The 287,889-nt window shown below is 41.6% G+C and overlaps 4 protein-coding genes across 8 annotated transcripts; 1 reads left to right on the top strand and 3 right to left on the bottom strand.

Moving 5' to 3' along the window:
* The first annotated feature begins 10,307 nt into the window (after positions 1-10,307).
* tbx1 (T-box transcription factor 1) lies at positions 10,308-20,310 on the top strand. Of its 2 annotated transcripts, none has more exons than XM_041042106.1 (8): positions 10,308-10,907; positions 12,150-12,489; positions 14,954-15,055; positions 15,366-15,537; positions 16,531-16,686; positions 17,772-17,839; positions 18,468-18,568; positions 19,349-20,310. In XM_041042106.1, exons 1-8 carry the CDS (start codon positions 10,724-10,726, stop codon positions 19,729-19,731), a joined length of 1,506 nt encoding a protein of 501 aa, XP_040898040.1. In that variant the 5' UTR covers positions 10,308-10,723; the 3' UTR covers positions 19,732-20,310. The 2 variants fall into 2 exon arrangements, with proteins under 2 accessions (XP_040898040.1, XP_040898039.1); XM_041042105.1 differs by having other exon boundaries at positions 12,099-12,489.
* A 4,758-nt stretch (positions 20,311-25,068) lies between these two features.
* On the bottom strand, positions 25,069-49,088 carry gnb1l (guanine nucleotide binding protein (G protein), beta polypeptide 1-like). Its single transcript, XM_041042107.1, has 7 exons — positions 49,007-49,088; positions 42,841-43,012; positions 42,162-42,287; positions 41,888-42,050; positions 38,656-38,748; positions 32,570-32,785; positions 25,069-26,071 (listed from the first exon to the last, which is right to left on the bottom strand). Exons 2-7 carry the CDS (start codon positions 42,948-42,950, stop codon positions 25,793-25,795), a joined length of 987 nt encoding a protein of 328 aa, XP_040898041.1. The 5' UTR covers positions 42,951-43,012; positions 49,007-49,088; the 3' UTR covers positions 25,069-25,792.
* A 9,191-nt stretch (positions 49,089-58,279) lies between these two features.
* Positions 58,280-81,601, bottom strand: txnrd2.2 (thioredoxin reductase 2, tandem duplicate 2). Its single transcript, XM_041042994.1, has 17 exons — positions 81,526-81,601; positions 80,135-80,200; positions 79,963-80,019; positions 79,706-79,850; positions 79,140-79,214; positions 77,740-77,818; positions 77,370-77,432; positions 77,054-77,124; positions 73,383-73,402; positions 72,892-72,983; positions 72,623-72,797; positions 66,923-67,059; positions 64,320-64,415; positions 63,853-63,945; positions 62,025-62,096; positions 61,479-61,576; positions 58,280-60,666 (listed from the first exon to the last, which is right to left on the bottom strand). Exons 1-17 carry the CDS (start codon positions 81,599-81,601, stop codon positions 60,543-60,545), a joined length of 1,539 nt encoding a protein of 512 aa, XP_040898928.1. The 3' UTR covers positions 58,280-60,542.
* A 3,316-nt stretch (positions 81,602-84,917) lies between these two features.
* On the bottom strand, positions 84,918-189,752 carry arvcfb (ARVCF delta catenin family member b). 4 transcript variants are annotated; one of them, XM_041042990.1, is made up of 17 exons: positions 189,546-189,752; positions 157,815-157,973; positions 157,160-157,180; positions 154,502-154,645; positions 151,146-151,786; positions 144,014-144,519; positions 133,501-133,684; positions 125,794-125,911; positions 125,474-125,645; positions 121,056-121,127; positions 99,508-99,635; positions 97,675-97,825; positions 97,240-97,432; positions 95,895-96,006; positions 95,333-95,420; positions 91,789-91,880; positions 84,918-85,695 (listed from the first exon to the last, which is right to left on the bottom strand). In XM_041042990.1, exons 1-17 carry the CDS (start codon positions 189,564-189,566, stop codon positions 85,690-85,692), a joined length of 2,808 nt encoding a protein of 935 aa, XP_040898924.1. In that variant the 5' UTR covers positions 189,567-189,752; the 3' UTR covers positions 84,918-85,689. The 4 variants fall into 4 exon arrangements, with proteins under 4 accessions (XP_040898924.1, XP_040898925.1, XP_040898927.1 ...); XM_041042991.1 differs by lacking the exon at positions 154,502-154,645 and adding an exon at positions 89,802-89,914; XM_041042993.1 differs by lacking the exons at positions 154,502-154,645; positions 157,160-157,180 and adding exons at positions 89,802-89,914; positions 93,798-93,851.
* Between the last annotated feature and the right edge of the window lie 98,137 nt (positions 189,753-287,889).

The following is a 287,889-nucleotide window of genomic DNA, read 5'->3' as shown; positions in this document are numbered from 1 at the left end:
ATGACAAAATTACCTGTTCACTGATAAATAACTGGCTGCTCCTGAACTATCGATAAATACTGAAAATGATCCTACCTATCTACAGTACACTCTATTTAGTATGTAAAAGTGGGTAATTATACTATATAAATCCTGATATATGTAAATTTTCCCTAACCAGTCATTTTGGTTGTATTTCTACTTATGAATGAAGCTATATTTTAAATAACTATTTTAAAAAGTTTGATACATAAGTTTGACAGGCAGCTCAGCAACAAAGATTATAATTAAATAAAATGTTAAAACCGAAATAAAGAGTTTCATTCAATTCTACAATAGAGCTTATTTTGTGTGTAAAAGGCAGGGCTTAATCATCTGGTGAATCAGAATTTTTTGTGTAATTATATATTTTTGCTTGTGCTTGTGCATAGTTATTTAAACAAGTTTGATTACGTGACACGTCAACGAAAAGCATTTTGGGTTTCAACAACGCAAAAAGGTTAAATGAAAAAAGCGGAAAAAAAAACTTTTCAAAGGGAAAAAAAACACAAAGTGAAAAATATTGATGTCCAACCCTCTTCCTCTTAGTCATATGTAAACACAGCTCGGTATCTAGGACAATGATGTCAGATACGGTAAGAGACATGCAGCAAGCGAGGACATGTTCTAATAAATATCATTACATTCAAGCTGGCTGAAAATATGCCAGCCTGCAAAGACGCACTGTAGGACTACAGTCAAGATTAATGAGCTGAGAAATGAGACCCAAACACAAGGGCTATTTTTTTCCACATGTAGTTCACTCCAATGTTTAGGACTTCTCAGCGCGAGCCGCATGGGAGGTTGCTGCAACAAGAAAGATTTCTGCTCGTCTGTGTTGCTTGGTTCATCTGTCAGAGAGTCCATCCATATTTTACGGTGAGGGACAGGACGATAGGGGCCTGTGGAACACCTATATGAAAGTATGGGCACATCAGTGTAAGTAAAAGCATTTAAAACTGTGGCAGACACATTCAAGGATCTTAGTACCTGCCACAGCTATGAGCCAGTAAATAAAAACTCAGTTGATTAAGAGAATCCAAACTTACTTAGAGTCTTATTGTGAAACCAGAAGAAGGAACAACTGCGATTTATGTCATCAGGAATTTGGGTTATAAAACATCCTAAGTTTTTGGGGTTAGAAGCTTTTTGTTCATTGAAATTTCTATGGTCCCTTTTCACTGTTAAAATATTATCAACATTATTATCATCAGATTATGTTCATGCCAGAGACATGAATAAAAGTATTTTTTATTTCCAAACTAACTGAATAATGTTTTGCTGTGGTTTTGTTAGATATACAGTCTATCAGCTTTTGGATGTTATATGTATATTTAGACATGTTTTAGACATGTTTATTGGACATGTGATAATTAATTATTTTTTTAAATTAGCTTATTATTATTATTATTATTATTATTGTTATTATTATTATTATTATTATTATTATTATTATTATTATTATTATTATTATTATTATTGTTGTTATTATTTCATTTTCCTATAATTTTGAAGAAAAAATATCTGGGATTGAAACAAAAAGTTTTAAATTTTGGATAATAACAAGTCCAAACATGGACTGTATGAAAAGCTAAAGTTAAAGTTTAAACATTTGCATTTCCTGTATTAAACCACATCAAGTTTTATAAATTGCGATTTCTATGCATTCAAAATTTTAAAGAAATGAGTGAACATCTTCAAGAATTCCCAATTTAAAAAAAAAATTGAGGAGTAGAACAATGCATTTTAAATACAAGCAGAAATGTCAACATCATGTGATTAAAATAAACCTCTGGAGTTTATATATTATACTAATAAAAATATCATCAAATAATCTGATTTCAAACAATAAAAAATACTACTCTATACAAACAGAAAAGCTTATCAGTATGTCCAAAATGAATGGATTCCTTGAGTAAATTTTGTTCCAGCCTCAGTTCAATAGGTGAGGGAACTTTTTCATTATACAAGGGCCATGTAATCTCTGGACCCTTTGTTTTCCTTGGGCTCTCAAATGTTCCTCGCCACCTCCAGAGCTGGCTAATGGATGCAGATGGAGGAAGTGTTTGACATTATGGACACAGCAGTGCTTGTTTTAGAGGAGCTGGTCATGTGGTCTGCCCTAGCAGGCCACACAGTACCCCCTTAATGTGACCCAGACCCCCCAGCCAAGTCCAGAGGGTCTCAAGAATTGTCCGCTCTGGGGGAACTGAGTGTCAGTTTAGCCCCCCCAGTGAACACAAGTCAACATGCCTTAATCCCCCCATCACCTAAAGTTACACTTTTGGGTCTGCAATTAGCCAGCAGGCCAAATCTCTTCCACGCCCTACTGAGCTTGCTCTTTCCGAGCCCTGACATGGAGCTCTGGGCTGGGTCTGCGGCCAGCGCGCAGAGCTCTGTGCAGGGACCCAGGGCTGATGCTTGTGCTGCTGGTTTCCGTGGCACAGTGCCGGCTCTGCCACATGGTCCCTCATCTTTCACTGTCACTGTGCTGGAGAAGAAGAGATCAAAACAAACATGTGGTGGCAGGGAGCGCCTAACATGATGAATCGCTGCAATCAGCATCAGACAGCCCAGCGCTTGCTCTGATTGGTGGAGACCGCTTTTGACAGATTCCCAGAGTGACCGATTGACAAGACAAAGCAGGATCTGTGACCTGAAGCACAGACCAAGCTGATCCAGGCAAAATCACAATCAAGAGAAGCCTGCAGGTCATTCTACGCTGAGCTGCGTTGGATTTCACATTTTCTGAGGTGGGGAAGTATTTGCAACATGGAAGCTGGGTGTTTGGTGGGCGCCGTGTCCATTATCAACTGGCCCGGAGCCATGCCAACATGGATGGGATGATGGGGGTGTAAATTCCAGGCCTTGGTATCGGCTCCATTCTGCACATTGTTTACCTCCTGTGTGACTTCCTGCTTCTTCATCTTGGAAGAGGAGCACAGGAAGGCCCAATATTCCCCCCTCAACCCAAATCTCCTGTTCGCCCAAACAAAAAGCCACATTGTTGCTCATTTTCCTGTCTCCTCCGCTGCACATTTCCAACCGGGGGTGTGGTATTGGCATTCCTCAAGGTCAAATCTCTGCACGTCTCTGATCCCTTAATTTCACTGTCTGGGGTTGGTGTGGGGGGGGCCTCTCTCTAATGGACATGTTATCCACTTCCTGCTGCTGGTAAGAGACAATCTTGATCCTGCTGTCACAGAATGAACTGCCACGTTAAAACCCCACTAAACACCTTCCGCGTTTCAAATTGGAGACATACTGGAGGACTCATCATCTTACTGACACCAGAGACTGGAGCGTTTTCTTCAGATGGGCCAAAGGAACGACGCATGCAGGCCAGCAAAAATCAGGAAGAGGAAAGGAGTAAGAAACAGGATCAGCCCCTGAAAGGTCCATTTACTGACTGGAGTGACTTTCGAAGGAAACGTTCACTCAGCTGAGTTTTTGGAGGAAAAGCAACACACTCTGACCACCCCACCTCCGACTTAACACAGTTATTAATTTTAGCTAGAGAGGGAAAGTAGTTAATGGGATATGCACACATGCACTCAAACACACACACACACTCCTATACATGCACAGTGGACCTGTCTGTAATGGCCTTTGACTGGAGGTCTGTGGTTCAAGTTCACGAAAGCAGCAGAGGCCAGGGAAGAGTGAACACGCCAGGGTGGCTGAGGAAGGACAGATGGAGAGAGTGATCTGGGGATGGAGCGATGGAAGAAGTTAGGGGGTTGTGGGGCATGAGGTGGTGGTAGCGGTGAGAAGGGGGTCTCAGTCCTGAGCCCCCTCTGCCAGAAACAACAAGCAGGCCTTCTCATATTCAAATAAATACCAAGCCAGTGGGGAGTAGGGAGGGGCAGCAGATAAGGAGGAGGCAAGGGGCGAGAGCCAGACTGGAGGATGGCTTCTCTGCTACACTGAAACCTATTTAGGATCACGGGCCGGGCCGAGAAGAGCAAAGCAGGCAGTGACAGATTTATAATGAGCATAGACTCTGCCTTTGCATTTAATACCAGGCTTAAGACGTATTAGAGAGACAAAGGCTGCAGATCCTGCTAGGGGAGAAGAAAGGCCTTAATTAATTTGGGGAGATCACGGAGGCCCTGGGCCCACATCATCGGTTCTTTGTGGCAGGAATGCCAGCTATTTACCGGCGCTCCAATAGGGCTGCGGGGAGAGGCGAGGTGATGACGACTGGGGCGGCCGTGCAACAGATAGGAAAAGGATACTTTTCAAAAGCTAAAAGCTTCCCAGTTTTAAAACAAAGACGGGAGGGAAAGAGAAGAAGTGATTTTGAAAAGGGATCTGACTTCATGCAACCCCCAGCCCACACCCCAACCACCACCACCCCAGCCGTCCTGTGTCCTACAGAGACATTCCAAACTGCTTTTGCTCTCCCTCAGTTCCTCTATGAGAAATTCAACAGATAAAAACACTGAAAGGAATATGTAAAACACAACAGAATCACACTTTCTGTAAATACACACAAACACATGGACACGTTGTCATTTTTCTGTCCTGATGAAATTCACCATGAGACATTTTCCTGTGCTACAATGGGTTAGATAACTGTACCGTACAATGATAACTGACTGTTCACCACGTTCTTGTTTACAGTGTTGCTTCAGGTGTGCTGGGGCTGGAGCGAGCAGAGAGTCGAAGCCGGCCTGCATCGGCCGGGCTGGTCAGAGCCTGCTGAAGGGCACAGTTGGCAGCTGTCAGGCCCATTCGTTAACTCCGAGAAGACATGTGGAGAGAGGACCTTCCTTCCCAAAATAAACAAATGGTGGTGGCACACATCTTCCCAGACAACTGCAAAGGGGGAGGGAGAAAGTGAAAATTGTGCTTTTCTTTCTTTGTCTCGTTTCATTTCTGCATGGGTGCCTGGACAAACTGTCCAGGTGGTGAAGTTGTCAAACCTCAGAATCCACAAAGATTAGGAGGCAAAAATTGTCTGCACAAAACAGATATTTTACTATGTCCAATAAACCAAGTGAAAGAAACAAAAACTGTTATTTTTCAAGGAAAAAATCTTTCAAAATTTGATGTAATATCATTTTAAAACATGACACTCCATTATGAGGATACAGTAGGGTTTTCCTTGAAACATGCATCCTCTTACTATTTTTTTTGTTTGTTTGTTTGTTTTTAATATAAATAACATTAAAAGCTAAAGTCTACACCCTGTTTTTCCATGTTTTATGAATGTGTGTGGGAATATATGTTGGAACTTGACTGGGACAGACACTAGGGAATTGTGATTTTCACCTTTGGTCAACCATTGTGTTCATGTCCATTGTGTTTTTATGCATGTCCTTTTATGATGACCCCAAAATACAAAGAGAAAAGGGCTGAACAGGAAAACCACATTTATATGCCAACAAGGAAATGTGTTTCAGCTCATTTTTCCCCCTTTTCTTTTTTTATTCTTCTTTTTTTTTTTCTCCGAGAAAAAGAGAAATTCCCTGAAATATCTAAAATAAGTTAATACTTCCGTTAAGGCTAAAGACACAGGAGTCATATCAAACTAACAGTTATGAAATATAATTAACATCAAACCTCTCATAAAGGTTTGACCCAGCTATCTGTAAAATCACATACTGTTTGTTCGCAGTGATATTTGTATTAATACTGTATCTACTGAAATTGACTATAGGATTACTGCGCCGTGGCCGCCTTTACGCATGGCTGAAGGCCTATTGAGGGACAATGTAAATGAGCAAACACCTGTAACACAATGTGAACACAAACTCCCGTCGGTATTTACAATCTGACCCGCGGCAAACGCGCACGCGCGCACTAATACACTCGGTTTACAGTGTAATAATATCTTTATGTTTGATCACAATAACAAGTTCATGCGCCATCAGACCGACAATTTTTGAATTGATTTATCACAGCAACAAACCAACGCCAAGAAAAAAAAAACTCCTCCAAACATCCAACCAACCACTCAGTGACAGATGGCAGAAATGAAACAGCAAATGAGGGAAAATAAATAATGATAGGACAAATATCCATCACATTCATCACAGGGTGAACTGTCTGCATGTTTTTGATGAAAAACCCAAATTGGTATTTGCGCTGATGTGGACATCTTATTCCGGGAAAGGAGGTGGACAGTTTTTTTTTAACCGGCGCAGTGAATGAAGGCATACACAACTTTAGCCAACCGACAAAATTAGACCCACAACTGGAGCTGTAAGACATCAGACTGTTTGCACCTGCAAGACTTATTTTTTACGACTTTTTGCAGTCAAAAGTTCTACTTACCACCCTCTTCTTTATTGTATCCTCATACTCATTCGATGATTAAATGTATTTTTATAGTTACCTAAAGTTATAGAGCAGCAAATCTGCAAGACCCTGCAGAAGTATCGCGATAGTAGAATAATACTTATTAAAGGTAAGCTGTTATTTCAAAGGCCTATTGAGTTTACAACTTACCATCAGAGTTTCTAGTAGGAATATTATAGAAATAGTGGGGATATTTCTCATTGACTTTGTTGATAAATACATATCCTAATGTAAACACAAGTAAACAAATAACGCATAAACTAGAAACAAAAAGTCCGAAAAAAAATCCTAATTGTTTATTTCCGTTTATTCATTAAAGGTTATTCATAAGGTGTAAATTCAAAACTAAGTAATGACAAAGGTTTCTGAATGCGCCTGAATTTACCTGAATATAGATTTTTGTTTACATGATTTTTTTTTCTTCATAATGGTCACCGGCCGGAGGTCCAATAGATACCCGAGGCACCTTTTTGAATATTTCCTCCTGCATACCTGCCTCTCTCTGTGCATTTCCTAAAGCCCCGCGGAGAGAGGGGACACCCCGGGCCCTCTGCTGTCAGCGGTCAACTGCTCACTTCCTCTCCTTCATATTCAGGGATTTAGACTAATATTTAGATAGGATAGGGTTTTATACTTGGAGTGCGCCGCCTCGGTCCCTACAGCTTCGGTCACGCAACATGAATGTGAAAATCACTGGTTTTATAATCAGCGGAATAACTCGTGATTTATTATCTGTTAAATGATATAATTTTATCAGCCTGATTGTGGCACAGACAGGCTTATTAAATTAGAGACTGGCGACATAAATATCTCCACAACACAAGCGTCAAAAAAAAAATCAAAGGAGTTTTTGTTTTATTGTGTGTCTGTCAGGATGGGGGGGCAGAAAGAGACAGAGAAAAAAAGAGCGCGCACCCAACAGGTCCTTCCAGATACACCGATGACCTAATCACATATCTGTTTAATAACAGCACAAAGTAGCTGCAGCCGAGCCCTCAAGTTTACGAGATCTGTGCTATTTAATGAGGCATGAGCGGGAGTTTTTTGGTTTGGTGATTTGTCATGTTACCACAACAGGACACACAGGACCACACAGGCCTCTCCTGCAGTGCACGAGGAACAGAAGCTTCTGATTCTCCTGTAAAAGGAAGACAACATGGCGGAATCTGTAATGTGTGGTATCTGAATGGTTATCAAAATGTGTCAAAGCACGGCCACTGAGACAGAATTACAGTCAGGCCAATGTATTTATAATATTCTGATGGACAAGCGTTTGTGTATTTATTATTATTATTATTATTATTATTATTATTATTATTATTATTATTATTATTATTATTATTATTATTATTATTATTATCACAGTGCGTAAAAGCGCAAATTACACGGGTGGTCTCCTCCTGTTGGCCCCTGTCACCTTCGTGAGAATGGGTACTATTTCCTGTGCAAAATAACTGACTTAGAAATTAAAAGGTGCAAAAAAAAAAAAAAATTGAAAATAAAATAATAATTTATATATAATTTTATTTTATAATAATAACAGAGAATTCTGTATTGTAAATTGAGAGTGTATCCTATTTTCAAGTTCACTGTTATTTAATAAATATTAAAGATAAAGTGTACTTGCTGTACTCTCTGAAACCGCATGAATTAGTTTAAATTTCAATGATATAAAATGTCGCCGTTGATATTACTCCACTTCAGCGTGGCAGGTTCATTCCACACAGACAATCTTTTTGCCCCCCCACCCCTTTTTTTTGTTTTTTTTTAAATAAAGGATGTTCCCACCAAAATGCTGAATTTAACCACGCTTCGGTTCACCTGACAAACTTGTCCCAAATCACTCTAAGCTCCTTCCCTGTATATGACGGCCTGAGATTTTCAAATCATTTAAATGCTTAGTTACACTAATTAAGAGTGTCAGATTTCCATACAGGCCTTAATAACAATAATTTCAGTATCATCGCATTTCAATAAAAACAAACAAATAGTCGGATTTTACACTGACAGAAGAGCAGGAGCTATAGAGAGATGTGACTGTGCAGTATGTCCTCGCTGGCCTGTCTCCATCAGTCGGTGTTCAGGACTGTGTCCTGTAATCAGTGAGGACTGCTCACTTTGTCTAGCTGTTGTCAGGTTCGGACTTTATGTGCTCAGAGCAGAGCTATTTCAAATGAAGTCAAAGCTGTGCGATGAAAACCATCATAAAATTCTATTTGACCAGATTAAAAAATTGAATGTTATAACGAAAACTCATCATGCTACTGTGGTTATTCATATAAGCGACGTTAAAAAAAAATTTTTGTTTTTTTTTTTGTTTTTTTTTTTTTACACTTAATATAAATGTTAAGTTCCCGTGGTTTCACTAACAGGTTATAACTGCAGAGATCGTTTCCTCTCCTAATCCATCGCTAACTCACTTCTATGTACTGAGAGAAAACGCACTGTTATTCCTGTGAAGCTTTGAAGTAAGTGTTTTACATCATGAATCAACTCTCATTACTTTCACTTATCTTTCGATTAAAGTTCTGCTCGGACACTTCCTGTACTTAAACAGCACTCTTCTTAAACACATATAGAGGATTTCGTATTTTCGTGACTAAAATTGTGTTTAACAGTTTCTTTCTCCTGCTAAAATTTCCCCCATAAATTACTCTTTATGTTCATAAGTGTTGTGTTGAATGCTTTGGCCGCTCCTGAGGCCTGCGAGCGAATTCCAACACAGTCTCTTCCCATTTTGATCTGCTCCTGTATTTTGTCTGTTATCACCTGAGTATTTACAAAGGAGGCTTCCGACTTGGCAATGATGAAGTGAGTCGGTATCGATGGCATCATATCTGATAAAAAAGGCCGGCATACACTGGGAGGAATACATCATCTGGGCGATAGTTTACACTGACTGCGCCATGCGTGATTTCTTTTAAAGAGTAATCAATGCGCAGAGGCCACGTTTACACACTTGATGAATAAACGGCTGTGAGCTGCAAAGTCACATCTATCTATCTATTTAAATATTTGCCCTAAACAACATATTGCAGTGGTTTATTTATGCTCACTCCCTCCCACGGAGCAACATCCAAAACAAACAGGACTAATCCTCTAACTGCTTTATCCCATTAGAACCCCGCTGCTGTCTTCACACTTAATTCAGTGACTCCAGTGTAAATTAGACTCTATCCGGTCGCTATCGCAGCAGCTCCAACAAAACACATCTTTGGTTGCGGCACATTAAAGCTGAACCCCGATAAGCTGAGAGCCAACAAGGCGATACTGGAGGCGCAAGGCGGAGAGGTCAAGTCCAGCTCCGGCCTCACATGCCACGTGTGTTTATTCTCTGTGTGTACTGACTGCATGGATGGCGTTTTGCTCGGTACAAAAAATAATAATAATAATGTACGAGGTGAGGGAGATAATTTGGGGTGAAATTCGGCGATTTGGCCTAATAGTGTTTCCGGGGCAGTGGACGCAGATGATGGTTGATGTGGATGCGTAAAAAACAGCTCTTAATCTAAAGTGAGGGAGCTGTGCGTCTAACATGACTGACATTTATAAGATGAAGTGAAATGTCTGCCACCTCACAGTTATTTCCGTATTTGCACTTTTTTGTTTCTATCAGTTTTCTTTTTCTCCTGGAATTTAAATCAATATTCCTACTTCTGTATGTGCTGAACAACCTGTTGCACGTTGGCTTTAGGAAAACTTCATCTTCACACTGAGCTGTCGCGTAAAAGACTCATAACTTTGGTCATTTTCTGCACTGCGGCCCCTGATGTTCCAGACTGATTCGGGTCGGGGACGGAGCAGCTCTATCTGGGCTTGGACACATAGAATATGCAACACGCATATATATAGTCCCGTAATTTACTGGAAAAGTGGCGCACTTTGAAGCCGGACATTGCAATGACGTTGGAGCTGAATTCAAATGACTGACAAGGTCTTATTGAAATAAAACATCCAGTGCAGAGCGCAGACACTTTTTTTCCTTGTGGTGCAGGGGAGGCGTGGATCTTGCTCACTTTTGACATTCTCGTAGCAGTAGTAGCTTCTCCTCAAGGCAGGACTCAGATGACACCACCCCGCCACCGACCGGAGGAGAAACAAGGGAAGCTCTCTCTCTCTTCACTGCGGATGAACTATGTTTTGACACCAGGACGTGTTTAGGGGTTCACCAGATGAATCAGAGCGCCGGGGAGCTTTTCGCGTCTTCACAGTAGCCGTGGGAATACTTTGAGAACAGTCTGCCCCAGACTCTCGCACCCACCGAGCGCCGGTGGCGGAATGTGAAAACCCCATTTTGGCGCATGTTCCTCTCCATTGTGCGCAGCCTTCTCCTGCTTTCTGCGCGGTTGGAAAGCGGAGGAGGAGGAGGAACGGCTTTTCCCGACTCGATCTCTTGCCTATGGACGACGGCGGTCCCCTCTCTCCAAAGGCAAATGCTTTCAGTATTGCCTCTCTGATTTCGGCTGCAGAGCAAGCAGGAAACGCAGCGTTTGACAAACACAGCACCGGCCTAGACAAGCCAGACCTGCACAACCACAGTTCCTTTAAAATGCACTACAGCACTGTGACCCGGGAAATGGAAGGTAAATCTGTTTGTTAATGCCCATAGAGCTGCTGTAGCATGTATACATCTCACCCGAAATTACACAACACCCTTGAATCCGCTCGGTTTGTCGACATTTTCACAACGCGCAACTGAAATCAGTGCGCAGAGCCGCATATGGGCGCGTTGTTTTGAATGCATGAATGAAATTAGTGTAAAAATAAATTCTGGCACAGCTGGCCTACTATTAAAAACAATGCAGATTCAGTCCTAGTAATCACCATCAGAGAGGAGAAGTCTGTAAGGCAGCCAGAGTGGGGGGGAAAAAAATCCCATTCCAAAAACCCCAAAGAGTCAACTTTAATTCGTGGACAGGATCACATACATTGACAATGAAGCCAGAAGGAGGAGGAGGAGTGTTTACACGGGCACCCTGAGTGGAATGGTAAAAGCAGACCATATATCCACGGGGGAGTATATCCGTCCCATACATCTATTTGTCCAATAACGAGAAAGCAACAGTCACCTGCCGCCTGTTTGTTTGTTCATGCAAATCAGTGTGTGTTTACCTTGTAACCCGTTTACACTCCTCTCTGCTCCGGTCAGATCCCCTATTGTTTTCTAACGGGGGTGATGTGGGCGATACCCTTATCCAAAAGTTAAATGGGTGCCGGAAAGCCCATTAAAAAGGGGCGCACTTCCCTGTCAATCAGTCTCGTCCCAAGGCGAGGAAAAGGCACATTACCTGCAGTTCCTTATCTAAATAGAAATAAGAACCGGTTTTATCGCAAAGGGGAGGCCCTCTGCGTCAGATAAGAGAGGAGACGGGGTTGCGGTGTAACACACAGCAGCAGCAGCAGCAGCGCACAACAGAGGCAGCTCAGAGCGCAATCGATCCAAAGCAAAAACTAATTCACACGCACTCGAAGCTCGGTCTCTGCCAGTAGTTCAGAGGTTCGACGAGATCGCCACACTTTTTGGAAACATTTCGGCACTATTCGGACGTTTGCTGTTTTAGATCAGGCACACTGTAGTATGCTGGCAGCGGATGCAACCTCAGGGATTAATGAACAGCCGAGACGGAAACTTTTAAACCGAAAGGGGTTGCATTTGTGCCTGACATCTTCATTTGGAGCTCACTGAATCCTGCTTCTGTTTTTACTATCTGTGTTATAACCGACTCACAGTGCAAGGCATATTTAGTAAATCCAGTTTTTTGGGATGATTTCAGCCATATCCAGTCCGTGGCTGACGCAGCTGTCCCATTTTTGCGATGTTGCAGCCTTCACGACGAGCAGCCTGAGCAGCCTCAACACGCCGGGGGGTTACCACCTCTCTCCGTCCCCCGGGGACCCCTACAGCCAACATGAGTCCCACTTCGAGCCTTGTCCGGCCGCCCAACACAACTACAACTACCCGGGGTCTAACCCGGGCCAGGCCCCGCCGAGCGACAACGGGACTCCCAACTGCTCCTCGTCGTCCTCCAACTCCACACCGAACAGCAAAACTATAGTGAAGAAGAACCCTAAAGTGGCCAACATTAACGTCCAGCTGGAGATGAAAGCTTTATGGGACGAATTTAATCAGCTGGGCACGGAGATGATCGTTACCAAGGCGGGCAGGTGAGCGCACATTATAAGTTACTTTTCTCCACATAAGCCTAATGTACATTTGGCTACAGTGGACAAATAATGCACAGTAGTCTATGTTTTATATGTTTTGTTGTTGTATATAGGCTAATATTAGTTTATCAGGAAGAACAACGGCATCAGAGGACTTAAGTTTTTATGTTTCAAATTTTAGTCATTTTGAGAATTTTTGTTTTTAGCATTTATGCTGATGCCGCAAAACAGAGAAGTGGGAGATATATTCCGATTTAATTTAGCTGTTTTTATTAGAAAATAATCATCACTGCAAATAGTAACAAATCAAGAGAGGATAAATGAGTTTCATTAAAAAAAATATTGTATATATTTTTTCCTCCTTTTTTCCCCTTCTTTTTTTGCTGGAGTTCATGGTGAACTAACTTTTCCACTACTCGACTGCATGTTGTTTTTCTCACTTCATGGGTCCGCACTGCTAAAACAGTCTCGCATAATATAACAACAGAACTCGTCATCTTGCTTCCTGCACATTAAGGCCTAAAATGTCAGTGTACAAGCTGAGTGAATTAATCAAATTACTGAACATTGGCTTAAGCTTGCTGTGGGCGCATCAGGCCATTTGGCTTTTTAAAATATATTTCATGTAAAGCTGTGGGGGTGAATAGTTCAAGCGCAAATGGAGAGGTCAGAGGCATGGAGGCTTTTCTGTTCATGTTAGTGTGTGTGTGTCAGCTGTAAACTTCATGTTGATCTGATCCCGCTGAGTTTTATAGATCCACTATCCACTGTGATCCACTGTGAGTCTCGGCTGGTTTTCCTCAGCGTCAGCCTCAGCTCAGCGCGCACCGCTGTCATAGGGAACATTACGGCCTTTAATCTGTGAGTCTTTACACGTGTGAACGAAGATGAGCTCGTGTACACGCTGATTACAGTGCTGCAGACTTGTTTTCACTCGGGCCTCGACACGTGTTTACCTTTTTTTTTTCTTATTTCCTCATTACAGGAGTGTTTGTCTGCCTCCCTCCTTCAGCTCTTCGGTCTCACAGCAATTCATACATAAAATTGTATGAATACACCAAAATCTGATTGTGCTTCACTTATTAATAATAATATAATAACAATAAAAAAAACTGAATACGGTCATTTAAATAAAGCTGATTGGTCCATTTTTTCTTTTTAATTTCCAAATTTTAGACGAGTCATAGAGGCGTTTTTTATTGTAGTATTTATACTTTGTCCCGCTTGTGTCGCCCTGCGTGTGTCCTTACAGGCAGGACGAAGTTCTTAGCAGCGCTGACCTCTGACCCTTGTGGAGAGCCCATAAAATATTTCACTAATACTCAGTACTATTATTTTTCAGCCAGTGGGCTATAAGCTACAAACGGCACGTATGAGTGTCCCATTTTTTTTCCCTGTATCATAATAATATAAAGAGGCATGAGATAATTGATTTAATTCTGAAAGCCAGGCTTAAGTTTCTGCGCTCTGCGTTGCCTGACAGGAGAAAGGAGATCTGCAGCAGGGCACTTTAAAAGCTCCTTCAGCCTCACCTAGGCACAACACTGACGTTAATTGAGCGTTGATTTTAGGATCCCTTTCACTGACTCGGCGGATTACTCAACTTTCAACTGATGTAGTTGAGGGGGGGGTATGGATCTGCCCTACACAGTAACCTAACCTAGACAAGGTGGAGGGGTAAAAAACAAATGTTTGTGTACATGTGTGAGACTAAAACCTACAGCGAAACTTCCAAAAGCGATTGGATCCAAATGTGCGGGGGGAAAAGCAGATGAATAATTGTTAATAAATGTATAGAGGTCACCAGTATTTCACATACTGAGAGGGCCGCCTCTACATGTTCTCACTTGTATTTATATTTTCATGCAAATATAATTCTAACATTTTCCCTGATTATAAAAAAAGAGCAGCACCACACCTCGCATACCCAAATAAAGTCCGTGTGTGTGTGTGTGTGTGTGTGTGTGTGTGTGTGTGTGTGTGTGTGTGTATTTCCACTACACGAGTGTCTGGAGTTCATCAGAGAAGCAGAAGAGAAGTTAAAACGTTTTGCCAGAAACGCGGGGTTAAAAGACAACAAACCTACGGCTCCATTCAGATCAGGGGGAGTTTTATCTGGTTACGCGCGGACTGAATCACGTCATTTCCAATAGTGTGAAGCCTCTGTCTTCCCGTAGCCTCCAGCTCAGGCCAGACTCAGCTCTGTAGGCCTGGAGCTGCGCGGATCTATGCACAGTGCAAACACGCTGCCTTTAAAAAAATAAAAGATAATACTTTCTTGGCTCCTCCGATGAATTTCAAATAATTCAAACAGCGGAACAACGCCGTCCACACACAGATGATCCCATAAAAAAAAAAAAGTAGGACATGAAAAACAAAATGTGCACCCATTCAAGCAGCAGTAACAACCATTTAAAGCCTAGAGTTAACAGTCGACCCATGGTTTTTTTTCTTTCTTTGCCAGGAGAATGTTTCCAACTTTCCAAGTGAAAATATTTGGGATGGATCCCATGGCAGACTACATGCTCCTGATGGACTTCCTGCCTGTAGACGACAAACGCTACAGGTAACTTTGCGGACATTTTTTTTAGACAACTGAAACACACATCTGTCACCACGGGGCCGTGATTCACTTCGGAGGTTTTTACCAGTGCGCACAATCCACAACCTTCAGTATTAAATTCCACAAGCAAAATAAATAAAATACATGACAAATACATTCCACCATAATCCATTTTATGCCCGAAATATGCTGGTGACTGTTTGCTGACATTAGAGATAAACTGTTATATTTTTCCCCTATCATGACGACTTTTGTTTTTGTGGCTATTGCTGGATAATCTGGTGTTCTTACTCACTTCTTTTCGATCTTACAGGTATGCTTTCCACAGCTCGTCGTGGCTCGTGGCGGGTAAAGCTGACCCCGCTACGCCGGGCAGGGTCCACTACCACCCGGATTCTCCAGCCAAAGGCGCACAGTGGATGAAGCAGATCGTCTCTTTCGACAAACTCAAGCTCACCAACAACCTGCTGGATGACAACGGACATGTGAGTAGATACACCAGAGGGGAAACATGCATGTAAAGCAGACCTTAGTTTAAGCACAGACACGTGTCATGTAGTGTGTGGGCCCCAGAGTTTCATTATAACGGCAGTGTAACGAAATATTAAAAACTGTACTAACTGTAAACTCAGCATTTAGGCACAATGAGTCCCTGCAGGAAGATTATCATAAGAAGGAGTTGAGTAGTTTTATTCGCCCTCAGCTGACTGATACAAATAATTAAACTTTGATATTTTGACTAATAGTCAGATGGTGCCAAAGGCCTATTTTCAGTCCACAGAAATGGCACTGAGCACCAGGCTTTCCTCCAAAAATGACGGCAAGGAAGTGGAATATTTCACCACTGGAAATTATTTCAGCCCTTCCCGCTTGATCTTCCACTCTGTCTGAGTGTTTCTGTGTGTCATTTTGAGAACTTGTGAAATCAGAAAAGAAGAAGAGCTTGGAAATTTAGCAAACACTGAAAAGGGTCAGCTATGCGGGGGACTGCAAGATGGAAATGAGGATAAATCGAGTGTCCAGTAAGGACCTAAAACAGACAACGGCCATGGTTACTGCGCCATGGTTACGCGTTTAAATGAGAATTATGCAAATAAATATTCTCAAACAGACTTATCTATTCAGATGAGTGTCACAGTTTTAAATGGTTCTGCACATTTAACATGAGCGTCAGGTTATTTCTGCATTTAATGGCATTAAACCTGCTTATATGCGTGGAAAAGAGTTTTAATACTTAATAAATAAGATTATTTTTAATAAGTCACCAAACCTCGTTTGGTCTTTGAAGTATTTTAGTGTACATAATTTTATTTAAATGTATCTAATCATCATTTATTTACTTGCCAAATCCCAACTATTCGTTACAGCCAAACAATAAAAGTATAATCTGACTTTTGGAATTCAAGCCCACAAACCTTTAGTGCAGTGTTATGAATTATAATAACTATGAGTGCTGATCCGTCCTTTGTCTGTTACAGATCATTCTCAACTCCATGCACCGCTACCAGCCCAGGTTTCATGTGGTTTATGTGGACCCTCGCAAGGACAGCGAGAAATACGCAGAGGAGAATTACAAAACCTTTGTTTTTGAGGAAACCCGCTTCACAGCGGTCACAGCCTACCAGAACCACCGGGTAAGCCACTTCTTCTCTACACTTGTGTGAGACTCAACTGGTGTGATGTGCAGAAATAGCCTACACATTACCATAAACACTAAGCATTAAGCAGACATTTTATTGAACATCATCGCAAAAATAGACAGATTATAGATTATACGGCAAGATTGTTTTGAACTCAGTATTGATTATGACACTGGTTTTAAAAAAAAAGCGTCTCTTTATTATTTCTGGGCAACATTTTGCGCACACATGAACGAAATGATCCGTTTTTGGTGATTTCTGCGCGTAAATGTTGCCTCTGCTCTGTGCGTATAACGGCGAACTGTTTCCGCTCCTGCGTCCTCCGCACTCTGTTTTCCATCAGTCTCTGCGTCTGTTTAGATCCACACATCAGTGCGTTCATCGGCTGTTCAGAGCGACTCCTAACGAGTGAAACATTAGAATTAAATTCAGCTCCTATTTAAGAGTAACGCTGAAAAAGTGAGAGAGTCGGTGCGTGATGGTGACTGTAATATTCCCGTGACCAGGTCATAGTGTATGAAACAACAGCTCTATGTGATTTTAAATATCACATATTTTTCCAAAGTGTTCATTATTTTTAGACCTGAAGCGCCGATGGCTACAGTTACAGCTACAGTGGGTAAATTATCAATCAGTAATGTGACTCGTGAAATTAGGACAACATTATACATAGTTAAGAAACATATTCAAGTTATGATAATGAATCACTTATGATCAGGACTGTGCTGTGGCTGCATCATACACACGAGACGTTATGCAGCTGTCAGTGTTAAGAGAGCCCAGAAATCACTAGCAGAGGGAGCTCTGTATTAACTGGCAGTTATAAATATATTGTTTGAAATAACACTGAATGGGCATGGTGCTGAACAACAGACCTGTAAAAAATGCTAACTTACATTTTTTTTAAATTATTATTATTAAAGACAGCAGTGTGCTCCAACAGGATTTATTTTAAAAGACCTAACATTTTCAGTCCATCAGAGTAGCCCACCACTGTCCTTTCTAATAGAAATCAAATGCAATAATTAATAGAAATGGAAATGATAGGGTGTTTAATGTTGTTGTGCTTTGGATTTCAGATCACACAGCTGAAGATAGCCAGCAATCCCTTTGCAAAGGGCTTCAGGGACTGCGACCCAGAGGACTGGTGAGCGTTTACACTCTGAAAACACACAGTCTTATTGGCGTGTTTCCACATGATGTAAAAACATACAACAGAGCATTAGCAAAATAGTTTTGCTGTTTGTTTTATTCCACACAGGTGGCAGATAGGTGGAGTTTTCCACATAAAGGAACACAGTGAATGCCGCAATGTTTCGAAATCACTGAATATTGTTTGAAAGTCAATCAACTGTGCTTTTTCTGTCACTGACAAATTACCAGACACTCTTGTAATTGTCACAGTGGAGTAAACCCCACCCATCTGGAATAATCAGGCAGCTGAAACAAACGCAAAGACTTTTTTTTTTCAAATGCTGTTCATCCAGCTCTGCAAATTACTTTTTTTTTCTTTATAGCTTTTACTGAAGCAATTATACTGAAGTTTATGGGAATTTTTTGATTATTTAACAGAGCAGGCGAATCTGGGTCATGTAAAAGGTCGCCTCACATTTCATTCACTGTAAATTGGGGGCACGTCAATGTGTAAATGCTCATTACATGCATCAGTGTAAACTCTTAAAATATGCATTCATCATTTTAATATATAATAAAGAAAATGTGCCCTTGACATTCATTAAATGAGTATGTAACTGAATCCATTCTCCCTGCTCCAGGCCCAGGAATCACAGGCCAGGCTCTCTGCCAATAATGAGTGCCTTTGCCAGAACAAGAAACCCAATGTCATCTCCCCCTCAGCAGAACGGCACAGAGAAAGGTCTGCAGCTCGCTCTTTGTTTCATTTCAAACCTCATGCCTGCGCTCAAACACGAAACACAGTCATCTTAAGTTGTTAAGCATTCAGAGGAAACGCTTTTCTTTCAATTGTTGGCATATTTCACTTCATTTTCTTTTACTTTCTTATCCTTAATTTAAGCACAGTGGTGTGTTTGCAGTATCAGGCCAATACTGGCTTTTAATTAAACATCAAACATCAGCCAGTCAAGGTCATCCACTGCCGACAAAACACAGCTTCATGTGCTGCTATATAACTGACCACACAATAAAACTTGCAACGAAAATGAAATTTTCTGGACGTGATGATGATTTTATTTATTAATTCAATTATGAAAATTTGATTAATTAAATATTTGTTAAACTGAGAGTTAGACCTCAGCTTTTAGAAACGTATTAAACAATATGAAAGGATTTTATAATAACGATTTTATGATTTTATTGTAATGTAACATTTGTCAAATCTTAGTGAATAATTAATATTTACATTTTCTTTCTGGGTTTCAGTGCAGACTTTTACTATATCGTGATCACAGCTTTCACCTTAATACGTGACATGAGATTTTATTCAGGACACAGTGAAAACCCAAACATGCTGGTATCAGTATGAGCCTTCAAAACCTTGTACGTGTCATAACATAGAGCAGTGTGTGGAGCGCAGGACTGAACACACTCGCTGTTTAGGACAATATACACAGCCTGCTGGTACAAAGTATTCACATGGTGGCTGCCTCTGACTGTCCTCACGTCCCTTCTTCCACAGAGGACAGTAGGCGGGAATATGAGCGAGACCCCAGCGGCACGCCCATACACGCTGACCCAGCTCACCAACTGATGTCCCGGGTCCTCAGCCCCGCCTTGCCTGTCCCAGGAGGCCTTCATGCCGTCCCGCTCACCAGTGGTCGACCCAGCCCTCCCCATGACCTTCGGCCAGACCCTCACCCTATACCCCCGGACACCCTGCACCACCACCCTTACAAGTACCCCACCACCTATGAACACTACCTGGGAGCCAAGACCAGGCCGTCGCCCTACCCTTTACCCAGTATCAGAGGACACACATACCACCACCACATGAACCCAGCTACAGCTAACATGTACTCAGCCACCAGCGGCCCCTCTAACTACGACTACGGGCCCAGATAATGACTGCTGTCCATCAGGGCTAACAGCACACAGCACTGTGGGAATGGGAAAAGGCAGGAAAGGCAACACAGTCCTGTCTATTGATGGCTTACGCAACCTGTGGGGTGCGTTTACAGGCTGAAACTCCTTTCTGCTGGATAAACCCTGCCGTATTTATTTAAAGGAATTGAATGCATCTTTGGGGGAAAGCATGGGCACCTGCTCCGAGCCCTTTAAGAGGTCTGATTTGACCTTTGAACCCCAATAGCAAGAGCTCTACATCAGGGCACCTCTTACCTGAGCGGTGCAGACATTGAGCCAGCAAACACAGGAGACAGGAGGGACCTCTCCTTAACACAGACAATACCTTTGATCACAGACTGGAACTGATGTTTTTTTTTGTGTTGGATGCACTTTTTGATTTGCCTTGTTTTTATTGCTTTCAAAAAAGCCATATGTTATATAGTCCATCAACCTTCTAGGTAGACGAGATGTTTGCATGTTGAGCTCATCAGAGAGGGTGTCGAAATACATCAAATGTTTTTGTTTGAGGAAAAAAAAAAAAATACGAGATTTGATTTTGAAACATTCTGAACATTTTGAGCCGCTCTGAGAAGCTTGTACCATGGCACTGACTTGCAGCAATACAAAGTAAATAAATGAAGCAGAATGACTGTTCTGTATCTGTAAAATAAACATTAAATTCTTGTAATTCATAAAAAAAAAAGAAGGTTCTTTGTGCCAGTCTTCAATTCAAAGCCCTGTCTGTTGTTGCGGTGCAGGAGGGGGGGGGGGGGGGGGGTTTAAAAAGAAATGCTTACCTCACTGATAGCATTGTTCAGGTTTCTCCATCCGGATTTGCCCTGTTGAAATAGTGAAGGTGTCCGCTGCTCCTGCAGTCATTGGAGGCTGTCTAAACATTTGACTGCACCATAGTTCAAATGTTGAAATCTGCATCTGGTTTAATAAAAACAAAAAGCATATACATACACACCAATGAGTCATTGACCATACTTCCTACTTCTACACACACTTCCTATTTAGTTTTGATAAACTACGTGTGTAACTACGCCAGGGGCTGTGGTCCCATTACAGACTGTAGCTTGCTGTTTAAGTTTTCTACTGATATAATTTAATAACAGATATAATTTGCTGTTGGTCATTTAAAAACAGTGTTTTGCAGTGAAAGACTTTAAAAGGATTTTTCATTTTAAAAAAATGGAGAAGCTGGTGAAACTATAAAGTGATAACAATAGCTTTAAATAGCTTAAATTAAATATCAATGATTTATTGGAAATTAAAATATTTATCAGATATCCATTGTGCAAATTATTTGGTAAAACAATGATTTAATTCATGCAAATTCACAGTTGTCTGTTTTCAAGCACTTTCCAATTCAACTTTATTTATATAGCGCCTTCCACAACCAAAATTGTCTCAAAGCGTTTTCCAGATAATAAGAATACTATTTCATAACACACAAACTGGAAAAAAAAATAGACAGCACCTACATTTCCCTTGTCCCCAAAAGGATATCATTGCTCACATTTAATGGGACAGTTGGGTAATATTTTAAGAATGTCACCCCCCTCTTATCTGTGCAGCCATTTCCATCTCCTATTTGAAGTCCTATGAGGAATGCTTTGTTGTCAAGGTTAATCTCGTTGGGAGAGGGGGAAAAAAAGGTCTGCTTTGGGATTTGTGCCTGTCACGATACAAAGGGAAACGTAACCTAATGATTCATTTCAATAATGTATTTTTTCTCCATGAACCCAGCTGCCACTGAGCAGAGAGCAGAGGGGGGAAAGGATGCCTGAGGGCGCCTGACCTCTGACTGTTTAATGGCTTGTAAAGGTGTCAAAGGTTAAATAATGTTTCCACGCATTTAAACGCCGACTAATTGGTTGTATAATTTCTTTCTTTGTTTGCCTCGTGACTTCAGTTTTGATGCTACTTACTTTACAATGACACTATGTTGAAGTTAATATTGACAATGCCGTCTAAGCAATTAATTTTATGCTAGGCTGAGAGGTCGTTGATAGCCTTATAAGAAAAAGGTAATATAATTTGACAGGAAAGTGCCAAATTCATTCAGTATAATGACACATGATCACAGTAAAAATACTTAATTAAAATTCAGGGGTGAGACAGGCTTGGTTTTTAATTTTTTAAGAAAATTTAGAAAATTGCACAATGGCTATGGTTTGCCATTTAATATGAAAGCCTTATCTCTTATCTTTTGCCTATTAAAATACTTTTTCACGTCCAGTCATAAGACTAACATTAACACTTTAGAAAAGTGTTCCTGAGTTGTCGGGACAGGAAGCGGAGGTCTGGAGGCGTGAAGCCGCCTGGTGTGAGCCGACGCCGGCCTGCAGGTGCTGAGAATCAGCCGGTCGGAAGCCGAGAAGCACCACGAGACGATGCTGGGTTTCTGCCCCGCACTGCCGGGGCTCGCGTGGGGGTGGGCGAGGGTAACAAGTGGCAAGAAGGATCAAAAGGTGATATTCGGACTAATTATAGGCTTCACAACACACAAGGAATATGAGAGAGGCCGCTAATACACGCTGTACTTAGTGGAAGGTCAGCTGAGACCTAACAGCCTATCTGTGACCGCATGTAAACCAGCAGCAGCTGTATTTTCAGGGGAAAAGGTCTTTTACTTTACTTTTAAGTTTCTCCTTATTAAAAGTAAGAATTAAGATGATTTCGACGAAGATACCCACTGTAATCTTTTATTAAGGTCAACACGCTACCCTGCTGAAAAGGTACTATTAGGTTTAAATGCGTTAATAGCCTTACATCCACTTCTGTGGCTTCCAGTGTCCAAGCACAGCTGAGGCCTCACTGCTGTATAGAGCTATTTTTCAAACTTTACGGATGTAATTTATTTCCTTTAAGTAAGTATTTTAGCAATAGAATAATCAATTAAATAAGTCATGCACTGGAACTGCCACTTAAGTATAAGTATTGTCAGCCTTTACAATATTTAAAATTTAACACAGAAATGCAGTGTTATATTACATACTATATAATTTAATTGTTCTTACTGATGCAGGAGGAGCCATTATTAGCTACTTTTACATTGAACATTTAGCTGTAACATGTCACAACATCCTATATGATTTAGCAGGTCAAATCTTAATAATAAAATAATAAGTAACTTACATTCTCAAATAAATGTAACAGAGTAAGGCACAACGTTTGCCTCTGAATTGTGATGGAGCAGAAATAATAAATAGCATTAAATAGTCAATAAAACTGCCTCAAATTAGTTACAGTACAGTACTTGAATAAATGTCCTTTCTACCGCTGCAGTAAAGAAACAGCCTGCTCATTTTTTATCGCCACATATTCAGCAATGAAAATGTTTGTTATATGTTGCACTCTGAGTATGCCTGGTATGCATGTATGTATGAATCAGTCTGGAAAGGCCTGACACTGAACCCTGCCCTGCAGTCAGAAGGAAAAGTTACATTCTCCCCATTATTAATCTTTGACATGATGAAGCTTAGTTTTACTGAATTAACATAAAATATATTATTTAATAGACTAAGGTTATAGATAATTTTAATCCTTGCAATAATAAATAAATGAAGTGTCTTTTTCTGTGCAAGCCTGGAAAATCTGGGAAATTGCGCCTACTGGAGGAATTATAATGAACTGCACCTCCATACCAACTAATCTAATCAGCATGGTGCCTGTGTGAGAAATTAGTTTCTGCATTACATTTCTACATTTGCACCTAAATAGGCTCTGGTATACTTTCAACAGATATTTCAGTATATTGATGTATCATTCATTTCACACAGGAGAACAGCTTGCTTAGGCCCACTTACACTGCAGTGCACTTTATATGCCCAGATCTCTCAGGCTCCAGGAGATGGGATGCCAGGGACTTGCCACTGAAGTATGAGGAGGCAGAGGATGGATGATAATGGGATCTGAGGCATCATTTGACACTCAGCGGCATCTGGAACATCTGTTGTGACAGGCCTATCAGGGCCTCGATGAGTTGGCTTCACCTCTGTGCATCCCTGCTGCAGAGCATCGCTTGGACAGTTAGTAAAAACAAGGCAGGTAAACCAACCAGTCATCCACCTAAACAAGAGAACACATGTTTCACATTTCCCCCCCTCTGGTCTCTCAACTAATACAAAAGGTGCAACGGTTTATGGCGTGCATGAGGTTGCTGACGGACATTTTATGCGGCCCATCAAAACACATCATCATCACTGGGCAAGAGCCTTGATACGTTTGTATTAATTCACATTTGAAAAAATAAATAAAACCAACTTAACCGTGAGGCTAAACACTGGCTTTGGTTTGTACAGAGAGGGATTATTTTCTTATAATCACTCTTTTTCACCGTTTATGTTTTCTGAATAATCAGGCTCAGTGTGACGTCTTTGCCCGTAATATAATCCGTGAATACACCTGAAAGCTCAGGGAGTGACAACATCAACCGCACACACTTCCACACCAACACAATCCAACGGATTATGTCCTATCCCAAAGCCAGGCTGACCTCTGACCTTTAAGACTGAGGAAGACACACTTTAGGTGATAAGTGAAGCACAGGGCGTGTTGTGCAGACGGCCTCTCTGTCCATTTATTGACTTCCTAAATGATCCATTATGAAGTGATTTACGAGCTCCACCAGCCACTTCTAAGGCCAGTGGACTGCTGTCTTCTCCATTCAGCAGACATCTGCACCAATGGACACAGCATTTGATTTATCAGAGAATGGACGGAAGCTGGCCCACGCCACCTCTAGTGTTTGTTCAAAGCTAACAGGAGAGTTAGGAAGCTATTATGAATGCAAGATGTCACCAGAGGGGTCAGACACAAAAGGTATAGATAGAGCTCTGTGGGGAACAAGGAAAACGCCATTAAAAGAAGGCGCTTGGAAAAAAAAAGGAAGCAAAAAACCCCCCCTCTTATTCCAAGTATTTCTAAAATGCTATCAAAGGGTTTTCAACAAGTTTCAAGTACAAACACAACTCATCCAAAACATAACACTGAATACCAGCAAGAAAACCCACCAAACCTACAGTTACACACTTTTTTCCATGACAGTAGCATCACGGCAAGGCAGCTTGTCTAGCAAATGACCTTGTCTTTCCTCTGTTCGCTAATGATTCGTGGCCATTATGCCGGTCCGGCTCTTTGATTTCTCAGGCCTTTCCTGTACAGCATGATGAGCTTCTCAATTTGGGGTCATCCCAGGAGACAAAGCCTTTATGAAGCAGAACGTCTAGCGTTTGAAGCCCTGGCCCCCGGCCTCACGGCACAGTGTTGTAACACATGAGCTCCCATGCTGCTCATTGAGTCACAGAGATATTATTAGAGACAGTGGACAGAAAAACAACACCTCTCTATTTTCTTTGGGACTTTCACAACAAGACCTCTGGCCTTCTTCTTGACAAATGTCAGTATTTTTAAAAAAAGACATCTGTATTTAGCACTACATGTAACATGAAGGTAGAAGTTATTCATAGTCTGACTACTCATTTACAAAGAATGTTGAAATAAAATTTTTACTTCACTTCTTTACCATTCTTCAGCTTGATGGTTAGAAGCATGTTATTTAAGTTTTTCTCATCTTTTTGAGTTGCAAAGAAGCTGTACTAAGTAGGAAAATAAATCAGCTCATAAGCAGATGACTTGCTGACCAAGGAGAACAACTGCACACCAGCACCTTTGCTAAACCAACATCTTTCTATCCTGCTGTGATTAACCTTGTTTGACAAACACAGCTCAGGTCAGGCTGCAGGGACCTGTGTGTTAAGCTTCGACCTGCTATTAGAACAACACAGGATTATATAGCCGCTCAGGTGCGTTCTATTCCTCAAATTCAGGTTCACTGGAGCAAATCTCCCATCAGATAAGTCAGCACAGAGCACGGCATCAGGTTACATCTGTATGCAAAAGTAAATATTGAATTATGTGGAAAAATAAAGAAATCCTATTAAAACCTTCCTGAAGGTTATAATGTTCAGTTTTGGTCATAAAAATGTTTTAGAGAGGAGTTGATTCAGTACTGAGTAAAAGTCTGTATATCTTCCCAGAGCTCAGAGCTTCAGCCAGTGTCGGCTCCCTCGTTGTATATTGACCACAGGCTGATCCTCTGGTCCTTGGACCCAGCAGCCAGCAGTCTCTGTCTGGGGTCCTGGTGGTCCGAGAAGGCCACGCTTAGCACCATGTCAGTGTGGTACTGAAGCACTGCCAGGGGTCGCAGCTTCTTCCAGCCGAATAACCGCACCCGATGGTCCCAGCCCGCTGACGCCAGGAGCTTACCGTCTTCCCTGACACACAGCTGGGAAGCCCCAGGGTTGACCAACGTCACACAGTCCTGGAGCTGTAAAAGGGATGGATGAGAAAATAACAGCAGGTATCAGAACCATGTATGAAACATGCATCTGAAACACCTTTACAATACAAGCACTGTCACACACGATGACTTTTATTTTTGCTGCACTGATTTTACTGTATAAAGGCCAAGGCTGCTGAGTACTACTGCTACTGCTGAGTAGTAGTTTCACTGTAGTATTTGTCAGAGAAATCTCAAACCAAATAGAAATGATAAGACACACTAATTAGGTCAGTAAGTCTGAGAAACTGTGCCCAACACAAACAATGACGGGGAGAGCCAGCTCAGCTGATCTGATGACTGAGGTCCAAGTGTGAGGCTGGATGTCTATTGAACCTGGCCGTAGACGCCTGGGACTCAATCACCAGCCACAAAACATTACAGCACGAGGGCCGTGAGTATTTGGTTTGGAGTTAGGGAAGCCTATTCTTAAAGTGCGACAGGGCTTTGAGTTACCTTTGTCACAGTTTGCGAGAGAGAGAAAGAGACCATCTCGCTGAAACGCTTGTTTGCAGAGGCCTTGTTGCTTTAAGCGCCTCTGATGAATTACATTCACACTGAAAGGTCTGGTCAGCGGGAGAAGAGACCCGATAAATACACTGTTGTAACATCTGCCTGCTAAAGATTAGCCACAGCTCTCTCCCTGTGATCTACAGTGTCCCAAGGACTGTTTCTATCTCTCTAAAGGGGCAACTTTCTGACATATTATAATGAATGGCGACTAAGATCGCTATCTAAAGGGCTGGTGGGCATTCCTGAGGAGCGAACGTGCTCTTCCTGCAGGGTAAGGATCTCTGCTGGATCACTAGATGGGACATAAACATCTGGATATGGGAGCTGAAATCAAACTGGACAGCGTAAAATTGACTTCATAAGTTGTGTCTTGGGAGACTAATGGCCTTGGATGGGAGGAGACGGTGGAGAATTTATCTGCGTGCTCCTGTTCCGGGAGGGAACCATCCACAAGCTGCATGTGGAAAATATAAGCCAGGTACTCATAGCCCAAGTGGATAAAGTGGAATGCAAGGGAGCGAGAGAACAGCGAGGAATGTCATTGATCAAAACAGAGTAAGAAAGTGAAGTTCAGAACAGGCAGTGAGGCGATTTCTTTTCTTTTTTTTTTTTGGTTAATCAAACAAGCACCACTGCTGGTACCACTAGTGTGAAACAGACAGTGGTTGGATAGACCAAACAAGCCAGATACACTGATACAAAGAGACCTGGGGGGTGAAAGATTGTTTGGACCTTTGTTATTACCTCAAGAATTTGGTATGCCACTACCTCTCTCCATCTGGTTTGCATTACAGGCCTGATAATGATGGCTTTAAGTGTCTGTTTTTGTTTGTTTTGCTTCCCATAGTTTGTGTCAGGAAAAGACATTTGTTTCATTAAAGGGTCAGTTGTAAGCAGTAAATGGCTAATGATGTAGTAATGGTCACTGAGCAGGGCTGGCTCCGTAACTGTTTTTACTTTCTACAGTCTGAGGAAGAACAAAGAAAAAGAGGTGAGAAAAAACACTGTTGTCCTGTGATATCATTTAAAACTACTGATGCTCATGTGCAGCTATGCTGGTTCCTAAGCTCCACTGATCACTGTTTACTCTGTGATTTCAGGCAGCAGTGGTGCTTAACAGTAGCAGTACTGAAACAGTCAGTTGATTATTTTATCAATCATCGATAATCATCAATTCTGAAAATCAATAAATCTTTTTGGATTGATTCTTTTGTCAAAAAAAAATTCAAGCATGAGCTGATTCTTTTAGTCAGAGCCACATAGTACAATTATTTCAATATTATTAATATAACTTAACATAATAAATCATTATTCATTGTTGGTGTGAATTCTGACGGTAGATCTGATCCATTATGTTATCACATGAGGATGTTATTAACTGGATATTCACTGTGATAGTACACAATGTCTAGCAGAGAACAAAAGACTTTGGAGCAACCAAACCTTGGACAACTTGACAGGGAGTGGTGGAAGAGTCCTTTGGACACAGGCACTCAGGTCAAAACCAAGAGTTGATCCCAGTATCTTATTGATTTCTTGAAGAACATCTGACCATTAAAAAAATATATATATTGCAGCAATCAAATATACAACACATATATGTCCTATCTTCATGCTTACACTTAGAGCTGGTCTTTAACAACTGGGGATTCATTTTTTTATGCTCCACTGGGGAAATCTGTGTATGATTAAAGCCATTATTTTAAAATGTATTTCATTACTACTCAGGTAACCAGTTAGCTCTGAACACATAATATCCCAGTCACAATCATCTGCTGAAGAACCCAAATCCTCTTCCCACACACCAGGAGTCTGTAATATCAGTTTTAGGTCAGAATAGATAAAGGACAATCGTAAAAACAGAGTTAAAATGATGAGATAATCAACTGGCTGACTGACAGAAAATTAAACAAAATTCTGGAAATCAAAAATAGCTCCAACATTTTTGGACAATGCTACGGCTACCTTTTTCCCTGTTTCCAGTGTTTGTGCTAAACCAACCTAACCAGCTGCTTCATATTTACCGTACAGACATGAAAGTGGTATTGGTCTTCTCAAACTCTGGGCAAGAAAGCACACGCAAATACGCCAAAAATATATTGGTTCCAGGTTGTCAAATGTGAGTCTTTGTTAAGTTTTCTTTTATAGTAAATTGATTATCGTTGGATTTTGGACGGTTAGTTGGACAAACATGAAGTCGTCACCTGGGAAAATATGATGTGCATTTTTTTTTGCTCTTTATGACATTTCACAGACTAAATGACTAATCTGCGAACTGAGAAAATAATCAGCACAGGAATGGATAATAAAAATGACAGTTAGTTGCAGCCTTTGACAATGTTTCTCTTTTTCTTAAAAAGGAAAATTGTCTAAATTATAATTCCACAGCAGCAGAGAGAGCTACGCCACTGCTGAGAGAATACCAAGAAGCACTGCATTAACCAGGCCTCAATCTGTAATGAAATCCATTAGCTCTAACCAGGGAGTCTTGGCTCGTTTTACTGGACACCCATTTTTCTTCCCATTGCTTCCTTACTATCTCATCATAGACGCAGTCCGTCTTTGGGCTTCATCGTTCATTTTTTTTTGTTGTTGTTTGAACACTCCTTCCTGGATTGTGTTCCAGCATGCAGACACACACAGATTCACAGACACACAGACACACACAGCAGGCTTGCTGCCTAAACGCCAGCTTTCTCAGCTGTCAGGAGGCTACCAGCTCTGCTCAGCAGCTGGGCCCACAACACTTGGTGTGGGTCTATGACAGATCCAACACAAACGCTCACTTCAGGATCCTCGCTTGTAGCATCTCACCGACAGAGGAAACGTTCAAAAGGAGCATCCACTTGGCAGATCTCACTCAAGCCTTGCTACACTTTTCTCCGTGTCTTTCCCATCAGTCTTGGCACCAATCTTGGCGTTCACGCTGATCTACTGAAACGTCCCATCATCGCTCACTCACTCACTCGAGCCAAGCGGCTGGGAGGCTTTTTGCAGGTATTTCTGACACACCCTGTCCCTGAATCACACCGAGCAGCGGGGAGATTACAGCCTTTTGTCACCTTGCCTGTCAGAGTCTGGTTCCGGCTGACAGGAGACGGATGTGTCAAACAGGTGAGCAGCAGTCTCATCTGAAAGGTGGGGGTGTGGGGGTCATTCAGTGAAAAGAGCCATAATTTTTATGACAGCCGGCTTGGACACACGTTCGTCCAATAGCAGACTGAGTTTGAGCCTGATGTGACCTGACCCAAAAGTCAGGTCACGTCAGGTCTGGTTGACAGGTACAAAAATTCAGAGAAGACATCATGCAGGTGAGTACTGAGGGAGACAGTGGGTATATTTTTACATTGTAGTAAAAATGAGGACCAGGGGTTTCACCTGCAGAGAACTGTCATCAGTCTCAGAAATAGCTTGCTGTCAGCCATGCTTGATTTGCACTGCTAATCTTCCTCTGTCTATACCTGCTTTCTCTTTCTCCAGTCCATGACCTCTGTCTTTTTCTTTCTTCTGGAGCAACCCGTCACGGCACATGTCAATACATTTGAGTGGCCGCCTAAATATATGTCCATCTGGCTTAACAGCTTGTAAACCCTAACACCCACGCCCTCATAGTCTCACCCTGACACATTCCCAAAAATGCATGCTAGAAGGAAAGTAGAAAAAAAAAAAAAGTGCTGAAGATGATGCCTCATGACTATGAAAAGATCTCAGGCCAGCCAGGTCAAACAGCAGATAAAGGCCTCTGGGAGCCATGTGTAATACATTAACCTCCATTCCTGAGGCTATCTGTCTTTATCTGGCCTTGATAAGCTCACTTCACAGCCCTTCAGCTTCACTAAATCATAACTGCACTGTGTTGTGTCACATTCAGTTTCCCCTCCACTTCACAAAAAGCATCTATCTGCCTTGCCAGCCAGTTCCACTACACTGGACTGTATCGCAGGGGTAATTTGTGGGAAGTGGGATGCTGTGGCACTTATAGCCTCCTCAGCCTTTATTGCAGCCTCCCACTGTGAACTACTGTTCCCTTTACTGCAGATGTGTTTTTTGTTTGGTTAAGGGGCCTCCAAGGTTTTGATATTTTTATTACCTCTCACGGGTCGTCCGTCAGGACCTAGGGTCTGGGTCCGCCACCCGGCATCTCCCCCCCCACCCCTTTACTGCTGCCACACAAAAATACTTTTGTGGGAAGAACTGAGGATAGCTGTCTGGACGTCACACTGAGCTGCACTTCAGGATAATTTAAAAGCCCCTGTTGGATCCTTTCCTTCTCCTTGTGCTTTTTTCCTGTCATCCTCATCCTGGATTACATGCTGAATCAATATTTTGTTGCTTGAGCAAAATAAACCAAATAACCACTCTTCTCCTGTTTTTGGTATATTGAATCAAATCCTTCTTGTGTTTTTCTAGACGCATTTTCAGGGTGGAAAAAAAACAGGCTTTGCAAATATTTCTAATTCAAGCATTCATTTGTAAAAAGCCTTGGAAAGAATAATACCCCTTCACTGTGCAGGAGTGTCCTATATCAGCCTCAGGTTCCCCTCGGCTCTGATTCATGGGGGTTGGCTGAAAAATGGGAGCATTCCCTTTTGCTCATGAAATCAAGAGAAAATATAGCTTCAAATGAGGCGTTAAGTCTCTGAAGCGATGGCTGTTATGTAAAATAAATTATGGAACAAATCTGATTTCGTGCAGCAGAAGATAGTCTGGTCCACTTCCAAGTATTTTTGTGTTTGTGAGAACCTGTATGTGCTGTGTTTTGAAGGTAAGTATTTTGATAGCATCCTGTTCAGGAGGAAAGTTACTGATAAGTGAACACGGATACATTTCTGTTTCATTACGATGCAGTAATAAGTAAAAGGGGATTTTGTGATGCACTTTTTTTTATCTAGAACTATTTCTATTACCCAGACCTAATGTATGACTGAGTGTCAGAGTGTATCTGGGTGGTTAGACTTTGGAGTGACAGCCCCAACCTGGCCCTTGGCCCCTGGCCCTGCCAACACTATGTAACCAGCGGCTGATTTATGGCCCCCGGAGCCCCGCTGAGCCTCTTCCTCTCTGGCCCCTGATGTTTTCTAAGAGAGCCCAGAGAAAGGCAACACTTCGCTCCTCCCATCTCCATAATATTTGATGGCATTTAGCTGACTAGCTTGTGCAATTAGTTAGCAGGTAAGGGGTTCAGGACCTTAACCAGGAGACACTTCAGTAGGTCACATGAACATTATAATGGTTAGCCAAACACGGGCACTTGTACCCCAGGGGGGCATTTCTGCAATTGCCCATGAGAACCTGGAAAGACTATAAAGACAACAATAATTATAGTGAAGCTGGCAAAACAGCTGATTTCATTTGATTAAAAAAAATACACACCGAGTCATCTGTAACACCTGAACACTACATTTTGCACTATAGTAATGTAATGTAGTAATGGACAGATGGTTCAAACAGTCACCCAACAGTAATGGTTACAACTATAATGCTAGAATGAAGAAATAGCTTAAATGTTTAGTTAAAAGTAAGAAATAAACAATGGAAACTGTTCCCTAAAAGATAAACAGTTTGAAAGTACTGGAAAAACTGAAAAAACTATAAGTAACAGATAAATGGTTTTAAAAGAAAAGTACAAGTAATGTTTTAATGGTTGAAACAGGTAGCTGAAAGTAATTTATAAATGGTTGAAATGCCCCGATTCAACCTACACTTCAGTTCAATTGTACTGAAATATTATCCACTGTTCACTCTGCTTCCACAGGAATTTTAGTACACTGCACTGTGTATTAATAACTGTCATATTAACAGTTTTAAGTAACAACCAGTTTAATATGAATTCAAATCTGGAACATGATGGGTGGTGCCAGTGAAGAGGTATTTTAGTTCCTCTGACGGGGCCGTGGGGGTTCCTCAGACAAAAAAATTAATTATAAAATAACTTAAACACTACTACGCTCTCTGAGCCTGTCCTGTGCTGACCTGCAGGTTGTTCTGTCTGTCCAGCATCCAGGAGGAGAGTGTCTTCTCAGAGGAGCCCGATATGCCCCTCAGACGCTTGGTGTCAAAGGTCAGGCACATGACAGGTTCAGGGTGGGCTTTGGCTTGGCTCAGCTTGGACCTCTGGGTTACGTCCCACAGCAACAGGGAGCCGTCCTCGTATCCAGCCAACAGGAGAGGCCCGGGACCCGGGTCTGGCTGCAAGTAAGGGAGGCCGATAAGAGAGAGGAGGAGGGACAGCAAGATGGGAAGAGAGAGCACAAAGAGCAGTGTGAGGTAAGATGTGAGATGAGAGCCATGTAGTAAAAACCACACAAACCGCTGCCTGATGCTGGAAGCTGAGCAGAGCAGAGGTTATCATCCTGGAAGCTCCCGCTGACACTCGGAGGAACGCTGTGGCCTCCATTCGTCAGCCTGCTGCTCTCTCTTTCCAGCACTCCATTACACCACTCCTCACTTTACTCCTCATCTATATTACTGAGCCACAGACCTCGCTGCCGGAACACAGAAATATAAAATACAGTGAAGTAGATGATTGCAAAAATACTGTTTCTCATCAAGTGTAGTTTGGATTTAGATTTTTTTCCCCATGATTTTCAATTCATTCCAAATTTTCTATATTTGTACATCTGCAGTCCATTTCCTGAGATTGTAACTTATCCTTAATATTACTGCTGCACATTTTATTTTTCAAGTTTTACAACAAAAAAACCTAATAAAAAAATAAAAAAGATTTTACAGTACAAAAATAAAAGACATTGTCTAGACAACACTAGAACTGCAGCAACATAACTAATTTATTTTCTTTATCAGTTATTATTTTTTAATTATTAGATTACTTATTTAGTTTACATAACATTTTCAAATTGCTTCTTTTGGTTGACCAACTGTCTAACCCCCCAACATTACATAAAACAGTAAAACTGTAATTTCTACATTTACATTTTCATAGATCAAGACAAACTAATGTACAAAAAAAAACAAAACAAACAAAAAAACCCCACTACAGTCTTGATTCATCCTCATTTAACCCCAGGATATTGCAGATCCAGCCACAATGTTTACAACTGGTGAATCCATCAGAGTAAATCTTTCAAATAGCATGAAATGAAATGAAACCAGGTGCACAAACAGGCATCAGACACAAATCCTAAACCACATTTCCTCTGGTAAATATATACAAAACAACAGTATCAAGCACAATTGTTCTATTCATACAAAAAAAAAGAACAGTTAACAGTATAACATTTAAAAAGAACGATCAAGCATCGCCATCCCACTGGTGCTGGGAGTCACTTCTCAGTGCCTGCTATCTTCATCTAAATGAGTGTGATCAGATGGGAAGAGGGAAGTTGTGTGGAGAGATAGAGTGAGCTTGTAAATCGCTTAAGGTAACAAGAACATAAAGGTGAACTGATAAAAACTGGAGGCCTCATATATCTTTACACTGCTGGAGGGAAGAAAGGAAGGACTCAAGGAGATAGAGAAGGGAAGGGTGAAAGAAGAGGAGGGAGGGACAACTGGTTGATCTGACCTCCATCCTGCTCTCTGGAAATCCTACAATTCCTCCCCGTACCATGTCTTTTGCTACCTTGACCACACCTTTTCACACCCACCTATGCCTAGTACCCAAACAATGATTTTAACTTTTTAGAAGACGTATGAATTCCCAGCCAAGATGGATACTTTGCACTGACTCGTACCTTTGCTTTAAAACACCATCAGGCCCCCAGAAAAAGCACGGTGCCCTGCAGAACCAAGGAGGGAAAGAAATTTTTTCCATATGTGCAAGGGGGCCACGTCTGCCATTTAATTCATCCATCTTAAAGTCCTCTTCTCACTTAACGCTCTATATTTCTCTTCTTTCAGCTTTAAACAAATTATAGACAGAGTCGTGTATTCCTTCCAAACACATCACCCAGGACGAACACTAAGGGATTATGAAAACAAATAAAAACAAGTGAAAATCAGTGGCCCCTGCTTGCCAGCAGGGCCCGGGCTAAGCGTTCCAGGCTTGGGGCCCACCGTTTCACTTAAGTGTAGGACCTCCTTGATTGATGATGTCATGGGTCGAAGGTCGGGGAACCCTGGGTAGACACCTAATTCATTATATCCTCCGCAGGCCTTTCTACAAGAGGGCTCTCTGCTGGAGTGGGGCTGGGGCTCTGGGAGGAGATTCATCACCAAAGAACAGCTGGAAAGACAGATGGATGGACGCTAGTTGGAGAGAAAGGGCCAGTGGAGAGAGCAATGAAGCTAGGCCTTCTCTGCATGGCTGTTAACACGTCACGTGACCTCTGCCATTTTTTCATAGCTGTATTTATGGAACACACTGAAGTACAATGACAAGGCAATTGTGCACATAATGTGCCTTAAAATATATTTTGATCAGTTATCTGTGATGTAATTCTGTTATTTTAACCAGTACCATTATTAACAATTCAACCATTTCAAGCCTGTAGGCTGTTCCTTTGACATGCCTCCAGTTTGCTGGTCACGCTGGTACTTTGTTCAGACCACTATGGTCCAGTTAAATGATCAATGTGGCCTCTAGAAGAGTCAGAACTCCAGTGACTTTCACACTTCTGTTCATTTATTTCCTTTTCTCTTCTTCTTTTAAGCCAATCACATTTGGTGGAGAGAGGGATAAATTCTCCCTGCTCATGAGGTAACAAACAATGCAAAGATGTTGCCTATGGAGAGACTAAAACAGGCTCTAACAAATAAAGACGAAAAGAGTTTCCAACCGTAAGACAAATCCAGACAGAATTTATCTCTAACCAGCTTTTTGCACGGGTTGCAGGTAAATGATTTTCATTATAGATAAATCTGAAGATAATTTTCTCAATTATTCCATTAATTGTTTGGTCTATGAAAAAAGAATTTATCCATTACAAAAAAAATCCTAAAGCTCAAGGTGTTGTCTCCAAATTGCTTGATTTGTCTGACCAACAGCCCAGATATTCAGCTTTCCTATCATATAAGACAAAGGTAGAACAAGGTCCTTTCTTAAAAATGACTTTAGCATTTAATCAACTATCAAAAATAATTTCCAATTACTTTTCTGTTGATCAATCATAATTTACTCGAAATTTTAGATTTATACAAACCCATGTTTTCACTATTTCTGATTCTATGAACAGATCCTGGCAACAAAGTATATAGATTTTTTTACAGTACATACACTTTTTATGCTCGTCCTCTATTGGGAGCCATTAAACTGAGTCAAGCTGAGTTTTCCTTTGCACCAGAAATTGAACATAATTTGAATATTTTGAAAATAATTCTTAAAAAGTTTAACATTTGTCATTAAGACAGGGTAGTTTATATCTGTGACTGTGAGCAGATTAGATTGCTGGTGTGAACAAAGACTCTCTCTCTCTAGTGTGTGGAAGATGATTGCTCTAACAGTGGGAAGGAAAGGGAGCTGCAGCCTTACATCAGTTCAGTTCAGTCTATGGCTTTGACTTAATAGATATGAAATGACAATATTAGGTTGTTTTCCAACTTGACCTACTCCGATGTTATTGCTATTTGTCTGCATCTTAATTCTGAAAGTCAATTTTGTTCTTATTGTGTTTTGTGTAATGAGCAACTTTTAGACAAGCTGAGGGAAAGAACTTTAAAAAGTTAAGTCAGTGACAATAAAGTTTTCACTAAATCAAGCCATTAACTATTATCATAAGCACTCCATTATTGTTACAGAAGCCCCATATTTATTTAGAACTATTTTAGTTAAATGAAAAAAATAAATGCTCAAATACAGCCACAAATTGATATCACAGCCCCCCACAAACACATACTGGTTAAATACCAGTCTCCATGTAAGTGATCTAAGGTGTATCCATTTTTGTGCTTATGGATGTGTGCACAGCACACATCCATAAGCACTGTCCCTGTCAAATAAATGGACCAATAAATAAATAAATAAAATCTGAATATAACTGGAGAGAAATATGTGTGTGACATCCTGAATACATTATTATATTCAGTAAACACTTTCATGTCACTTCCTTATGTGGTAAGTTCCTCAAAAATCCTCAACAACCAAGAGACCAACAGCTTGTTTGCTGATGTGGCCGCCACAGGCCCCAGGCAGGCACTGATTCAACATAAGGAACCAATCGTTTCCTCCGGTTTTTGTCCCAGTCCACCATGATGTCATGGCCACGAGGCAGCAAGGTGATGAGCTGAGAGTGATGGATATCTGTATAGGAACATTTCCTTTTCCCCGCCAGCCTCTGTTCACATTAAAAGCCTTGCACATCATACATCAATACTGTCCCCCTAGCCAAGCCCTACATCCCTGCACAAGTCAAACCCACATGTGGAGATACTTTCTGGAGCTACGACGGCTGCTGTATTGTTCACCACTTCACAGCCAATGAGGTACAGAGAAATCAGACAGCGAGCTCTGTCACCTTTTAGCCATAGCTCAGCATTTGTACTAAAGACTGGGTGGGATTTTGTTGAAGGGAAGCTGAATTGAGAAGAAAGTGAAGTTTAACACTGCATTTAATTTGTTCCATAAACTCCAGCAGAGAGGGCTTACAGTCCGACAATAAATCTGTTGGTGAGTCTGTCTTGGAAATAATGGAGGATAATCACTTCTCGTCTCAATGGTGGGAGGAAAAGAGGGAGGGGAAGGTGAGAGGAAAGACAGAGAGAGGAGTTAATTGTCAGTGGCTTCTTCCTGGAGTGTGTGTGTGATAGAGAGAGACGGGGTGGAGAGAGGGGATGATGGTGTCAGCTGCTGCCTCCTGCTGTGTGAGGTTAAGGAAAACAGTGGGCAGCATATGAGCATTTGATGTGAAAGACAAGACGAACCTTTTTTTTCTTCTGACTGACAGAATGTGTTTCTAAATATCCTGTGTGTGTGCATGTCATAGTGTGTGAGAGAGGGTTTACAGTACACACTGGGTTTTCAGTCTTTTCACACTGCTTAGATGTCTCCAGTCGCTCCAGTCAGTGTAACAGATGAACATGCCTCGGCCTTGAGAGGAATCAGCCTGAAATGATTTAGAATCACCTGGGCCCTTCGGCTTTGAAGTCAGACAGCTGCCTGTGCTGTATTACAATGATATTATATAATTTATAATGATATAATTGATCATTATGTTTCCTGGCACTCAACACTGAGCCAGCATTGGTTCATAAATCAGATGATGAAAGGTGGGTGTAACTGTGAAATCAAAGGAAAAGAAAGAAAAACACAAACACAGTGTCAGCAGGCGCTGTGAGACTCTAACATGTCTCTATAATAATATCACAAACACGATGTCAACTTTTATGGCTTTTGTATTTGACTTATTAAAGCTATTCTAATTAGTATTACAGGAAAACGGGACTGAATGTGCACAGGCCAGCATCTTGCCTCACTCTGGCCTTAAAATGATAAGCTGTCTTTTGATTTCTGTTGCCCGTAAACTGCACAGCCCATAAAATTTATTCAAACCATCCACAGTCTTGCATAAGACTAAAAGCCCGGCTCAGTCCCTCCCCGAAAGCCCCAAACCCAAAGAGTTAATAATTAACCATGAAAATAATTACAGGCTCTCGTTAATGGCTGGAAAATAAAACTTTCGACAGCATTTACAAAACAGAACGCAAACTTTTTGCTCGGATCAGATTGGATGTACCGCTGCAGGCTGATATATGGCTGTGAACCCCCAGCCCTTCCAAACGCTCTAATTACAGTGCTGGGACTCGCTGCCAGCTGAGAAGAAACGCTTGGAAAAATGGCCCAGGACGAGTCGTTGGGCTGTAAATCATGTGCCACGTCCCACATGTGCATTTTTGTTGACTTTTCTATTATTGCGTCTTGTTATGGGCAGCTGGCCAATCAGAGCGAAGCAGGTAAGTATAGAAAAACTACCATTTAAAACCAAGAGGAGAGAGAAGGTAGAGAACCTTCTGCTTTTGATAGAGACTGCCAAGGTGAACTCGATGAACTTGACATGCAGTTACAGAGGGACACAAGGCTGCTGTTTAGGGTTGAGGTTAAAAAAAAAAAAAAAAAGCAACAATTTCTGTTAAAAAGGCACTTGAGAGGACTGCCTGGTGCTTACCTGCCACAGTTTGACGCACATGACCATCCCCAGCTTTGTGTCTGGTACCAGGGTGCAGACTGGGGTCTTACTGGGCAGCTCAACAATCTTGATCTGCAGAGAACACATGACAATTAGATCTTATAGCTGGGTCTGTTCACTTTCTACATCTATGCTAGCAGCCCTCTGAGGCTGTGCTAAGGCACAGCTTGTCTTTGAGCTAACATCAGCATGCTAACCTGTTCACAACAGCAATGTAAAGTAGAGCTAAGGCTGATGGGTATTTGATCATAAACTAAGGTACTGGACAAATTAAAATCCTGACCTGGTGCTAGCATGAAATGAAGACTCAGACATGAAAACTCACCAAAGTTACTGGGAAACATGAAATGTCTGTACAAAATGTACCAGTCCATTTAGCAGATATTTAACTAAACAAGTGAAAACTTGGACCATCTGGTGGTGGCTGGATTAAAAGTCAGAAGATCACCACATTCAGTCAGCTTCATCCACTGGGAAACATGGATTTGCAGTCCATCCAAGTTGTTAAGATATTCCAGTCCAATGTTGCCATCCCTACAGATTTCCGTGTCAGCATGTTAAACTGCTTTGCACAGCTTCGGCTCAGGTACTTTGTATCACCCTTGGTTCTGTACTTATGCTTAACCCATCTGTGATCCTTTGCCACCCTGCTCTACCCCCATCCACCCTCACAGCTTGGAAAGCATACCTAAAGACACAAGCTGGCACACTTTCAAAAAAAATTTTTTTACACTTTTACTTCTTATATCGTAATGTATTTTTCTTCCAATGTATCTGTTTTCATTATCAAGACCCAGTTACAAACACACACACATACTGCAGTTGTGCATATGTCTACAAGCTGTCTGCCAAGCCATGATTTGCTTGTCTTCTGAATTTAAATAACAAAGCTGCAGACTAAATCTTTTATTGTAGTTCAGGACCTCTGTGGATCAGAGTGCCTCCAACCAGCAGTACAGCACAATCCATCAGTGCAAAGCAGCCGCCCCACTGTCTATAATAAATCCTGCTAAAGTCTGACCCTGCGACATGAATGGTGTTTTCCTGCACACGTTGGCACTGATTCTGATAAAATACACAACCTAATGAAGCCAGTGATAAAGTGTGTGCCTGTGTGTGTGTACCCACATCACTACCAAAACTCATTCCTTCGACTTCCTCTGTGCTGATGATCCACATATTCATCCTCATTAGGCCTCAGATTAAACAGCCCTTTAAGGGAGTGATCTGTATTTTAGCGCTAGGCCACATCTGTCCTGCATGTTTACCTCTGCGTGCCTGACAAAGAGGGCCTTTAAGGACTTCTCTGTGCCTCAGGTGATCACTGTTCTTGTGTGGCATCACACTGCCCATAAATAAAACACCCACACTATTAATTAGTGTTTCTGCCATGGCAGCAATCTGCTGGCAGGAATCTCACTGTGAGCAGTAAACATTAAAACCGCCTGAAATAGCTCATAAGGAAACTGTTGTCTGTTTTCTTGGTTACCTATCTTACTATCAACCTACCTTCACACTGCTTATACCATTGTGCATATATTGTGGCAAGTACACATGTATTGTTTCTCGAGGGAATTAATTAATGTGGGTGTTTGATTTGTGGATACATGATAAGCATCTGTCTTGGCCAGTGATGTCTGTGGAATGGGGTGGGAAGACAAAATCGGCTGTCGCCTGTTTTGGTCTACCTTTCTATTGGATGTGTGTGTGTGTGTGTGTGTGTGTGTGTGTGTGTGTGTGTGTGTGTGTTTCTGTCTGTCTGTGTCAGTTGGGACAATGGCATTATTGAGGTGCTGGGAGTCACAGGCGCCCTGATGCCTGGCTTGCTGAACTGGGGTTAGCAGAGGCACGTTTGGCTGGATCAGGTGACCGCTCTGTCCCTTTCAAGTGTGGCTCCTCCGCAGTGGAACAAGTAACATGAATCTAGAGGCAATAAAAGATGGCTGAATCGCTGGCTGCCCTCTCCCCATCCTGCTGCACCACTCAGACACTGGCCCCACACAAAGCCATACAGACTTGCGGGTGTTGTGCATTAACTTTGAGACGGATAGAACGTGATTTCATTCCCGTGCACAACCAAATCGAGCCTGTGAAACTCATCAGACAAACACACACTCTGACTACTTTGAGAAGCTTTAGGAGCAGGAACATCCTTTGTTGGTTACCGTCTAAAAAGCACAGTTACACTTGTTTTCTTTGGCCTTCACAGGGCCATTAGCTTCTTCAAACAAAAGCATTCAATGAATGGCATGTTACTAGCCACAGCCAGAATTAACCGACATTTAGCTGGTGGCTGGTATTAAGTTCCTATAGCTTGAAATGAGCCCGGTGACTCATGAGATGGCTGGTTTGTTAATGATGCTGTTTAGATTGCTGTTTGACAGCTTCTGGCAGCAAACTCAATGTTCCCATGTCACATTGAGTCATGACACATTCAGTGACGATCAGCTAAAAATATTATCTTCGACACCTGATTGAATTCAAGCCATTTCACATTGATGAATCAGATCACACGCAAAAGATGAAAGCAGAACTGCAATAGGAAAAGATGACAAGACAAAAAAAACTTGGGACTTACTAACTTACTAAACAGTACTAAAAGCCACAAATATGTGTCAATGTTTAACGTCAAACAAGTAAACTGGCAACAGCAGGTTTGGTCAGGTTCATACACGTTAGCAGTTTTTATACTCAAGGCAGACTGTTTAAACAATTTACCATCCAACCTCCACCTGCCTATAAATCCAGATGTTATCGTCCTGCTGAACACAGAACAACATGTGCCAGTGGATGCTTTGATCTTGAGTTTTCTTGGTTAAATTCACTCAATTAAAGTGGAACATCCTCCATAAACATTTAAAGGTTAACAAACAGCAAAAGCTTAAAAATGAGGCATTTATAAAACCCACAACCCTTAACTCAAAATTAAAAATGCAACATTTTGGCAGAAGTACAAATGTGAACTTCTAGATAAAACACTGAAATCTTGCAGCTTTGGTGATGTTGCATGAATAAAAAAAACATTCGCTCCATCCATTTTTTTTTTTACATGCACTTACCCACTTTCAGGGCTGCAGGGGGCGAGAGCACATCCCAGCATGCACTGGGTGAGAGGCAGGGTACAAGTTGCATTGGTCACTAAATCATAGGTCGGCTAAAGCACACGGACACAGACACATTCACACTCACAAAGACAGTCCTGATTTCTAACCTCCTCTGTCTGTTGCCCAGCAAAGGCCAGCAGGTACTTTCCGGGACTCGTCTCCAGCAGGGAGCACTGACAGAATCCAACGCTGCCGGTCCACACAGAGTCCACCACCTCACTACGGCCTTCTCTCAGGTCCCACAGACAGACCTGCATGTCCCGTCCCTGACTGTAAAGAAAAAGGGATTTTTCATAGCAATGCACATATGTGCTTAGAGAGAAGTTAAACAAAGTGAGAACCTTATCAGAGAGCTACAACTAAGGCATCAGCTATCCTGACCTGATGAGGGCATCTGTCGACTGCAGCGTGCTGACCCAGGTGACCGAGCTACCAGAATGACCTTCTACAATCTTCTCAGCCCTCCTGCTGTTCAGGTTCCAGATATGGATGGCACCCTTCCCTGATCTGCAAAACCCAACGGGATACTTTATGAAGGATGTTTACATTACTCATACAGTACAACGCATCACTCATCACCAGAGGTGGGTAGTAACGAGTTACATATACTCCGTTACATTTACCTGAGTAACTTTTTGAAAAAAAATCACTTCAGAGTAGCTTTACTGCACCATACTTTTTACTTTTACTTGAGTAATATTATTTTGTAACGCTACTCTTACTTGAGTACAATTTTAGGCTACTCTACCCACCTCTGTTCATCACTGCCCTACTCTCACCCATACATACACAAAGAAAATAACAAACATGATCAGATTTGCTCTGGTTTAAAAAAAAAACAAATACCAAAATGACATCAAAACTCTTGCTACATATCACTTGCAATAAAACAAACCAGTTGACAAGTATATGTCTCTTATGATGGACATGGTGAGGCAGTTAATTAGTAAAATTCCCTAATATACTCATAACAAAAAGAGAAAGACATAAACAAAAACAAATCTCCACTGTTTGAGCGAGATGAAGCGTCAAAATATGAATATTGAGATAAATGACTCACCCGGAAAATAGGAGGGGAGTGCCCCCCCCACGGCAGCTAAAGTGGAGGGTGTTGAGGGGCCCGCCAGCCCCCCTCAGGGTGTAGATGGGGGGTGGAGTGGGACGAGACATCCCTGAGTCATGCAATCAATGTACAGATGCAAGGAGGTGGCAAACGGGCATCATTACATCCACTGGAACAGAAGACAGGAAAAGTGAGTTACGATATGAGTGACTTCTGTGACTGATTTGAAGAAGCGGAAAAGCAGCAAACGCAGTCTGAGGTTCAGTCAGTATTACTCCAACAAAAACCTTTGAGGACACTATGTCACTCAAGCAGGAGTGATAAATGTTCCACTACAATCATTTGGCTCTACAATACGATAAAAGTTAACAGTAAGTCTAACAACCAATATCTACAGAAACCATCTCATTTTGTTTTTGCACAAACACAGAGCACAGGCAGAGAGCAGCTCCATTTTGCCTTGGAGCCTTTCTCTTCCACGCAGCAGACAGTTGTGTTTAATGCACTGTCTCTATTTTTTCCATTGTTAGTAGCTACAAACCCTGTGGCTCTCTCCCTCTCTCCTGCTTTCTCCGTCCTCCTCTTTCTACTCTACGTGATAACACCTCTCTTACTCAATACGTCATAAATCACAACCTCTGACAGCTTAATTACAGTAAACAGACGGAGACTCAAGCTTCTCACTCCTCTTGTGATCAACAGCCGTTGTCCCAAAGGCAGAGGTAAGAGCTCAGGCTTTTATGTCGTTTGTAGGCCGGGTAGCTGAGGAAACCCAACCGACCGCAGGTATGCTGCAAGGAAATAATGCATCAACATTAAGCTGCAGTGAAGTCACATGTGAGTGTCTGGCTTCAGATAGCTAATATCCATCTATTCAACCATTTTCTTAGCTGCTTAATCCCTTTCTATTCCACAGGAGGTTTAATATTCAGTATCCTGCTTACTCAGTGTTATGAGAAACAATGGACAACGACACTGATATTAACAACCCACTCAAGTAAAAGTGAGCAATTAACCTAACAATTTAAATAACACGGCTTGCTGGTTTCACTGGCAGACACCCCCGAGGCTAGCAAGTAAATTCCTCTCTTGCCAGGCTGAAATAATTTTTCTACCCAGTCATCTGCAATAACTTGTTCGCCTTCTCTACATAAGAATAAATCTTAAATGTGACTTTTCCAAAAACACCAGCATCAGCAATTCTTTAGAAGTAAAGTAGTTATGCTGCCTCCACCTTACAAATACCCTGGAGTCTCTGATCCCTAGTAGCGCTTGGAGCAATGTTTTTAAAGACAAGTTCACTATTGGATGGTACAGATTTTCATGATCCCCAGAGGATGAATCCTGCTGACTTTGGTGATCCCCTGGGTTTTCCTCTAGTGCCACCATATGCTAACACACTAAGCTAAGATGGTGAACATGGCAAACATAGTTTCAAAACATCCGCATATTAGCATTTATCTTAAAGCACACACAGGTGACATGATGCACATTTTGTCAAATTCCTTGTTTGTGTGCACAAACTTGGCCAATAAAACTGATTCTGATTCCTGTCACCTCTTTCATGCTATACTGCTGATCAGCAGTCCACTGTGGTAACATGCAAAGACATAATGCAAAGTGAACTGATAGCTAGCTAACATGTAAATAATGCAAGATTTTAAACTTTGAAAAAAAATGTTTGGAAATGTTTTATAAGAAAGGAAATGCATTCAGCAGGTTTTCCAGGTCTTAAAGATACCCCCCAGCCCCTCCCTTTTTACTTATCATAACCCTTGCCCCCTGCAATCAGCAGACACTGAAACTGGACCCCGAGGCATTCAGGAGCAGCTCATTTCAGGAGGTTAGTGGTTAAATTGTCCATGTGAACCTGTGAAGCGGAGAGATGGATCTCTGACCAGCCTGCCTAATTAAGGATACAACGCTGCAGTCTGAGGGACTCAACGCAGTCAACTCATCAGCTTCACTATGAATTTAATACTATAGAGATGCATTCTGTGTGTTTGCAGGAGCAAAACGGAGCATTTTTCACCATGGAAAACACAGTACATGCAGTACCTCCCAATATATAAAATGACCATTTGGTTTCTATTTGGAATGGTTCAAAGTATATGGCTGTTTGCTTAAGATCTCGAGCATTAAATATCCCACAAATCTCTGAACCAAACCAACAGGAAACCCTTTAGCCGACAAGTGTACAAACTTGTTTTTGTGTGGTATGAAGAAAATGGCAAAAACCGTCATCAGTGTTTCTCTGAGGGTCCATCAGTTAAGTTCGTCCGCCTGTAAATGGGTGGGTAAGGCTGCATTCCTGAGCCAGAGTCCTGTGCCTGTGTGCGTGCTTGACAGGGGGAAGCTCACCCTGATAACAGGTGGATTAAGCGTCCCTTATTGTCCTCTAGCAGCAGGCCTCCATGGAGCTGTGACTCATGGACACGGCAGCCTGAAACTGTCTGTTTTCATTGTCTCTAGACCAGAAGCTGTAAAACTTTCCACTGGTAATCACAGCTTGCTGTCAGGCAAAGACAATACTAGGGGACAGTGATGGAGATGTCACTTTACAGGGCTCGAGGACTGCCAAACCAAACCTGCATCTGGAAGATGAGCATAATGGCCACTTTTACCCGCCACTATTTTCTCAGTGAACTGCTCCTTCTGTTTTTTAAGGCGTCAGAATTTGCAGGCGCTGAATTGCCCCCAACAATGGCTCTGTTGTGATGGCTACATGTGAGTCGCCCACAAACCCAAATACAAACATCCAGGCAGCTCAGGAAGGGAGAGACAGATACTGTAAACAAACAACACGGTGGCAGGATGTCACTCAAATCTATTTGCAAGGACCCTTAAATTGCTCTCTGCTAACAGAGAGAGGCAGACGAACAAACAATCAAGCCAGTCACTTGTCAACCTTGTATGTTTGATATAAAAACACATCTCTAGTAAATGCAAAGCTCCCTGAGGCAGATGTGATCCTCGAGGATGAGTACCTTGTTCTCTTTAAATCTCCAAAATTCTCAGCCCCCTGCAGTTTAGTGAGTCTGTTAAGTTTTCATAAAGTGAACATTTAACATGTTCACAGGAAGATCTCAGATATTCCAGCACGGGGTAACAAGCTAGGCCTAATTAAACCTGTGTGTCGTGGACGGGGCATTATAAATCACACTGACTGATTAATATACCTGAGCTGAATATGGGAGCCAGTGGGAAGAGGCAAAAGAGGAGGATTGAGGCTCCTGCTGGCCCTGTAACAGATAAGACAGCTCGAGGTAATCTGACTCTAAGTCCATGGATAAAGGCAGTTTGTCTCTTCTTGGGCTGTCTGTCCACACCTACTGGGTAATTAGGCCTAATTATGAGAGAAAGGTCCGCTTCCCCTTCATGTTATTAAATAAGAGCCAGCCTCGTTCGCCAGGGATCTCTCAACACCAGCAAGGGGCTGGCGACCTTCAGATCAAACGCAGCCACTATCTGTACCCCCCAGCCCCCCACCCCTTCGACTGCAGCACCCATTCCCCTCCTCGGCATTGCTGCACATATGAGCGCTTGAGAAGGGAGGGGACAGAGAAGGGTATTCGTTATGATATGGGGCATCAAAGTTTTTTGGGTTTTTTCTTTTTTTGAGCAGAGGTGAGGGGGGAGTCCTGTCCACATTCCTCGCTTAGCTCTTTGGTATCATGTGATCGGCAGCTACCCACCTGAGCTGCCCCCTTGTCAAATTCTGCCATTCATAAATAAGAGCAGGGAGGGAGGGATATACTGATCACAGGAGTTTATTATAGAAGCTTTATAATGCCCCAACTTCACAGGAGCCATTATGGAGGCAAGATCCCCTGATACCAGCCTCGTCAAATATGAGATCTGAGCTGCATGATGAAAACTGAAAGTAGATTACACATAGCTCAAAAGCTGCATTCTAGATAGCTCTGCCAGTGAAAAGCCAACTTTATAAGCTATTGAACCAACAGTATTTTTTTTCTGTAACATCTCTGCCAGCAAACTTTAACTCATACCTCAGCTATTAGTCATTCTGCTGTTTATCACAGGCAGCAGTCTTATCTGTTATTTCCCTGCTTTTCTCTGTCTCGCCGAGAAGGCACTTCCACCTCACTGGCTGGTCAGAGGGTGGATGGTGAGCTGGCTCTGCAACCATTAGTCAGCCTTTCTGCCCTAACCTTCCACCAATAATCCAGATCCCTCTACGGAGGAAACCAACGTGCCAAATAGAGAACGAGGTCCATTATAAAAGTCCAGTTAGACAAACAACAGAGGAAGTGGTGAGGAAGACACACGCCCTTTATTGTGTCTTGGAGGGAGTATCTGGACTGGATAAACAGTTCAGTGTCAGATAGAGGCTGAAGTCAGACACAAGTGCACCAACACCCACTGTCAGTCACAGATCCAATGAGCGGGAAGAGGTGGCATTGTTCGCGTGAATGGCGTGAATGCTAAGCAGGGGCCATTGCAGATAAGAGCTCAATGCCTTGTGGGTGTCATTGAGGCAGGCACTGATGGAGCACTGTGTCAGGGGGTCCTGATTTAGGAGGTCCTGACTGTGGTCAACAGGTACCAAGAGTCTTATCTGTTTGCATTATCACCCATTTCCTCCATGAGGTCATTTGCCTGGACACTCAAGGATAAAGGAACACAAGAGGGTCGACAGCTCAAGTGTCATCATATGTCATCATCTCCACACATTTTGGGTGTGATGGCTTTTCGGATCTGTGGGGACTTTGCTGTCCATACGGCAAAGACATGAAAACAAGTCGATGCTGCTGTAATCCCAAAAGGACATCAAGCAACAGGGGATATAGAACAAGGAAAACAACAAGAGGTTACACTTTGTCAATCAGCTCAGGCCCCAGTCTTAAAACTGTCAGTCATCTTCAGGGGTGTGACAAGTGACTGCGGAGTGCTAACTATTTCTACATGGTGAACAGCTTACAGAGATCAGTCTGATTTTCTCCTACCAAATTTAAAAAGCTCTTATAATTAGGCAAGCTGAACAAAACTAAAACTAGTACAAATCTAAGTTGCAATTTTGTGCATTATCATGGAAAGATACAGTGAACGGGATATAGGAGCCTCATGATCAATTTCACAACTGAACAGCACTCACAGAATGCATACATCCACCAAAGCTGCATAATCCTTTAAACTGACTATTTTAATATAATAGAAAAAATAGAAAATACTTAGAATTTTTAAAACTGCATCTGGACTTGGATCTGCTTAAAAATACACTTGACAGACAACCATAGGATATGTGTGCCACCCTTCATTAACAGTGTGTGCAGAAGGTCAAGAGAAAATAAAATGCTTCTTTCAATGCCTAATCTTGCTTTATCTAATGTTGGCAGACACTTGTACAGTCGTGTGCAAAATCATCTGCAAACTACATACAATATCTTCCATATGATTTAGGAATGAAATCTGGTGTGACCGTCCATAAACAAGTTCATAAAATGTCTCGGGACTAGCTGTAACAGAACTTTATATTTAAGGAAAAGAGTATGTGGGAGAAGGCAATACAAAACGTTCTTGGATGGATTAATTAAGGGGGCTGGGGTTGTATTTACTTCTTTACACGACAAAAATCCACTAAATATATAATTTGCCCTGTGGTGGCCAAAACTTTGCATGCATTTTTATGTCACTGACCTTTAGTAATATGAGAGGCATCATACATTTGATCCACAAGTACCTTTAAAATAAAAAAAAACAGCCTTCAGTGCCACCCTCTAAAGTATATTCTGCTGGAACTTTCATTTATTTCTCATGTGTAGTGTAGCCTTCGGGTCATGAATCTATACTATACTGACGTTAAAAAAGGTAGAGTTTTGAATGGAGTTTGGTAGTTTTCGTTCCTCCATGAGAGTGGAATTTATCAGGGTGTTCAGAGCCATTTTGAAGCCAAAGCATTAAGTAACATGCTGGGCTGAAAACAGAAAAAGAAACACTGCAGTTTGTATCTTTAAACAGTTAACTGAAGTCAAACGGTCAGTTTAGAGATGTTAATTTCAAAAAGAAGGTTAGCAACAAGCTAGCAATGACCTACAACACCAGGAACAACTCAGATACTTTATCATAACTTTTAAGAATGTCAACTCTCGGTACAATATGGTCACTATAGTGACATTGGCTTTAAGAAGACTTGATAAAATACCATTCAGAGAGACACCGGCACCTTAGCAGTTCTCAGAAAGTCTCAGTCAGTCAGCTTTGCAGAGTAGGATACAAAACATGCGCCGGACTGGAAGGACCTCTATTTACAACGGCTAAGCTGCCCATGAAAGTGCCTGTACAGAAGAGTCGTCTCTCTCTCTCTCTCTCTCTCTCTCTCTCTCTCTCTCTCTCTCTCTCTCTCTCTGTCTCTCTCTCTCTCTCACACACACACACACACGCTCTCTCGCTTTGTCTTCTTCACTTTTTGTTTTATTATGAGGTGTTTATTTGCAAAGCGAAAAATCAAAACGCTGACATTTCGATATAAATAACTACGTCGGATACTTAAAGAGCGCCAAAGCCATGATACATATTGTAGTATCATCAAGATGACTGTAGATAGATTTTCACTTAAATGTCTATTTTCTATTAAATGGAACAGAAGAGGACAGATGGAATGGTGAATTTTACCACAAACATTTTGAGGATACAATTACCTCACATATTTTGTTCGTTGAAATTCCTACTATAATAATAGCTTCTATAATGGGCTACCAAACATTCTGACTGCCTAAAAACCATCAGAAATAAGTGATACTACATGAACAGGAGTGTCTTTATTTTTTTCAGCCTTTTCAGTCTAATAGAGAAAAAGAGACAGCGAAAACACCGGGCCTTAATCCACAGAGCACACAGACCCCTTTCATGGGAGTGCTGGGAGAGACCTTTATTTGTCCATTCCTATCATGGAGAAAGCGGGTTTCAAGCTCGGCTAGGTCTGAGCTGGAAGATTAGATGAAACCAGAGTGTTTTAAACCTCTTCTGTGGCCATGGATTAGAGTCAGACAGCCCCCCACCCTCCTGCACTCTGAAACGAAACAGTAAGTAGCACAGGTGGGTTTGAAACTTAAATAATCAATTTGCCCACACAAGAAAAAAAGCCCCCCAAATTAGAGGACAACTTTCACTTAACTTTTAAAGATAGGGAGGAAAAATTTCCATATGCATCAGAATTTATTTGGGAAACTCAGTGAAAATATTTGAAGGACACAACTTTGTCATAGTGTTTATGGGGGTGCAGTGCATTAATTTTAATGTACATGTGAAACCACTTAAAAACATTCTCACCTCCTCACCATACTGTACTCAAATTAGACTAAATGAGACATACAATATTTTAGATTGAGAGTGAAGGAGGATTACCATGTATTTAATTCACTAATGAGATAGATCAAATACATGAGCACTTAATGACACACATGAAAAGGGTAAGTCAGCAGTAAGTTAAAACCAATTAGTGCAAATGGAGGTGGCAGGATGGTACCCCTCAGCAGGAGGTGGGAGAAAGTATGTGCTGTCCTGCCTGGGCAGATACCATGGCCTACATCATCATCAATTATTCCTGGCATCTCAGCTTACCTAGGGGCAGGGAGGGTGTAGGGGACAATGCCAGGGTGCACTTGAGAGCTAGTACCTTGGTCTCCCTGTGGGTCCGAGGAAGAGAGGGTGGAGGGGTGTAACATGGTTGGGGTGTGTATACAGTATCGTGCATCCAACCCAAGAGACTGTCTGGTAAGGAAATCCCTGGAATCCCACTCTCGCTCCAGCCACCCGGCCATGGGGGCAGGCAGGTCACTTTACAGCTCATCACCAAATTAGAAAGGCTGCGGGTCAGGCCTGAGAAGCAGCCAGACCACAGAGAGATAGAAATAGATGGGAGTGCTACAATTCAGTTTGCTAGCACTCATTCACCAGGCTCCTCTCTCATCATGGAGCGGTAGAGGGCTGCACTGGACACAGTGCAGGGCAAAACTCCAGGGACGAACACTAGACTGTGCTTTAAGTCCCCTGAGACCGTAAAGTCACATAAAGTCACAAAGAATGGGAATAAGAGAAAATGCATGACTCTTGTCAAAGGTGACAAAAAGCTCCTAAATAGCATCTCTTAAGCTTGCCAACTACTCATTAATTAAATTTGTACAAAAACTTAAGTGTGAAAAAAAAGACAAGTTGAGTGTTCAACATTACCTTGATGTTGCCAGGGAACCAGCATGGTCTCCAAAAGTTGCTCCTCTCCTCTAACTGTCTACTATAACTGCAATCTTCAACATTATTTTTAGATATGCAGTTTAACTTGATGTTCATGAATCCATGAACTCCTGAAATTGTTTAGCAGTTAGTATGAAGGCTCTTAGTACCTTTAGAGGAAGACTGTATGCTGCTTCAAGAGGACCTGGTCCTTAAATATCCAGATTGTCTTGAAAGTTTGGAGAAGTGATGATTTTCAAACTTTTGTTGAAGTGAACACAAACTGCTACTTGATATCCATGTGATGTTTCTGTTATTTTCATTCAACCATTTTGTATGAATAAGGAAGTGCTGGATGATTGTAAACTGCAGGAAATTGTGCTCTGTTGATCACTGCAGGTTCCACTGGAACAATGATAAAGTGTTGCAATAGGCTTTTTTTTCCACTGAAGACTGTTGTCTGACATGTCACACCAGGAAAAACAGGTGTAAATAATAAAATGAACAGCAGCTGAATTCAGTTTAGCTGCTTTGGCTTAAGGGTCCTGTAATTTTCCATGCTATACAAGCTATTATCACAGATGTAAAAGTCTGTATTTATGTTATACTTATAGCAAACACTGAAATGTTAATGTTTGTAATGAAGTAAAAAATATTTCTTCTAAAAAGTTACTCACACTGATGTGAGGTCATGTTTGATGTTTTCAAGTTATCAGCAGGAATTAGAAAATACACCAGCAATGAATAAAACTGGATGAACTGCACTTTCCACTCTTGGCTACACAATCTGTGTGTGTATGTGTGTGCGTAACTATCTCTCTGAATGTTCTACGTGTCAGTGGATGAGTATGCATTAAGTTATCAGAACAGAAGGAGAAGATACAGCACATGGGAGTGTGTGTTGACTGTCCAGGTATCATAAAATGTGATGGTGAAGCCTCTCTGGCTCATGTTTTCCTTGGGCATCTGAGCAGGTGTGAATGGAGAGATCTCAGGGAGGGCGAGGAGTGACTGGCCTGCCTGTCACTTTATGAAGAATAGAACAAAACACAGCTTTAATGAATCAGTATGTAGCGGGAAGGAGAAAGCCAATGCACAGCCACTATCAGCACAACTAAAGCATCCTCCCTTGGAATGGAGAAGATGGGGAGGCAGCCAGTGTCTAATATTCTTATCAGTTCTTTTTGAAACTCCTCCTTAATGATGAAGCTGTTTCTCATGGTCATGTCCAGAGCAGCATGCAAGGAAAAGTATCTCTGATACTGCTCTCAGGATGAAGTTTATCTTAGTCATCATGTTGGACACTGTCTTTTATGCTAATGCACTTAATGCATGCACACATTAATGTGATGCAAGCTGTTCGATATGATCCCAATGACTTGTTTAACTGCACATCTACTCTAAAATAGATCCATGGTGATCATAGTATTTGACTCAGCTTTGGTCAGTGGCACTGAGCTATGGTTCAAGACTTTCTATTGACCGTTTATGTCATATAATAATGCACACATTTTCATTACCATCCTTTAAATCACCTGCTGGCTTTACCTTCATATATAGCACACAGACGTGAGAGTGGCATTGATCTTTTCATCTAACTCTTTGCAAGAAAGCAAATACACCTATTTCCCAATATATATAACCACTATAAACAAACATGAAGAAGTTTTAAAGGTTTTAAAGTTTTGATGTTTGACTTGCCTTTCTTAATTTCTGATTGATGATTTGATATTTGGTAAAAAAAAAAAAAAAAAAAAGAAAGAAAAATGTTTCTACTTGTTCTCTATAAAAGAACTGGTAAACTGCAACAAGTAGAATTTTACATCAGGTCAAGTTCAAAAAGACTTTTATAGATTTGCCTTATTATCCAGCAGTTTGTCATTATCATCTAAAGACTGGGGCCATCTTTGTTCCATTGGCAAGCAAAAAGAACAAAGATAACGATGGTCTAAAAATGCTTTTGGGTGGACAGAACCCAGATCAGTGAGCCGAGACGGACGCCATGTCTCCTCTTCCAGTAGATGCCTCCACACACAGTAATGACCACTCTTCATGTTGCTGCTGCTACTTCATTTGTCATACAGGATGGCATTAAGGCCAAAGGTTACTCTGTGAAGGCTAATTACTGAGCTGGTTATATATACATTGGTCTCTGTGCATGTGTTTGTGTGCACCAGGGTTTGGCTGTGACAGTGACACTCCTGTTATAGAACCGTCTGAAAATGTTGACTTTGTTTTGGAAACACAGAGCAGAGGTATAGCTCTGCACAACTTTATTTTTAGGGAAAGTTCATACGTACTGAATGCAGGCTTACAGTGTGGACACTCAAATACAGGCCATACACAAGAGAGCTCACGTTACCGACACACCCGCGCATCCACATTCCCACCTGCCCCGCCCCCACACCACTTCATACACACACACAAAACATACCACGCAAGCCATCTCTCATCAGTTGAATGACCAACAAACAAACACAGGCATAACTGTGAGCACCAGAGGAAAAGCTAACAGACACACACTGCATAGAATATGTAGCGTGTGTGTGTGTATGTGTGATTCATTCACAAGCCGCTCATCCCACCACCCACAGCTTTTATTGGCTAAACAGGAAAGACAGAATCAATCAGAGAGGCATCGACAGCAGCCACAGGGTGAGCCCAGCATGCGGTCCCTCTGCATCCCATAACAAGTTTGTCTCTGCAGTTCATCCTTTGAGTGAGTGAGTGTGTGTGTGTGTGTGTGTGTGTGTGTGTGTGTGTGTGTGTGTGTGTGTGTGTGTGTATTCTCACTATGGGCATGTTTATGGACAGGACCATCAGCAGGAATTATGATCTGTGCCAAATAAATTCTCAGGATCAGGCAGTTCCTTAGATCGACAGCCAGATGTGTTGGCTGCAGAGTGGGAAGCCATCATGGCACTGGAAGGCACTTTGATTTATGTGATGTGACTCAGACTGATAACACCAGAGCCTCAGAGCAGACACACTCAGAAAGGAAACTGTCGAGCTGGTGTTGATACTGATGCTTTCTCAGGTTCTTCTGGTGTTGGGCAAAACCTTTAGGAGGTGTAATGAAGTAGCTTGTTATTTTCTGTGCGGACGGTTGTTTAGTTGATTATCTCCATCAATACAGGATTTGATCAGAGTGGGGTTTGAATGTTAAAGCTCAAGTGGCTGCCTACAGTTTTATCATAACTCAACTGACAGAGCTTTTAAAAACCTAAAATTCTGAGTCTTTAATCTGTGAGACCATATTCTGAAAGCCAGGATGACTGTGAAAGTCAGCCAAATTTGGAGTCATTTCCAAGTAAGCAGTGTGGTACTGTTCTGTCAAAATATGCAATCAAACACACTGCATCATATTTTTAGTTACATTAGATAAGTCTGACCTAATGGAAACGTATCCTTCCATACCCTGTTCCCATTCATGCTGGTTTTCAGACTTATCTTCAAATAAGTCTTAACCAGTTTTACAATAAATGTGCCAGACTGAGACACTGTTTTTTTGTTTTTGTTTTTTGTTTTTTTAAGTTCCTCATGAGCAGTCACTCGGGACTGACTGTGAACAGGATTCAAGACAAACCGCAGCACTAATTTATCTCAATTTGACACACTGTAGGCTGGGGTTATTGCTGACCTAAAAAGTAATGCTTAGACCTTTGTCAGTCTCAAGTATTTGCACACCATTCCCATAGTCTGCATATGTGAGTGCACATATACTGAAAATTATATTTTGGGTTTAGGTTCTTTGAACAAATAAAAAAAAATTGACCTGTGGTTGAAGTAGCATTTTTGCCATTTGCTGGATCTCCTTTAAAATGGTGATTTAAAATGGTTAGAGAAATAAAACACACATCCAGAAATAATAAAGTCAAAGAGCCTGCAGCCCAGTAGCTCTGTGAGGCTGTACATATGTACAGTGGTGAGATGAACTAAACAATGTCAGCATGTTAACATGCTCACAACAACAATGCAAACACACTGATGTCAGCAGGTAATGTTTACCATCGTAACTCACTTTAGCATGTCAGTATGACAGGTGCATTTTCTAATTTGCACTAAACCTACAAGCACAGCTGAGGCTGATGAGAATGTCATTAAGTATACTGATTTGTCTAATACTGGAGAAAGTGAAATTTTAACCTAAGGATGGATGAATGTGAAAGGATGTTGATAAAATGAATTGTGAGGGCAAAATGATTGAGTGTATCAACTTCATGGCATGTGAAAGTGTTTCACTAAAAACCACAGATTGTGGTGCTGTAGGAAACGTCAGAGGATCACATTAGAATTCATCCTCTCTGGATAATGAATGTCTGTAAAAAAAAAAAAAAAAAAAAAAAAAAGTCATGGCAATACATCCAAGAGTCAGTGTGATGGTTTAGTCACAGCCATCCCTACAGTCATGCTGCTGGAGTGGCTGAAACTACAAGAGGACAAGACAGACAACCAGTCTAATGACATTCGATTCTCCACCATTTCGAGGCTGTCACTGCTCTCGTACAAACAAAACAGCAAAACCACACCGAACTTTGGTTCCCCATTTTCTTACCATGAAATATTACTACCTGTATGAGGCATGTTGAGTGACTTGATTTAATCTGATCAGCTTAGATGTAGGTTATATTTATGAAACAGCTTAATACTGGTTCAGTGTCTAAGGCTCTTTCAGTACAGGCTTTTCACATTAGGCCCTGCTGTAGTACTGTTTCATTCCAGCATTATTGTATACAACTACAAAGCAATGCAGTACTGAACTATGAAATGTATGGAGCAATTAATCTATATGTCATCTGCTGTGATGAGAAAAGCTGTAGCTGATCAAACAGACAATGACTAAGAACTTGTTAGAGGTGCAACTGCACAATAATTCCTAATAGTCACAGTGCAGAGCGCCAGACATGTCTTGTTTAGATCAAAACATCAGAGTGTATTGTGTTATTTTTTGCATGCACACTGCCAGTGTCCCAATCGGTGTGGTTTGGCATACAGACACACACAAACAGTGTCCCTTTGTTGTATGCTGTCATCAAACATGAGCTCAATCAGTCTCTGTGCAGCTTCCAGGGTTAATAAGACAACTTCTTGTGTGGCAAAAGACCTGACTAAATGATTTAGGAGTTGAGGCTGATCATAATTGCTCTCTTAATGATGTCTGCAGATCGGAACCACAGACTATGACACTGAAGCACACCCCTTTTTACCGCTGGCCTCTGACACCAGTATTCTGCACAAGGCTGTGGTCTGGTGGGCCGCTCTTGATAGGACGAATCCAGCCACGGTGCTACATCTAGCTCCTTTTCAAACACCCACATCCTGTCAGATAAAGGCAGCTGCTGCAGCCATGTGTATTGAATTTAGACCATTCCTGAGGGTATCCTGCTCTTATCAGTGGTCAGATAAGCTCATTTCACAGGCCCTCACCTCTGCTGGGCTACCAACAGGACCCCGGTCTTGACAAGAGCTGACCTCATCTACTTTTTTTCAATGTTGAATGAGATTTCATGGAGGGAGGTAACTTGACTGACTCTTTGTAGAAATTACAGCTGTAGCAAAATCCAATATGCAGTCTTTAGATCTGTGAAACAAACAAGACAACCTTGACATTCCTGATGGGGAGTATTTAGACTGATGATTAAAATGTCTTTGCTCTGATGAGTCCCTACAGAAGAAAGGGGTGTGTGAACTGTGGAAATTTGTACAGCAAATGACAGTGAAAGTACACAGCCTCATCTCAACACCCTTGTTGCCCCTCTGGTTGTTTTTGTGAGCCTGCCATTAGGCTTGGTACCTGGCTTCAGTGGGCTTTTTGAGTTGAACTTGGGAGGCCATAAGGAGGGGAGAAAGCACAAAAATCTATCAGATCAGTCTGGAGACTCATCTTGGCTTATCAGTCTGAGGGCCCTTTCTACATCAAGCTTCTTGAGGATCTCCTCCCCAGCCACCGCACCCCATTCAGGCCCCTGCAGGCATCTCAGGCTGACAGCTCTTGAGCCAGATACTGGCAGTACAACAGAGCAGTCATAATTGGCCCCTATTCATTTCTCTAGGATAATCCTCGCCTAGGTTGAGCCTTTTCTGTTCCTAGCGTCATTTTTTCACCAATGTTTACACAAGGTATATATCGGTTTCTCCTGCTCCTGAGGCTTTTGCTCTGGCTGAGGGGCTGAGGGCCAGCATATGTTTTAACGTGTGTCTAAGGGTTCTGCTCTTCCTTTTCTGCGTGGCTGCTAGGGCTCAAGACCTGAAGCGACAAAGGCCTTGTGAATGTCTGACTCACAGACAACTGTCAGCGTTCAATGGGCTGGATTAAGACTGAACGTAGAACCGAGCGCACCCTGACATGTTGACATGTTCTACTAAGTGCATTTCAAGGTGGATTTAGCCTGTTTGCTCCATTGTGGAGGGACAGAAGAAACACAATTGCTAAATGGGGCTGACTATTCTTGAGACGGCGGGTGAACTTTACTCCCGCTGTCTGGGTTAGGGCTGACACAGCTTCACTCTCAGGGTGAGTGAGGCTGCTGTGGATCCTGAGGAGGTTCAGGGGTTTCAGAGAGCTCTGTCCTTAACCAAACAAACACAGTGGAATTTCTGCCATTGTTGATGCAGAGGGTTGAGTGACAGGGCTGCATAGCAGAGCTGCCTGTCAGCAGAGACGAGTCAGGGTCAACATGTGACCGCCTCTTGTGACAACGCTTAATATTAAAATTGAGCCATGTAGCATAGTGTACAAGATAAAGCTGTACAGATCCACACAGGTACATATTTACACTGACGCTGTCCAAGGTTCTCTGGATTTACTTGTTGGACCAGATGAATTGACTGGAGCTGGTCAAAAAGTAGTCCTGCACAGGCTAGCTGTTTCCCCCTGTTTCTAGTCTTTGTGCTAAGCTAGCTGGCTACAGGCTGTAGTGTTATATTTAGTGTACAGACATGAGAGTGGTACCAACCTTCTCATCTAACTCAGCAAGGAAACAAAAATGCTGAATTACCTAAAATATTGAACTCTTCCTTGACATTTGCTGCATAGTGCTTTTCTCTCTCTAACACCGCTATTAGTTTCATCTTCCTTTGTTTTTACAAAATGAACACAGCCCCTTGAAAAAGAACTCTTAACACACTCACCTGTACAATATGCTTATGTGTACTTGTAGGTGTTCATGCACTTTAATATACAATACAGATTCAAGTGACCATGCAGTCATTTACGTAGAACACAGAACACACAATCAGTGGGCGTCATTTCTTTAATGGTGACAGTGTATTCCAACATGTTATTACTTTACATATAAATTATTTATTACAAAGCTTTAATGGAAAATTACACTTCTCTATTTACAACCACTAAAGTTGGCAGCCAGGTGACATCAGGCCTGCACTCCCCAGTTTTGGGTTTTAGTGCAGGTCATCATTAGCTGGCTGACCTGAAAGCTGAACCCTGACCCCCACTGGGACACAGGTGAGGCTCCGTGGTGGATAAGTCTTGGGCCTGGAGTAACTGATCAACAACAATTAAAAGAAATATTTCAGATTAGACAGATATGTCATAAAAAAATTAAATACTATTTCACTTTGTGCGTGTGAGCAGCCGTACTGTGTACAAAATAACAGAGTAGATGAGACAAAGCAGAAGGGAAGTGGAGGGTAAAAAGCAAACAGACATTACAGTTCCACTGACGGCCTCAATGACTTCCCTCACGTTGCCTTGGGCCCACCCTGGGGTCTCTGAAGTGGCTCGTTAAGCTCAGGAACATAGACTCAATTACCCTGGGCAAACACGCCGCTACCGCTTGGTGTTGTGTTGGTTGGCTGGTTGGTTGGTTCTGTCCGTCCCCTGGCCATCCTATGCCCCCCTCAACCCGAGCCCCCCGGGTCCCTGCTGTGCAGCATGTGAGCCCTCTGTGCTCCGAGTGATAGAGTCAAGCTGTTCCTGCTGAGAGGAGGTCAGGGTCCTTCAGTCAGCACCTCGGCCCTGAATAGAGCACACAGGAATCCCCCTTCCCTCCCTAACCAGGGCTGAAACGCAGCTCTCTCCTCCAGCCCAGGTCCAAATAAACCTGGTAGCTCTCTCTCTTTTTCCTCTCTCCATCTCCTGGCACGCTGTCACTCCCTTCATCGAAATCATTAATCAGACTGGGCAGATTAGACTTCAAATAAAAATAAACTACAACCACCAACCTCCTCTTAGTTACCCCGATTTCTGTAGCAACCATCTTTATTGACAGTCCTCCTCCTCCTCTACTTAATAAACCCAAGATGTGCAGTAGGGGCAGCTGGTTGAACATTTGAGCACTGTGGCAAACTGTGGGGCTCTATTACTGCTTCACTCATATAAACATCTTGCCTTATCTTTGATAGTGATGACTCTTGAGGCCTAACCTGCCATCCATGTAAATACACAACAGATAACCCTTATCAGTTTGGCCCCAATAAAGCCAGTCTGCTTTCCAGCTTCATCCAAAAACACATATCTTTTATAGGGATTAAAAGGATTAAGTGTGCAACCTGAATGTATTCAGGCTTATGTTTTATCCAGTGACTACTTTGTCCTGCCTTCCACTCTTGGCTCAGCAAAAAAGAAGAGAATTGGAAGGCAACAGTGCCACCTTTGGGTGAGGCTGAGTAGTACAGCTGTAACAGAGCTCTCATAGTACTTTTACCAAGAGATAGGGTTTCTCTGTGCCTGGGCTGTGGCATCCACACAGCTTTTGACAGCACATGTTTGTGGTCCAACTACATTCCATCATGAATTGGGAAGGAGAAGGGCATGGGAGGAAGAGAAAGGGGTCTGGGGTCTGCCGGACTCTGCTGGGCACTAAACAAGCCGTGGCTCCACAGTTCAGGTCTTAGCTGGCTGTCTGACTGACAGGCAGCCTGCCGACTGTTTGTGTGTGTCCATGGGAAATGGGGCGGTGTCGCTGTGGCGACGGCTCTGGGGCCATCCATCAGTGTCATGGGGGGGTGGGGGGTGTGGGGGTGTATGGTATGTGTCACTTCCAAGACTAATGGACAGGAAGTACAGCCAGAGAAACAACAATATTTGCAGAATATATATTCAGAAAAATGTTAGGGCTCTGTCCACGTTTCTCGTACGGTTTCAACAAAACCCTGAGCGCAGGCCTTAATCCTGATTGATGAGCCTGTTTATTTAAAAGAAGCTAACTGCGGCCGGGGCTCTCACTGACCTGATCTGTAGCCATGTGCTTTTAAAGTATACACACAACATGCATGTATATGGGATAACCATAGTCTTGGTCATCACATGACATGTCAGTGAAACTAACCCTGGGCAGCCAGTGATTACTTTCATGATTAACCTGAGACGAGACCCTGCTACACAGGATGTGGTTCAAAAACCTCAGAAAGCACTATGAAACTGGGGGCCATTTTGGGGCCATATTAGAGAGGGAGAGGGACAAGGAGAAAGAGCAGGCTAACTTCTTTCTGCTGTCTTTCAGGGACCTTGTGTGCTCACTAATAGTCAGAGACCGAGGCGCTTAACCTCAGCAGCCGGTGACCGTGGCGTCCAAGCCAGAGCGCTTTGTGATGTTGACCTTGACCACCTCCTCAGCACAGGTTGGGTGGATGCCTACTGTATTCAACAGGTGGGAATATGTTGCTCCGCACCTGACACACGCACAAACACACAGAGAGGTCATTCAAGTTGCTGTTACTCACACTGTCTCATGACTGACAACTCTACGAGTTATCTACTATCCTTTAATAAGTCCTAGGATTTCTTCTAATTTTGAGCTATCAATCACTTTGTAAGAGCATGTTCATATGGTGTGTATCTTATTTTGAAACAAAAGCTTGAGTCTGCTAAGGACCTGAGAAAAGACCCAGCTGGAAATTGTATCAGTGATATGAGTTTCATTAAGGCAGTCCATCGTTTATACCTCTTGTAAACTAACTTACAGATCACAAATGCCAAAAAATGACCTCTGGGCCAGAAGTGAACCTTAAAAACAATGTTTTTTTGACCCTTTGTAAAAGCTGCTGAGAGTGGCAAGATATTCTGGTGACCTCGAGATCATATGCTACTTATTACAATGCATAGATTGAAGGATACAGAATATTATTTTAAAACGGTACCATTCAGTAGCCAGTAGTCAGGCCTAAATCACACAATCTATTATTTTCAAACTAAACTGACAAAAGGAAATACTTTTATAATCCCACTTCTCCTGACACACAATAGCAGATCAAGTATCTGACATTAATTGAAATGTATTACTGACTAGATGCCAGAGTGTTGAGTGTAGAAAGATGTACTGAGCACAGCCTAATCAGATTCTGTTCTGTATGTCTTGCTGACTTTGAGATTAAAACACATCAGTTCAACACCCTAATTGTTTGGATGGTTGTTCCACTGGATATAAAAGAATTAAACAAAATACAAATATAACTAAATGTAATCTGGGATTTACGAAACTTACTGGAAACCCATAGCAAAGCCCTGTGTGACTTCTCCAGCATTTGGACCAGTGAAGTGCAGACCCAGGATCTTCTGATCTCCGTCCCGCTCACACACTACCTGAGGAGGTAAAAACACTAATTCAATCCAAGGAGCTGAAGCTAATAAGGTGTTAGCATGGCTTCCTCATCTGCTTTTGGTTGTTCAAGTTCAAACTATTGCATTTTTATCTTTTTGGTTTGTGTAGCAGGACAAGTGGATCCCAAAGTTGACTCACGAGTCCACAGATGAAGTCAGAGGTTGGCAGGATTATCTAATGGCTAGACCATTCAGGATATTTCATTTCCTGAGTCAATCCCTCTTAAAATGTTCAGTGAGCAGCACTCCCACCAACCTGCTGCAGGAAATAACCCTTTTTACTGCTCCTGTCCCCACAGCTAAATGCGTGTACACTTGAGTGCGTCTCACATATAATACAAAAAACTTAATTATATGGCGAATAAAATGCCAACAAAATCTGCTTAAAAATACCTATAAAAATTACAGTAGGTCTGCAGTTTAGCCCTACCTTAATGTAACACTGGCTGGCGTCACGCTCGGCAACAGTGAATTCCAGAGGCTTGTAGAAAGCGTGGTAGACCTACAGACATAAACACAGAGGACAAGTCTTATACACAGAAGAAATGATACAGCATGTTTTATTGTTTTACTTTGTTTTCTGCCTACAGCCAATCAGTGCTTCACTGTGATTTTGATAGCTTCTTGTGTCTTTGATCTTTACTTTAACCAGCAGAGCTTACTAATGTGCAAACAAAAGAAAATAAAAAGCACTGAGGGAGTTTCTAGCTGTGATGATGTTCTCTTTTTGTACAGTCATGCATTCACTTTGTTATAAATAACAGCTAACAGTGTAAAAGGACGGTAAACAAAAAATGCTTCCTGACAAAACAGCAACAACAAATGTGCCTACTGAGAGAACTGAATTAGGAAAATGGGGACTTAAAGTGCACTGTAATTAATTATAAGCAAATTAATCGCTGTGGTTAGAAATACAATTTGCTTTTTACAATAGAATCAGAAAAAATATATCCACTAAATTTAATATCAGGTTATAGCCCCCATATCTTACATACTGTATTATGACCACATGTAGATTATAAGGACGATCACTGACTAAAACTACAGTTATAAAACCCTGTAAGCACTGATTCTTGCACACAGCTATATCTGTGTAAAAGCTATTTCAAAATCCCAGCGTTTACTCATGATGCTGAGGGATTTCAAAATCCATACTGTGATGTGTGTGTAGTATGTTTTATTCTATGGGCAAACGTGCCGACACAAGTTGTGAGGGCCATGCAGCTGTCGGGGGCTGGTGCTGCAGCTCCTCCTCAGATCTCAGCGTGCCTGTCATCACCCCATACACACCTCAATCAGGCCTCCTGCTCGCCTGTCAGTCACAGCCGGGAGCCCCACCTCGCTGGCTAAACCATTTATCTACAGCTTCGTGCAGGTGTTGGCTAGCATCTGGCACAACATGCACGTACACAAGAAGGTAAAATACAGAGTTGCTTTCTTTTGCATTGTGTGTGTGTCGTAGTGTGTGTTTAGGGGTTATGGGACATTTATTTTTTATGCAGACTGATGGCAGTTGAAGCCACTAATTGTGTAACTTTCTATTGTGCAAACACGTGTGGCATGTAGCCATTCATTTATTGGTGAAGACACAAAACTCACAATGCAATAAAGTTACAGTAGCAACTGTGAACAAATGCGGCACCAGTTTTGTGTTATTTTAAAAACAGTGTGCAATTTCCAAGTCATTTGAAACACAACTCCTTCTATGTACAAAGTGATTAATTGTTTCATTAATTTCACAGAAAGTTGGAGACTTATGTACATGTTATGTACATGTATGTACTATTTACAAAGTACAATTGTACACAAAAATATTATATCAATCTTTCTTTTTCAATTTTGGATTTCAAAATTAAAATTTTCACCAAAACACTGCTGTTTACAGTCAAATGTATTAAAAAACAAAACATAGCACATTATACAACAAGCTAAAAGATAATGTTTTATGTCCAAGGCATTTCACAACATAGTTGAGTTGCTACATGAAACTAACACTGCTAAGTTAAGGGTTCAGGCCTCACTGAGGCCTCCTCTGTTTAAGATGGGCGTTCCTGATGTATAAGTAAAAAGTGATGCACATATTTTTTACCACTACATTTTCTATATAGTGGTAAAAATGTATTTCTTATTTCACTATGAAAAAACTGCCAAAAAATGTATATATTTTAAAATGCATTTTAACTTGAGGAGACATTTAGGGTTGGAAATTCTCTGCTTATAGCTGTATTATAACAACACATCTACCACAGCTATGTTACCTCTATGCCGTCTTTTCCATGCCTCTTCTCAGCCTCCTCCTCAGACAGACCTACACAGCCATACTCGAGAGGGGTGAATACTGTGGTAGGCACCTGTCACAGAAACAGACACAGAAATACACACTCTAACCCTTGCTTTGTTAAAGTAAGGAATACTTCTGCTGACTTTTAAGGACAAATATTAAATTTATTTATTTGATGTGAAAGCTTAAGACCTGCAGAGGGAAGAATTTCAGTTTATACAAGATGATGCAGGATGATGATATTGTGGTGGTATGTTTATGCTATGACTCATCCTGAGGAGAGGTTGGAGGTGGGGTTGTGGGTACATAACAGTCTCCAACCACTAAGCACCAGAAATTATTATTTTGTTATTTAGCTCAAATGCAGTATAAAACAATAGGCTAAAAGGCTGCAACGACACAAGCTTTATAAAGATGGAGCCTTTCAGTATGTGTGTGTCTTACATTGTCGTAGTTCATGAGCTCAGTGCTCTGACCAGCCAGTCTGCGGGCAAGAAGCTTTCCTGCTTTAATGGCCGTTGGGGTCAACTCAGGACGACCCTAAAACCATAAAACAAGAAAAAATTGAATCTTCTTCAGTATATCGGTAAGTTAAACAAATAAGATTTAGGTTTTTTTCCAGAAATCTCAAATAATTTTTAAACAGTTTTTCAACAAGCTTTGTTTAACAGAGATGCAGGGGTTAAAACCATTAGGTCATTCATTTTCATTTTAAACATGTTTGACTGAGCTCGTTCCCTTTTTAAGCATAAACAGTACAGAAATAGTGTAAATACAAACACTCTGTGAACCATGAGTCAGTGACTGACACAAAGTGGAGAGTGCTACAAATTTATACCGTCTAACACAATTTAAGAAAATCTCTGCTTCTGTGTTTTTGACTTTATTGTTTTGGATGTCTGCCAAAACAGACAAACACATAGTCACGGATACATACACTCACACTCACACACACACACACACACACACACACAATTGAATCATGCAGGAAACAGTAGGGCTGCAGGGCAATTCTAAAGGCATGACTTAAACCTGTTAAGTTACCACCACACATCCTGTTGTCCAAAAACATCTCCTGCACCTCTGCATGTATGTGGATGTGTGCTCTGGTATTCCAGTTACTGTTTACACACCAGACAACATGCGTCACTATAATGCATTTCTTGGCACTCTTTTCTGAGAAGAAAAAAAAAAAAACAACAACAAAGCATTGGACAAACTGAGAGCGATATCAACCACCCTGGTTTTGGAAAAAAAAAAAAAAAAAAAGCTTCCATTCTGCTGTGAAAAGTTGACAGACAGATTGGGGTGAAGCACGGCTCATCAAAGCCAGCGGTCAATCAAAAAGACACTCTGCAAGTGTGTGTGTGTCATTAGGCCTGGGAGGCAGGAAGGAAGCACACAGCTGGTCGTGGTGAAAAAACAACACTGACATTACATTCAGTAGTTATAACTAGTATTGACATGGCAGGTTCGGCTTTGAACACAGTGTCGATGCCAATGGTTATATGACGACGGGCTGGAATAGCTTTCCTTAGTATTCAGTCTGCTGATAACTACTCGCTGGTGGATCGTATGTTTTGTATATGTGCAGAGACACACAGTCTCATACAATCTGAAAACTTATCTTTAGTTTTTGAATGAGTTTCTTTGCACAACAGGCATGTGATAGAAAAATCAACCCACCTTAACTCTGTTTAACTGTATTTTATTTTTAATTTTACATCTAAACTCTTATCTAGCTGCTTATATTTATAGTATGGACCTGTATGTGGCTGTTGCAAACTATTTTAGGCAAAAATATAATTGTTTTGCATATTGCTGGTTGTTTACTTTGTGATAATTAGCAGTTGGAGGTCAGTATGTCTCCAATTTTATTTCTGACTCAAGTGTCTACAAGCCTACTAGGGGTGTAACAATGCTTCTATCTGCATATGTTTATTTCACAAAAATATCTATGTAAATTTCTACTGGAAGTGGGACAAGCCCACACCAGAAACTGTTTTCAGCTGTATGTCAAATTGTGTTCCACTAACATTTATTCTCCTCACGTGCATAAATAAGTAGAGTTCCTCACAAAATACACAAAATTAGGTAATGTTTTATAACATTATATAATAGTGATAATTATTAATAATAATAATAATAATAATAATAATAATGATAAAGAATGATTTGTATTTCAATTTTATCTTCAAAAAAAGATAAAAGCGAATCTAAACGGAGAACTGGCCTGGGTGGAAATGACTAGTGGAAACAGAATGGGAGGTTTTTACAGTGGGAAAAAATAAGGCAGAATTGCGCTGGACCATGTTGTACAATTTTTCTTAAACAAGTGAAGGTTGAGTATATTATGGGAGGAGGCCCAGATGTATTTACAGTTGGTCTAAAATGTCTGCGATTATAAAATGAGAAAGCTGCTGAATTAAAACAGGTCACAATGGCTAATATGCAACTGGAAGAGGATGAAAAAGTTAGTCTTTAGTGTCTATGAAAAAACTATGTGAAAGTTATGGACACAAATCTGAAAAATTCTCTCTTGCCCATTTTTATTAGCTTTTCTGCTGTTAAGTAAAAATAACACCTGTGGAACATCAGTCAAGCATTATCCTGCACTGCCCAACACATCTGGGAAAGACTGATAAAAAGTTATTGAGGATGAACCTCGCTGAAGTTAAAACTATCTGCAGCTCTGAGTTTTCTGTTCATACTATACAAACAACAATCACCTGGGTTACTGCTTATGAGCCACGATCTCAAGTTATAAGCAGTGATTTATCCTATGATTTCTAATGTGAAAATAAATTTAAGTTTCAGTATTGTGTTTAAATCCAGATTCCTCTCTCAGAGAGGACAGAGCTCTGGGCGAGCTGTTGAAACCATGAAAAGCATTTACAGTAACTGTGATGGGCGTGGACTTCCAGAAACTTTGGCACCGTGTTTATTTTTATAGTCTAAATTAAGACTAATAATTACGAAGAATGTTTTCCCATTTTTGACTATTATCAGGGCTGTTTCTGCTGTCAGTGTTCCATCTGTTGACTTACCTCACCAATGTCACCGAAAGCATAGATGTTTGGCACCGACGTGGATTCGTCAGCACCCAAAACTATTTTGCCCGTCTCCTTGTTGAGTTGCACGCCCAGCTTGTTGAGGCCCAGGGCTTTGGTTTCAGGGGCTCTACCTGAAGTCAATGGGAGGAAACAACACAAGGAAAATATTATATTACAGTTCTGAAGAGAGTTGTGGAGGAGGAGACGGGCGCTCTGTACACACTCTGCTCGGGTTTTAAGGCATGTCCTGCAGTGCTCCATCCTACACAGCCAACTGAATTACAGAATTACAGGAGTTATCAAAACCTAGATACTATAGAGAAGGAGGTTATCTGTACAGTGGTCGTAACACCTACTACAGCATGCAGCTTGAACACTAATAGTGAGGGCTTACTACCACATTAAGGTTGTCTAAAACCAACAGAATGATTCACCTTTAGGGGAGACAATCTGCAATAAAGTCTCCCATGAATCTCTACCTTCAGAAATTACCAAACAATAGAAAGAATTTTTCCACCCTGACAAAAAAAAAAAAAGCTGCTGCCAAAATCATTAGTAGATCATAAGCTAACAGTCAATTAATTGTTTCCTTTAAATAAACAGGAAGCCAAAGAGTATACAAGAATGCTAGTGGCTCCATGAAGCTGTATTTCAGTACAGTACTGCTTTGAGGTAAATAGTGACATTAGCAAGCTAACGTGGCCACCGATACTTAGCAGAAATTTACTTGGTCATCATCTTAGTTTAGCCTGTTTACATTTGCCAGTCAGCACCGAGAACAAAACTGAGCATAGACTGACAGAAATTTCAATAATTTTGCAGATATTTGGTTGTGAACTGGAGAAAAACAGAAAACCAAAGGACTTTGGTAAATAGTTGTTGAACAATTTCCCTCAATAAAGTATATCTATCTATCTAAGTAAGCTATTTCACTGAATAAGTGAAAACTCTAGCCTGCAGGTGGCACTAGAGGAAATGCCAGACAAAAATTATTAGGTTTCCCCCTCTCTGGACCTTGAATATCAGTAGCAAGTTATTTCTAAAATATTTCTAAAACTGTGTGATGGATTTCCATTACCATCACACAGTTTTAGAAATATTTCATTCTGGACCAAGTGATGGACCAACAATGCCAACCTTAGAGCCATGACACCAGTTTGGCTAAAAACATCTGTCAGTACCATCCTCTCAAATGAGAGGATTTCCTACTGTTTTCAATTTAGTATCATTGTAAACTGAGTATCTCTGGGTTTTGGACTGTTGGTTGGACAAAACAAGTAATTAACTGAAAATATCTTAAAACAACAGTATCGATGTTGGGGCCCTTAAAAGACAAATAATAAAGGTCAAACACTCATTTATAATTCTTAAATCAGGAAACAATAACATCTGGCCAGCTGAGAGGGAGCGTCTGAGAGGAGGAGAAACTGATGAGCAGCTGGGAATCGGCATCTCATTGACCCCATGGGACACACCAAGGTGCGATTTCTGACACTTCCTGGGAGATGGTTGACTGATGCTGTCGACGCCGAGTCTCCATGGTGATTGAGCATGAACCACTCGCTCCCCCGCCCTCTCCACAGCTCCTCATAACCTGCCTGGGTAGCATAATAAACACCCGGTCCTGAGGTACCCATGTAGATGCTATCGGACAGCAAAAATAACAAACCCCTGAGACCCTTTTTCCTGGCTGGAGCCGAAGAACAACGTGCTCCCCCTCTTCTCAGACCAGGGGGCTACAGGGACCTGTCTAGTGCTCCACAGCATGGGTGGCTGAATGGGACAGAGAGCACAGAGGAGGAGGACAGAGGGGAAGTGAGGCAGTTATGACCAATTCCCAACAGCAGGACTTGTAAATATTTTCTTGTCTTCTATCGCCACAACACTGGAACAAATAGTCTGCATATACATGTTGTTCTCTAGTTGGTGTTATTTCTAGTGAAATATATTGAAATTTAAGTATTTGACATTTAGCTTTCAAAAGAAAGTGAGTTTTTGCAATCAAATCAGATTTTCTTATTTCCTTTTTTACACTCATTCACTTATTTGAGTTCAAGAATTTATCCAGAATTTGCCTTTAGATTGAAAAGATGTGGTGTGTGTTACTGCCGGATTTAGCACATTATAATGTGGTCGGAAGCAGATTCAAATGTTAACTGCTCACTTTGTCAAAAACTGTAACTTCTGTTCTATCAGTAGAATCTGACTGGTAAGTATAAACTTTACTCGTACATATCAGGCGTTCCTGACTGTAGCTCCACTCAGTGCTGTGCTTTGGCACTGACCACAGCTCCATTGTAAGGCAAGGACACAACAACAGTGAGCTGGCTGATAAGAGACTTGGTAGGAGCTGGGACACACATGCACTGTGGTCCAACAGATAGGCCAATCAGAACAAAGCCTGTTGTGACATTAAGAGGAAGCCTCGAGACGGCTAGGCTAATTAGCCACAACAAAACTCCACAAGCTGAAATGAGAGCTGGACGCTTATCTGATCAATCAGATGAACAAAGACAAAAGGGAGAGCAAAACAAGGGGGGGACTGTTATTCTTGGGGCAACAGATCATACAGGATGCCAAAAATTGATTAGGTGGTTCTACTTCAGGCCAAAAAAGATTTTATGCAAATCGATATAGAGCTCACTAGCTGTAGAAAAAAAGCTGAAGTGTCTGTGCATATTAAAAGATATAACAGGAAATGTCTGAATGAATTACATCACATTTATTTTATAGACACTTTGGTGTGTTTCAATCACTACTGTTCCAAACTGTGTCCACAAATGAGATGTGTGCAACCTAAACCTTCACCTACGAAGTCACCACAAACACTTAACACGTACCTTCAGCTCCTTCAGCTAATGTTAGACCAGTTTGGTAATTTCACAGCAGGAGAGATTTGTCTGTATTTGTGTTTCTGTCTGAGAAACTTACTGGTTTGAAGTGGGCAATAATCCAGTGGTGGAAGGTGAACCAATCAGAACTTAGCAACATTTGAATATGACATGCCATGATGGCTGTGGGGTTGTTTGCTGATGTTGTCAGCACTGTCAATCAAATTCTCTTGAACCAGGTTAGCTGAGTTTTTTCTTTTTTTTATTTTTAACCATTAAACTTAATAAATAATAAATATGCTTTTTTTCCAGACTTGAAATTATTTTTGATTATTTAGTTATAAATAATAATACTAACAGATTCTAAACCAAATTTACTCTTAAATTGATTTGTAGACATAGTTTCATATAATTTTGTTCAGTCAGCATTTGAAAGCTGGTGCTGTTACAGTATATTAGAGCTGATAATCAGTGACTCACAGTAACCCTGCATATGAATGATATATAAGTATATTGAATAAGTATATGTCAAGTGTTTGCAAACCCAAAGGGTAACACAGAAAGATTTAGAGACAGGCGGGCAACATAACGTCAGTAACTTGAATTGTGAGAGGTAAATGTCCTTTAAAAACTAGGAAATGTTTTTTAAAGACATCCTTGAGTACTGTAGAGCAAAATGAGGAGGAAGACTAATGTGTCCACTGTCTGCGTGCAGACAGGAACTGTGGAAATGTTCTGTTTCCTGGTGTGTTTCTGTGGACACACCTGGACAGGGGAGCGGCCATGAGGCCAGGAAGGAGCAGGGGAAAGGTGGAGGGAGGCAGGGCCAGGGAGAAGGATGTAGCAGACAGTGGTGATACTGTCCCCCGGTCCCCTCTGGCCTTTAATAACTCCGCAGAGGCCTGGGACCCTGCCTGGCCCCTAGTGTAAGGTCACAGTAAAGGGAAGTGGCCTTGTACTCATAACTCCTGCGTGCACACATCAAAGAGCAGAGGCCACGTTGTTACTGGTTCTCACTGAACTGTATGGGAACAAAAGATCTTCTAGATATACATATAGCAAGATGAGTTCTCGCAAAGGTTTGGGAAGCCACACTAACAGAAGCAGCTGTTGGTATTTTGACAACTAGTGGAAGCCTTTTTAATGAGTAAGACTGGTTTGATATAAGGTGATGGAAGTTAAAGGTGTGGTGATTAAGATTTAAATGTAATGTGAAAGACGCTAAAAAATTAACACAGAGGCGACCTGATAGCCGAGTGGTTAGGGCACATACCACATGGGTGTAAATTCCTGACTGGAATCAAGACAGATATATTTTTTGAATCCCAAAATGTCAAGTGCTTGGCTGAGTTTGTGAGAGAGCTCTCACTAATGAATATAGGAAACATAAGGGATGCAGCATCTCACGCATGACAAATAGCTGCTGATATGTGCACTTAATGCAAATATCATTCTCACCGGCAGTCTCACACTGAGATGATGTGGGAACTCAGCCACGGGTGGGAAGAATGAACGTCATCTCAGCTGCAGGGTCACGCACATCCTTGTCACTGTCACACGCACAGAGCAAAAGGACCCCCTCTCCCTCACACACACTCCCAGATAAAGCAAAAAAACCTGGTAGTCAGATTTTCGGAAGAACAGTGTCGTCTTTGAAAGAGCTGAACACAAATAAACTGACGGCTGTGGCTCTGACAGATGTTCCCTCCATTGTTACTCATACTGATGGTGGAACGGCAGAGAATGGATAGACGAGAAAGAGGAGGCAGAGAGCTGGTAGCAATGGCAGGCAGGCAGAGGGCCGTGGGCAGGGATGGCAGTGACAGATGCAGGGTTGGTTTCCGCAGGGCTGGCATGGGCAGGAAGGCGCAAAAAGGAGAGAACAAAGAGGGGAATGTGGTGACCCTGTGCCTGGGTGCATCCTGCCCCATCCTGCCCCTCTCCAACCAGAGAGCCAGCGGTGGGTGATTAACACTTCCCCTGGCCGTTCCCATCACTCAGGCTTTATTACTTTGTTTTCAGCCTTAATTCTTCTGCTATCTGCTGACACTGCACTCTATTGAGGTTGACAATGAAATTGATGGTGGCAGCGAGAACTCACTTGCACCAGGGTTTTATTTCAGAGGAATATTATTACATCAGCGGGAAACAATACAGGTGGTGATTTACATGCAGCCCCTAGAGAGGCTTTAAAAACAAGCAGTTTAAGAAGTTAATTACTGCTCTGTACTGTACCGTGAACTGCAGTCACTATCAATTTAACAAATTTCATACTTAAGCTGTTTCAATCTGGGCAATTAAATAGACAGTTGTTGTTGTGGAAAGGCAGACTGATAATTAAAAGGACTGAACCTGACTAAAAAATTCAAACTCAAGTCCAAGTCCTGTCTCGAGTTTCCATTTCCAGTCAATTAAATCAATCAATAAGGACAAGTCTGATTCAAATCTAAAGTGAGTCGATACAACTCCAAGCCAGGTTTCAAGTCAACAGATAAGTCCAAGTCAAGTCTTAAGTCAACTGAGACAAGTCTCAGTCAAGCCTCCAGTCAGTCCAGACAAGTCCAAGTCAAGAGTCAACTCAAGAGTTAATCAAAACAAACTTTAAGTGAAGCCACAAGTCTTAAGCATATCATGTCAGCGGCAAGTCGCAGTACATTTTTCTTTGAAAGCAGTGTTTATAGTGTTATATTCAAGGTGTGATGCAATGCAGGAAAAGCCTGACACTGTCAGGCTAAAACCGGATGCTTTTACTTTCAAGTCTTAAACCAAATATCTTCTGTTGTCCATAACCAACACAATGAAATTAATGGTCTCCAAGAAGTCTCACAAGCACATGCACACACACACGCACACATGTACTCACCAACTGCCCATAACACAGAGTCGTAGGTGTCCTTGTGCTCGCTGCCTGTCTGGGTGTCGGTCCAGGTCACCTGTAAGGCTCCTGAGGAGAGTTTGTCCACCCTCTTCGGGACACACTTCCATGCAAACTTGGTCCCATAATTTTCCATGTAGTCCGTCACTAGACCTGCTATTTGCTGCATAAGCAAAAAGAGAATACCAACCTTCAAACATGTTGAAATCAAAATCATGACATCCAGAAAATGCAGGGTGTCGCACAGGGAGCAATACCTGATCAAACCCCCGGAGGGCGATGCTGCGAACCATCACTGTGGTGTCCAAACCGATGCCTGTGAGGAACCCTGCACACTCCAGAGCCACATCTGAGCAACGCCAGGTTGAGGATTACAGTGGTTTTTATGATTTAAAAGTACAGAAGGCCCCTGATGTGTGGCCATAACACTGACACTGTTGCAAAGCAAGTAGCTAGCCTAAAAAGAAGGGGACACCCCAATCATACCGAAGTTTTACCAAATGACGGGTACATTATCTTAGACTGGAAACTTTTCTGAAGGGTCTCAGTATAATACTGCAGATACGGCCCTGCAGATATGGTTTGAAGCAAGCGCTAGTTAGTCAGTTGAGTTGTTCAGAAACACAATTTGAACCTGGTCTGATACCAGTGTTACTTTTTATTAAGGCAATAACTTAATTTCTCAACCGATTACCAGGGGACATATGCAGCGGCTCCATTTACAAGCTCTCTGGCAGACAAAGGATACAGCTGGCTCCAACCACCAGTCTGCAAAACACAAATAAAGAGAAACTCTTAGCTGAACTAATAATACAATAAAAATACATTTCATCATTTGTGCGGCACTCTTTGGCCAAATAAAACAAAGCAAGTCCACAGCTGAAAATGTTTACTTTAAATCCTAGAATTAGAGAGGTGATGAATTACAAAACTTCATAACCTGAGAGGGAAGCAAAGAGGTGTGAAGAAAATATAGAAAAAGGGGACAGTAAAAGCTATGTGTGAGTGTGTGCGCACCTGCGGTGTCAGTGTATGTGCGTGTGTGGTCCAGGTGAATCACACATCTAATCCAGCACTGAGATCGGTGCGTTGAGGAGGGCTAATTGCTAGCATTTAGCCTAATCCCTGCGGATGGGGTGTGCCATGTTTGGGGCTCAAATGCACACATCAGTCCGCTGAGTGAAGACAGTCGCCCACATGGATGAGGCCCCCTCTCTCCCTTGTTTTTATCCACATCAGCTCAGACCTCCTCCCCTTCAGGTCTGCCCCACCTGACAGCTCTGGGTGCCTGCGGCACATCCTGCCCTTGTCCATACTAACACTAACCACTAAAAGCCCCAGTGCCCATTTTCCCTACGTCTGGGTAATGCACAGCTGCACTTAGCACATATTGTGAAGTGGCTTAAAGAAGATTAGGCAAAGAGCTTTATCTTGATTCTGCACTTTCATCACTGAGAGACTGTGTCCTTTTCCCCTAACCCTGCTTCTTCCCCACTGTGTCTGATTGTATTTTCCACTGGTCTGGTGTCTGTACAGCTGCAATACCTACTGACCCTTTTCAACAATGGTGACATTTATGGGCATGGAGGCACATTTGGGAAATGCAGTGAATGCTATCTTACTGTACCTCACTACAAAATAAAACCCTAGTAAAATAGTGTTTTCACTATTGTTATGGATTTACCAACTGAGGTCAACATTTGCAACATGTATTCTGTTCACCAGCCAGCAATATGACAAGAACATGGGACAAGCAAGCTGGAATTATTAAAGTTTGTTACTTGTAGTCATATGAATATGGGAATTTAAGTAAGATTATTACCATCTCTTTAATTATCTTACATCCAGTATTAATGTATTGACTCTTCATGGCGGCCTCAGGGAAATCCAATCTCTGACAGTCTTTAACATTTGATTTTTAAGCGAAGGGAAAAGCAGTTCAGCAAATCTTCATGTGGCTGGCTGCACAGTGAACAGTGTAGTAACAATCTGTTTTCTGCTCCCCACTTTGACTGTCATCTATGTTTGAGACAAACTGCCACGCAAGACCAAGGAAAGTAAGACAGGCATCCAACAGTCTAACTAAATGTGTTTAATAAAAAGAATCTCAAAAAGTGAGAAAACGCCAGGATGTCTAGTCCATACATGGGGGTAATGTCTCATAGAACAGTGGACATCCATCTGAGATAACAAACTGGACAAGGAACCACACAACAAACACAAACATGACAAAACTCTTGAGGCTTGGCTCCTGACAGTGGAGTGGTAGCATGTGGTTAGGAGTTCAGGCCAAGGCTTCACTGAACCCACGAGTCCTACAGAAGGAGGTTTTCTTCTGATTGTCTGTGGCTGCTTGTTAACCTTGGGCAGATCTTCAGAAGCCTCAACAACGATAATAAAAAACACTCCTCCTGTGTGTCGAGAATGTGGGCAGATTTTGTTGCAAGCAAAAGCTTGAGGTGAGTCCAACTTCGACATTTTATTAAATGTTTCTTAGACTTCCTGAAAGCATTTCAGTTTAGTCACAGTCTCATGGCCCACACAAATGAAAGCCCCTGCTTTGGCTTTGAGTATTGCCAAAGCTACATGGACAGCATGACAATGAAAAAAAAACACAGGACTGCCTGAACCAGCCATTAAACCATCCTGAATACAACAAAATAATAAGCTGATTTTGTCCTTTAATGTTTGGTTGGAGAAAACGAATTCAAACTTAAATGCATGTTAGCGTGTGATGCTTCAAATGTCTGTGCTGAAAAACAAAGACTCCAAGATGAATTTTAGTGAACCCATTTTTACATTTCGATGTCAAAGTACGTTCCAGATTGCCATCTGCGGTGTGGCTCTTGTCCACTACACAACACAACACAGAGTCAGACCCACAAAACAAGCCTACATACTGTTCCATCTCGTTCAAGTACTGGCCTATCCTTCAACCAGTATCATAGTCATATTGGCACGTGCTCAGTGTTTTCTCCCAAAAGCGTGATGATGGCAGCCATATCTGGGCTTTGGCCCTGGGGCCAAATCTGTCATTTAGGTCTGTGTGTGCTCCAAGGCCCATTAGACACCCATCGCTCGTTTGGACCCCCCTCCCCACACCAGCCCTACCAGTAGAAACAGCCTTTCGGACCTCACCTGCACAGCTGACAGCTCATCAGCACAACAACATCTCCATCTCTGGCTAGTGTGTGCGGTTTAGTACCCTCATGGAGGAAGCTAATGCTAACGCTAACCCACAGCCAGCTCCCTGTAGCCTGCGGGGAGGTAGAAGACACCACTAAATATTACACTCTTACATCAAAGGACTTCCTGAACTCAAGTGTTCTCTCCAAGTGGATAATTTTGCTTCCTATACAAAGATGTTTTGTTGAATGGGTGAATGCTACAGTGGTAATTGTTTAAGAATGGTCACGCTGCACTCACACTGATTTGTTCACCATAACTGATTTTGCATTGCCACCAAGTGGACAAAAAGCAGAATAGCAGACTTCCTCTGTATTGACGGACAACACGTTTTAGAATAAAATTATAGAGGAACTGATGATCCTGAACAAAACAAAACAAAGAAATAAAACAAAGGAATACATTTCTGCAACCCTTATTGCAAAAGTGCGCAAGCACTATTTATCGGGCCAAAACAATCATTTAAAAAAAAAGGAATATAATTAAAAATAATTAAAACTCCATGCCCCAGGCGCTGACAGGCCACATACATACTAAGCTTGAATATCGGAATAATTATTTCCGCTTATCTGTCTCCATGAAGCAAACAACCACCGAAACCCAGGTATACCACAACCACGAGTCACCGTCTGCACGTTGTGCCAAGAGGAAACGTCAGGGAAAGACCAATTAACCAGGTGATGACAGGAGCTAAATGGCTGGATTAAAGGGCTTGTTCTGTAAAGGTCAGGATGCACACCGCTAATCTGAATCATGAGGCGAGGACAGGCTGACAGGAAGGGAGAAAAACAAACTGCATGTCACTGATGAGTGATTATAGTGCATGACAGTAGGACGTGTCGTGTCAGCGAGCAAGGTAGCACGGCGGGTAGAGCAAGGCATTAATACTGTAGAGGTTAGAGGCTCTGTTTCCCTTGTACCTCTTTGTGTAGAGAATGACACCAGCAATACTAAACATACTCTCCTATGATGTATACGTAAAATGGCGATCTCACTATTTCAGACAAAAAAGTGGCCACATTTTTGGACTATGTCAGTCTAAAGCAGAAACATATCCTAATGCTTTTGGAATAATGGAAAAGCGGAAAGGAAAGTACATTTATATCACCATTACAGCTTCTAAACAGACATGGAGGGCACTGACTGGTCAAGATCGACTTAAAATAACAGTTTAAAACAAAAGTGTGTGAGTAGGTAAGTAGGAAAGTGTTTCAGAAAAGAAAGATTCCTCACGTTTTTCCAGGCGATTTTTTCAGCCAGAATATGTCGTCACTGGTGAGGCCGTGCTCCATCGCTCCCGGGATCTGTAACAAGAACATAACTATCAACCTATAAATCAACTATCAACAGATCTATCCGTAACAGTTTGCTATCTAAAACCTACTATCTTTGATGTGATAAGATTTGCATATGTGCTATAATGGAATGTTTCCATATCAACCAATCAACACACACTGGCAGAGAGAGAGAGAGAGAGAGAGAGAGAGAGAGAGAGAGAGAGAGAAAGAGAGAAACATCTCAGAGAAACGATAATAACGATGATGCTTACACTTGTGGGGTATTTAGGCCGTCCACCTGTGGCGATTACGATGTTCTTGGCAGTGAGGATCATCTGTGTGAGAGATGATGGAAATGTGAAGTAACAGCTTTTGTTCATATGCTTCAAAAAACAAGGAAACGTCAAATGAAAGCAAGTGGTCTCCACAGTATTCAGCATTCAGGTGATGATGGAAACACTCTCAAATCAAACAAGCACTCTCAGCAGATACAATAAGAAAGCAAACACAAATAAATAAAACTTATTTAACTGTAAATTTTACAAGAAAAAAACTAAATAGTAAAAATACAAAGAGGTTGGAGAATTAAAACTGTATTTAAAATGTAGTAACTGAAGTAAATGATGTGAACCAGCAGCTGACCTCTTTTCCTGCTTTGGTTAGTCCTTTAACAGTGTGTTCATCCATCAGGCTTCCTTTGATGTTCACATACTTCACCTTCCTGCAAAACAGAAAACAAACAGGTTGCTCCCAGTGGTGCATTAACTTACAGCTGTGCAGGTCACACACAGTAACTGCTGCTGGTTTACACATAAACCCCATCATCACTTCTCTCACTAATTTCCTACGTGTTCCCACTACATAACCTCAACACTTCATCTTTTTATTTGGCTGAAATGCAAGTTAACTCTTACAAAGTTTACTCAAAAGATACAGAACAGAACCATGATTTAGTTGCACAGAACAGAGACTGCACCAGGCTGCATAGTAGAAGACTATTTATTTATTCATTAATGAATAATGGCAACAATAACTTATTTTTTGCTGTAAGTTGTGTTGTTACCATGTAGATGTTGTAATGTTAAAACACTGAACTGTAATCTATAGCTGGAATTGCACTGTAATATTAATCACATTTCATTTCAGTCCACTTCATCTAATGTAGACGGTACATTTCACATTTTATTTTAAAGGAATTTTAAAAATACCCTTTTGAATTCATTAGTAAGAGCAAATTATAAATTCAAAATCCATGTGGTAGCTGTTAAGTACACTGACCCCAACAGACTTTATTGCTTGCACGAAAATCCAACTTTCTACTGATTGGAAATATAACATTCTTATGATTATATATCATTATATATTATATTTGTTATTAATACACGTGTGAAAATGACTGATTTGTGCTGATCTTGCGACCGTTGAGGCTAAATGTTAGTTAGAAGGACATGAAATCATATTAGAAGCATTTCTAACATTCTGAATCCAGGAAAATGATCTCGGACTGAAAACATTTTAGGTTCGACTTGGGCACAGACACAGGGAGGTTAACACCTGTTTGCCTTCCAGGCAGTCACTCAATCAACATGCGGTCGCTGACTGTGAGTCTTTCGGCTGTTCACCAACAGAAACGTACAACCGCCAGCCAAGTTTCATGCCAAGAAAACAGGCAAAAAGGGATGAAAAACAGGCTGGAAAAATGATAAATATTCATGATTAACTTATGGAAATTCTGCTCTAATGAAAGTATAGGATGGAAAACGACTTTAAAAAATACAATATGGCAGAAGAGTGATGTGATAAATGGACGAGACATGAATTTTCTTTCATATCTGTCGTACAGCTGTGAAAAATAACTAAACATAAAGACTATCAGGGGACACTAAAACTCTCAAATGAAACTGTAAGACCAGCTGAACCAACCTGCAAAATAAATAGAAGGAGTTACTTCCTAATTACAACCTTTAAATGAACTGATTAAATGAATAATCAGTGTTGAAATACATGAGTCAAACAAATCAAACAGGTCTGGTCTCACTTACTTGTCCTGGAGCTGAACTCTGTGACCCCAGTTCAGAGACCTGACGTGGTTCTGAACGGCCTCTGCCATGGTGGACCTGGAAGACACACCAGAAGTCACAAACTAAAACTAAAATAAAGAAACTCTTAAAGATGCTTCATAATATTCCTGCATTTGTTACTTTGGGTGTGTGGGCTCACAGGTACAGTTGAATAATGGGAAATCAAAAAGGAAAAGAAGCTGAAACATCAGCTCTTAGAATATCAGCCCTAAAGCCAACTCACTAAACCATTAACACACTTCCTTTGTCCTTTTCTTTAATTGATTTTTAAAGTCTTTTTTAAAGATCAAAGAATAATTAAACACCATATTTCATATGGACCTGTAGAGGAGCATAAGCACATCCCTCTCACTCTGAGTTAACTTTCTAACCTTTAGTAATGACACCGTCTTACTGCAATTACACCACTAGATGGTGCCGTTCAGCTTCTAATTCTGTGTATTGCCAGAATGTCAGCATGAGAATTATTTCTGCTTTCAGCTGATGCAACCGTGTGATTCAGTATGTTGTGCTTGGGTTTGACCTACCAGTCATGGGAAACCGGCCCTGAGATCTGCCAGCCGTACTTCCTAGCATCCTTGACTGCGGTGCCAAGTAAAGCAGCCTGATGCATGAGCTTCTTAGGAATGCAGCCAACATTAACACATGTGCCACCCAGGCCCCACTTGGTACCTGTTTGGAAAAGCGTTTCTGGAAGACTTAACAATGGCGCATTTAAATCTTCAAACCCTAAAAAGTATTTTTTGCAATCAACTACAACAAAAAAAACACAACTCTGTTTTACCTTTTGCAGATGGCTCCACATAATCTAAAACAGCAACTTTCTGTCCCAGCTGTGCCGCTGTAAACAGGGGACATATTATCATGATAATATTACATAAAAATCGCTGTGCAAAGAATAGATACTCAAACATTAAAAAAACATTAAGATTAATAGGCACTTCAAAAGATCTCACCTTCTTTGGAGCAGGCAAGTCCCCCTGAGCCACCACCAATCACCACCAGGTCATAGTCATATTTCCCTGTATGACAATACTGGATGATTAATAACAGATGAATCATAAATTATGTAAATAATAAATAATTAACCCATTACTGCTGCATTTACCTCACATACAAGTTTTTACTTATCGCTCTCCTTTGGGGAGAGTGGAACACTCTTTACATTTTGGGGGCTGTAGCAAGCTGCATAAAAAATGTAGATATTTTGCTGTAACTCAGATAACTCTGTACGCTCTGTACAACTGTGGTCACCAGAAAAACATCTCAGAATGAATAACATCTTGAACCGTGAGGTGGACGGACTACAACAGCAGCAGACCGTGTCTGGTCTGATGAATCTGGATTTCTGCTGAGGCTGCAAATGGTAGGGTCACAATTTGGAGTCGACAGCATGAATCCATTGACCTAACCTGCCTCGTGTCATCAGTTCAGGCTGCTGCTGGTGGTGGTGGTGGTGGTGTGATGGTGTGGGGAATGTTTTCTTGTCACACTTTGGGCCTTTAATACCAATCAATCATGATCTGAATGTCAGGATCTGCCTGAGTTTTGTTGCTGCTAATGTTCATCCCTTTATGGCCACAGTTCACCATCTTCTAATGACTACTTCTAGCAGGATAATGCTCCATGTCACAGAGCTTAAGTCGTCTCAAACTGGTTTCACGAACATGACAATGAGTTCAGTGAACTTCAGTGGCCTCCCCAGTCACTAGACCTGAATCCAGTAGAACACCTTTGGGATGTGGTAGAACAGGAGAATGGACACATGAATGTGCATCTGACATATCTGCAGAGATGATGTGATGAATCATGTCAACATGGAGCAGAATGTCAGAGGAAAGTTTCCAACATCATGTGGAATCAATGACATGAATATGTGAGGCTGTTTGAGAGCAAAGGGAGGAACTGCCCAGTATTAGTATGGTGTTCCTAATGAAGTGCTCAGTCACCGTACGTCGTCACTTGAGCGAGCAGCATCAAAACAGCAATGTTTACCTTTAGTTTAAATTAGTCTGGTGGAAGTTATCACCGTAAATAACTGTTTGCCACTAAATGCAGTTGTTCTCGGGACCCCTCAGAACTGCTGGTTGATGTGACAATTAAACCAAGCAGCCGAGAAAGATGCGTTTTCAAATGAAAAATGTTGTCAAATGATCGTTGAAGCGTCGATGGCCGAAGGCAGGTGAACAGAAGTTATATTAAAGAAGCAGATAAAAATAACCAGCAGACACAGAGTTGCAGCAGCTGCTCGTTAGCTGTGTGCTAACAGAAACACCTGCGACTTTTAAACTAACTCCGTTCTAATATACGTATCTACAGAAAATAACAGAACAACATATTGTTTTACCTGTCAGGTTTCTTGTCAAAACATACAAGCAATTAGTCCTTTTCCACCGGTGTCTGTCTCTCCACAAGGCAGCCATGTTGTTATTATGAAAGGACCCTGACTGCGCGTGTGCTGGCGAGAGAATTGCCTGAAAAGAAATGGCTGATACACTGTCCTCTCAAAACTACATTTTATATTATTCTAGTGAATAATATATTGTATAAAGTATTGTATAAAATTTATGTAAATATCTTGAGATATACCATGATATTGTAAATTATTTCTATACACAAGCGTGTAGTAGAACATACGTGAAAATGTTTTTTTGGCATTGTACTTCACGTTTTTCCGTAAAGTGCCTGTAAATAAGGAAGGAAGTGTACATACACAGGCTAATATGATTGTTTGAAGTTGTATGAAGTTATTATATGAGCTGAATGATTTCTCTCACAGTAACAATTCACTAAATGCTCTAGTAAATAGATGTTTAGTCATTTAGATTGTGGCTTGAAGTATGTTGCATCATTTCTGTGCACAGTACAAATACATTAAAAGTTATAGCAGGAAAAAACATTAATGATGGCTTCTAATTCCAGGGCCCTGGTAAGTGTGATGCTGTCCAGAAATAATCAAGTATTGTTGATTAAGGCTGTCAAAGATTCAGGCACCTGTGGTTTGTTCAAGGACATTTCAGCAGGGGCCACATTTTCCAGCATTAAGGTTAAAAGGTTAATCATACTGTATTACAACACTCTTTTACGGCAGTCCACACTATTTGGTCCAAATGTTAAACATTGGGATGAAAAAGCCTCTACACATAGACCATAACCCACATTTTTTGGGATTACAAGGTTGTACAATGTTTATTATATCCAATACTCTAAAGAGCTGGTTCACCCAATTATAGAAAAACTTATATTGTAAACTGATAACTGTGATCACCACAAGTGAAATTCCGTCTCAGTAATTTGGGTGAACTGACCCTTTAAAATTGTGGTGCTGGTTGTAATGAGCACTGCAGTCTCTCGGGGCTGCTATCGTGATTTCAGACCTTGGGTTTTATAGGAAATTAATGACATAACATAAAATAAGACACGGGCGGACAACAGCTTCTTTCCAGGCATGATTTATTGAAAACACACCAAATTTATACTCTACAAACCAGTATTTTTCCGTTATGTTTAACAAGCGTAATATTTGCCTCTGGGTATTAGTAAAATTAACATAATACATTCTGTCACTGTGGCATCGCTTCTGCTCGCTACGAAAGCATTAACAACTTTACTCCTCTAGGAAATCAAAACCATTTCTTCGAATGACTCTATCTTTTTAAAAGTTTATAATACAATGTAATACAAGGCAGAAACCCACCAACAGTCTAAACTACTTGGATTTGGAGGGGAAGGTGGAGTTGGGGGGTGCAGGACGAATGAATGAGTGAGTTGAATGGAGGAAAAAGGGAGAGGGATAACACAGGAGGAGAAGGGGGGTAGGTGAACAGACAGGATGAGAGATGACAGCTGAACGGGAGGAATAAAGTTATATAAAACACACTTATCTTTATCTACCATGGAAAAGGTTAAGGCACATGATAGGTACAAACACATCTGCTACTGAGTAGTACAGTTACTTTATTTTGACGGTCTTGAATCAGTTATATCTACACAGGTAGGTTTGTTTGATTCGATGTGTGTCCGTGTCCTGCATTTATTTTACAGCACAGTTGCTTGGCTTTTTATTTTGTAAATGTGCAACGTGCTGCACGTTCACAAAACCAAAAGCCCCTTTTATGAATGCATGCAAATACACCTCTGGATCCTTTGGTTGTGGTACTGCATAGTGCAGTCAGGAATAGACAGTCATATGGGTCTTTGTTGTGAGGGTTCAGTACTGTCCAATGATAGCACACACTTCTGAGGACACACAAAAGGGATGCTGGGTATTATTATAACTTTTTTTTTAACCTCTGAAATTAAATTTTATACAGTAAGTTTTTTTTGTAGTTTATTGATTTTTACCACAACGTACATTTTTGTAAACACTGTGTAAAATATGCAAGCTTTATAAAGTCACATACGTCACAAAGAAAAATCAGACTTCAATGCAGGCACATGCCATTCGCCTTAATGACGCATGAGTGATACCAACTTGGACTGGACTCTCTCTCTCTGTCTCCTATTCAAGCTGAATCAGGAGACAGGAGGCTGGAAAGGAGACTGTGAACATTAGCACTGGATTTTTAGTACAGTCTCACCAAGAAAGAGAAAAATGGCAATAGGATTCTTTATCTCTTGTTTTCTACATCTCAACTTCCCACCCTACAACGTTGTAAAAATATATACTATATGACCAAACTTGATGTTTTAATTTATACAGTGTGATGCAACTCTTCTATTTTGCCTTAAATATCCTGATCCACTCGTCCATCTGTTCTCTCTTCCTGCACACGAATGAATTAGTTAATATCCAAATGACACCACAAAAAAACTGGCACTTGGAAAGAATAAAATATAAACATCTGTACAGATTTTCTTCATGCTCACGACTGAATATTTCTCTTTAAGATGCACCGGTGAAGGAGGGTTAAGGGGTGGTGGTAACTTGGTCTGAAAGCATTGGGAAGAAAAATGAAGGGACTTTTATTAACACTGCCATCTCTTTTCTCCTCCTACCTCTATTTGACCCTTTGACCCCTTCATAGTGTCTGTTTTGAAGATGCAGGGGCTGCCAGACAAGATGTATTCATTACCTTTAGAAAGAACACTGCAGATAAACTTTTTTTTCTGTAATCTTTTTTTGACAAATACAAAATATAAATAGGTGATCGTCGGCATAACTCGACAATATTTGACACACATTTAAGTTACGTGGTTATTTCTTGCTTACAAACATGGTGAGCCTTTATCAAATGAGATGTGCTTTCCAAACAATGTGATATTAATATACAACTAAGAAGTCTGTCATTTTTTGTTTTGTTTTTTCCTTCATTTTTCCATTTTTTTTCCTTTTGACCCTAATATACATTTATATAAAACCCAACAAAAATAAAAAATGCTTTTAGATCTATCCTTTCAACAAGAGAACAATCTTCTGCCTCTCTTTTCAAAAACACAAATCATTTATAAACAAAATGCCTTATATCCTCTTTAATACACATCATTGACAAAGAGCAACCAACCAGGAAACTCAAGGAACCGTGCCGCTACACAACTGAAGTGGTTACACATGTAACCACAGCTCTGTGATTGAAGGTTAACATGCCACTTGGCTCATACATGTTGACCTTGACGAAACAGAAAGTCTTTCCATTTCAGCTTACTTTTGCAATGCAGTGTTAACAAAAACTGTCACTCCATCAGGTGTACAAACTTTGTCACTTTCCTTTCTCCAGACCACAACTTGCAGACTCCTCATTTTATAAAATGGACATCAATCACCTGTTAACCACTTTTGATTTCAAAGCATCTCAGTGCACTTTTTTTTTTTTGAAAAAACACAGTGAACCAAATGGATTGTAAAACTATGAGAGCAGGCTGCTGGGAGTACATGTTTATCCACAATGCTACAGCTCTTCTCAGGCTCGGTTTCTCTCCTTTTAACTTTCCTTTCTCGTGTCCATCACACTATTCTGAAAACAAACATTCAGTGACCTTCAAACATACCAGTCCAAACCTGTTCAAAATACCAAAAACCTGACAACAACCTGAAAGAAAAATTCTCCAAAACCCACAAAATTTGAGGCACAATCTTCTTTCAAATGTGAAAACCAAAATTAAAAATATCCATTTTCCATTTTGTCTCCCACACATTTCCTTCTTTTTTCATTCACTTCCTTCATTTCACTCTGTCGACCCGCTACATGTCCATTCCTTCCACAGCACCGGCCTCTGTCCGTTTCTTGTCACCAGTAGAGCTTAACAAAGAGTCAACACTGTAAAATTCACATGATGTCCAGTGGGAATGTAGATATGAGAAAGTAGTAGGAGTAGTCACTTTTTATTCTTTTTCATTTTTTTCTGAAAAGCATGAGAATGCTGGCTGCTGCTGGGTAGTTGCTGTTGTGATCATTATTTTTTAAAATCCTCTTTTCTGTACAAAGTCCAACTCCAAAGATAAGCTCCATGTGAAATGGCAGTGGTGATATGAGAGATCCTCCTCTAGCTGGGGTGTCGATCTGTTGTTATTTTAAGCCTGAAGCACATGAACAAAAGAGAAAAATCTTAGAAGAACCACCAATTGAGTTTGAAATAACAATAAATGAAGAGTTTCAGTCCAAAAACATATATATTCACTGTAAAAATTGCATCCTTCATGACAAATGGAAACTTAAATACTGTATAGTGAGTTAAAGGATGAACTTTCAAGACGTCCCAACCCTTACCATGGCATTTATCCCTGAGCCCATTTCTTCCTACAAAGTAAAGCTTTAAAGTTGCAATAACTTTACATTAAAAGTGTGAAAATCAGCACCAACTGCAGCCCCTCACAGCTCCAAGGAGCGTTTAAGCATCTTTCAGCTCTTTGTTTTGGTTTTCTGCCCCTTGAGTTCACTGTTGCGGCACGGAGGTGCAGTGGTTAGCACTGTCACCTCACAGCAAGAGGATTCCAGGTTCTAAACCCGGTCTGGGCTCTTCTGTGTGGAGTTTGCATGTTCTCCCTGTTCCTGTGTGGGTTTTTTACTCTGGCATCCTCTCACAATCGCATTAGGTTAATTGGCTACTCTACATTGCCCCTAGGTGTGAGTGTGTGTATGTGTGTGTGTGGCTGTCTTTGTGTGTCAACCCTGCGATTGACTGGCGACCAGTCCAGGGTGTACCCTGCCTCTCATCTGTAGTCAGCTGGGATAGGCTCCAGCTCCCCCGTGACCCTGACGGATCAAGAGGTATAGAAAATAGATGGATGGAAGTTCACTGTTTTGGTTCAGTATCACTAACTTTGTTTCTAGTCACTGTAGTCCACTGTTTTCAGCCAAATAGCTCTGATAAAACCACTGTGTGCTAGAATACATTTAGCAGCTAACGAACCAGATATTTCCTTCACTTTCGAGTGGAGACCAAAACAGAGTAAAAAAGGTAAATTAATCTTGGCTTTACATTTGCCAGGTGGCCAGACACAGGACCTTGGATGAATGTTACTAAATGTGGCCATGAACAGTACAGTTACTGAGGATGCTGCAGGACCTCTGCCCACCAGTGGCTGAGGCAGGCTATATTTGAGATTTGCTCTGCTGTTTTGTTTTCTCTACATGTTACACCCTGTCTTTTTCCATCCCTATCACCTGCAATATCTTAAACATTTCTCAAACAGTATTCAATAGTGCATCTGTTGAACTCCATTTTCAGCTGACATTAACACACACCTAGTTGCTTATAAGTGGAACTCTGTGGCTACACAGTCAATATTTGTTATTGTCATAGTTGGTTTTGGTCTTTGCATAGGATTTCTTGATAGTAGGAAAAGTTAGTTTGAGTTTCAGTTGGGTTTTTCAGAGTTGGAACACCATTTTGACATCACTAAATATGAATTTGGAATGAAACTCTCCAGTTTACGTCTAGGCATGTAAGACAGCTAGACAGTCACTTAGCACTATCACAGTACTTGACAAATCTTGTCAGTGTCAGCAAATGCTTCCATGATGACAGTCCAGATGGTGAATGAAGGCAAGAGACAGCAAAACAGATGCTTAATGTGCTGGATGAAATCCTGCATGTGCTGAGTGAAGTGAAAATGACTTACCTGTTGGTTCACTCTTTGTATTACCTGTAGCTGGTTTTTACTAAAGTGGCAAAATTACAGTGAATACCAAAAAAAATCATCTCAGCTTTCACCCTGTGATGTGTTTGCTATGATAATGTGATGGATGGAGATGAAAGAACTGAACAGATGGGCACTGACAAGGATGACTGAGATAGGAAAACGACAATGAGGGAGCCAGCGAGGTCTGACAGGAGACCTCTGGCACAGGAGAGGACAACAGTGGTGAGGAGGAGGCAGGAAGAGACAGAAATGCTGCTAATACAACAATGACAACTACTGAAGCTCACCCAGGTCATTTGGCAGCCTTGCAAAAGTCATTTAGTGGAACATATAATAGCGGGTCAGTTTGGGAACTCAGTGAAGCACCATGAGGCAAACACTCACTAATGCACTCTAATTAAAATATGCACAGGCCTGAGACATTACTAATTTAGATGTCTTTCCTTGTGAGTTGAGTAACAAATGATGCTACTGTTGCTTTACAGCTAAGATGGACAAACATGAAAACATGATGCAAACTAAGAAATTCACCTGCTTCTAAAAAAATGTATCAACAGAACGTTTCCATCAGATTTTAGTGACTTTAGCTGTAGCTCTATTCACTGAAACTGATAAAAACGTTTCGGCTGAAATACACTTGATTTTCTCTAATAAGAACATTGAGACATTTAGGAAATTTCTCAACCCCACAGTGAAGCTGAATTTTTTTTTCATCAACTTAACTAGAAATATGGACCTCTCAGTTACATAAGAAGCCACTTAATAATCATTTATACCATGAATTTAAATATAAAATATTCAAATCAAGTATCAGTATCAATCAGACCTCAAAATGTTTGTAAATTCATGTTAGCTCACCCTCATATGAATTCACATTACATCTCTGTCTTTTGCATATTATGTGTGAGTGGATAATGTGTGAATTTCTGTGCTTGCGCATTATATGTGTTAGCTTCTATCATCAACTTATCAATGTACATGAATTATTTATCTGAAATCAACTTGCTTTGACCCAAGAAGTGGTGTGTACGACAATGCTGACAGAGAAGAGAGTGTGAGTATGTATGTGTATGTGTGTGTCTCTGTGTGTGCGCATATCTTTTTCTTTCTCCCTACTGCTTTTCATTAAGGGATAACCGAGTCTCTGGAGGATCCATCTGAAGTGCAGAAGAATGATTCTCCTTCATCATTTGCAACCAATTCCAGCAAAGGTTGTCAGGGGAAGCACTGAGTGAAGCTAGGCGTACATTTCAATCAGACAGGTGGTGCTGAATTGTAAACACAGACCAAAGCCTGTCTCGTTTCTACATGTATTACAGAGGGGAGAAGTCATTGTGGTGTTTTTTTTTGTTGTTGTTGTTGTTGTTTTTTTAATGGCGTGTTGAAAATTTGGATGTTGCACTGGTGAAAGAAATGTAAGAATCCAAACTTCACTAACTGATGATCCATGCAGAAGACGTACATAAAGAAACAGCTTACTCTTGTATTGCTGCGTAGATCTAGTTATAGTCATAGTATGATAAGGAACAGATTCTGATATTCCGATCAGCTTAGATTACACACTTGTTTCACATTTTGAAACTGAATTTTTTCACTTTTAATATTTCAAGCTTTTGGGATGAGGACTGATGAACGTGTTTGGCAAAAATAACACTATTTTGGGTGATGACTTTGGCTGGGGTTGCTGCAATACATCAATGAGCAGGACAGAGCTGCAAATGTTAGCTTGACTTCTGGCAGCATCCAGGACCAGCGTCCACACACTGAAGAAATGATACACAGTGCATGAAGTCGTGACAGGCTAATGGCTGCAGCAACACTGCTTATTCTATTTCTTACACTTCTGCTCTAGTGGTTTTGGTTTTTGCAAAAGCTGGAGGAAAAGACACCACACTCCAAACTACAGCCCCCTGCAAACCGCTTCTGCATGTGGAGAAATTTACAGCTCGACGACTCTCTGTGCTTAGTTATGGTTGCTAAGCTACGACTGAACAGCCTGTGTTTGAGGGAGTACTTTAGTAAACAGTCAATTAAACTATAACAAATGAGGCATATTTTTATTAAAGCCCTCCCTGGCATTCTGTTACACTGAGACACCAACATCAGGTTGTGACTGTCCCTCTATTTAAGACGTTTTCTCTTCTGCGGTCAATCTAACTTTAATCTAACGGTCTAGTGGTCAGTCTAACAGACAATTTAATTTTTTGGCGCATCATCTTTCCCTGAGTCTACAAATGTGTGTGCAACTTAAGTGCACGTGTAAAATACGAGATCAAATACAGTGCAAATACGAAATTCTACATAAAATCTAAAATTTTGGTGGTGGTGTGAATGGTGACGGTTTCCATGTAAAGACCAAGGTGACTTCTCCAGCTGACTGCTCTGGGTGCAGGGTGACAGCAGGTCCACATGACACAGTGTGAGGGTGAAAGGAAAACAGGCGGAAACGATGAACAAACAGGGAATGAAAAGGATGCTACTATCCAACTCATAAGGTGAAGGTTGTTATTTTTTGTTGTGCTTTTATATTTCAGACCTACCATGCATGCATCTAGACCCAGGAGTCAACAGGCTGGGGCTTAACATCACAAGCGTCCACCAGACTGACCGCAGGCCTGTTACTCCTGATATAGTGTTTCCTATTTGTGTCATTCTGTGGCCACGGGAGGACGGGTTAAAAAAAAAACAAAAAAAAAACACAACAAAACAAGAAGAGGTCAATACATTTCAGAAATACACTCACACACACACACACACACATGCATCCAGGATCAGAGAAGCCAGTGTTAGATCCCTGCCTTAAGGAAAGCTTGGAAAGAAGTCAGAGTGATTACAAAACAGCATACCAAAACATGCAAATGAAAGAGGGAGAGAGCAGTTTCACAGCCAAGCTGCATTCAAAGCGGGCAGAACACCTCCGGGAAGTACAGACGGAAGACTTAGAAGAAAGCTTTAGAGTAACACCAGAAGGCCTATGCACTCTGAAGACAAACATGACTATGCTGTGATTACTCCTGTAGTGGTAAAAGTATCTGCCCTTTCAAGATGTGACAGTATAACTTCAGCTCTAACTGGTTAAGCTAAATTTGATGAGTAAAATAAAAAGTAAAAAATAGATTACTGAAGAAGCTGCTATTCTTTGCTGCTACTGTATAATGGCTGCTTTATTATATATTTAAACCATGTACCTGTCTTTGTAAAGCCTCTTGAACAGCTATAAGACATCACGTGACACTGAAACTTACCACTGAAAACTACACACATGAAGATGTGTCACTAAACTTCTGCTTCACAAAACTGCAATGATTGATTATAGGATTCCTCAGAATAATGATAATAATAATAACTATATTACTAATAAATGTGTTAGATATACATATAGGTGTAAATTATGTGTAAATGTTATTATTAATGAACAGAGGAAGGCCTTTTAAAACAGAGTGGTAATAATTCAGAAAAAGTACACTTCTTCTTCACTCACAAAATGAAGTAGAAAAGACTTCAAAAAACTTAACACCAGATGAAAATCTTGTCCATGCAGGCCTCCAGTGGTTTAACTTGATGCACACACACATCAAGTGATATAGAAGTGATGTGCTCCAGTCAGTTCACAGTGGCATCAGAGCTGGGTGTAGTTAGAGCTACAACTGAGCTCGTTTCTGACAAGGTCAGAGGTGAAACAAAACTGAAACTCTCAACCAGAGAGGGCAGTGAATCAATGCTTTTCAGCCTGGTGTTAAGCTTCCTTTGTAACAACTGATAAAATGCCCAAAACTGCAGATTATTATCTGATTCTAACTTTGCCTTGGAAAGAGTTTTAAGTTTAGTTAGTTTTAACCTGCACGGAGGGGCAGATACTCTAAATGGCCATTCATCTAAAGAGACATATGCCGAACTAACTTTAATGGTCTCTTAATTGTAGTCATTTTACAATCCCACAGGGCAAATCCCATTCATCTAGAAATGAAATAGATCAAATATAAACAACATAAAGTACTTGAGAGTCATCTGACACATGCCAGGCATCCTCTCAGGCCATTATCCTGTGACTCCTCGTTGAGGCTGGATTACCAATGAGCTCGACAATAAACAAACTGTGGCTGCGAAACTGTGAAACGGCTGTATAATCAGCAGACAACCACCTGATAACGCAGCAGTCTGTTCACTGCCAAGGCAAGGGTCCTCTCCACGAGGAGCGCTTGTTGGCGGTTCTTTTAATCAGTCTCAGATTAATTACTTTACAGACGCCAAACGCTTACACCCAATTAACTGGTGGCTTGCAGATCTGACGCTGTCCACAGCGCTGAGCTGCGGCGGGAAACATTAACAGAGAATGACAACTTCCAGCCTATTTAAAGAATCAATAGGATTAAGAGCCTCTAATGAGGACCACCACAGGAAACATGAAGAGAGAGGGAAAGAGAGAGACACAGAGGGAGAGGACATGTGATAATATTTCAATGACACATTATTATTTCATCCTCTGTGCCCCAATGCCCCAAGAGATCAGAAGACGTCTGTCTGTACCTTTAATGGCTCTCGTTCTGTTAGGTCCACTGAGCCGTCGCCTGTCTTGTATTTGCAGTCCTTGTCCCTCTGGTCAATGGTGGAGTAACCATCTAATAAAATCAGAGAACAACGGTCAGCCAATTCCTCTCCATCCTTGATTTAAAAAAAAAAAAAATACCCTTAACAAATAACTCACAATGTTGCTTTAAACTGTACTGAATAACTTAAAGGAACATTTACTGTGCTGTTTTTCTGTGCTTGTTGGACACAGAAAAACAGACTTAAGATGCCTCCACATTCTTAGTTTGTGCTTGTCTAAACTTTCTGGCACTCATATTTACCATCACAGTATCTCTAAAACAAACCAGATGATGTACTTGCAAGTTGTGGTTGAGCCTGTCCTCAATACCGTCTCACACATTTCTATTTCTGAAGCATTTCAGAGGATGAAATCTGCCCTAACCAACCAAAACTTCTCAGAGTGACACATGTTCTGTTTGGTTCTACGTTTTGGATTAGGAATTCAAGTAGAGAAGAATTTTATCAGCCTTATTAACCTAGAAAATTACTCCTATCATAGCCAATATTCAGGAGAGCTACGGAAAAATGGTGTTTATGCAGAGACACGCACAAGAGATATGAGATTATGTGAGAGACACCAGGCAAATATTGATAAATATTCTGGCTAACCTTGAGTGAGACGCAAAAGAAAAATGTAGTTTTTTAACAGTAACCATTTGGGCCTGTAACAACCTTCAGTTTCAGCAGTAGTAAATCAAACTTTGATCACTCATACAGCTCCTCAGATAATGCACAGAGTCAATCACTTCTCCACCACTCAGTGTGAAGTGCATTCATACAGAATGTGGGCTTATCTCTTTATTCATTCATTTATTCATTAAAACTGCAGACAGAGGAGAAATACAGACATGTTTAAGCTTTACAGTGTATTTCCCTGCACTAGGCGACATCACACCAATCATTTCTTTCTAATCCGTAAGGTCACACAAGTTAACATGAGGTCAAGTGCAACAATATTATTGCTGTGCAGCATCGTACATTACATGTAACGTGGTGCAAATATTACAATTGTAAAACAATGTGACTGGATAAGGACATCTAGCATAGGTCATGTAGCTAAGTCTAATCTCTGTTTTATATTGCATATACATTATTGCTTTATTAAATCAGTTACTCAGATTATTTGATTATACACTTTAAGCCTACACATGTATAAAATAAAATGTTTTTAACCCAGTTTAATATTTTAAACTGTATGAAAATTACAATACCTCATCATATTTTCTGCTTTGTGGCTGTGTGAACAGCAGCATCAAACCCTCTCCTTGCAGTAATTCTACTTCTTGTAGAAAACAAGGGTAAAAAGCTTCATAAATAAGTCTCAAGTCCTACTTTGAGGTAGGAGTGTTTTTAGTCCTAGTTTCATTTTCAGCACAATTCCTAGGAGGGATTTTTAGACGCTTCATAGATACAGGCCCAGAGGCTCTACCTCTAAAAAGTTACCTCTTCATGGCTCTTAGTCTATGTATCACCCCCAGGAGTCACAGTGTTCTTGATTTTATTAACGTATGAAAAGGAGGATTGTGAGAGGTGCAGTTCTATATTTTTAACAAAAGCAGGATTGTTTACTTTGCTGCGAGCATGGCCGAGAAAAGCTGCCATGATATATTAAAACTGTATTTATTATGCAGTAAGTGGAGAAAAATCCATATCTTTTGGTGTTGAGCTTCTAATGAAGGCCCAGCTTTGTACAAACATCTTGTCAAGAGAGGGGTCTTGCATACAGCATCAAAGAGTGTCAAGGCAGAAGCTCGGTCCAAAGCCGTCATACCGAGATCAGAGTGTTCAGTGGTCTGAATTTTTGGATAAAAAAAACATCTTGGCAACGCTTAAATAACTAGTAGAAGAGATGTCAAATCACAGAAGACACCATGGGACACTGGAGACAGATTAGAGGAGAGCTAGTTCTTCTTTGGCTGACGACGATCATGCAGTCTGGCTCTTACCTGGACCCAGCTCATCCATAGGTATCATATCACCACTGCCACATTTCCTGGTGCCTGAAAAGCATTCATATGCCATTTGTACATAAGCGGCACATACACAAACTGAGTCATTGAGCCAAAACGCTGTTGCTTTTCAGGGTAATGGTTCTCGGCCAGTGATTGAATAATGAAAACTGAGAGTGGGCAGGCATGAGCGCCGCGATTCATGTGCATGTATGGATGCAAAAAAAAAAAAAAAAAAGAGGGGCACAAAGCCAAAAAACTGGGACAGTAACCTGCTGCTATGCTATTGACTCCTCTGTCAAGAGATGTTTGTTGTTGGGCCAATGTACTGCACGAGTCCACGTCCCTCCCCCACACATACTGCTGCTGTTATACAAAACCTCTGCCCTCATTTTTTGATTGGATACAGCTATAAGTACTTACTTAAGGGTGGAGGAGTTCGTCAACATTTCTTTACATTCTTTCAAAACAAACTTTCTGAGGGTGTCAGGTTTTGGTGCAACAGCAGCAGTGTGCTGCTCAAAGCTCCATGTGCTTTGTCTTTGACTCCTATGAATGGCATTACTGCAGCATTTAACACACCACAGCTTCACCACAAGGTGGATGAGTGTAATAATGTGGCAAGCATGGTGCTTCGATACAGCCATGAGAAAAAACATACATGTCCTCAGCAAGTGGACACACTGAGGAAAATGCTGTTTTCTAGTATTTGTTAGTATTTTGTTTAAATCTGTTTAAAGGACGATACAGGTGGGGCACATACAGGTGGGACGACAGGACAATTTGGACAAAAAAATTCAGGTAGTTTATGTTATGTGTTAACCTGTATTGGCAAGGATACTTAAAGGATAAGTTGGGTTTTATTCAACTGTAAATAAATCCAGTGAAATGGAACAAACCAACAACGAATCGATTGACTGAGCTCTACTGTTGTCCAAATACTATGAAAACCCATCAGTGAGCCTCACTGTTGCACTGGGTGACATGTTCCATTATTACAACATGGGCACTGTATTTTAAATCAGTTCCACACAACCGCTCCTGCTGAAAATTCTCATTACAGCACCAATGTGAATTCATCCGTAACTGAAAACAGTCCCCTCAAAAAAATGTGCTGTTTACTTCAGTTTGAGTAACAGTTGTAAAAATCTACTGTGACCAGTTATTTGAGGAAATTACAGAATATATATATATATATTTAAAAAAAAAAAAAATTATTGGGGATGAGTGCCATAAACTGGGTATACAAGTCAAACAGTAGACATTCAGAGACTAAGCCATATTTGGTTTTGGTATTTTCATGTGCTTTGTTTACAGTAAGAAAAATCACTAGCCTTACCCTTTAATTAGTCACCGGACTACCATGTTTTAGACTAATTCTTACACATTCGTTCTATCATTAAATGAATAATAGCATTGTAACTGTCCCACCCATATGTCCTCTAAACAGGTAAAAACAGCTACACACCCAAACACACACCCAAACACACACACACACACACACACACACACACACACACACACACTCTGACCTTGGTTCTTCTCCATCAGGGGTAGAGTGGTGTCGTCATAGCCTGGCTTGCCATTCTTGGTTGCTTTAGGGGTGGCTGTCACTGTGGGCTGAGAGAAGCAACAGAGCAAGCAGCATGTTAACATAACATCTTACAGCTCAAACAGGTCCAGTATATGTTGAACGAAGAGAATTCATTTTCTGTCTTAATGCCACGTCAGGATAAGATGTGATTTTTACCATCTTACAGGCTGACACACTGAGACAAATATTAGAAATTGGCATGTGTGATATCAACAGTCTGTACATAGCAACAAAACATGAAGACAGATTAGACATTACTAACCAACCGTCAGTTAGCAAAGCTTAAATATGTATTAAATAATATAATATTTGTTCCACCTTGTTTCATACACATGCGATTCTACTGTATTTTATCCAGTGATGCTTCTAATACTTTTTGTCATGCAAGTACTGTCTTAGTGAGACACTTTATTAATGGATATCACATTACCGCATATCACATTAACAAATCCACAAACATGAGGAAAACTAGAATCTTGCACAAGAGTACGGTTCTGTACCTGGAAGTGGCTCTTGTTCCAGCCGTCCTTGGTCAAAGCGTTTCTTAGCTCCTTATAACTCCACACCGTCTGCAGCACATGGGACGCCGCCTTTGTTTCGCGAGCTGATTGGCTGACAGAACCACAAGAAGGTAGAAATAAATGAAGAAATAACTAGAGCAATTAAAATCAGAAACTCCATCTAACCCCAAAAACATTGATGTGTGTGATGGTAGCATGCTGCTGCTGCTGCTGCTGCAATCAATCTCTTTATTCAAAGAATTCAGGTCCCCTGAGTGGCTCCAGGGTCTAGTTCTTAATTCATAGCTAGATGAGTGCACATTTCCCTTCATTAGCTACCTCTGAGCTACCAGTATTAATTACATGTGGGCGGGGTCTTACTTCAAAGGAAGCTAATCTTAGAGGGGTGAGAGGAATCACTGCTATTTGGTCTGTGAATGAACTATGTATATTCATGGTAGTGACTCTATGTATGATCAATACTTCACCACACAAGGACCAGCCTTTGAAAAGTGCTCTTGATCTTAAATTAATAAGTGTGGTGGGGTGCAGACCCACTCCATTTTGGACTGGCTAACATTATGATAATATAAGACACCTCTTGCCATAATGTCTGTTAGTTTTCATTATCAGGTTGTTGAGGAGAACTTAGAGGAACAACCACTCACTTACTTTTATAAGCAGCAGCTTCAGAGGCACCCCCGTATAACAATGCCCTCCAGTTCTGAAAGCCTGTTAATTAATGTGTGGTGGGTAGTGGTGTGTGTGTGGGCTCAGGCTTGTTAGAGTATAGTATTGTGGGAGCCAAGCTCGGGCCATTAGAGACACATTACATTATCCTGCATGAATACTAATATGAAGGCTCATGATGCAAATTGCATTCAAGGTCACACTGTAATTATCTGTACAGTGTATATGTAATGTCTCCACGGTATACCCACACTTCTGACATGGTTTACATAAGTATGAACATACAGTTTCTGTTTGGTTCACTGTCTGTGATGCAAACTGTACAAGACTGATAGTAAAAACACACGAGAAAGGGGCAGTGACCTACAATTTACCGGACACGGTGAGTACTTGGGTAAACGAGGTGTTCTTTCAGCAGCTTATTTTGTGATAAAATAAGCAAACAGTTCTGCCACTATTCAGTGTGTAACTGTGCATGTGCCATTTGGGTTCATCCATGTGTAAAACACTGCCAAACGAATTAATAAAATCCTCAACAAAATCAATTTACAACCTTAATTTAATCCAAACAAGACAATGTACAGCTTTAGATGCAAAGCAACATTATTTACATTTATGGTACAATACGTGATGTTCTGTATAAATGAACTCTTACCTGGTCCTGTTGATGGCGACCAGCTTCTCGATAGCCTGGGCCTGGATGAGGGAGCGGGCGTTTTCAGAGCTGTCAGTGACGATCTCGTGGATGGTGTTGAGGATGGCGACCACAGTGTCCTCCTCCAGGTTCTTAGCTGGTCGCTGCTGACCGCTGGGAAGGTTGCTCACCAAGTCCCGCATGGCGTAACTTCCTGCAAGGTAAAGCATTTTTTTCAGGTTAAGGAGGTGATAGAGGTGGGATAATAAGATTTAATTTGAAATGACATCAAATTCAATCAGCAAACGTGCTAAATACAATAATGTCTTAAAAACTTGAGAGTTATTCTTGTTTCAATTGGTCATGCAAAAACAATATGTACGTCTACTTTTGTGTCAGTTTGAAACAAAAATGCTGTCTGATGTGTGTGTGGTATTAATGACTAATGGTTAGCACCGATCAGGTCCTTGTTGCGGCGGTCGATGGACAGGTTGCGCAGGGCGATGGCAACAGCTCGAACCACCTTGTCAGAGTCAGAGCGCAGCAGCTCCACCAGGATGGGAAGACCTTTCTCTTTACGCACTGTGGCTCGGATGTAGTTGGACCACTGGAGGGCAGACAGAGGGCATGTTGTGACTGCTTTTTATAATTTCAACCTTTAACCTTTAGAGGAGACTGGGTGAGCGCACGCTGTCAGCAGCATCCTGTTTAACATTCATGCCTATCTACAGGTTCCCCACTTGGGAGCTGTCCAGCACGACCGCACTTCTTTTCTTTTGACCACTGGGAAAGCTCCACAGGAGGAGTCCAGCTTACCTCAACACTACCAGTCGAGGGAGACGAGGATTTTTTTTCAATCATTCACTCTGTAACTACAAGACAGCTCGGCACTGCTCCTTGGTCTTGACTAATTCACAACATTACACAGTGGGGCTCTGAATGGACATGTGATATAATTTGTCTTAATTTAAACATCAGTAGATTTTACTTCTCATTTTTTGTAACATGAAACATTAAGTTTTACATAAAAGGGCTTCTCTTCTGAGCACTGATACCCCCAGAGATGTAATTAAGCAGAGGACAGGCACAGTTGAACCACCAGGTGGCAGTAGTAAGCCTCAGAAAACAAAGGCAGTCCAGTGGTACAGAAAGAAGCAGGAGCAAAGTAGGAGGAGGATTTAAAGAAGAAGCTCTGATATCCTCCCAGGGAGCAGGGACATGCTTTGTCCAGCTACCAGATGTGACAGTGTGCGGCTCCACAGGTTCCTGAGCCTGGCCAAGAATTCTGATCAGCTTCAACAGGGAGAAAACATCAAAGGAAAGAGGGATTTCTCCTCAAAATGCTCACCTTAGCTGAAAATCACTACTACTGAATTATTCAGAACACTAAATGTGAGACTCAGGGCTGGATGTTAATTCATGAAACTTAAAAAAAAAAAAAAAAAAAATGTAGTTTGGGTGTTTTTTTCCACTCTAGCTGGAAAGGCCTGCTGCTGCTGCTGACGAATTCAGAGGACTGAGGGATGTGTTTACAGTCTGACACATAGGTGTTAAGAGAAGTGCTGCTGTGATAATGCTGCCGTGGGCTGAATATAGCCAGCCTGCTGAAAAGCATAAGTGACCACTCTTGCCTGAGGTGCCGTCCGTAAACTGGCATCTGACAACTGACTTTCCTGGTTGATAATTCACTATTGCCTGCAAACCAGGCAGCCTCTCAGCAGCTCCACAGCCTCTCTAATTGGAATACATGTCTAAACCTGGCTGTAGAGGTTCTAATATCATCCATCATCAAACATCTACCAGACATGAGAGTGTGTTGTACATTAGTTATCGAGCCCTTATCCAATCATGGAATCTCACACAGATGGAGGGTCCTAACCAAGAAGGGTTTTATCAATGAACAGACTGTATCTAATATACACCTAGGGAGAGATATCTAAATAAAATGAGATTTCTCTTTCCACCATTCCATCCTCAAAGTACTCAGTGATATGTGGATGTTAAGATCTTTTATCTTTGATGGTAAAATGCTAATTTTTCTTGTTTTCACTCCCCACTCCTTCTAGCAATCAGCTCTGGTAGAGATTTTACTATCTGAGCTACCTGCTGCCTGGTTCACATGCGCCTCTGTCTTGAGATTTACTTTTGCTTACACCTTGTTAAGGGGACTCTGAGCACCTCTGAAGGCAGATCTTGTGTCTTTTTAATCCCGTTTGACTCTAAGAATTTTCGCAACCCCAAATATTGGCTCCTGGAAGGACAATGATGAGGACAGGAGCTGCAACTCACGGTCCACTGTCCAGCACTGAGGTTTTGCAGAGCCCCGGCAGCAGCCTCCAAGGTGTTGTAGTTCTGGCTCTCCGTCAGCAGAGACAGGTAGAGTCTCACCACTTCCGGCTGATACAGCAGCTCAAAGCCTGTGGGGAAATACAGAGAAACACACACACACACACGTGTGCTGGTTAGAACCCCTGGCAAGACAGACAGGTCAATTAGGCTGTGTGAAGGTATGGGCAGTACAGTGCTGAGGTTTATCTCAGATCATGGGGAGAGCTCTCTGCCATGAGGAAAGCTCAGGTCTGGTAACAAAGGGCAACCTTGACAAAAGCCACAAAATTTGTGGTGCAGTTTTTTGTGCAAAGTTTCAGTGGAAATGTACACAATTTCACAGCACTGATCACAGAATGCAGGAGTTGTCCACTGGAACTCACAATAGTTTGCAGCAGCACTGTAATTAAGGAGTGCTGGAGTGTCTAGTATATTTCCTTGCAGTAATACTAAAGCATATTATGATTGAAAATTCTCCAGGATAATAAATGAGAACACAAGAAGGAGAAGTTATTGATCCGACAGCCCTGACCAAACCCAGAGAATTTCAGAGGGAGGTTTATCTCACTAGCACATAACACATTCCACTACAATCAATCATTAGGCCTCCCTCTGATGGAAACGTAATTACATTATCAGCTATTAGACAGTGCAGGCACAGGGAGAGGCAGAGGCGTCAAATCATATCAGCTCAAATTCATTTATCCAGGGCTTTTTCTTATTTTTGCACAAACAGGTTCGTCACTAAGTGCTCTATCAGGGATCAACAAGACACACAATGATTCAATTAAAAGGTCAGAGCATGGATATTTCTTCTGCCAAGGTCATTTTCAGCTGTTCACATGTCTGGAGGGAGTCATACATTTTTTATGGCGGGACACATCACTCCACAGGAAGCAAGGACACCTCATCAGATTTCAATAGATAGCTCACTACTGCGATGATCCTGAAGGCAAAGTTTGACGACTACATACACGTTCAGGTTATATTTTACATCGATCTTACAAAGTAGTCACGTAAAGGGAACTTCAGATGTTTTTCTCGCATTTGGAAAATAATTTACGGCAAAACTGTAAATGTCTTTAGAGTAAGGAATGAAAACAAAGCCAGAAGTGAGGCTTCAACAGGAGCACAATCTGCTATTACTCACTGAGGCTTTCACAGACTTGTGCTGTCTGAATCACAAGTTAGCTGATGCTTTGAAACTAGTAGCTAAAATCATCTTTTACAGAAATACCATTTCACCAGCAGCTTCCTTCCTATCCTCTACAACAGGGCGCAAGCAATTTCAAATCCTTTTTCTATCCTTCAAGGCTCAAATTAAGGAAAACATAACCCACTGTTTCTTCCCATATCTTCTGAGGCCAGTATTTCCAGGGTTCTATTTGAAAACCCCTGCATTATGTGGGCAGAGATATATAGTAACCCTATTTGATTGATGCACAAGGGCTGACAAGGCCCTCAGTACATTTTTTGAGATGCAGAAAAAGAGAATCTTTTCAGAATAGGAGTGTGACTTGGGTCATAACAGTATGAATTAAAACGGTTGAGAGGGCATCTTAAGGTAACATTTTCTTTTTTTCTTGACTTACTTTTTTCAGAAGAAGAAAAGAAAACAGTGAGAGAGGGAAGAGTGTAATTTTTGTGCTTGAGAAGTACAACGGAAACACACAAAATGACATTTGTGCCTCTAAATCCACATCTCACACCCGTAATTTGCAGCGAGCGGAAGCCTGGGTGCGCTCTGCGATTGCCAGATTCAGACACAGCAACATAGTTGTTAACACTCCAAAGGAAGGGTTTTCATCCCTGTGGCGTTTCCCCTCCTGATCATGCCAAGCCTGCTCCAGAATGTGTGTGGGAGGAACTGCCAGGTCAGGAGGATGTTACTGTAGGTGCTGCTTGACAAATCTTGAGCTTATTTTCAAAGAGGCAGCACAAGGAGTAGTCGTCATGCACAAGATCCTGTTTGTAACCATGTGCTAAGACGTGAATCACATCAACAGGTTTTCTCAGGGGTGACGCAAGAGGGGAGAGTTTGCAAACCAGACACTCAGCAACATTCTGCACGCTCCTCATATTTCTGGGCCTAGTGGGTGCACACTCAGCAAACTGGAGACCATCTTGCAGGCAGTCCTGTTGACAGACACTTCATCTCCAAGGCAGATTCTGTCTGCACAAAATGTCAGCCATGTTGAACCTTTGTTGCCAAGTTTGCCCGCGATCCAAGACTATGCCTATTACGACAGCGTTTTTTGTAATATAATCCACAAAGCCACATTTCTACCATCTTGTAATTCCTGAGGTTTTGGTCCAGCAACCAAGTGAAGCAACTTATGAAATTGGCGTTTTACAAATGAAGGACTCAAGACAATAAAAAGACATGTACTGCTCAACAAAGGACGATGAGAATGGAGGGAAATTCGCTGGACCTTTAAACTAATTCCCTTATCCTTAGTTTAATTTCTCGCTGTTGAGCCAGAGAATATCTCTACCAGAGCTTTTGCTCAGCGTCCTGAGCTGGGGCTTAATGTCAGCACCAAGTGCCTTAGGTCCCTCCTCATAGCACTAGCCAGATCAAGCTCTGTTCGCAACCGTATACTGTTGTGATGTTGTTCTCATCATCAGTTGTCTCCTGCTAGCCTCCTGGCCTGCTAGTCTTGATTTTGTTAGGCAGAATTATAATTCGGAGGGGGAGATGAGCTGTCAGTGTGACGTGACCTTGGCTTTGCTCAGGGCGGCCTATATTCTGTGACAGACTGCAAACATGATCAAATTACTTAAATACGAATGTATCCGGTGGTGTAGTGTTTTTTTCAGTGAGAAAAACAAGTTCATCATTGGTGCACACAGCTAATTGTGAATACATATATGGTGGAGTCTCAGGTACCAGTGGTAGATTATTATTTCTTTACCAAATCTGACATATCAAAATGCAAAAATACATAATTACAAGTAAAAGTCCAGTATTTGAAATGTTTATTAAAAGCATGTGAGCAAACCGAAGAGAGAGCTAAGAGAGAGTTGCAAACTAACTGGCACCTGTGGCTCAAATAGAATAATAAGAAAAAATCCTCCTCAAAGTTCCTCATAACCGTGCTTATACATTAACACACATACAGTATTTCAGTAAATATACTTAGTTATGTTCCATCACTGTCAGAAACATGTACATAAAGCAGCAAACGGCCTCCACCAACCACTTAAAACACACCAAGTTAAATATAATCTATAAATAAATACATGAAAGTTTGATTAAGATTAGTACCAAGTATCAGTTTTCTCAGCCCAGCATGTCTATTTCCCCTGCTTCTACTCAATGATGGTGCAGCAAACATCACACACAACTGTGGCCTCCTTGCAAACGACATGCCGAGCTCTGCTTCACAACTCATGCTGAGTGATCGACACACAAACTAAGGATGGGTCATGATTTACGAGTAGTCATCATATCATAAAAAAACTGAATAGTTTTGAGACTGTCCGGTCTTAAAAATACATTTCCCCTTGTTTTTAGTGGCACCTGGTAGTAAGTAATGCGTTACCTCCTACTAGAAGGTGGAAGTAATACACTTATTTGTCAACTGGCATTAAACAACAAAAGGAGTAGAAGAAGAAAATATTACTATGAGGCGCCAGTAAAACGTGTGTGGTGGTGTGTGATGTTACTGTACAAACATTAGAAACATGAAAAGTCAGAGACTACTACAGCAGTCAAAAAGTTCATATGTGGAAAAAATGACAGTGCAAAGTTGTCTACCACAACCATCCACAGCATGGATTCACTAAAGAAAAACAGGATCACAACAAATCAAAATGGTCTTTCTCTCGCTCTCTCACTTCGATCTTCAAACAATGGTCGACTAATTATCAGTGAATATCAAATAGAACTTTCGTGTTAAATGTACGTCCTTAACATAATTACACACATAGAGACAGACAAACACACACCTTTGTCTCAACACTCACGCACACACACACAAATTTACAAATACAAACGAGTACATTCGCTGACATATGCACAAAGTGCTTGGGAGATCGAAGCTCGTCCCTAAATGAGGTGAGAGGGAAGGAGCAGCAGGTTATTTTTCAAAGCTGAAAACGACGGTGACAACTACTGCAATTGAGGCAAAGCTCAATTAGTGCCCTGGTACTGAAGAGAAGGGGCTTTGTGGCACTGCAGTGCATGAAAACTGGGTCAGAAACAAAGTTAAGTTGAAGTGACTGAGTGATGTTCGGTGCAGAGCTGTGGCATTAATACGGTTCAAGCTGCTTCCCTGTTGGCTGCAATTAAAGCCAAGGTGTGGCAGTATGACAGGCTGGTAAATGATAATGGATTAACTGATGGGTGAGTAAGGGACATACTCACTCAGACTCACACACTGAGACAAACACCTCACTGACTCAGTTCTCTCAGACATCTGCTTTACTCTAGGATGGTTGGCTGCATTCGTGCAGGGCTGGATTCACACTTCTGAAAACACCTCTGTACACACACACACACACACACACAAATCCACAAAAACATCAAGCCCTCGCCCGGGCGTGTCAAAAAGAGATATTCATCGATCCAGTCTGCCTACACCGCGTACAGAGTCTCTTCCTGCTTCTACACGAGCGCTGTGCTAGCTCCATTAATTCACTGCTCCGTTTCTACCACACAGCACACTCCATCGAATCAGGGGTACATGATGCTGTATCATTTTCCAAAACTCAGTTTTACAGAGCTATGTAAGGACCGTAGAGAGATGGAAAAATAGAAAACAGCAGAACATAGTCTGTCTGTTTTCTGTAACAGGTTTTTGCTCTTAAGTTGTTATAATAACACAGAGCCTCTGACCTCTGCCCTCCTGCCTTCTGGTCAGTTAAAAATGACTGTAGGAGAAGAAGCTTTCTGCTGTTACTCACCGTGAAAGTAAATGTCATAGAAAGACAGAGACATGGAAGACACAAAATGAAAAAGTGAGGAGAAAAACTTGACCATAGGATCACATTTCCCCCCTAAGATATACAGCATAAATAAATGAGGCAATTCCACTGGGGAAGCCTGAAGTCTCCAGTCTCTTTCTACATCTGAAACTCATGCACATTTAACCCTGCTAGCCCCCTTTTTATGTCAGAGTGTCTTTATATAAGAACACACAGGCACATGGGAGAATGCTATAGGGCTAATGAAGACTTTTGCAGGGCACAGCCGCAGCAGGACGATGGTTAAAACAGCATCAACATCATTAAAAGTAGTAAACCACTGGTATAATAATGGTCATGACTCTCTGAGATTCATTACAAAAGGTGAGCGGTGGAGCCACATAAACAAAACTAGTAAATTGGCAGGTCTAACAAGGGCTTTCAACAGTTCTGTCTCAGTCTGGGTCATATAATGTTTGCATTTTTTTTTTTTTTTTTTTTTTAATGCCGCTTGAAGGAGCACCAGATGAATTTAGTTTACAGTTTAGTGTCAGTGTTGCAATTCAGACGGTGTCAATGCATGTACCGCACCCCGGAGTAGCCCACTGCATCACATTATGTTTCTACTCTACATACAAGAAGGCCAGAGAGTAAATAGTCTAATGAAGACTTTATTTGTCAACTTCTCAAAAAAATGTCTGCAAACTGATCAAGACCCTTTTTTTTTAATAACTTCTATCATTCCTTTCTTTTGGGGAAACAAATAAAGAAAAATATACAACAACTTTTGCTGAAGGATCAAGGAATTGATGCAGATAAATAATTAAATAATTAGTTTAGGTAGTAATATACTTGTTAAGAATGAATGGCAGTATCCTTGGGGATGGGTGCAATTGATGTTTGCTGTCTATTCTAAAGTGTAAGTACTGCCGGAGGAGGTGACCTGGACTGAAATCTAAGTATCGGCCAGGGAATGAGAAATCTGAATTCCATTTGTATGCTGGAGCCGTGTCTTAATGTCAGGTGTGAATGTAATTAGGGTCAGATATGAGATGCATGTTAATGCTGGGTATAAATCACAGAAAAGTACACTTAATTGACTTTCAAATTCTCTTTCCCCTGCTCTTCCTGGTGTAATTTTTGTTGTGGCAAACCACTGTGAAAAATTGCTCCTCTACACAGGTTACACTGAAAACAAACACTCTTTTGCATATCCAGTTTGACCCATGTCTGGTTTAGTTGATTTAAAACATGCAAGTGTCCTCATCCTGGGCCGGAGGGAGAACATGTGATGGAGGCTCGCATTACCCTTTCTCTTCACAGCCCTCCCGACACATTGGGAGCTGAGCAGAGCCAAAACAGAGTGCACTGCCAGGCAGCAAAGGCTGTTCACCCCCTGCTCACCCCTTCAGACTGACAGGGTCCAGGAGTCAAAGCTTCATTTTCTCCTCTCGTACCCGGTTGGCCCCTGCCACAGATTGGCATCTCTATGGGCAGCCCCAGGGCAGCACACATTAGCATACCCACACGGTGGTTTGGCCTTAGTTTGTTGGATGTTGACAAAGGGAGGCAGAAGGTGGCAACTGGCCCATCTCTTGGACAGCATACCCATCAGCTTTGGGCCACAGAGATGTCCTGGTGTGATTGGGTGGGTGAAGAGGGGCGAGAGGGAGATGGTGAAAGAGACATAGTGAACCAAAGGGAGAGATACCGCAGAAGGCACAAGGCGAATATGCAGCACAGTCGCATCTGTCCCTCCTTCCTTCCATCCTTGCCATTTCACAACAGGGGTTCTGCTCCAACACTACCAAAAGTCTGGTCCATGAAAGCTCGTTTCCTACCATTTAGCACAACAGGACCCTTTTCAGCAAGCTGCTTCTGCAGTGACAGGGGAGCACTTCCTCTTTCTTGTGCTGACAAGCCAGCAAAGTCCTGCTGTGGGCTTTTAGTCCAGAGAGGACATATCAACACCGGTAGGAAAAATACGCAGCCAAACTGACACCAAATTGTCTGAAACATCCAAGCACTCTTTTGACAAAGTCCAGAGGAAATGCTCCATCTCCCCTGCTACAACCCCTGAACTCTGGACAGAAACACAGAGCCAGTGGGTCTCTCACTCTTGAGCCACAGTTGTATTAAGTTTTCTGTGGCTCGCTCAAGAATGTGCCTCGCGGCTATCTGGCCTCTCAGAGGATCAACAGTGGTAATGCTCTGGTTGTTTGTTTCCAATGTTCTTCCTGCTAATGTAATAGTGGTTCAGGGCCTGGGGTGAAGGTGTTAGTTTATATTAGAATCTCTGTCAGGTGGATATATTATTTCCCTTTGGATGAAAAACATATTGACAAGAGATGTCACTTTTCCAGTTGTGTGAAGGATGAAAAAGCCTTTAACTATTTGCCACTATTCGACAAATGGCCTTCAAAGTGAATATCACCTAATGTTTAGATATAGTTGTCAGATAGCACAGACCGCCTGTCTGTGCATGTAGGCAAACACCAAACACAGCAGTTAAGTAAGGAACAAGCTCTGTTGCTCTGTCTATGCTGTAACCAGGTGCTGCTACTTCCATGTTTGGCACAGGTAAATGCTCCATGCCATAAATCCAGGTGCTCTTAGTTTACAATAATAACAAACAAAATGGACAGGGGTAGGGTGGGTATGTGTGACAGCACATGAGTGTAACCAAACAAATTACCAATCAAACTACCCTGTTCCCGTTATCATTAGAAACCACTAAGAGTGTTGCGTTAACAGGTAATTTGTTGGCTAGGTAACGTTACTGTTTCTATTTCTATTTTACTGGTGCTGTATGGTGGATGCTAATATGTGTCTGTTTTGGGTTCAAATTAGTAGCACAGTTAGACTGTAAGATAAGTAGAATCTCCAATATAGAAAGAAGCACAGTTCCACCTCAGGCTGGACCCTGCCAAGCCTTTGGTGAACCACTGCTGCTGTCAGGGATGAAAAAAACAACGACCAATGAGAATTCTCATTTCAGATTGGCTAGAGGGTATGGATTATTTCTAAGTAACCAGACAATATCACTGGACACCTGCGACATATGTGTTTGACTTTAACCTGCATTGTGACAGTATTCACCTGTAGGTAAAAACAGCAGCAGTGAGGCTTTGCTAAACAGCTTTGTGTAACTGCCAACAACATCCCAAAAAAAAAGAGTAAAATGCTAAGAACCACAAACAAGCAGCTAAGAACCAGCCTCCTCTTCATGCCGGGTGTTTCTTCATCCATTACAATCATGGAGAGCACAACTTGGTATTATCCCTTACTTGAAAACCCACATTTAAAAAAATTTACCCAACTCCTGGAAAAGAACAGAGAGGGAGAGAAAAAAACATGCAGAACAGAGAAAGCAAGGATTTGATGTAATTCTGTGCAATTCTGTGGTTTATCAGTAAAGTGTGTGGGACTAGGCCACAGACAGGAACCTCTGCTAACAATAAAGACTACAGATAAACCTGCGGCAACTGTCTCATGTGAAGGGGTATGAGAATGGCAGCTGCCATCTTCAGCTGTCCAGTGATGTGAATCCTCACAAGTCTTTAACATGGGAATCTTTCCCATTAATTCTTTCCATCCCAAATGATGTTAATGCAGCTCTAGAATCTTTATCACACTGGTTTATGCACTCGGCCATGAAGCTGCTGGAGAATCTGCCAGGCTGCTCTGCATCCTACATGTTGCACACAAATGCGCACACGTTGCAGATACATGTCTCGACTATGCTATTAATTTGGCTGCAGACGGCGAAAAGATATAGAGGAGCCAGCTGCTCTACTCTCTCTCTCTCTCTCTCTCTCTCTGTTGCCTGTTACTTTCTTGCTTTCTCCCACCATCTTTCTCTCTTATGTCTCTCGCGTACCCTCCCATTTCTCCACCAAAAACTGCTTTGCCTATTGATGTAGACAACATGAAGAGATGAAAGAGTACATGATGGTAGTACTAGGGGTTGCCATGGAAACCGGCTCTCCATCACCTCTAACAAATCTGCTCATTCGACGTTCATGTCAGACAGTGGGGCCAGAAACAACAAAACACGGAAAAGGATCGAACTGCTTTTCAATCCACACATTATGTAACACTACAACTTGGTCATCTGGGTGATAATGATAGTTTGGTAATGTGTGTAAATGGAGACAATTTTTGATCCTTACCTACAATTCCCATAATTCCACAGTATTTTGGCCAAAATGCTAGCCTGAAGGCTGCAATTAGTGGCCAAGTCCTGCTTGTGCTTGGTGTAAGTTTGTGTTTAGCATCAACAGCTCCCTCAGACGCTCAAGTGCTTCAGAGTAGAGAGGCATGTGTACCTGCTTTTGAGCTTATTAGTGTGTATGACTGCCTATGTGTGTGTGTGTGTGAGAGTGGAGTGTGTTTCAGCATCACCTTGAGTGCCTGATCTCCTTACACAGGCAAGTCACGTCCTCATCCAGACACAAACGAAACTGGAGACTCAGGCAAGAGCAAGAGGCTGCCAGAGAGAAAGAGATAGAGGGGGAAGAGGTAGGTACAGAGAGAAGGAAAGAAAGATAAAGACAGAGAGAAAGGAGGAGGAATCCACAGAGAAAAGCTGTGGGGGGCAGCAGACAATGTTTCCTTTTTCCCGTTTGGCAGTTTTAGTTGCTCACCTGAGCCTGAAAGGTTGAAAAACAAGCTTAAGTTGTCAGAGTGGTGTCGTGCACCACAAATTCCAACTTACAGTCGATTCCCAAAATGCTGCATCTCTCCACATCTGACAGGGATTTCACAGGGAAATTCTGCATCAACAGAGGAGAGGAGAGGAGAGGAGCAGAGGGAGGAGGAGGGGGAGGAGGAGGAGGAGGAACAGGAGAGGGAGGACATGCAAAACCGAGAGGTAATGGAGAGAGAGCTGGGGATGGGGTGGTGGGAGGAAGAGTAAAAGGGAAAAGATGGGACTAAGTAAGGCTGTGAGAGGGGAGGAGCATGAAGAGGAGTATGGGAAGGTAAAACAAGAGTGACAGAGGAGGAACTGAAAGTACGGAACCAGTGAGCAGGGAGGAAAGGAGTAATATGGTAGGTTGACAGAGAGGAAAGAAGAAGGCAGGGAGAGTAAAGGAGGCAAGGATGGATGGAAAGAAAGAGGAAATCGTGACTGAGTGGATTTGAGGGGGTGGGGGGTATGGAGATATGGCAGTGACTGGAACAAGGAGGTGAAGGGATGATCAGGGCCTGGGCCGGCAGTCCAGATGATGGAAAGGAATAAGTTTAAACACACACACATAGATATTAGTTGTGGACTAATGTTTGAGTTGCTGATACCAACAGTCAACATTCACATAAATACAGGTGCAGGCATTTGATGATTTGTCTGATCAGACAAATAACAACATGCAGATTATTAACCTATTAGCAACCTGTGCTCCATCATAGTGTAGCAGCCACAGCGATGCACAGCAGGACCAGCAGTGTGCATGAGCCTGCAATAAGGGTGATACTTGGCATTGTGGAACGTGATGTCCTGCACACTATCTGAATTTGGGCTGACATTTGCCAATAGATAAGGGGAAGTACACTCCAGCAACCACTATGAGCATTACCCAAAACAGCATTATGGGTTTGTCCTAATCCTAAAAAGCTTTTTTCTTGAAGGTGAAAACGTACTGTTTAAAATTTTTAAAATTACATAAGCAGTTATATTATAAAGAAGTAATCTTAACCTTGTCATTCATAATACTACTTTCTGCCATCATAAACTGCATATGAGCGGAGCATGGATGGAGAGGCGTAGAAACAGTAACTGAGGGGGATGGGGCTTACAGAATGGTCCACTGTCTGATAAATGGATGAACTGCCAAACTAAACCATATGCTGTGTGTAATGTAAAGCCAGCTGTCAATAACATGTTAAATACTGCCCTAATGGACTGTGTCTCACATTTATATTTATATTTTGGAGTGATTAAACTGTGACAGGATGTGAAGAGAGTCTGTGGCTGTGTGGGGGGCCTTGTTGCTTTGTTCTGTCTCTGACAGTCCCCCTGGTTTAGTTGTTCTACTTTTGTTTTGTCTCTCTGTTGTGTATTTAATTAGTCTAAAAGCTTTCACATGTGTGATGTTGACAGTATTTAAAGCCTCTCCACAGCCATGGTACTTTATAAACACCCACACAGGTCTTCAGGACTGTGTGGGTAAGTACAGACTGATCCACACTTCTCTGACTTCACTGCAACTCTTTTGTTTCACCTGTTGGGGCAGAACAACCCTCTTACTAAATGGAGAGCTCAGGTAATTCCGACCGTAGCTCCACCCAGCTAACTGAAAACAGCTGTGTAGATGTGTGTGGCTAGCACCAGGAGTATGAGTATGTGAAAAGGGGCAATAACTTCAGTAAACTTCTTTATGTGACAAAAATGGTGGTGGTGGTTCAATATCCTGAACTCCACCCAGCTGCTGCACCACCGTCCGACCAGTAGCCCCTCAGCAAGTGCACCCTCCGTCTCCAGCTAAACTCTGCTGCTGGAATGCAGGATGACGGCCGTGATGGTGTTTGACGGTGGAAGGATTTCCTGTGTCTGTGTCGGTGTCAGCACCCATCTCTCATTTAACACTTCCTCCAGCATCGCCAGCCCTCCCCTTTGTGAAATGGCACGCTGAAGTGTGATGGATACTCTGGATGAACTCTCGCCTTGGAGGATGACAGTCTATGCTTTTTCTCCCCGTATACAAACACACACCAGCACACACACATGGTGCTGTGGTCAATTTTCCCTGGTAATATTCTCTCTCTCAGCAACACCCTGACAAACAACACCACCTCTAATAGCCACATAATACCACCCTCATGGTCAAGGGCACAGTGCATTGTCCTTTACGTGTGCATGTGTGTGTGAGAGACAAACTATTTGCGTGCATAAATGAGCTCGTGCGTGCTCGAGGCTGTGTTTATGGACAGCTGCATGAATTAGGATTTGTGTGTGTATGTGTGTGTATGTGTGTGCAAGAGTCAAATGAAAGGCAGTGAGAAGTGAGGATGAGATGAGTTGTTCCCGTCGGCTTAAATGAACCCATCGTCAAATCAAACGCACATTAAAATCCAAAATACTTCTGATTATAGACCAATCTAACAGACTGACTGTGGATGCACTAAAACTCACCATCAAAAAGTGTTTCATGTCACCGTCTTCCCACTCACTCTTCTCACTCTCTTACATAAATAGACACTTTCATCTTTCTCCTTAGACTGTTTATATTTCCCCCTTCCTCTGTTCATCTCTTTCATGGTTGTTGTATAGTCACCGGATTATTGTATGATCTTGCACTGAGACCTTGGCCTTTCCACTCTTCTGCTTACTTGCTTGCGATGACTGCACAAATTTTATGTAGCCTCGGGTAAAAGTGTCAGTTAAATCCCTAAAATGTAATCGAAGGCGTAATATACAGCGTAACCGTGCTCGATTTTATGCTCTGAGTAAAACCTCGGAGGAGGGTCAGTTTAATTGGACCCCTGCCCGTGCTCAACTCTTCTCCGACCCTCTCCTTTGACTGTATACAAGGACATCGGTCCTTAAGGTGCACTTAGGCACTCCTGCTTACAACAGTCTAGACTGTTTACGACCAATATTTAATTTACTGTTTAGCAGTAACGGGACAGTGGCGAACTCTGGAGGGGGGGGGGGGGCATTTTTCCCCTCTCTAAGCCTCAGTTGTAGCTCCAGCGATGCCAGTCAGTGCGCCATTAATCTGCTTTTAATTAGATAAAAGCATCTCTCGCAGAAACAGGAAGCAGCGCTCTTGTGCCTTGAACAGGGCCAAACAAAGGCTCCAACTGGCAAGTAAATCTCACTGCGCTTCCTCCTACTACCCTGGAATCATTCTTGTCTTATAATTATCACTTTGCTCCAACTGCTCAGGTTTGGGGAGATGGGGGAGGCGAATGACATGGTTAATCATCTGAAGAGCCTGATGTTGCCGGCTAATGTGGATTCCCAGCACTTTTTTAGAATCCCACCGAGCCTTGTAGGAGGAGAAACACAGATCAGGGGCACTGAGTTTTTTGGGGCTAAAGAAAGTTTAAAGAACTTGAGAAACAGTTGATCACTGGTAGTGGGTGGAAGCGCTGTTTAGGTTTATGCACTGCCACAGAGGAAGTGCTGGGAATTAGAGACGCCACACTATCCTTTGCCAAACACAGGTGGATAAATGCTGCCATGCATCAGCGCACACAAACACACACACTAATCTGCAAGGACTTCATTCTACTAATGATGTGTAGAGTAGTCACTCTCCTAGAGACCTCCTAGGAATAGCATTATTATGCAAACCTCTTTGTATTTCCAACAAAACACAAGGTGGTCCCACTTAAATAAACCTCTCGCTCCCCTCATTTGTGTTTTACTCCTCCTCGCCTTATTATCACTCCTTTTCATCACTGCCTGTGTGAAACAGCTCATGAGAGGAGGGTGTGTAGCTTTTAACATGTTGGCATACACTCTTTACACATGCCATCATACATATGCATGTACTGCGTCTATACTGTTGCAAGTTTGTGTCCCCAAATTAACAGAGGTACTGTCAAAGCTTTAAAATTTTACACACAACTGGTTTCTAGTGTCTGTTGTTCTTCATGTGTTGAAGCTAGACGTTCTTCCACCATCACCCAACCTTGCCACACACTAAGAGGACAATGAGGTCCAGTTATTTCAAATGGCATATGAGTAAGAAGCCCATTTACAACTAAAATTTCAACTTGATATTTAGATGCAAGTTAATACACTTTGTCTCCAACTTTTCCTACCACTTGATCCAAATCTGGGTTGGCTCAAAGGACGGTGGCACCTGAAGCAGTTTGTCAGCTGCCAGAAAGGATCAGAAACAGAATAATATAGTTTTGCTAGTTAGCGAACAGCCTACACATCAATGGCACAAGTTTCAAAGTCACTGCAGCCACTTTCGCCCTGCCGCTTTAAAGTGACAGTTTAATTTTAGTATCATTTTAGCTGTCATTACTGCTACGGGAAGACACTGAAAATACAGGCTACTTGCTGCTGTGGTAACAGCTGAATAGAGTTAAGATTAGAGTTAAGATTGCTTATATATCACTGAAATGATGGAGGAATTCAAACATTTTTGACATTTGGTGAAAATGCATCTCAAAAATCAGATTTCAGCCGGTCTCAAATGCTTCTTGTTTGTATTTGCCTTGACTCACAGGCATCAGTTATCTCGTGCTGCCACTTGGGGCAGCTGTTCAGAGCAGGAAACTGTTAATAGAAACAATACACACAGTTTGGGTGGAAATTCCAGTAGAGCATGATTGTATCCAATGTTTTGGCTCATGGTTTTTGTTTATATTTATTTATCCTTCATTTAACTAGGAAGTCTCCTGAGATACAATATCTTTTTTTGGTTTCTGTTTGTTTCTACCCTATTTAGCTTTGCTTCCCCATCTGAAGGTTGTGGTTGATATGGAACAGAACTATAAAACCAATTAGTCACTCCTCACACCCCGTGATACACAGGCCCTCGTTTTCTTAGAGGAGGATGGACTTCCCTCTGGACGTGACAGTGCCCTGTATGAAAAAGCTGTAGAGGCGAAGCTACACTTTGTATATTTGGCCTAAGGAACGTGTATTGCCAAGGGAAATGTAATGACTGAGGCTACAAAGTGATGGAGAGTGATATAAGGTGCCAGACAGTCTGGATCCAACCCAGAGTTTGAAGAGTGAACACTATGTGTCAAGACAGCAGAGAAGCTAAGAGTGAGAAAGTATGTGTGAATGTGTGTGAGCATGTGTCCGTGCAAGTGATACATGTTTATAGGCATGCCATTTTGCTTGTGTGCGTTCTTTGTATGTGTGACTTTCCATCTGTGTGTGTCTGAGTGTGGACGTGAGGTAGCCGGTCCTCATTCTTTGGGGTCTCACTGTGCTGCCAAATGTGACGGCAGGAAGTGAGGAAGAAGAGGAGGAGGAGGGAGAAACTGAGCTGTGTGTTTATTCTGAACAAAAGGATGAGTGATTCACCCAAGTGGTCAACCGGCTGCATGCTAGCAAGAAGTCAGCAAGGCCAGGGTTCGGCGTTCACTACCTGGGTGTTACATTCCACAGCCATATAAACAGAGCGCACCTACATGAGACCACGGCTTGGAATTTTCAATATAGAGTAAATTATTCATGATATTCAGCTTTAACTTTGGCTGTGAAGTAGATACAGAACAGGCCAGAACTTTCCCTCCCATTGGAACTGTACTACTTTGAAGCAGACTTGGCAGCAGCTAATGACGCAAAGATGCTTTATCTTGAAAAATGGATCTGCTCGAGCATATTTGCTCACTGTGGCAGGGCGTTCATTGTGCCTTTGGGCAAGACGATTGCTTTTCTTGCCGCGGCTTCCGAGCCATGGAGATATTACGGGAAAGATTAGAAGAATCAGATTTGTGCCACAGAGCCATTAAGTGAAATATTTCTCCCCCATGTGCTGCGACAACAGCAGAGACAAACAATGAAAGTGTAGCTCTGTTTTCCTTAATTCAATTGAGCCTCTGACTTTTCAGACTTCAAGAACTCAGACGCATCGGAGACAGAGATGACTCCAATAGCAAAACAGTCAGTGTTCATTATACTACAAATAGAGATCTCCAGTGGGATGATATCAAATAGGGTTATACAATGCAATACATAACAGCTTGCACTATTGTTGTTTGTCAACACTAAGACCTCTCCACAAATTAAATGCTTGGCTTGCAAGACAAAGCTGTGAGACATGTTACACAGCTGTCGTCTTGGTAAATGCTGCTGTTTTCTCAATTGCTCAATGTGTGTTTGCGAGGCGAAGGGAGCATAATAAATCTCCCAGGGATGGAGAGAGAACTTAAGTGGCAGAGAGCAAAAGAAAAGAGAATTAGTAAGTGAAGTAGAAAGAGAAATAAAGAGAGCAAGAGGGCAAGCTCATGGAAAGCACTGAGGCTTTTCAAGGCCTTTATTGCTTAGTCAGATTGCCCTTATTGTCAGATATGACTAATTAGCACTACGTAATGCAGTTGTAATCAATCTGTCTCACTGCAAACTACAAGCAGTTTGACAAAAAGATTCATCATGATGGGAATAAGTTCTGCCAGCGTTCACCCACAAGGTCGCAAATTATTTTCCCATACAAGAATATACTAGTGGGCAGTATGCTGGTCCAGAGGGAAAAGGTAAACGGCAAACAGGCTTTAGCTGATGTGGAATTTTCAAACTGACAAAGTACACAAACTATACATTAACCACAAAATAATGCTGCATAAAGGTTAGGCTGGTATTCAGTATGAACTTACTGCAGCCAAACAGGAACCTTGGGAGTGCAGCTCCATGAATGGCACGGTTGGACTGTTTGGTCCAACCGTGCCAACACTTTGGACCAAATTAAAATACAACAGGTCAACAACAGACCTTCATGGTTCCCAGAGGATGGATCCTACAGACTTTGGGGGTCTTGTGACTTTTCATTCAGCACCACGATGAGTGGTGAAAAACACTACTGAACACATTTTCAACTGTAATCTCTTTGCTGATCCCCCAGAATCATCATCTGTCCTAGTCCATAAAGGTTGGCTTGTTCATGCTATAAGCTCACTGACTGTGCATATCCTAGAAAAGTAAACTGAGAGCTTGTTCTGTGTACTGTATGTATTGTGTTCCACATCGATGGTCTTGTTCTCGTTAAACGGTTGCACACACCATTTTCTTTTTTTTTCTTTTTCTTGTTGTCCCTTATTTTTTTTAACTACTTGCCACTGAGTATGCCACTGTGTGTGTGTGTGTGTGTGTGTGCGCTGTCTGCTCGCAAGTCTGCAGCTGTCTGTGTCGGTACTGAAGTATGACCAGCGCTTTAGTCAACAAATAACCAATATGAAACTGTTTTTATAAACTGAGCTGTCTGTATGTGCATCCAGAAAGAAAGACCAGAGCCCATCTTCCTCATCTGTCAAGGTCAAATGATCCTGTCTTAGTTTCACTGGGATGTGAGCACTCATTCATTCATTCACTCATTCTCTTTGGCTGCTGGAGCTCATTGAAAACACACCCACATGCTCAGAGAGGATGTGAGACATTTTATGCTTTCCTGCATTGTGACACCTCCGTGACAATACAGTGGAGAGAGAGTAAGAAATAGCAGATGAATGGGCGGGTGGGGTGGGGGGGTGAAGAAGGCTGCATTAAAAGGTAAGGATAATTAATTTGAGGTACTGTATTTCTCTCAGGATCGCAAACAACTGCTTCTGTATCCTCTCAACCCCTTCCTCAGGTTAGAGGAAAGCCCTTCATTTTCGTTTTTTTTTTTTTTTTTACCTCTGCTCTCAGAAAACTTAGGAGAAATCTGCAGAAGTGCACACTCTCAGTCATCGCACATCACACCTTCTATCTCCCCCTCCTTCCTCTTCTCACCTGACCTTTCTCCAATCTAAAGGTTTAAGCTGTGGTTTCAATTAACTGCTGGGAAAATGCTTTATCATCTCAGGGGCTCATCGGCTCTTTAATGAAATGCGTCTTTTCACACTTCTTAATTACTTTTGTTACAGCCACCCTCTGCCTCTGTTCTGAGCAGGATGAGTAATGCACTGCTGGTAACTCTAGACTTCTCTAATGATGTGTGTTCCTGCAACAGGTCCTCTTTCTGGTGCAACTGCACAGACAAAATAACTCCATCAGTTATGGTGGACAAAGTGGCCACATAATCAGCTAGAAGGGCGAATCACAACATTAGTTTACTTAGTGAAAAGAACAGTGAATTGATGGCACTGGTGTTTGGTTTATAATGACCAGAAAAGTCAGTTTTCACGCTCCGTCTACACGTGAGTCTGTGGTTAATGCTTGTAGACAACTTTCAGTCACACGGATAATGGACTTTTACTTTGAAAACAAAGGGGTGTCAAACTGTAAAACCAGCTGTGCAAACCTCCTAAGTTCCTGCTAAAACTAAAACTACTCATTTAAGGTCAGTGAAGGGATAAGAGATGGTCATGAGCAAAGAAACCAACACTGGTCTACGGAGCATTTTCAGCTCATTGTTTTGGTTTTACGCCCTGCAACATTACTGTTCTCGTTCACACTACCACTGTCATCAACCTCACCTCCAGCCATAGCAGACAGCTGTTTTCAGAGAAAAAAAAAACACTCTCTACTGTACCTTCCCAGCACTGACACAGCAAACAGACAAAGTTAGTGAATAGCAGCTTTTAGCATTTAACAGCTAAACAGGTGTGGATTTCTCTCAGGAGAATATGGAGACTGAATACCGAATAATGAAATTTTTTGGTGGTCAGAAACACAAAGGTCTGTGTCTGCTGCGGCAACCGCGGCCTGTTTGTTCTCCAAAACAACTTTGTAAATGATAAGTCAATGTGTTTACAGCTTGTTCCTCTAGCTCCAAGTGGCCAAAAAACCAATTAAAAAAACTTTTAAGATATTCAAAACTCTAATAAAAAAAAAAACTACTAGTTTCAACCCTGAAAACATATATCAAACATTACAAAAGTGATGTGAAACTCAAAATACCCATCAGGCTCGGTTCTGTTGTCGTGCTCTCTCTCATTTTCTTTTCCTTTTTGAACACACACACACATCCACACACAAACGGTAAGATTAATCATTGCCCACTGCCAGGTCCAGCCTGGTCCCAGTGTTGACCTCTCTCTGTCTGACATCAGATCAGGGCTGGGATACACATGTAATCTCCCATATCTCTCTTAGCCATCACCACCGAATGAGAACTGCTCTCTCTCTCTCTCTCTCTCTCTCCCTCTGCAAACTCTGCACAGATGACCAGGGGATGTGGTGGCGGTGGTGGAGGGTGGAGTATGTGCCTGAACCCACACAAACACATACATTTTCATAGACAAACAAACGGCAACCAGAGGAGTCTGATGTGTCCTGAAGAGGAAAAAGTGATAAATGTGCTTTAAAAGTCACTGTGGGTTTTGCTCTGGTGATTAAGCTTATTATCCATGCATTTCACTGTTGTTATTCGCCTGTGCGTCGAGCTAATAAACGTCAAATGTGATTTGTCTGTCTGCGAGCAAGAAAATGCAGAGTGCTCTCTACAACGTGAACCCACACACACATTTTAACTGTGGATGACATTTAGGTCTATAACAATAATTGCTTTCTCTGGGTTCAAAACTCCGAAGGGTGTTGTTTGCACATTGTGTAACGTAATCGCACCACAATTGTAACCGCTATAGATCCACAGTCTCAGCATGCCAACTTGGCTTTTACCCATGAAAACCCAGTGAGTGGAAAATATTAATTATCATCCTTGGAGCTCATCTGCTTCCCTTTACTTTAGGAATGATAAAAAAAAGGCAAAATCGGCTTAACTTGGAAATGCACAGCAATTAATTGTGATCTAGTTTAACGACAGCCCACTTTGCCGTGTTAATGTGGCTAATTAACAGTCAAACAAGAAGTTGTATTGACTTTGAGTGCCTGCCACTAGACATTGATGAAGGTGCTGATGTGTAAATACCACATGGTTGTGTAACGAATCCAGACATATTCCAAAGACGGCACTAGAGAGATGGACAGCCGCACACACACACACACACACTCACACGCACACACGCACACGCACACATGCACGCACGCACACACGCACACACACACACACTTTTCCACAGAGGAAAGCATTGTACAGACTCACACCACAAGCAAATACAGATTCTATTACCATCCGGATGCACTGCAGTACGTGCTGCATACTAATTTGCTTTTATGACTGTTACAATCACCTGTCAGTGCCAAAAAGCAAAGAGAGTATGAGTGCACACACACACACAGTTAGTCACAGACTATTGATAGAAACAGAGTCTGGGGACAAAGTTATGCTCCACAAACCTCCATGTGCTGAGTTTTCCAAGTTGCCTTTGCCATATCACGATGACGATATGCTGTATGCTGTGAGATGAGTTTTAACCACGAGCATTTACACCAGGGTAGCTATGCCTAATCTTAAAATTGGCTGACCCAGTGTAAATAAGCAGGCCTTCTTTGTGGGAATATTGTAGGATCTTTGAATCAATGTGTTGGAATTTAAATCACAGAATTAGCTGAACACAAACATTCCTTTCTAGTTAATTTCTCTCTATTGTAGAAAGATTTTGTTTATTTCCAGAAACTTTTCCAGAAACTTTACTATATAATATATAACTATATAAACTATATACTGTAAACACAGGAAACAGCTAAGCTTGCTCATACTATTCACCTGGAAATGATGACTTTACTTAAAACTGATGCAAATTTTAAGTAATGGGTAAAACAAACTAATCTGTAATCATGAGCCTTGTGTACTAGTTAACGCCTTATGCAATACATTTATCAAAATTTTACTTTAAATAACATAACAGCAATAAAGCACGCATTGTTGTTAACATGCATTTATACATTTTAAATATCTGAAATACCATTTCCTAATTTTACAGCTAGTGTCGGGACAGGCTTCAAAGCTGATTCTGAATCAGCTCACTTCTACCTGGGCTGAGCAGCACCTGCTGAGTGGAGTTAAAATGTTCGTGTTGCACTATGGGTGCTCCAGGTGCAGTTCACTGGGTCAGACAGGAAGCACATTGCCTTAAGTGAATCCCTTAAAACACTGCCGTGTAAGATGGCTCCTACTCTTAATGGGTTCAGGTGAAAACATGTCAAACAGAGGAAATGGCAGCGTGTTTGACAAGAGATAACTCCCCATTTCCAGTGTTTGTGCTAAGCTAGGTTAACCAGGTGCTGGTGTTAGCTTCATATTTACCATACAAACATATTTCATATGAACCTTTAATTTTCATCAAGAAAGTTTTCCTTTACTCTGTCAATAACTCTGATAAATAAACTAACTGATCAATCATTTGGTTAATGATCAAGATGACATCTTCAAATATTTTGTTTTGTGAATCCAACAGTATAAAAATCAAAGATACTCAATTCACAATGATTTCAAACAGAGTAAATCAGCAAATCCTTAAAAGTGATGCACTAGAAGGAGAATATGTTTGGGATATCTGCTTGAAAAATGACTCAAATGATTAATCAAAATAGTGGACGATTTTCTGTCCATTGACTAATTAATGAATCAAGTCACTGTTTCAGCTCTAATCCAAATATAAAACCATATAAACCGTGATAGAAGATTTGATTCAGATCATCCTCTCCTGGGCTCAGCAGTTACCAGTAAATTAAAGCACAGTATAATGCAACAGACCAAACAACATGTCCTTTAGCTACAAACTTAACTTACAAACGTGTGTCCCAGTGCACTGTTGCAGTATTTAAGAAAAAGACAGTGAACTGATGCTCTCACAAGCTGCCAGCCACCCACTGCCACGCTGGAGGCACAAAACCATCAAACAAAGCTCAATTAACAGACCTTGTTTTCTGTCAAAGGCTCCCCATACTTCTGTTGACCAACACACCCGACCTGCCTTCAGCCAAATTAATCACTGTCTCCGCCAGCGTTGTGGTCAAATGTCTGACTCGCTGTCTTCTTTTAAACCAGGTGAGTTATTTCCAAATTTGCTCTCCTTTGTGATCTTCTCGCTCAGCGGCGAAAGTGTTAACAGAGGGATGTGTTGCTTGCCAGACGAGTGCCTACCTTTTGACGGCTCTGTGCGCTTGGGCAGATCCAATGTGTCGTAGTTTTTGTCGTTCTCACCATTTTTTCTGCCTGGGTAGGGGAGAGAGGAGAGAAGACCATGTCAGTGTCACATCCTGAGACAACTAAATCGTAAAAGACAATGTCGTAGATGCCGGGGTTAGACAGATATGGGTTTTGAAGGCTGATGTCGTTATCTTTGGATCATAACTGTATTTTTTATGGTAAAAGAGCATCTCAGAATGTATTAACACCACCACTAAAACTATATATAGATGGTTTATAGCTGATCAGGGTGAAGTAGATTTTAATGGGGGTTGTACAAAATTACACTCTGAGGGTAGATTTGCATATCGGTCTAATCCAGGTCTACACTACACCAGCACCAACGATGAAGCATGAATGTTTGCATGTACACGCGACACAGAAAACTAGAAGCGTGATATGTTCAAACACACACATACTGATACAGTCTGCTGCCCTGGCTTTCATACACCACTGTTTTCATAGGGATGAATTAGCATTATATTACAAAAACATACTGTCTGAATGCAAGACTGCACACAAACATATAAATGCACACACTCTATTTCCAAGGTCACACATTTCTCATGTAACAGCAGCACTTCCTGGGAGGCAAAACACCTTGAATAATGCAGTGGCAGGGGGTAAATAGATGGGGTGGAGGTGGGGTGACAGCAGCACAACCAGCTAATGGTCATCTCACATGCACATGGACATGCCCATGGGACAGTAAAGAGATACAGAGACAAACAGGCCTCAAAAGGACGGAAGTGAAATTTACAGCCATTGGAGCTGGGGTAAGAATAAGTTACCCCCACTTCCCTTCAGGAAACAGGCTCAGACATTTAAGTTGCCTAAATCAAGATTAGAGAATAAATTGTTTTCTGATGATAAAGATATCAACTAGTTAGTCCTGTCCTCCTGTGAAATGATATATAATGTATCAATATTACATTAATAATGGTAAAAAACCTGCTTTCAGATAGAGAGCAGATACCACCCTCACGCACAAGCTTGCTACTACAGCTCGCTGTGAGACTGTGACAACCAAACAAAAACTGTACAGGACCTAGCTGTACTGGTAAAACATTTTAATGCAAAAAAAAAAGTTGGATAAGGGGAACATCCAGCCCCAGTTGGGTACAGGTGCAAGACAAAAAAAGCAAACAAAGGAAAGGGAGGGGCTGTGCACACACATTCCATTTTTCCATGTGGGGACAACCTGGACAAGCATAAAGGCTGGAAGAATGGAGCCAGGGGGGAAACAGCTACTCTGGCTCTGTCCAAAGGTAAACAAAAGTGTGTGCACAGTTCACAGCTGTCCTCTGGGCTTCAGAAAACTGTGTCTACCACTTCCACTCTTTAGAGAAGTTAAGCTAACTGAACTCCGGCTCAAGCTTCATCAGCAGCACACAGACATTAAGAGTGAATCTTCTCATCTAACTCTAACTCCTGACAAGAACGTGAAGAACTGTATTTTCCAACATGTCAAACTGTTTTACTTAAGGACCTCTCCAACTAGTGAAGAACTTTTTCTTGGGTATAACAATCACAGTTTTTGCTGGGAAACCTCCAAATTTTAAGGATAGTGGACCGTGGCACCAAATCTTGAATGTTGACAGACACACACACACACACACACACACACACACACACACACACACACACACACACACACACACACACACACACACACACACACACACATACACGCATACACGCACACACACACACACTAACAGGGCCTGCAGCAGAGCTTGACATTGTGCTTGATGACACAAAGGGATCAGAGATGTTGGATACAGTCAGTAGCAGTTTGTCATAACTGTTTGGGATTAGTTTTATCTTGAGTCTTAAGGCTGGACACCTCAGTTTAAACATAGACTCAGACCAAAGACAATCTGGGGGAAAATTTCAGGTTTTAATTTCTATTACAGCATCTTTGATCCATCTGATTAGTCAAGCTCTACTTACATCATGATAAAAACCAATGACTTACCTGTTTCACCAAGTACTCCCTTTACCTTTCAACTGTTTTAGAAGACCAGGGAATGACTAACTCTAACAAACTGTGACGACTGGGATGGGTGGAGGCTATAAGTGCTATGATGGATAGGTGACTACAGTGAAGGAATGTATGTGGAATGAGTGAAACACCCCAATTTTCTGAAGTCCTTGGAAGTTTCTCAGGTTTTTGGATGACACCCAAACCTACTTCTAACAATGTTCTACAGCAAGAGGAAAGTAAGAGGAAGAGAGGAGAGGGGGGAGGATGAAAAGGGGGAGGATAGCTGAAGTGAGAAGGGTTGAAGGGGGGGCACTCACCTTGATTAAACCATTCCTCTATAGTTAGCCAACGAAGCAGCGGCAATGCAAAAAAAAAAAAAACACAAAGCAGGGAGAAGAGAGAAGAGGCATGGTGAAAAAGATGTGTGTGCGTGTGTCAAGAAGCTGTGCAATACATGTTAACAGTTTTCCACAAAAGGAGTCATCTTTTACTGAATAGGGAGAGTGAAAGAGTGGAGGGAAAGGAGAAAAGGGGCCATCATAGTAAAAAGAAAGAGAGCGCAAAGAGGGAAAAAGTAAGGAGGACTTTTGAGATTGAAAAGAGGCAAGATAGGAAGCCATTAGCAGTTCACTGGTGTTCTCTGGGCAGGATGTTCAAACAGTTGGCGTCAGTGGGATGGCTTTTTAGAGAGAACAGGAGAGGGAGAAAGAAAGAGTCAAATAGCCAGAAAAGATGTGAAAACCTGCTGGCAAGAGAGACAGAAAGAAAAGAATGAAAAAGAAGGAATAAGTGAAAGACTAGACAAGAAAGGATTTAGCTTCTGCTGTCAGGGAGGAGGGCAGGACAGAGAGGAACAGTGAAACATATACATAAAAACAGCACAAACTGCCAGCCTTTGTATAAGTGCTTCATTAAAATTGCTGTGTGGGAAGAAGAGAAATGGGCTCAAAGTCGTGGAAATAACTGCCAAGAATCAGACTGTTTATAAGCTAAAACAAAGCATGAGCTGCTAAGCACGTGTTGATCATAATGTCATGCTTCATACTGAAAGTGACATTAACTTGAAGAGGAAGCCTACTTAAGGTAACAAATTACCAACCATATTGCTGACAGTGCTGCTTAACTACCTGCCTCCATGCTCCTTTACAGCTGTTTAATGTTTCTGTACCTGAGCCTCTTTCCTCAAAGAATACCTTCAGGGTCTGCAGCAGTTAAACACATCTCATTATTCAGTGTGTGCGTGTGTGTGTGTGTACATGTATGAAAGTATTCATGTGGGTAATTGAGCTCTTTACAAATCTGTATACACGTAAGCCTCCGTGTTGTCCTGACCCCTGAACCAAAGGATTCTCCAATGAGTCGTTAGATGTCAGGGGTCACTGGCTGGTAGTCACACCTCATTGGCTGACTGATTAATGGCAGCCATTATTGTTGTACAGCAGGGAGATAGCAGTGTCGTTTAGCTAACAGCCTCGAAGAGCGCTGATTAAGACGTTGCTAACAACATATAGGTACAAGGCACATCTGTTAAGCAGAGTCAGTAACAACAAAAAAACCTACTGATGCAGCAGACAGCAGCATGATAGACGTCCATAATAAAAGTCTTTTAAATCAACATAGTCTTGTATTGAATGTGAAAGGTTATAGTTACACAGTAAACTGTCTTATGTACTATTATTATGAATTATCCTCTTTTTTTCAGTGTTAATTTACACCTATAGAAATTTCACTGGCTTTGATTATGATGTTTAAGTGAGTCTGTGTCTCTGTGTGTGATGCATGTACGTACAGTTTTATGTGTTTTGATTCCTGTTTACAAACCAGCTATCACCTCAAGACAATACAGGTGATGTTGAAAAGCTGCAGCTGATGAAATTGTGTCAAAACTGAAGCGATGACACTTTAAAAATTGTAATCAAATGTTTGTTTTCCGTCTGAATCACTAAAACATCATGCAGTTAAGTTGATTCGGTGAATGATGCATGAATACACCATTCATTTGAAACTTGAGAATTTCATTTTCGACATCCATCCATCCATATTTCACAAATTTTTACATCTTGTAGATTTCGTTAAAAATGAGAAAGCAAAAGGTGAGAACAGTAATTAGGACTATGAAAACACTACATGTATCTCCTACCAACCATTTTAGCAAAAATGTGTCATAAGGAACTTTCATTGCAAGGAACTTGTCTAATTGGTCCTAAGTTGCCTGTTATGCAATAAAAATCACAGTAATTTCTCATACAGTGTCTTCTTCTTAATTTTGCAAGAGCAGGTGTTTTATCGAAGAAGCAGAAATTTCATTTCGGAGTTCCTCAGATTTATGACAATAATTAGTGGTGATCCTGTTTTTTTATCTGTCTCCCTCTTTCCTCATTCTCACCTTTGGCCTTCTTGCCACCGAAGCAGCCAGCGTCATCCTTCTTCTTCCTCTGTGGTCCTGCTGAGCCGGGGGCCTGTAGCCCTGATGGGTCCTGGAACTTTTCTGCCCCTGGAACCTCTTTGTGGACGTGGTAGGACAAGTTCCTCATAATACAAACACAGTTCTCCACAGACTAGGTGGAAAGAGAAGCAGAGACGTTATCAGATATAAGTGCACCTGTGTGGTGTTTCCTGTGCAAAAGACTGAGAATAGGGGCCATGTACTATAGAACCATAAGTAACTAATATTTGTTTAAGCGGATGAGTCAGAGGTTGTCCTACCTTATTGTCCATGTCTTTCTTCCCTACAGCTGATTGGAGAGCGTGCAGCAGTGCGTCCACCAACCCCTCACATTCCCTCAGTCTGCGGCGAGCCTCTGCTCCGTCTGAGCTCACATTTCTACAGGACAAAGTCAGACACACACAACACACGGTCAGAGAGCATGACAGAGGCATGTAAAGCAACATCAAGTGGACATTACTACACTGTTGATTAGACGATACAAGAGCTGCTCTCAATTTGCTCTTCTGCAATTTCTGTGGCAGATCATTGTAATTTTACAAAATCCTGTTGAACTGTACAACCTGTATTCTGCAAGGATAATAAGGATTCTTCTTCTCTTCTTCTTTTAGGAAAACTGCAAGGGGAGCTTTTTATTATTTAAAGTCTTTATTGATATTTTTAATTGCCGTTGGTAAAGTTTCAACCTAAATTTCCTAAATTTAAACACTTTTTTCACATAAATATCCCAAAATCTGAAAAACGGCTGATGCAAGAGGTAGCTCACTGTAATTCTCCATTTGCCATTAGTATTACAAGGATTCCTAGAACTATTTTTGTGATTACAACTACTATTACTACTACTTCATGCATAGTGGCAAGGAATTTTAAGTTCTGTCATCAAGTTTTGTCATTACAATCATAAAAATATGGCAATTAAATTAAATCAGGAACAGGGTATAAAAACCAATCAAACATAAAGACGTCGACATCTAACTTTTCCTTAATTAGCATCACACATTAGCATCCTCTCAGGTTTAGTGATTCCCATGGGGAACAAGTGTAATATGGTAAGTGCATAGACTAGTTGACAAAGGCCAGATATCTGTCTAAACCCATCATGTAATTTTGTAGGTTTGCATGTGACCCATGGCCTGTATCCTCTCCGCCTGCTTCAAAAGTACAATGTAAGAAATCCCGACTGCTTTAGAAATAATCTTAAGAAAATGATGAATATAAATTTCATTTTTGGTACAAAGGGAAATGCCATTCCTGTTACATCAGCCAGCGCCCTGAGCACAGCTCTTATACAGTAAGAGCGTAGCGAGCTGGTGCAGTCTTAGTGTGGCTGTCTGACTGACTGTGAAAGGCAAGGCTTTAAAGAGGGTTAAGGGATAGCTGGGGCTCCCCGCTCCTCTCCAGGGACTTCATTTATGAAGGCTTCCAACCCACATAATCCCATTACCCGACCCCCAGTTAGTCCTGTGGAAGAGTGGCAGCCTTGCGGAGGTAAGCAGAGTTAGATTGCTTTATAGTGCTGTGTGGACTGAAACACATATCACATCCAACACTGCTACACAGGTGGATGCTTTACTTTAACAACAAAAGGACATAACTGCAAAGCCATACTGTACTGTATCTAAATGATTGTAGAGTCTTCCTTATGTGTTTACTACTTATTAATTTACAAGTAAGAGTGGACATACATGTCCAACTACTGACCTACACAATGAGTATACACACACAGAAACACATCACCTGCCTAACACCTAGTCATCGTATTGGCCACTGTATGAGTATTTCTGCCATTCATCTATGGAGTGGAGACTCACATAACCAACCTGCAACTTGTGCTAATTAAAACTAATATTTGGTAGAGACCAGGCAGACAGCACCGGCCATCTGGACCCACTCATAAACCAAAGTCATCCATCTTCAGCTGTCAGAAAACGGTCACCACCTTCCCTGTAAACGGATCCAGAGAAGTGTCCGTCTTGGATTTATTTGACAGGAGTGTGTTTGGGAGCAGACAGACAGAAGCGTTTTATTGTCAGCTGTTTCATTTCCAGGAGTCTTTCAGGGAGCAGTTGTCTTGGTGGAAGGGTTTATGGACGGTGCATCTGTCAGTGGAGACAGAGTGAGAAGACCCTGTTGTCTTTGCATGGGTTATCTGGTGCTGTAATATTTTTAGTGGGGGTTAAGTTCTATAGGTACTGCTGATTATTGATCCACCGACAGTGTACCATCTGTTGTTGTTGTTATACTGCATTTCCTCTCCAGGTGAGTAATCTACTAATGGCATCAAACATCAAGAGTTGAGCTGTAAGCATTTGCTTTTAAGCTTATTACATCAGGTCCAATTATATCTATCAAGCATTTGGAAAAGAAGCCAGCTGTATTATGTTATGTGGATGTGCAGATTAGTATAAAAACATTTGTGCAAATTGGTTAAATGTGATTCTTTAATTGAGTATTAAAGTAAACAAACACACTCACAGGGACATCATGCATTCATTATGTATAATATAGTGCTCATAGCAGTGGTGCCAAAGAAGATCTGGAGCTTACTTGGCTTACCATGGCTGCATCTGATAGATTTCCCTGCAGTTGAGGCCTTCAGGTGTCAGGAGGTGCAATCTGATTTTAGTTCTTTTGATCAGCCCAGGTTGGTCTGTGTTTACAGTGACAACCTATCATCCCCGAAGACCATCAACCATGAGGTCTAATGCCATCAATCCTAACTACAGTATGACTGCAAAGGTAACAGGGTTTTTAGTCATGCTGCTAGCATTTAGCGCTAAGAAGCACACCAGTATTGTAAGTATTTCAGGGTCTCCAGTTATTGAGCCATTTAAAAAAAAATGGTTCACCTCACATTTTTGTCTTTCTTTGATTACAGATTGTTTTTCTGCCTATGACATCACTGTCACAATTACGTTTACTTTAATATTCTGACAGTCAAAGAATAAAATAACAAAATACCAAAACACAATGACACTGCAGTTGTAAGAGAAACAAGGACATTTTCTTTTCTGTGACAACCGACTGCAGAGACGACAGATTTCCTTGAAAGTACAAGGTCTTTCATTATTAACGAGGGAATAGTTAACTCTGTGAAAAAAAGTTTTTTTTTGGACAATTCTCAGTATTCAGTGCTTGTGCCGTTCTGTCTCATTCACAACCACTTTTGGTGGCATTACAAAAATCAGAAAAATTTGGCCATTTTCTGGTCTCATTATTTCTGCACCAGCGATGGCAGTGAGGTGCATTTTTTCTATAAGAGGCTAAAGGAATAAGTGGGTGTGCATTCAGAGGTCCATCTGTATCAGGCCGTCACAGTGGGCTGGATGTGTCTATAGTGTGTCTGCTTTATCAGATGAAGTGTGGGTGTGAAGGTCACTCAGAGTCATGTGGCCATCAGAGGACAATACAGCAGCTGGGAGGAATTGACTGGAACAGGACTGATGGAGACTGATGGAGATGGATGGAGACACGGCTGACCTCTGCTATCGCCCTGCAAGGTCAACGGCAGCACTGAAAGACCATATGTGTACCCTCGGGGTGGGTGTTCTTAAGGCTTTATTGATACTGATTCCATTTCTGATTCAGCTTCTTTACTTATTCTTGTTCAGATCCTTCTCATGTTATCTGAGTGAAAAAAGAAAAACAGTGCACTGACAGCCAAGTCCACTTTTAACTTCATTATTAGCTTTTCATTGTTTGTGAAGTGGAGTTATTTTGAAATGTGTGTTTTTCAAATACATGTTGAGATATTTCACTGGAATAATGAAAACTTTAACCTGCTGGTAGCACTATAAGAAAAGTCAGGGGATCACACAGTAATTATGATTCATCCTGTGGGAAATCTGGACATTTGAGCCAAAATGACAGAATAAGCAACACTGCCTTTCCTCGAGACATACTGCTAATGAAGCTAAAAAGACCAATCTAAAGCCTCTCTTTGTTGCCATACACAAGTGAATGAGTGTTTACTGTCTTACATTTGTTTTTACTTGAGTTGGATGTCCTAACATTATGTGATTCTGGAAATTTATAGCCATTAATGGGGGGGGCATTCTCATACCTAGTTCGAGGAAATGATTCCTTCTTTTCACATTAAATTGTTTTTGAGCTATAATTACACATCCCTGAATTATTCTTGCCTTTTGTTATAATGCTTTACAGCAGTAAATCTTAACTCTGATCTGATGTGTCTGACATAATTATGAACACTACACATGAGCAGCACTGATGCACACAGAAACCCAGAAGCTGATATTGGAATGAAAAAAAAAACATCTACTCCTTTTACTGGGACCAATTCAAAACAAGCTCTTGATACCCAACCCAGGTGCTCACCTCCACCCTCAACACACACACACACACACACATACTGTTTCCCCTTCACTGAGCCCACAGGGTAAACACTGTAAATAACCTGGCCCCATATCGACAGAGGAGACCATTATAATAAAACTATCCCAGCTTTATTGAGGTGTAAGCTTCGTTTCTGTCGGCACAAGTAAACAGATTCTCCCTGGCATCAGCGCTTTCTCCCCAGCGCACAAACCCTGCGTCTAAGCAACTGCGGGCTTGGTTACAGTTACCATGGAGACGTATTCTCGTCAGCAGTGCCTGCATCGAGGGTCGAGGGAATGACAGCGACGGGGAGATATTGTGATATGTGACAGCAATGAGATATGTGGCATCGGGGTGAGGAGGTTTGGATATAGTGTTTGGGAAAAAGAAAGACAGGGAATATGACAGGTAATGAAAGAAATCATGAGAAAGACAAGGAGAGAGAGAAAGAGGCAGAGAGAGCAGGTTTCCCACTGTGGCCCTGATTGTAAATTTCCATGACTTCTCTATGACTTTCCTCAGCTCAGTCTGAGCACTTTCATTTATTCCCTCTTGCTTCGTTAATGCGTCTCTTCAACTCAGCAGAAAATATTCTAAAATTACAACCAAGTTTCCACACTTTCTGCAGTCCGAGAAAACTAGCTGGAAACCATCTAATGTGATGCAAAAATGTGTGAAACACACTCTGGTACTTTCTGTCTGAGCTGGATTTGGATGTTATATTGATCTGGATCTCAACCAATGTCTACGGCAGGAGAAGTTCTTCCCTGGATTACAGTCTAGACAGGCCTGGCTGGCCAGGCGTGAGGCGTGATAACCCACATACACACTCCGCGTCTTACACTTTACTACAGTCTGTCATTCTGAGTTGAAGCCAAAATGACAAATTCAGCGAGGAAGGTAGAAGCGAAGAGATACTTGGAAGGGGAAAACTACTTGGAAATTAATAACAGGAATTCAAGAACGTTGCACTCAAGTTGTCATCCTCAGCTGGTGGCAGCATTTAAAAGAAAGAGGCCGACAGGATGTTTGGCTGAGGTTTTGCAGTTTTTGAGGTGAACTAAATTTTTGCCTGACACTTACATTGCCTTCAATTTGAATATTAGGTATTCAGCTGATGCTGTTTTCCACAAAACGTATGGAAAATGAGTGCATCATTTTGAAAACAGTGACGCTTTTAGACACATTATGAAACAATTGTTTTTATTACCAATTAACCTGCCAATTATTTTCTTTCATTCGTGAATTAATCGTAAAAGCCCCAAAGAATTTCCTAAAACCCAAGCTCACATCTCCTGATTGTTTTGTCAGACCAACAGTTTTAACAGTTTTTACTCTCATGTGTAACAGACAGACTGTAGGGAATGATTGTTATTTTTGCATGTAATGACTTTAAATAATTACTACTGAAAAATTAAGCAATTAATCGATTATCAAAATTGCTGATGATTCATTTTCTGTTGGTAAACTGTTTTATATGAATTAATCGACTGATCCTTTGAGTTCTACTGGAACCACTCAGTGTTTTCACACAGTGATGTACTGAACAGTGCACTCAGTGCATTTGCACTACCCAGCAGACTGTGGCCAGCACCACTTTAAACAGTGCAAAAGCCCACAGCAACTTTCAAACCAAGGCCACTGCAAAGTGACATAATGGCTTTATGGCTGTATGTTTGTTTGGTTAAACAAACTCAATCTTGATATTTTGTGCACCACATATTTTCTTTGGAACTAATCTTCCTTGGTTTGTTGTAGTTTGGTCATCTATTCTGCAGCCAAACAATCATCATGTAGATATCAGAGATACGCAGTGTGATCATCCAGGCCTGAACAACTGTTATGTCCTGTTTCACAGCATGTGTATGCACGGGCTTTAGGTAAGGGTACATTCCAGCTATTCTCTCAGACTGGAGTCCCTCAGGACTAAAGCTGACCTCCACTTTTTAAAATAAATTGAGCAGAAAGGGTCAGATGAAAAGCTGTGTGAGTCACACCACTTTAAACTGTGAGGTATGGTGATGTGGAAATGGAAGAGGTAACACCATTTTGGATGACTGACCTCAGAACAGCTCAAGGTTTCGGATTCAGTCGTTGAAAACAGTTAAAGCAGAGGAGTGTGACTCAATCATTCCAGGTTCAGGGATGAGGATGACTGTAGTTCACGCAGGGGTTAATGACAAAGTGTTAATGTTTTTCATCCCAGTTAATGTGTGCATGTTGCCTTAGCTACATAAAGAAGTGTACAATGGTAAAATAGTAAACAAACACACTGACTTGTTGTCACGAGTCAATGATTTGCACTGTGGGCTCAATTTACCTTCACTCAGCCTTAACAAGCTTGAGACAAACTTCATTTGTGTGATTATTTAACTGTAATTTGTTTAGTTTGCAGCTAATGCTGCTCATTTGCCTGAGGGAGCAGTGGTAACACAGTTACACAGCCCAGATTTACTGGTACTGACGTCATCTTACTCACTATGCTGTTGTTGTGCCTTTAACTGAAGTGTGTACAGAACTTTGGTCAAATCCAGTTGTTTTTAACCTACTATATAAATTTGGTTAAATTATTGATATTAGAATGAAAAAGGAAACCACACAGAAACATCCCCAAAGCACAATAGATCACTGTATCATACCTTATGTGGTCAAAAGTGAGGGCATGTCATAAATAGTTTTATGTTTTCCTAAAGTCACTCAGCAATCCCACTGCAGACAGACATCAAACACCCTTTACATACAAACAGATACCGTGACAGGAAGAGCACAGCATCTGCCATATAATAAATTCTCTTTGTACCCAAAGAACGTAAATCTGACCCTGACTCAGGGTCAACAAGTGCACATATGTAGTCTCGTATATGTCACACCTGTCCCCAGCTACAACTGGTATCGTAGTGAAAACAATCTTTAAAGGGCCTGGGAGTGTTTAGGGTTTCCCCTATAAAATTCAGGATGATCTCTGTCCACATGTTGTAAACCTGAATAAACTTTAACCTGAATAAATCCGCCATCTGTCCCCACAGTTTAGCCTAATATCTATCTGTGTCCTTTTGGATTTAATATTAGTATTGTCCAAAAGCCTTCCATTTGCCTGAGTTCCAACAGAGAGCTCCAGGCTTTCATCCATTTCATCTGGCAGCCAAGAAGGTTTTTTTTATTTTAGTATCTGATATTCTTGTTTAAATTGATAATTTGTTTGCTTTCCTTTTGGTGCAGTTCCCACTTTCTTCAGTCCAGTTCAATTGTATTTATGTAGCACCAAATCATTACATCAATACTTTATCTCAAGGCACCCAAGAGCCTGTGAGCCTCAGGTAAAATATTCAAATTGTTTATTTTATTGATTCATTTGTCTATCCTAAATCCTAAATCCTCAGTCAATTAGTCAATGGAGTCTTGAACTGAAACCAGGTGTATTCAAATTCTTGTTAAACTAAGCAACTTGTAAAATCTATCTGGTGTTTCAACTTTTCCTTGACTGTAATACATCCCTCAAACCAATGACTCAATACATGAATAATTTAATGAGTAAAGAAATGTCTAATCAAACAATGTGAATAATCTACATCATGTGGGTGATGGAAAACAATGATTTGAATTATGAATGAACTTTGGGCTAAACCAACCTGAGGCAGCCGGAGGTGTTCTTGAAGACGGTGGTCCACTCGGCGTCACGGGGCTTTGAGTCCTCGTTGGGCTCATGCTCCCAACCTGAATGGGGGATAATGACCTCGTTGGTCATAGTCTGCAGGCCGTGGTTGATGATCACCATCTTCAGGGGTTCATAGGACGACAGATTCCACAGGGTTCCTGTAGGGAAACAGAGGAGGAAGGAGAATAAAAGAGAAGTTAAGAGTCAGATAAAGACAACAATGATAAAAGGAAAGAAATAGGTAGGAATGACGAGGAAAGGGGAGTGAGAAAAAAATGACGAAATAAAGGGATGTTGATGTAATATATATTGACAGCTGTATAGCAGCCAAACACACTGCAGTAGAGACTTTAAGACTCCAATCAAATCCACATTTGGATGGCCAGTAAACCATATTTGAAAAAAAGATAATGGAGCAAAATTGGCTGTTCATTAGCCAGTCACGATATCAAGTAGACATATTGAACTGTATTAAAAAAATCAGCTTTTATTACTCTCCTATGGGAGTTAGGCTGAGTACCACTATGTTGTAATCAATACTGAGTTTATACCATCGCTGTGATACCTCTATGCAGATCTCATAATATTGCTGTAGGAACATCACGGTTACATTAAACTCATGATGCTTTGTGTTGTAGAGTTATAGTCTGTAGATACTGTGTGTATATAGGATCAATGTAAATGAACTATTTTAGCCTCTCTAAAACAACACACTCTCTTCTCCTCCAAACAATCCAGACGTCTTCCATATACCTGTGCGTCTCTGTAACAGGCAGCCTATTTTATACTTGTGCGAAAAAAGGTAAATCAAACTGAGCTGGGTATGTGCATCCTGAGGTTTCACAAAAAGAGAGCCAGGCATGCAGACAAAGCAGAGAGGAAGCCATTTTTGGCACCAAAGCCTGGTAGACAACCCAAACAAAAATAAAATGCTGTGTTAAAGCATCAGCATCAGATGATCAGACACATGGAAGCTGTGGAGGCAGCTGCTGGCACAGATCATCTATGGGCTGGTTTCCTGCAGGGAGATACAAGTTTTGGGATTCATATGATTAATCTTTGTGTTTACATTTCTATTTAGTTAATATTTAGTTCCTTATCATGATCATTTTGGGGGATGTAAACAGGAAGTATAATGTTACCATGGATTCTTTAAAAAGTTGTGCTGTGGGCTATAACTTTGGGGGGGGGGGGGGGGGGGGGGGGTATTTGTTCAAAAAGTGGCAAACTGGCACTGGCAGCTATCACTGAATTACTCTCTTCCTGAAGAAAACTTAAAAATGTGATGACTCTCAGGCAACTTTATAAGCAGCGTCTTTTTTCCTACGACTTTATGCGGATTTATGGATGTTCACTGCTCATTGACATCAGAGTCGATTATATCATCGGAAAGTGTCCCACCAAATTGAAAAACGTGTATAATATCTGTGTGCTCAGATTTAAGTTATAACTCAGAGAGTATGATTTTTGAGGCAGATGGTAGAAATTGGCTGCTTTTTTATGAAAGCAACTTAACTGCCTTCATGAGCTGTGTGTCCCAGCCTCTACTGCTGCCTGTAACTGCAAAACAGCAGGACAAACTGCAATCATTTTCCAGTGTTTTTAGAACAGCATCATACTCCTTCACCTCTTGCGGCCTCTTTGCTTCACGTCTCTCCCTCCATGCTTTCATTCTACCCTCCCATGCTCCCCCCCTGGGGAGGCACGCCTGTTTGAAAACCCTTGGTCCAAAGTAACAACAACCGGGAGCTAGGGCATTACAATTATCCACACACACGTTCACACAGGCACACACACACAAGGACACATGCACTGTGCATATTATAGAAATGCACTTGTGGACACACATGTACAGACACCCACAGTCTGTGATTCCCTCATGCCCCACAATAACAGACCATTAGCAGAGCAGTGAAACTGTCATACTTCCTCGCCCCATTCTTTACAACGCTTTCTGTACATTTTCCAGACGGTCAGTGTTTCCTCTGTTAAATCATGCTCTCTGCACACAGGAAAAAAAAATCTCAGCAGACAGGCCTGTGCTAAAAATAACTCCAGTCCTTCTGGTGTGGTTGTGCCTGGAGAAAACTGGATTCCTATGCTAAGAAATAAAAATAAAAAAAACTCATTAGACTAATCCACATCCTGTGTTATATTTGAAGACTGAATGCAGTTTATCACCTCTGCTCTCTCTCCATCACATCTCGGTAGTAACTGAAACTAAACTAAGCAGAAACACTGCACCTCCATTTGCTCTGTGTTTACACTTGGTGACTGGACCGGCTTCCTGTGCGTCAGAGACTACCAGGCTACCAGTATCTCACTGGGAAGCTATTAGATGTGTAAGCTGAGGTGTGGCTGCACTCTAGGCTACATTCACACACAAATCCAAGGTGTGATGCAGGATATTGAACACACTCTAAAGCCTTGGGGCAACTTTGTATAATCCAGTGTGCTTAACAGATCATGTTGACATTGAAAGTGCTTAGTGCAGGGACAGATTTAAGATTTTGGACAGTGTGGTTGATCTGTTGTAATATTACTGTAATATTAAATTCTTGTATTCCTTATAGACCATTACAGACTCAAGTCCTGACTTGATATATGCAAAACATCAATAACATCACACCTTACCTCAAACTACCTAAACACTACTTGATCCTTGAGCTTGTTGGGTACAGAACATGTCCAGAGACTGAACAAAACACTGCCTGAAAGACTGCTTTCAGAGCAAAATGTCCCCAAAGCCCAAAACAACCACTGTTCAGGTAATTACACTGTTGAATGAAGGCTGGTTTCATTTTGTGCTTTGTGCATTTACTGTAAATTTCACATCTCTACAAATTCAAAATTGATTTCTTTTTTTCTTTTTTACAAGCACTTTCATGGTACGTTAAACTTGGACAAAAACACGCTGAGATGTTATTTAAAGATTCAGATGCTCTTCCATCTGCATAACTGAAGATCTGACTGAATAAATTACACCAGTTTTATTTTCTAAGTTGAAGTTTCTTTTTCTGCCAGATATCTGTCTGTCTCTCTGTGTGTTTGTCTGTTTCTTGCTACGCTACCTTTATGTGCCGCTTTTGATTTCCTGTCTCCAATTTTTGCACATTTAAGTGTTTTTGGTTGAAAATAATAAAGCAGATCCTGTAAGTGTTACTCCAGACATCTCTCTCCATTAAATGGAGGTTTGCTCTCTGTTTGTGTTCAAAAGAGCAAAGAATCCATTTTAAAAATGGCCCTTTTATAACTATATAATTTAGCACTGTGGTATTCTTTTATGATTTTCATCCTTCATAGTTTAGTTTTTAGTAAAACATCCGCTCCATCTATGGTGCATACTTCCTCCACTCTCCTTTTTTCTTTTTCACAGGGTCAATTTTCTCATTTATTCCAACCAAATGCCTGAGAGCGAATCAGAGTATCAGCATCCACGCATGAATCGCATTAACTACAAATGTGCTCTTGTGGTGGTGTGTACTCTGGTATGATGACAGCTAGCTAACATTCATGCCTGCCCGCCAGGCTGACAGCTTGATTACCCCCACTGTTGTGTCATTAGCATCAGTTTTAGATGTGACAAGCAACATCCAACATGTAGTCAACACACGAGGAGGCAGTTAGCAGTGTGAGCTTATGCAAGACAAGCAGTGCATAAAGAAAACTTCTGACTGAAATGTTTTTAGGATACACTATATGGGAAATATTTAGTACACAGGAACTAATTTATGAGCTTTATGAGCATCTATGAGCTGCACATTTTCTGCAGAGGAGGAAGAAAACAAGCAGCTTATTAATAAACCATAAAATAACTCCTTCTCATTCATTTATACAATTCATTTGTATAGGGTTTGACACTGAAGTCTGATTTCAAAGCCCTGTGCTTGTTCTGATATGAAGTTATTGCTGCAATATTGTTTCAGCATCATCATAAAACATCAACAGTCCAGAGCCAACACGGCTGGAAATCTGTCACTGTATATAAAACCTACGATACACCAGCATCCATCTATGACTTGTCTTGTGTTGGCAGGTGCATTAGCCAGAAGGTAATTTACAGAAACTAACAAGGGCTCATTATAAACCTAGGCACTTCAAAGTAACAAAAGATACTTATGCCTCGATGCAAAAAGTAGCATCCAGCCATGCAAGCGTTTTCTGTCCCCCCCTGGGCTGTCCACCACCACCTCCAGTATTCCAGCTGAAACACTGCTCATGCCGGTGGAATCAGTCAGCTCTACAATGATCACATATGCCAGAGGGGAGGAAAAGGCATGTCTTTGCTGTGGCTGCGATCCATCAAGTATGACAGGCATACAGCCCACAGACAGAATGTTATTAAAGATGACAGAGTGCTGTGGAAGTGACGATCTCCATCCCATGTCCTGCCACCGTCTCAGAGCAGTGACTCCATTAGTCCATTTGCTGTCCTCTATCAGACTGTCAGAGGTGGGAGTAGTAGGGATGTCCTGCTGTCTCATGGGGACTGAGGCAGACACCGAGCAATTGTGATGTCAAGGGCTCACTTTACACCTGATATAAACATATTCAGACTCCATGGATACAGACTAAGAGAGGAAGTTGGACACTGTCAAAATTCATCTGTTGTTCTTTTGGAAAGGAAAGCCAAGAACGTGCTTGTTTAAAGGACTAGTTCAACATTTTGAAAAATATGTTTATCTGCTTTATTGAGGACAGTTGGATAAGAAGATCAAAACAATGTGGTTAGAAAGTGAAAGTCTAACACTGGCACTACTTTAACTTCAGCCACTCCAGAAGTGACAGTGACTGTCTGGGTTGTAAAAGCAGAGGATCAGAAACTTGGGTAAAATTAGAATCAGGTACACAGGCAGCTTAACTGGTCTGTTACCAACCAACAAACTCATTCACCACAGCAAACACACCTCTGCTTCACAAATGAACACTCTCCAAACTGTCTGTCTGCAGTCTGACTGTGATTTCTAGCAAGGTGAAAAAAATTTCTTAGCTCTGTTTTGTGGAACTGTTTTATTTCCACCTCCAGGTTAGCTTTCTCCCAAGTTTGTTATCTCATGAAGCCAGGATTCCCAGCAGGGCCATAAAAAACAAAATTCCAAGACTTTACCACGACCTTCCATAACTAAGTCAAACTGCTTTCAAGATGTAAAAATGTTATCCCTCTCTGGTTTATTAATGTTGTTTATCTGCTGAGAAAAGTTCTAAAGGGGTAAACAGTCTGGTTGAGTTGGTTGTGAAGAAACCCATCTAAAAAAGCTGCATATAACAAGATAAATGTGCAAAACAAGTTGTAAAATATATTGTGATATATTCCTGTAAACAGAACCTATTCAGCTATAAAAATATCTCCAAAGATTTCTACGCTTGAATTTCCATAAATAGGAAAATGCGTAGGGGGGGGGTTTATGAAGACACTGTGATCTGTATGTAGGAACAATCTTTTACTGTTAAGGTTTTCCCACACACCTGTGATTTGCTTTTGTTTTCTTTGTTTTAAATCCAATCCAGCCACAGGGCAAGCTGAACATGTACATTATTACCTGCCTCTTCAATCATCTGTTGTCACAAACAGGCAGTTTTGATTTGTCAGATTTTTGTCAGAGCTTGACATAACCCAGCAATGCTTAGATCAAAACAGTACATGTGTATTTGTCAGAGGACATGGCAGGATGGGGAGAAAAGGAGACAAGTTGTGAGCTGAGTGTAAGCCAGATCTTGCCTCCTGTTTCTCTATTTACTCCTTCTCCTTTCCCTTACACCCTTCCTTCTCTCTGATACCTGGATGTGAGAGCTGGAGGGACTGGGACAGGGACAGGGACTGGGAATGGGACTGGAGCTGGAGCTGTGGCTGAGGCTAATTAAATTTTCCAGGCTCCACTGGCAGGCATGTTGCTCTTCAAGCAGGGCTATTAACTTAGTTCTGCCCATTACCGTTCTCCTCCCTCCTCTGCTTCTCCTCCTCACCCCCATGCCATCCATCACACTCTCAGTGGTAAAGACAAAGGGTGAGACAGTTAGAAAAAAATGGAGGGCATTCGAGATACATGAAAGGAGGAAGAGAAGGGAGGAGACCTCAGTAAGTGGACTCACTGTTCCTTGCTACAGCAAACATCCACTAAAGTGAAAGATATGGAAGATTTATATAATGTGTGTGTGTGTGTGTGTGTGTGTGTGTGTGTGTGTGTGTGTGTGTACTGGGGAGGTGATACAAGGCAGGAGCCTGAGGTCAATCCCCAGAAAGCAGTTAATGAAATGAGGTAGGAAGGGCTGTGCAAAGTGTGCACAACGCACACACACACACACACACAGTTGCAGTACACCGATGATGAACTCAGCAGGTTGTCTCATGGATCACGGTGGGGGACCTCAGATATGTTGCCCTTCTTGGAAATGACTTCACTATATTCTGCATCATCATAAGGACCATGTCCCTGAGTACGAGTCTCGCCTACAGCCTCTGTGTGTGGGGTGGGAACACACTATTTGCGCCAAAGCTGAGCTGAGACCAGCACACTGACTCCAAGCGACAAACTATCCTGTCGTTAAAAATCAAATTATTAGGTCCAGTTAGTGTCGGGCACCTGGAACATGATGGATATGGTGCAGTCTGCTTGCACATTTACTCACTGAAAACTCAGTGAGAGATCAGTGCTACACTTGTCTATGGAAAGGTTTCTGTTTGAACCATTTCTAATGTAGCACCGTGTGCATATGTTAAATTAAGTGGCAGTAGTATGCATGTAATAGAGGTGGGAAATTTTAATTCAATTAAATCTGTATTCTCTAGATTCGAGTGTTCTCAGGATTAGATTTAAATACAGCACAGTGCAGTAATCACTGTCCTCCACTGTCCTTCACTGTCCTTACAATGCCCTTAGAGAAAACACTGCCAACAGCTCAGCGGTGATTTGCTGGTGAAGGCTGCGTCTGCTGCCCCACATTCACAAATTTAGCAACTTCCAAGATGCATCCAGTCAAGTGAGTGTAAAGCCTGCTCTGTTTTGGGAGCATGTCTGGGTCAGATGAAAAAATATGACAAGATCTGTGTCTTTTGATGGGTTTATTTCTGGCCACTCTGGTTTGAAATCTAAAATGAATTTAATATCTGCCTCGACACTGGCTGATATGAAGACATTTTGACTCGTCATAACAGGAAAAACACAGATGTAATTAATAATTCTAACAATGGATAAGTCCCATCAAGTGTCTCAGTAAGCCACTTGAGTCAGTCTGCATGCAAAATCAGGAATCAGAAAATCTAAATGGAATGCAGCCATTACCACAGTAAATAATGTCATTATTTACACCTGTGCTTCTCCTGCTATGACCTAACAAAATATGAAAAAGGTCTATTGACTGGTACTATAGAGGTGATTGAGGAGGCAATGGAGTTAAAACCTCAAAAATCTATGTAGCTCTCCCTCTGCTGTAAAACGGGCATTTAGGCATCAGTGGGGGCTTTTGAGGAAGAGATTTTCAGAAACTCTGAAAATGAAATAATAATAATGGGAGAAAAAGAAGATAATTATTATCCTACAGTGCAGTACCCCTCAGCTCTGCAGAGCATTTTATTGTCTCATTGTTTTGGTTTTACTGCCATAATTTTACTGTTTTGGTTCAGTCTAACTGCTCTCATCAGCCTTGTCTGACCTGAACATAGCTCAAAGCAGGGTGAAGATTGCAGATGATTTCTAGTGTTGTGCTGTATCTGCTCCATGTGGCTTAGCTACAAGAACTTGGTAGGTAATAATATGATAATGCTGTGTTTACAATTTGTTGTGCTGCCCCCAAGTGGTCAAAAAAATAAGAATAAATAAAAATAAAAATAAGAATTAATACTGTTAGCTGGTTGCTCTATTAATACCCTGTGTAAGGTTGTAGTTCTCTGCCCTCAGTGTTACAGCAGAAACACACTCATGTTTATGTGTTTTAGACCAAATCATCCAATACACAATGCTGTATATATTATTAAACTAAAAAAAAAAACACAAAACCCTGGCATAGACTTAGACATGTGTCTAGACATCACTTATCTTTTATCCTTAAGATCTGCCAACTTACACCATATGCATTTTTCATCCAAAATACAAAGGCGTGTAGCAAACACCTGCCTGACTGGCAGTCCACCAAACTCTGACATTTCCTGCAGAAAAAAAAACAGGAGACAAATCCGCTTAATAATCTACATTTCCACAGTGGGAATAGCTGGAGGGCACAAACAGCCCAGAGCCTACTGAGAGGGAAAATAGAATTACTCTGAACAGTACAAAGCACTAAAAATATGAACCACTGGTCTGTCTGTCTTGTGTGTTGGAAAATAAAACCACTTGTTTCCTTCCACGTCGCCCGTTTCCCTGTGCAGAAAACAGAGCTCTCTGTGGTTTTACAGGGACAGCACAAACTCCAACGGCAAACTCTTAAAACACATGGACTAAGAAAAGGGGCCTCTATTTAAAACCCCCCAATTATATTTAATTGTAGAAAAACATGGCCAATTCCAGCCACACGGGCTGAGGCTGTAAGCTGAGCTTGCATTGTGACTGGCCTGTTTTCACTGGGGCCAGATTCATCGCCAATGGAAACCTAAAGCTGGAGAAACAGAGAGGACGGGGAGAAAAACAGCGAGAGTGTAGATAATGAATGAAGGAGACAAAAAATTAGATTGAGCGAAGGAGGGTGGATAATGAGAGAGAGAGGGAAAGAGGAGAAAAAAGAAAAAAGCCTCCCTCCATTCTGTCCTCCTTGTCTTGTGGTGCAGGGTTATTTTTAGCTACGATGGGGAGCAACACGATGCTGTAAAGGCAATCATTTCTGCTGTGGCACAGTCGTCGCTCACCGCGACATCTCTGTCACAGCAAAGGAAACACACACACACACACACACATTTATGTGTTTGCATGCACACTACAGTTCAACAAGCATGGGTTTTTAAGAACAGGTTTCCCTACCAATACCCATGAATTAAAACGGTCAATAGCCAGTACCTTTTTCACTATCTAGTCACTCTTTAGGGCCACAGCCTCACAGGTCTTTACATCACATCCAGAGTGAAAACAATTTTCCTTCCCTTCACTGTAAAATTACCTGAAAATTTCCTCTTCTCTGTCTCAGGCGGTGAATACAGTGTATTTTACACTTGCTGGCAACTTCACAAAGGTCAAGTATATCACTTTAAAGCTGCTCTCGTTTTTCACACGTGTGCAGTGAAAACAAAAGCTCCTTCTCAGATGGCAAAGCGTGCATACCAGCCAAAGTGTGTCAGGTCAAACCAATCGTGTTGGGGATTAGCTGAGCGCTTTGAAAGACACACACATACACACACACGACTGTATTCCCCAGCTGACATTTACCAGGTCAAGGAGAAGAAACCCTGTCACGGTGCCTGAATCAATAGTTCCTCTTTAAGGAATTAAAACATATTTCATCACACATTGAAGCGAACAGCTTTTTCTTCAGTTTAAATGCCAGTTGCTTTCCCATGAAGTTTCCTTCCATTCTCTATCTGTCTGTTTTTGCTTCCAGTATTGTTTTATGTTTTATGACCAACCAATTAGCTCATTAACATTCGTTAGTCGGTTAACAAGTGGTAACCAGTACTGGATCTTTCCATATGGGATGCCTGGGATACAAACATATCAAATAAGGTAGAGGGGTCTAAGATGGGGAAACAAGAAATATAGGGAATATTTGATCTTTTATAAGCAACACTGCAAAAACTGTGGGGAAAACACAAAACAACTGCTTCTCAGATATAGTATGACTCACAGCCCAGCCCTGCATTACTATGCAGAGTATGGGATTATGGCAGCCGACTCAGTATTTTACTGGATGGAATATATAAGTGATGGAAAGTGTGTAGCCGGTGATTGGAAAAGACTGGCATGATCAGGCACTATCATATCACCTTAAAAGGCTGAAAAGCAGCACTTTTACATTTACTATGCGTGAAGGAGTTTTTAGACTAATTAGGCAAAAAGAGAGAGGAATCCTAACTTTAGTGGACAAGATGGCCAGCAGGCTTCAACAGTGCTATGCAGGTGGTCTTTGAATTATACAAGATGGCAGGAAAACTGTAAAAGATGTTTTACTTAAGGAATGTAATCAGATGTATCAACAACACTTATTTCACACAATTTCACCCAGATGACAGATCATTTCTATGTAGCTGAAAGGAAAATATAAATGTATGTGAGACTTAATAAAATGCTGTGAGTACAAGCTTTGGAGTAAAACTGGGTGATGTGGTTAACACAAATGAAGTCATGATATTAGGAGAATATTTTCCTGATATATCATGATGTGGTGCTCCGGTTTCCTCCCACAGTCCAAAGACACGCAGACTAGGTTAACTGGCGGCTCTGAAATTGCATGTAGGTGTGAATGCTGTGTAAGCTGATGACTAGGTATTTGTGTGTTGTCCTGCTTCAGCTCCGTCACATGATTTTGTGTGTCTATTGTCTGATGTGTGTGAAAACATTCATTCTTACCGGTGATGAGTTCTCGGACCTCCATGTCATTGGTCTTCCTCAGCAGGCGGATGAGGGCTGGGATGCCATCACAGTTCTTGATGGCCACCTTGTTGTCATTGTCCTTGCCATAGGAGATGTTGCGCAGGGCACCACAAGCTTTGCGGTGGACTTCAGATTTGGGGTGGTCCAGAAGCCCCACCAGAACAGGAATTCCCTTCAGCTGACGCACATCCTTCTTAATCTTGTCGTTTTCATAACACAGGTGCTGCAGGTAGGCAGCGGCATTGGACTTGACCGGGTCGATGGGGTGGCCCAGCATGGCGATGACCTCGGGGAGGTCTGGGTCACGCCAGCGCGGGTCCTTGCGGATGCTGTCAATAGATGGTGAGCGCCGGCCACCCATGCGATCCAGACTGGCCATGCTCCCTCTCTCTGGCTGGGCCAGTGGTGCTGAGTACATGCCATGGATATAAGGGTGGCGCTCATCGATCAGCTCTGCCTCAATGGGGTCGTCTGGGTACCCTCTGGAAGACAAGAGAAGAGAGGACGGTGAGGACGGGGGAGATGGACGAGGTAAATGGAGGGTGACTCAGACAGATCCGTCTCAGAGAAGAATTAGTTGGCCGCGGGAAAGACTTTGAGAGAAGCCAGCTGAGGTGAGAGCCGCTGACTAATGAGGGGAAAAGGGAAAGCAGAGGACAGGGTGAGTGAGAGGTGAAAAGATGTGGGCGATGGAGGGGAAAAGGGAAGGAGTGCAGGATGGAGAGCGAAGGGGAGACACGGTGATCTGTGGTTTGGATTTGTTATTCGTGGGTATGTCAGAGGGACTATGGTGGCACAGTAAGCAACATTCTCCTTATTATTCCTCCCTGTCAGGTGGTAGCAAACAAACATGTCAGACTGCAGCACACATAAAGTCTTGCAGAGAGTGATTGAGAGACAGGAAAAGATTGCACGGATTGCAGGAAAAGAAGGCACACCAAAGATAAAGCTTTGAGGGAAAGTCTTGTGAAGTTTCTTTCAAGAAGCCAACACATACAGTAGAGACAGGATTTGATGACTTTTCCCTCAGGGAACAGAGAAAAGAGCAGTGAGCCCCCACCCCCCCCCCCCCATCACTATGAGCCCCTATGATGGCCCCAGGGCTCCCTTTGCTCACAGCGACGAACACTGGCATGCAGCTGCTAAAATGTTAATGACCATTTCTGGTCCCTGCTAGCATTAGCCTCATTAGCACTGCTACGGTTTGGGCTGGGGACTTAAACAGTATTGAGCTCTCCTCATTTTCAATGAGTAAAGTGAATAAGTGTCCACTGGGTACAGGAAGAGCGGAATTGCTTTTGAGGGTGCATAGGGGGTTCCCTTCAACCAATCTCTATTTCTCAAGCGTCTCAGAGTCTATGATCTACATTCTGTTCTCTAGTGTTCTTCGCTCCAAAGGCAGCCTCATCAATTCTCCATCGGTACATGGGTGAAAATATAGGCGTTCAATTCCAATGACAAATCATTTGTTGCTGGAGTGCAGGCTACTTATTTTACTTAAGGCTCTTTAATCACAGGAACCATTTTTCACTTGCATGGCCAACTCTGCAGAGGGAGTCAGGGGAGTCACATTTTACACCGGCAGAGAAGTTGCACACAATATTTTTGAAACTTCACAAAAATTCTTCTTTTTAAACACAAACCACTGAGTTGCCTGAAAGGATGGGAGAATGTTTGGTAGGAAAACTTATGACATGGGGAGAGGAATTTAATTAGGGTTGTGTACTTATGAACAGCCTTTATCTTCCCCCCACCCACCCCACAGCTTGAGACTTGTTTACTCTCGTTACATAATACAGCTGGTCTCCTCTCACCATCTTTGATGTATGGTGGTTGGTGGTGCAACAGAATAGTGGCCAATGTCAGTGGTTGGCAGGGAACTCCAGACCGAGCTATAATTTTAATGAGTTTTATGTTAATTATGTCTTTTTACAGTTCTTCCCAGGCATGCTGGGGGAACTGATAGGAGATGAACTGGGAGAAAAACTCCTGCCCGAGCAGTGTAACGATATACTAAATCCCCTATTCAGATAGACGGACAGAGGATTGATAGAGACAGAGTGAGGCACCACTGCAGTCGAGCATGGCCCTGCGTCTAAATGCTGAAAGCAGCGTGAACCAAGTTCAAAGCACCACATTGCTGAATGGTTGTGTCAAATTTTGTGGGCAAAGCTTTGGATGTCATGGGCACATGTCATGAACAGCTGTGACTCTGGAAGTCTAATGTCTCTTCCAACAGGTGTCTTCAACACACAAAGAAACTGACTGGAACACAGCTAACCTAAACTAAAGTGGATTTTGAGTATCAGCACTGTTAATTTTTCTCTTAAAAGTAGTTTTTTTCCAGATTTGTGGAACATGTTGGACAGCCACAAACCTCTATAAGCAGCCTGTAACCACAGTATGGAAGGAGGGGCCATTCATGAGCCTGATTACAGCACATCATCATATGGAGGGCTGCTGCTCTGAGGTTTGGCAAACACACAGAGCAGCATGACAGACTGTATGGAAAAAGGGGGAAATTTGTGCACGTGCTGGTGGTTACTAAACGATTCTTTGCGTACACCGAGCTCTAAACACACACTCCCATACACGGAGGCTGTCATCCAGCTTTCAACTGCTGTGGGACATTGGACTTGAGAAGGCAACGGGAGGCAGGAATAACCGTCCCAGAGAAAGGGCAGTACACAACCTCAGGATCATCACCATCTCATAGACCTGCATATATAACCACAATCTCTTTCACACACAGTATCTCTGTCTCTCTGTGGCTTTCTCTCTCATTATCTGTCACACACTGTTTGTCACACACTCTCTCTCACACACACACTTAAACACACAGATGAGATGTACAGTTGTGTAGATTGTGGCTCATTTAGATCTGGGCCGATGCGACGGGGCTTTTGGTAAAGCAGGCGTCGCGAGGCTGAGTGATGGGAATGTCAGGATTTGCATTTAAATTGGCGGCATTGTGTGTACAGGGAGGGGTGTATTCATAGGATGTGAAAGGGCTCTCCACTGCCAGACGCGATGCTCCGAGCATGATTACAGCAGATCGCTCTCCTCATGTTAATCGAGCGGCTGAATGTCCGGGATATTTCTGTGAATCTGCGCGATCGTCGGTTTTGTTCTAAGACACGAATAATAGAAAAAAAAGATAAAGAGATACAGTAGATACGAGATGTATGAATGTATAAACTTTAGCACTCCTTTACTCCTCCAGACGTTGTCACATCCTCACTATTCTTCCTTTCCCTCATCTTCTGTCAGTTACTTTCATCATCCTTCAATCATGGCTGTGCCTGACCCTCTTCTTTGGCATACACATTACATCTCTGCAGCGTTTATGAGCTCTTCACTGACTGTCCCTGCCGAGAAGACTGCTCATTTTGAATTATGGGCAATAATTGTTTTATGATGCACAAGTCTTTGTGGGACAAAGAACAAAGAAGAGGAAAAAAAAAACAGCCAAGCTGGAGTGTTTATGTCTTGCCACTTCCTAATTTCTCAAGCTGTTTTGACGGCATTATTCACTGCCATCACTGCTTGTTTTCGTTTAATTAAAGGAGAGTGACATCGCTCAGAAGTTTCTTCCATAATTTACAGGATGCCTCAAACATGACAGAATGGAAGTATGATATTAAACGTGTCTGGCTCTCAGTGAAAGCCGCTTGGTGGGATCGAGGAGGGCTGAGCTGGCTAGTATCAGATCACTTCCATGTGCTGTTCCCTACAGACACCACTGGATTAGAATGAGAACCCCCTCCCTCTCAGTCAAGTGATGAGTGAATGTGACTTTGTATGCGTGCATTTATATGTCTATATGTGTGTGTGGTGACCCCTGGGTGCAGGTGGGCAGGTGAAGCGGAGTGTGTCGCCCAAGGAGAGATGAGCCATTAGAGATTGGCTTAAAGACGCCCCTGTAGTCTGGCAGAGTTCAAAAGCAGCTATTAATCACGATGGCGTGAGGACACACACACACACACACAGAAAGGTGCTCATGGACACACACTGACACATGCATAAAGGATGGGTTGGGGTGGTGGAAAAGGGAGTTAGATGTACTCACATCTGCACAGTGGGGGAGAGAGAGTGAGAGATGGGACAGACATGTACATTATCTGTATAACCTGGGCAGGGATAAAGGGAAGAGTAGCTACATTCCTGCTGTCTTTGAGCAAATCACTAACATACTAAAATATTATAAACCTCTATTGATACATCGCTGCTCCAAGCAAAATTTTAAAGTGCTTCAAAATTGAGAAAAATCAAGACTGAATACTGACAAAACTTCATAAAAGACTTATGACAGAGTGAAAACTTTCCAGACATACAGATAAAACGAGTTTCAATTTAAAACGCTGAAATAAAAGCAGAGCAGTCTACATCAGATAAACACGTGTCACTGCAATTCTTTCTAAAATACCTTTTGTTTTTGTTTTGTTTTTTAATCAAATGCTGCCACATCCAGCAAGTTCTTCTAACACGTCCAGTTCTACACAGACAAAACATACAGCACTTGCTTGGTAACACAGTTAATGGCACCAGCCTTCACCCTGCTGAAGAGTTATTCAGCAGGACACTGAAACACTAACAGCTCCATGGCCTCTCACCTCTGATGGACACTATGTGGTCCACTTATTCTCCCGGATCAGTGCCCTGTACGTACTCCACTTGACTATTACAGGCAAAGGAAAAACCTGAGTAACTGAGGGGAGAAACACAGCAAATGCAGATGCATCCATTTAAAGTTCTGCATGACCTGAAGCTGTAATAAGCTAAACAGGCCCAGCTGACCTTTTGGGTTCAAGCCTTCGGTTGTAAAGGTTGCTCAACTGGCTGGCGTTGAAAGAGGAACAGTGACAAAACAAAATTTACATGCATGTAGATCTCTGACCATGTATGATTTGGGTGACATTGGTGGTGAAGGCTGTGTTTAAAAAAAAAGTATATGATTCATGCCACTTTCAAACTCATCAAATCGTGCAGTGAGCCCTCTGTAAAGTTTCTTCACTCAGTATGTGTCTACACTCACTTATTCATCTTTTCCCTTCATCACCCATCTGTACATTAGAGCTACATTAACACGGAAATCCAAGAGCGAGGCGTGCCCACACGTCTGAGGAACTTCTGCAAGAAATACATTATCATTCCTGTCCATACTTTAACACACGATGGATTCCACGGCAGTGACAAAATGAGTGCTCAAAGCCGACGCGGGAAGCCTTTTTAGTAGTAAACATCTTCATTTTTGTCGGCGCATAATTGAGAGCTTGCAATGTAATGATAAGCTGTAATTAAACTGCTTTAATTCCCAGATTCATTACAGCACTTTGGAGTCGCCGCTTCCGTCTTGGAGGAATACTAATCGCAGTGTGAGCGCTCAGGAGAGCCTGGGCACTCTGGTAGGGCTGATTGTCACTGTTTCTGAGTGAGAAAAAAAACGTAAAGTGCTTATAGTATACAGATGTTTGGGTGTTTCGAAGTCAGCTGAGAGCAGGAGGAGCAAAGGAAAGAAGGAAATATTTGTGATTTATTTTCTGCTGCAATTAGACAGGCAGCAGTCAGTCAAGAGCGGCTTCAAACGTGTGTGCTTGTGTTTGGGCATTCGTGTGAGCGGCTGTCAGCGTGTGCATGTGTGTGCGTCTGCGAGTGTGTGTGTGTTTCTGAAGGGGTGTATGTGGCTGTTAGGGCTGTGTTGTGACACATGTAAGGCAGGCTACAAATTGCCTGTCACAGCAAGTGCCTCTCACTAGGCGGATGGGGGAGTGACTCATTTTCTGAAGATGTGGATTCTTATTGACTGTGTGTGTGTGTGTGAGAGAGAGAGTTAGTGTGTGTATATGTAAGTGTCAGAGTGAAGTCAAAAGTGTGTAAAGACAGTCTGATTAAGCATCTGCTCTTTTGTGCGTCCTACACACCAGTGAAGGGGCCTTTAAATCCAGCTATTTACATATGCAACAGTGTGTGTGTGTGTGTGGGGGGGGGTATATAAGCTTAATTAAGAAAAGTCCAAAAGCAAAACTCATATGCAAGGAAATCTGGATTTAGCGTCACCTTTGATTGTTACAAAAAATACAGAGACACAGATTAAGATGTACACTCTTCCCCCTCTTCCTCTTCCAGCCTCTGTTGCTTAATATCTGGCTTCAGGCCCAAACATTTTGCCCTCACATTGGTGGAAAAGTGCAGAGAACTTGAAAATATCCATCTGCTACAGATCACTGCTCAAACAGAAGTCTTTAAAGCATACTTCCCACCAACTCAACTTCAAACCCCTGTTTCAATTTACTTGAGGGTGGACATTTTTCTGGGTCCCCTCCTTTGGGCGGCAATGAAATGATTGGAAGTTATTAGGAGACAAGAGTCCATTTTGGGATCTTATTTTTTGAGGCCAACCAGTTTTTTTTTCTGACCACTGGAGCCAGGGGTTATACTCCTCTCGACAAAAGTTGTATAAAAAAGGATAGGCTTTGAGAGATAACTGACAAAAGCCTCCCATCCTCTCCCACCCTCCCTCTGGCCTCTCTATCCTCCCGTTCCCTCCCCATCCTGCCTTCCCTCCCTCGTTACATCTCCAATCATTTCAGCCTCTTTACCTCTGACACAAACACATGTTCGCCATCCATTTGCAGAAAAATGGCAATGAAAGACTGTTTTTTTCCATGCTTCCTCTCTCAGGCACATTGCTCTGTTTACTTGTGCATCGTATACTTAAGTCTTTTTTTAATGGCAAGAACAAAAGTATTCCTCATTCTCTCTTATCTTAACAGGCCTGATCTCGTCTCGTGTCAAGGAAAAGCCTGCTCTCATACATACAATCAACAACACGCTGTCCAAAGCAAAAAGAAAAACATGTATACTGTATGAACCTGCACACCTTCACAATCACATTATCTCCTGTGAGCTCCAGCTGGCTGAATCCTTCAGCCTTAATTCGGTCTGTCAAGTTTTAAGCATTAACACCAGGTACTGATGTTTAAAAACAACTACTACACAGATTTATCTGGGTAATGTCTTTTGCTTTTAGATAAATTAGCAGGTCACCTAATCCCGTATGAACAGGAACAAACCTCTGCTCTCTTAAGCTTTTTCCATATATCCTCACCTGACTCGAGGTCCATCACGGAGAGGTTCCCGATGGGTACGACCCCGGTTGGCCCCCTGCAGGGTGCGTCGGTTGGCAGTGGAGTAGTCGGGCTCCAGCTCATATGGCTCCTCCTCTTCAGGGCCCAAACTGCGACGATCATCCTCCAAACCATATGGCTCAGGCTGGAAGCGCTCTGGCTGTGAGCGGTTCAGATCCACAGTGCTGCTACCCATAGGAACCTGGGGTTGGGCAATGTGGCCATAGTCATCCTTGCGAATAGGAAGCGTGTAGCTGTTCTCTGGCCGGTAGCTGTTGGGCAGGTAGGGGTAGCGTGGCGGCCGGAAGTTAACGCCACGTGACAGGCTGCCGTAGTTGTCCGTCAAATCGGCGTAGCCATCATGCAGGCCATAGTGGCGGACGTACTGGCTCTCAGGCGTCTCGCCATATGAATCGTTGTAGGAGTTGTTGTAGGAGCGCGTCAGGGTGGAGGTTGCTTGAGGTGTGATGAAGCGGTCACCTCCATTCTTCATGTAGCGCCTGTCGATGGAGTCAGTGTAGCTCCCCAGTGGGGATGAGCCCTCAGGCAGGGGCAAGCCATCGGGGCCAAGGGGCACCTGACGCACTGTCCTTGTGGTCACCGTCTTCACCATCTTAGTCACCTGTGTTGAGGGAAACAGATACGCCTGTCAGATATTAAAGAACACCTACATTTGGATCCAGCTGACAAGTGGACATGTCACATTCAGGCTGCATACACACAGAAAACCATGCAGTGTATTACACAAAGGTTTATGTTTCTCTGGCTGTCAAATCAGGACACTGTGTTAGAACGACACAAAGTAGAAGAGGCTGACAAATAAACAGGGAAAAATAAATAATCAATTTGATGCTTGGTGTCCAGATCTAATGTAGAGGAAAACTCATCCACTGAAGATCAATCTAATTAACTTTGCAGTTAGTCTTCAACCGTGGAGAGAACAGTGATGTTTCCATAAAATCATTCAGAGTTCTTGAAGACTCAAGCATATACAGGTGTTTTTGATGATGAAGTTGGTTGGGACTAATTTTTATTAATCAAATTTAAATAATAATAGTAACAGAAACATGTACTGGCTTTTGTCAGGGAGGAGACTCTTTTGCTTTGAAAGTGGATACTAACTGACCAGTATCCAGTGTCTCCAATTGGTGTTATCTTCAATCATAAAGTGGAAAAAATATGTACACATACATATACACAGAAACTGTCTGGGTCGACTAAGTCTCCTGGATTGTGCTGTAACTGAGCCATCTTGAAGTGCAACAGCTCCACTGGACCTTAAATCCTTTGTGTCCCCCAGGGGGGCGTAGCAGGGTAGCACCGCACACTGTAGCTGAAGGACTGTAATGACCAGGCCTGCGTGTATCTATTCCTCACACTCACTTCAGCCTGTAGTCAAGTAACTCTACTTCCTCTGCTGTCTCTGAGGTTGTCTGACTGGAGAATTGCAGACAGCAACTCCCCTCCCTCCCTGGGTTCTCCGCCCATACAGAAACCAATTTGCTGCCCAGTGAATTCTGCTGTGGCCGATAATTGGCTATTTTGTCCGCAGCTATAAATTCATCTTCAAAATTAATGAGGTTGATGAAAATTAATCGTCGTCTGCAGGGCTGCAGGTCTGATGCAGTTCGTGTTGTGCCTGACAAGGTGTTGCAGAGAGGTTCATTCTCACTTGACGAGGGCAGACCGACAGGCTGAATTTCTTGGGGAATGGGGGAAAAAAAAAACCGCTCCGCTCGTTCCTGCTTCTGATGACTTTAATTTTCGACACCAGTCCTCTTAATTGTTATACGCTTTCTTTATTTTCCCATCAAGGCCATAATTTCGATTTTAATCAGGAGCAAGGCAAAGGCATGAAACAATATAAAAAAACCACAACGAAGAATTAACCCTCACTGTAGAGGAGGGTGCCAAGAGCAAGAGAACAAACCACAAATCGGTTGTTCAACAAGGAATCCTCATTAACTTGGCTGAAACAAATAGAAATCTTCACTGTCCTTGTTTCTTGATTACACCCTGACTGTGAGCTACATAACAAAGACTATTTCAGGAGCGCCAAGGTTCATTTCCACATTCAGAGTAATTACTGAGTAATTTACATTTGTTGCTGATGCCATTTTGCCTTGGCTTTTGTGCAGTTAAAAATAAATTTGCTTGATTCACATTAGCTAAAGCCTATGTATAACCTCAGAGTAACAAGCTCACTTCCTCCCTCTTGATCCACAGTGGTACGCCATGGCAGAACATTCTGATGTTCACATCATGGGCACATTCATGCAAGCTCTGGGCCTCAAGGGGACTACAGGCCTTACAGCTGAATGTCCTACCCTGCATGAAGCCATTATGTCGACATAATAAATGTCATGTTTATGAAATAATATTTTTAGTTTGTTTTTTTTTTGACGTGCTTTATTGATTTTCCTGAGCGATATAGCTCCACAAGGGAACCCCAGCCTTCCAGAGGGATAATAATGTCAGAATGGTTTTATTCGTATCTGGTAATTTTATCACCTTTTATTTACAGTATCATCATATTTTATTTTATTCTATTCTATTCTGCTCTGGCTGTCAGAGCTGAGAGGGGAGCACGGCGAAGGCTACAGCTTCCCATCCTTGACATGCCCAGCTGCCTTGTACTAACACAGCTTTTTAGGCGATTTGCACGGGCGGCAAAGGGAACCATCACACAGGTTTCAAACACTCTTTGATGTATGCTCAAGTTCACAAGGCGTTAAACCGTCACGCAAGGGGAAGCGAGGGGAGGCAAGGGACCTGCGTTTCAGAGCAGCCTCTGAAATATGCTGAAGCGGGATAAACAGGGCGAAAAGAGAATTGCTAAAATGGTGGAGAGCGTGAGTATGTGAGTGTGTGACTATGTGTACATGTAAAAAGTCACAACGGCACTGAAGAGTGTTTAGAGTAACCACAGGCAGTTAGACACAGGATTTAACTGTTTACCAAGCTGTTAAAAATGGAGGGAAAGGCAGCAGGCGTCAACCTGTCCACTTTACAGCACTGTAAGAGGTTTCACAACCTCTGCGGCATTCACTTTATTGAGAGCTTAAATGGACATGGTGGCCGGAGGTTAGTGGGAGAGGATGAGGTAGTAATTCAGGTTTTTAAGCAGCCTGTGATCGTAAGCCCAGTGATTCATTTTCAGGCCGTCCAAGCACATCAGCGAAGATGACGGATGTAGAAATTTTTAGTTTCTCCACAATGCTAATGAAATCTTGGTGAATATATGTGGACTTCTTTAAAACATGATGTTAAAGGAACGGGCAGGCAGTGGGTGGGGGGAGAACACAGCAAAAATCACACAGGGATCGGCATCCTTCACCGGTTCTGTCTCGGACAGGGTGGGGGTCGAGATGGACACCGGGGTGGGGGTCCGGGAGGCAGGCCTGGAATCCACTAACAAGTTATCAGTCACCATCACGGGGTGGTACGTGCGGCGGGTGATGGTTTTGACCACTTTGGTAACCTGGAGTTGGAGGGATGGGTGGGTAGAGCTCTCAGCAAACTGCTTTAGACTACATATTGCACAGATGTACATCTGGCCTGTTGTTTTAGCTCTGTAATGGCTTTGGAGTAATGACACAGCCTTGCACACATTTAAGCTACCTGTAGCTGTATGCAGTTTCAGAGGTTAACATGTTCTCGCTGTGTTCCAGAAACTATTTTTAAAATCAGCCTGTAAATAAAGTGTTTGTTGAGTCTAAGGTCTGTCTGAAATAAAGTCATGAATTGTGAGTAGAAAGCTTATGTTCTTTCTTTTCTGTTCAACAGCGACACCTCATTTCTCACAACAGCTGTACCTGATGTAACTAACATTTGGCATTTTTTTTTGACAAGTTAATAACTAACTCCTGCCCACTCAAGGTTGGCTCCCCAGCGTGTGCAGGGTAGTGAAAGTGCTTTTATTTGTTCGTGTGGTCTGCTTTGACTCTCATTAGCTCATATCCAGAGGAAAGAGGAGGAATGCTGCTTTTAATGGCCTAACTGAGCTCTTCCTCTAACATGACTGGTGTTCCATTCAGTGTGTCTGCCAGCACGAAAAGGGGGCTGGATGATCGCCAAAGGAAAGCATGGCATGCTGGGACAGGAGGACAGAGGTGGATCTAATTGAGAGCGTGCATGTGCTCGAACTCATACAGGCACACAATGAAGTGGTCGGGGCCAATTCAGTTTGAGCTGAATTGACTGAAAATGTAAATAGAAGCAGGAGTTTATCTGCTACTGAAAGGCCATTCATAGTGGTTTTCTGAGTGTATATTTAAAAAAAAAATTCCCACATTAATTGAGACTGTCAGCTGTAACTTACAGTCTCCAGTCTCTCATATACAGTGGCTCCGTCTTTATTCCAATCTTTCTGCTCATTTCCCAGATATTCCAACTGGTGATTCTGCTGATACTAAATCAGCTAGAAACATGTTTACCACCGAAAAAACTTTTTTGCCTGCAAATCAGGAAGATAGAACAAGCTCCTGTGTTTCATCTTCCAGCAGTCAGATGGGGCATAACCATCAAGGGAAAGGAGCGCGTTAGCATTAGACAGTATGGCAAGACTTTGGTTCAAAAGAACAGAAAAGCACATAAATAAAACGGAGTTGCTGCAAAATGACGAGAGAGATAGAAAAGGAGAGAAGCAGAAAAACAACACATGAAAGAGAGTCAGAGAGAGGAGATGCAGAGAGGAAAAGAAGAGAGAGTGAGAGTGAGGAAGACACGTGGAGGGGTTTCTTTGCGTAAATTCTCGCCTGGGTTTGGATCCATTTGCCGCCACAGAGACGCTGGCTTCCACAAGTTCACCCTGAACATTAATCTGCTTTTCTCCTCAAAGTGGCTTCCAGAAAACACCCGATCCCTCCTCCCAGCAGGGTGGCAGGCCCTTAAAAAGAGTGTCCTTCCTCTTTCCTCCCTCAGCAGCGAGGCCCTTGCTTAGTGGGATGTAATGTAATGTTTTACTGCATGTGCTTGTGTGTGTTACTCCTAAGAAGTTCTGTGTGTAAATGCACAAAATCATGTGGGTGTGAGTGAGTGTGTGTGTGGCCCATCCCCTTGCAGTAAACAGGCTGGAGGGCAATGGGCCTTCCCTGATGAGGGATTAGACCAGGATTTTTAATTACAGTCTTGCAGTCCCCAGAGTAAGAGCTCCACACAGTGCTCTCCACTCCTCTGGAAGCCTACAACAGCAGCAGCAGCACCAGCTGACTGCAGCTACGTTTACATTCGAATCCCAAGCAAAATGAGTAGCACTATAAGATTATCTTTCAGAGTATGTCTCAAAATGCAGAGGCAAAAACAAAGATCTTCCAACACCCACCTCACTTCTAAGATGGATTTAATCAAATGGAGACCTGGTGCGGATTCTGGAGGGAATTCTTCTCTGTGCACAGAGAGTGATGAATTCAAACTTTAAAGTGAAATGCAGACCGTCTTCCAAAACGCAGTGAACAAGAACACGCTTGAAACTTTTCAAAACCCCAACCAGACACTGAGACAGAGACATTCTGGTCCGATGAGGGTTTATAGATGACCATGGTGATTCTGGTAAACATTTCAAATAAACTTTGAAACTTTATTTCCTGTCACAGGGATTAATAGTGTGTCTGCGGGATTAAATTGTGAAAATATAGCACAATTAAAAACTATTTTTGTATTATATCATAACATTCCTGTCAGGGTGTATAGTGTGTTACTGGTGCTGGTCAGTGGTATTTTGTACCTCCTATAATGTCAGTCAGGGATGTTTACAGAGAAAGAAATAAAGAGACAGAAAGAAAATGTAAAAGAAAGTAGAAAATAATTAATGAGTCTCATCCCAGGAGGTGGAAGCAGCAAGCGGTGACTTTATAGTACTTTAAAGTATAGACTGGAGCATTATTTGGCTTGTGATGAAGCAGACTGTGTTGCACACTGCTGCTGTAGCCTGCGTGGGCACACATAAAATGGTGGCGTGGTGGGAAAAGCCATAGTGGTATAAAAGTCCACTCACCTTCACGTTAGTCGACATATCCTTACAGAAAAACAACAGAACATAGTAGAGGACAAATCAACAAAGGGGTTTTTAAGAAGCACAAAACTAGGAGAACGCCAGAGGAGTTGGCTCATAATAACACAATAATAAAATAAATCAAGCCATGAGAGGGAGATGAAACCACTTTGGGCTGTAGGATTATGGAATTTAGAGTTCTTAAGGATGGAAGTCTGGGAGTGGAGGTACAGTACTGTGCGGTTTGGAAGCAGTGGTCTATAACCATAATTTGAAGCAATATTGAAATGGATCAAAGGGACTTTCTGGCTTTTTGCAGCTAAGAGCTTATTGAGATCCCTGTGCCACAACAACACAACTTTTCTGCAGTGTCCTGCTAATGTGTGACAGTAGGCACCAGCTCCATTCACAACGATAACATATGGACCATGGGTTTTACCTGCAGGTCAGAAATAACTCTCTGTCTCTGTCTTTTTGCTTAGCAGTTTTCCAAAGCTGAACATTTTTAACAGCTAACATTTTCTAACATCAGTACAACATGAAAACAGCTGGTTAATTAAAAACCTATAAATACAGTAAGTTTGGGCGTCAACAAATCATTCTACAGCTCTATACGCCTATGAACTGTAAGCAAGCTGAGTGCACCTTAGCATCTTACCTTGGTTTCTGTGCGCCGTGTGGTTCCGTCATCAGAGGTGACCACTGAGACGTGGGAGGTGGGGGTGCCAGGGTCCTCCTCTATGGTGACCGTCTCCTCCACCACCTCCTGAGGCTCCTGCATCATGGCCAGGGATGTGGCGTTACTGGGGCTCTGCTCCTGCACAGATAAAGAGGGAAACAACTTATACAATCGGAATTAGCCGACTAGAGTTTCATATTCATTTGTTGCGACAGCCAGGAAAAAAAAAAACAGCACAACATCCAGGTAATCTTCCATCAGATACACAACAAGATGAAACTTTAATTGGGCCACTGCAGCAACAAATGATATTAAAATCCAGCAGAGAAAAGCAGAGCATAAATAAGAACATTGCAAATGAAGGGTATTAAATATAATGCCAACCATAATTTGCAATGAGACACTTCAGCTAGAGGGATGGAAAATGTGAAACACAGTACATGAATAATAATGTGTGGCAAATAACAGCACTAAAATATACTGAGACAAGGCGATGAATTAAAAGTGGCGTATAAATATATAAAGTAGGCATGAAAATCACTGCAGAAATAATAATGGTTCTAATCCATTATAACCACTGATTTAAACATTGACAATATTTTCAAAAATACATCAAGATTATATATTATTTACTGTATACACATGGATTACAATAATGATTCAAAGATCCAAGCAGATATTTGTACTAACTGTGAAAAGGCCAAGCAGATTTTCATATATACTGTCCAACTTTTCAAAAAGAAACTACATTTTAGAAAAAGGCTGTGTTGCCAGGTACTGCAGGAGCCCTTGAGATGGCCCTCATCACAGCACATCCAGAGGCTGTGTTCAGACAGTACTCTCTGCAGACAGAACAGCAGATATTGGACAGTTCTGCAAAAAACCCAGATTGTGTTTAATACTAATACCACATTTACTACCATTGTTATTCCTGTGTTTTATCACACATGGTTTATACAGTATTATGTTATGGTTAAGGTAAGGCAACTTAACCTTGAAAAGGTTGAGGGAAAAGTGTCATTACAGCATGTCTTTAAAGAAACCCAGCTCTCTGGACTCAAAGTGGGACACAATACAAACCCATTCACCACCCTGCTCACCTTGCTGCTTAACAAGACTAGGTTCCACAGGGCAAAGCTTAAAACAGTACTCAAAATAATGCATTTATAAGCACACACACACTCTTGACAATGCCTGTATAGTACACAAGAAGAAAACTATAAAGATATAGTTTTCCTAGTTTGTTTCTGGCCTGACAGTCCATGATTTATTTGGCCCTAATATTATATCCAAACACTGCAATGCAGGGTGGCTAGCAAGTCTTCACCTCTTGAGACTTCAAATTGAGTTAAAGCTTCTTTCAAGGCAAGCAAAAGCCCAGAGGACTGTTTTTGATTCATTTTTCATTGGGAGGCCATGAATTTGAAGAAAATGTGTCCACGGGCTAAGGATGAAAGCGAGTATGAAAGCGAGAGTCCCCCATACTCCACCTGACCCTGTGTGAATGTGTGAGAAAAATGTGCTTCTCAGTGCATTTCCTGCTGATGTGAAATGATACGAAGGCAGTGGTCGGAGGTGCAACGCCCTGGCATGGCCCACCGCTGTGCATGAGTGTGACAAAATTACAGCTCTCGTGATGGAGAGGGGAAGGAAGACATACGAGGCAATCATTGATAACCAAAACAGCATGGAGCCAAGGGAGGAAGAGGAAATCGAAAGTAATGGAGAGGGCGGAGAGGGAAACAGCTGGAAGAGGATGGTGTGGTGGAATTGGGGAAAAAGGAGAAGCAGGGGGTTGTACACTTGTAGTCTAGGTACTGTAACTGACCTGAGGATTTTTTTCAGGCTGTTAAACATCATTTTTATTGTGTGCACTTCCTGTTCCCTCTACTGCCTGTGGGAAATATCATTTTACTCATAAACATGACAAAACAAGAACCAATTTTATGGTCGAAATGCAGTTTTTGAACTTCTTAACTTTTTGACCTATATTAATCTTAATCCAAAGTTAAAAGATCAAAGCTGTGAAAAACAAAAAAAGATCCCCCGCATTATCGCACCTATTTGAAAATTCACCTCACGTAGAAAATCGGTCAAAGCAACTTATCCTAGCCTATTAAAGACTATTTTTGTCCAACCAATTACAGCAGGCTGCAGGCTGAGACAGAGGCCAAGGAGAGAGCAAGAGAAAAAGTTTTAGTGTTATTCTCCGCTGTGTTTTCTTGAAACACTACAAGCGACGCCTTATGGAAGAGGACTGTTTGTTTTCCCCACGTCTTTGAAGATACTAACAAGTGAACAGTTTCCCATTGATTGGTCAGCTCCTCTCAGGCTTCAAAGCCTCACACAGTCCTCATTGATCTCCAGTCCTTCTTGCTGATCAGTCAAAAGTTTGCTCTTTTTACGTTGAGGATCTTTTCCCCTAATCCCACAACTCTCCAGCCTCTCCGTGTCCCTGCTGGGAAGAAGACCTGGGCTCCTGTTGTGTGTAAATGCCCTCATCTGCCTCAGCAGCACAAAGAAAATGAAAACTTTGTCTATTTACCTACTCCACTCTATCCAGTAGAGTCAATTAGCACTCTGAACTGAGCTGAGTTAGGTCATTACACTCAGAGAAAGGTCCCCAAGTCCCATTATTGGGGTTAATGGCTGGGAAGGCTATCTGCTGCATAGAAAGAGGCACATTTATTTACACACAACCACTGCTGAGCTGAGGAAAAGACATTCTTTACAACTGACCTCAGGCTAAACATCACCACTCTGCTGGGAAGGGCCTTCTAATGGTATTCAGAAAAGGTCAGTGCTGATTAGTTGCCTCCAATCAACAACTTTGTTCTGTTCAATTATAAATGTGAATTACGTTGGTGACTCGGAGCCCACTGTGGAACACAACAGTGTGTACAGTATCTATTCAAAAGGTACACTGTTTTTTTTTTCAGAGCCAAGTGAGAGTCAATCAAATTTCAATGTAATAACCAAAATAAGGCTTTGTTCACACACAGAAATGCAAGGCCCTCTGAAAATCCAAGGTCTGCCTGGGTCTCCTGTCACTCAATGGATGCCTGTTGTGATTTGACACACAATCCAGCTGCCTCTGAAGTTGCACCCTGCACCAGCAAAAACATGAAGCCCTGCCCTAACCTGTCACATCACTACAAGTCACACTTTTCCACTGAAATCATTTGACATGAAATTGAATTGGAATCAGTTGAAAGCATTTCTCCTTAGTGGTTTTTTCCTTTGTGAATGGAAACAACTGAATATTGTTAAAGAACGACAATACTTCACTAGGCATTAAATTAAGAGAATTAAGGTTAGTAATGCACACCTGTGTGCATCTGTTTCTTGAATGTATGGCATAATTTATCTCTTCTTCTATGCAGGATGAAACAGAAACCATGTATATAAATTCTCCTATTTCACCACACTGGCTCTCTGCAAATGAAATCTAGACAAATTAACTGGATTCCTATGATGTTTCATTCCTTTGAAGGCTCGCTGGGAGGGAAACAGGGATACATAATAATAGCAGCACCATCCTACACTGGTTTCAAATCCATAGCAAAGCACTGGACAGAGAGGGAGGAGGGACTCTTAGAAGCTCGCTGACAAACTGGCTTCTTGATCCAAGCTTAATGCGGTGTCTCTCGTTCGCTTTCCCCCGCTCTCTCCCTCTCGTCTCTACGTGCACTAAGTGAGAGACTGGAGTTGAACTTGACGTTACAGCCCCTAAATAAATGATTAAAAGCCGTCTGGCCGTGAGCTAGCATGGCTGTCTGCCGGTCCACGGGGAATACGAGGCTGATTCGCAGTTGAGGAGACTCAGGAAAGCATACCCTTTAGTCAAGGGCGGGAGAAGTGGAGCACAGTGAGTTAATGGCTGATTTCAGAGAGATGAATGATAAAGTGGCAGAAGGGTACAAGAGAAAATGTGATAAGGGAGAGGGAGGAAGTTCGCACATGCAGATCTTGTGGGAATGGTTTGTATTAGCCAGTGGAATAACAGTGATGCCTAAGGTTGGGTAGTTGAGCTTATGCTAAAAGCTACATCAGGATTCCTTGAGCAGAGCATTTCAGTGCACCTGTTCCCTGGAACCAAACTATGGATATATTGAACACAATCCCAGGAACATGTGAAAGCATGTCTCAGCAAGAGTCAACCCTGGATAAAGAGGATTAAAAACATATTAAGAACACCTGGTAAAGAATCAAAACACATGCTTTTATAAACCCAGGTAAGCCTATCTGTTAAGGATCAAAAAAAAAAAAAAACATTACCGTAGGGTTGCTGAGCCCAAGCAAATAACAAAGCAACAAGAAAGTTTGTCTTCTTGCCTCGTCTAAAAAGCCTTGCCAAGAGCTGGACCCAGCTTCTGATGAGGAGAATGGAGCTTGCTAGAGCTTTGCCTGTTCGTCCAGTGGTAGCAGAGAGGCTGAGGTGTCAAACAGAAAGGGATTTGGCTCTGAAGGAGGCCTACAGATTTGTACAACCTGCACTTTATTCAGTCAGGTGCAGTTGGCTCTGGCTAGCAGTATGAGGAAGACAGTTTGGTGGATAATGAAATCTCACCTCGCTGATCAGTGCCTGGACCCTGGCTGACTCCTGAGTGGCTTGGAGTGTTATAGCTGTGCTATACTAAGAAAATAAAATGATTTTGCTACTTTTGCTAAATAGCATTAAACTACAGTAAAGCATTATGTATATAACAGGCCAAGAATGAAAAAAGTAAGAAGAAGTCAAGCTCTTCCATAACTCAACAACGCCCAACACGGTCAATGCCTCCAAAAAACAATACCCTTGACAAGAGCCCTTAAGCAATCTGCTGCGGAGTATATTTCATTACAATAGATCATGCAGGGACACACAGCTCCTTAAGAGCAACTAATCTCAACTGTAATGTGCCGAGAAAAGAAAAGGAAGGAGGAAGATGGGGAATACAAAAGCAGGAGATGAAGTGATACAGCGGTGTCAATTAGCAGCGGCCTGCTATCTGCCATCAATCCACACCCATTCATCATCAGCGTTCAATACGCTGCTCAGTGTTGTCTGAGGATGCAGAGATAGAGTAAAATGATGGAAAAGGAGAGAGAGTACGCAGATAAGGGGCTTCCCTTCCCCCGGGGACAGAATCACCACAAGAAAACTTCAGCTGGAGTTAAGAGAATGAGTCATCACTGCAGTAGGTGTCCAAGGTGGATAGTACAAATGTTGATGTTAGGGTGATAGCGTTAGTAACATGAAGGAAATAAATAATATTAGGGCTCTACAGATTTTGAATGCTGCTGACTGAACTGTATAGTAGTATACACTGATCTCTGATCTTTGAACATACATTTTCTGATCTACTGTAAATCAATACATTTTCAAACGTTATTTAATATTAAATTTAATATCAATATTTTAATGAAGAAAATATCTTAATTTGAGTTAAATTATTATGTTGAATGGGTAAAAAAGGGTGGTTTCCTGTCTAATGTCACAATCTGATAAAGACTGAGTTAAACCAAAAGGCATCGAAAACATCATTGGTTCTAAAACAGCAGTATTATTTGGCAGCAGTTTGAAATTTTTCCCAGTCATACAGTAAGGGTTGGGTTCCAATATGTTCTAATATGAAACCTCATTTCTGCATCCATAGCAAAACAGTGTGTTTTGTAATACTTTAGCTTGTGGAGTATGAACATGTTTTTCTGCAAACCTCTTTTTTATTTAACATAAGAAGTCAAAGTTCTTAAGTGTAATTTAGCTGCAAATACTCTCACATGCCTATCATTAGATACATCTCCTGCTTTCTAGAATTTCCCCGACCTCAATAAGGTTCCCCTCCACCCGGGCATCCACCTGTAAGCGGAGTGTAAGTTCCCCTTAGGAAGTTATCACTGTGAGTCCCCACTTCCTCCCTGCTGTGCTGAGTTTGGTGGGGAGGGGTGAAGTCACAGTCTAGACATCAAATATCAGCATAGGCACATAATAATCCATTTGATGTGAGTTTGATGACTGGAATAAAATCCAGTCTACAACAGGAATTGTTTGATCACAAAATGATTAAAGTACAGCAGGAACCTGATCAGACACTTGATGATACCAGGTGCTAGGAACACCCTTCAATCAGAACCAAAAATGTCCTGAGCTTCAATACCCAGCGTCATATATAGTAGAACATTAATTGGGATCAGTCTCAAGGTTGAGCATAACTTTTAAAACTAGTTGAGGAGTCAAAAGCAACAGTGAAGTGAACAGATGATTCCCATGAACAGCACCACGTTTCCTCTTGTCAATTATTGCAGATGTGCATGAGGACAACGTCAGTGAGCAGAAATTAGATCTGTACGTCTCAGTCTGCACACGGTGGCTGGGAGCCTGTGGTTACTTTCAGTCAGACACAACAGAACCTGTCAGGTCACCACCTGGTCATGTATGTGATCAGAGTCACCTTCCTTCCTGATGCACACATATACAACATGCTCAGTCTGACTCTGACCCTTGTGCAGTGACTAACAGGATTTCACTGCAGAGACATGCCAGCAATCATTACATGGCTCTTACACAAATAATCCTCCAGCAAAGATCGGCTGTCTAACCTTGGGTCGTCCAATTTCCAATCAGCCCCTTCTGTTTCAACCACCTGCCCTCTCGGCAGCTCTCCACAGCGAAGAATCACATGATGAAGTTCAAAAGAGAGTGAGAGAGAAAGCAGGAGCGTGTGAGAGACTAGTGCACTAGGGTGACCCGTGAAAAAACAACGGTGAACTGTGGCTGTGTGATCCAAACATCCAGCCAAAACAAGGCTTGTTTGTGGGATGCAGCAGAGGCAGAAGGGAAGTCAAGTTGAGGAAGGGGAACTAGAGAGGCTAACAATGCATGGCAAAAGCCCAAAACAGCATGCTCTCCCAGGGTAAAAAAGCATTCAGTCACATCCAAGGCCAGCCAGGAAGGTCTCATCTCAGTTACAGCCAGAACAGAGGTCCCAGCCCTCTGGAAAGACTGGACATCCAACGGCCGTGGTGCTGGGATGTGTGGTGGTGATCTTTGCATATTTGTGCATGCTTCAGTTCTAAATATCCTTCTAGTCAACAGCGTTAGTGGGTAAAGCACACACAAGCATACACAAATAACTGTAGGGGAGAGGGCTAAAACCCTGACGATGCAGCTGGGAATGATGGGTCCTTAATCTCTCCGTCTCTGGCGACTGATCCTGGGCCAAATCTGGGCTTCTCTCCCTCTCTCATCTCTTTCACGCTTGGCCTGCTGGTTTCAGACGCCTCCATCATTTCCCACCCTAGTACTGCTTTTTCAGCCTCTTCCCAGAAGCCCCCGACTTCCCCCCCGCCTACACCACCCTCTGTCTATGTGCCCTTTTGTTCCTTTGCACCAGCGCCTAGAGACAGGACAAAACTCGGGTTAGCCCGACCGCTTGACAGGCTCAAACCTTCAAGGACAGAGGCCACCTCCAAGTCTCACATCCAACCGCTCAGCCAAGAAAAACCCCTGCAGCGAAAGCTTGATTGCTTCCCGACAGGGTATTGCGACCACATTTTCCCTGAGAACCCTAACTATCTAGTGACAGATGGAAACCCCAGGTCGACCCTCGGCGACACTCGACACCACCTTAATCTCTGTAAAGACTGATATTTCCATTCAAATTGGCCAGGAGATGTTTTGAAACCTTCGGTAATTTCTTACATATGCCATCAATTACACAATGTACACACAAACACTCTTGCACACATGGAGTCACATACCACATATGTTTTCCTCACAATTCAAGGCCTGGACTCAGATTAGGAGTCAAACATGCAGACAGTCACTCTCTCTGGAAGCTGGAGCAGCAGGAAGATAAATAAGTTTGTTTAGATCTTCAGTAAGTAGCCGAAGAGACAGAGAGGGGAGGAGGATAATAAATAAAAAACAAAAGGGAGGAGAAACCACTTGGAGCCTGTAGAGTAAAACTAAAACAATGAGCCTCGGAGAGGGGTCAGTCTCATGGCCGGGGTTTGATTATTTGGACAGCGGGTGTGGCCATGAGAGAGAGAGGAAAAGAAGAATTCAGCGCTGTAGAGACAGATTAGCGGTAGCTGGCTGCGGTCGACGGGTGGTGGGCGGGGTGCGGGGTGCGGGGTGGTGGTGGGTTTACCGTGATGGCGTAACTCTGGGTTCCCGGAGGGTGGGTTGTTTGCAGTGCCCCTCCCCTCAGCCTCTGGATCACTGTCAGCATGACTCTGTCAGAGGACTGGTGATGGGAGGGGTGGATTTCAGTGCGCGGAGGAGGATGTGAGACAGGCTTTGCCAGAAGCTCAGTTCATGTGAGGTCTGCTGGAGATTTAGGGAGTTGGAAAGGGGACATATGTTCCACTTCCTGTCAGGCTACCAGTGCAACACTCATTGTCCCCCTGACACCCTTTCTCCAAAAACTGTCTGCATGTGCAGCCGCAGGGTCTCCCATTTAGCAGAAATTTACCCCCCCTGCTTCCATCTCTGGCTTTCTTTCTCTCTTTCTTGTATGGAAAACAGTAGAGCCTGGGGCAGTTATAATAGAGGACTACTAACAGGCTTAGCAGGGTGCTCTCACTATTTTAGTAAAAATACTAAATGTCCTCCTTTGGGATTGAGGTGGAAGGGTGTGTGGGGGATTCTCCACAAGAAGAGGGCAGGATATCATCAAAACAGTAGCATATTTCTGTTTTATGTCATGAATTCCAAAACAGACCCAATGAACCTGTTTGGCAAAAAATTTATATCAGTGCTTTTACTGATTTACTTCCAAACTGTATAAATGTCTACACTGCCCCTCGGGAGGTAATAGAAGTGAGACTGAAACCCGTGACTGCATTCACTGTAATGCATTCTCTAGTTAGGCCATTTTGGACCAAATTAAACTACTCCTCACGTTGATAGGAAACCCCCCCAAAACCTACTGAAGAAGCCTCCCAAGGCACCTCCGCCATCACCAGAAGCCCGCTCTGAAAAACCGTTGCAGACACAGATAACACCTTGCAGAGCTAATGCCGTCCATCACAGTAACTGCGACTGCTTTTCAAATATGTACTCAGTCAAATGTGATTAACCCCCCGCTGGGGACATTTTTACGGCCTTGTGCCAACCGCATGGTAAAAGATTGGGCTCATTTTGCAGGCAATGGTATAGCGTCAGAGCTTGAGGCGGAGGACGAGCCGCGGGGACTGAGCCGATGGAGAAGTCCCTGCCAATTTACAGCTAACCTTCAACGGGTCGTGAGATAAGGTGAAGCTGTATGTATATGTGACTCATAAAGGAGCCATTGTGCAGTTGGATAAATCTATCAGGAGGCTTGAGCTACAGCCCAGTTGCTTTATTTATTATTCTCGCTCTCTGTCAGATGAAAAGAAATGTGATATTACATCTACTCTGCCCCGCTCTGATCAGAACGCCTCGTGTAGTGCATGTGTGTGTGTGTGTGTGAGTACTTAAGCAGGTGTGCACAGAAGCAAACATCAGGTCAGTGCAGCTCCCTCCCACTCTGAGTGCTTCCATGTGCAACAGTCAAATGAGCACGTCTGTATTTTCAGTGTTTGCCTGTTTGTACCCCTTTGATCAACCTGTTGTTAATTCATGTGTTACACAGTGTTCTCTGTGAAGGGCTTTGCAACTGTGTTTTAAAGACTGCAGATAAAAAATGGAAGGCCAATAAAAACACAGACATTTCTGTGTGACAGACAAATAGTACTAATCACATTAACATACACCAGAGTATTGTTCACTCATAGTATGTAATTAACTGTGGAGTAGACCATGTAGACAAGCCAAATAATGGTGTCATTAATTAAAATTAAAATTTAAATGAAACCATTAACTCAGTAAAGAATGTCCATCACAATTTCCCAGAGACACTTCACTCCTTGAAAATGCTTGTTTAGTTTTTCAGCCAAAAGATAAGATACAATTTAATCAATAAAGAAAACACGAAAAGGAAACGCATTTAAGAAGCTGGAACCAGTGAACTTTTTTTTTTTGGTTGAATGACTTAAACGACTTATCAAACAATTATCAAAACTGTTGGTTCCGAATTTATTGTAGAGTAATTCATCAATTAACAGACTAATTGTTTCATTGCTCATATCTGTCTTAGCCTCCTCATATATATACTATGTTAGATAGTCCCTCCTCCAGGCTGTTAATGACTGAGGGCTGGAGCACTCCTCTAAGCCAGAGCTTACTGTTAAACACAACCACAGATCTGAAATCTGTGGGTCAACCAGAGTACGCAGACACCATGCCCTCCACATCACTCCAAAACAAAGACGGAGCTCCCTCTGTTCTCGCAACGTTGGAAGTGAAAAACACTGAGTCTGAGTCTGCACAAAAAAAAAAAAAAAATTCATGGCAAGGTTCATAATAGTAATAAACGTAATTGAGAGAGAGAGAAAGGTATTCCACTATATCTGCATATAATGTATTCCACTGCCTCCAGAAGAGGTAAACAGGGCTAAATTGGATCTGAACAGAATCTGTATTGGTTTGCTACAGATGACATTGTGTTGCAGTTAAGATTTTTAATCAGAGATTAATAGCGCCACAAAAAACAACAGCTCATTTACAAGCTAATGGAAACAAGTCTACCTGATTTCCTGTGAATATTGAGTAGGGGATAAAAATGCAGAGAGACAATAGACACAGCCCTCGTTCTGGTGCTGTGTGCCTGTGCGTATATCTGTGTGTGAGACTCAGCGAGCAAGAGAGAGTCTTTTAAGCTCACTTTCAAAGCTGCAAGCTGATCATGAATATTTAAAACTAGGCAGATATCTGAAATATAGTTGTGGTACCGTGCCTCTTTTTTTTTGGATGCTAAATTAGCAAAGAGTACATTTTCAGCAAGAACCGCGGTATAAAAATAAATAGCATCTTTGAAGCTGTTGCTTATTCACTATGAAGTGTGGTTTTCATACCAAACATTTGTTGAATGAATTAAAAAATATCATCATAACTGCATTTGAATGATCAGGAGAGGACTCCAGAGTATATGTTATGAATGCAGCGTAAAGCCTTTTGGCTGGATCCACACTGAAATGGTACCTGCTGCACTACTGCATAAGAAGGATGAGTAAGTGGATGGGTTAGGGTGAAAGTTTCTTTCTTTCTTTATTTATTTGAGTTGGCCGGGCGGGGCAACTTTGAAACTCACCTAATGTCTAATAGAGTGATTGCCGGGTGCTGGAGAACTCCCCACGGCGTTAGAAAGGAAACGGGCATCTCTTTCTTCCATTTAAGTGTTAGCACTTCTTAAATTTCATTTCTGTATCATGCACTATTCATGCTCTGGGCCTGTGTTGTGTTGCTCTGCAGGTGGTTGGGAGGAAGAGGAGGATGCAGATGAAATATGGATTATCTCCTCTCAGTATCTGGCTAAGCCCCACTTTGCTGGCACCGCTGCTTTTCAATGTAGCTCCCCTCCCACTCAGCCAGCCAGCTGCAGGCCAAGCATCTGTCTGCTAACCCCCCGCCCAGCCTTTAATCAAGCAAACACACACAAACATCTCTATCCATCTCCCCCCGTGATGAAACCGACACACCCCCCACCCTCCTGCATCAGCTGCGGCTGCTCTGTGCAACAGGAAATGCTGACTTCTGAAGATTTAGGTATCCAGTAAACAGGATCTTGACCTAAAAGAGCCGTTAGCTGAGAGGGGAGTGATGACAACCCACAGAGTCCAAACTGTCCTATTAAGAGACAGGTCAGGGTAGTTTGGATGACAGATATCATCGAAACCCTGGTGAAGACATGACTCCCTACAGGAAGGAAATCTCTGCCCAGCCCTTCAGACTCCTCTGGGACATCAGCCAGTGCTGCTCCTAATCCTAAACCCACACAGCTCTACAGAGTCATTCATTTTGCAGTGTTTCCTTCACACAGACTTTACTTAGGCGGGTCGCCCAGGTATATTAACAGCTGCCAAAGTATATTTGGACACTCATTTAAGAATTAAAAAAAAATTTTACCATCTGAAGGAACGATGCCATCCACGATCGATTACTGGAAAATCTCCCCTCACTCTACCCTCTTCACTTGCACGGTTGGCCATCATTCACATCAGTAAAAATAGCACTGCACTCACCAAGTTAGCTGCTGAGTTGTGTCAATGCATCAACATTACTAAGCAGATGCTGGACAGGGAAGGAAACACAAGCAGTCAGACGGTCGTTCAGACTTTGAACAAACCCTCAGACAAACTTATCTGGACGAGATTCAACACAAATGGCAAAGTTAGTTCCATGTATTACAGTTTACAGACCGACTTATTGGTTCAACTTGGACGGACTGACTGTACTTGCCATATTTGTGCACACACACACACAGTTTTTATGTGCGATGAGGGACTATTACCAAGATTTCGGAAGCAGTAACTCTCATTTTTACTTTCAAATAAAGCAGTTTAGATAATATTGTTGTGTTCCCAGATCTCAGCAGTTATTTTGGTGAGAACGATAGAAACGATAGTCTAAACTATGAAAATAACACCTAAGTTGAAGTCAGATTTATTTAGTTATAGATCAAAGGAGCTGGAAATCTGTTCAAGATTGTTCCAGCCCACTTTAACCCCTGCCTTTAAGGATAAAGCATATTTTATTTTTTAATTTATTATTTGAGGAGACAAGCAAAGAGTCACTTTTCCAATTATTTTCTTTTTTGTTTAATCTGCTGATGACTTCCTCAACTACTTTCTTGATTAATTGTCAATAATTAATCAATTATGGCTTATTAAACATAAAAAAGGGAAAACTGCCCACCAAAATATCCCTGAGCCAAAGGTAACACTAACTCACTGAATCTCTGGTTTTGCCTGAACAACAGTCCAAAACCAAGATACTTGATTTATAAAATTATATTGGTTTTGTAATTTTTGCTTGAAAAATGACTGAACTGACTAATCAATTATCAAAACAGTTGCCAATTAATTAACTTATCGATAATTAATTATCGATTAATCAACTAATCGATCTACTTAAGATGTATGACGTACAGTGGATTGAACTGAAGGCTGTTAATGTTTGAACCACGGAGCTGTATTGTGCTACGAGCTCAACATACATTATAAATGGGGAGTTTTGTGTTACAGACCCTCATTTGCTTCATTCTGTCAGACCAATTTGCAAAGGTTGGACACTGCCCATTAGGGGATTACAGTTGTAAAAAGTGAAATACATGATTATAAGACTGAATCTTACACAAACCCCACTGTGGATAATTTGGAATGAGGAATGGAAACCTTAAACTACTGCTCATTTTTGCTAGGGACCCTGAAGAACCTCCTAAAACACCTCTGGGGATCCCAACAGTACACTTTGTGATAGATCCACACCACAACTATTTTAACCTAGAGGAACACGTTTAATGTCAAAGCAATTAAGTAAAGAACAACAGTCATCATCGTGCACTTCAGTGAGCGGTGCCTCAGGCTCGTCCATAACCTGAAGACTGCAACTGCAACAGCAGCTGATTGAGCCACTGCGCCTCCCTGTCTACAGCTGTGATTATCAGGAACACTGAGGAGCTTGTGTGTTTTTGTCTCTGTCAGACAGAGGATGTCCGCTGTGAGCCAGCCATCTGATTATCTGCAATTCTGATGCCGTGCAGCCACTCCAAATCAGTTTAGCCTCATCTGCCTCCATTAACTGACAAAGATACGGGTACTTTCCAGGGTTCATGGCCAAGGCTGTTTGGCAAACTTGATGAAACCGGAGACCAGGAAACAGTATTATTACTCACACTAGTGTATTTGTGTTTGGAAGCATTCAGATTTATTTATGAACTTGCTGTATGGGCCCCTTCCAATTCAAATCATCCACTAAAGTTTTTCTAACTGACACCCTTAACCTAACATTTGAAGTGGATAAATATCATATAATAAAAGGCACAGTGCACAGTTTACAGCTTAAAAGCCCACTGTGAATATGAAACAATCATTATACAAATTCAATAAGTGGCGACAACTGATATTAATGTACACAGAGTGGACATATAGACAATGCCATTACCCTCGGGTACTTGTTTATCTTATTTTAATGGTCAGTGGTATGTTGCTGGCACAGCGTTATGAAGAGTGTGGGAGCTGGGCAAACGGTACGCAGACGGGAAGGAAACACGGGTGCTTGTCGCTTTCCTGCTGTCTGTCCACTGTGGAATCCAGCCCCACCCTGGAAGGCTAAATCCATGAAAGGGGGCAGGGAGGGGGCAACTGGCACAGTTCTGCAGAACTTCCACGACACTGTCATTCTCATTATTATAATTATGGAAAAACAAACAAACCAAAAAAAAAACCAAAGGAACAGAAAGAGATCATCCACAGTCTCAGAGAAATAGTGATGTTCTGAAGAAATACTCTGCATTACTTTGCTACTGTTGCGGTGGAAATCTAGTCAATGGTTCATTACCCAATAACATAAGCAAATAATTTAGCATCTAAACAAAACAAAACGTCTGTGGAAAAGCAATTCAACTTTGTTTTACTGAAGGCCAAATTCAGAGGCTGAAAAAAGAAAGTAAACTCCTCAGAACGTGGTATGATGTGTTGTGTACTGACCCACTGAGACAGCCCTGACAAACACGTCAGGTCTCCTGTAAGAAAGCAAACTTTAATGAGCATCCCCCTCTGACTTTCAGTGTATAGCCAGGGCAGAGGTTTAGTGAGGCCACACCATCCGGGACGCTACCTCTGCTATTACCTTTGCACCAGCTGGCAGGAGCTGCTTTGTGTGTGTGTGTGTGTGTGTGTGTGTGTGTGTGTGTGTGTGTGTGTGTGTGTGTGTGTGTGTGTGTGTGTGTACGTGTGTGTACATTTCTTGAGTGAGTAGAGGCCCACGCTCTGGCCCACACAGAGAGTGGAGTCCACTCAAGGGGGAGCAGGCCTCTGTGTGATGGCTTAAAATAGAGTGGAGGGTGTGAGATGACTGCAGCCAGACCGAGTTTGTGGAGAGCTTTTGTCAGGAGGGGGGTTTCAGAAGAGGGGGGGCTGCATTCAACAGCTCTCACTGCTGTGCAACGAGTTCTGCAGCATATAAGTGGAGTCCAAAAATAACTCACTACAATGTTGGATCCAAATCCAGATACATTTACTGTGTAGACTCTAATAAACTGGAAAATCTCTCCAAACAGCATCTATAATCAGACACTAACTTTTTCTAATAAAGCAAGAATCATCAGAGAGTTTAAGGTGTGTTGGCAGCTCTTTAAAGTTGGGTGAGGCAGATTTCACTACAAGTTTTACAGCCCAAGACTCCTCAAGCTGCTGAGTAAAATCAAGCCACACTGGAACAATTTGCCTAGTAAGACAGAGGATTTTATGATTATTATTATAATCATAAAAACATGCACCTGTGGTCACAGAGAAACATCCTCCATATCAGAGATGGACAAGTCTGACTGGCCAATTTCTAATTTTTAATGAAAGTCTAAATATCTTGGCTAACACACTAATGTTCTCTGTCACTAAATATTTCTTTCAGCAGCAGCCAAACAGAACGGCAATCCTCACACACAGCCATGCACCTGAGCACGTTACAACACAGGCACACACACACACAAACACACACACACCCCTGATACAGTAGTTTTATTTGCGAGTTTAAAAACAAAAAATTACAGTGGACAGTGACGACCTTTTCCAATAATCCTCCAGGAGAGAGAGGGAGAGAGCTGTAAGAAGCCAGCTCTGGCAAAAGAAAAGCAGACACACAATCGAAAGCAAATCTTTCTCTGGGAAAACAGAATATAACCACAGGGCTTTTTGTCAGCTTTACACTGCAAGAAAAGAGGCAGATATGCAAGTTTCTCAAAAGGTCCTTGTCAGCTTTTCACACAGGATTGCAGAGGTTACAAAAGCACTGCGTAGGAACTGACTTGGAGGGCTGGACCGGCACCAGCAGCATTAACTACAATGCACGCTAACATCCTGTGCTTTTGTGGCTTTAGCATTTTGTCCTCTTCCTTTATGCTTCAGCCGGAGTGTGAACTTCATGCACAAAGATCTGGTCTGTGACACACTGCAAACCCTCTAGGAAACGACACTGCACACTGACATATTTTTCAGTCATACATCAACTCGTGATGTTAATGAAAAACAGTTATTGGTGAAGATACAAAGATAAATCACTGGCCTTGTATAAAAAATTTGTGTGACTGTCAATGGATAGTTTTCCTGTTTACAAACAATTGAAGATGTGCCTGTAGCAGGGGGTAGAAACTTCACTGCTGCAAAGCCATGATAAGCTGATTTCTTTAAAAGTTCTTTCTCATCTAAACCCTTCACAACCACACAAGTGAGTGGGTTTGCCATTAGAGTCGACAGGCAGGTACGTCTCAGGTCTGCATCAGCTCAGCCACGCAGGTGGTTCCTTAATCACAACAGGTTCATGCTTGACAGCTGAGTTTGGAACATGGAGAGCGAGACAACCCTGATGCTACGGGGACTCACACCATCTCCGCAACCTGAGACATCCCCAGATTTCACTGCAATTACTCTGAGCATCTGCACACTATCCAGACTGCAGCCACCTCAGCGCAGTGGAGCATCGGTCTCTCACTGAGGCTGGCAGAGCTGCGAGCCTGGTCCCTCTGCCACAGCAATTTCAACAAATAAATAAGATGTGTAACAATTGTTTCACTTCTAATTCAGCACTCCAGATGCACCCTCATTTCATTAGGCTGAAATTCTGACAGAGACAAAGAGAGACAAGACAGGGCCATAAGCATTGCGTGCCAGGGAGTGGTTATATAGATAGCAGGCAGGCACCATCCAATAACAAAATGAACACTCAATCTTATTTTGGATCCCTGGAAGCATTGGGGTTGTGTTTTTCTCTTCAATCGAAGCAGATTTTTATCTAACCACTAAACTGCTGTGAACAGATCGACTGCTCGCTGGAATGCCCCAGTCATGGTGAATATTTCATATGAAGCCTATTGTTGTCTGCCCCACTGGGGCCTCAGCAAATGGCCCAATGAGGGAGAAAACACTGGAGTGGATTCCACAGACCAAAGCCCATTAGTCCACTGGCCTCAGGAAGGAACTAGGCAATATCTCAAAATGATGAAAACAACTTTTTCAGCCCAGTGATGCAGTGAACAAAGACTGAAGACGGATGATATCTGAAGACCTCGGCTAAACCTGTGGAATGTATCAAACAGGGAACAGCCTGTTCCACATTATGATTCAAGGATGCAAAGAGAAAGTGTACGCGACACCCCCACAGATGATTCTCCACACACTGGGAAAGGAAAACGATGACTCTCACTGTTTACAAGTTTACTTACTATGTCATGTAATGAGAAGCCAACAGACCCCCCCATCCTGAAAGCCTCAAAAACACAACCCCGAGAAATATTTCCTCCAGATTCGATGCCCGCACGAACTGTCAACATCTCACAACAAGAGTGAGGCTGTATCATAAACTGCAATCATCTGCGCTGACTCAAGGCAGAACCACAAACAGAGGCCGTATCGGACTGTTCCACAGGAAAGCAACGCTGTAATGTTTTCTCAAAAAACACATTACAAAAAAAGAACCAGCGAACTGTAACAATGTGAAATCTGAAAAGTAGTAAAAAAAAGAAGTAAAACATTTTTACACGGTTACATCACCCATTGTTCTGACCCGCTCCACGCCACTTAAAATCTCAGTCACAGTCACCAGCTGAGAAAAATGAAGTCAAACTACAGACGAGAGCATCAGTAAGTCTGGGAGCCAGACGGTCTTGAATCACCAGCAGCTATTTTACGAATTAGTGAAGGACCCCTCAGAACAACAGCAAAGCCGCTAAACTGCCTGGATGCCGGGCAATGCATCACATGTCGTGTACAATGATATCTGCACATGACTACTTTACTTCAGCACACGAGACAACTTGGGTGTATTCCAGAAAGCAGGTTTAGTGAAAACTCTGGGTTTGTTAACCCTGAGATTAGAGGGACTCTTGAGTCGTAACTCACTCTGTGAACTTCATCTAGTCAGACTTTCTCTCTTTCTCCAGATTTCGAAAAATGGTGGAACAGTTCCTGGTGAATATCGCATATCCATCTCTACTTAATAACACTGTGACACTGTGGAGATTAAGACAACTGTCAGGTTGTCAGTCAGTTCACAAACAGTTACCTTACATCACTGTAGTAATCACTGTAAATTAATTTTAAAATCTTTCTGAAGCTTTAGACACATAAGTAGCTGATCAATGAATAATCATTTCTCATGCTGATTGGCCCTGCTGATAGAATTTTCCTATGACTGATAACATGCCACACTGAAGAAACATCATGTCATTTTTAGTGCAGCTAACAGGGGTTAACAAACTGAAGGACTCCAGCTTTATCATCCATTAAGGAAATTCAAGTCTGTTAAACAATGAATGAGTGGACTGTGCTGAATAAAATGTAATAGTCTTAACTTGTTGACTCTGTTCTCCAACTCAGGCTCTTATGTTCCTGTGTTTTTTAAAGTTAAATGTGGACTGTTAGACATTCATATTTCTAGCTCCACTGGCACTGAAAGGCTGTTTTGTTTTGTTTTTTGTCATGGTGAATCGTAGGATCACAACTCCACTGATGGCTTTTTTTCCTCACCTTGCAAACTCTTAACCCAGAGTGACACAAAGTTGACTGAATTAAATCTGATCAGCTGTTCTGGAACTGAAAACTCTGAGCTTCCCACTCACCATTGGTCAACTCAGTGCAGGATTAAGTTCAGTGTTAAATGTGCTTTCTGGAACAGGCCCCTTATCAGCCAAGGCCACAAGTCAGAAACCCTACCAGCACTCCCAGCTCTGCCCTGCTTTGGTCCACATCTTCCCTGCAACAAACCTAAAGAGGAGTGTCCCAAAAACAACAACACAGACACAGTGACTTCCTCTGTGTGTGCATGTGTGTGTTTCAAAAGTCAGAGTGCTACAGGAGTGCTACAAATGGCACTCCCACACTGCACGCCAAAAGAGAAGCCACGTGGGGAGCGGACTGCTATTTTCTCCTGAAAAACAAGGGCTTCAAATTCCTAACATGTTGTGGAGATTAGAGAGCAATTCGGTGGAATTCCGAGCCCCATATGGTGACAAGGTGCTCACATCTCCCCCTATTAGAGGTTTGCTTTCCTTGCCAGGAGTTCCAGCACTTGTTCTAAAGCCAAAATAAAGATTAAGCAACAGAGGGAGGCCAGCAGCGTGTAGTGCAATAATGCTCATTTCAGTCTGAGTGGTTAAAGCTCCTCTCGTCCGCTGCTCCAAATGTAGGCCCTGGACTGTAAAGAGGTAGGGGTGGGTGGGTGGGAGGGAGGGGGGAGGCATGGATCATGACTCATTTGAGGTATTAGACCACTGCTGTTCCAGTCTCCCAAATCACCTCTATAGACTTGCAGGACAGCACACAATGAGTCAGCCCTTGGACACTGTCAATGAAAAGATGGTGGAATTCCCGGTTGAACCTGAAAGGAATTGAGGGAATAAGAAATAAGCTCCCATTATGCAAATCTCTGGAGTTTTACAGGAAAAGCTCCTCCCTCACTGCGAGCTACACAGGACCTTTTACTTGTGTGAATGCTCAGCAATGTCGAAGACAATTGGCCGCTATGATCGAGTGTTTACTGAGACTGCTTACTGGTGTATAGAAGCATCGGTAATGGCATCAACAAAACAAACCCCCATTGAGGTTTTTCTGGAGTGACATCAAAACAAATTCTCTGCACATCCAGCTTGAATTAGGTTGTCACAGTCTGAGAAATTAGTCTCTGTAACTGTCTGAGTGCATGGCTGTCGCATTTCATCACAGCTGTTGTTTCACAAGACCAGCCTGGCGACACGCGCAAAAACAGACCCAGCAGACATTAACATAAAACGCCATCTCTGCTGGATCCCGGTTTGACATCAGACGGCCTAAAAGAAGCATGAAAGAGATATCATTCCTTCGGGCCACAGCCTCCTGAGTGAAGTCACCAAACCAAAGCAGTTTGTTGCATCATCTAGGCTGCCCTGCTTGTTCAAGTCGGGATATTAGAGAGAGAGAACACAGCGCTGACTGATTGGGACTCCAACAGCCCCATTAGCGAGGCACGTTCCAGAGGCATGCAACAATTAAGGCAGCTCCGCCTGCCAGGAAGGACTGAAAGATCCATGGGCAGCCAAACGCTCATCATTCAAAGCAGCCAAGGCGAAACCCCGAGCCAAAAGATGTAACTTCGAGAGCGAAAATTATCCATACAAAGATAAATATAAAACTGATATTGTCTGCAGTCATTCTGCTGCACATTCATAATAGCTTCATTATGAAACATGTTCAGAGGCAACCCAAAAACACTGTTCTAATTCCACTGGAAAGAAAACTGTACTTGGACCATATTCTGACAAATTGGACTTGCTGTGATACCACTGAGAAATAGAGGAGGAGTATAACATGAGCATCCAACTTTTGAATATACATGGAAAGACAGATGGAAAAGTTCCTGAATAAATCACCAGGGGAGCATTAATCTAGTATGCAGGTATGTTATATCATTTTTTAGTTGTTCCATGTCCACAGGGATCAGAAACGTGTGTACTGGCAGCGATGGTTAAGTCCGCCTGTGGCAGATTTCTCCCGGACTCACGAGCTCCTCTGAGAGCGAACAGGAGCTTCAGCACTACAGAGAGGCTGACCCACTTCAGAACCTCACTGCACAATACTGCAGTGCTGCCGCCAGCAAAGTTCACAAACGCACTGCCAAATATACATGGTACACAGGAATTCACACGTAGAAGCTTCTGTAACGTTAGCACAGCATCCACAATGTGCACAAGCACAGAAGCACACAGGCTCAGTATGGTAAACATACAAAAGAAACCTAGTTTTCCACTCCTTCCTGCAGACTTCAGCTCCTCCCTGGAGAGGTTATCTGCAGTGAAAAGGCAGGGAAAGTTTTCCTCTGCAGCACCTGCTCAAGACACTGCAAACCTCTGCACCCCTCAAACCCCAAAACATGGAAAGAGGAACATAATATGTCTAAGTCTGACTTTGAAACAAACCTCTGTGAGTTTGTGTGCTGCAAACTGGCACCATATAGTGAAGGTTTGGGAATCCATGCACTCAGGAAGAAAGCATTTTCAAAGTACTTGGGACTTTTCAGGGTGCACAGCTGTGGCAGAGCAGAGGAAGGAGCGTTCGGCCGAGAGGGAAAGTTAATTAGGTTTGTTGGTGTGTGCTGGAGAGAAGACAGGAGGCTTGTTTGCCACAGTCACCGGAGTACAGCACAACAGCAGCAGCTTGTGGCTTCGGGGCTCCAAGGTCGGAGGGCTGGGGACATCATGCCAGTCCTGCTGCCTGCAAGCCTCAGATTGCAGAGTGTGGATGGAGGCCTGTAATTTCAGATCGGTCTCTGTGCACGTGCCCACTGTGATTTCCACACCGCAATGTGGCAGGGGACACAATAGCTTTCCCTTTGAAGACCGGCCCACATATTTAGTATCCAACTCTCAGCCCCTGATGCAATGACCATATTTCAGAGAGATTGGTTGGAATAATTCTGGACTCTTTGGAAAATGCAGGCAATTTGTCATCACTAATACAGCAGAACATGAACATATTTGCATATTCCTAATTTGTGAAACTGCAGCAAAACAAAAAAAAGTAATGAATTACTTAAGGCTGAAATCCACAAAGTTTTTAATCAATATATCAGAGTACATCACTGGTGAAAAGCTGAAAGTGACACGATTTGGAAGGTCACACAGTTCGTTCAAATTGCCAAAGCTGTTTTACTTATTGATCATGGAAATAATACTGTATTCTGTATTCTCAATCATGCTATCCGGTGAGTAGGGCTGGGCTTTATCTTGATATACTAGATAATCAGAGATAATAGAAATTCTTCTGTTGGAAGAAGCAGTCCCTTTGGTATCACTGGTGGAAGGTAATTTCTGCGTTGGTGTCGTTATGTTCATTGATTTCTCAGGTATTTAATTGACTCAGCCAATCAGCAACTTTCCAATTTGATTATTTTATCTATTGCCAGTTTTTAAATTGAATTTACAGAAAATGTGTTACATTGTGAGGTGAAATCCCAGGTCAGGGTCTTGTGAAGGGGCACCTTAGGGGCCTGGTTGGGCTCTGGCCTAAAAGGATAACATGGTGCCACTGCTGTGTGTATAGGTCTCAGGGTTTGCTCTGTGGTCAGTTGTTGACCCGTTTAAATATTTACATGTCAGGATATGATACTGTCCTTTGTGTCAACACTTTCCAAAAAATCAAATTTCTCACAGTCACTCCCTACAGTACCTGAGCTACTTCATTTGTCTGTATGTAGCGTCTGATGTGTCGCTCCAAGGCAACAGTACATGATACTGTCATTGTGTCTTGCACTTCAGTCACCAAAACTGAAATAAATTTCCAATCCCCCTTAAAGTTTTTCCCTGTCTGCTGAAAGTACCAACTGAGTTCATTTCTGCAGGTAATCATAGAAGGTAGTAAAGCACTCAGCGCACTTCACTTTCATCACCATTAGTAGTAAAAGACCATAACAAGGCCCTGTTAAAGTCACAACATGAGCGCCGTGAGAACATGAGGGATCAAGGGAAGGGCGCACTCAGCCTGGTCTCCCGTGACTTCTGGCTCACCGGTAAGTGACGCACTGCACAAGGGGGCATTGATACATGCTCTGCTGGCCACTTACAGACACCAGCAGCCTTAATTAGCACCAGTGTTTCAGGGACACCATGTCTGAAAGGCTGTGGATCAGTGACACAGGGAAAACAGCGGAGGTGGGTTATGGCTTGGAGCAGAGTGAGGAATGAGTGCTCCCATCTGAGCATTCGAGTCTGGAATGTAGCTGCTCCATGACCCCAAAAACACTCCCTGTGTTCCCTTGTGGCCTGAACAACAGAGGCTGCAGCTGGCCACTCCTTCACAGGGACGTACTGAACCCCACCCCCACGTAGACACATACACACTCAGAGCCAGATTCAAGGGAGACAGAGCACAAAACAGGCGAAGAGTGGGTTTTATTGGATTAAGCCTCTCTTAACTGTACTAGAATGTGATGGAAAGAATTTGGGAATTCAAGGAGGTCTGTGTCAACAGGCCCTGTTTGCTTAACTCTGAAATCTTCGCAGGGGTTAGTGCACTCTTTTCCACACATCTTAAAACCGAGGAGGTAAAGAAGAAAAAAACAAGCCTTAGTACAGCTCCAGACCAACCAGGGTGTTAAACTGAGACCCCCTTTGAATCTCTAAGGATCCAGGAAAGCGATTTGGTAACCAACGGCAACTTAGAACAGTCATGGGGAAATAAATAGACATGAGAGTGTAACGGTTATGGCAGCCAAAGGTCCAGTTAGGAAAACACAGGCTGTGATCCTTCAGCACTGGGTATCCTTTAGAGGCAATGTACTTGCACTATCAATCTTCAGAGCTGTATTTTTTCTTCCACAATGTCTACAACATCACAGACAAAAACCACTGACAGCAGCTGATGTGCTGAGGTTGGAGTTATTTATGTCACTGTCTGCATTTTGGAGACAAGTAAAAGCATAAATAATGTTGGAAAATGAGGTGTTCTAGTGACTCAGGTGCTAATGCACCTGCACCATCAGGTTATGACTGGTCCTCTCAGACACTGACACTTTCCCAGTGCATTATTATCTAATAAAGCAAAAATGTCACGCAAGCTGCTACATGTAGAATATTTCATCAAAATATTATTTAAAAATTCATTCTGAAAGCAGAGTTCTATCGCTGTAAAAATGAGACCGCTATTGAGAAAATTGGTTTATTTTGTTTTGCTTTCTCAGTGTGCACTCTGTGTCCCAGAGTATGATTTCCCTCTAATCCTGCAGGATTGAGTTACAGCATAAAGAAAGTCATTTGTGCTGCGTTTCATGTCTATTGGCCTGCGATTCAATTCTGACACAACCTTTTCTCTCCAACTTTCAGCTGCCCCCTCTTCAGAAAAAGAACACACAGCTACGATGTCCCTATTACCAAACTAAAAGCTTGCTTGGCCGGAGCAACGGGACACTGGCAGCTCTAAAAGCCTACACCACAGGGCCAGGATTGTACACTCTCCAACCCAGTGTAGAGTGTTAAGTACAGCACCTTCCACTGAAGCCTGGCACCTGTCCCTCCATATCCGCAGACCTGGCTGGCACAGATCAACACTGCACCACGCTCCACTTCACAGCCTATTAGACATTCCAAACAAATTAAATATGAGGGGGTTCGATGGGCCGAGATGGTATTTCGTGGAGCCCCAGCAGCCAGTGCAGGCCACGCATGCGGTAGAGGTTCATTAGACAACTCAATAGAGCCATGTGGAATGTGCGAAGAGGCGCATCACTCCATTGTTCGCCAGTGGCTCCTCTGGGAATGGGCTAAGCACATATCAAGAGAAGATGAGGAGATGAGTAACAATGCTGTGCCGTCACATGTAATGGCATATGACAGCCAGCCCAGAGTCTGGATGCCTCTATTGTAGAAATCGTTGAACTGTACAAACTGTTGTCTGCGAGGAAAACTGACAGCACTGAAAACCCCAGCAACTCGTTTATCTTTCTCATTTTAAGAGGTTCCTGTTCCTGGTTTGGCTGAACTCTTGCCACTGGTCAGCATAATGTTTGTGTGCAGACGGGGCCGGAGCTGCGGCTGCGAGTAGCAAGGGCCGTTGTGGCCCCGGGGCCGGTCAGCTTACAGTGGTTTGGACTTTCCCTCTCCCTCTTTACTCCTCTATCATTCTCTTTTATTTTTCTGGCTGGACCGAAGCCATCAGCAGTTACAGCAACTATTATGTGTGGTGAGGTTCAGATCCGCATTCTAATGAAGCGCCGGACCTCATCAGTGCACTTCAACCGCCAGCGGGTCAGTAACAGCCAGTCCTCGCTTCACACTCCCTACAGGCTCTGTGACTGAGCCCTGAGTAAGCAAAACATGGATCTACTGTGGTCACATGCATGCTGGTGTTTCACATACAATGGGACAATATGAGCCTTTCGCTAAAAAAATCAATATCATGTCTACATTTCAATCATTCATCGCTTATTTCGTAGCATCTGCTGATAGATGTTTTCTTATGTGATCAAAAAACAAAAACAGAATTAGCATGCTGAAGTTAATGACTACACAGCTGGTCACAGGTGTATGCCTCATCCAACCAATCACTGATTCAGAGCCACACATTTAGCTGCATTTAGTCAGATAATTATATGTGTTGACATGTTTGAGGACACATAGATTTACTGTAAGTAATTTTTACTCCACTTTGATTTATCACTGTTTCTGTGCGTTTCTATGGTTGTTAGCTTCAAACAAAAAACAAAATATATCTGTTTGTCTTCAGCTGGCTTTTCAAACCCCCAGTGACTGTGATGACTCCTTACAGCAGCTGAACTCAATAGACCGAGGATGCCTCATGCAAACTCCTCGCACTGCCACATGTCAGTGTAATCTGAATGGTTGGCCGGCACCGATAGAGCCCTACTAAAGAGCTGTCAGAGGGAATCATTAATCCCAAAAGGCAGCATGAGACAGATGGTACGATGATGGAGGATCGATGCTCTCCCCGGTATCCCGACTGCTTCCAGCGGCCGGCCCAGAGACAGGAAGTGGGCTAATCCCTCAAAAGAAAGTTCCAGACTAAACACGCAAGAGGAGCCTGAGCTGTCTCCCACTCCCCCTGCCCCCACGACTGCACTGCATGTGCTGCCTATTACAATGTGGATGGTACTAGAGGGGTTAAAAAGAGAAAGGGAGAAGTAGGGGGCATTTGTTCCTGCGTTTCTGGTTGAGAGACGCTTTATGAGGACTTTGACCTTCCCCCTCAGGGCCCCTCAAAGAGGTCCCCAGCTGCAGGACAGAGGGGGTGGAGACTATATGAACTATACATAACTGAGAAGAAGAAGTCCCATTTCTTTTGAAAAGGCCCCAGAAGTAGATCCCTCTCTGACTGGACAGGAAGACTGGGAAAAGGGAGGAATAAGAAAAAAGAACTTCCAATTGACAGTCCTCATGGACTCCTGACAGCCTTATGTTCCATTCAAGATGATCTGCACATATCATATCAATTAATCCACTAATCCTATGGGCTGTTTATGTTCCTGCAGTCCATCTGATGGACTTGAATGATTGTTTTCTTCCCCCAGCGGAAATTAAATCTGTACTATCAATTTTATACTGAGACAGTTACAGTGCAGTCTGGTTGTCGGGCTGGGTCAAATTCAGCCACAGCTCCTCTATACATCAACGCTCACACTGCCAGCTGTTTTTCTTTGCTACAGATGCTGAGAAAATGGGAATTCGCAGCCCATGGTGTCATCAATCACCAGCTTTAAGGATCACCAGGGTCCTTATTTGTCCACGGTGCTGCCCAAAGAACTGTCACATCTGCAACTTTAACCACAGTCCCTGCTGGAAAGCCAATTACAGTGCTGACACATGTAAACACAAATACACACACAAAAAAAAAACAAATATATCCACCGGAAAATTTGCACAAACACATGCATGCACACAAACACACACCCACACTTCTTTTTAGTCAGTGCAGATCTGGGTCATTAAAAACTCCTTTTCTTCTTGTGTAACCAGTGATCTCCGTCCACTCCTGTATACACCTGCTTTTAATCTATTCACTGACTCTATACTTCACCATTATTAGCACTGCCAACATCTTAGGGCAGCATCAGTAATAATCAGACCCTACTGACCATGGTTTCATGCTAACAGGAGAATGATGTTTATATCTCTTAAATTAGAGCATCAGGTTGTGTAATAACCAAACTGTTGCTATTATGTAATCACACCACCATGAGGATATGAGATTATCATGTAAATATTGCCACTATAATAATTACAGCCTTGATCTGGCTGCAAGCGCAACTTAATTTAAAGTGTAATGAGTTCTGCTTCCCCGGCTTTCTGGTCAGCCTCTATCGCAATGTGACGGAGCTGCTTCTGCTGTCTCTGGGGCAAGCAGCTTTCTTATCTACCCGATCAAACACATGGCTCTTGTTGCTGGCTTCCAGCAGCCCAGATAGGAAGGTGTTTATTGGACACAGTCAGGGAAACCATGAATCCCACTACCGTATAAACAGGGCTCCCCTGTCTGTGGCCTGCAGACAAATAGTGAGTAAATAAGCCGGGGATCCAATTGATGTTCCCCCGTAGCCTCTAGCGTGTGTGTGCGTTTGTGTGTGTGTGTGTGTGTGTGTGTGTGTGTGTGTGTGTTTCTGTGCTGAAGGGAGAGTGGACTGACACCGTGTCTACACCTCACCTCTGGGGGATTTACCATACTTGACAGCCAAAAAGCCATTAAGAAGTTATTGGAAGTTAATTGCACAAAATGTAACCCAGGGAAGGACTTGGAGGACTTCCACTACTGCTCAATAACATGAGCTAAAGTTGTCTATCCTCACACACTTTTAAGTCTGTATTTCTTTTTTTTTTTTTTAATGGACCCAATAATTGTAATGGGGGCAATTCTGCACAGGATGCCATCTACCTGTGTCTGGCCTGTAAGTACTCTCAGTCTCACTTGGCCCTTTGGTGACAATGATACAAACTATTGATTCATTTTTCAAAACAAAAGATCGTTCAGACCCTCCAACGGCACTACAGTCCCTGAGTGTCTGACGAGGACAATTGAGACGAGGAGTCGGCAGGTCACCTACTCTTTCCTACAGGAATGACTCACGCAGTTTATGTGGATAAGATCTATGGAGGGACAGATACACTGATAAAGTAAAGGACATGACTATTTATTACCAAAGCATTTATCAGTAATACAGTTAATGTAATTTGTGGTGATGCTAAAATATTCAGTAGGGAGCACCAGTGCCACTAGTGGCAAAAGTTAGTCCCTGTGCATGCATACAGGCTTCACTTATTTCTGATAGCAGGCACACTGTTAAGCTGAATGTGTAAAAAGAAAAAAAAAAACAACAACAGCTCTACCAAGATAATAAGCTGCCATCTCATTAAAGTGCTGCTTCTTCTCCCCAGTGCTGTTTCCAAACATCCAAACATAGCAGTATGAAAGAATCCATCTCCAGCACCGCCCTCCAGCCTTCCAATTTACTGACACTCACCTTTTTTTTTTTTTTAAATTCCATCACTGCAATGATGAAAGCTGAGAGAGCATTATGGTCCTCACCAGTGGTCAGACAGTGAGTGAACGACTGCAGGCCTGCATCAGTCACACTGTCAAATGGGTTTGGACAGAAGACAGGGGAAGCCAAGGCAGACAGGAGGGGTGGGGTGGGTCTGCGGTGCCAAGGGTCGAGTGGCACAGACCCCCTGCAGCTCCGCAGAATACAACCACAGAGTAAACACCAAAAACTTGGGGGTGTGTTCATATGAGCCACATCAAGAACATACAGTGTACTATGAATAGTACTGTGTAATAGTTGCTGGGGTCAAATGGCATTTGCACATATTTCTTAGTGTTTGTTTAAACCCATTTGTCAGACAGATGTCTGGTATAGTGTTGCAAGGTTTCAAATCAAGTAAACAAAACTATCTTTCAAAAAATAACTATCGTTACTAAGCCATAGATGTTCATTCACAATAAACTGTACAAAGTAAGGGTGCAATTATTAGTCTCAGTTTTTTTTTATTAATTTATTTAGATCTGATTAGTTAACAACTAGGCTGACAATTAGTTGACAAATCGATTAGTCAACTCCAGAACTGGAGGGAGGTGTTCTGAACAGGGAAAGACATTTTAATAACTACAGGCAGAGAACAAGCAAAAATACTGAGAAGGAGGCAGGAACACTGACAATTATTAAGCAAAGTCACATTTAATCAATTACTCAATTAGAATACTTTTTTTTGATAAATGATTACTGATCTATGTTGAGGACCGCTGGTTTCTCAGTTCAATAATGAAATTAATCATCAGTTGTAGTCCCAACAGTCTAATTCCTTTCTCTAAAACATGTCCAAAATAGGGAAGTTTCCAGAGCCCAAAGTGACACAAATTCAATCTGACTGTTTTGTCAGATGAATACTCCAAAGTTTTTTCATTTACAATTATATAAACCAGAGGAAAGCAGCAAATCCTCACATCTGAAAAGCTGGAACCAGCAAATGTTTGGCATGTTTGCTTTATTATCTGAGGATAATGGTAATGCCTGCTCAGGTAATGAAACCCCTGATATTGAGAATGACAAGTTCTAGGAATCTGCAAAGATACTAAGCAAATATGCCGTGATGCACTCTCCAGCGCTATTGACCGCTCATATGTTTCCGGTCATTGGCATTATTCTTGTATGACCTGCACTCCCCAAACAATGCCACTCCTCATGCTCTAAATGTCTTCAAATATTGATTTGCACATCTTCTGCAGTCAAACAAGGGGAGCCTGAGGAAAGGAATGGAAAAGAATACACAAGGATGGTCGCGATGTCATACAAAAACACCCTCGCAGAAAAAAAAAAAAAAAACAAGACGGAGACAAGTTTGACGGCTTTTTAATTTCGGTAAGAAATCAAACAGCATCGGAGAGGGGGGAATGCTCAGTTGCTGCAGCTGAAAGCCCCGCTAGCTGTCAGGAATCTGGCAGTAACCCGCAGTCTGAAGACAAGACATTCTTTAGTCTTTGGCTGAATCACTGATGAATTATTTTGTTATTCAGACGCGTCCTTCTAGCTCGCGGAGTAAAAGTAAAGTCGTTTTTTTGATAGACCTTGGCAAGATGATGACTACTGGATTATTCATAATGTTTTCCTTTCTCCTTCACGACAAATCTGTTCTTCTGTTTTTCATGAGCAGAAGATGCTACGGCCTCTGCAGCTACATTCGGAGGGTTCAGGCGCTACCCTGCTGGTGTAAAGTTCTAAAATAAAAGCCAGTTTATATTTAACTCAGAAGTGGTCTGGAGCAGACTGCCCCACTAATTGAGGGCTACGCAGTAATCTGCAGTGGGCTAAAACTCATTTACTGTAAGCTCTACTGCAACATTAAGATTAGGGTCAAGGCAGAGCAGCATTTCTCTCATCTCCACAATGCTATCAACATTCTCCTGAGTATAAAAACTGATTTCAGGCCAATGGATACCCTGAGGGACATGCATAGTATGGAGCAAACTGAACTCATGCTCTATGGTGTTCTTAAGTTCCCAAAAGCCACAACAGAGCAACCAGGAGAATGATGAAAAAAAACAACAACATGGACACTGAAATTGATCCATGTATGGCTCAAGTGTGTCTTGGACACACATGTTGACCCCTCTTCCCCCTCAGCACTGCCCAAGCAGGTGCTTCCTAGCTCTGGAATGTTGAATGTTGAGCTGAAAAGGTCACGTCATGATGCCTGCCTGGCCCGAAGTATGCCAACTATCTCAGTCCTACGGGGGTCACGGTCTCTGACCCATTTTGGGATGCGTTTGGAGAGGACGTGCTCTCAGGTTGTGGACATGCATTTCATCCCTTTCACATAATCCAGGCCAACAGATTCCAGCAGACAACTTTTGCCCTGCCTTTGATCCGTCACGCCACACTTGGAGTACAGCCCTCAAACTTATCAAAACTAAGGGATGGAGAGAGCAAAGAGTGTGTGAGGGAGAAATTAGCTTCTCTTTTTGGCAGAGCCTCCACAAGTTATCAGGTGGCACCCATCCAGGGGGGGGGGGCAACTGTTAACGTATTATTATCAGAGCAACGTGGAGAGCTGACAGAATGCTTTTGTCTGCCAGACAGAGGTTTGGTAACTCCACCCCTCTCAGCCCGGCAGAGGAGAACAGTGCTGATGAGAGGTTGACCTTATTCAATCAGATTTTTTTTTTCCTCCACTTCCCTTTTTTCTTTTTGGATATCTGTCTTCCTTTTTAGTGCATCTGAGCGCTGCCAAGCTCGGCGGGGAAAAGAGCGTTGTGATGGTGTAGGCTGCCTGTGGATGCGCTTCAAACACAGGGAACACTTCCAATAATGTATGCACATCATGCCCTGGTACGTACACACCCACACAGACACAGTTACACACACTCGCAAGAGCCAACAAAAGCACATTCCTGTGGTATCTGTGCAAGTGAAAGACAAAAGAGATTTAATGCCATGTCTCTCACACAACGGGCACACTACAGCTCAGGATATAAATCCTGTCCCAGGCTCATTCAGAGCCTCACAGGCGATGATCAGGGACAAACTTTCAGTACTTCACTGCTTGTCCCATGATCACACCAGTCATTCTATAGGTGGTGCAGACATGTTTGAGCCCCTGAATGTGTCAGGGAACTCATAAGTCACAGCACTGCTTTACTGCAAGGGACCCCCCCCCCCCCACCAACACACACACACACACACACACACACACACACACAAGCACAGGACCACCACTAAACATATCTCATGGACATGACTATTTACAGCATTAAATGGTCAGTAAGTGGTGCTTGGTACATGCTTCTTACTGTATCTGATGTCATGTAGCAGCCTGTACACATGCAAGCATACCACATACACACATGCACACAGACCACATCCATATGTGCGCACACATTACACACACACACCATCCTCCTGAAGGACATCGATTAATCTGAGAATCACTGCTCTCATACATTAAAACTGGATTGAGAAAAAAAAAATTCATACAGGACACAGGATAAAAATGAGAAGCACGCAACAAAATCCAAACAACGAGGAATCAATTAGGAGGAGGGGAAAGGAAAGAGGAGTCAGACAGGCTGAAGATACGATGAGAGGAGAGAGAGGAGACCGGCGGGCACAGCAACACTAACCTGTTTCACTTCAGCAGGCATGGTCCAAAATTCCCCCTTCGTTCCCGAAAAAAAATAAAAACCTCCCAGGGAAGCGTGTGACAACTATTTCCACCTCTCGGAAAAGTTCTCCTTTCCCTCCTCTCCTCCTCTCGTCTCCTCACGTTTTCCTTGTCTATTTACGTTGAGTTTTCCCCCTGTGAGCGCAGAGGTAGCAGCTCAGACGCAGGCAGCCATCCTCTACTCAGCTGAGTCGAGTCAGACCGAGTTAGACAGAGAAATAAAGGAAGTGTGGCGGCGTGGCTTTCAAAATAAAAGCGCAAAGACTACACACGCTGGCAAAATGCAGTTTTCATGATGTGCCGCAAACAAAAAGAATGGTGACATTTGAAAAGAGCCAGAAAAAACTATTTACTATTCTGGTTGTAGGCTGATACTTGAAACAACAGAAAATGGTCCGATAAGATATTGCATATCAAGGTACTTACATGTCATATAGTACATAATGCAGTAATTAATATAACATCCAATGTAAGTAAAATTTATATACAATAACAGGGTCTGTTACAGTTTAGAAATGCCTGTTTAATTTTGAATGTCATACAGGATTTCCTATTCATTGTTGTAATGCCAATGAAACTCCAGAATGGTTGGTGCCCTTCACAGTGTGTCTCTTGAGAGACATGTATGAGTGTTTTATTGTGAAAGCCAACATTATTATATTTTATTATTATTGTTATATATTTATTTACTTTTCTACAATTGAGAGTGTAAGTCCAGGTCGTTCTCCGGTGACATAACGCACCTTTTGCATATATAGTATATCTATAATAAATTGTATTACTATTTAAAGAGTAACAACAGTAATTTCTTAAACATATATGTGTTCTGCTGTACTTGACAACACAAAGAAAAACATCAGAATGTTGACTATACTAAGAAGAGGACCTTGGATTCATGACCACGCTCAGTGGCAGTATGGCTGCTTATTTCCAGGAGGAAGCACGTATTTTTGCACAGAGCATGAAAGTTGAATGACTGCCAAAATGAGCTGTTTTTTCCTGTTGTTTTTGTTTTTATTTTTTTTGCAAAAACAGTAATGCTTTTAATTTGAAAGTGAGATCAGTTTACATCCAGTGTAATTCTGGCTTTCTCAAGCTGGTTTGACACAGCCGAAAAAGGGATCCTGCTTTCTAGTTTTTAGAGAATCTGTATGGATGTATGGAATAGATAGGGGGCAGAGGAAATCATTGCCCCTGCACAACCGCCCCTCTCTAATGAAAGCAGGAATCCGAAAAAGAAAAGGGGAACGGAGCTGAACTGAAATGTGCACACACACACACACGCACGCACGCATACACACACACACACACACGCACACACATGCAACAAAAAAGTTAGCCAGAGAGAGAACAAAAAAGAGGGGGAAAGAGGGAAAGAGGAGGTGTGTTAATAGAAAGGAGGGTTCCCAGACAGGCAGCAGGAGCTGTGTAGAAGCGCTCTCTCTCTCTCTCTCTCTCTCCTCTCTCTCTCTCTCTCTCTCTCTCTCTCTCTCTCTCTCTCTCTCTCTCTCTCTCTCGCTTTCTCTCTCTCTCTCTCATTGAGTCTATGTCTCTCACTCTATCTCTGGCATCTTAGTGGGGTGGGACCAGCTCCCTCTATGCACTCCAGCTGCGTCTGTCTGTCAGCCCGTCAGCCCCTCCTCCTTGTTGGCATAGACAGAGAGACGAGGAAAAAGAGGAGGGGGGGGACAGGGGCTCACACACAAAACAAAAGTTGCCCCTGAAGCGAAGGCACCCCATACTCTGCACATTTTTACACCCTACACACAGACACACACACACAGCTCCTTTTCTCCAGCTCTTTGTCCCATTCCTCTCACTGCACTTGATATAAGGGAGGGGTGGGACATACGTGAAAGAATTCACATTCAAATATCTATGACTGTGACCAAGACTGAGAAGGAATGCTAATCTAATAATGCAGATGGGAGCTTAACTAAGGACAACTTTGAGAGAAGTCTGAACGCACAGGAGGGAGAAAAAGGATGACTGGACTAAAAAGAGAAAACAGAGGAAGGAGAAATCCCAAACGGAGGGGATATGGCTGAGGTTTTGCATTCCACAAGCTTGGCAGTGCTGTTTCATCCCCCTGAATGTTACTGCTCCATTTGTTCCTAATGAAAGACCTGGCCCACCATGCACCATTACATTTAGATCTATTTACTTTCAACAATACGAATAAGAATCCGTCCGACCAACATTACCTTCAAAAAGTGGTTTTCTAAAAAAAAAAAAAAACAAACTTGTAACTTCAGCTGTGGCGCATTTCTTTCTCTTACATGATTTGCAATATCACATTCCATTGAAGCCATTTAAGCGCTGAGTGAGTTTTATAACCTTGTTTAAAAATCCATTAAGAGCTCTCAAATACTCATGGGAGTGGATGAGAAAAGAAGCATTACTCTTTATTTTCTCATAAACCTGTATGTGTGTGCTTTGCATGCGACCACTTGAATGTTGTGTTTATTGTTTTAAGGAACATCTGTCAAATTTCTGTGTTATCCAGACTTAAACAAAACTATAAGTCTACTCTAGCGGATCTGTGATGCTGTACTCAGGCACAGTGGTGCTTTGAGCTAAATGCCAAGGTCAGTGTGATAACATGTTTTCCATTGTTCACCTACTTGTTTTAGAATGCTATCCTGCCAAACATAAGGTGCAGCTGAGGCTGATGGGAATATTATTACTTTTGCAGGTATTTGGTGATAAACCAAAGTACTGACTGGTTGCAAATTTGAATTTTTGATATGATGATACTGCGAGATGACAAGTCAGGGCATCACCAAGGTGATTACAATTCATCCTGACGAGAACATGAATATCTGCACCAAATTTTGTCAAATCCATCCACTACATATCAGACATGTGAATCATAATAACACAAGTCAACCTCTTGGTGGAGTTTCCGTCTCTGGGCTCCCATGATATCTCTACCAAATTTCATGGTAATCCACAGTTATTGAGATATTTGAGTCTGGACCAAAGCTGGAGATGAATGGGGAGCATTCCAGGAACCATGTTGCTAACATTGCTGGAAAATGCTGTTGCTCTTTTTGTATACGGACCACTAAAAGACACTGCTGTACTGAGTTATCAATAAGCATCCTGTTCTGGAAAATGCAGAAAAATGACAGCAGGGGTAAAAACTGACACGACAGGTTGAGGTGAACTAAATATCTTCAAAAATAAATTGAATATTTCATTTTTCCTGTAATATCTTCAACATCACACGTTGGTGATAGATATTGTTTCCAGGAATTCCTGCTACTAAAAGCTCTGTTCTCTTGAGTCTAGCCAACCCACGCCTGGGCCTTGTAAAATAAATGTACAAGGGTGTATGAATAATCCAGGAGTTGTAATCAAAGCTCCTGAAGTCAGCCTTACTCTGTCAGGGCATACGGTGTGAAACAGATGGTAGAAAGGTTAATGTGCGGCAACAAGGCGCGCTTTGACAGCCAGGCACCTCCAATGAAGCTGCATCTGTTAAAATTGTGTTTTTTGCTTCAACTCAAGACACCAGATGCAGAGAAAAACAGCGAGCAAGACAGAGGTGCAAAAGCACATACAGAAAGTAGACACAGAGAGAGGGAGACTGAAAATATATATGGCATTTCATTACGAAAAAATGTTTTTGTAATCTCTAGTTTCAAAGGAGACTTTAATGACATCTAATTTTGAAAAGCTTTTCCACTTTGCCAAGAATACATTTCTTTGGAAGCTTCAAATTCTAACAAAGTAAGTTCAACCTCATATCTCACTGTATACAAAGCAGGTCTGAAAAAAAAAAAAAAAAAAACCACGTAAAATGATCTGAATTCTTTACAACAGTCACTGGACAGTGTGGGGGCCTGATAACAAAAATAATGTATGTGTGAGAGTGTACAGATGCAGAATGATCTGCTCTGCTACAGGCTGACTGCTGTTTATTCCAACAATGGCGCAGCTAGCTAAAAAAAACCTTATCTAATGACTTTTACTATCATGTTTTATTTTCCCCTTGAAAAATGGCTACTCAGCGATGCACAGGATTAGAGTCCAATCTATTGGGGGCTTTTGTCTTGCAAAAAGGCAATTTTCCCTTCATTTAGGAAAATAAAGCTCTGTTTAAATGACATCACTTCAGATCAAAAGGTTCTATTTTCTGTTTTTATGTCACAATACTGTAACTGCACTGCAAGATTTGAAATACAACTATAACAGGATTAGGCTTTTCCTAGTTTTCCATCTTGTCATGTGTAATTGGGCCACTGAATGAGGCACAAACAACAGCATTTGAACCAATTTGAGGCTGACATGCAGCAAATCATCAACTTTTACACACTAAAACATTTTTTCCCTTCACCTTCAATTTAGGAGAACCTACCGCTTGAATCTATAATAGAGTCTCTCTATTGGTTGTTCTCGTGTATGTCTAAAAATGATAATCAGTTGCACCATGGCCTAATACCTTCCTTTCTTCCAAATTTAATGAAAACCCCCTCTTATCTCTGAGCTTCCTTGTAGACAAGAGGTCTAGCTAACTGGTGAAATATACATTTCCAGTTAGAGGTAAAAATCCTTTTCTCATATGCTTCACTCTATGTTTACATGTTGGCTTAGGATCCACAGTTTATTAGTGGGTTTCAACTGACTTCTCAAGTGATCAAAGCTTCCTGCATTTGTGATTTTTCTATACATGGAATATGTGTTTGGTATATATGCCCTCATTCAGCATATAATGATCAGCTTGAATGAGGCCCTTGGAGAAAGAAAACTGTCTTGAACAGTGCCCATTTTTCACACATTCCTGCTCTATTACCATCATCCTCTACACAGAAAGCATCACTCTCAGACACTCTGTGTGAGACGATTCACATACCAAGCCCAACCTCTTTCCACTTCACCCTTTTCAAATCCACTAACATATAGAGGGCCTCACAGCCTGGCTTCAACTTAAGATAAATTACATGATTTTTAGACCAAGTGTGTGTGTGTATGTGCAACTCTGCGACACAAAAAAGCAAAGGTCTGCAAATTCCAAACTCTGTGATGTCCAGTCTTTTCACAGTCTGTGCAGCTATGTAGTGTGTCTCACCCTGAGGCAATGCCAGAACCCATGTAGTCAGTCAGCCAGACTGCAAAGTCAACAGATATATTTGTGGTTCTGACTTTATTGCTATAATCTGATGGTTTACCAGCTGTAGACTACTGTCGCAGCACATATACCCTTGTTACCAAGGATTCACATGTTGATAACCACACTGATGTGCTCAGGTGCAAGAGTGATGATTTACAAGCAAATACCAAGGTTTTCTTCTATTAGTATTAAACAGACTTTAGACTAATTCCAGGTAAAGCACCCACCTGAGAGTTAAGGCCTCCCCTTCTGACTTCATTCATGTGCTGTTCAGTTTGTGAGTCTTCAGGGGATTATTTCAGACTTCTTTAACTGATTTGTCTGCTAAATGAGTTTGTGCACAGAAAATGTGAGTGCAACTCTGGCATCTAAGCACTTTTAATAAAAATCCATTTTTATTTTTTAAATTAACATTAGATCCCAAGTTCAGTTTACATGATCACATGCATTTGCTGAGCAGCAATAAATTGAAAGACACAGTTTGCACTGTGGAGAGTCAAGCTGAAAGTCTTTGATTTGATTTACTTGGCAATGGACCTGAATATTCACATTGTAGAAACCTTTATTAAAGAACTCTCTGGGGTGACATTGAAAAGAAATGTTTAGCTCTTAGCCTCCTTTGCCATTTGTAGTCTTAAGGAATACTCTGTCCAATAAAGTGCAAATTTACTCCTCCCAAAACAAGGCTCGGTGCTGCTTCTGATCCTCATTTGCTGACTATTTACATGCTTGTAAGTCATGTCGTAAAAATGTCGCACCAGTATGTTAAACTCATAAGGATAATTAAATCAAGGCTTTGAAGAACACCTCCAGCCCTACAACAAAGTCCTTAAAACTGTTTTCAATTTAGCTTTTTTTTTTTTTTTTCAGTGGAAGGGGGTCAGCGTTCATCCTTGTTTGATTATTCTTCTGGACACTGTGAAGGGTGAGGTCACATTCCTCATGTGGCATTGGTGTCCCATGAAGTCGAGGGGCTTTATTTTAAACACATGGGCAACACAGTTTAGTCTCTGAACTTAACAGCAAAGCTCAATAATCTGTTCAGGCTGCCACTGTCATCTTCAAGTAGGTACGCAGCCTTCCACTCTCTCCAAAAACTTTCAGACTGAGGCAGTGCCCTTCAAAGATATTTAGCCTGTCTGTTCACCTGTGCAAGTAAAGAGAGTAAAGGAAACGGGAGCAGTTTTCAGATACCCCTCTTAGTGCTTTTAGTGAGCATAATGGTTTAATGGATTGTGATCAAATGGCAGGGAGGTGCACCAGGACAGGCATTAAGTCCACCAGTGTTGGGGCTGATTTGAAGGATGAAGGTTTGAGCCGCCTCAGGGGAATATAAATAGCCTGCAGTACAAAAGGTTTTTTCTGCTGCTTTCCCTTCAAACCTCTCTCTTCCCCTTCATCTGAACAAGAGTAATATGCACAACCCCAGCCTTGAGTAAAAACCCCTGTCCTTCCGTGTCAGCCCCTGTACTGAGCTGAGACACAAAAAGGATTTGCGCCCCCCGCCTCCTCGAGCAGTTAGCAGTGTGATTCACGGGCCATCACCTCAAACTCGACTCCACTCTGCATTTTTACTTAAGGCTGAGCAATTCAGTAGGAAGAAGTCTTCGCTATACAAACGCATTATACATTTATTAATTTTGTAAATGGATCACATTTACTTTAGAATCATTTAGACCTCTGGTTCTCAAACTCCTGTAACAAGGGTGCCCCTTCACAGTGACTGAACTGTCACATCAACCCATCTAACAGTTGCTGAGATAATGGCATCTTGCGAATTGGGGACCTTTGGGAACGTGCTATAAGGAGGAATTACAGATTCAACACTGAGACCACTGGACAATCCACCCTTCCACCTTAACTACAGTACTGCTACTCTACTTGTCTCATTTGCATCTGTCTCTAAATGTTATTTAAAAATGTGAGTGGAAACATTTGCAGCTCAAGACTGCCACCGCCACTAGATCAAGTAAACTTCAAACTGTTGTGACACATGTTTAGGTATTCCATATAGACACATGGAAAACAGACAGCAACATTATGCAAATTTAAAAGTGACTTCTCTGCAGGCTGCTACATGAAACTATAAAATGAGAGGAAATAAGTGTAGGAGGACAACGGGAACGGTGTGGTATACAAAAATAAACAAAGGAGGCACTTTCACACCAAGGTAATTAGGGTGTTTATGGGAGGCGAGAAGTTTCTTGATGGCACAGCGAGGAAAGAAGACAGGGGAAGACAGAGGAAGGGAGGGGGTGAACTAAGGCTCATTGTTAGGCAGGTGATTTACGAGGGTACAGGAGCTCCCGGGCCCTGCCAGTGGAAGGATAGATCTTCTGTCGCTATAGCACCCTCAGCCCTTTGTATCCATTGTGCCTAGACAGGGCTGGGGGGCTGTGGGGATGAAAGTGGGTGGAGGGTGGCTGAAGCGATTGTTGGTTGAGTACTGTGGTGCCATTGCAGGGCCGGGGCCTGTACATCTTCACCACAGACAGAAGCACAGATCAAAGGCTGCACTGTTCCCTCTCTCTAAAGCTTACAAGCCTTTGAAAACTTCCCACAACATTTGCACAAGGGATGGTATGCCTCTGAAATGCTAGAAGCCCGCTGAATATAGCATCTGAATACCAAACACCAACGGTTTATGATATCCACAGTGCGAGAAATTATCCCGTTTCCCTTTCAGTGAAGCTGGGTGATTGTATGCTCCACAAGATGGGATCTATGCATGTGCTGGGCAACGGCCGTGAGTGGATAGATTAGGCGTCTGGTGTATATGAAATGAGGTCACCTTCTCCCTTAGCTCCAGACAGACGTGGTTGTCTGAGTGCTGTCTGCCTTTCTCCACACATTGAACTGTCACCACGCACCACTTGACCTTTCAGAGCCTTGGCGATAATACTCCTTCAGGCAAAAATCAATTACCAGAGGGAAACGTGATATCAAATGAAGAAAGGGTATGAGCTTAGCATGTTAGTGGTCACATGTTGGGGCTGTCAATGAATGTGGATTGTAAGGTCCGTGTCACTGAATCTCTACTGATAATTTCATCAGGAAAACTAGTGGAGAGTCCAGCAGCATTGTTCTGATTCTGCTCACAGGAGAGAGCAGAATAAACACTCTCATTCTCTTTCATTCATAAAGTGTTATATTGAAGTGAATGGGGATCAGAATTCAATTACTGAGGTCTTAGAAAGTAGGCCAGCGATGTTTACAAGTACCTCTCGCACATTCATTGTTCCTATACAATGGTTAAAGTGTCTTGTAGTGATCTAATTTTTTATACCTTGTGTCAACCTCATGCAGGGCCAAAATGTTGAATCATAATATTCTTAAATCGTAATTCAGTCATGTGCACTCCAGCTAAGCAGAGATACTTGTGTTGGGACTTTTATTTTCTCTCCACTCTCTGTAGGAGAGATTTTGATCATAGAAAACTGAGAGCAGTATGTAGTATCTTTAGCCAACAAACATAACATTTAAATTCTTGAAAAGTTTCAACTTTACTCCCAAATTTTCTTTTTGGTTCAACAAGGCCATGAGTCTACACAGCCACACTAATGGTTCTGTGAGGCTGTATCAAGGCACAGTGGTACCTTGAGCTAAATGCTAATTTCAGTATGCAAATATGCTCACAGTGCTACCATGCTGACATTAAGAAAACTTACCAAAAATGTTTTTTACATTACAGATGGTGTAGGCTAAAGAAAATTTATACAAGCTGATATATCATTATCAGTTTTAAAACTCTTAAATGTCAATTTAAGAGTTTAGATTTTAAAAAATCCTGTACTGGCCAGCCTATACTGTCAGCCCTAGAGAAACACTGCTGGAGTGGCTAAACACTCTTCCCTATTATGCAAAATTTTTATGTTCACATGAACATTAGCCAAAAGATTTGCCACCAAACTCTACGTCTAGGCTACAAATCTTCTTGACTTTAAATTTGAGGAGGAAATGACTGCTATATTTCCACATAACACTGTCAAACCATCACTGTATGATTTATTTGAGTCATTTGGCTGCTGTCCAGGGCCATGCCTCACTCCACATCCAGCCTGCACTGGACAGAAGAGCCTGCTGGGTTAAAATCAACAAACTGGGGTTGAGCAGCGCCGAGCATCTCTGTGCACTGTTTGAAGTGACCAATCATACAGAGCAGTGCTGATGTGGGGAAGTAACCCGCATCGCTCTCAAATGATGAAGGCAAATAAAAGTATTAGCTGCCCGCTGATGATTAGACTCTAACTGTTCCAAGGTGAGCACCGTGTAGCAGAGTGCTTTTTAGATCAGTAGCTTCACTCTCAGTAGGTGTCTACTTGCATCTGATTTCATTAATCAGACTTGGTCCACTTCTTTCTTTTGTGATCCCAACTTTAAACAATGCTGGGCCTCATTGAGTCTGGTCCTGGGGTTGTGAATCTGAGTCCTAACTTGCTGATCCATGCTCCATTTTAATCCATCATGCAGCCTTGGGATTGCGTGTGAGGAAACTAAGCAAAGAGGAGATGGAGGGAAGGAGAACAACCTGATGCATTCCTCATTGCTCACACCACCTCGTGTGAATGGAGTGGGTCTAACGGTGCAGTATACACACACACACACACGCAGACACACAGACACACACACACACACACACTTATCTGTGAGTCAGATCTGTGAGTGATAGTGCCAGAAAGCCGGTTAATTCACTGCCTGTCATGTTAAGCACTGTCCAGTAAATCATTGACCAGTTTATGAGGAGGGGAGGGTATTTCTCTTATTCTTTTACACACACACACACACACACACACAAAGGCACTACATAGCAGGATCCTATGGTGGGTGAGGGGATGACAAGTTTACTTTACCGTACCATACTTTTCCTGCATCCTCTTCATTTTCCCTTCATGAGGCCAAATTGGCAGCAAGCCCTTTAAAAATGAACACTGACACTGATTGTTAACACCGACTGCAGTTGTATTTGCCTGCAGTCAAATATAACCACAAGCAAATGTAGGCAAAGCAGTTTTATCTCTTCAGGTCTTGTTATATCAATAATACATGAGACTGCCTCCTTTACCATGATTAAAGGTGATGTATCTAAGTGCTACAGATGCTACATCGCCCAATTGTGCTTTCAAATCCTAGTTAGTGAAACATGTGCACAGTCTGAAAGGGTTTCTTCAAAGCAGCCATCACACCCACGAGTAAAAAGAGGAGAAAGCGCAATGAGAATATCAACACAACAGCAACACATGCATCAGTCAGCCCTTCAAAGACTGAAAATAACCCAAATAATAAGATGTTGTGTTGCCTGACCTTGGGAGTTACTAACAGAGGTAGTGTTAACTGTAACATTTCCCCTCTGCCGCTAACAATTTGAAGTTTGTAAATCAATGGGTTGTTGTGACTGCTGACATTTTTAGGAGATTACAGCTGTCTCATTTCTACATCTTACATTTCCTGCTCCTGCAGAGTCAGCCAGCATTGACAGGAGGCCCAGCCAGGACTCTAATATCCCCCAGACGCTGGCCAGAGCTGGGCGAAAGGCCACATCCAATCAGCAGCACCACCAGACAATATCAAAGACCAGTGGGCGAAAGGAGATGGGATTGGATGGCAAGCGGTGGCGTAGAAGGAGGGAGGTGAAGGAAGACAGAATGAGAGGTTGAATCTCATCAGCTTGCTTTTAAAGATGAGTCATCACAGAGCAGATTATTGCACAACATCCAGGACAGTGGGTTCAGACAATGGGAACAAGTGTCCCAAATTACAGGGAAATTGAACAGAGAGATTATTGAGTTCCACCAGTGATGAAAAGCAATGACCGTGAGCAAACATGACGATGGAATGAGTTTGCTCAGATGGAAAGAGGGAGCAGGAGAGGCAAATGTCACTTTAGAGAGGTAGGCAGGGAGGCAGACACATGGCAGGTCAAGTTGGTGGTTGAAAAAGACAAGCGGTGGTTGGCCAGCACATTGGCATCATTTACCTGCATCACCACCTGCTGCCATGCCAGAGGCTGGCTGGTAGTGGGGTTGGGAGGCAGGTTGGCACGCTCTAGCTGCAGGGTGACGTTGCGGCGCTCCTCCTCAAGGGCTCGGGTCAGCTGCTCAAAACGTGCCTCCTGTTCTTTCACTGAAGCCAGGATGCTGGCGGCTGAGCGAACATCATAGTCCTCCATGTCCAGTGTTGGTCACAGTTGTACAGATCTTCCAAGTTGGGAAGGGAGGGAAGAGAAGGAGGGAGGAGGGGGCACCAGGTCATTAAAGACACCCAGACCCAACAAGCTGGGAGAGCGGCATCAACAGGCTGACGCATGCCTCAAATTCAGAGTCAAATACAAGACTTAATTATTGGCCAAGATACATTGATGGGACATTGATGATTTGGCATACAGCACAAGCTTTAAATGATCATCATGAACGAAAGACCAACATGACACATTAAAATGGAACAATTAGAATGGCTGGCTGGATGGCTGGGGAGGTTAGGTCAAAGTATGGAGAGTCTATCTGTTATAATCAAAGTAGTTTAATTTAGACTGGTTTCTTGAGCCAGCACCCCGAAGGGACAAGCTGAAATTCGTCCCACAAAGGATGACTGCATGGGGAAGTCTATGATATTACAAGCCCAGCGTAACAAAGACAATAATGAGGGTGCTCTGCTGGGTGCTAATTATGACTTTGCTCTGAGAAGTTTGAGCCTTTCGTGTAATTAAGACAATCATGGCACCACAGATAAAAGTCAATAGAGTTTTGCTGGAACACCAGCACTGTGAACTGAAAACATGATCCACCAATTCCAAGCACAACAAAGGGAATGAAACAGCACAGTGCACAGCAACAAAAACAAAGACTCTTGTTTCTTCACATCCAAAAGGTGTAAAGGAATGATCACATCCCTACAAATGAACAATCACAGCCAGCATGGAGGAATGGCACTGTCATTGGATATAGTCATGCACAGAGCCGTAATGCATTCTGACACACAAGCACTGTTGCAGGCACAAATCCAACACATGCAAGCTTCCCACAGCCATCCATACAGACACCTAGGCCTGGTATCACACACACACACACGCACACACACACTCACACTATCATAAACAATCATGATTTCCAGATAACAGTTGCAAGCCGCCGTGCGAATCACTGTCACACACACCCTGATATCCATAACTGATGGTGGCATGATATCAAGGAGGTTGACGGCACAATAACAAATGGGGTTGGAAATACCAATCCACTGCAATACAGACCAAGTAGATAAGCAGGCTGAGAGGCGTTAGAAAACAGACATCCCCCACTCTGAGAGAAGCAGAGGGATGAGACAGCAAGAAGAACGGAGAGCTGGGGGAAAAGGGAAAGAAAAACAAAGGGAAGACAGAGAAAAAGCCACAAGTTAAAAGAGAAATGAATGCAACAAACAGCATATGGTTTGTCTGCCTGGGCTGTATTTGACTTTATGATAAACCCAAATTTAATGAAACAATGAAACAATGAAAAATAAAAGTGAAAATTGGCACAGTATCATCTACTGAGCATACATTTCAAAATAAACATCCTTAGTTTGTTCACCATATGTCTTTGGATTTCCTTCAGTAGTATACTATTTTACCGTTTTTATAAGCCTTCATTAATCAAGGTACACATCTGTTTTGTAGGCCCATCAGCACTGTATATTGGGCAGCTGCCCAGGAGGCCCCGGACCCCAAGAATCTCAAAAATGCCCAAGTTCACTGGGTGTTAGTTGAGTAGTAGTCATTTGATTAATGGCATCAGTGGAAATGATGAGGGCATTTTGCTAAATTACTATCTTTCTCCAATATCTGTGCATGACAACCACAGCATGGTTATGGATTGGGAAATGGTCTGTTGGTTATATGCTTTGTAATGGAAAATACACTAGTGTTAAGGTATGGAGCCAACACTTGGTTAAGGTTAGGAGCCAGTTATGGTTAGAGTTAAAGAAAAGCACTTATTCATTGATGGGACACAAACTCCACAGTCTGAAAGGTTGCTGCACTACACACTCATCCACCACCCTGACAACCACGCTCATTTTTTTACCTCTTCAAATAAAGGATACACCACTTACTGCACTAGCACTGCAAATGCTAGCACACTGGGTCAGACTGTCTTGTTTTATATAGTGTACATCAGGGAAGTTAGTTAATGTGTAAAAAGCAGGGTATACTCCAATTAGCCACAACATTAAAACCAGACTAATCAAGCAAAGTCTGTTATACAAAACATTTGGTCTTTATAACATTTGACAAACAGCGCTTTTCATGGCTACAGCACAAACCATGTGTCCTTTGGTATGTGGAAGTGAGATAATGTTCTGGCCTTGGACTGGACTGTTACAGAGAGAGAGGGTGAAAGATGTTTGTCAAGCAATCAGCTGAAGAAAAATCACAAAACAATCCAGCAGACAACATGTCCATTATGATATCATCCTAGGCAAGTCAGCATCACAAACATACACTGCAGTGAGATGAATGTGTACACAATGTCTTAGATAGTGTGATTAGAAATAAGGGATTTAAAACAGAGATGTAAGGTGAGTGCTTATTTAGGCAACAGAGGGTTAAACGAGAAGGGGCTTTACAAAAGCTAAAACACTGAAACCAAAGGCGCATTATTATTCTATGTATTTTGTAGCTGATCTTGCCACGGAAACAAACAAAGATTGAGGAGGGGTGGTTTGGCTCAGCAGGGGATGATCAATGCAGATGCAACAATTAGAATCTCAAACAGGTCGGATTACAGAAACAGTGTGTATCAGTGTGTGCCTGTGCGCATAAACTGGATTCATTATATATAAATATATATATATATATATAGAACCTGGTGAGTGTGAGGCCCTTATTCCCTTTGAAGCGCACAGTCTCTCTTTGATGTTTGTTGCGTGCTGATCATTTATTTATCTGGAGTGAAGTCTCGTCTGACACGACTCTTCCTTCACTCTTCCTCACAAAGAAATACACGTCGAGGAGCCCGTGTTTTCAAAGATAAACTCCATATCCATGTGAATGAAAGAAAAGGTTCCTTTTATTTCTTTCCTCCTATGTGGGAACAAGGTCTCTCATTACTTAGCCAGTTTTTTCGTTTTCAACTCAGGAGTCTACCATTTTGAAACACTGTTCTCAGTAAAATATTCGTCACTGGCGAGTTTGCAGTTTCAATTTCAAAATGGAAACAGTGCTGGGTAATGACTCCTTGCAAAAATAGTATCCTTGTCAATTTTAAAAGCTATCCAGTACTTGAGATAACTGACAGCAATGTTGATTGGACATACTTGATGATGGACTGTAATGACTCACACCCCTAAAGGGTTGGGGGGCAACGAAGCCATTGCTTCCTGAGTCATAAAGGGAATAATATGGCAGGCATGTCAGCTACGCCCCACAGCTTATCATTAAACACCAACTTCTGGGCCTACTTAAAATAGCCCAGAATGCACAGGGAGGGGCATCTGAAGAATTCCCCTCTGCCACCATGACAGCCCTAGTTTTTTTCTTTTTTTTTAAAGCTTTGGTTCAGCAGATGTTTGCTAATGGCCTGGGTCACAGGGGATAAAAACACAGCCAAAGTCTGCACATTTAACCCCATCCTCATTTACACACGCCCTAGTTAGTTCCTACTACTATGTGATGGAAACATGTCAAAGAACTCCAAGGGCATGAGTGTCATGTGTGGATGCCACTATTGAAAATTTATGAGTCAAGGAGATGATGACTAATCAAAGAGGAGATATTAAAAACAATGAAAAATGTTCAATCAATTCCACAAAGGGAAGCGTGTTAGATTTGACTATTCATAAGGCGTAAACATCTTTAATTAAAAGGAAAAAAACAGGCTCATATTCCAAGTGTGGAGTTAATGCAGCACCTCACTACAAGCTTCACTTGTGCTGTTGCAAGGCTTTTCCTCAAGGATAAAAGCACTAACCCTCAGTTCTAAAAATAGCCCCGTAATAAATATATCCACACGCACGTAGCCACGATTTTTGAGTGTGGATCGGCAGATGAGATGCAGCAGTCGCTCACTTCAAAGGCTTGCTGGAAAATCCTGGAATAAATCCTTGGCACCTTATTCATCAGGTCCGTCGGACTGCCCTAAAACAAATCTTCCAATGACAAGACCCTCTGCCATCAAACCCCTCTCTGTAGTAAAAGGAATTTAACTGATGTTATTCCCAAGAACAGCATTAAATGAGCGAGCAGCTAGAGGTCTGGTTATCTGACTATATGACACTACAACTAAATCACAAAAATAGGGCTTCAAGGGAGAAGAATATCCTTTCTGGCTAAACTGAAGCCTTGGTGATTCCCTCATTGCCAAGCTGAAATTCCTGTTTTGTGTGTGTGGAAACAGTTTTGCCCTGAGCAGCATGCACAAACTCTGACCAGAACAAGCCAGAATGACATGATTTGATCTTTTGTCTTTCTTATTCCTTTGGTTTCCTCTAGTGAAAAGCATCACAAACTGGCACAGTTGGTATGAGTGTGCTGTGCGACTGACATGATACAACAGGATTTATGGCTGGTGATGTTGTATTCTGGCAGTTTCCTCTCGCTGCTATTTGAAACTACTGATATGGAAAGCTGCCAAGTGCAGCTTTGGCCACAAGACCACCCTGCATTTGTAAAAAAGAACTGTTGAGGACTTACTGCTAACTGCTTTCATGCTTTGCAGCCTATGGGTGTTTTGTGAGTTTAAAGAGAGTCAAATGAGGTGATACCCTGTGGAGAAAGCCATAATGTACTTCTCAATAATCACAATAATTTTAAAGCCATAATTCTCTCTCTAACAACTTGGGAAATGTGCTAATTTCCCTTCTTGCCGTGAGTTAGATTGACACCACTCTTTTGTCTATATGCTAAACATTAAGATATCACCATCAGTCGGTTAGCTTAGCTAACATGGCCTAAACAGTGATAGCCTGGCTCCATCTGAAAGGTAACAAAATTTGCCAACAAGCACCTCTAAAACTGACTAATTAACATGTCACATCTTGTCATCTTGTTTGTGTAACCCATAGTGAGCTTCAGAGGTGCTAGTACATTTACTTTGTTACCTTCAGACAGAGTTAAGATGGCTTTTACTCCCTTTTGCCTATTTAGGCAGACATGGATCGACATGAATGCTCTCTAAGCAGGAAAGCAAATCAGACTATTTTCCTAAACTTATGTATAATATTTTTAAAAACTTATTATAGAAATCAGACCACAGACAAATGAGATCTGTAGCTACTGAGGAGGCCACTCAGAGCAGGAGCAGCATGTGGTGCATGTCTTGAGGGGTTTGGATTGGGGGGTTATTAAGGGGGGGGGGGGGGGGGGGTAAAGGATGAGGATAATTGAGTGTGACCATCAGTGCCTGATATTAAGTTAGAAACATTCACCTGATCAGGGAATAGGTGGGTGGTGGGGTCCTTCGTCCCCCCTCACCACCAATTTTCCCCTTTCTAGAGGATGTAATTGCAGCTCAAATTAATTCTTTGTCTAAACCCATCTGAGGATGCAGCTCTCACTGGCACAATTGGGTACTTAAAAACACCTGCTCCTCCTACTGTGTGTGTGTGTGTGTGTGTGTGTGTGTGTGTGTGTGTGTGTGTGTGTGTGTGTGTGTGTGTGTGTGTGTGCTTTTTCCGCTGATAATACATTCATATAGTCTGAAAACAAATTGGCGACATTAGGTGGTATCACTCCACCTTTAACTGTAATTTCAGAGCCACTAATTTCAGGTTCTTAAGAGATTTTTTCTTCTTAGCTGAGCTGTCCAATATGTTTAAGTTCTTATGGCGAGTGACTGACAGGTAAGTGATTCATCATAATGACAATCTGCTGTGTTGGAAATTTCTGCTCACCAACAGAAGAGTTTGAAGAAATTTGTGTCTCTTCAAAAACACTACTCATGGCCATGAAAGTCAGTCTGAATTAGTCCTACTTGTGCAGAAAAACAAAGCTTTTATTCATCATTGGATGCCAGACATGACAGTTGCACATAATCACATAAGTGTTTCCATTTTTCAACAAAATGGTTTTAGGAGTGTACCTGAAGCAAAGCAAAGCCAAGCCCTCAGCTGTCTTTGAAAGAACGCCATGTGTAATCACTTAACTACTTTTTTTTTTAAACAAAATAAAACACAAGGCACAATTGATGGCAGCTTTAGCACAGAGTATTAGGTAAAATTACCATATTCGAGTAGGCTACCACTTAATGAATGGTAAGCCATTTCATATAAATAACCTGGAATTCTAATATGTAGCACTGTGCTGATAGAGTAAATGACTACAGTTTTAAAAAGCTGCAACAGAACATTAAAAAAAGAAATGCACTGTCACCATAAATGATTCTCGCTCCAATTTAGGATTCCAGTCGTTGTTGCTTTGAGGAACATTTAAGTGAGTGTTAATGCCCAGAGGGGTATTGCTGAGTGATGCCAGGATAAGCAAAGCTTAGCGAAGTGCGTGGAGTCCATGGCTGATCACTTTCACAGCTAGATGAAAAGAAATGCAGCTGTTGTTTACCATCCATATTTTATTTCATCCTTTTTCTTTGAACCTTCTTGTTATATGGAGGATTCAGGCCAGAAAATACAGACAAACACACACATGGAACTACACACGTGTGTTTAATGCAAATGGATGCCTTTGTTATTATGTTTAAAGGGACAGAACAGTTCATTAAGACTTATAGACTCATATACTTTATCACAACAGAAATAATATACAGAATAATGTATGTGGCACATATGAGTGATCTATTTTAAATGTTTCATTCCACATTTTAACAATACAATGCATTATGAGGCTTTACTCCTATTTGTGAATAGAGTCAATAGGATAAGCTTCAGGTCCTACTTTATATGTAGTCAGCAGAAAGGAGGTCGAGGTTCAGCGTCAAGAAGCATCTACACATTCAGGAGATAATAGTCAGTTCTTGATTGTGAGGCCAAGAAAAACTATCAAAGAAACCATAAAAAGGTTACTTTGAACACACTAAAAGCAATGAACAAAGCTTTGATGCAGGTGAACATCAGTCAGTGTTTCAATTAGCCCAATTACACTCTGTCCTACTTCTTGAAGAGAGAAAAGGCAAAAAAAGAGTCTCCAAGTTTCTGAGGAAAAGAGCAAGTCTTTTTTTGCAGCACATAAGACATCCACATTGCAATTAAGTGTCTCAGGTTGTATCTAACTACACGTGATAGACTTCAAACACTCAATTACACAATTGAGTCTTTAGAAACTGGACCAGAACAAACTCTTGAAACTCTCTCTCTCCTTTCGAAAAACACACTAAAATCTGTGAAGACAACTAAAACTGCTTTTCAACTGACATTTACCTCAGCCGATTCAACTGTGTAAATTACTGAAATGAGAGCACATTTCCTGGAGGAAAAAGCTCTTGAATGTACTGAAATAAAAATCATACAAGGCACCTCAGCGACAAAGTGAAGTGAAGCTCCCTCGAGGAGAGATAACAGAGAAAGTGAAGTCTTGGAGTTTCAAACCAAAAAAAAAAAATTGTCAGGAAAGTAGAAATGTAATTACTGCAATGATGAGCTGAACAAAGTGATTAAAGGAGGCTGGAGGTGTAGAGAGAGAGAGGCGGGGGTACCTTTGATGTCGGTGAGTGCCGTCAGACCACAAGTAGACTGAGGACAGGCGTAGCTCTGTTAGAGTCGACTCGTTTGTTCAGTCCGCCAGGGGAGATCTGTGGATAAAAAACAAAGCTGTGAATAATAAGTATTCAGCCAACTTGCTGACCATGCATTGTTAATATAGGGCTCTTATGTAATGTGAAGATACATACTGTATACAGTACATTCACAGCAGGTTCACAACTGTAATCTAAGAGTGCTGTACTCTCAACCATAGACCGCTCTCAAGAGCTAGGTAGTGCTAGATATTCAGTAAACATCCTGTACTGCACATCTCACTTGTGGTGTGCCACAGGGCTCAGTTTCAGGTCCACTACTGTTTTCTGTTTGTGGCCGACACACAGCTACATAACACCTGAAATAATAGCAGTACTGCCACTGTCGTTAACTGTCTTAATGGCATTAAGTGCTGGATGTCAATGTTCAATAAACACTGAAAAAATGCAGCAGAAAGGAGGTGTTTTAAAACTACTTTCAACAAACCAATATGCCAGCCTGACCTTAGTATTCACACTGCACTGCCTCAGAAATATAGATATCATAGGCACACAGAGAGAAAAAGGCCAGTGTCGAATACTGCAATTGGTTTTGATGCCTCATACCATGGGATGAATCACTCTGTCATATACACCAACCTGTCCAGAGGCTGTGCTGCCTTTGATGGTTGAGGAAACAAAAGCCTGGCAGCAAAACCTCTGGATCGACTGCACCCTTGAAGATGTCACTGATGATGAAATCAAACCTGCTCTTACGCACGCTTCCTTGCAGGCCAACTTTCATTTTAAGACGGGCTTAATAGGATGTAATGGTTCCTAAAAAATTGCCTCATACTTCAAGCAACACTTTGCTCTAGAGGAACATTTCCTAAAGAAAAATACAATTCCCAAATTGAGTTCATCAACAGTTCGTCTCAAATATTAGCTGGTATGTACAGATGCAGACGGGGTTCAGACTGAAGAGAGCAAAGATTATTTGTCTGTGAAGTGGATGAAATGTGAAATGTTTTTGATGCAGCATTGTTATTTTCATCTGCAACTTAAAGGTTATTTTTGGACATTTTTTAACACAGTTTGTCTTTACTGAATATGAGACAAGATCCCTGTGAAAACTTGGAGGAGCAAATATTGCCAGCTGACCTTTCATGAATTTAAACTGCATGAATTCATGCTTACAATCTGAAATATGAACTACTGGTTTAACCTTTAATGTACAGGCAGTTCTCCACATGGTAAGTATTACCAGATGCATCTCTCCTCCTTCGACTCCAGGCCAAATATGCAACAGTGACAAAGTGAAACCACATAATGTTTTATTAACCATGATCAGAAGACACCCACAGTGAGTTAGAAATAAAAATCAATACAAAGTCAACTTTCCTCTCCAGGTTTTAGCTGGCTCTGGGATTAGAATATCACTCCCTCTCCAGGGATTCCTGGCTGTGTTCACATCGGCTCTGAGCACCTTGGATTTCTGGTACAAACATCAAAGGTGAAGCTAAGCCCGGCCGCATTAGTTATCACCTCATCTCTTTCTGTCTCTCTCTCCCAATTCTGGACGAGACCTTACATTGCTCCTGAGTGGAGATTATCTTGACACACACACAGTCACAGCTCACAGTGGCACTTTGCTTAATATGAATTTTATTCGACTTAACATAATGCAATGCTCTTGTAAGTGACTGTTTCCTCTGGGTTGGCAGATCAGCAGCACAATAAGCTGGTTTGGGAATGAAAAAAAATGATGGTCAGTGATGATAAATGGATAAATAATGCTCCTGCTTCCCTCCATTAACAGCATTTAACCCCAGCTGACTCTATGGAGCTGATCAGAGGTGAATAGCTGGACATTGTGATTGTTTAGGGTGGCAGACAAGGGTTCCTGTAGCTAAAGAGGTAAATGGCCAACTCTGACACGGCTCAAGTATTAGAGGTCACAATGCTTCAAAGCCCTGCACTGGACAGCTGTGAGGGGTCAATGTGGATTTCAAGACGTTCTAAAAAAGCTTGCATGTTCAACAAAGCAGTACTGTGAGTCAATGAAGACATAAAAAAAGGCAGTGGCCATGCCTCAAGCAGACAGAATTTCATACTCCCAATACCCACATCCAATCAGATTTATTTGCACAGCACCCAGTCACATACGTTTTCTCTGCTCTTGGTTCTGTGGAACATGTTGACAATCTTCAGCACTGCCCCTGATTCCTCCACCATCATTTGACAGTAATAACTGCAGAACCCTCATGCAATATTTGTGCTGCATATCAGCGCCTGATACCTCACCTGCTGTGCATTATGCAGACAATTGCATATTCTATCATGACTTGTTCCCCTTCAACCCACATCGTTTGGTGAGTGCCCCAGTGTAATGCTGTGATTAATAATGAATGCAGAGTGAGGGTTAGCTAGCTGACTGACTGACTGAAGGGCTGACTGTCTGGAGAATGCGACACTGATCAAGGCCTTTCCTCTGCTGTCAGTGCCTCTGCACAGTCACATAGAAAAGCTGCAGCCATGTATAAATGACCAAGTGGATTAGCAGACACTGTCTGTGTGGGTCTGTGTATGTGTCATTCCATACGTGCTCTATCATTGTGATTGCAGTGAGCAACCTGATTACCTGTTTGGGAATGTAAATGAAATGTTAAATGTGAATGTGAAAATTAAAATGTAAGTGAAGGCATTAATTATGTAGGACTACTGTGCGTGTGGGTTAATCTTCAACAAGTCCACCAACCAAAGTGGCAAAACAGCCAATACACATGTGTTTGATCTAGTTCTGTTACCACCAGGATGCCACCATTTGTCATCACCTTCCAAAACATACATAACAAATTTTAAAAATGCCTCATAATTATGAATCATAATTATCTGCAACCTCTAGGACTAGGATTTGGTTTAGGCAACTAAAACACCTTCAACTAGAGAAAGACTGCGGTCATGGTTAGAAGAACAGTTCAACATTTTAGGAAATGTGCATATGTGCACAGATTAAGTGTAGTTCCCAAAAAGTCAACCTTTTCTTTTGAAAGAAACCAACACTCACTGTTGGTAGAAAAGAGAATACAGTATAAGAGTCAGACTCTTGGTATGCCAAACAATCCACTCTGACTGATGTGGTTTTGAAGAACTACAGTACCACACAATGTCTGCCTTTTCTCCTCATTTCAGTGCACAACATATACACTGGTTGTTTCCACCAAACAACTGATGCTGTTCTGTCTCTTTTGAAGTCTTGAGTTAATATTGTTGTGAATATGTAAATCTGGGACCTCCAATTCTGTACACCATAGTATGAACATCAGCCTACTGAGCCATAAGGAAGCCCCACTGTCCATACACAACTACAAGCTCTGATGTGTGGACAGCAGCTGGGGGATGGAGTATTGCTGTGCCTCTTGTTGACATATAACTCATATTCCATGTCATCCATTCTCTCTCTACTTCTGCATTGTTCTTCTCACCTATTTCTCCACATTATACAGCCTAATAAAACAGAAAAAATGCAATTATAGCAGATGGTTTGGAGCGCTCTGTACCCTCACAGAATCCCCTGACAACTCTGCATTTCCAGGTAACTGTTCAGCTGAAAGCAGAGCTAAGACACATTGTACTGCAAATGCTCATCCGGTGTGTGCAGGATGTGTTTGCAGATTGCAGCAGCTAATTAAGTATTCCAAAAGAAAATTACAGACTATCATCATTAGTCCAGACAAACAAGGCAGACTTGCGTCACATGAAGAAGAAGAGAGGTTTGGGTTTTAGAACTCTGCACACTCATCCTGGAGAGCTGACCTTGGCTAATGCTCATTCAATTTAAGGCAGGAAGAAATGATTCTGCCTCATCAGAGCATACCGCCTCTCAAGATGTAAATAAAGAGCGAGTGATAGAAAAAAAATGGCCTGGCAAAGAGGGAAAGATTTCCTGCCAAAACAAAGTAGCAGAGCTCACTGAGAAGTTTGAAGGGTATAGGGAGGAGAAACTGATTGGCTCGTTTGTTCTTTGGACTGTGCACAGTTTTAGGTTTTCTTACATATTTCACCGGGTTACTTTGAAAGTTTAATTTGTTACAGATTCATTACAGACAGACTGTGATCAGTAATGCAGCTCATAAACCACAGCTTTGGCATCATCACCTAATGATTACTCAGAGATTACAAAGCCAACGTGGGGAACATCCTGCTTCATGCATCGGTGTTTAAGCTCCCCACTGTACTCTCTGACCTTGTGACTGCAGCTGATAACAGTTGATATTATTCACAACAAAAGCTTTTTCAGAAAAAATTCAAACAAGGGACACCTCCGTCTCTGTTGAGGATAAAATCATACGCCACAATGGTGCATACAACATTTGATTAAGCTAACCACCGTGCATTGAAAATGCCTGCAGAAACCCATTATCTTTTTAAATTGCTGAAACTGAAGGTGAAAGACTAGCCTGTCGATATTTTTTCAAAAAAGTGAAGGAAACTGAACTAGTTACAAACTGAAGATCATTCATTTTTCCTTAACTAGGTTTTTTAAATCTTGTTGCAATGTAATGTCAGATAGCCCATTTCATCCATCAACTATCTACAATCTCACAATCAAAACTAATACAATGTTTTAAAGGGACTGAAGAAGTCCTTGCAAGCATCTACTGTGCCATATACAGTTCTAACTTTCTGGCTCTCAGGCTGCCTGCCTCTCGTCTCAGCAGGGGTTCGTGGTTCATGCAGAGGGGTTAATAAGACCTCAGGCACAGTGAGAAATCTGCCACCACCTGAACAATCTCAGGCTGCTGCTTGAGTCCACTGATCTCTCCTCTAAAACAGAGGTTTTTACTCTGCCAGCTGAAGGACCAAAATTCTGAACTAGACTTGCCAGCTGAGGCTCGTAGCAGGGCTTTATCCACTGTAGGTGAGCATTTATTTATGATTACGAGACGTGGCAGAAGTAAGAATAGTTGTGGTAGTAGTAATATTTGTAACAAGGAGTTTCTGCTTTTCTTCTATGCACTATTTACTGTCAGCAAAGTCAGGAAATCAGTCATCATAATTTTCCACATAAAGAACATAATATTCTGCTGTTGAAAGGGAAGTAAAAATAAAATCATCCAAACTTGGTTTAAAAAAAAAAAAAAAAGAAGAAGAAGCTGACACATTTTCTTTCAAAATGATTAATAGCACCAACCCAAAACAAATCCTGGCACAGTTTGATGAATGGTAGGAAATGTAAAGGTGTGAATGATTAACACTTTAACATATCGGATAATCTTGGTTTTAGACGGATTGAATAAGATTCAGGTGATGATTGATTAAAGCAAGAGTAAAGATTTAAAAAAAAAAAAAAAAAACTCTTTTAGGTGTGTTTGTGTGTGTGTGTCCACCCCAGGGAGTGTGATTGTGAATTCAACCCCATTATCCTTAGCATCATATGAAACACATGGAGGATCAGTCTTCCTGATGGAACAACAGAACCTGGAGGAGGAGGTTTTCTTGGTTTTTTTACGCTTTACTGCTTTGAATAAAAGATCCTTGAGCAGATTTGCGCATAAAGGGCCCCTCCAACCCCGCTCTCGTCAATTATGTAATGTGTACCACCGCAGCCTGACGAAATACTCGCCTCTCATTGCTATTGGTATCTGTAAAAACAGGGGAAGACTATATCTGGCAGATCAGAGAATGAGAAGTGGGAGAAGTGGGAGAGAGGGCGGGGAAGATGGGCAGAGAAGGAGGCAGGTGTGCTGGTGGATGTCAAAGGCGTGAAGATCTTCAGACGTTGCTCTGGGACATTATCAGCTGCCTCTGTTTGCATTAGTGGTTCAGAGAAGTCACATCAAGCCAGTCACATGTATGTTAAAAAAAAAAGGTGGGTATGCTATGGACTGTCATCAAAATGAATTAGACTGTCAGAAAAGCGTTCATTTACAGTCGTTTCCCTCAATAGACCCTGACTGATAGGACTTAAAATCGTATACACAGAGACTATAAGCTATTAACATTTATCTCAGTCTAAAATGTTTGATAAAATATATTCTGTGAATGAAAATGACTGGAAATTGGCTCAAGGTTTGTTTAAACACTGCACTATAAGCCTGCTAAAAACTGTGATTTAAAGGTGACCAAGATGCTTCCCACTTTGTCTCATTTCCTTGTTTTTTTTCGCTATGAGCCACAGTTCATTACACAACAATAAACACTTTGTTTATGCCGATTACTGTGTAATTAAGAAGGACATATTGTTAGCAGTAGCAAGCGGATAAAAACTCCAGGGGAGAACAACTGATTAATTGTTGACAATCCCAAGTCTAATTGCAGTTAACTGGTAAAAAACACAACAACAGCACAGCCATTCATGCGAAGTGAGGCTTGAAACTGTGTGTGTGTGTGTTTGTGTGTGTGTGTGTGTGTGTGGGGGGGGGGGGGGGGGTGGACTATCAGCATGAAGGTCACCACTGGCGCCTTGACACTGACAGTGACATCTCCTGTCACGAAGTGAGCCTCGATAATTAACTTTGGTTCCCAAAAAAGGAAGTGGCAATTACATCTGAAAATATAACATCTCCATCGAACAAACTTCACAAAGCTCTGTACTGAGAACGCAATTACTAATCAGTCGGAGCCTCTAACATCCTCTAAGTGACGGTTTGGCCCTTGAAACGACTGCACTTTCCCCCGAGGCAGGAAGGGAATTCAGCCAAATGTAATTGGTCACCGCCACATTTCTGGTAAAATAAAGCTGCTATTTTTAGAAACATGAGTATAAGGCCCAATTTCCTGAACTGGGCACGGAGAGGCGGCTCAACTGGAGTGAAACTGGCCACTGGAGACTTGAAGAACATACCAAAGTAACAGCTACAGCATCTCACAAGGGGCCCTTGTCTCTTTTTTAGTCACGTATGATTACACTGCTAACCGGCACAAGCCTTTCACTCCTGCAGATGGAAAAACCCACTCACGGGACTTCCAGGAGTACATCCGAATAGAGTCAGATTCAATTATTTGACTTGTGCATATTTCCATTTTCAGGGAGTAATTCACTGCAACAGTAAAAATTCTCATCTAAAGAAGAGTTCAAAAGGAAATGGGCACCATAACAGAATCCATTTTGTGTTATTTTAATATATTTGGAACCACATTTACTGTATGCATGGACAGGAACAATTCATATGTGACAGAATTATAGCTGCTCAAATACCAGCTGTGTAAGAAGGACACATTTACTTAAAGTCTAGGTTTCAAAGTCATTAAAGGAATAGTCGGACAAGCACAAACACACATTAGATGAGAAGATATGCTGCAGATTGTTTCCAGTCTTTGTGCTAATCTAAGTTAAGCAGCTAATAGTTACTATCAGTTACCATATAGCTAATAGCTTCATATTTATCACACAGGCGCTGTGAGGCGAGTGTGAATGTCATCTGACTCTGGGCAAGAAAAGAAAATGATGATGCTGAACTAAACTTAGATATTACATGTCACTGTGCATGTAACATTTTACTGTTAAAGCTGGTCAAAGTGGAGCTAGTTTTTACACACCGTGGTTTCACACTGTGTTATGTGCTAGACTATTTGTACAGAGTCAGGCAGCTTCCCCCCTTTTCCAGTCTTTAAGCTGAGCTAAGCTAACTGGCTGCAGCTTCATATATTCTGTACAGATATGAGAGTGCTATCAGCAAGAAAATGAATAAGTGTGTTTACCAACACTATGTGAAAGAAGAAGAGCAACAAAAGTTTTGCTGAATAAATCTGTATTCAGTCTCTAGAACTTTTCTCTAATCTTTGATTTACCTCTGTTTTTGTTTTACCTCTTTGGGTCTCACACTGTTATCTAAATTAAATCATCTGAGACGTTTAAAGAGGAATCTCTCTCTGGTGGAAATGCGAACAACTGAACTAAACATCTGGTCACGAGCCAAAGCCAGGTTTGTGAACCACTGGTTCAATCATTAGACACTGTATTTTACAAGACTATCACATGCTTTATTATGTAACATCTTAATCTGAAAAGTAGCCACTAACTACAGATGTCAAGTAAATGTTGAGTATAGCTTTAATGTTGAGGAGCAGAAGTAAAAGTAGCATGTAATGGAAATACAATTTCTGACTGCAAACTGAGCTCTTCTGTCTGAACGTTTGATGAGAAATGATTCATAAAGTATTCATGCTGACCACTGTCACTTCAGCCTGCTACCCTTGTAGCCACTATGAGACAGAAATGGAGAAGGCTGCAGTTTGGAGAGGCGAAAGGTGATGGAGGTAGAGACGAAAACTGTGGAAAAGGGTAAAGGCCTTCTCATTTATATTGTATTGATATTCTTTCACACTGTTCGGGTTGGGGGCATTGGCAGGAAGTAGGAAGGCAGAGGGGAGAGAGCAGGCGCTGATGGAAGGGTAACACACAGTCTCTCTGAGCCATCACTCTGCAAGACAAGGAGCCTCAATCCATCACTCCTCACTTTTCAGCACAGTCCTGCCTGCTCTGCTCTGCTCCTTCACTGCTGATGGAAAAGTCTCAGCCTGAAACCCTGCATCTACTCCCTCTTTACCTTTGAGTGTGTTTGTGGAGTCATACCTCAAATCAATCTAACCTAGATTCAGCTGGATCTAAATGTCACTGCTGTCAAATAAAGGTGATGAGGGTTTTTTTAAGAATAAAAAATGATTCTTTCTTTGCATTGAGTGCAACACTGCAGGTTTTTCAGGTTTCAGGTTTTTAACCTCCAGTTAAGAAGATAAAATTAAAACCAATTTTAGTGGCATGCTTTTCTCTTCTGAGATGTCTGAAGTCAATGTCACCATTTTGTCTTATCTCTGTCCAGTCCAGATTTTAATTGAACAGGTTCCACAGTCTTTGCCAGCTTGGCACTGAGAATCATCCCAGTGTTGCCCAGAGTTTTATAGCTATAATTTAACATCAGATGTCAGGGCTTTGCACACTGAGACACAATTAAATCCTTGTTTACCCAAATGAATTATTAACCATTCTGGGAAAAAAAACACACACACTTTTCTTGTAAAGCTCCACTACCGGCCATTTTGTTTACAAAAAGGCTATTGTTGATAGTGTTTACCAGACTCAGAGTGATGAATCTAAAAATGCCCTTTGTAAAGATTTGCATCCTTCCTTTGTTGTGTTCTCTGGCTGGTGTTTGCAGCTTTATCAGGCCGGATGGAAAACTGGCCACTGCTGTGAGACAGGCATCATGTGACAAACATGCATCAGCACTGACAAACAACTGACCATTAAAGAGAGGAGAGATCGAGAGGCAAAGTCAATAAGAGTGAGAGAGAGGGAGAGGCAGCAGTAATTTCTGTTGCCAGCACCCACTGACATTGACGGGAAAGACCTGAAGTTACCTCGAGCGTGCTGACAAAAAAAAAACTTCAGCATGAGTGCATGACAGAAATAAGTCCTAAATTTAAGTCATCAACAAAAACGAATTGACATGACGAAAAAAATGTCAGAGGATGTGTGTCAGGAAGTTTGTCAGAGAGGAAGATCAAAAACAACTTACTGTACTTGCTTTGGTATAATAGAGGTACTTTTCAACTCGGTGACTAACTGACTGGTGACAGGTGATCCTAACCTCGACTGGGCAGCTGACAAGTGTCAGTGTGTATAAATATATGACTTTAAAGCAGCTTTCTTTCATCAAAATATAAGTGTGCACCTTCTGCTAAGACTTTCTGTGGACTAGGCAGTCGGCATATAGGCATATAGGCAGTATGGAAATGATCAAAATAAAAGACCATAAGATTGAGGATCCAGTGAGTATTTAAAGACCCACAGACCATTTTCTCTCCTTCATTTCAAGGTAATGTCCTCTAAATCTGTTAAAAGCCTGGAAGGATCTCTCAGCTCTATCTGGGTGATTAAACAGTGCTTCCTCAGCTACAACGGGGTGGAGCAGGCGGATGGTTTGTGATTTGCAATTAATATCTCAGGGGTTGTCAGAGTGTCATAAAGGTGGGTACAGACCTCACAGAGGAAGGAACTGAGCACTTGAAATGTAGACATCAGTCATTCACAGACACAGTGTTTATCACAAACTGCCTTAATAGGTGGGGAAGTGTTGATACAGTTGTGTGCAAAGGTTTGCACACAACAGCCCACTAACTTGAACATCATTGAAAATCTGTGGGTAGATCTTAAATATGCCGTCTGTGCAAGGGCCTAAAAATATCTCAGGACTTGAAGTGAAAAGTGAGTGAAAGACTCTTAGCTGCTACAAAAAGTGTTTGCAAGCTTACTATGTGCACTAAGTACTGACTTGGTAGGGTTCCCAGTCTTTTGGACATGCCACAGTTAGGTTTTGTTTTTTTCAAAGTAAAAAGAGTATATTAACATTTGAAGAAAGGCTCATTTTTAATGTCTTAAAATTAATTTACTTCAATAAGACATTTGCCCAGGGGTGCCCAAACTTTTGCATGTTGATGTGAATAAACAGTTCAATCAATAGATATCAAAATGATTTTCTAATTATATGGTTGAGAAATAAAACATACTTGAGAGCAAGAGTGCTGAACTTTCGGATTTGATTTTTAATACGTTAGTTTATGGTGACAATGTAAGCTGTCTGAGCATAAATTTAAAGCTGTTTTAATCAGTACCTTCAATTCAATATTTTTATATCAACAATTCATGAAATTACTTTGTGTAGTTTGAAAGGTGTTGCCTGTACTGACTCACTCATAGAGAATTATCACCGAACCAGTTCTCCGCAGCCTCTCCAGGGCATTTTAACTTGTTTCAGCTCATTGTTTTGGTTTTTGGCCACAACTTAACTGTTCTGGTTCAGTCACACTGTTCTCATCAGTGCTGTTTCCAGCAGGCAGTTGTTTTCAGAGAAAAAGATCTGATGAATTCCACTGGATGCAACCAGCACCAAAGGGCAGGCTGACACAGTTGGTGATGAGCTGGTGAACATTATAAATCATTTAAAAGCTAAAGGCTCAGATATTTTCCCTAAGAATAGGCAGAGAACAAAACAAGGCTAAAATTAGAGTAAGTATTGAACTCGCATCCAGCTGGTTGCCAGAAAAATGACACCAAACGAATGCTAATGTTATTCCATGTCAGCTGGGTGTGAAAATAGGCACATCAACTTTATTAGGTATGCCAGTGTTTACAGATTGTCCCACTGTTCCCGAGTGTCCAAGAACGCAGCATCAGCTGTGCCACCTTGTCAAATCGCCATACATGAGTTTAGTGTTGAGGCTGAGGTCAGCTGATTGTTGATGGTAAATTCAGAATATTTATGTCAGAAAATCCACTGGCAAGAACTACCCCCAGATTTACTCCCAAAAAAGGGCAGAGGCATTGTTTCATTTTTAAGCTTCGTCGTCAGGTAAAGGTGTCAGAAAACGTTTTCTAAATACCAAGTGTGCCAAAGAATTGCTCAATTGCATCACATTAGGCTGTTGATGCCACAGGCCTCAAGTTACAATGACATACATCCACACACGCGACCCCCAAAGCTGTCAACACCATGTAAACAACTTTAGTTTTTTAGTGGCAAGTAGTAAATATTTCTCTTAAGAAACTGGATGCCCCAGTATTTACTGCTGTTTTTCTACATTGTCGATAAATTATGTCTTCATGAATTCTCTCAAAGTTTGCTCCACGTGTAAAGACTTAATAACAGCCTAATTGATGCAACTGAGGAACCAGCAGGCACACCTGGTATTTATTAGCTGCTGTTTCCAGACATCTCAACCTGCTCCTGAAAGTCTGAAACTGCAGCAATGTCTGTGTCCTTTGTTTGGATTAAGTGTTATAATCTAACTATAATCTTTGAGCCTTAAAACTATTTCAGACTATGCACTTCATAAAAGTCTTCATAAAAGACTCATGCAATTTGAGGGAAAAATAAAGCGATCAATAAATATATGCCAGAATGTATTTTTCATTTATACGTCTTTCATTCTTCTTTATAAGACTCACAACATAAAACTCACATGAAAGCGAGACAGTAACTTATATCAGTCTGATATACTAATGCTTCCATGTTTTTCTTAGCCTGGATGCACCATTTGGTGTATTAATGGTATAATGTAAAAGAAGTACCAAAAACGCATCTTGTCTCAGACTAGGGCAGCAGATGTGTTGATTATAACACTGACAGATGTGTTTTTGTTTTAAATAATCAATCTGGTATTGTAACAAACAGCCTTAATGTCACAGGCACAGTCCACTCAGCCTAATGTGGTCATTTGTTCGGAGCCCAGAAGACACTGGGAGAACAGTGTACTGATGAGCTGGCCTCAGCCGTGCTGCAGCGAGCTTGCTTGGCCGCTGATAACAGGGCCGGAGCTGAAGAGAGAGAATCCCATTACAAATAGCTGCATTAGGTCTGTCAGATTGTGCAGCTGAGGCGGTACATCTCCATTGACCCTGCACTGCCTCGGCTCCCCTCTGGGGTCAGAGCATTGCCCCCTCCTGGGATAAAATGTACTGCTGCTCTTTTCAAGGGGACTGTGTTGGAAATACAAATACAAACACACAAACACACACGCCACAGTATGAGAACTAATAGAGTCACCCAGCAAGAGGTGAAATTTTATGCCTCAGATCTGTTAAATTAACACACATGCAAACTGTGCTCATCAGGGTCAGAGTCTCCTGCAAGTGACCAGGCTTTGGATAAATTAACTAACCACTAACATGTAATTTCCCTTAAAATGCTTAAAACATGACTTAAAATACAGTTAAAAACATACTTTTATTCCTATGTTCAACAGTGTGCATAAGACCCACTTACAAGCATGTTAGACAGGTGTTGGCCTGTTTCAGCAGCAACAGATAAAGACACGATATTATTATACAATAGGAACTAATTTAAAAAAAACTGGATCTGTGTCTGACCTGATGACAATTCTTGTAGGATTTAATCATTGTTTGGTCTTTGTTTCCTTTGCCTGCTGTTTCTGTGTCACAAGAAGAACATACTGCTTTCCCTGTTTATGTGAATTTGTATTATGATTATATTTCTGGTCATAAATGACAAAAACATTACTTTTGCCATTATAAACCACTTCCAGACATGGTCTCTGTAACATTGCCTGTTTATCTAACTAACTGCTGTTTGGCTTTCACACATATAATTTTGTTATGGAAGTTGAAGTTTCATGTGGACGCATCATCAGACAACATTTGAGTGGCAAGTTCTCTAATTACAGCCCTATCCCCTAGAAATTACATAGTACTAATACCGTTTTGGCCAAAACATATTGAAGCTAATGTAACTGTTGCGTGGATGATGTTTTGTGGCAACAGCTTTTTTTTTTTTTGTTTGAGTGGAGTTTTTGTGTAGTACAGAAGTTGTTGCGATGTGGACATGCAAAGAGCAGGACTTCATCACCAAAGACCATGTTGGCTTCCTCAGCCCTGTGTGTGTGGTTAGTCAAGACCACAATCTTTCTCTATCGTTAACCAAGAGCTGTGAACGCTTAAATATAACCATAACAATAGTTATCATGCTTTAGTTGCTTCAAGTGGATTCTGTACAGCAAGAGCAAATATTTGGGGAAAAACAAAGAATGAGCTGTCAGTGAACGCTGTCCGAAGGCTGTAATCTGGTTGGCATTGCAAATTAATAGTATGTAAACATAACTGCTAGAAGACAGGGTTGCTAATTACAGCATTACACCAATCTCCAGCCAATTTTTTTTTAAACGACATTATTTAAGCACTGTGGCCTGTGCAGCCTACAAAAGCCTTTCTTCAGTCTCCAAAATGCTGCTTCAACATGACCTCAATCAAAGTGTAGCTTTATTTCCTGTTGATTGAGTCTCACAAAATACACAAAAACTAATTAAGAAAATTTGTAAGCTTGTGTGTACCTTTACTGACAGTGTCACTGTGTTTAGACAGGCTCCAACCATTTAGAAAATGTTGTGGAAATTTGATACGTCCTGAGGCAGACTGTTGAACCAGCTGATATGAGAAAATTACTGGGCAAAATGGCAAGAATGTTTGTGGATTACAGTGCATGTCTCAGGGAGGATAAAGATGATCACTTATTTTCTGTGTATTACAGGTAACCACTACACAGTCAGGAGGAAAGATGGACGGCAATACGCCAATAATTGGTTTATTCATGGTGACTGTGAGACTCAATCACACAGCATCAAAGATATGTGTAAACACTTTAATCCAAATGAGACCCTTACTGAAGTATGGCCAATAGCTGGATTGCTTTGTGTGTGTTAGCGAAGCTACTGTCATTCTGCACAGGCAGGAGGAGGAAAAAGAGGTGAAAACCCTCAGGAGGGTGAAGAGAAGAGGAGGCGGAGGAGGAAGAAATGAGCCGAGACATAAGTGGCATTGATTGAACTGGTGCATGTCCGCCCTCATTCATAAACAAGGATAACCTGTGACACGTTTGTGGACAATCTGTCTTGATGACAATGAGCGATGCTGGCATGCTTCCTGGCAACACCTGTGAGAAACGCTCCGATAAGGTCTAATGACACACAAACAGAAAACAATACAGAGGCTAAAAAAATCAAAGATGTACACTTAACAGGTCCACTTGAGTATTGACAGAATCTTTAGGACGCCATTTGCCACATTTGGATTTGGAAAGTTTTTTTTTCAGGCCTGTCGCAGTGTTTTACAAGAAACCTTATTACACACACGGTGTACAGTATTGATTAGTAAAGAGGGGCTTCTTTGTGGTGCAAATGGCAGTGAAATTGGGCTAACAGAGCAGAGATAACACACCATTCAAGACTCATAAACAAGGCAAATCCAGTCACGGGAACTAAATCACGCTTTTGATAAGTGCGATAAAGTTCAAAGACAGATTTTTAAATGGATATCAGCTTTCATCACTGCATCACATTTGCACAATCAAATCAGAACAAATAAAGATATGCTTCATGCTTTCAGAAACATCAGGCAGACAATATTCTCTGGAAGATGGGATTGCATTGTTTTGCACAGCAAATGGGCCAAATGAGTCCTGACATGGAGTCAGTAACACATAGCTGCCCGAGACAGTAACAGGAATCAAAGAGCATTTTGGGAATGCCAATTACAGATGTGTCTAGGAATATAAAAGCAAACTAAGGACATGGTCATTCAATTTGAAAATGACGCATGTACAGCATCCGTATTAGAGCTCTTCAGCTGATTCAGAGTCGGTAGCTGTAAGGTTTCACCAAAACAAAACACAAATTAGGCTGGTATCTTCGCTGGGAGACAGTGCGAGCGTGTTTACTTAGACACGAGGCCTCATTCTAATCACTTTGATCAAAGTGCTGACAGTTAAATCTGTATCAGACTTCTCAGTCTGCGCAAATCCCAAATGAAAGTTGATACAAACAAAGAACTCCAAATTAGCGTTAAGATTGCAGAGGGTATGTGAAGTGACAGAGGTTGCAGTTCTCCTTCAGCTTCTTAGCATCAGTCATGCAAGGATGAATCTTTCATTCTTAAGTCGCAGTTATGCAGATGCCCTCGCTTGTTTTCCACACTTAGGCGTCTTATTTTGGGGCATCCTCCAGGGCACGGAGCTGCACAGTGCGGTGCACGACTCAAGCTAGTCAGTCTGGTTCACACAGGATTCATCTCTCGGGGAGCTTCAAGGTGAGTTCATGCGGCATGTGATCCCCCAGGATGTCCCACAGAGTCAGGCTGCCCCACCCTTCTTGCTGCCAAAATGTCTTAAAACAAGGAGACTCCTTGGGTGTCAACAACGCATTTAATTTAAAAATTTAAACCTGAAACATGAGTCACTTTAACCAACAAACACCAGAAATATACAGGAATTAGTTTTGGGGATATTCCAGCTACAGCTAATACTGACATGACATGCAAATATACTACTTTGCTTTCTCGCCAACAGTTAGATGAGAAGATTAATATCACTCTCATATAACCAGGAGACACTTTGCTTCAAAACTACTACCTTTGGACACAGCTGCTGTTTATGCTAAGCTAAGCTGACTGTCCCTTGTCTCCAGCTTCATATCTAACAGATAAATTAGTTTAAGTATGAAGCTGTTGATTCTCTCAGCTAATTCTTGGCAGGAAAGCGAATGTGTGTCCCAGTGTCTAACTATTCCTTTTATAGCTATAGATACCGGTTACTTTAGATGATCTGTTTATGAACCACAATCCATATTTATAGATTAAGCTACCAAGCAGTGTAAAGCAGTTAAATTAATTTAATAATAAGCAGTGCAAGATTAAAGTGCTTCACATACAATTATGCACCTGTAATGTAATAATATAATACGTAATAATATAACACTGATGGTAGCAATTTGGCTGCATAATACTTTTACTTTTGATACTTTAGATGGTGAAACTGTGTATTTTAATGCAGGGCTTTTCCATTTGATGGAGTATTTTTACAATCTGTTAATGTTGCTTTGACTCAGGGAGAGGATCTGAATCATTCTTCCACCACTGACTATGAGACAATGTCGGAAATGAACAGGCTCTTAAGGTGAAAAATGGATTTGGAAAATAAGCACAGTGAGAGTTCGCTTTGTTCCATAATGACACAATTCAAATGATCAGAGGGGCAGAGGGCATTGTTAAAACAGAAATTTGATAAACATGATTAAGCTCCTGCTTCACTGCTTGTCTCGTAATAATACTCTAAAGTGAGTAAGTTCTTTTTGATTTGAGCAGCTCCTCAACTTGTTCTGTTTCTTTCTTCTGTGCTTTAAGAACAAACTTTGAGCCGATCTGACACTTGTTATTCAGTCTATTTAACTAAAGTTCCAGCCAACTTCAAGATGCACTTTGGCCTATATTTCTTTTGTGCTATTTACTCTCTCTACTTCAGGCTTTATTCCATCTTAAATGCCCTTTCATGCATTATGTAAAGCACTCTGAATTGCTTTTTGTATGAAAAGTGCTACACAAATAAATTTGCCATGCCTTGACGGTTCATTAAGTGCTTAAGAAATTACAAACAACACATAAATAATTATAAAGTCTTTTCTGCATTGCACATTGTTCAATTTACTTGTTGCGATTTCAAATATGAACGTAGAAATCTGATTACTGACCCCCATGGGTCATTGCAGATTAATCACCGAAGCCTGAGACTGTGAATCCAGTGTTCTCTGTGAGAAAATGAAGCAGTTTTTGATCAGAAATTACAGCCGGAGGAAATCTTGGCACTATGCAACTAGCAGTAGAAAAAGAAAATGACAGCCAAAGCAAACCACTATGTTAACATGAAAAAATTCACCAGTGCTGTGGAAGAGAGACTGACCATAGAACAGTAGATGTGGTGGGAAATCAGCCCCGAAACTTCTCTGTACTCACTATTCCCAGTTTCCACCAGTGAGAAATCAATGAAGCATGTGATGATGGAAATTAAACAAAGTGGGACAAATTACTTTTTAGCCAACATGCTCTGCCAATGTTTTATTTTATTGTTCAATAAAAGTCTCCCTAAACGCCCCTAAAAGTAAGATCAAGGGTGCACAATGTAGCTCTGATATAAAAGTCCATTTCTTCGCCAGCAGAAGACAAAAGACAAAATATGTAGCACTACGCACAGCCATTCAGTGGGTATTCTATTGTCATGCAGGCGGCAGAACATAGAGTGAAATGAATGGCCAAACTTTGGCAAACCTACATATAGTTGCCTTTGTTTGTACTTGAGCCTTTGAGTGCCTTATGGAACATAGGCTGCTGATAAAGTGCTTGCATCCATCCCCTTCTGTCTTGGGCCATCTGGATCCCGGCGACACCATGGCAGTCGTCCCGCCTTCAGCTCCCCTTCAGGGCAGCAAATTACCACCAGCCAAATGCTGATAAATTTTGGATGCGGCCAGTAAATCTGTCTGCTCTACCAGTCACTTTGGCAGGTCACCAGCCCGATTCTGAGGTTCTTTTCTATTCTAAAAATCTGGTCGGTTTGCAAAATGTTGAAGTTTTTTAGGTAGAGTTTGAAGTCAGGAGAAGTCAGTGTAGCCTCTGTGCTTGACTGACTTGTGGGCTTCATGTCATAGCAGGTTTCCTGATCCCTTGCTGCTGTAGTTGCCACTGTGGTCTGAGAAAAATGTTTTATACAAGCAGCATAACTCAGTGTGTTGCACACACTTGTATGAGCATTAATAATGCATTCATTCCTAATCATTTGCTCAATTTCAGCCTTCATTGGCTGTGATAATCACCTCCTCTGAATCAGTTCTCCATCTTGGATAATTTGAACTCATTATTTCACCAGTTGTCCTCTGTGAGAAATGATTGAGCTGCTGCATCACTTCCAGGTTTGGCCTCTTCATCACAGTGAGCTTCAGAGTTTTTCTTTTTTTTTTTTCCTTTTTCCTCGGATTTATGGATCAGACCAGTGAATCTGGTCGGCCTTCCCGTTCCCAGCAGCCTCAGTGTGTACGGGATCGGTAAAGACATGCTTACAAGGCAGATGACGGGAAAAGCAGTGGTGGTTATGCATTCCCAGATAAAACCCATTCTGCTACACCTCAATCACCACAGCACTTGTTGACAATGCCAGCTGCAACAACTGTGGCAGGTGTGCGTGAACAAAACACACCACTTCCCCACACTCAGGTATGACAGATGCTGTTCTCCAGCACGTGCCACTAGCTCCAGTCCTTGGAGAGCCGTGAGTGAAACAAACAACATTAACAGCGAATATAAAGCTGCACAGTATCACCTTGTGTTTGCAGCTCGTGGGACACACTGTGTAAGCCCACATAGGAAAAGAGACATTAATTTATTACAGAGGGGAGTTTGGCACTGTTCAAGGAGCAAGGTCATTCCCCAACACTGACTACATTGTGTCTGGAGACAGGGATGTGGTTGATTTGTTAGGGAAAGGAGGAGAAATCTACTAAATGAGAGAGCAAGGCTTTTTTTTTTATTATTATAGATGTAGATTTACATAGAGATGATAGAAATGCATCAATCTAAGAAAAAAATAGAAAATATCTCTAGCAACCTTTTGGCCTGTAATCACAATGAAGAAAAAAGATTTTCATTTCAGTTTCCATGCAGCACATTGTCCAGTAGATGGTTCACTACACATGAACAGGGTCGTTCAACATCACCTCATCGCTCACTATTAGAAAGTCAGCTACTTTATTTCTATTTGTAACTAGCTAACAGGAAAATGAGGGTGAAAATAAAGGCTTTAGAGGAATATTAACATAACTTATCAAGATAAATTGTAAAAGGAAACCTGTTTAGGTTGTTTGAATATACTAATGGATTTGATTCTATTGCCATATACATTTTTGTGTTAAGGGAAGGATGGTAAAGATGGTAAAGATGGTAAAAACTTGATCTTGAATGTTAACAGGGGTCACTAGAGCCTTGGTCCTCCTTGAGTCCACCACCAGTTCCTTTGTCTTCATCACATTGAGCTCTAGGTGGTTTCTCCTACTCCAAGTGACAAATTTGTCCATCACAGTCCTGTACTCACTCTCATCACCACCATGCTAGCTCTTATGGTTCATGCTTCTAACCCTGCCTATGCTATTTCCTGTCCCCATCCTGCTTTTGTGCACGCTACATGAGGAAATTACACACAGGGGGAATCAAGGCTGACTGTGCCACTACCTAAGTGGAACCTGTCCGCTCAGGCTTCAGCAGGCTGAGCAAGAAAAAGCTCTCAAAGAATACACACTAACAAACAAAGCAGTAATGTAAGATGACTCTGTTTACACAATTAATCTGTGGGCACACATGCACCATGTTGTACGTAATTTACTGCAGAGCAGTTTTACTTTCCTTCCACAACTTGACAGCGCTCAGTCGCTCACTGCTAAGAGCGTCTGATGATGCACACCTGTTTTCACTACCACTGATCAAGCAGATGATCTGTCCCAGCATCACAAAACACACACAATAAAACTCACAGTACATCATCACAGCAGGCTGAAGATCTCGAGCAAAACATAACCTTGTGAGACATGAAAACTAGCTTCACTACTTAAACAAACCCGTGTTTCATTATTTGCATAACTTGACTGAAACTAGTGATTTAACACACGGTGTAAAGGTAGGGATGGATCCTTTCTTCGATAAATAATCATGCTTGTGACATTTGGATGTTAACATTTGCTCACTATTTTGTTATTTGCATTGTCCTATTTCATTACAGACTCCTCTATGCTGTCAGAGGGTTCTGGTATCATCCACGTTTAGGTCAAAGAAGAGGTTTATTCATCATCCTTTTCTGATAGACTGCCCTTACTTTTAAGTTTACCTACCCAGTTGTCACAGAATAAATCACCCAACCGTTGTGTCGCTGGTAGTTTTGAAACAAAGCCCTTGTTTTGGACACTGATGATTAAATAATATGTACTTCTTCATGAATTCTCAATATGGTTTGAATGCATAAACTTTGCATATATTGCAAATATATTTTTTTAATGCTTGGGTTTGACACAGCTTTTTCCAAACAAAAGAGTGTGTGCATATGTGTGAGTGTAAAAGCAAGAGAGATATCATCCCGCAACACTGTTAATGCTGGAGCATTTACTGGCACCCGAGGCTAGACCTGCTCGTTTACAGGGAGGAAGACAGGTTAATGAAAAACTATTGATTCTCGTTCTGTATCCCAGGAGATGAGGGAAAGGGACACTAATACTTCCGAACTTTGTTTTCCTATTCCTTCAGTGACCACACCGGGTCTTCTGGGACGTGGAGAACAGAGGGGTGATCTATGCAAGCAGTGATGCCGTCAGCGGCGTTTAGCAAGAGAATAAAGGGAGGACAATGAAGGTGAGGGGGAACAGAGGGAGCGGTCAACCCTGGTCCAACTCCGCTTCCCTCATTCAGAAGAAGAGATGAAGGAGGGAGAATGAGAGACAATGAGAGAGGGGTCCTTTAGTTGGAGAACCTCAGAGGTTCATTTCACTTTGTTTTACTAGCAGAAATTCAGGCTCCTTAACTGTTACATCTCATCTCGCTGTGGAGTCCAGGTGTAGGTTAGACCAATATATATCAGCTGGCCCTTGTACATACTGTACATGGGATACCACCACCTTTGAAAATGGATATTATGCACCACTACACTGGTTTTCTTTGGGAATTCCTTTTTTTGTTTGTAATGGTAATACTAAAAGGGCACCCCACTGATTTTCACAGATAGAGATCAATTTGCCCATCAGTGGTAGTACAGTTCAGCCTGAGTAAACAGCCGTATTATAGCTTCAGTGGCTCTGCAGGAGCTTTGTCAAGTCTTAGAAAATAACCCTGATAATTTTTTAATAAGTAGCCCATGTTACAAGCAAGGATGTGAAATTTCTCTGACCCATTCAAGGGAATATGCTGAAGCAATTACAACCATTCTTTTCGTAAGCTCTTGCAACACTAAATCATTGAGTACTCTTTTAAAGGTACACACTGGAAAAACAAGAGAGTTCACTGACATAGAAACTGCAGATAAAAAGAACCAATATCACTCAGTCCTTGTTGGATGAACTACAATGCATCACTTGGTCACTAGACAATCTGACCATGTGCTACCTTCATCATTTAAGGCTAAACCCAAGCTATACACACTCACACTCACACTCACACTCACAGATTGGCATCTCCAGACTGTGCAATAACAGCAGTCTAGCGGGTTCATTGAATGTCACACTATGTGCGACTGGTCTAATAAAATCTTGGTAGCAATCTCTGTCACACAGTCAGATTGTGTGATGAATACTTTGTGGATTGTGGAGCTTCAATGTAAATGGGAAAAAGGAAAACTACAGTCACCCTGTGTCACCCTTCTGTGCCGCTTTAATACTTTAGTTTTTACTTCATTCAAAAATGGCTCACACTATGTTGCATCAGGCAGTGTATTTTGGATCCTTTCATGCTGTATTTACAAATGTTTCTTGTTTTTTTTTAATTACAGCTGTAGTCATATTGAATTGAATTTATTCCTACATTTCTGTCACTGTCAGAAACCTGTCTTTGGTCACAAAAGCTCCAAAATGAGTTTGTTTCACATTACTTCCTAGGAAACAATTTTCATTAAATTTTAAAACATTTCTCTCCCCTCAACTTTCATCTCGAACAGCCCAAAACTGTAATGTGTATAGGAGCCTTAAGTCTTTGGCTGGTGGTCTAATGTGACAAAAGCCTAGGGGATGAAATCTACAGAAAGCCACCTAAAAAGGATGACAGAGATCAATGGCTGAGAGGCAGAGACTCCGCCAGCCTCCATCTCCCCTTTCCACCTCCATGTGTGGTCTCTCTGGAGCCCGGAGGTCTCGCTTTGAGCTCATACTAGGAGTCAGTGAAGGGAGAAATCGTCACCCATCAGCAATCAAACAAAATCAGGTCCAGCCTGGAAAACTTCACAGTGTTACATTTTGATCCTGCCTTATTGGTTACTTGTTACTTGTGAATCAGACAGATAATCTCTTTGACCCATGAACTGTATCAATGGAGCTTCTTGATGAAAGATTATATGCTTGTACTGGCCTGGTCCTTGAGTGTGAATGATTGTGAACATTCAACTGTGAGTAAGGACCCTGCTGGAAAACACAGAGTGCACTCCATTAGATGAATAAATCATCTACATTTGTCATTTTCAGGTGTGTAGCCAAAGTGCTGCCAGTCACATGAGGCATCATCATCATCATCATCATCATAGCATGAGAAGTCCTTCTCGACCCAATTGTGCGCCCTTCACATACAAAGTGCTCTTCATTTGCGTTGTTCTGTTGTTTGCACTGCAGATAATAGAGGATATTTCTGCAGGTCACTTCAACGTTGAACTACAATTACAGCTACAGCTAAGTACAGCCAATTTGACATTGTACAAATGCACACACACTCACACACCTGTGTATTTACATGCAGATGTACCCTCACCTCTTTACAGTTGAACCTTTGACTATTTAGGAAATAAAAGCTTATTTGCCTTCTTGATGAGAGTTAGATGAGGAAATCAATACCACTCTCATATTTGTGTGTTACATATGAAGCTACCACTAGCAGCTGGTTAGCTTAGCTTAGCAGTGGGCACAAACAGGAAGCAGGGAGAAACAAAGGTAGGTGTCTGAAGGTAACAAAATCCATCTACCAGCAGATAAGCATATTTCCCAAATTGCTGAAATATTCTTGAATCTAAATCCCAGCCCTAAAATATGTAAAGACAAAAAAAGCAAATATATTGTTCAGTTTTATGGACAAATGGAAAGGGTTAAAAGCAATATCATTTTTTAGAGGGTTTTAAAAGTCAAAACTTATGGACTGGAGTCACATACTTTGTCTCAATATTCAAAACGGCTTTCCAAAGGACTTTATGATCAGCGTTGTGGGAGAGCATCAGACACTGCTGTAAGCTGGAACAGTAAAATTCAGTAGAATTCTCCAAATTTAGATTAGCAGCAACTGAAGACAAGCTGAGGTCAGTAAATGACAATAAATATTGCACATCTCCAACTCTGAATGAACAAATAAGTACACACAAAACAAACATTATTCATCTCAGTGTCTGTGAACACGCTCCTGCAATTTTTAGTTATCACTTACAATCAAGGCATGCCTCATCGAGTTTACACTGCTTCTACAACAGTATAATCCCTGGCCTTCTTTCACATAAATCAATAACAGCAGTCAGAGGGCCAGTGCTCCAAAATGACTTGTGGAGCTCACCAAATCAAATGTGGGAGAGCATATTGACACTGGAAGCACTGGAAGGCTGCAGAGTCCAAACACTGGTGCTTTTGTTGTTATTTCAACTCATTGCATTCTGCCTCTGGGTGTAAAGAGAGCCACACAGTGTGAAGCGTAATGATATAAGAACCACCATGACCAGACTACAGATGTACTACTGAAGTCCAGGAAGATTGCTCTGTGTGTTTGTGCGGGCAACCATTCATTAATACAAATACAGAGCTAGAGAAGCAACATTTGTTTTTTTCATATCTAACCTGCAGGATGCACAGACTTCATTTTCTGCAAAAAAAGACATTTAAAAATAAACTGTTAAAGGAAACTAAGGGAACTGTGATCAATGACACATACCCACACGTTCTATACATTATACAGGAAGCTTCCAACACACATCAGCATTCACCGACAGCGCAGTGCAGCTACTCACTGATTATAACTGACAATACTTGAGTGGTTTGGTAAATATGTGAATGAGAAAACACATCAGCCTCCTCATTGTCTCTAACTTGAGGACAGATGTGTCAACTGTTCTTCAGATATTCCAATTCACAGTCTCTTAATGTTCTTACACTGTGTTGCTGATATACATATATTGTACATGCAATGTAAATAGTTACTCCCATTTCATTAGCTAGCTATCTGTTTTTTAGAAAAATCACAATTCAAAATCCCAAATCACAGATTGCTCCTCTTAAGGTTATGAATGACTTAATAATCATTACCAGCTGATGTCGGCCTTCACTCCATCCTTATTCCTTTGGATCTGAGCACAGTCTTTGATATCACTGATCATAACATCCTAAACAAACCTCTTCAAACCTGGGTGTATATAAGCAACACTGCTCTTCAACTGGTTGTCCTACCTAAAAGACAGGTGTTTCTGTGTAGGTACTGCCAAGGCTAGGTCAGCCATAATGGGTATGCAGTGCAGGGTGTCGTAAGGCTCTTCGTATTACATGCTTAATTTAGGTCACCTTATGTGCAAACATCAGTTTCAACTTTTACGCATTAGAAACATTCACATTTATCTAGGCTGTGACCCTGCAAACCATTTTCAGAAAGTTTTATCACTCCAAAACTGTCTTTTAAGTGGATGTCTCAGAATGTCCTCCAGCTAAAAAGTAATAAGACAGAGACACTAATCATTGGTCCAGACAGTGCAAATATTTTATCTTCAAATTCTCTTGCTACGCAGTCTCATTTTGTATTTCCACTTTGCCAGAATCTTAGTGTCATCTTTAACTGCACACTCAGCCTAGATAAACACATTAAATCTATGGTTCAGTCCTGCTTTTGGCATCTTAGAAACATGTCAAAGATTAGACTGTTTCTCTCAACCAAAAACCTGGAACCTGTTATTCACCTTGCAAGCCTGTCCACCGGACTATTGTACACACGTGTTCATTTCTTAACGGATCACTACTACACTGCCTGACTGTAAGGATGGCCCCCACATCATTCATAATTTACATTTTTATGCCTAGATTCTGTGATTCAGATGACTGTGTGAGGTTATGTGTGTATGCATGCATCCATATATGCAGTTTATTCTAACAGCCACCTATATTTTACATGTGCTTTGTATAGATGTGTATATATGTAACGGAGGAGGAGGTAACCATAAAATGAGCTCTTTATTATAGGTTGCACGTGGGAGGAGAAGCCTCCGGTCAGAGGTCTGTGCTGAGTTTTCTGTAGCTAGTGTCTAATCTACCATCACCTCCCTTAAACAGCACACACAGCTTCCTGCCAACATTGCGTCCTTGAAGGTCTGACTTTTGTAGAATGAAGAGAAGACAGAAAGGAGAAAGCACGGGTGAGAAGGGGGAGAAGAGGAGGGACAGGCAGAGAAATTATTCAAATAACGGTTAGATTTGTAGCACGAAAAGGCTCCTCATTAGCATAACTTCAAAACCTTGCCACTCCAGACTTAATAATACATGCGCTTTGAGTCTCCTCATGAAGCACCTCGCGCTCTGTAATATTTCTGTTTTTCTATTTGTTATGAGGCAACGAGATGTGGAGTTGAGTGGGAGAGAGGCAGGAAAGGAAAAGGAAGGATTCCAGCAAACACCGCCCCTCACACACACACACACACACACACACACACACACACACACACACACACACACACACACACACACACACACACACACACACACACACACACACACACACACACACACACACACACCCTCTTCCTTTCCCTTGTCTCACAGTGGTAAGAGACAGTAAGACATCCTGATCTTCGGTTTATTAAAAGTGGCCTTGTGTCTTATCTGTGAGGGGGACCAGTCGTACCAATTAACATTCCAGTGCAGTGTTTTTGCAGCCTGAGAACAGGAGGCTAAAACTCCCTTCCTTCCTCTCACACACAAACTCACATTAAAGCACCCAGTGATTCACACATTTAAATACTGTATATATGCTTGAGCACACACATACATACTGTACGAGCTAATTATACCAAAATACCATGATAAAAGTAAATTTATAACACACGCACGCACACACACACACACACACACACACACACACACACACACACACACACACACACACACACACACAAACCAGGGCTGTTGTTGAGAGATGAAAGCACACCGTGTTCAGCTCGCAGAAGAAACTGATACTTGGGTTTCACACATACAGTGAAAAGAAGAATGAAGGTAGCAGGCTGTATGTGGAGCAGGGCAGAGTCAGCACTGAGAGATTTATTCTGGCCTGGCTTCACTGGGTCGATCAGTCTACAAGCAAACAGTGAAAAAGAGAAACAGATGGATCCTAGTCCTATTGGCACAACTTTGAAAAGAGGCTTCATTCACAGTTAAGTTTTTCTTAACTGAGATCTGTGTGTTTACTCTGAGAATTTGTACACTACATTTGTACATTCCTCACATGCTAAATTAAGTGGGTGACATAAAACAATATTGGCATTTCATCAGATCAGTCAGTCAGTTTAATCCACCTCTGATATGATGGATGCAATGTTATTTGTTTTCATAGACACTAATTTCATATTAAAAATGGAGCAAATGATTATGTGTAAATATGAAATGGGTCGCTTGTATTTAAAACCCACTGAGAATAATCACTCGACTCTGTAGTTCCTCTCAGTTGTATGGAGCATTTTAACATCTTTTTTGTCATTGTTTTGGTGTCCACACACATGCAGTTTTTTTGTTTTGTCTATTTTCAGCAAAAAAGCTCAGAGACAGTTAGTGGAGATCAAAACAGAGATAATGGAGAAAGAATGCTGGACATTCATCAGGTGGTTAAATTGATGACCAGCTCCGTGGCTGGTATTGTTTTAACCTTATGAATCTGTGTGTGTGAGTGTGTGTGTGCGAGCCACCCACCACCCACTGCTGAAGGAACTACCACAGAGGTGGTTTGAGTACTTTGGCAGATGTTTACATATCTGTCTGTCTGTGGACAGATTCTGTCACCACAATAGCGTCACAACTGGGCAAGATGTGGTCACGAAACTTTGCAGGTGTCTCTAGTTTTAATGTCTGGTTGATGTATAAATAAGCAGCTTTTTGCAAATAAGTAAGCCATATCAACCTAAAAGTTGATGTCAGTGTTGTGTTTATGGCTTGTTTCTCCTGCTCCCAGATGGCCAAAAAATGAACTAATGTAGGTTTAATAAATACTTTATAATAATTACTGCTCTGGCTGTCTATGTGATTACTGATTAAAATAAAAAATATTCATATTTAAGTAATTTCTTTCATTCTAGGGAACACAGATAGACAGGTTTAAAAGGTTGAAGGTTATAATATCTACAGTATATTAACAAAATAATATACGACCGAAATTCAGATAGACATTCACACATAAAGGTGTGTACCACGGAAGTGACATTATGGATCTGAGTCTTGTATCTTAGTTACTTGTCTGTTTTGTCTCTTCCCTATAAAGTGTCTCTGGCAACAATAACACTCTGTGTCAAATGATCTGATACAGTTGGATTGCATTGTTTCTTTTCTTCTTTTCACACTACCAGTGAATATATTAGTAGTTCCACGCTGGTGTAAAACATGGAGGAGCTCAAGCCAGTTGGGAGGAAATCAGAGGAAGGCAACTTCCCTCACTGTAAGCTAAGAAAGAACACAGCAATCCTATCAATACAAAGGCACAGAACATTCCCAATTTCTCTCCTCTGGCACTTAAGAAGGCAAGGCTTTGTTCAGTGTGCTCATGTATCATTTTCGTCATTTTTGTAATGACAGGCAAAATGAAACTGCAATATTAACAGAATTAGCAGGTCTCTGAAGGGCTGTGAATTCATGTAAAGTGAAGACTATGCAGTCAAAAGAAGTTACAGACTCTAAAGGATGACACAGTAAAACATCAGTTTTATAACTGAAGCCTTTGGGATCATCTGAAATTTTCTAACAAAAATGTGAAAAATGACACTCCACCTCTGTAGGAGCACTGCATGTCTGTGACTAGAAGTAACACTGGGTCTGTCTTTAATTTCATTTATTTGTTTATTTATTTATTTTAGTAGATGTAGCTAATTAATTCTAAAGTCAGACATTCACTTATCATGTACAAATACATTAACTATTATGAATAACAACCAGAACAAACTCTCCAATGTATTTTCATATTCTGCAAGAAGAAACAAAAATAAAAAGAGTGGGCTGACTTTACCAGTATCCAAAAGAATCTCAGACTTTGTATGTTCCCTGCTGGGCCCCTTAATGAAAGTCTAAACTACGCTATATATGGTGATAATGCATTGACATCCACTGTTTCTGCAACACCACTTCCATATCGTACTATCTAACCCCCCTCTGTCCGTGTGTGAGGCCGTGGGTGTGCGGTCCACATCAGTAAGGCGAAAGGCGTGAAGGACGGCCAGCCGTACACACCACACAGGACATCCCCAGATTAGTCACGCTCACCGGTTCTCTGCTGCTGCCACCCTCCGCTGCATCACCACCACGCATCCAGATACAGTCTCAAAACACCACAGCGAGGGCAGGGCCGCACTAACCGCCATCGTATCCACACACTGGAAATAAACAGCAAGCTTGGCCCCAGCATGTGGTAGAAGCTAATTACTGTTAGAAATAACATAGCAACCGATGTGTGTGAAGTGCTTAGCCGTATGTGGAAAATGCCGTGCTGGAGCATGCAAATGTATTTTCATTTTAATGGGCATTGCAATGGAGGTTTTAATGAGTTCCTATCCTTAATGGTATGGTATGAAAAGGACCATATGAGTTTAGAATTAGTCACTTTATAACACAATTTAATATACTGTATTTAACTCCAGAGGCCCTAAAAGGTCACAGTGAGATTTGTATATTCTGAATTACTTGTGCATTACTTCACAATATGATTTGCATTCCTTCGCAATAACGTCTGTTTTACCTCACAATACTTTTTGCATTTCCCCTCATCTATAGGAAACAGTTACTGAGCCAGTTGTCAAGAGAATTATAATACACTGCCAGTGTAACGCTCTGCAGTAGAGATTATCTCACACTTTACTTTATGTATTTATTGCTCATTGCTCCTTTCCAAAGGCCAGACAGACAGTATACAGCCACTGGCTTTGACCACAGCTGTAGCTGCTCTGCCTGGCTGTGGCTTGAGCAGTTGTTTAAGTTGTGGCTGTTGCTCTGGCTGTGGACATGGTTTGGGCTACAACTACAATTGTGGTCGTTTCTTTGGTGCTGTGGATGTGGTTGGTAGCTGTACCGTGTGGTGCTTATTTGCAAATGTTAGAATGATAACACAGTAAACTAAGTTGAATATGGTAAACTATATGATAAACAGCAGTATGTTACTACGGTGAGCATACTGATGGCATTTAGCTCAAAGTACTGCTGTGACCACCACGCCTGACAGAGCTGCTGCAGTGGCTCTACACTCTAAGTCTTGTTTTATTAGTACTAAGCTGTGAAGACGCAACTGCACTATAGGAACCAAAACAATTATATTTCACCTCACGACTGGCAGGAGTGAATGTTGAAATGCAACAAACCCTCAAGAGAGAAGAAATTAGAAACACAGTCAGGGTGGACGGTGACCTTTTCTGCCACCGTACCAAGAGTCCAAGCTCTTCATACCAATAACACAGAGGAAAGGCCCAGGGGAAACACCGACTCTGCCACTCCTCACTACAACACAGTAAAAGAATGTCACAAACTGGAGACAGCAGCCCCCCTGGGGTGGCACCATAATTTGCGACCATTTAATAAAACACCCACAATCATTCCCCACAACGTAAGGCCCACTGGAGCTAAGTGCATGTTCTCTCTGCTCTGCCATGGAGGATGTAATTATTACTGAGAGCAGCTGTAAACATTTGCCTTGATGCTATACAAATAATTCCACAGAAATGGGGCAGTTGGTCTCAAAGCGTTTCTATCGCCTTAGTAATGTGGTACAGGGACAGAATGGGAGGATATTTAGGCAGGTGGACTGTACAGCAAATATACAGGAACCTTGGTTCAGAGTTACAAACTGAGTCTGACCACATTCACGTCTGGAGCCTCTGCAAATATCAGCTTTACGCCAGCCACACCTCCTGCTCCACACTCATATTTTCTGAAGTCAAACATGCAATCTCTTAAAGAAAACCTCTTTTTTTCACTGTAAACGCTTTGCCGCAGATGAAATGTTGGAAATGGCATGTTACAAGTACAGTTTGACTCATTACTGTAGTAAATGCAGACAGGAAGAACTTGAGGGCTTTATCATTACAACCTGTAATTTCCTAAAGAAGATTGCATATTCGACTGTGGACTGGAGTTGACTGCATGGCTGAAAACCCATTTCACCCTGTCTCAACCAATTCATGGTGCCGGATCCAGCCATAAAAAAGCTCCTCTCACTTGGTGTACATTAACTTATTAAAATCGTTTTCCCTTGCCCATGAATATGCCCTCAGTGCATAAAATGATAAAGAGCAGCCTCAGGCTCATTCTGACGTTGAATGAATCAAAATGAGTAATAAACAATATTTGAACACTTCCTGAAGCTGAGGGACTAGGTGACAAGAAATCATTTCGAAGGCGACATGGCCTAAATGTCACTTGGAGTAGCAATTCTCTTGTGGAATTGTTCTTATTAATCATGTAAAAACGTCATGTGAAAGAGGCAGGGAAGGCACCAAAATAAAACTGAATGAGAGAGTATCTGCACTATAAAAAGTATGATTAACTTTAATAAATTCTCTTCTATCTTAATTATTTGGAAAACAGGCCATTGCAGTTCACTGGGCTGTGGGCCAGCCCTGCCTCTTCCTTCAAATGAAAACAAAACACCGCCTTCTCAAAGGTGTCACAGAGAGAGAGAGAGAAAATAAAGTAGTGTATTAGTGAGAAAGCTGGTGAGTTCATAACTACGGGCCTGCTGGCCCTCAGAGACAGTCTGTGTGACTCCTGGCTGAGGCTGCCTTATTAAAAGTCCTCCTCTGCAAATTCAACACCACTGTCAGGAAAAGTAACTTCAAAACTTTTTGGAACAATGTTCATTTCCATGCAGCTGAAGTGCAGGACAGAGCTGAGCCAACTTATAATGCATGCCATTTGATGAACACTTCTGTCCAAAATAGCATAAGCATGGGTGACCCCGGTGCAAACTGAAAGTCCAACTACCTAGTTACTGGAAACCTACAGTTAGTTAGTGCCACAGTTTTCCTGCTCAGTGTCTACAGGTGCACTCGATGTAACTGAGCTCAGTCAGACACTGAAGGTGGCTAGTTAACACTTTGCCTCCTCTTTGTGTTATGTGGAGGAATGATGGATGGGAGGCCTGCTTCCATTACTGTGCTGCTGGTTACTGACTGAGGCATTTCTCTCCTGAACTGGTCAAGTTGCCCAGTAAAAAATGATGCAACTAATGATGCAACTAATCCATCAGTCAACTGATCACTTACTTTGTGCAGAGCACTGAGTTCAACAACTTACCTCAGCACCGCCTTCATGAACTTGGCAGAGATGAATAGTTATCAGCTGCATGTACACACTGAGACAGGTCATGTGTGAGCCACTACACTCACAGTGAATTTATGGTGAGTGGCATCACACACTATCCAGACTCCGTGACACATGCAAGTTACAGTGCTGTTCAGTGGCAGGCCATCAATCCCCATTAAGTAACTGCCACAATGTCAACCCACTGTCCTAATTTTCCACCAAGGAAAACATTTCTGGGTTACAAACAACAGCATATATTAGAAGAATGAAGTCAGGATTCTAATATCGTACAGCGCTACTGTGCTTCTGTGATCCACGTATATTAAATCTCCGTTTACAACTTAAAAGAACTGATGTGTCTGAAATATCTTGATCCATGATATATTTTGAAGTTTAGTTACATAAAAACCTGAGAACATGAGAGTTTAAATCACTGAGCTTAGACTTGGAGAGGTCATATTAGTCCACACAACACATGCAGTCAGTGACAGTCAGTCATAATTGGCCCCTTGCCAGTAGATTAATATGCATTTCCACACCATTAAAATGGCCTTTCTAAGTGAGGCTCCAGAGAGTTAATTAAACCAATGCCATTTTGGAGGGCCAAGGATTTAAGGATATATTGACCTTGATTTGAGAGGTGGAGCTCCTGGATGGATAACTGCTCTGGTCCTTACGTCTGTGCACTTAACCTTGTCTGACTAGCATTTACTGAGTAAGGGTTACAAGCTGAACCTGTTCGACCCTGGATATTTCTGCAGGTATAACAAAGGGTGATGTGAACATTATATATAACCCAAGGGCAGCTGCTGAAGTTTTACAGAGAAAGGTCTCGCTGAACATGGTATTTAAAAAGAAAAATCTGCCTGAGTAAGGTTCCATTTAGCTGTGATCCCACAGACAACACTCAACCGTGAAGAGCAGCTGTGTGTTGGCAGCAAGTAACAGAGAGAACTAGGGGTTAAAGGTCACAAGAAGCACTACGTTGTTTATTGTTACTATGCAACTATAAAAAGTGGTGTAACCTAGATAACCTGAAGTAAGAATATGCTCCTAAAATAAGTATCAACAACAGAAAGTGATTGCTCAGCTTGATCTTTAAGAAAGGAAAACTGAAGCTGTTGCTAAAGTTAACATTTCTCACCAGCAAAGAAATATATAAGGTGTACTCACATTCAAATAAGTATGCTCTGCAATCACAGTCTTACTTTGCTTCTGTAAATTCTCTCCATAATATTATGTACGCAAAGCTCCCAAAGACTCTCTAGAAAGGAATAAAAATTTCTTTGAAAAATAATTTGCACAGGCAGGTTCTCAAACATCATCCACTGAATGACTCCTGCTTGAACTGTAGGGTGCTTAAGGAGCAACTGAGTGCGTGCCCGTGATTTGACCTCTCTTAAAGCCAACCAAACCAAGCCCGGTCCGCAGATGGCCATTTATTCCAGCCTTGATAAATCATAAAGGAAAGATTTTTAGGCCTTTGTGTAGGTTGGAAATGAAAAGTGAAATCATAAAAACAAACAAATAAATAACATTCGTTCTTTTAGCTGGACTAAAAATACTAACATGTTGTGAAGCAGCAGGTGATTGTGAGGAATCACTCAGTGGTTCTGCCCCAGCAGCCCTGCCTCTCAGGGGGATAGTAGAGGAGGCACCAAGCGGGGAGGAATCATAGCTCGAGGGAGGCAGTGGAGGTGGGTTAATCTCCCATCCCAGTGCTTTCAATAACCACACGTCAGATCCTGGCTGTCTTCACCATTTTGTGTGAATTTTTTTTTTTGCAGTCTTTAAATCTTCCCCTCATGTCAAGTCTTAAAACTGATATCTCATCCGAGGCCAGGCCATAACTCCTGGTTGAGGTGCACAGATGCAACTCTGGTGATGTACTGCTCCCCCAAGAAAAGCCAGCACAGAAGCTCAGCCCCATTGAACAAAAAGTACAAGAAAGAAACAAAACATGACCTGGAGTTGGGATCTGTTTTTTTTTTTTTTTAACGCAAATGACCAGTTTAAGCTTCCAGAGACAAGATTAACCTCAACAGAAAAAAGGAACAACAAACTATAGCGACTTCTAGTAAAGAGAGTCGTCTTGTCAAAGTGATGAAAGAAACGGCTGACCGTTTTACCGAACTTTTTTTTTTTTTTAGTTTTTTTCCACAGATAGGTTCAACTTCAGTTTACAGCTCCCGGGCAACCAACATCAAGGCCTGAATTGTTTGTCAGGTGGCAACAAAAAGTTCCTCTGCCTCTTTGAAATAAGAACATGAGTACTTTGGAAGAAAGTGAAAGCAAGGGCAGCCCAAGAAAGTTGCTGAAAAGATCTTGGGCACATTTAGCAATTACTTAGCATCTGTGTACAAAATCCAAAATAGGATACAACACCCAAGGTTGTTTCTATTGATTTAACACTGTTTTATGGATTTAAGTGGAGACTCAGAAGCACAAAGAAATAACATAATCATTTTATTCTCAGTGGCAGACTGGGATCCATTGTGCCAAAAAAGTATCAGCTACTTAGATAATCCAAGCCAGAAATCAGCTAAATCTCCGTTTTGAAATTCACTCTGCTGGACTTACTGCAATAAAACAGGGCACCAAAGTCATCTAATCCTCAATCTGAAGGTTTATGAGTCCGTCATTAAAACATGTCAAGTCTGTAATCCCTCACTCTGACGCTTATTTCATCTACTGTCTTTTATAGCTTTTTGAGGACTTTCTGCGTATTTAGATGAGATTAGTATTTGAGAATAAAGTCTGAACACAGCTGTGAGTGCAGCACCTGTTATATACATCCACTGGTTACAGTAAACCACAACACACCTGTTTGAAAAGAGGCTGAACTCACCTTTGGTTGAGAAGAAAGACCCATACAAATATCAGGGCAGGTTAACATTTATCAGGGCAGAGGCACGGCGCTTGAGACGCTACACCTGAAAAAGAGAGGAAAAGATGCATCAGGTTTTTGTGTTAATCAAATACAAGCTTTAATGAACAAGTTTAACATTTTCTCATTCGATTCCTTGCCTGAAATTTAATACTACCTTCATGTCAGTGTTCAGTTCAGTGGCAATTAATAAACTTAGCTTAGCACAAAAATTGGACAGGAGAGAACAGCTAGCCTGGCTCTGTCCAAATGCAAGTGGAAATAGTCTCACCTTTTACAAAAAGACCTGCATTAGGTCTAAGAGATAATCATTTTAATCATCACTTTTGTATGTGATACCTACAGTTCCAACATTCAGTGATAAATCATCCTACACAGCAGCGTAAGGCAGATTTCACTGCACATTTTACAGACAGATTTCCTGTCCTGAAGCTGCTGGATAGAGCTCTTCCATTCAGTTTCCCTGGCCAGACATGTTACATTAATAAAAATATCAATATATTGACTTGCTATGGTTAAAGAAGAAGCTCCAGCTTATCAGAGGTTGACAGTATTGACCGGTTATTATCAGATTTATAATTTAAGCTCAACACTGACTGACTGTATCAGTCCGCCTCTAGTCTGAGTAGGAAGGCTGCAGGGGAACGTTTCTGTGGAGTGGTAAACAACAGAGAAGCACCTGAGTAAAAGCTATGAGTGCTACATGAGGACAGCAGCAGAGCCAGACAGCAGCATGAGCCGGTGAGGATCACGTCCTGCATGGTCAGGGGGCGAGATACTGATAGAGAGAATACAGGACCTCCAGCTGAGTACCTCTCCATCCTTCCCCTCTCTCTCTCTCCTCACTCTAAGCTCTTTAATTCACCATATCTCTCTCTCCTATATGTGAATTATCTTAGCAGAACAGCTACACGTGAAAGGTCACAGTTCGAGAGGATGCCAGATGTTTCAGATAGCCACAGAATATATAGGAGAAAGACTACGGTGGCTCTGGGAGCTCAACACACTGCAACACAAGCAAATAAATAAGAAAAACAAATGAAGAAATCCCCAAAAACATTCAACAGTCTGACAGGCTGCAAATATAGAAAACACAACCAAATACAGAAACAATGATTGGGGAGCATTTCTTCATTTGGTTGTGTTGACTCCTTTTATTTGTTTGTATATTTTTTTTTTGCAGCTTTTGTTTCTTTGGTGAAGATGTTTTCTTCATTTGTCTGTGTTTTGTCTATTTCCATGTGTTTTCTACCGGTGCAGTGCCACTGTAAAAAGAAACAGATGACGCTCCGAATAATCAGGACAGAGATTTTCCAACTAATTTAGGTTCTGTCTTTGCAACTTCTACAAAGTCATACTAAACAGCCATACATGTTCTGGCGAGCTGCAGACATAGAAAAGCACACCCAAAAACTAATTTTCAGCAAATAACAAAAACCTGCCTTGTTGAGAATGTACAATTCCTGGGAGGCCTGCAAAGGAAAACTGACAGGAGTGCTCGCAAGCGGCGGCCTCATTCACTGGTATTGCTCATTCTGCAGGATCTTTTATGTGACACCATTACAGCTGAAGGGTTTTTTTGTGTGTTGTTGTTTTTACAAAGGGAGTGATTCAATGCTTTATGAGAAGAACAAAAAAATGCGTACCACAGAGCAACCAAATACAGACCTTAACTTCTTTTTCAACTGCCCCGAGGGGCAGATTAGTTAGAAACAACGGCATCTTAGAAAATAGATCCAACAATCAGTGGCAGCATTGGGCTGAGTCATAATTTATTACCCGTGCACGCTGCACAGTAGCGCCTGTTAGTGTGAGACTCAACACTGGGCATCAGACTCAAAATAGATGCAGGAAACTGGAGCTGGGAAAACGATCACATTACAGCATTGTTGGGCTTCTATAAAAGCCCATGGCATGTTTGAGAGTAGCTCTGTGGTGTTTAATGGTGGAGAGGGTTTTCTTTTTGTTGTCAACAGAGAACTGTGTGATGCTCATGTTTCATTGCCCTGGAATCACTGCCTTCTGCTACAAAGGAAAGGCTCCATATCAGCCTACATGTCATCTGTAGCCACGAGTATTACACGTTCCTTGTAGTGCTCTGATTTTAATGAGCAACAACTCATCCACACACAAGCTTTGACCAAAGGTAAGAGTGGAAAACTCTGTTCTTGACTTGAAGTGGACAACAAAACTCACCACTGCTGTCTCTTTTCTCTGCCTCTCGCTTTGCCTCACACACACACACACACACACACACACACACACACACACACACACACACACACACACACACACACACACACACACACACACACACACACACATATACAGTGGTCAGAGGCAAGCAGCTTCCATAAATAGAATGGAAAGTGGGCAAGTTGGCTGCCGGGAGTAGCTTTTACTGGGAATATGATCGATTAAAAAGCAATTTGCTCCTCCGCTCAGGCCCTGCACTCCTAAATGACAGCCCCCCACGGTCCAGATGGAGCTCTGTGGGGTCGGAGGGGCCGGCCTGCCCCACCTGCTCCTCCATCTATAGCAGCCAGACCCCATGCCCACGCACACAAGCAAACAGCCTCCACTCCCAAGCCCGAGCCTCGGTCACAGTCTGCTGGGCACTTGGAAAGCGACCAGGCAGAAACATCCAGGCAGCTCCTGCTGGTCTGACAGAAAATCTACACTCTGTTCTAACATGCAGCGGATTTGAGAAAGCTGAAATTGAGGCGAGAGGGCAGGTTAAGACAAACAGGAACAGAACGCTACGCAGCACAAACTCAGGCAAGGCATGAATTCGATTCAGTATACTCTGTCAATGTGCACTGGACCAACACCTGGCTATACTATACACAGCTACAAAGTGGTGTCTTTATTGTCCTTGTCCTTATTTATTTGTCCTGGAGGCATAATTTAAGACTGCAGATCCTCTCTTAGCTGCAAAGTTTCTTGCCATATATACTTCTATGTGAGAGCACTGATAGAGTCCAGACAGTAAGGATTTGGACAGTTACACATTTTTGGTTCTTCAGGCTCTGTGTTTCTGCATTAAAGTAGGTTTGCATCGATGTAGAAAGGACTGTGTGTGAGATATAGTCCTTTTAACACATAAGGCCCAAATTGCAAAGGTTTAAATGTAAATGGACACTTGGCAACTAAATGTTTCTTGCACAAAAGAGCTGACGCATTAGAGTTGACTGAGCGTTGCATTTGGATTGAGGTGGATGTGTCTGTCGATATGAGGAGTAAAGAGAAGACCATGAAAGTGAAGAAGAAAATAAAGAGGCAAAAAAAACCCACACAAAAATCTGTCAGAGTGATATCAAAGGTAGTTGGGTAGACACTAAAAAAGCAGGTGCACACGGAAAATTAGAAAATGGCGAACAACCTGAGGAGCTCAAGTCTGGTGGATGAGCAGAATCATTTACATGGTGACGAAAAACCCTTATATGACAGCACAGCAAGCCAACAACACTCTCCAGGACGTAGGAGAGCGTACATGTTTACTTGTCAACAATCAAGAGAAGACCTCATGACGGAAATCTCTGTTGAGCCTCAAACAGAAAGGTTATGGTTTGCAAAAACATACAAAAAGAAACCTGAAGAAATGAAACAAAAATCAACCTCTATCAAAATGATTGAAAGAGGAATGTGGAGTGGGAGGGGCTGAGAACAGCCCAAAGTCCCAAAGCTACCACCTCATCTGTCAAACATGGCAGTGGTTTTGTTATGGCTTCTGCAGCTATGGCTGCCAGTGGAACTGGTACACTGGCATTTATTGATGGTTTCACTGCTGATGGAAGCAACAGGATGAATGCAGAGGTCTGCAGGAGTGTTCTGTGCTCAGATTCAGACAAATGCATCAAAACTCAGCGGGTGACATTTCATCATTCAGCAGGACAACGATGCCAAACGTACGGCCAAAGTAACCAAAGAGCTTTTCAGGGTGAAGAGGTGGAATATCCTCAACTGGCAGAGTCACCCGATCTCAGTCCCATTGAGCTGCTATCTGCTTTGATGAGGACCAGACCAAAGGCAGAGAAATCCCATTCAAGCAAGAGCTGAAGGTGACTTTTCCTGCAACATTCCAGTGAAACTTTCCTTTACCTTGAGATTTAAAGAAGCTGATAATAAAGTGCCAACTCGCTTTTGATAAGCTTGCACTGAAACAGTAATGGTAATCCATTACACCACTAATTACTGGAATAAAGTTATAAAGTAACTTCCTACTATCCTCTAACAAAACATGCCACACTGTTTCACTGCACCATGAATTAGAGCTGAAACAATGATTAGATTACTGTATTAGTCAATCGAGAGAAAATTATTAAAATACCAAACACCCACTGGTTCTAACTTCACAAAAATAAGGATGTGATACTTTTCTTTACTGTGTATATTACACTAAACTGACAAAACAGGATGTCTGAAGATGTGATTTTTTCACTATTTTCTATCATTTTATTTTATTTTTAAAATCTATGAATAGACAATGAATAGACAAATAATCGGTAGTTGCAGCCATACCACAAATTCCTATGTATGTAAAGTACATAGACACAGGCCATAGACACAGAGCAGCCTTTGGTCCTGAACATGCTGCATGTGTGTCTCATCACCTGCTGGGAACAGAGGCTGAGGTGAAGATAAAATGGGAGAAGGGAAAGGCAGGGACGACCATATGGGCTCAGGCTGTACAGTCTGGTTGGCTGTGTGGGAGGTCATTTTGGGGAAACTGGCAAACTGGTGATCCTACAGTCACTGATGATAACAGACTATTCTAAATGAGATGATTCGATTGTGGACAGGTAACTGAAAACATTTTTACTAATTCTTAATTTGCATTCGTACCCAAAGACAACATCCATATCAGCTGGCTTACACTGACTTAGTCACTCATGATAAAATTGCAAAATTTCAGCTTTTATCAGTTTCCATAGCTTTGGCTAAAAAACATGTAACATTTAATGGTTGAGATTTCAGATCCAGATCCATCAGCAGGGGTTCCAAAAACATGTCACAGACAGAGCGAAAAGATAAACAGTATTTTGAAGTGCCAGGGAGTACGCTCTCTGTTACCATAGGAACACAGGTATCAAGTGACGGTGGTGGTGGTGGAGACTGTGTACAGCTAAAAACATACTGCACGGTGGATAAAGTCATAGTTTTTTCACCTGAACCTGGCTACATCATGTATGAGTCAGTGGTCATTTTTAAACTGTGAATATATGGGACAAATAAAAGACTACAATTATTACTACACAGAACTAGTCATGTCTTTTATCTTCATAGATTCACTGCATTGATTTTCCCATATGACACAGGACTCAGACCTGCAGGGTGGCTACTTTTCTAGCCCCTCAGCAACACTTCCTCTGATTATCTACACTGTCTGCAGCTCTTGGCTTCAGCAGAGTTTGGCTTCAGACCTCTTCAGACTTAGTGGCTGGAGGTTAATTGACACTGACAGATGACGTAACGTGGAAGTCATTTGCAGGGAGATCTGGCTTCTTTATCAATGACGGTACTCCACACACACACACAGACAGGAGGGAGGGAGTTAACAGATGTGATTCTGTCCAGAAGGCTTGCATTCCCACATGCAGAGCTAGGCGGCTGAGGACTAAGTCCATGACAAAGATGTAAATTATGTCAATGAACTTTTTAAATTATTTGTGATACAAAAGTAATGCTCACCATCTTTCATTTTTAGTTTAAACTAAACTTAGCAAACATACTTAAACAATTTTAACGATGATATTACAGAATTAAACGAAATCTGCCAACCAGCACCTATAAAACTCATTAATGAATTCATCCGCAACAGTGACAAGTTGTGGTTTCAGGGCACAAGCTGTTTCCCTTTCTTTACAGTATTTTAGTTAAGCTAAGTTAACACTCTCATGGGCCTCACTTCAGATTCCAGCACATATACATGGCAGTGGTATCTATCTTCCCAAAACTATTTCCCAACTATTCCTTCAAGTTTGCATTATTAGGCACCAAATAAAGCCCCAGAACTTCACGCCATCATTGACCTAAAGGCTACTAGACCTTTCCTGAAAGGAATCGAATACTTTAACTGGTGTCTTTTGTCAATGGCTCACTGACCTTGCATGGTTGATCAGAGGTCCCCTGAGTTCACTGTTAATGGGATCAAGGGATGGGTTGGGCGGTGGTACGGGGGGGTCTTACTGGATTTCAGTGACGAGAAACGACCAGAATTAAAGCCCCTCTGGGGAAAAAGGAAAAACCATCAGAACTTTTGTTCCCTTGTCTTTTCACCCACTCAGAGTGGCTGGCTGATTGATATTCTTATGAATGTTAATACTAAAGTACCTCTTCCAAAGCTCACCTTGATAGAATAGATTTTCCTCAAAAATAATTCAGCTGCGGCATAATGGAAACTAGTAAAAGTGCCTCAAAGGCTGGATTCAATGGTTTTGAAGTGAAAAAGTTTCTGGCGTAATTCCCTTGGGTGTAAAAATGACTCTGTGTAGACTGCGGAGCCAATCTTTAAACTAAGGAACAGATTTAATACAGGTACATCAACATTTGACTTTATGACCTATTATCTCTTGCTCCGTCTTCAGCCATAAAATATTCATTTATCTTGGGCACGTGGATTAATAAGAAGCTCACTGCTGCTGTTGCAGAAAATCCTCAAAACACTAATTTCAATTTTTTAACATGTTTTTTTTTTTTTTATCATGGATAATTTCCTACTCTGGGGCATCACAAATCCCAACACAAACACACACACACACACAAAATTATTTATTTTTTGAAAGAATCAAACAGCAGCTAAATGAAAAGTCCTGTCAGGGTCTAACCTCCAGTCTCACCTCTGATAGTTTGTAAAATGGATACTGCCAGAGAAAAATGTGCAAAGACACTTCCACTTTATATGGCATTAAAAGCAACAGTCTCCTATTATGGCTTATGGATTAGCCAGTCGCAACTCTCCCACACACACACACACACACACACACACACACACACACACACACAAATACACACGCACACACACACACACACAGCTTTCCCTGGCACAAGCAACGTGTCAAACAATAGCTGCCAAGTCTGCTGCCTGCAACAAAAGATGGAAAGAATTAGAGAAATGGAAATGGTGATTCGACGCTGTTATGAGAACTGGAGCGCGGCGTGCTATGACAGAGTAAAAACCCATTCAGACGGTTTTAATGCACCGTGGAATCTCTTCCCCGCCCCGACCCCCTATCTGTAGCACTCAAAAAATGCAAACAAAAATCCATTGTATTGTCCCCAAGTTTTTACACACAGCCTCACAGCCACCCCTCCCGTTGCTCCCAGCCTGCCTGGCTCCCTACATTTTAGATTCAGTATTTAATTGTTATGTCACCTCGATGATTTGAATTGGTCTCAGATCTGAACACTCAGATGCTGCAGTCATTCAAATCAAATATAAAAATGTGCATAATATTAGTTCAAAGATGAAGCAATTTCAGGTGAAAGTCATTATTCCCTATTGATCTATACTTCCACAAAAGGGAAGCAGATGTGTTAAATTTTTAAATTCCACAAAAGGCGCTGCAACTCAATATCGTGTCCCAAATATTTTGCACATTCAATGCATTTCAGTCCATTTATATCCTCGGCCCTAACTCACCTCTCCTTTCACACCCAACAAAGTTACACCATACTGAATTCTCCCAATAGAAAGTGCAAGTGCAGACCTTTCTGACATCTATTTAAGCCTTCAGCCATATATCTTAGTCTGGAACCCATCCAGGAGCGGTAAATACCCGTGCAGAGGCAGCGGCATTGCAACGCTACAGAACAGATTGGTATTCACAGTGGCAGCTTCCAAAGTTGAAGCTGCATAAATAGCCCAAACTATTACATAAAGGTAAACAAACCACATTGCTGCAAATCATATCAGCTTTGTGCTGCAGCAGGTGGATAAACCGACAAAGGCTGCTCTGCTCATCAAATGGTATAATAATGTGTTTCTTAGTATTATTAATCTTTGTGGTGGAGGACAGACCAAAAGCTGTCGAGATGGAAGCACAAAGAGGAGACAGTAAGAGAGCAGTAACGGAAGGATGGCACAGGTAGACAGAAAATGGGCCAAGCAGCTCAGAGCGAGCTGTAAAGTTTTAGTCTTTCAGCGACAACTCCCTTTGTTGGGGTAGCAAAACAGGCCAAACTGTAGAGTAATGTGTAGGAGATGATGTCTCACAAAAGCTGCCAGACCTTTTTTTTTTTTTTTTTTTTTTTTTCAAAATCATAGCACACTGCTCAGATAATGAGCCTCACAATTCTGGATAAAGAACCACACTGGCACACAGACACACAATATAGGACCTATTTATTCCATTCAAGACGGCTCACTAACAGCCCAACATCTCCCCACCACAGCCAGAATGTGACACTCTTGTCTGTTTGCAGGCAGAGAAATAAATATCACGTCTTTCAGTTTTTGTTGGTGCCACACAAGCTACATCTAATTTAAATGGCGTCTGAAGCCTGCCAGAAAAGGGTTTCTGAAATGAGAGGATGGAGAAAGAGAGAAAGAAATCCAGTGGTGGGAGAAAGGACAGAAGACCAAGAAGGACATGAAATAAGGACGAAAAAAGGAATAAAGGAAGTGTTGACAGGGATTTAAGGAGCGGTAGTGGACCTCCACATCTTGTGGTTCTCCCTCATGAGGGAGTTTTGTGGCAGGCTGTCTGTGCTGCTGTCAAACAGCATCAACACCCTCCTTCTCTCTGGAAACAAGACTTGTGGTTGTTTATCCATCCAAATCCTACAGGACTGTTCTCTCACTCTCACTCACACGATCCAAATGAAGCACATATTCAAAAGAGCTCTCTTGTACCGTTAAATATTCTACAACTATGATGCTAGAAGGCACATCAGCACATCAGTTATAATTCCTTTGGGGTGGGGAAATTGTTCTTCAGGAAGCTCAAAATGTATAATTTATATCATAAATAGACCCTATGTTGAGGATCACTTGAGAGTTTCATTGACAAGCTCGGATTTCTCAGCAACTCAAGTGAACTTACTCCACTATGGGAACAGGCAAAAGAGTCTCAGTTACTGTATGTGTGCATACTTGCTGGCGCCTGTCTCAGCCCAGTGTGAGATTGGTGACCTGCCCAGGAAAAGATGGATGAACAGATGAGTCGAAAAGTGTGTGCAAAGTAAAGGCAGCAGGGTATGTACACCAGCTCTGATTTCATTTCAGCTTGTAATAATGAGATGCATAAAAGCCTGACTGATACTGGAAGTTTGAAGCTGATACTGAAAGAACTGGAGTCCATGAAATGAACCAAGCATGATGTTTTACAGCTGAAAAACTTAATTATTATCCCATATAACCTTGGTTTGCAGGTCACTGCATTCCTAAAAGTTCAGCTGATATGTTTTTGAGACTGATCCCTGACCTCCCTGAAGCTGCTGTCAGGGGAAGTGGACCTTCCTTTCATAACCTGGAATATTGTGGAATGAACAACTTCCCTGAAAGGCTTGATACAGCCATTGCACACATGGAACCACTTATGCAATTTGTGGTTCAAAAAGGTCACTATTGTTGTCCCCTCATCACCCGAGACATTCTGCATTTGCAGGAAGTGAGCATTAGCATTTTGATTGACAACTATTCCAAGAGACGGATGTGGACGCACAATGCAGGGCCTGAGTACACAATACACAATAAAGGACCTTAAATCATGTTTTCATACCCTGCTGGTAGCCACATGGGTCTGCTGTTGTTCACTGGCTGATTTGAGGTACATGATTCATTTTAGCTCGAGTACCAATCATGTCACAGCAACAGGCGGGACATAAGGGAATGGCGGTGTGTAATTGGTTACTGATGAATGCTGCCTATAAACAGCAACTTTTCTGCTCTGACACTTGGCAAAATGTGGCTTCCATACTTAACATAAACTGACATTTTCCAGGACAGAGATCGTAAAACAGACTTCCGGCTACAGGTCTCTGGGGTTATATATGTGTGGTTAAGATCTGAATTGTTCATTTGCATGTAAACCCACAGCTCCAGCTTAGATGACACATTCTCATTCCAGTTTGGAACTGCACACGCTCGACTGTGGCTAATTTATCTCCGACTCATTTTCTCCAGGCTTTTAAACAACCGGGGAGCAGAACAAAAGTCTGTCATGTGTGACGTACAGTACAGTAAAGCAGACTTCGCCTCTGGAAAAACTGCCTCCATTTACTCTGGAAAGAAGGGGATAAAACGCAGCCCGCACCACTTAATTTATGATACAGAGTAAATTAATGGGCACTGACAAGCTCAATAATTTTTCAGAGGCAACAGATAACAGTTATAATTATCAACCACGGAATTAAATAGTCAGCGGAGAGACAGTGGGCACTTACAGTTAGTTGTTTGTGTGTGTGCGCATATGTGCGAATGTGTGTGTATGTGTGTATGTTCAATATCGTCTGCTGGCCAAAGCCCCATTAATGGAGGACCTTGAGTGTTAATGTGATATTGTTTGGTTTATTACAGTCCAGTGCCTGCCAGGACCCTGACTACAGAGAGCTGATTTCATGCCAGCACTCGCCCTGTCTCTCTCTTTCTCTGCCTCCGCTGCTCGACAAAAACATATTATATCTACAAGAGTCTTTTTCCTGAATCAACTGTATTGCCAGAGAACAACAGCTCAGCTGTAGCCACGGTCTGCAAGGAGCTGCCATGTTTTTTTGTTTTGTTCTGTTTTTTTTTACCCTGAATTGAAGCCTTAGTGTGATGAACAGACCATTCACTGTGTTATGATTAATTGCCCTCCAATCATTTAACGCAGTGGCAATCAAAGGTTTCTCTTCTGCATTGCGAGCTCAGTCGTGTTAATGGCTCTTAAAAAGCTTTTAAGTTGGAGAGATTCAGATAGAGGGAGACAGAGGGAGATATAAAGTAAGTATAGGAGAGCTGAGCATCAAAACAAGCCCTTGTATTGTCTCTGGCAGATGCCTGACTTCATTAGGGACTTCCATGCTGCTTCACACACACTCCAATAGGATGAAGCCATAAACAACACAGAAGAAACGGACTCTTTCAGAGCCCTATGAGCATGCCAGGGCAGTCACACAGGAACACACACCACCTCTTCAGATTACTTGTGTTGTATCTCTCTCTCTCACTCTCTCTCTCTCTCTCTCTCTCTCTCTCTGTCTGTGACTCTATTAGTCAGAGTGGAGAGATTGTGGAGAGCACAGCTGCCCTCTACGGGTGTGAAAACATTCCAGCACACTGGCAGAGAGGCAGCTCTGATTTCTTCTGCTGCTGCTCCATTAAGGCACGAAGAAACAGAGGTGCTATTGTTGGAGCTCAGGTGTTTAACACTAATTAGTCGGCTTATCTTGCTAATGCTGCAGAGCCATCAGACGTGACTGTAGCAGCTTGGAAAATATGGAGGATTTCTCAGTATAGCACGGCATATTTTGCTTGCTTAGAATGTGAGGCATCTGACATGTGTACACATCATTTTTTGTGCTTGTGGAATTTATTCTCAACTCCCAACCTCCCCACCACACACTGCTCTACTATCTCTGGTTTCAAATTCAGTACTTTCGCATGCCAAGTTCAATATAGTACAAGGAGAGGCGGTGTTTGTCTTTGCTTTGTCCTCATTGCCCCGTGCAGAGGACACAAACCATAAAAAACAAGGTGGAAACATGCAGAGCTGGTCTGGTAATAGATTTTATAGACTGGGCCCAAACAAAATGGGTCTGTGTGTGTACTGACTGAGCTTTAAAGAGCCAGCGGAGGCCACAGTTCATATTTCTTAGTCAGCCCACTTCTCCACTGCACCACAGAGACCCCTGGAGATCTAGGAAGCATGTTGCTCAGTAGTGAGGATGTGTATGAATCCTCCCAGCCACTCAGAGGTCGGCCCCCTGATCATACCCTACACGCTGGGATGTGTGATCTCGCAAAGACCCGAGAGGATGAAAGAAACATATAAGATCTCTATCTATGAAAACATTCATTACCATGTCAAAGCCGGTCAATTTGTGGTTTTCAGAGAAAATGTGATGCTTTTTGGATGGAAAAACAGTCCAACAGCCAATGGACTTTAAGGGGCTTAGTGAAGACTGAGGAAGATGGAGCATGACTATAGCCTGTACTTCAGCTTTATTTTAACAGCTGAGATTCAGTTCTGAAACAGCAAATTGGTGGTGCATGGCCTTTAAGTGCACTGACTGCTCCAGAAGCTCAAATTAATAAACTCTCAGAGTATATTGAAGAGTATGTTTCAGAGGCTTTGCAAAGAAACAACTTCCACATGATGCAGACAATAAATAAAGAAAGTAATATTCTGTATATTGAAATGTCTTAGTAACTGTTAAAAAATACCTGAAAAGCACATACTGCAGGTAGTCACCGTGAAACGTGGCAGACCATCAATATTTCAGTTTGGGACCTATGCATGGGTGAGCTTTATCGCCATACTGTATCGGCATCAAACCATCAAAGAGGTCAATCCTGAGTCGCAGACAGACAAACGGGAAAGAGTAGGCATAAAAGGGGTTTTAACCATCCCAGAGCATGAAATGACCATACCTGCTAGTGGCTGATAAAGCTGCTGGTCAACACCAATGCATAGGCAAAGCAATAAGAATATAAAGATGATTCATGACTGAACGAATAAAGAAAAGAGATGCTAAATGCACAGTACAGCTTTGATAAGTTCCAAATTCTAAGAAGGAAGCAAACTTTCATTTTAAAATTAATAGTAAACTTGAGGATGGGGCATTGGGATGTTGCTGAAAGAAAATATACAACATGGAAACATACAATTGCAGTAATGCTGTACTGTGGCAATTGGGACGCCTCTGTGACCATGCCTGTGGTGCCCCTGAGCACCCATCCACCCCAGCTCCCAGGGCTGGGCTTACTAGGCAGCCCCCTTCCCCAGCGTCTCTTATGCATGTGCATCAGTGAAAAAAAAATGTGTCATGTAATTACATTATTATGTCTGCAGAACTATGTGCACAGGCAAGCAGATGTGCAGTGTAACTGAATTACCAAATGCATTCAGGGAATGAAAAAAAAACAATACTTAAAAAGTGAAAAAGAGACGTCAAAGACTGAAGTTATACTGTGTTCACCCAACACTGCTGAAATACAGTTTGGCACTTTGGCACTTCATCAGACTACTTTGCATATTGAACAGAGCAGAGATGAAGCAAATTCCCTTCACCAGTGTCAGGAAGGCAGCATAAACTCCCCCATTAGAGTTGCAGGAGTCAGGTAATGGAACAAGGGCCTTCCCCGGCAGCGGCTTCTGCTGCCCTGTCATCCATGGCAAAGATCTACCAGAGGCCAGTGAAGAGCCGAGCGGCTCTCGAGCGAGAGGAGGAATGTGAACAGAGATCACAGCAGCGTGGAGCGAGGCTAAGAGCTGTGGGCAGAGCAGCCACTCAGACTGTTACAACAGTTACTGCAAAAACATGCTCTATTATACTGGACTGCAGACCTTTGGGTGCCAGACAACATTAAACACACTGAGGCAAAATTTATAGTAACACCGAGAGAAAACACGCTGTATCAATAATAATGAATCACTCACTCACACACTCATTCAAACACTCTCTGTCTCGTTTGCTCAGTCGCTCACCCACACACTCAACTAAGTCACTTGCTCGCTCGCTCATTTGCTCATTCACAAGCTTGCTCAATCATGCGCTCGTTCAGCAATTCTCTCATTCACTCGCCCACAAACACACACACACACAAATACATGCAAACACACCCTCAGTATCCTCAGTGTCTGTATAGGAAAACAAAATACAAAACCAAACACCCAGAAAAACATCACAGCATGTGTAATTGCATGTGTTCTACAAATACACTTTATCTGACAACTCTGAAAACCCACACAGAAGTAAAGCTGAATGTTGTTCAGTGCCTTTTATCAAGGTGGGACGACACATGAACAGTTTGATCACCACAACACGCCATAGGAATTTAAAGTTTGGAGTAGCTGCCATGATAGTAGGTCTTTTTTTACATTAATGTATCTGATATGTTAAATACTTACTATTCTTTTACAGTGCTTATACATCTGAGGAGTTCATTATGACTAATAAAGGACAAGACTGGTGACGTTCCAGTGTGTTCTGTCTGAAGATGAAAACCTTAAAAATAGGTCATGAATACACTGTGATTATTTAAAAAAAAAAACAAAGTAATTTGCTAATAATCTGCCCGCAGGACAGTGTACTGTAAGTAGGATAAATGTAAAATAAACTACAGGGCTTGTGTTCAGTTTAATGAAGAGACACCGCAGGCTGGTGAGACAGGTTGGCTCACTGATGTGTTTTTTGGACAGCAGTTCTATGGCACAGAAGAATAAGATATATCAGGCATCAGCTACAGAATCAATATGTGGTTTTGGTCTTCACAGGATTTGTTGACAATGAGAAAAATATAGAATGTATCTAGAAATGATCATTTAAATTGATGGTCAGCACACACTGACCAAAGTAAAGAAGGAAGAAACTCCTCTGTTTCAAAATACAATGAACAATGATTTATTTTATTACTGCAGATTGGGTCCTGGATTCAGTGCCTGTTGTTAATAAAGGTTACCTAAGGCCTTGGCAATGCACTTTTTCAGTACACAACTCATCAAGATGAGTGACAGGTTACATGGATGGGAACGTGGCCCACTAAAGCAGAGGGGGAACTAACAGTGCATTTCACTTTGAGCAGTCCAATTGGAAGTAAAATTTTCAGCTGCATAATGTTTAACATGTTTATAGTCCTTCTGTCTGCTGTATCTTGTTACCACTGCAGCTGGAATGTCCTATTTTCTATGCAATTTACGTATCATGTTTTATTATCTACTATCAGCCCATCTTAGTCTTTGTATTACTTATTAAAACAGATGTCCAGGGAAAGAACTGCAGTAAGAACACACTAGTATTTTCCTGACGTGTGCTAACGTCACTTTAACATGGACTGTGGAGGAGTATCCATCCAGTCATTGCTTGTTTATGTATTCACCCATATATCACTCAAGCCCTGACAACTGTGATACCACCGTAATCTGCACTGTGCTTTTACAAAAAATATATTGACTGGGCCTGAGGGTGGTATTGTACTTGTAGGTCAAATATCCCCAGCGGAGAGTGTGTCAGTGGTATTTCATTTGTTGAACATACGCAGGACTATCACTGTACGCCACATGATTCCTACAATTTTGAGTTCTTTGAAAAATAGCGTTCCCTGCACAGCCCGGTGGGTGAATGTATCACTAGTGGTCGATGACATGTTTACTGCTGTCTTGTCTACATTACCATCATCCAGGAAGAAATACAGCAGACAAAAGCATATTTTCTTTCATAGGTAGAAACCACAACCGAAATCAACATTGCTTTTTAAATCACAGAGATATCATCTAAATGTAAACATATCTAATGTTACAGCCAGTATCTTAAATGCAAAAACCACATAACCCTGTATTCTAAGGCAGAGAATAATGGCCTACCCTGCATTACTTCTAGAAAAAACATACATCTAATTTACTGTATTTTTCTTAGAGAACTATGCAGAGGCCTGCTCCAAGTTCAACAGCCAGAGTATATCCTCAGAGGAAACCAGTGGCTAAAACAACAGTTAAAAAATCTGTCTTGAAGTGGTCAAAGCAGTCATCCTGAAAATGCTTTACCACTGAAAACTCAGATTTTTTTACATTTTCATATTTCATAACTCGTGTCTCTGTAAGCGTTTGAATTCCACACATTCTGCATTTGAGTTTAACAGTAGGAAAGTTATTTGACATTTTAATCAAAGCCTCAAATTGGCACCAAGTCTTCATCTGCAATATTAAAATCATCCATTTACACAGAAGCTCCAACCGATTTGAACATTTCTTCAGTATTTTAATGAAGCCAAAGTCAGCTACAGAGACAGCATTTTAATATCTGATGTATTACAACCATTACCCTTCAATATCTGTACACATTTCCTCATAAAAAGAGGATGATTTAATTCATCACATATCTGCATCCCTGCATCATTTTACATAAAAATTATGGAAAATGACCACCCCTCTCTCTGAGCAGTATATTGTACAATATTTCTATGTCAACAGTGATACCTGCCTATTAACCATGTTTTCATTTCTCAAACAGATTCAAATAGAAAACCAAAAATCAGGGTTAATGCATTGTGTAGGGATAACATTATACACTCCATTTTAACATCTCCCATACCTTTATCTGTGGATATCGAATCTATCTTTCCTCTGCCTCTCTCTGTGTTAAACTGCAGAAAAGAAAATCCAGTGGCCACCTGTTATGTACCTGAACTACAATATTACAAATGCTCTGTCATATATTTGCAATTGATGATCCTTGCTACTGACTAATATCCTCCAGATGGCAGAGATCATGAATGATTTTCCGACACTAATGCTGGGTGAATGATTTGCAACCTGCTAGTCCATCTTGCTCTGACACAATACCAGAACAAATTTAGCATGGGGGGAAAAAATTGTGATAAAGCATGAAAGGATCACTTATGATAGGGCAATTTAGCTTTACAGAGCACATGGTGGATATGGGTTTAAACCTGTTGAGCTGCCAGCTGTCTTGAGCATGTAAAGCGGGATGGCATGGCCTCACTGTTTATCAGGATACGCAGGAGCAGGTGGGCAGAGCAGATCGCAGGAGAAGAGGAACTAACGGCAGCTTTCATTCAGATCCAATGACGAGTGAGTCAGAGTCATATGAATCACTCACATGGTCTTCACGTATAATTGCTAAAAAGCCATGTGACCATTTCAATTAAGCAGTTAATTGGACAGGCAGCTTTGGCATAGATGTTAAATCTAACTGAAAATGCAAATTGTCAGCTGATATTGGCCTTGAAAAGAAGTCCCAATGGTGTACCTCTGATACTCATGTTTTCCTCCAGTCTCTCTCCCTTTTCCTAATAAAGATTTGTAAAGAGCCTTCAATGCCATCAATGCTAATATTGCTCTGTGTCTTCTGAATTTGTAATAAATAGGCAATACATCCACCATGATATGTTTGCATCATAATAATTTGTCTATGTTGTGTTTTCAGCTTGTTCCATCCCCTTGTAAAATGGTATTATGGACTGCATAACATTGTCTTGTAAAAACCACAAGTCTAGTAGCTGAAGTATCGTACTGATCCATAATGATGAATTCGGGGTGGCACCTCCTAAAATAGCAGCCCACAAACAATCCCATGCATCACCAAATTCAAACAGACACACAGCCAACAGAAATGCAGGTGAATGTAACTGTGGGCATTTCATGTGAGTGGATACAAGCAAAGTGAGTCAGATGCCGCTGTAAGCCTCACTCACTCACTCTGCCTCATTAGCTATGGATGGATGGAGGTTCAGGGCCAAAGAGCTGTCGAGGCTTTACCTGGTCCCACGCAAGCAACAGTGCAAATTAAAAACTTTCAATTATGTCTTCTGGTAGCTGAGTGTGGGGAGCTGTAGATTTCTTGCCAAGCAGGTTCATTTGTTCAGATACAGTATATGAGAGTATGCAAAATAAATGATAATGTATAATGTATACACCACATTTACTCCATGAAGATTAATTCAGGTGGTGTCAGTCCTCTGCATTTGCCTGTCAGTCAGAGAGCACATGACCCTGTAACTGTCACAGCTGTACAACATCAAACCTTGACTACCGTCTGTGTAGGGCAGAGGTGCAAGAAGCAGCAGAGACAGGAGGTACCCGTGTCTGTTTTCGCAGATCCACGAGGGACGGCTGAGCCCTGCGTGAAGAACTGTGTTGAAACGCCTCCTATTCAATGCCAAGGCAGTTAATCCAAATTAACTCCACCAAGGCTCTCCTCCTAACACTCCTACACCTGTCAGTTTGGCCTGGGCTCTGAGCCGAGCAGCAACGTTATAATCAGCAGACTTCCACATGGGAAGAAATTACTCACGAAAACGTTCAAGATTATTAGAAGAAACTGGAAAATATTGCCCAAAATAAATGATGTCCAAAATATCCCCAGCACGTTTTAAAACCTTCAAATGCTTCCTTCCTTATGCTGGATTTATCTGATCCCGATTTTTGCAACCACCTAAGCTCAACATTAATCCTCACATCAAAACATATCACCTAACCTTAATGAGGACGACGCTCTCATTCTCACACCAAACTGAGAAGTAACAACTTCCAAAACACTGAAATCTTTTCTGGAATAGGAAATGTGAAGGCAGTAGCGGAATGAAAATATTATCTATTGAAAAGGCAAGCAAATCCTCGCACTGTGTTAATAAGAAAATCCTCTCGCAGCAAGATTTCATCTTAGGGAGATATGTAATTTTAAACGTGATCACCCTCCATATGCTGAAAGCTCCTCCATAGTTGATGGTGTGGCTATGGCAACGATCAAGGTGGAGAGAAAGAGAGGGGAAGGGGTAAAGGCCAACAAAGATGAAGGTGAGATGACAGACATGGAAGACATAAAAGGCACAGTGGAGGTGTGAAACTGTCACTCTCAGCACAGTCTGAGAGCAATCTCAGCATATCTCCAATTGAGTGAAAGAAAGATGTCTTTGGGCCAATGATTAGCTTACTTTATAGCTACTCTCATTCTTGATCTTGTCTGATCTAAAGTGAACATGGAGTGACTAAAATTGAGCTAGATACAGTATGATAAGAGTGATAAAAAAATAAGTATGTGGTACAGTGAGGTACAGGGGAATACAATACAATACAATAAGAATCATTATGGTCCAATTCTACTGAAACTGAAGAAATAAGACAGAGACTGAAAAATACTGCATGCAATGTAAAAGGTGTCACACAGGATGATACAAAGACACACAACAAAAAGATACAGTATAATCCCATATATGTAATATCCTATGATATATTAATAAACAACCCAGTGAAATGTGATAAAATATAATACAATATCCAGATATTATTCTGTGCCCTGAAGAGAGCTACACTTGGATATTATATTCAGCTAAAGTTGAAATCTAGTAATCAAAACACTGCAGCAAACTGGCGTTTTTAAACATGCATTAATTTTTCTGGCTCATTAGCTGATTTACACACTCCAGCAGACACAGAACAAGATTAGCATTCGTCACTGTGTTGTTGTGCACCTGATGAATTTAAGTCCAGTACTGACTCTCCTTGTCTGGTCTCCATTGAATCCTGAGGGAAATATCTGGCTTTGTAGCTTTGCTGTGTTCACCAACTAGTTGCTAAACTTGTCTCTCAGAAATAAAATGGTCATTTGGGACATTTTGAACTATTTAAAAGTAATTAAATAAAATAAATAGAGTCATCTACCAAATATTCCCATGTCACATAAGCACAGCATGAGCTACATCCAAACTAGAGCTGAAATAATTAGTCAATCAACAGAAAAATTTAAGGGCTAATTATTTTAATAATTCATTTATCTTCTAAGTCTAGTCTAGTTTTACTAGTTTCTCAGATTGTGAGGATTTGCATTTGTCTTTTGCCTCACAATGGTTTATCCTGTGTTTATAGTACAGTTTATAGAGTATCTTTGGGTTTTAGACTGCTGGTCAAACAAAACAGTGGGTTTGAAGATGGCATTGGGCTTTAGTGATTTTCACCACTTTCCAGTATTTTTTTGACCAAAAGATTAATCCATCAATCAAAACAAAGAATTAGAACTAAAATCACTGTTATGCAGCTCTGATCCTGTCTGAAGGGAGTGGGGTTCGACACAGCAAAGAATGATGTAGAGCACAAAACAAAGATGCAAAAGAAAAAAATCGGCAGAGAAATTCTGACTGTCCTCCCTAATTAATAGCTATCCAATATGTTAAGTAAATCACTGTCTAAATCTTATCCAGTCCTGTACACCATTACAGCTGCCACACTCTCCTGAATACTGTCAGATAATCGCTACACTGATAGCTAGACAGATCTGCTTTGTCAGTGTCCTGGTTATGTTGTACCCAGACTGTAGTTATATCACAAATCCAAAAATCCACATACTGTATCAAAATGAAAAAAAAAAAAAAAAAACCTGACTCACCCTGACTCTCTGTCAGATTATTATGTCCAAAGTTATGAAGGAGAAGGGGAGGAGGAAGACAGATTACCATTTTATAGCAGAGCTATAGAGGATTTTGCTATAATGACAAGTATTGATTTGTAACCTTTCACAGCGTGATAATAACCTGTGAGATGATGACGCTTACGACCTGTCAGAAAAAAAAAAAAACAAAAAAAAACCAAGGAGGGAAGATGCCACAATGCGTGTACTCTATTTTCACCTGCTGCTGGGAGGGACACTTAGTCATTTTACAAGTGTCAAGCCATTTCATTTTCTCATAAAAATGGCAATAGTAGTGGAGAAGAAGACCATTTTTCCATGTAGTTAAGTTCCTTACATAACACTTTTTGTTACCATAAAAAAAGGCTGACAGAGTAAGAACTCCTGCTCATGAAAAAATAAGCAGATTTTGTGTTATTTAAAAACCACAGTCTTAGTGTAGGATAAAAATGTGGGCCAGGACATAAGGAGCTTTAATCGGCGAACAATCTGAGTGGCTAATACTCAGGGGCACAGCACAACTTGTCCATATGTGGAACTGAAGAGGGTTGAGCCTGGCAGCTCGCTTTTATTTCCATGCATTTGCAGGTGATGTCAAATTGCATTGTGAAAGGTTCAATCCCACACAGTACAGCTTAACCACTTATCCACATTAACTGCACGCAGTCAACTGCAGGTCGAACTGACAGGCACGTTAGAGGAATGACCCCACCGGGGTGAACCACTTGTGCCTACATGCTGGTTATGAAGTGGGCGGGACGGAGGGAGCTGGTAACGTTCGTATTTGGGGGACTTAGCTGACGTCACATACCTCCCTTACCTCTCCCAGCTGCTGTTTGAACTAGATTTCAACTCTACCGCAGTTCTGATATGTGTCGTGCCCTAGAAACCGCTGCAGAGTGGCTTAGTCTGACCTCGATATTTCCAGACAAGCCACATCAATGGCTGCTGGGCAAACAGGGGACTGTGGTCGGAGTCAGCGTTGTTAAACGACTTGTCACCGTGGGCCTGGGAGAAGGAGCGGGCTTTAAGCCACGCTGGGGATTGGTCAACAGCTTTAGGATTACAGAGGTCACACAGAAAGATGTAGTCCACTGCTGATAAAAAGGAAGGAGTATTTGCACACTCTGAGCCTCCCAGTATGCTTCTTTTTATATATAATTTCTACACTAACATACATATTTTAGACATTTATCACCTATTGGGAGTGATTTACAAGTATTTCTGCTGTACTTCACATTTTTCCTCAAAGAGAATAAATGAAAACTAACACCAAACACCCAAGTAGCACACTTTCACTGCATTTTATTGAGGAGCTTGATATATTTTTTGTGATTTTATTAGCCAATACAAGAGGACGCAGTCCAACTGTGGAGGCCGGAGTAAGGAACACATATGGCAACAGGGCCTCCAGGGAGTATAAAGGCCAGACTCCCATCATTACAGACTAAACAAGCATATGGAGCAAACAATACCAAAACTGAAGTATCTACCAACGCAGTCCACAAGGAATAAAATCCTGTAATTACAACAAGTGAATGCTTTTCTTTGCCAGTTATGACATTTACAGAAATTGCCTCTCTTTTAAAAAGGACAGTTTGAACAGAATATGGCTTTCTCTGTACACATTGGTATAGTTCTAGTAAACAAAGAAGGGTCCTACATGTGGCTGGCATTACCGATTTCTAGGAGATTCAAGGTCCACTTGAACACGAGAGCAAGCTTACAGGTCTCAATTAGTTACTTAATTACTCTGTATTTATATGTACAGCGTGTATGAGTGTGTGTGTGTGTGTGTGAGACAGAGAGAGCGACAGCAATCTGGGTATTCAGTGCAGGTCCCAGTCTGCTATAATTAGCTCTCTTTTCACTAAACCGATTAATCTCTAACACTTGGACAGCAGCTCTCACTTACACATACGCACACACACACACACACACACACACACACACACACACACTCAAACACTGGCACATACTGTATAAACACAGTGATACTGTACATGTGTGCATGGGACCAGCCCGTGTAACACATTTACTTTAAGGGACATGACAAAATTTAATACAAAATCATGTGCAGACGACTAAAAAAAATTACAAATGTAAATGTCCACAAAAGCTTCACATCAGCTTCTCTACTGTCCATCATTGTGTGCTCAGTATGTTCCAGTACTAGAGTATGTTTGCCAAAATATGGCTAAATACATTGCCCATATACCACCACACCTTCCATCAGCAGTGATACAGCCTGGCACTGGATGTAAATCGCTGCATGCATAATTTTCTAATATGGGCGCAAGTCCAAGGATACCGGGCTGCCTTGATTAGAAGAGAAAAACTATTTAAAAAAATGAACTCAACATTGAATCTATTTAACCAAGACACATAAAATAAAATTCACTGATGAATCAACCAGCCAATAATTCAGTTAATTTCTCTGAAAGGCGAATGGTTCTTCTGAGGTCTACAGGAGCAAGTTGGGAACATCCTCTGGCAGCTCAGTAGCACGGTCACTGGGGAGAAGTGGGACTTCCAAACGAATGCAAATCAAATTAAGCCCAAATTAGAATTGCACGCTTGCATTCTGATGCAGTGGATCTAAATACTGAGCTCCATCACTGTAAAATTGTGTTTCTGCACTCCTCAAAGAACATCCCCCCAGAAGGGTATTTCTTTCCCTTTGGTCTGACCATTTTCTCAGTCGTTTAAATGTAAAAGAAATGATGTGCTCAAAATAAGACCATTATATTCTACAGGAATGGTGCCAATCTGCTTTTCATTCCTTTTGCCTCAAGAACACCCACAGTCATGGAGAGAGCAGCAAATATAAAATGGACTGGACTTTGTCTCTGAAATTATCAGCTTCATTCTGACCAAATGACTGCAGTCACAAAGAGCAGCATTATCTGATCACAGATTTCAAAAAGAAAGGCTGTGTGCTAATTGGAAAGTCTTTAAGTTCTCTTATCACCAGACTCTAAAAGTCATTTGAACAATGCCCATTATTCCCAGGTGCTTTGATACTGAATCCACCAGAATCCTCTCTCCTGTGTGCGTCACTGTCAGACGTCCTGTTTCATCCCTCCAGCCTCACGTCTTGTTAATGTTGAAGGTCCTCTTTGCAGGTACACACAGTTTGAAGCAGCTTATGCAAACTCTGGAGGTGTCCTTATAGCTTATTTGATCATGTGTAAACATGCCATATTGTTGTGGGGTTCACCAAATGACTGCAGTAAGATGCTTGAAAACACTATTCCAAAAAACTTTTCAAAAGAAGTGAGAACGTAGTCAAATCAAATGATGTTATGATACCATAAAGTAATATATACGGATATATATAGTGTATAATAAAACTCATAACTCATAAAGTTTCATGGGCATAGGGTAAAAGATAAAAGTGTATATCTTAAAGCAAGAAAATTCTTATGTTCACTACCAAAGGGAAAAACACAAAGTTTTCTACTGATTCTCATATTCCAGGTCCATCAAATTTAGCTGAAAGAAACAGTCCGACATTTTTAAAACTGGCTCATTCACTTCCCTTCTGAGAATGAGATGTGAAGATCGATACCACTTTCATGCCTGCCAGTTCAATGAGAAGTTAGAGGCAGCAGCAGCCAGACGAGCTGTTTCCCCAGAAGCCAGTCTTTATGCTAAGCTAAGCTAAACAGCAGCTAGCTCCAGCTTCATATTGAACGCTGTCCATCTCTAGACCAAACTCTCAGCAAGAAAACAAATAAGTTTATTTCCAAAAATGTCTTTACGAAAACTCTAGCTAGATACCAGAGTTTGCCTTGTAGTACGACTTTTCTGTGTAGGCCCTGCTTTGTTTGTAATTCTGTTGTGTCAACATAAACAATACAAAAATAAAAAATAAATCTAAGTAATCTACTAACCAAAGGAAGCAAAAAGTAGGTGTGACAGCCTAAGCCTAACCCTCAAAGTAATTAGCATTAAGCCAAGCACGAGCAACACTTGCTGAACAACATCTATCAAGTTGTAAACAAGCAGTGGTGCTAGGATAATGCAATCTTTCACTGAGCGCTGGCAGAACATGGCTGGTGCACAGAATGATGACTGATTGTGTCCCTGGCAGTGTGATATGGAACAAAGCACAGAGCACACAGGGACAACATGGAGCTAGTAATGTACTCAAATATAAAAACATGATTGCTACTGACTTCCATAAGGTCTCTGTCATAATGGCAAATTATAATAAATGGCTGCCCCTTATAAATCACACTCCCTATCACTCAGTAATGGTTTCCTGTGCACCCTGTATTCATTTGCCTGTTCAAGCCCAGGCTAAATGGGCTATAAACTGATCCTCTGAGATGCATGCAACCTATAGTGACACTGATATTCAAAAAAAAGGGTACATCAGCCTGATATTTCAGTATCCTCGCCAAACAGATGACAAAAGGTATAACAAGTTAATAGGCCAGGCAGAATCATTTAATTAATCCCTTGCTAGCAGCAGATGGGTGTGAGCTTAGTGGCTCTGAGTAAGAGCTAATGTATTTTTGCACTCAGTGTAATGATGGTCAGGATGGCTCAGGCGAATGGGGCTCTGGTGTCTGAGGGCTGACGTAGGGAGACCAGGCAGAAAATGGAAAGCACCTCAAGGTCAAGTGTTTGTGTGACCTGCAAATGCACAGGATATAGTGTCAAAGAGAGTGCAGACAGGTGAATGGAAGCCTTACCTAAATTTAATCCTCTAGACAGGGAACTCCTCAAGGCTACAAAGCAGGATAGAAATGGTTCTTGGTGGGATACTCTCCCAGAACACAGATCATTGGTAAAGTATTTTTTAAAATCCTAATATCTTATTTTACAAGTATAAGAAATGCATAGCGAATGGTGGTATTATTTCAGATTCATAGTTATATTAATAATTATTTTACCAGGGGACTTCTTGGAGCCAAGAGAAATAATGGCTTTCATATTTTCTAATATAAGTTTAAAGGTTCAGTATCTTTAAAACTGTAGACATTATGTAAAAAATGGCATTTGGATTTGTTAAAGCATAACATTAACCAGACAACTGCCGCAAAGTATGAGGTAAAGCTGCAAGTGAGTTCATACTACTACTTTCAGCCATGTAAATAGAGAGAGTACAGTCATTAAATACTGTAGATACACAGCATTTCCCTTATTTTATCACTGTATGTGAGAACAATGATCAGAGGCTTGAAACTTGCTCCATTTAATAAATTATTGCCATTGGTTTTTATTACTTCAGGATCCTTCATGACCCCAATACATTACATTCAATATCTTTCATTATATATATTTTATATATTATTATGTATTATTTTATATTTATATATATTATACTACATAAATATGACTGTCTCCATGCTAAAAAGTTCTCATCCTTGCCTCATTTGGAACATCATGGGGCACTTAGTATTGTTATTTTTAGTTAGTTTTGTTTTGTTTTGGGTTTTTTTTGGTTGGGGGGGCATTTGTTAAGACAGTTAAGAAAATGTAAAGAGCCAGCTGGCATGCACTAAAGGTACTGAACCTGATAGTGAAAACAAATGTGTAGCACTGCCAACTACCTTACTGTTCCCCTAGGCATAACCATAACCATGTAGTGTGAGTGCTTACACATGTAAACCCACACAACATCAAGCAGAGCAGCACCTTCCAGCTCACAGGTACACCCAGCAGTACTTGGAAAAATGTGCTGTATAGGGGCTGTATCAAAGCCAGTTCTGACATTAAAATATCAACAAAACTACTCTAAGTATAAGAATTATTCTCAATACAAAAGATTTAAAATCCAATATATTAAATATAGTCTTAGAGGCTGAGATGAAAGAGGTGGAGACATTAGATGGTAAGAAAAAATATTACTTATAACATATTGGATGTTTTATTAGCACACTACAGTAGAGCCTACTGTACATTTTGCAACACACTGACTACTGAATTGCTAAATCTTTCCCCAGCATCTAGGCTCACATCAGTACTGAAATTAAAAGCCACAGGACGCTTGTACGGGGACCAAATGTGAAAACTGCACACACTTGAGGGACAGACTGTATTAGCTTAGTAGATGCTCACTGAGAATAATCTATCACCCATCCTCCAAATTCCCTCTGAACGTTACCAGGGTTACAGCAGCCCTGAGATTTTTCACATGCACTGCTTCAATTTCCATTGTGTGCCAGTGAGGCTGTGCTGTGCGTATATGTAGGAGAAATTAGTTCCATAGTGGGATTTAAATACTGTCTCTGTGCAAAAACAAATAGTAGGATTGAATATGATATTGTACCTGTTAGCCAAAGCTAAAATAACATCGTATCAGGAGACATCACAAATAGTAAACTACATAGTAGTATATTTGGCTTCATTTGGTATCATCTGAGCTAAATATTAATTTTCATGCTCATACGGAAAGTTTTTTATGGAAGGTTTTCAATGTATATGCATTCATGTGTAGAGAGGTCTAAGCTGAGTGTCAGGGATGGCCAACAGTGAAATGATTTTGACAAAGATGCTGGATGAAAGGCAGAAGGAAAGCAACAGAATGGGAGAGTGATACTGTATCTCTCCTGTTAATAGGTCTATGGGTTTCTCTTGAACTACAAGGTGAAGCACAGGACATCCATGCTCATTTATTTAGCTGTGCATCATCCAGGGCTATAGCAGCCATTAATAACAAACGACAAATATGAGGTGGCAGGCATTCCCCAGAGGTTGGTCGTCATGTCTGATCCATCCTGGATTAGACTGGATCTCAGTGATTTCTACTGCATTATCCATGTCCTGCACTGGTGTCCAAAGCTGCACGGAAGACTTCGCATGAGAGAACAGTAAGGGAAAGGAAATCACTGATGGGACTGAATCCATGGGTGGCAGGCTCACAACCAGCAGCATATACTACAGTGAAAAGGGAAGACAAAACTCAAAAAACAAAGCAGGAAGCTCTCAATGCTCTGGTTTCCTCCAGCAGTATGAGTTTAAAACCTTTTATCTGCCTTGAACTAAACAACTATGATGAGCTAAGCCACCGCAGAGTCTAAAGAGGTCTGCTTGTAGACTGGCACCCCCTTGCACCCAGTGGGACTCAACTGGGTTGGAAAACACAGTGGATCAAAGACACTAGCAGGGGCTAGAGGCAGACAGGCATGTGGGAATTCTTCAGGGGGCTGCAAAGACTCATTTAATCTCTCCATACCTCCCTGTCCTCAGCAGCTGTTGGAGACAGAGGGGTTTAAGACGCCACGGCTGAGACCCATAAGAGCAGATTAGGATAGAACAAGAAGGAGGAGGAGATGAGGGGGAGGACGGCGGGGGCGATTTTTCATCACAAATATGCAACGTGGTAAAGCTGTTACATTGATGAAGCCCTGTCAATCATTTATGCAGAGAAACAGGTCCCTGGGTGGAGGCACGACATGGGTGTGCAGTGTGGGCCTCGCACAGTGAGCTCTCTGACAACTGGCTGCCTCTCGGCATCTTTTAGCAAATGCCACGATTAACAAGAATCTTTTTTTTGGATGGGGGTGGAGGGGTGGTTGCTTTGCTTTGCTGTGTATGCAAAAGAACTGCTCAGAATATTCATATCCTGTCCCAAACAGCTGAATGCAGATTGCAAACCCAGCGGGAGCAGTTACAAAAGGGGAGAGACATGCAAAGAAGATGGCATGGCATTTGGAATTGGTGTCAAACTGTACTCGGATATCTGTGTTGCCTGCAGTCAGTCAATTGATCTGCAGTGCTGTAATATACATTCTAAATCCCTCTGGTACAACCACTGTTGCATATTTTTTTGTGAGCAATTTACAGAGAGCGACGGAAACAACAGATTAACATACACCATTATATTGAGACAAGAGATTATTTGAGGCCACTTCAAGCTGTGGCCATTCTTGCCTGAAACATTTTACACAGACACAGTCTAAAGGATTACTCCGTATTTAGAAACTTGTTTAAACAGTTGACTGCACTGTAATTTCAGAGAATTAACTTTATCTACATCATCTTTTACTCCAGATATAATCTCTGCAGGGCAATAAAAGATGGACTAAAAAAAAAAATGACATAGCAGTGCATCACAAGAGCAAATTATTCTCTTCTTTTCAGATGAGCTGTTTACACCTTGTGTGCCCAAATGTATAATCCTGATTAGAGAAAACATGCTGTGATTATGCAAAGATCCTGACATTTGCAGTGCCCAAACCTCACAGTGCAATGCAGTACACTTGTCCAAGCTGCGGCCACAGTTAGAATAAGGTAATTGAGGTCATAGCACTTGTCGTCGAGTTTAATTATTTTCAGATTCTTTCTGCATATTAAACAGAGCTAGCAGAGGAACATCTGAGGGTTTTAATAGTGATGGGGTGAAGAGTATGTTTGTGCTAGAAGTGGGTAAGATCTCAGCATATGGGGTAGGCTTATTACACTGGGGCTGTGGAGTTTAAATTAATGTAGTCCCCAAGGTCAAAAAGGGGAGCATTCGCATGAAAATCACGATTATGGTCTTTATTGTAATCTCTGCACTTGGCAAAGTTCTGAAAAGGTCAGGAATAAAGATCTCAGCTAAGATAACTCTCATTAGAGAGAGAGAAAACTGAAGGCCAGACAAAAGTTTTTATGAAAAGCCTAATTCGTTCTTTTAAAACATACAGAAAAATATTGATTACACTTCAATAAAGAAAACTACTTGAGACATCTAAGAACATTCAAAAGCACACATTAACTTGATGGGTAGACTAGCTTTCACTCACTCCAAAGCAGTAACAGTAAGTTACATTTCTTTTGATATTAATCATCAACTCTTACTCTAAGAGCAGTAATTCATTTTCTGACAGTTTATTTGAAAAGTAAACCTTGATTCATTCATGAAGGAAATGCCTCTTATGAAGCTAAAAAGACTTTTCAATCCTATTAGAGGAAAAAGGCAGTTTTCAGAATTCATGAAAAAGTTATTTGATTTTTTTTTCAAAAGTGTGATTGAAAGGTCTGAAAAAGTAGGCAAAGCAGTCTTATCATAGCCTCAAATCAAATCAGCTTCTGCTAGATTAGATCACCTTTGCTGTCAGTGAATAATGTTACTAATAATATTATCATGGTTTAATTGATTGTTTTGACCACCTGGGGCAGTAGAACAAACTGTAAACACAGCACCGACATTTTATTACACATAATAATATGTCGGTACGTACATTTTTTGGGGTTCATAACACCACAGAATGTTGTTACTTTAGTCAATCTCAAAACTCACAAACAGAGTGAGAGAGATCTCATTAAAGCCAGTGAATATGAGAAAGGGGATTTTCTCACGATGTAATGTAATCCTCACAGGTTGTAAAGGCTAAGGTTACACACAACTCTTATCATCCAGTCCATGATGCTTTGCTTTAAGTGACAGGTCTGAACAGATTTTGCTTACTTTTCAAAGACGGTTAATACCAGATATGTAGATCTGGCTCACGATGTGATAAGCAACACAAAGGGATGCAAAAGAGAGTAGAAATCCTGCTAGAGATTTAAATTAATTCAACCAGAGCCAGAACACACAGTGATGTGATCTTACAGTCTAAGGACGAGAGCTTGGGTCTATGACTTACAGTATGCCGGTGCACATTCACAAATAAATCATCACACACAATCCTTGAACAAAGCCCTTTACATCATTCACCATGACAAATGCTTTAGGATAACTGGGTAGGAGATGGCTTCATCCTTTGCCAGCAACACTAAGGGATCAGTTAACATTCAATCCCATCAGCCCCTCCATCCATCCCTCCCTCACGCCTGCTTCACTCCTTCCTTTACTCACTGTACTGTCATCCATGGTGCAAACATCTCTTTGAAGTGATTCAGGGATGAAGTGGGGTGGTGGGGGTGGTGAGGGTGTTTGAGACAAGAGTAACATACAGTATTGGTAACAGCACATAAAGGATGAGAAAGTCAGTCCTGGGGAATCAGTCTTCTTATAGCACAGAGCAATATGAAACCATGTACAGAAATATTTGTTGTAGTTAGATATTTTAATCTCTTCAAAGGGTTACTTCTATCCATAATACCACAGACTTCTATAAGCCATGCTATGGTGGAAGGTAAACCACTCTGAGGGTTTTAAGAGCTGTGGAGAGAGACGAAGCTATAGGACTGTTCACTTCTGCTCACACGTCCCTCATGTTTGTTGCTTGATTAGGAGGAGAGGGATAAGGGTTAAATGAATGAATCAGACCTGAATGAGACCAAAGTTTTTTCCCTGCTCAAATCCAAACACGCAAACACCTCCGTGTATTCTTCTGCTAGCTACCCACAATGGCTAACTGTCATCTGCATCACCAAACTGCATCACCAAAAATGTTTTTCACTTTACATGAAGAGATATTTGGTTTGTAGTGAGAGAAGAATGAACAGTTCACATAGGAACACAAGACTAGAACTTGGAAAATGTGTCTTTGTTTTTATGTCTTTAAACTTTTGGCTTTATGGCTTTACAACTTACTTGTGGTTTCTATCAATTAGGAGAAGACTGATCACTAAAGTGATTGCTGAAGTCTGGGAATACAACAACATTGATACAATGAGCTCTAACAAGGCTGAATCATGAGCAGGGAAATAGTCAAATAAGTTTTAAATAAGCCAATGATAATGTCAAACTGATGCAGTAAGACAATATTAGATGCAATACAATACATACAATGATGCAATCAAATTATGCAATTAAATGCATTTCTGAAAATGTTCTTGAATATGTCTTTAATGATAATCATTGACCGGATGTCAGAGATTTTCACAGTCACATGATTGTATGTATATTTTTAAGAGCCTAAACTATTCCTTCTGCTCATGGGGCTTTAACAATTCATGACAGATAAGTCTGGTACAAGGGATTCCCTATTCAGATGTCACAAAATAGAGGTGCTACTTATCAAGATATCACATCAGTGTACACTGGAGTTCATTCATAGTTAAAGCTAACAGCCAGTGGGTTGCATAGCAGAAAGAGATCATAGCACTGACTCTGTCAAGGTTAGAAGTTTGATTACCTGGGAGGCTTAGACTGCTGACTGCCTGTCTCATTATTATTAGTTCAACACACACACACACACACTACACAACCTCCAATGAATGCTCAGAATGATTAAATCAATCCAAGCTCCACTGATGACAAGTGTTCTCTCTATTCCCCTCCATTCCTGCTCCCGCCCTCTTTCTTTCTCATTCCCTCCATCCCTATAGGCTTCTGGAAGCTAAGGACTCCTGCTGAGTCTGTATACAGTTGGCTTGGAGTTGCATAGTGAACACCCATCACCTATCCAACAGCACCCACCCGCAGGCCTGCAGCACTATCAAAGAGCTCAGCTGAAATGGAAGAGCAGGCTGTCTGCTGGAGCAGTTCAGTTGCTGGGGCTCTGATTTCCATGCAGGCATGAAGGAGACGCACATTTGGCTTGCGCAGATCGATCCGCATCATTTCATGCCACGGTGGTGCCTGCGGGCTCCCATGATGCTGTGTGGTAGTGCTGCCGCAGGATGACTTCAGTGAACATGCTGAAGAGCAGAGGTAATGCAAGCCTAACTCCTCGACACAAATAGAGGCTCACACGGCAGGAGCTCGGCCAGGCCCAGACTGAATTGTTGTTTTGCAGTGGGGAAACTAGCAGAAAAAGAGGATTACTGTGTTTCCCGCAAATATGATGATGACAAGTTAGCGCAGACACCACGGCAACAACAGAGGACATGTGAAGTGGTTGAATTTATTCATCACAATTGTCAAAGTAGGGCACAAAAAAGCTTAGCCAGGCTCTTCCTGATGGAGAACTATCAGCCATTGAATTTAGGCTAATTATGTGGATTCTAGTGCTGAGTAAGCTTGATTTGTCCTATTGTCTCACATGACATGTCTGCTTGTCGGAATTTTTTTTTTTTTACTTACGAGTGTGTGTGTAGCATGTACAGTAGTGCAGTACATACTATATGGTGCACACTGCAGCACTGCCCTCTATGCTGCAAAGCTCTGCAGCAGCCAGAATTGATTTCATCACAACCACAACATTGGGTGGCATAGAGGCTCTCATTTGCTGTGCTCCTCCACGGTACACAGAGCTCTGCATCTGAGAAATCTACACTTCAAATAAAGGGAGATACATGAAGAGGGAAAACGTGCTTTATTACGTTTATTATAACGTGCTTTATTAATGAGCCACCAAAATTCCTCATTACTGGATAGTATACTTAGTTACTTTCCACGCTCTAGTCATTCCTCTCCTAGTCCTAGAAGAGTATTCCGCTTTAGGAGGCAGGAAAGAGAGCTTGCATCCACCATCGTGCAGTCCCAGCTGGGCAAAGCTCCTGGCTTTCACCCTCCACAGAAGACCACTGCAGCGTGAGCCCTGCACATCAAAAACTCTCCCACACATAAAGCCTGGTATTGATGAATACTCTGGCATCTCCTCCGCCACATTCATGTTCTGACAGTGTCCCTTTATATTTGCTGCCAGCTCTTAAGTAGGGGAGAAAAACATTTTCCTGTCTTTATATGACAGCCTCTTCATGGGGGCCATCTCGCATGACCTCCACATAAATGAGCTGTCACGTTGCTGCTTGGCCACAGCAACAAACATGGAAATGGACATATAGAATGTAGGTCTCTTGCAGGAGTTAAAACACCTCTATCACCAGTTTCTTCATTTATGCAAAGATGGAGCATAATTCAGTTTTGTATCAAATGTGTTGGGCAATTGTGCAAACTAATATGAAATGACTAATTAAATGAGATTAGTTTACTTCAACTGAAAGGAGCAGTTCAACATTTTGGGAAATGCACTTATTTGCTATTTTTCAGACAGATGGGAATATAAATACCATTCTCATCTGTCAGTTAAACTATGGAGTTACAGCCAAGAGATGGAGATGATTATCTTAACTTAGCATAAACACAGCTATAGCCTGGCTCTGTGCAAAGGTTAAAAAAGCATGACTTCCAGGAGTCCAGCACATAACCCTCCATAAAACTTGTCACATGAACTTGTCATTTGTTTTTTTTTGAACAGATTAAACAAATGACAGTTAAGCAAAGGCTGTCGCTTCCTATATAAGCAACCGATCTGAGAGAGGTGTTCATCTTCAATCCTTAGAAAATGAGTGTAAAATTATTTATTTCACTATGTATAAATAGGAAAATGATTGTCATGAACCTGTTTCAAAAGAAAAAAGTTATTACTGAGAAAACAAGGATCTTCACTGTTCATAGGTGATAGGGCCTTTCTGAAATTAATTATTAAAGAATACCATATATAAGGTGCTCCGCTGCAAATTTTAATTGTCAAGTTCTTTGTGTCAAACTAATAACCGAAGCTATATATATATATATATATATATATATATATATATATATATATATATATATATATATATATATATATATATATATATATATATATATATATATATATATATAGCTCCATTGCTACACATTGTGTCATATCTAATCATCAACTCTTACTGGGGTCGGCGTTGGCACGTGAGCGCAGCATGTTCTCATGTGCATCCCAAATGACAAGCACACTGAGTAGGCCGGTAAAAACTTAATGGATTTTTTGACAGTCCATGGGCCCACTGATGCAGCAGGATTTCGCCCAGTGCTCTCAATAGCCAGTCTGACTATAACAGATCTGTTGTCAATGCGTTTGCAAGAGAGACAGAAAGCAGAAGAGAGAGAGCGGGACGGGGAGGGGGCTGAGCGAATCAATGCTTGCACACAGCTCTACAATGAAATAAGATTTTTACCCATTTGAAATAGTAAAAATAATAGAAAACTAATATGTGGAGGTTAATGCTGATATTGTGGTGGCCCGCCACACATATATGAATGTATGGGAAACACTGGTATATGTGTAAAACTATTTTCAGTTCATTATGAAACTGTGGTGTGACATATTAGCCACCACAGCCTAGGTAATTAATCTGAAACACTGGTCTTTATTGAAGTGCTGTCTTTGTAGCTCATAAAAGTACAGCATTACTAGCTACTCATTTCAAACACAAATTCTGTTGATCTCATTACTTCTGTAAGCTGTAATTGCTTGGAGTATTTGTGCTGTGATTTTTCAGTTAAATCCCTTAAATTGATTAATGTATTCTCTCTTACCTTCCAAACCTTGAATACACCTCTTGTAAATGCTCAGGAAAACTAAATAGTTTAGCTCAGAGCAGCAGGAGAGCAAACATCAATGCAGTCAGAGGAAAGAACTTAAATATCTAAATCTCTAATGAGGTTCACACATATCTGCATACATTTACACGCCTTCTGATGTTTTTTTTCTCTCTCAAGACTAAAACTGTTGCTGACTGCTTCTCTGTGTGTCCTCTCAGGTCCAGTTTCAGGAACCCCATGCTGTCAGTGTACATTTTACATGTGACAATAATGTTCATCTTAAAAGCTCAATAAAATGTAACTAATGGTGAAAGTTAGGTGCCCTTCCCCTTCTCATATAAATTAGAATGAAATGACTGATTAGAGCAAACTGCACTCTGGGATTTTACTTACTGAATGACTATTGCCTTATTAGTTAGCTATGTACTGTAGTTAGTTATCTATAAATTAGATGAGAAGAAAATAAGAGGAGACAGTGTGGTTCTGTCTAAATGTAATAATACCAACCTACCAGCGGCTCTAAAGCTCTAATTAGCCAGATACAGTATATCTCATTTCTTTAATCCAAAGTGTAAAAAAAAAAAAAAAAAAAAACATAAAAATGAGTTGATTCCAAGAAATGAAAACCACAACTTGTTGCTTTTACTCTTTGATTTTCATACAAACGAAACAAATGTGAAATAACATGTTAATAATTAGTGAGCTTTGTGCATTTTTTTAAACACCTGGACAGAGCCAGGCTAAGTGTTTACCCCTGTTTTCAGTCTTCTCATTTATCTCTGGTCAGGAAAGTGGATAAGTGTATTTCCCAAACTGTTAAACTCATGACTCTACATAGACAAGGTGATAACAAAGCATAATTGATGCATATCAGAATCTAGTCGTTGTAACCTCCTCCTCGTATACATCCAAACACTGCAGAGGAAAAATGGGACAAAGTGCATTCAAAGGGGGATCCTAAGAAGGCAGTAATTGGCTCTGATGCTGTAGAGCACCAAGGGAAGGTCGTCTAAGATTTAACATCAGATCTGACATGACTAAAATGCCAGATGGCCAACCTGTTCCACTGGACTTCCTTTAACATGAGAGTCTCCTCAATTTGCTCGTTCCACTAAAAATCTTCATTAGAGGCTTTTTTGGCATAAAGATGTCCTTGTCAGTGGAAGAGACAGCTCTACTCTCCAGAGGACTGGGCCTTCACTCAGTAGAAAGTTCAAGAGGACAGAGTTTTCCCACACTGCATCTCACTAAAGACCACCTACCCATGATTTGCTTTTTGCTGCTAATCTGGGTCCAATGAAGCCAGCAGAAAAAAAACAAACAGAGATGCAATCTTGAAGTCACCAAAATAGATGCTTTCCTCTCCTTAGCTAAAGTTAGAGGTTTTATTCACGAAAATCGCAGACAGACAGCTTTAGAGAAGTCCAGCACCAAAAGAGAACGCACTTGACTAAGAGTGATTCAAAAACCATTATGAAAAGAGTCACCCAGCCCGGAAAAGGGGAAAAACAATGTGGGATTGCTGCCATGTAGGCTCATCACCCAAAATGAAAGGCATAATGCTTCAATGTAACGTCTGACAGCTTGTGGGGGGAGGCAAAGACCTTGGCGTGCAGACTGCAAGTTACAGAAAATCTCACCACAGACGCTGCAGAGAAATATTTAAGTGTATCTCATCAAGTTCTCCCAACCTTTTCCTGCAAAGAAATTACTTACAAAGCAAATAAATAAATTACAGCTACAGCTCCACAGGAATGGGAATTGATAGGATTTTATCGAAAGCAATGCCATTATTGATTTTGCTTATTGGTCTGATGCTTTATGGATTCTCTCAATGATTCCTGATCAATCTTCTCCGTGGAAAAAAATAGAAGTTTTCAGCATAAGTGCAACGGTTTTATTATCTCTGAGTCTGAAGGTAATGTAGAAAGACAGTAGAAAAAAATGCATGTACATTACTCAGGTATGGATGAATATTTGTACATCTGTTTTCATTTAGGTTTTTTTGGTCAAAGGAAAAATCTGCAAAGCCTGCCTCAACACTAATGTTATAGCACAGGATATTTACCCTCAGTAAGGAGGGGCTGCTCAGTTGTGTAGTGATACTTATGTGTAGAGAGTCAAATACATGGTATTCCTGGAATTTAAGCCCATGTTGCATAGAAAGATGTTTCACCCTGGCTTAAAATCACTATTTTACAGGCATCACAGTGTTTCCCGCAGGTTGAGAATATACTCACGGTGCTGAGTGGCACGGCATGTGACCAATATGCATGCAGAGACTCACACAGTTTAGAGGGGGAGAGTGTGACCCAGGTTATTCTGTAGCTACAATTTCCAGATGTTCCCTAAAAGCCTCACATGCAGGCTATCTGTAGATGCTAGCTAGTGGCTGCTCACAGAGACTCTAGTTCCCACTGAGTTACTGAAGCACATGCAACTCAACACTCAACAGTTTGACAAAAGTGAAATAAGGCAAAAACTGAATAATGTTATCTACCTGTGCGACCACAGGCAGGTAAGAAGTAGTCTATCTGACTACTAGTGTAGACACATAAGTTTTATATTAATGTTTTGAAACTCACAACTGACAGAAAAACATGCCGGCATCAATAAAAGGAAGTGAAAAGCTCAGAGGCCTACGAGGCAGCCGGTTCTCAATTCCCATCTACTGCTCAGGTGTTTTATCCCCCTTGAACCATCTAATGATGTGCCAAGTTAATTTCACACTTTCAGGCTCCATTGCAAACATCAAATAGGAATGAAACCACAAATTATCAGTGAGAAAGGCTGCAGGCAAATTAACGCTCTGAAGATTTGCATCTATAAAATATGTGAATGAATTCAAAACAGATTACACAATTTTCTGTCTCTGAGATATCAGCTGATCAAAGCATGGCACCTGTGTAGCAGATGCCACAAAGGGACACTGGTACAAAAGATTCCAGTAAATCTAGATGTTTTTGAGGTTGCCAGTGTTCCTGTTGAGGTGCTTGTGAGCAAGGCACTGAGCCCTGAACCACTGTAGAAACTGTAATTAAACTGTAAGAATGTGTAGGAATGTGAAGAAGGTCGAAGCTGTAAACAGCTTTATGTGCACAGTCATCTGTCTTTGGAAAACTATAGTCTGGAATTAAAAAAAAAACACTGCAGTTAAAATCAAAGTCTCTTGTTCCAAATCTCTACATTTAGTTAGTACAAATACTTATAAACAACTATGCAGGTTTTGGAAAATATTCCTCTGATGATTGAGGCTTTGTAAAATGATAAATGTTACAAAATATAAAGTGAGTCTTATGCATCACTACTGACTTGATATTTATTGTGTCGCTTTCATGTCGCCTTTGTAAAATGCAATAATGATTTCTGGAATAGCTAATAGAGTTGTGTGTCATCTATCATACAACACTATCTAATATACTAAATACTAAATATACTTCTTTACTATACTATTTAATATGCTAAATACATTTCAGATTTATGACACTTTATGTCACACAGGCAATGCCGTGCCTAATACACTACACTAAATACACGCAATATCACTTTTTCTTTTACACTTCACAGCTCAGCTTCTACAATTAAACGTGTGAAGTGCTTGATGAATTTCATTTCAATTTCATTTCGATATGTTTATAAATGTAGTTTTCTAACTACTTTTAACTGCAATAACTGACAGCAAACAAAGGGCAAATGGGAATGAACACATAACATCTCCTTTGCAGACGGCAAATCAGTGAGAAAATGTGGTCATCTTGGATTTTTTTGAGCAGGTTGGTAAATGTTGCTTTTCCATGTTCTGCTGTGTATCAGGCTTCAGTGTGTGGCCTGAACTGATCCGTACTCCTGTGTTTACGCTGCTCAGGACAGCTCCAGTGATTACAATTAAGCAGCTCTTATCCCTGGACATAATCAAGGCAGGCCAGAATGTAGAGCGTGGGGTTAATCCTCCTGTAGCACAGAGACTCAAGTCTGGAAGTGGAGGAGAGAGGACGAGTGGGGGGTGGGGGGTGTACAGAGAATAGACAGACAGGCAGATGAGCAGACAGACACAGTGCTGTTTGGTCACTGTCTCAAGTAGAAGCCACCAGATAAACAGCACATTACCATACACTCAGGGAGGGTTTTCAGCATGGGTTTGTGTGTCTGTGTGTGTTTTGCTGCTTTGCAGAGGGAAAATAAAGATGTATAGCTTTTACAATCCACTGAGGGTGGAAGAAGGAGTGGGGGGGGACACAGGTTTCAGGAATAATCAGAAGAGGAATTCAATCAGGGCTCTATGTTAATGCAGAGTCCATGACACAGGGAGGGCGTAAGAAAGGGGAGTGGATTATCAGCGAGTCAGCATGTTACAAAGCACAGGCCGACTGATATTCTAATAACAATGCCACCCGAGGTCCCAGCAATTGGGTAGGGAGATGATGGCACGAAAATCTGATTTAAAACCAATTTTGACACAAGCGTCACGGTGTGTCTGGCAGCAGAGAGCTGCCTGCACTGACCCCAGCATTTAAGGACACAACACAACATCAGACTAAGAAAAAAATGAAGCCTACTGAGAATATGATTCACAATAATATCTCTGTTGACTGAGAATATCTCTGCTGGTATTAAAAAAAAAAAAAGGGTGGGAATACTGAAGAATTTGTGTCTAGTACTCAGTAAGCATAGCACTTATTAATTACAAATTGGTTGTTTGTACTGATCAAATTCAAAACCAATAATGATACTGTGATATTCTGAGGATTGTTAATGCTGTCATAATATCTCATATCTAATCTATGATTGGGTGATAAGAGCTGAGATATCACTGCTAATGGTGATTTACAGGCCAAGTGGATGAAGGCCCTCACTTAACTGTAATGTAATCTTTAAGATCAGGAAAATACACGAAGGCCATACGGCACAACATTCCACATTATAACTCAAATCCTAGACAAAATCTAGTCTCACTCTTTGATATCAGTATTATAGCAATGAATCTCCCAGCTGTACCCAACCTTGCTCAGCAGGAAAATGAATATTTAAGCTCTCATTTCAAATAAAAAACAGTACAGTACAATACAGAACAAAAAGAGCAGACACATTATAGGCAGGAGAAGAGAACAGGACTTAATTCACAGCTGGGTAAAACAGCGTGGTCCAAAGACTACTTCATTCATGACTAACTTTTATTGTATCTTTGTTTTAATGAAAAGAAAAGGAGACAAAAAGTACTACATGTCAGCCAGTCCTCCAAACTAAAGGACCATAAAGGTAGATTGTCCAGACCCTCTGATACAACCCACAAGAGAGTTTCCTAAAATAGTGCCCCCACAGAAGCACGAAATACGCCACAGGTAAACTGCTAAAAATCACAGTAGGTTAAATCACACTAGGTTACTGTAACTAACAGTAGTTACAGTAACCTACTGATATCCTTATCATTGTGAGCAAAAAAAGTTAACCTTAAAAGTAAGCTTCTTTACTTCTCTACTTGGCAGAAAAATAAGCGATGAAACTCACCCTGGGATCCAACTCTCTTTCCACTGGCTTACCAGAAAAAGCAATTACTTTTTTAAACTGATATAAGAAAAGCTAAACATATATTGTGCACATCATCTCAAAATCCCCTGCTAAAACAAAGCCACGCTGTCTACTTTTCACAGAACTTCTAAATTTAACCCCTTGACAGAGGCAATCGATACAATCCTAACACAATTCTGTAGTCGCACTGTGTTGGCTCAGCTCAGACAAAGACATGAGTTATAGCCTTTGCAGGATGGGCGATGTAGAACAGGTGCCAAGACAACAGAGCAGTGCCAGGATGGGTGGCCGAGGGACTGGGGAGTGGGAAGGCCGGGGAGGTTGGAGGTGCATGTTAATCACTTCAGGAGCAGGAGGCAGAGCTCTGCAGGTGTCTGTGCCACAAAGCACCATTCACTCTGGGTCTGGACTGGCTTTACTCTGACCACTCTCAATTACAGACCGCTTCAGTCAGCCCACAACAGCCACAAAACACAGCTCATGCATGATCCATCACAGCAGAAGGACTGAATCGTAATCGTTTCAGTCTCCATATGCAGTAAATACGTGGAAATACGCCTGTGTCACTTGTAATAATTAATGTGCACTTTGACAGTTTTGCTAATCACCACTCTATATGACTCAGGCAAGCAATACTGCATACATTTTGAACCCAAACTACCACTTTATGCATTAAGCACTCAAGAGTGCATGAGCATATCATTTCTGCCGTATCTGACCTGACAAACACATAATTCCATTTAAATATATAATACTGCTGCTAGGTAAATTCTACTTTACTGTTAGTGTGGAAACTGTAGACTTGCAAGAAAAAAAACTGCAGCTGTGTGGTGAAACAGACCTATCAGAGCTTAAAGGCCCAACATACCTATGGTCCACCCACACAGGTGTTTTCACTAACTGTGCCTGATTAGACCTCTTCTGAACACTGTGAGGGCATACAGAGACTGTGCTTGATTGAAATACGTCTGACCCTCTGATTAGGTTTGTTGTATTTGTTGAAGTGTTTTTTTGCAACTGTTATTTCAGTGTATTGCAAACCCAAGTAATGCATGGAGACTGTTTACTACAATATTTTTCAAGTGCAACAAACACTTCGGATGTAAATATTAATACACAATATTGCCTACTGGCTGTTTTGACACAGAAAGTGATATCAGGCTTCAGAAGCACATGACTTTTTTAACACTTTCTAACCCTCATCACATAAGACAACCTCCTTGCTAAGTTTTTTCTTACTTGGTTCACATGTCCCTCTAATACAGTCAGGCAAACATCTCACACAGGTGTAAGATAGCAGGGCCAGTCAATATCTGCAGACACAGTCCTGAATAAGCAGTCTAGAGAGAGGATGGATGGATGGATAGATAGATGGAGAGAAAGTATGATGTTCAAACCAGAGACTCATAAATAATGCCATGGCTGTTCAGTTCGTGCAGATCTGAGACAAAGACAGGATCTGACAGTAACCAGCATCTACACTTGTGTCCAAATTGCCAACATGCTGCAGGGCTGACAGTTAGGAATACATCTTCTTCAAGCATTGTACTTCCTAATAAATTAGTGCATTAGAGCATGAACCGCTCTTGAGATTAAAACTGACCTCAGGTCTTGTCAAGTCCATTAGAAAAATGACATTTTAACCTTTAAGATCTTCAAGTGGTGATAGAATTTGTTCCACAGTCTGTTTCAAAGCCAGGGTCAAATCTGCTGGTGGTTTTCCATCCTTCCACTAGGATATAAATACCAGCCATTGCAAGTCATTATGCATTTAGACACCCCAAATTCTCCAGAATAAATAAAACATATAGTTATGTGCTTGCCACAGTAAGCCATGTTTAGTTGGTCGTTAATTAGCTCGTTAACTGGTGATTATGGTAGTGCATTTTAACAACTGCCCTTTTTGTCTCAGGAAAAAACAGAATAAATAATAGAGAACACAAAAATGTTGTTATAGTTTGACAGCATGCAGGGCTGGAAACCGATAAAATAGGATATTTCAACATTAGCATTCATGGGAAATCGTTTTCACCCTCAGTTACCAAGCATTTTTTCATTTTTCAGCACAGTCACAGGTGGTGTAGAGATTCTCGTCCTGTCCAGAGACTGCACTGTGAGCGCTCTGAGTTGCAAAAATTTTGTTTTCCAAATGAACAACTTTCTGGATGTGCTGACACAGAAGCATCTGAGGAGACCATTGCAAAATTTGACTTGTCTTTCAAATGTGCAAGATCATGCAAGCTTTTACAAAGCAATCAAAGCTACAGGTTACAGTAAGTATCTGCTGTGGCCAAGACTGAATTTGGACTATTTTATTATATATTTATTGCTTTTACACTACACAAACAACATCCAATCATTCTGAGCTTCTAAGAGTAATTTGGTATTGGTTAAAAAAAAACATGCAAGGAAATTAACAAAATAAACGAAGGACTGTGAATTCACTGCTGCTCCGTGATTCTCATTCAGTCTGACAGTGTCTGAAGTGCATGAATGGTCTGAATTTTCAGGTCCACATGTGCAAATCCTGGCCAGAAATCTTGAAATCTCTGAGACAGGACTGATCAAAAATAGTTTTTTCAGCAATGATTTCCCTCAGGATGACAAGATTACATATATTGTGAAGGTCCCTGATTGAATTGGCTGGCAAAATCTGGAGCACCTGGCCTCAGTGCTCACTACCATGTGGCCCCCAGTGACCGCTGTGGATCTCTCTCTTTTCCTGCACCTGCAACCCTTTTTCTGGTTTTGCTTAGCTGTTTTTTTTTGGCAAAGGTTGTGTTGCTTAGATGCTTTGTTCCATAGTTCACAAAACGTCACACACCAGCCCACACACACACACAGATCCGGTACACCACTTGTCTGTACTCAAAATTTCATGTAAAAAATAATTCAAATTTCAACATTGCATGTCTGTTTTCCACTCTGGCATAGCCCCATGGGCAAGGTTATGATAACATGTGAATATAAAGTTGCACTATAAAACTGTCTTTTCAGTCCACCATTTTCCTTTAAAAAAAGAAAATTAATTAATAAAAAAAAACCTCCTACAGCAACTGGGGGTTAACCTGCTACATGCACTGGTCAAAGTAAACACTAACATATGGACCAACAAGCTCTTTATGGGGTTTGTTAAACATGCTATATATATTATATATATTAAAAATATATTATCTCAGAACTCACAGTATGCTATATAGTAGTTGGGTTATTGGCCAGTACATTTTCCACAGTGGACACATGAGCAGTGCTAAATTAAAACCCACTGCAACCAGAAGCTTCCAAAAGCAGCCTGTGATTTTATGCTTTCAAAGGTTTTGTATGGTTCACATTCAAGAACACACAACAAGTAAATGCAAATTAATTGCAGGCGCTCACAGTTGCAGTAATTGCTTTAATTGCATTTAACCGTGTTCTTGAGACCATTAGTGCCAGCTGGGTGTGAAAACGCTGACCAGGACCAATCAGAGCCTTCTGAGAAGTTCATTTGAGGCTTCGTAATGACCTGAGCTCAGGCCGTTGTTGTGAAGCACTCAGTCATTGTGGCGGCTACTCACATGGGACGTGAACACAGCACTATTTAACCCGAGAACGCTATCAATCCAGCCACTGACAGCCGCCCCTTCTCCAAATAAGGTAATTAGACGAGAGGAAACCGGAAGACTCTCCATGGTAACTCACTCACAAACAGGAGGGGCAAAACAATGGACTAGTACGGATGAGATGATTGACAGCTCGTTGCGGCTCGCGCTCGCTGCCTTTGACTGCATCCATTAGCGATAAGTGCTCCCAACAACACACGAATACACACGCATATATTACATTTTATCAACGTACTTGGTGCAATAAACCCTCCCACCAGCATTAAAACGTGTCTCTTCCTCTCGCACCACATAATAAACACCGACTATTTGACACAAAAAAAAAACCAAAACGTGATAAATAAAGCTTAAACACGCCGGGTCCGTTTATTTTAATCAATAGCCTTCAGCTGAGCGCCTGCTCACTCATGTGTAAGGAAGCCGACGGTTTAATTTCTGCTTTTTCAATGTCAGCTTACACAGTTATTACATTATTGTTAGGCTTTTACATTATTGTCACACCCTCCTCCTCCTCCTGAGTTGTAATGGCACAGGCTAAAACTTGGCGTTGCAAGATAATCACCACATGGATTTACGCGAGAAAAGGAAAGGAGCTGCTCTCACATTACCTCAGTCTCTCTCGTTCATCCTCCTTCTTGCAGGCGAAGTGATTCCCCGGTGTGATGAGCACTAGTCCGAGCCTCAATTGGATAACGTTATTCTGTATGCAACTTGGCTGCTGCAGGGATACTAGCCTACTGTTACAACCGTGCAAATCTCAAAATGTAGTTTTCAAGGCTGCGGCTCGAGCTCCTTAAGCCTCGCGCCACATGCAAAAAGCGAAGTAGCCTAACTGATTTAAAAGTTACTACGTGTGCTCGGAGCGGCTGCCGTTAATAATTACTAATTAGTGACTGCGACGTACTGTTGTACGAAAGGCAGAGCAGCCTTTATCCCTCTCATCCACAACAGTGCTGGATGCTGTCGGTCACGGCAAGTGTCTCCGCCCCAATCACCACTCGCACAGTATCGGGGGAAACTGGTGATTGATCATTTGATAATTTATCTGGACAATTATCATTTAAGTAATCAGCTCTCGTTATTATTTTAAATTGTTCTTATCTGGTTTGTATTCAGTGCTATAATTGTTTGAATTAAAATATTCCATTAATTAAACACAGAATATGATAGTCATTCATATGGATCAGTTTCATTGTTATATTTTATTTTATTATCTCTTCTGTCTTCTGTTTGTCTAGATAAGGCACATCTATTGTTATAATAATTCATTGCTACAGTGCATTGTCAAGTCAGCACAAATGTAAAGACGTCTGTTTTCTCTTTCAAAATAATAGTTTTCAAAGCGATACAAACACCAACAGTGCAACAGTCTTCCTGCGCAAAGCATGTAAATGTGTGGAGACGTTTGACGTTATATTTTTAAGATGGTAAGTTTAAACTGTCACACTTCTCTCTCAGTGTATGTGTATGTATGTGCTTATCATTGCAGTAATCATTGATTTATTTATCACTCTGTTGTCCTATATAGGCCCTGAATGAGAGTGCTGTAATCATACACACCAGACTTGACTCATTTAATCAACTGATCTCAGTCTTCAGACAGTTGATTGGTCAAACTGTGTGCTCTTCATTGGTTGGAACAAAAACCTGCAGCCACACCGGCCCTTTGCGGAACAGTTTGCCCACCCCTGCCCTAGTTCAAATAATTTCACCAAAACGTCACATTGATGCTATTATTTTGAAAGTAAGTCAGCAACCGGAAATGTAAGTACTC

This window comes from Toxotes jaculatrix, chromosome 7 (genome assembly GCF_017976425.1).
Source record: "Toxotes jaculatrix isolate fToxJac2 chromosome 7, fToxJac2.pri, whole genome shotgun sequence".
Taxonomy (NCBI): domain Eukaryota; kingdom Metazoa; phylum Chordata; class Actinopteri; family Toxotidae; genus Toxotes; species Toxotes jaculatrix.
This window is presented reverse-complemented; position numbering and strand designations above follow the sequence as displayed.

Bases quoted from the DNA above. Each gene is read 5' to 3' on its own strand.
- tbx1 (XM_041042105.1), top strand. From the start codon at position 10,724: ATGGACGACGGCGGTCCCCTCTCTCCAAAGGCAAATGCTTTCAGTATT. The intron at 15,538-16,530 runs GTGAGTAGATAC...TGTCTGTTACAG, and splicing joins TGCTGGATGACAACGGACAT to ATCATTCTCAACTCCATGCA. The intron at 18,569-19,348 runs GTCTGCAGCTCG...CTTCTTCCACAG, and splicing joins GCAGAACGGCACAGAGAAAG to AGGACAGTAGGCGGGAATAT.
- gnb1l (XM_041042107.1), bottom strand. From the start codon at position 42,950: ATGTCTCGTCCCACTCCACCCCCCATCTACACCCTGAGGGGGGCTGGC. The intron at 42,051-42,161 runs GTCAGGATAGCT...TTTTCTTTACAG, and splicing joins TCGACAGATGCCCTCATCAG to TCAGGGACGGGACATGCAGG. The intron at 26,072-32,569 runs GTCAGCACAGGA...TCCCTTTTACAG, and splicing joins ACAGACAGAACAACCTGCAG to CTCCAGGACTGTGTGACGTT.
- txnrd2.2 (XM_041042994.1), bottom strand. From the start codon at position 81,601: ATGGCTGCCTTGTGGAGAGACAGACACCGGTGGAAAAGGACTAATTGC. The intron at 79,215-79,705 runs GTAGGTCAAACC...TGTGTCTTCCAG, and splicing joins GGGCCGGTTTCCCATGACTG to GTCCACCATGGCAGAGGCCG. The intron at 62,097-63,852 runs GTAACATAGCTG...TTATGTCTGTAG, and splicing joins ATGGAAAAGACGGCATAGAG to GTCTACCACGCTTTCTACAA.
- arvcfb (XM_041042990.1), bottom strand. From the start codon at position 189,566: ATGCCTGCTGAAGTGAAACAG. The intron at 121,128-125,473 runs GTGAGAATGAGG...TCCCCTACCCAG, and splicing joins CGGTGGCAAGAAGGCCAAAG to GCAGAAAAAATGGTGAGAAC. The intron at 91,881-95,332 runs GTCAGAGTGTGT...TGATTTTATTAG, and splicing joins CCTGATGGAGAAGAACCAAG to ATGGTTACTCCACCATTGAC.